Below are 277,377 nucleotides of genomic sequence, written 5' to 3' on the forward strand. Positions count from 1 at the left end.
AGACAAGTCAATGAGACAGAGCTCCTAATAAACCCGCATTCATCAATGCCTCGTTTTACTCCCTTTCATCTCTAACTACTCTCCGATCGCTTGGACGACCGATGCTTCTGAGCTTGCAATTAGACCCGTGCTTTCTGCATCCGATGAAGGGAGATTAATTAAATCAGTGCTTTTCAAGACTAGAACAAATGCAGGAACATTTTTGGCAATTTTCTCCTTCCTTTCAACCTGTAGCCTATTAATTTAAGACACCTGGCACAGAACTAACATTTTGCCCTGATAGAAAACAATAAACTGAGATTTATACACTGGAGCCTTATGGAAAGGCTTCTTTTTCCTTCTGAAAAATGCAAATTGCAGAATAAAACAACATGAGATCGAGGGGGGAAAGTTTATAACCTTTCAGGCAAAGAATAAGACAGACTTCTACACCAAACCTTTCATTTTTTAACCACACCTGAGAGAGAGGGAGAGAGGATAAACCAGTGATAATACCAGTATCATCATTTATCTCATGGAGCATTCACACTGCTCTATCATCTGAAACTCCCTGTTATGCCAGTGCTGTGGGTGTCCACATGGACGTTCAGGAGCATATCTCCAAGAGGCTACAGCCTAAATAAACAAGGCAAAATGGATAAGAGAAAGAAATCGGTGTGATTCCTGTTGTGTTGAAAAAGAATGGAGCTGCAGGAAGATTTTTAGACATAGAGAAAGGGAAAAAGTCAGAGAGGTGAGTGAGTGCTGGTGAGCTGCAGAATGGGATCCCGGGACTCCTGTACCATTAATTTCCCTTCCCGAGGGCGATCGGCAGCTTCGCATCGAACAGTCATCGCTGGACGCGTCTCGAGAGCGAGCTGGTGTGCTGGGTCTTCTCCTGGGGTCTTAGCAAGAGCCTGTGTTGCTCATCCAGATAAGTGGATTGGGGTGCAACCCTGCCCGGGGTGACTTACCCACCATGGGCTCCATCGCAGTCACTACAGTCAACGCCAAACGCTTCCTTCTCTAACTCCTGGAGAAGACTTTTCCAGTTGGTTTGTGCTCTGAGGACAGTGGGTTTTAAGTAATTTGGGGGGATTTGCAAGAGGGCGATTCCCCTTTTCTGAGGCTGAGAGCAGCTCGTGTCTTTGCATCCATCACACGTCTCTAAGACAGGTTTTCCTGGGGAGGAAGAGGAGATGGATTGATTTTTTTCAACAGTCCATTTGTGTAAAGAAACATCAGAGATAACAAAAGACTAATTATTTTCCTACATTGGCAGTTGCTAAGAGGAAAGTTGCAGGCAGCGCTATCAGCTTGTGACAGGTATTCTCTGGTCACTAATTACTCTATATTTAAGACCCTACGTTCAGGGTTGGTTGTTCGTGTCCCAACTGCTGATGTCATGTGAACTGCTTGGTTTCTGTGGTCACTGCCAGAGGTCCAGCAGGTGTTTATTGAAGCCAGAAAAGAAAACATGACTTAAAAAATTGGGATAGGAGTCATCGCGTCGGGTGGAATTCACGCTGGCAAAGTTTGGTAGAGTTTTCCTGTGCCTCATTAAGGCATTTAGATGTGAAAGGCCTAAATCCGCCTGTTCTCCTTGTTTTTTCTCTTCACTAGTGCTTATGAACCGTCCAGAGCCACCTATTCGATGAGACAGTTTCAGCCGTTGGGTTCAGGTGGTGAGAACAGCTCCAACTCTCCCAGCCTGTCTCCAGAGCAGAGGTGCTCCAGCCCTCGCATCATCTCCATGGCCTCCTCTGGCCCCGCTCCAACAGCTCCATGTCCTTCTGCTGTTGGGGACCCCAGAGCTGAACGCAGCACTGCAGGATGGGTCTCCCGAGAGCAGAGTAGAGGCACAAGAAGGTTTCTTGAAGCCTTCCCTACTTGTCCATGCTGCAGGAACAGTTTGCCTAAGATTTAAGGCTCATTTCTTCATAGAAGAAGCTACGAGAAGGAAAAAAAAAAAAATGCAGAATCCAAGCAGTGCGCTGCATGTGTCAGTTCCAAGGCAACAGACTATTTTATTGCTGTCAGCAAATTTTCCCTGGGTTTGCGTTCCAGCTCCCTGCTACAGTTGGTGTGATCTGACAGTGCTGAACCCGAGGCAGAGCCCAGACATACCTGTGTTTTCAGCTGAGGGCGGATATTTTTTAAATTTATTTATGTATATACCTGTGTTTTAAGGCGTGGAGAGTGTTGGTAAAATACTGCATGCATCTCTGTCCTTTATCTGGGATGCTTTGAGCTGTTGAGGTTCCTCACAGCGGTCTTGGATTGGCTTGAAGGAGAAGAGTTCTCTGGATCTTGGTTAATTGAAACACACATCAAGTAACTACACTCGTAAACGAGTCATTTATAAAATAAGACAGCAAAGGAGAGGAGCTTGGCAGGAGGGACAGTGAGAATTGCTAATACGTACCCGGGCTCCTCCGAGGGTGCACCACGCGTGGACATGGAAAATTCTCTGGCGCCACGAAAATAAGAGCAGCGGTAGCAGATGGATAAACACAACTAGTGTGATGTAATCCAGTTTTCAGTTTGGTGACAAGCTTGGGAAATGTAGTACAGCGTATCAAAAGACTCAGCTAATTGATACCAGTCCGTTGGGCCCAAGCGTTGGCGCTTGAAGGCACCTGGCTCGTGGGCTACAAGCAGGAAGATCCTACAGAGAGGAAGGCTTGAGTAGGGTGCTGCCAGATTTCGGTCACTTATGTCTCTGAGCATTAAGAAATTAATTTCAATCTCTGATTCGTTGCCCCAGCTGTGTCATTTATAATCTCTCCAAGGTCAGAAAGTGCCTCTGACTCAGTGCACGTGTAGTGTTTATCATCACAAGACTTGCACCTTCAAGTCTTCTTTCGCATTGCTGCACTTTAAATATAAACGTAACAAAGCGTGTCGGTGTTGTAAGCTGTCGCTGGCTGTAAGTAAAATGTTTTCTGAGCTGCAAATGGAAGAGCTTTTCAGTGCAAAGCATTGTTGTTACTGGAAGTTACTTCTTGTTGGGTTTTACTGGATATTTTAAAAATAATTTTGCATATCTTCGCTGGTTTTCTGGCCAGTGTTTCAGATGGTATACGTAGACACGTAGGTAACACACACTAACTCTTGCCACGGTTTGTGATTTATGAAAGAGTGTAATACTGCTCAATATTTTCCTAAAAAACCTTCTCTCTGGAGTCTTGCCCTACACATGCAAAATATGGAGTTTTCTTTTAAAACAACACTAGTATTGCAATATACTAAAATAACACGCTAATGAAAGATAAGTACCAGTTTATATCTGTGGTTCTCGAGAGCTTTCAGGAAGACTTTTCACGTGGGGAGCCTGAGGCATGAACAGGCAAAGTGAGTCGCGTGTGAATGCTGCTCATAGTGTATGCCACTAGTTACTTTGGTTTGCCTTTCTTGGGTCCAGAAGCGTTGGCCCTGTTGGTTACATCCTTGGTGTCTCCTCTTTTGCTTTCCTATCGAAGGAGCCTTGGGCATCCCAAAGCTCTTATCAGAGGGCAGACCTTTCTAGCTGGCGTAAGAACAGGACTCTTCCCACTTCAGTGTCATATTCATAGAATGGTTGGAGTTGGAAGGGACCTCAAAGATCATCTAGTTCCAACCCCCCTACCATGGGCAGGGACACCCTCCACTACACCAGGTTGCCCAAAGCCCCATCCAACCTGGCCTTGAACACTTCCAGGGATGGGGCAGCCACAACTTCTCTGGGCAACCTGTTCCACTGCCTCACCACCCTCTGAGTGAAAAATTTCTTCCTTATATCCAATCTAAATCTCCCCTCTTTCAGTTTAAAGCCATGTCTTGTCACTACATGCCCTTGTAAAAAGTCCCTCTCCATAGAATCAGAGATTTGTTCAGGTTCAAGAGGCCTTGAAGATGATCGAGTCCAACCATTAACCTACCACTGCCAAGTCCACCACTAAAGCATAGCCCTAAGCGCCACATCTACACGTTTTTTAGATATCTCCAGGGATGGTGACTCAACTCAGCTATCACCACCAGCAACATCTAAACGTTTGCACGCGCCATTTAGGGATGGAAACGAGCATGTGGGCACCATAATCAAAGGATATTCAGTCTGTAGCTATAAAAGTGACGTCACATTTGCATGTTGAGTAGGAAATGAGGCTTTGTAATTGTAATAGGAACTGACAAGCGAGATTGTCCCTCTTCAGTAAAATTGCCAAAAGAGGTTGCTTTGATTTAAATCCACCGTTTACTCGATATGGAGGGGGGAATGGGAACAGAGGGATGTGTTGTTTCGGAGAGTCCGACCTCGCTTGTGTCCGTTGGCTCCATCCAGATGAAGCCCCCCTACGTTAAGTGAGCCCTTTGCAGCTGCTTCTGCTCGCTGGAGTGGAGTTTATGAAAGCGCATAAAGCAGATTTGCGTTGGAATCCATCAACGTTGGATGTGATGAAACCAATCAGGCGCCAGTGAGCATCGCGACTTGGGCAAGCGAGGTCTCCCAGCCTGGAGAACACAGGGGTCTGCATCCCCGTAAAGGACCGTACTGGTGTCCGTACTGGCACTACTGCTGGTATCCAGAAACGTACCAAAATGAGACTTGGACTCTTGCTGCCCTCGTTACATCTCCCCCGTGGTCCATAGGGAAGTTCAGCCTCTAGAACTGCTGGTCCGGCATGAAATTCCCATTAAAACACCGAGTTCAGAGCTCCACTCTGAATACCAGGGGGTGTTAACCCTATAATAGGGCAGGTTAGACTCGTGCAAGAGTTTAAGGGCAATTTAAATCTCTCTGCTGCTCCGATGCAGAAATACTAACACTTTGATCAAGGCCTCTCAGTCTTTCAGCTCTTTATCACGCGCGGTGCAGAGCCGATTCTCTCGTAACGAACCAGGGGACCCGAGCGTTTAAGACATCAAAACTAGGCAAATTGCCTTTTTCTTTTATTTCAAACCCTCCCGTCTGCTGTTGGAACCTGCCCTTTTCATACTCCTTCACCGTTCGTGTTACGAATGAATAAAGCAATTAGGGATATTGTGTTTGTAAGGCTAATACTAATTAATGCCTTGATTAAAAGTAAGAAATTATGCAATTGGAGCAGAGAAAGAAACTCAAACCCCTTTTCGACAGGAGGCTCTTTCCTAGGAGGTTTCTCTCTGCTACAGAAATATTTACTTGCGATCAGAAAAACATTTCCTTCTAATGGAAGAATAAAAAATCCTTTTCTCCGCAGCCTAATGGGCAGAGGCATATGTTTTTAATAAACACATGGAAGGATGGGTTTTCTGCAGTCAGGAATTAGTATTCAGGAGCTTTACAATGCTTATAAATCTCTGTGCCTCTTCTTTCTTTTTATTTAATTAAGGCCGTTTTCAGTCCGTGTCCTCTGAAGTCCTGGTAGGTTCACTTTTTCCGTGATCGTTTAGGCTGCACGAGCGTTTCCAGCATCTGAGCTTTAATTACAACGGGGTTCCCTGGCCCAGTTGAATTTTACTCTTTCCCTATTGGGGCAAGTTTTTGTATTTCTAATTTTTTGGGAGTGAGCTCTGATGGATGGAATCTGCTGTGGTCTTTCAAACTCCATTGTCTTCTCGTAATGTCATTGTCTCCACTGTGGAGCCCCACCATGAAAAGAGACACTCCTCCACCTCCTGGTTACATCCTTGGGATCCAGTTCTCTTCCATGTCATAGGTGGTTTTCCAGAGATAGGAGTTTTTTTAAGAGTCTAATCCCAGGTCGGTGGCCTTGGAGAGAGGTTTGCACCAGCTGGGGAGCTGGGTCACATCATAAGGCACTGGGATAATACTTGTTTTGTGAATGGAGAACAGAATCATAGAACGGTTTGTGTTGGAAGCGACCTTCAGGACCGTCTAGTTCCAACCCCCCTGCCATGGGCAGGGACACCTTCTGCTACACCAGGTTGCTCAAAGCCTCATCCAGCCTGGCCTTGAACACTTCCAGGGATGGGGCAGCCACAACTTCTCTGGGCAACCTGCTCCAGTGCCTCGCCACCCTCAATGTAAAAAATTTCTGCCTTATTTCAAATCTAAATCTCCCCTCTTTCGGTTTAAAGCCATTGCCCCGTGTCCTATCTAAAGAACGATGGCTCTTGCCGTGAAGACTGCACGTCCTGCCCATCTCCCACCATCTTTTAGCCTCCGATGGACTGAGGTGCCTGTGAGCAACCTCTGACCAGGCGATCCCCAGCTTGAGAAGATGTTGGGATGGGTGGATGGGAGCCTGCTGTACCTTTCCCTCCTCTTTTCTTTTTATTCAGGGCACGGCAGCGTTATTAGCAATGAAGTTTTTATACTTTACAGTTAGCCCAGCCGGGTCGTGATGCGTTATAAATCTTTGACAAGTCAAGCACTGCTTCTTGCTGGATACAATATATGCTTGGCCCCGTTAAGAATAATAGCATGAATAACCATAAGCTGTTAATTTTGACGAGATCAGGCCCGTATCACCTTAAAAAGAGCACCAATACCACAGGAGATATTTGGCTATTTCCGCTGTTCACTCCCTTAATGAATAAAAATATGAAAGTAGCTGCAGTTGCCGGACAAACAGGCACCCAGAGCCCACGACAAAGTTCGTCCTACCGGCATGTGCCAGGGGGAAAAGTGCTGAGGATTTACTGCTGGTGCTCCGAGAAGATGCCACAGTGGAAAAGGCACTAACTGCATCCCGCACGGACAGCCCCAGGTCTGGGAAAGGCCTTTTGCAGGCTGAGTGGGTTTTTCTCCTGCTGTAATAAGGAATTAAAAGCCTCACTTTCTCATTTGGGATCAGATAAATCCATCGAGATTCCCAGATTTGGGGGAATCTTGCTTTATGGAGAGCTAACCAGAACCCACTGTCAGACACAGAGATGTTCGAAGTATAGGGTCTAGGGTTGAGAAATATAGGGTATAGTATAGGGTTAGAAGGAGAGGATAGATTTCAATTAGATAGAAGGAAGAATTGTTTTTACATTGAAGGTGGTGAGGCACTGGAACAGGTTGCCCAGAGAAGCTGTGGCTGCCCCATCCCTGGAAGTGTTCAAGGCCAGGTTGGATGAGGCTTTGAGCAACCTGGTGTAGTGGAAGGTGTCCCTGCCCATGGCAGGGGAGTCGGAACTGGATGATCTTGAAGGTCTCTTCCAACCCAAACCATTCGATGACTCTTTGATAAGTATCTCCCTCCTTAGCACCCACTCATACCACGTCCTTGTTAGCTCCACCAGCACCTGGCTTTTACCTGCATGTGGGTTTGAGTGCCGGTGGCTATTTTCAGATTTCCTTTAGAGGAAAGTTCCCTTTCATATTTTTTTTTTCTCTGAAAAAAAACAGGCTGGGGGAGTTTTTTCCTTGACTTTCAAATGCTCAGAGTAAAGAAGAGTGGGGAAAAAAAATAAAAAATTAAAATAAAAGGTGGAGGGAGGGCAGGAGGAGAGTTGCTGACAGAGTCCCACGTCAACAGCGTCCTTTGTACAGCCACGCGTATCGTGGCTGCTGCTGGCGTTTCAAGCGAGGCATTGTTTGGTTTAAAAGCAGCATCTTTCCCCATTATTTTAAGTATCTCCGTGCAAGGCTGCCTTGTGTTCACTGGATACACCGAGTTCCTCATCAAAGGAAACGCCGTTGCGCCGGCGCCGACGGAAACGAGGAGCAATTAGGAGCTTTTTCTCATCCCATCTCTTCTTGTTTCCAGCGCTCCTCTGGGATCTGTAGTGGAAATGAGGAGGGCAGGAACGGCGAAAACGTATATAGTGTGTGATGGTGAGGGAGCCTTTGTGCTTGACGTGGAGGTTTTAGAGGTCGGTGGACGCTATTGTAGCACGTGTGTGGATGCCTCTGTCTATTGGAGGGGTAAACCCGTTGGGCTGAGGATGCGTGACCTTGTTCTGCAGCTTTTTGGAGGCATCCTGCTTCCATCTGCCTGCAAACCTCCATACCATCCTGCCCAGTGCACAGCAGAAGCCCTTGGTACCTTCTAGTGACGGCCACGTCCACGTGAAGCTTTCACATCAGCCAGGCTCATGGTCGTTACGAAGGATGTGAGAGTGCGTCAGCCCTTGATGTAAAAGCAAGCAGGAGGCATGCAACAGGGCGCCTGGATTTTTCTCTTCTTGTTTTCATTTCTGTGCAAGATAAAGGCATAAATGTCTAAATATTTGGGGCATGACACATTCTTTTGATGTTTTCCCATGAATGGTGTTTCCCATGATTAAGGAGCCGGGCTTAAGGCAAAGGAGGAAGGCCAGAAAGGTTTTAACCTATGGAATTCCTTCATCATGAGCCTCTGGTTTCTGTGTTTTAGCATTCATTTATTCCTGTTATCCCCACGTATGAATTCGGCAGTGATGATTTTGCCGCGGTGGCCTACCGCTCGCATCTCCGGTTGTGCCAGAAACAGGTTGGGTTTCCAGGGAGTTTTCTGTTCAAGTATTTGGCAAGGCCACCACGAGCTGCCGATCTCAGATCAGACAAAAATCGGCCCTTTCCCTCTGGCACGGCTGTCGTCCAGGCGTTCTGATACGTAATTTCCTACTGATTAGCAGAACCGTACTGTTAATTACAGGAAAGATTTACTTAGAGCTACCCCGTCTGTAACATTCTCAATGCCAACGTTACGTTGCTTCTCATTTGTAGTTCTTGGCCACTCCATGAGGTTGAGGTGATATAGTCGATGCCCTCTCTGCTCGAAACATGCCGTACCCTGCAGGGCTTGGGGTCTCCCAGCTGCCCTTGGAAACTGGCCACCGGTTGTCCATGGACAGGTGGGTTGAGGCCATCGAGTGCCTCTGAGTCAGGGTGAGATGGTCAACAGCAAATCTCATTTTGCTGGGAGGCGAGGGCTCTGCGAGCCGCTGTTAAACATCTCCCACGGGTACCCCACCTCCCACCCCTCCAATCACGGTATTCTCCATCCTCCTGACATCAGCCTTTCTTTCTTCTCATTCTGTCCTCCTCTTCGTTTACCAGCGGGTGAGGATGGCGATTAGCACCTGCCCTTTCTGCCCACTTTTGGGGAGGAACTCTTGCTCCCACTCCCATTTTGCCAGTGAACTAATAGCTGAGCTTTGATCAGAGCATCATTACAGGACACCAACTCCTATATTCCCCCTTATGGTGGACCAGATCTCCTGCGCTGGCACGTGCAGAGGAGCTAGGACAGTCAAAAGTGCCACGTGGCCACTCACTGTCAGCCAGGACTTACTCAGGGCCCCCAGAATTGGGATTGACACCTTATGGAAAGGGTGAACCCTCTGCTTGTCTTATACTCCAGCACAAAGACTTTCCTCCCCAGCACTTGGAAACAACCAACAATTCACCGTTCGGTGGGAAGAAGCTGCGAGACAAGACTTCACACTTGATTTCAGTAATTGCTCGGGATAATTTCTATCAGGTGAAGAGTAGGAAGATGGTTGTGCTTCCTCAGAAGACCATCTATTCATCGTGAGAGCTATCCGACTCCAGGACACAGTCCGCTTTGTTCTCATCTGCCATCCAACATGTTCCTCTCTAGGCAGTAGAAGGGGAAAGCAGAAAAAAAGAAACAAAATTCAATTACTACCTGGTTTCCCATCTACACGCTCCTTTTTGAAATTATTTATTTAAGGTTGCGCCCGCCATGGGTGAGATGTTGGGCCAAGACGTGGGAACAGTGCCAGGGAGCTCGCGGTCTGAGATGGAGCAAGAAGTGGGACTAGAGCACCGGGGGCTTGGGTTTATCTGCGGAAAAATGGGAGGCACATTGATCCAGACCCAGTTGTTTGGATGCGAATGCCTTCTTGTCAGGTTGTGTTACCAGTTAAAATGGAAAGGCACAACACAACCGGAGCCAGGCATATACAGGTGCCAAAAAAAGGAGGAAGAAAAAAAAAAAAATCTGAAAGCTGATCTGGACTCATCAATAACCTGACGCACATCCTTGCCCGTGCTCTGAGTTGAGAAAACACGGCAATGATCAGCACACGGGTCAGGATTTCACCGGGCTGTCCAAGGAGAATTTACTCTAGCTTCTTCCTGACAAGAGACAGAGGTATAAAAAAACAATACAACGGCTTCTGCTCAAGCAATAGCCGTGTAAAATATTGTTCAGCAGAGCTAGAAAGGTTACCTTGGTAGAGAAATAAGGTTACCTCGGTAGAGAAATAAGGTTACCTCCGTAGAGAAATAATGTCTCCAGCTTTTGGCTTGATGTTCCTTTGGGCGACACGTTGGGTGAGGTGGTTGAAGGCGAGGAAAAAGAGCTGGGGATGGGCAAGGGTCTTGAATCAAGGGTCGTTTTTCATCGGCTTTGGGTTGCGTTTGGTTTGGGAAAACAGTTGGAAGCCATCCAGAATTGCATTACGATGCTAAATACATCGTGGGGCCATTCCATGCATGTCCTCTTCCATGTGCTGCACGGAGAAGCCTGGGGCCGCAGCAAACATCGATGCTTTGCACCAGATGAGCGTGATGAAGGATGAAGAGAGGTTAAGCAACTATCACAAGACGGTCCTGTGTCTCACTTCTGGCTGTCACCAGACAGTTAAGAGAAGGTCAAGCCCGAAATAGTTTGCTCTAGAACAACCTGATGACAGGGCGAGATTCCTGGTGCTGATTGTTTCTTGGTCCTTGCTATAGAAGGCCAAGAAATCTTGACTAAGACCAGATCCCTGTGTGTGTTCAACCCACGAATCCTGTCTTGTATTTATAGGACACACAAATAGCTCAAAGCTCCGGATTCCTAAGGGCACCCAATGCTCTCTGTGGGTCACCCACTTCTTACCGGTTCCATCCCAAAAATCCAAGCGAGTCCTGGGAACGGAGACTGCTGAATAATTGACATAAACCAGATTTTTATTTAGTTTGGAGCTTGTTAGGTTCCATTTGCATAGCTACAACATCAGGTTCATTATTCATGAGCATAAGCTGCAGTGACCCCTCGTGCAGCCCTTCGCAAACGCCGGCTCCCAGGGTCCTGAGATTCGCCGTTTTTCTTGCTGCTTTAAGCAATTCCTCTTTAAAAGGGGCACGGCAGAGCGACAGCCTGATTTTTTATTCATGTGCGTGTCTCGAGGCGTAACATTTACCACGGTACATAAAAATCGGGCTCGCAGGTTGGGGGGGGAGCAATGACTCAAGAAAATTGTCTTTAAGAGGGGTTTTCAGCGGTGGGTGTTGACAGGGAACAGGGACATCCTTCCCATGGTCCTGTCCTTTCTCACCGGACCTGGGGCAGCTTGGGCATCTCCAATCACACAGCAGCTCCTCTCCCACCGATCGACACACGTTGTGTCCCAGGTGACATGGAAAAAGGCTCAGGGTCCCCAGGAGGGGCTGGGAACGAGCTACTGCCCCAGGCAATGAGCCTGATCAGAGTTTGTGTCTCCTAAGGAGGGGGATTGGAGAGCCCATCCCGTGACAGATGCTGCTGCTGGGGGAAGGGGAAGCGTACGGCCCTTTGGAGGGTCCAAGAAATGACCCTGTCCACTGGAAAAATGGGCTGAAATTGAGAGGATGAAGACAGGTGGGTGCAAAAATACTAAATGGGGAAATACCTGGCTAAGTGACATTAGCGCAGGAAGGGGTTGGGGGTAGCAGCACAGCTCGCACAATAAGGCGACACCGAGATGGTTGTGCACCACCAAAAAAAAATGTGTAGAATTATAGAATGGTTTGGGTTGGAAGGGACCTTCAAGATCATCCAGTTCCAACCCCCCTGCCATGGGCAGGGACACCCTCCACTACACCAGGTTGCCCAAAGCCCCATCCAACCTGGCCTTGAACACTTCCAGGGATGGGGCAGCCACAGCTTCTCTGGGCAACCTGTGCCAGTGCCTCACCACCCTCAGAGGGAAGAATTTCTTCCTTAGATCTAATCTAAATCTGCCCTCTTTCAGTTTAAAGCCATTGCCCCGTGTCCTGTCACTCCACGCCCTTGTCCAAAGCCCCTCTCCAGCTTTCCTGTAGCCGCTTTAGGTACTGGAAGGCACTGGAAGGTCTCCCCGGAGCCTTTTCTTCTCCAGGCTGAACAGCCCCAACTCTCCCAGCCTGTAACAGGAAAACACCCAAAAAAAGGGGTATTAAGCAGCACATTGTATGTAAGACATGGGGGGTCAATATCCTGCTCGGTGCTGACGAGGCTCGGGGTCACCACGTGTTTAAGAAAGAGCCGGCAGAGCGGGCAACGGGCAGGCAGCGCTGTGCCGGGAAGGAGAAGGCAGCGAGACCCCAGACTGCAGCTCAAAATCCCTCCGGGCATCGCAAAGCCAACGACCGGCCGTGCTCCATCCCTGCTGTAGGAAAATCCTCCAGGGGAAACGCTGCCGCAGGTGTTTTGTGGGACCCTTCGACAAACGTCTCTCAAGGACAACCAGGGCTGAGGCTTCCTCGGCACAGGAGGAAGAGTGGAACGACCTTGGAGTCCGGCCATAAGCACTGGGAAAAACGCGCGTTGGAACAGCTCCCTCTATCAGCCTGCGATAGAGAAATCGAAAAAGAGATTTTTTTCAAGGAGCCTTATATTATTTCAGGACACCATTAGCGTTTGTGACATCATGGGGGGGATCAGAAGCCGTTCTGGGAAGCGCTGCCAATCAAACCGTGTTCTGCCCTCACTGTGAAGCTCTTCCTCGAAGGGAAAAAAAAAATACCACACCACAAACAAACAACAAACCTGTAATCAACACAAATGATACGGAGAAAAGTGATTAAACATCTCCAAAGTGCCGGAGGTTGCGTTCAGCGTGTGACGGGCACAAAAAAAAAGGATGCTGAAAGGGAACGTTTCCAGAAGGAAGAAGCCAGACGGGGACAAGATGCTAATTGCTGGGTGTCTTGACCTTTTTCTCGCCGCTCAGCAGCGAAGAGATGGGAAGGCACCAGCTCCTCCCTGCGCCGACCCCTCTCCGTGTCCCTTCGTCACTCACGGGGAGGGACCCGGGTCGGAAACGGCAGCAGTGGAGCCGTGACACCGTCGTGTCCATCCCTGCACCCAGGTCTTGTTCCCAAGAAAGCGAATTTAGGGTAGAAAAGAGGAGGTTTGGGGCTGGGTTCTATCTCCGGGGACTGGCTGAGGTTCGCACGGGATTTTTGGCCGCTCCCGAGCTCCCTCCACCTCTGCAGTGGGTAACGCTGTCATGTAGAGGGAGGAAACCATTGGCATCTGCAGTGCCCGCTGGCCAAATTAACAACCCTGAATGAGAAAAACCTCCTCTTCTCTTCTATTTCTCTCTCTTCTCTTCTCTCTCTTCTTTCTCTTCTATGCTCTCTCTTCTCTTTCCGTTCTATTCTCTTCTCTTCTCCTTCTCTTATCTTCCTTGCTCTTCTCTCTCTCTGCTCTTCTCTTCTCCTTACGCTTCTATTCTCTTCTCCCTTTATCTCTCTCTTTTATCTTCTCCTCTTCTCTGTCCTCTCTTATCATTCTCTTCTATTCTCTTATCTTCTCTTCTCTTATCTTCATTCTCTGCTCTTCTTCTTGTCTCTTCTCTTCTTCTCTTATTCCCTGTCTCTTCTTCTCTTTTCTCTGCTATTTCTCTTCTCTTCTCTTCTCTTCCTTCTTCTTCTTACTCTAGCTTCTACTTTCTCTTCTCTCTACTTCTCTTTCTCTTTCCTTCTCCTCTCCTCTCCTTTCTCCCCTCCCCTCCCCTCCCTCCCTTCCTTCCCTTCCCTTTTCCTCCTTCCCTTCCCTTCCCTTCCCTTCCCTTCCCTTCCCTTCTCTTTCCTTTCTACTTCCCTCCCTTCCCTTCCTTCCCCCTTCCTCTCCCTACCTCCCTTCCTTCCCTTCCTCCCTTCTTCCCTTCCCTTCCCTTCCTTCTTCTCCTCCCTCTTCTTCTCTTCCCTCTTCTCATTTGAATCAAAGGGATATATTCCAGCAAGACACAGTGGTCACTCAGTGTGACAGAAACTTAACCTTAAAAACCTCTTTCTGCTCCAACAGCAAGAAAATCATGCCAGCATTGCCCTCGCACTTGGCCAGGGCAATTGCCAGGGGGTCCGATCCCTCGTCTAGGGCTGGGCTGTCCCCCCCAGCCTGCTGCTCGCCTGGCCGGGCTGTACGTGCCATCTGGGGCAAATTGGAGGAAAGAAAAAAATCTTTTAAAAACTTTTGCCAAGCCCAGGCTCTGTGAAGGAAAGGGGCGGAGGAAAATCGTCTTCAAAACGTGGGGACAACACGTGGCAATGCCACGCGACCCGCGTGGTCTTCATCCCTGTCCTCCAGCGCAGGCTCGGATCACCACGACTCTGATCATGGAAACATTTTCCCAGGAAGTGTGAGGTTTTTTTGGATGGAAGTAGGGATTTTATTCTACAGAAATATTCTGATTCTTACTGTAAGACTCAGAAACGAGAATTTTGCAAAGTCTGGCTTTTTAAAACTGCTCTCAATTGCATTTTTTTTTTCCCCGTTATCTGGGATTTTTCCCTTTTTTTCATACTTTTCCCTTTGCCAACCCCTCAGTGGATAAATGAACTAAAGAGGAAGAGGAGAAACAATCAAAACTGGAAATCCAAGTCAACAGCCAGAAATATTATATTAAAACCTTATATTAAAACTTTATATTTTCTGTCACTGAATATTTTTTTTTTACCTCCCAATGCAAGAAACAGGGAACAGGTATCAGAGGATTTGGATGTTTCTCTGTAAATACATTTATCAAATTTTGATTTGATTTGACAAACTGGCCCTGAGTTAAACAAAGGCGGGAATTAGACGCTCCATCAGAGCAGGCGAGTGGCTGGGATAGCGAGGGGTGGTCCCTCGGTCTCACGAAGCCTTTCTAGACCCGTCTCCCTACTGAACTTGATACTTCCAGGTTTTTCTAGGTGTCATTTTCTCTTTTAATTAAATATAGAGAGCATTACCCTTTACCCTAGTCATTTTTGGAATCGGTGAGAACGGAGCTCGACTCTTCTCAGGGGCGTTGATGGAAAGGACAAGCGTCAATTTGCCTGTTGCAATACATGGATTCCATTTAAACACAAGAAAAACATGTATTTGTTTATTTCATTTATTTATTTGTTTGTTTGTTTGTTTGTTTGTTTGTTTGTTTAAGCATGGGAGCTCTCAAACACCAGGACGGATCATCCAGAGAGGTCATAGGGTCTCTTGTCCATGACAACACCCAAAACTCAACAGTTTCACGGCCCTGAGGAAGCTGCTATGAGTGATCCTGCCTTGAGCAGAGGGGTTGGATTGGGGACAAACCTGAACTATTTCATCATTTAGTAGCCTGACTGCATTGTTTCCCTCCCCGGTGTGACCCACCGTCAGCGCCGCTCCCCACCCCGCCAGCATCCCAACACCCCGCTCCCCTCTTCGCAGGGAAGAAAACCAAACAATCGACCACCTCCGCATCCTTTTCCCACTTGTGTCCTTGAAGACCCAGCACAAGCGATGGCATCATGTCAGCGCCCGCAGCTGCGAAAAGCAGGTCTCTGCAGCCCTCTAGTGCTTATTAAATACATTTAAAAAATTAAATACATTAAAAAAAAAAGAAAATCAGCCACGGGGGAAGAGGGGCAAGGACTGCTCAGGATCAGCATCCTTCAGGTTCGGAGCCCCGCGATGCCCAGCCCGCATGCAGGTGGGCACAGACCCCCCCAGCCCTGGCAGAGGGTGACCCACAGCGGGAGCGACCAGCACCAGCCTTTTCCCCAGGAGATCGCCGTCCCCATTTTTATTGAAGTTATTTATTTTCCAGGAGAAGACAACGTTAACGGTTTTTAAACATTGTTCTTCCTCACCACGCTGATTCGAAATGGAGAGGTTTGTTTGCTAACAGCACAGAGATACCAGCTGGTATTTACCGAAACACTTTTCATATCTAATATTGAATATTAGATCTAATATTTAATATGAGATCCACAGAACACGTTCCCAATGGAGAAGCTGTTGTGCATGTACAAAAAAAAAAAGGAAAATTTTTGGCCACACAAATGTTATACCGACGGGTTTTGCGGCACGATGGGTCATGTGGAAACGGTTTAATAACTTCATCCCAGGGGGGGATTCATTATCAGTCCCCTCCCCATCGATGTCCCCTTTCCACATCTCCTACCTGACCCGGTTCAGCTCCCCAAACCTTTCCCCACGCCGTTCAGCCTTCCTGTCTTAGTTCCCCACGTCCTACAAAAACAAAATCGAGGGTGAACACCGTGTTCAGGCGGCCCCATAAAGGGAACGGATTAGGAAAGGGTACAATTTGCTCATCCCATCCCTGGCAGCTTTTGCCTCTTCGGATTGGGATCACGCTGTGTCGTCTCAGTGACAAAAATACACGTGGAGCCAAGTTGGGAAACTTCTTCTGTGTCTTGTTTCACTTCCGTCAAAGGACACTCCTCCGATTTTCCTTGACAAAAATCAACCTCTTTTGCCAAATAACCGCTACAAAACATTACAAAAAAGTTCATTAAATGAAATACAGGCTCTTTCTGATCAAATCCTGGAAAGCTTCTTTACGATTGGATTTCTCCCACAAACCTCCACTTCAACAAACCAAGTCATCTGCATATAAAGAGTTTGAGCGATTAATTCTCTGGAGCTCCAGAGACTGATACCAACCACATTGAAACAGGTCAACGGCGCCTTATTGCTGTGGGGTGAAGCTCTTCCCATCCCACGCTGAGGTCCAGGTCCTCCCACGCAGCATGGACCCATTGCCATTTTCCCTTTTTCCTCCCCAGTGAAATGGAAAAGGCTTTCTTTAAAATGAATTACATGTTCTCTGACTTCATGCTTTTGCCATTAAGGATCTGAAAAGCCCCAAGTTTGATGTCCCCAGCCATGTTCAGAGGCTCAGGCAGGAGGAAGGAGCTACGGAAGCCAAGACTCCAGGATGCTCTAGCTCTGCCGGGACTTGTGTTGGGACCTGTGCGTTGGTGGAACGAGCAGGAAAGATCCGTGAACCAGCACCACGATCTCCGTTGGTGCCACCAGCAATGGCTTTACAAGGGCCGAGTCTTCACAAGGACTTGGCAGAAGTGAAAAACAAAGTGAAAAAGTCTGTGAAACTTTGGATTTGGTCCTTAAATTGAAAAGCGCTCAGGGATTTAAGTCGAAGACGTTGTATAAATCCTCCTCAGTAAGAGGGATCTCGGCTCCTCTCCTTCACCACCTACCCGGGCTGAAGCTGCCTTGAGAGAAAACAACCTGAAAACCTTGTCATTTCAATTTTTCCACACGTTTTTCTGTGCCGTGTGTTCTCGAGATGCGGGAAGTTTTAATTTCCCACAGTGCGACTGCCGGAGGCTGCCGGTGCCTATCGGGGCTCGCTCAGCCACATCAAAGGCAAGAGGAGACATGAGAGGGGAGCAGAAGGGCCGCGGGGCCATCCTGGGGAGGGGACCGAGGGGATGGTGCAGGCTCCGAAGCGTCCCGCAGCTTCTGGAAGGAGGTTTGGATTAGCACAGCGCGTTACCAATGCTGTTCCGATCGCCTGAACCGAAACAACTGAAACGCTGTCGTGTCTCCCGGGTTGTGTCTGAGCAGCGCTGGGTTCCTGGGGCATGCAGCAAGACCCTCGGGCAAGGTGGTACAGGATGACGTTTGTCAAAAATCATTCCTCTTCCAAAAAGCAACAGGAAGACAATTATGTGATGGCAGCTCATAGAATCATAGACTGGTTTGGGTTGGAAGGCACCTTAAAGATCCTCCAGTTCCAACCCCCCTGCCATGGGCAGGGACACCTTCCACTACACCACGTTGCTCAAAGCCCCATCCAACCTGGCCTTGAACACTTCCAGGGATGGGGCAGCCACAACTTCTCTGGGCAACCTGTGCCAGTGCCTCACCACCCTCAGAGGGAAGAATTTCTGCCTTAGATCTCATGGAAATCTCCCCTCTTTCAGTTCAAAGCCCTTGCCCCGTGTCCTGTCACTCCCCACCCTTGTCCAAAGCCCCTCTCCAGCTTTCTGTAGCCGCTTTAGGTACTGGAAGGTCTCCCTGGAGGCTTCTCTTCTCCAGGCTGAACAGCCCCAACTCTCCCAGCCTGTCTCCAGAGCAGAGGTGCTCCAGCCCTTGCATCATCTCCGTGGCCTCCTCTGGCCCCGCTCCAACAGCTCCGTGTCCTTCTGCTGTTGGGGACCCCAGAGCTGAAGGCAGCACTGCAGGGGGCTCTCAGGAGAGCAGAGCAGAGGGGCAGAATCCCCTCCCTCGCCCTGCTGCCCACGACCCCTCGCCCATCTCATTGAGCACGTCTTTGTTCTCCTTACTGTTGCTGTGCCAGAATTGGGTTTTTTTCTCCTTCCTGCCTGCTTCAGGCTGCACTGAGCCTCGCGGGGGAGGGGTTGTGCTGCCAGGGCAGCCGGGGCGGTTGTCGGCGACGGACTTTGCCCTTCTCATGGCTGGAGACACCCGCAGCTAAACCACGCTTGGGAGTCAACAGGGGTTTTTTGGGGACCCCGCGCAGTGTTTCATAAAAGGGTCGTCATGTTTTGAGGGGGCTGAGCTCCGGCAAAGAGCTCCGTCCCCCCCGCTCCAGAACACACCGAATTTCTTTGTTCTTTATCTTTTCCTTGGAAACGCCGAAGCCCCGTGCGTGAGCATCAGAGGGAGACGGGAACTTCCTTGTGCCGCAGGGAAACGGAGCGAACCGCGGAGCCGCCGGTGCGGATGAAGCACAGAGAACTCCTTCCGAAGCAGTTTTCCCCGTTGTGTCTGGGGTTTCTGCTGAAGAACTGTGCTGATCTGACCTGTTCTCCTCAAAAACTCGATGTCTGGTATCTGTAGACCCATTGCGCGGGAGAACGCATCGGATGTTTGCAGGAGACCACAAAAATGGCATGGGAAGAATGGATGCCAGGAGAGCTCGTGGTGACCAGAGAGGGAATTCTTGGTGCACAGCAAAGGTGGGTCCTCCCCACCACGGATCCATCCTCTCCACGCTGGCCACGACTTCTCCAGTAACTATTCCGGAGGAAGAAATTGCTTTACGGTAGCCGTGCCACACAGGCAATTTCCTCAATCTAATTTAAATGGGAAATAAACAGTCTGGTGGATTCCTGCCAGCTCCTCGGAGCTTTACAGCAGGTTTGAGGAGCAAAGCGAAAAAAAATACAATATTTGCATTATTCATGCATGAAAACAATTCCTTACAAGTGCTCCCTGGGGATCTATCCCACCTCCAAGCCCTCTCCCTGGTAATTTATAGGTATCAGGAGAGCACTAAGGGGACAGATCCTCATCTTGCCTAAGATCAGGGCAGGGATGAATCGTTCAGCTCTGTGCTCTAATTATTCCCTTTTCCACGCAATGTATGTTCCTGGAAAAAAGAAAAAAAGAGACCAAAACTTTCAGCAAAGCTGGATTTAATTCAGCGAATCGTCTTGGCCAAAAAAGTGGGGGGGATACTCAGAAACATCGCAACGGTCTGATCCGATGATGAAAAACGTGCGTTTTTGGGAACCCTGCAGCGTTTCAGGCAGCGATTCAGGAGCGGAGCGCATGGATTGTTGGAAAGCGGCAGCTTTTGGGTGGGTTGTTGTTTTTTTTCACTTGGAAACAGCCCTGAAGCGAAACGGGGGAGTTGACGGGAGGACACAACCTGAGCATGACGTTCCGCGCCGGCGCTCAACCTTCCTGGCTTGACTGGAGCTCCGCGTGCTCCGCTTGGCTTCTGCCTTCCCTGAAAACCCAAATCTGCCCGTTTTCTTTCAACCTGAACTAAAAAGCTTGAAGTCCTGTTCCGTAGCTTCTTTTTTTTTCAGTTCCACCGTTGAACCATGAATCTCCATTACGCGCGTTCGCGGGGTCGGGCTCGGGGAAGATGAGGATTCTTCCCGGCGTGGGTGGGGTGGACATCAGGAACATGCGTGGGCAGGCAGTCGTGTTCCTGGTGTCCCTTTGGTGTCTGCTTCAGGCACCTGGAAGAGTTTCATTCTGGATTTAACTGAGCAGATGTGGGGCCCAGTCCCTGCGCTGCCCCGATCTCTGCCGGAGCCTTCGCCGTTGCCGCACGCCGGGAGTTCATGTCCGACGGGCATGCGAGGAGCCGGAGTGGCTTTGGTGGGGTGAAACGCAGGGGGTGGGTGGTCTCGGTTGGGTGCCGAGGCCAAGGTGGTAGGAGGGTCTCCAGGTCACAGCTGAGGACGTGTTGCAGATGCTTGTGGGCCACCATTGCCACTGCGCCGTGCCTCAGTTTCCCTGCCTGTACAGCAGGAGATCAGTCCTGGCCCTTTGCAGAGACAAACGTCACAGACTGGTTTGGGTTGGAAGGAACCTTCAGGATCACCCAGTTCCAACCCCCCTGCCATGGGCAGGGACACCTTCTACTAGACCAGGTGTCATCTCCACGTTGGCATCCAGCACGACCCGCGTACGGGGGGTCGGGAGGCGGGAGCTCCGTTTCACGACCGTTTTGGCTTTACTGAGCCGGGGTGCGACACACATCATCTAAACATCTCTTACCTGAGTCTTTGCAGTCTTGCTCAGCACAAATTATGGTTTTTTAACAGAAGATCATTGTTTCTGGGGGCATTAATGGTGCAACAGGTGCCAGTGGGTGCAGGAAAAAGAAAGCCAAAGTGTTTTGCCGGGACCCGACCTCGCCGCTGCCGGCTCTCAGCCCCTCGCCGGCCCCGCCGGCCGTCCTGCCATGTCTCCCCGGTTTCCCGAGCCAACACGCGGAGAGTTTTTTCCGGCGGGCCGGCTGGCAGCGCGCCGAGGAGTTTACCCGGCCGTTCAAAGGCTTTTCTTGTTCTGTGCCCAAGCTCCTGGAGAGCCCCGAAGAAGGGCTCCTTTCAGAGCCCTGCCTTTCCTAGACATAAAATTGTCATTTTTTTCTTTTTTTTTTATATTTATTATTTTTTTTCCCAAACCCAGCTTCCCTTCTCTCGGCCCGGAGCCTTTTGCCGTGCCCTGACGTCAGGCTGCCTTTGTGATGCTCAGGGTGGCATTTCGTTGCTCCAGTTTCGTGCCAAGGGGTTTTAAACGACGGTCGGGGTGGGCACCGGGGGGTTCCGAATGAACCCGATGAGTTTTTACCGTCACCCGAGCGGGGCCGGCAGCCCCGCGGTGGCCATCGAAGGGCCCCGATGGCTGCAGCGAACTCAGTGTGACAGGAGAAGACAAAGATTATTTACATTTTTTCAATTATTTTTATTTATGTGATTTTCGGCTTGTAATTTCGAGCCATCTGCAAGGGAGTTCCATGTCGTGGTGCGCAGCTGTGGTCTTCCATACTGGGTCTCGGCTACACTCAGCTCCGGTGCTTCTCCCAGTGGATGTAAGAGCTCCCAGCATCTTTCTACACCAGACAGCAACAGCGAGGATCCACGGCAACCCGCTGGGACCAGCCAGAGAAGAATCCGGCACAGTGTCGCCGAAAGGGGAAGCTCTTGCGAAACCAGATGTCGTCACTGGGCCGAGGCGCGACGTCAGAGCTCAGGAAACCATTGTGAAACAACCCCATAATAGAAACCGTTGCTAGAAAACTAATCCTGTCTTCTTGACCAAATTCCCCCCTCTTGCATCAGCGGCAGCGGTGCGGCCTCGGCTCCTGCGTCTGTCGTGACGCACAAAGTGGCATGGCAATGCTGTCCTGGGCCACCATGGTGGATGACTCTCAACTTTACTTGGCACTCAAAGGGGGATTGAGTTGGGCTGGCGTCAAGGGGACTCTTGTGGTGTCACCAGCCTGTTACCAGATGGAATGAGTTGGGTTGGAAGAGACCTTCAAGATCATCCAGTTTCAACCCCCTGCCATGGGGGGACACTTCCCCTACACCAGGTTGCCCAAAGCCCCCAACCTGGCCTTGAACACTTCCAGGGATGGGGCAGCCACAACTTCTGTGGGCAATCTGGTCCAGTGTCTCACCACCCTCATTGTACACAATTCTTCCTTATATTAATGGAAATCTCTCCCTTTTCGGTGTTTTGCAGGCAAGGTGCCAAGGTGTGAAGGCAGCAGCTGCGGTGGGGCGTTCAGCATATGCCGTCCCCTCCCGCGGTCGTCTTGCTTGGGAAACGCGGGTGCGAGATGCTGCAAGATCTCAGAGGATCTCCAAGCGCTCGGGAGCATCCCGTCCCTCCAGGGTCTGGCTCCTTCCCGGAGGTGTTATGGCAGCAGAGAACGCCTGGACCTGTTGAACCTGTGTGCCGCTTCCCTGGGCAGGTACGGATTCCTGCCATTCCTGCCGCGCTGAGTCACACATGTCTCCTCGGCGCCGTGCCTGGAGCTCCTCGATCCTTCACCTCCGCTTCCGAAGGTGGCAAGTGAGTCATTCCCGTGGGGGGTGGCAGGTGGGGGGGTCACCTACGGCGCTGGGGATGGAGCCGCCAATAGGAGACGTTTGTTTTCCCGAGGGGGGGGAAAGCGGGATTTTCTTCGCACGCTCCAGTGCGACCAGGTGGGCTCCAGTTTGTGCCGACGTTATCCCAAGTTTCCTGGCTCCCGTTTGGCTGGCGGAGGTCGGCGTCGGCGGATGCCGGGAGGTCATTGCGTGGGGACACGGGGCCGGGCGCTGAGTCAGCGTTGCCGGCGGCGGCGTTGGCCGGGGCGGCGCGGCTGCCAGGCAGGCACAATGCAAATGACGGATCAACCAGCAGAACAAGGACAAATCCATCAAGCTGGGGCATGTGCCGCGCGGCGTGACCTGCCGCTGCGCCTTTTGTCACCGCCGGATTAATGCCCCTGAGACTGAGGGCCTCTGTTCAGCCACCGGCTGCTTCCCGCCGGATCGGGTGCTTTTCCCAGCCGGATACCATGGTCTTGTCACCGGCTCCGACGGCGATGGGCACAACGCGCCTGTCGCCGTGGCTGTGGTACCCTCGGAGGGTATTGGAGCCATCCCGCTGCGTGATGCTGTCATTTAGGGGGGGGCTGCTCCCCAAAAATCCCACCCTCCCGCTCCGCGCATCCACCCGGCAGCTGCCGGAAAACCCTCGGAGGACCGCGAGGAGGAAAACAGAGCGTGGCCTCGGGAATGTTTACGGGCAGAGCTGGACGTGCAGCCGCCGGAGTGCTCGCGGGGCCGCCGGCCGCCGCGGCTGAATGCCACCAGTGTCGGGCAGCCTCGGCGGCGGCGGCGGCTGCGGCTTCTTGCACCGCGGCGGGTTGGCGGCACGAGCTGGGGAACCCGCCGGCCAAAACACCTGGCAGAGGGACCTGATGGCCACCGCCGGCACCGGCACCGGGCCCGTGGAGAACTCGGCGGGCACTGATCCCAGTGCGCCCGCTCTGCCCCCTCCGCTGCCGGATAACGATAAATACATATAGAAAAGTAATCTGGCACTACCCGGGCTGCTGTTGACATAGCCCAGGAGGTGCCAGCCCGGGACCGGCTGCAGCCAACAAAGGCCCTTTTTAGTGGCCAGGCTTGAACTGGGTCAAAAATCCTTTAGATTTATTTCAGCAAAGAAAAGGCCGTAAACAGACAAGGGGAGTTAAAGAAAATGTCTGGGGAGGAACAAAACCCCAAGAAGTTATTAGGAAAGGAAAAAAAAAAAAATTAAGGGAAAAAAAAAAAAAAACATACACACAAAAAAACTTCGGAATAAAATGCACATTCACAGGAGAAAATCCCGGCTATGAAAGAGCCTTTTAAGCTGGCAGAAAAACAGAACCGGTGGCTGCAAGATAAAGCCAGGAAAAAAATAAAAAAAAAACACCAAAAAGGCCCCATTTTAGTCGTCCAGAGGCACTTCCCCCCCCCAACCCCCATCCAGCTCTGGGTCCAAATTCAGGAGGGGGTTGCTGCAGGGATCTGACCATCCCAGCACAGCAGCAGTGGGTAAATTTAAATATAAATAATATTAATTTATTCTGAGCCCATATAAAGAAAATAAACAGGGCGGGAGGAGAACAGACTGAACCCCCGCTCCCACAGCCTGATTGATTTTGGCGTTCGACGGCGAAGCCAAAAAAACCTCCCGGTGGCTACAATTTGGGTTTGTGTGAGCATCGGGGGGGTGGGGGGGGGTGAGTTTTTCCCTTTGCCTAATTTTCACGGTCACAATCCAAAATAAACAGGCAGCCGGAGGCTTTTAGGGACACCGGCACACAGCCCCTTGTTACACGCCGCTGCGGGGCAGGATATAGATGAGGTTTGGGGTGGTTTGGTGGTTGGGTTTTTTTTTTTTTGGGGGGGGTGTTTTGGGGTTTTTTTCCCTTTTTTTATTTTCCCCACCACGTCAGAATATGGAAGTGGAGATTAAAGGGATCAGTGTCACCGGAGGGACAAGGGGATGGAGGGTCTGCGGGAGCGGCGGTGGCATTTGGGGGGGGCTGGAGTCTCCTTCTTGGGCACAGAGGGTGTTTCGCAGGGGGGGGGGGCAGATGTCACCTAAAAACAGCCACTGAATTTGTGCTTTGGGTTGGTTTTCAACACTTTTTTCTCTCTTTTTTTTTCAAATTTTGCCCCAAATCAGATGCTTTGCCAAAACGGACTTGGTCGCTGCAAGGCTCAGCCCCCGGCTTCGCTTAAATTGGGGGGGGGGGGGGGGGATATAACCCCTTTAATCTTGGAACTCAGAATAAGCCACTGACAAAGAGCGATTTGAAAAAGGGGGGAAAAATATCAAAACAACCCAAAAACACACCAAACCCACAGAGGCCCCCGGCGTTTGTGCACCTTGCCAGCGCCGGGGCGAAACAATTAAAGAATTGTTTTTGTGGTTTTATAACAGCGGGAAAAGCACGGAAAGCCTCGAGCCGGACTGGGAGGGCGGCTGGAGCCGTGACGGGCTCAGCGGTGCTCTTGGCTGCCACTCCAAAGCGACGCCGGGATGGGTGCCAGGATTACCGGTGGGTGCCGGGGTTACCGGTGGGTGCCGGGGCTGCGGGCGGGCGCCGGGGCTGCCTACACCTTCAAGGTGACTGGTTCCAAATAAAAAAAGCGAAAAAAATCAGCTCATTTTTTTTCCTTTACACTGTCTCCATCCAATTACTCTTTGTGTCGCACAACCCAAAATCAGGGGGTTTTGCCCGTTATAACGTCGCTTTTTTTTTTTTTTGGCCCTCAACCAGGAAGAACAAGTCGCCTTTTATCGACTCATCCGTGAGTTCCTGCTCTGTTTCTAGGGTCTCCAGGACAACCCCAAATCCTTCAATTCCATTGCCCTGCCTCGCTTCTCCCTGCCAGCTTTGCCGCCCGGCACACGCACAGCCGTGCCGCCATTCCGGTTCTGGCAAATGCTTCCCCGAGTGATCACGCCGGAGAGTGGGAGGATTATCGCAAAGGAGGAAACCTTATTTACAAATAAATATCCCGGTTATCAGCTGGGGGTAGCGGGGGGAAGGCAAGAACCAAGGGACCACAACTCAACCTTGCCCGCATGGGGTCGTTTCCCAGGGATTTTTCCCAGAATGGGAATCGGCCACCACAGCGGGTGACCCTTTGGGTTGGTGACCCTTTGGGTAACCACCCATCAATACCGCAGCCGCCCTGGCACGCGGCGGCGGCGAGGTTTATCCTTTCCCAAGTAAGATGCATCACGGTGCATCCCGGCTCCGGATCTTGCCCATCCGCATGGGATTTTGGAGGTGGGGAGGGTTAGCTGGGGAAGGGTGCAAAAGTCGGGGGGCTTGGGGTCAAGCCCGAAAGGTGGGACTGCAGCAGGGTGTTGGAAGGGATGAGCGAGGCTGCGGAGACCCCGGAGCCACCCTGGTTGGATACTCTGGCTGGAGGCTCCAGTGGGATTTTTCAGAGGTGGGTGATGGTTTCTGCAGGAAGTGCTGGAGTTTTGGGGTGAATCTCAGCACTGGGGGTTTGGGGCTGGGAAGGAGAGCAGCTGCCGGCCCCTTCAAAGAGCCGCTTTCATGTGCTCCAGTGAGATGGTATCACCTGGGAACGCCAGGAAAGCTCAGCTCCGCTCAAACCGCAGCGCTGGGAGCAGCACCGGGAGACGCCGGCTCAGCACCACCATGGCTGTGGGGGGTCCCTGCCCCAGCTAGGGGGTCCCTGCCCCACCTGGGGGGTCCAACAGGGGCCTCTGCCTGCCCCGCGTCCCAATTCCCATGTCAGAAAGGCTTCCAAGGAAGATGGGAGCATTAAACACCAGTGGGGATGATCCTGCCGGGGCCACGGGAGACGTGCTGGCCACTGGCCACTTTTTGGCCACGAGCGACGGTCCCCATGGTGTGTCGGGAAACATCGCTGCCCACTCTGTCACCACGCCGCGTTCCTTCCATGTTTCTGGAGGGAAGCTGGGCTCAGCCCGCTAGATTGGGGCTGCCAAGGGCTGGGGTCAGCGAGGTGGGGGCCGCAGCAGCGAGGAGGACGGTGGAGGAATGTGCCAGCAGTTGGGTGAAACATCCGGGGAGTCTGACCTGGTGATGCACGAGAGATTTGGGGGGTGTGGGGGGGTGGTGGGGGTGGTTGCTCCCAGCCCCAACCTCCGTGAACGCAGCGCGAGTGGCAAAGCTGCAGGCTGGTGACTCCAGGTCTCCCAGGGACTGGGTTTGGAGGGGCCCAGAGTGGCTGGGGGGGTCGGCCTTGGGTGGGAGCCGTGATCCCCCCCACGGGTGTCACCCCCACCCCCCACAAAAGCCACTCGCGTGGTGGACACTGGGTGACCTGAGCCCCAATTTCAACCCCCTGCCTTGATAGGGGGGGGTGCAAGAACAGGGTGAGCTGCCCCCTGAGACACGGGGCTGTTTCCCCAGGGGAGGGGGAGGAAGGGCAGGGAGCCCGGGACACACGGACACACAGAGAGACGGGAGGGACGAGACAGTCCCCCCGGGACACACGGACACAAACACGGGACACGGGACCCCCCCGGGACACACGGACACACACACGGGCAGGAGACGGGATCCGCCGGGACACATGGACACGGGGGTTGGTGCACACGGGATCCCCGGGACACACGGCACGTGACAGGGGGGGGACACGGGACTCCCCGGGACACACGGACATGGACACGGGGGGTGACAGGGGACCCCCGGGACACACGGACACACACAGGGGGGGTGACACGGGACCACCCCCCCCCCCCCCGGGACACACGGACACAAAGGGGGGTGACCGGGACCCCCCCCCCGGGACACACGGACACACACACGCGGGGGGGCGCGCGGGGGGGGCGGGCGGGGGTGGCCCCGCCCGGGGCCGCAGTGGCTGGCGGCGAGTCCGCGCCCATTTCCGCCGCCGCCGAGCCCGGCCCCTCGCCTGCCGGGCGCCCGGGACCGCCAGCGCCAGCGCCGGCCCCTGCTCCGGCCCTCCCGGCTCCGCCAGCCCCACCGCAGCCATGCCGGGCGAGGCGGCGGCCGCGCTGGCCATGGGTAGGTGCGGGGGGGCGGGAGGGGGGGGTACTCCGGTAGCCGGTACCCCGGGCGGCTCCGGAGGGGGCTGAGCCACCAGCCCCGGTGCCCACGTGCGGGAGGTGTGTGTACGGGGGGGGTCTCCGCTCCCCCAAACTTTCTCGGGAGCTGGGACGGGGCGCGGTGCCCAGCGACCCCCCCCCCCGCCCCGGGCATCCCGGGACAGGTTTATTTTTAAGGGCAGAGGTTTGTTTTTTTTTTTAGGGGGAGGGGGAGAGTGTGGGGGTCGGGTTGCGGAGCGGTCGCTTCTTGCTTCTTAAATGCTGCGAATTAATTTGGTTTCGGTGCTTCCCGGAGTCTTTCGCGCCTTCGCCGCGGCCTCGGCGGCAGGACGAGCCCCCCCCCCGGTCCCGCCCGTTTCATTTCGGGTGGAGTTAATTAGCGAGAGCGCGATGCTGGGTTTGTTAATTAAAAGGGAAAAGGGGGGGGGGGGGTTAACGGTGCGCGCCCGTTTCGTTGGGGTGAAGCGATGGCGAACGGGGAGGGGGGACGGGGCGCGGGGGGGACCAAGAACCGAACCCACCGGTTCCGTGAGGCTGGAGCCGGGTGATGCCGCGTGCGGGACCGGGCGGATGCGGACACGGCGCTTGATGGATGCGGCGGTGGGTGCCCATCGGCGGGACGCGGTGCGATGCTTCGGTACCCGGGCGGGGGACCCCGGGGCTGGTGCGGGGGCAGCACTCACCGGACCGTGGTTGGGTTCGTTTCTGCTGTCCCCGAGGATGAGGATGGCGCCTTCATCACCTGTGTCACCCGAGTTCTGCTGCTCTTCCTCACAACTCCACGGTGGAACCGGAGCCAGGAGGGCAAGAAGTGGTGGAGAGAGCGGCTCTTGTGGCACTGGGCTTCGGGAAAGCGGCCGGTCTTGGCTCCCCTCCAGCCTTCGTCGCTGCCGCCTCGCTGGTTTTGGCACGGCCACGCCGAGGTGCCTCCTCGCTCCGCTTCTCCAGCACGTCTCCTCCGCCGAGCGTCCCTTGGCTTCTCTGGAGGTCCCACTGACTCAACTCCCTGCCGCCGCTTTGCTGCTCGGGTGCCTTGGACCCTTCGGCGGTCGTCACCCATCCTGAGAGCCGAGCGGGGGTTTCCCGCTCAGCCGGGCACCCAATCCCCATCCAGGGCGCGGGTGCTCCTGGCCTCCAGCCCTGGTGGGTCCAAGCCCCTGCAGTGCCGCGGACTCTGCGTGGGGACAGAGAGCCCTTTAAACCCACGTCGAGCTTAAAATGCCGAGGGAAAGGGAAACCTCCTCCGGCCCCGCGCACACTTGACGCTGCCGAGGGCTGGGCTGCGAAGCCAAGGGGAAAATCGGAGCCAAGTGGCCAGGAGGGAAAATCTGGGGCAAGGGAACAAACCCCGGCGATAACCGGGAGCTCCGTGCCAAGGGTGTTACGAGTTGCGGGGGCGAGAAGGGTTGAGGCTTTTGCTGGCGGTGGCAGTGAAGGTGAAGCCAGTAATTAGTGTCACGTTGGAGAACGGAGTCGTTAAGCGCATGTTTGTCCATCGGCAGCTGGGGAGGGCTTGGGGTCCGTCAGGAAGTGGGTGTCTGCTGCCGGGAGGGCGAGTCAAGGGGGGCTTTGGCTGGGGGCGATGGCAAAGGCCATCCCAAAGTGGGGGGGGGGGGTCAGGGGCCGGGCTGGCATGGCCGAGCGCCAACTTTGGAGTAAAACCGGAGGTGTTGACACAGGATTGGATCTTCCAGGTTTGAGCAGAGAAGGGCTGGGATGGGGGTTGCTGAAAATGAGGGTTGCTGAAAATGAGGGTCTCGGTTTGGCTGGATAAACCGAGGGTGTGGATGCTCATGTCTCCCTAAGGTGCCGGTCCCCCACCAGCCTCAGGGAGCTCACCAGAGCCCTCGGCTGGCATCGGGGCTGTGAAACCGGCAAGGGGCAGTGACCAGGGACGAGGTGATGGCATGGGGTGACTGGGCTCCTCTGGCCAAAGTGACTTTAAGACGAGCGGGACGATAATACCTCAGCAGCGAAGAGGCAGCACAGGAGCCAAACGGGATCGGGCAGGAAGACTGACAAGCTGGAACATCGGAGGGAACGATACGGCTGCCTCGGGACACAGGGATGGGCCGTTTCCCAAGTAACACGTCATTTCACCGGCGTGCAGAACTGCCGGCGTTGGCACGAGCAGGAGCGGTGCAAGAGGACGAAGCATCTTCCAGCACCGAGCCGCTGGCGGCAGCAAGAAAAAAACTCCACCAAAACTGGGAGGAGACTGGATTCTGAAAATGAAATTTCCGCGAGAATCGGCTGGGTCTGCGGCAGTGGTGCTGGGAACAGTGCGGCGAGGACCGAATCGAGCAGAAACAAGGGAAGCTGCTGCAGTGACTGAAGGCGCCGGTGCCGGTCGCTGCCGGGGTTTGCCGGACACGAAGCCCCGGGCTGGTCCTGCACCCGTCGCCTTCCTGCACGATTTGATTAAATCCTGGAAAAAAACTGGGTCAGCCCCAGCGGATGGGGCTGCCGGACACGACTGGCTTCGCACGCCACTCGAGCTGCCTTGGCAAAGCCTCTTAGCTTGGGGTGGGGGTCCCCGGTCCCTTCCACCCCCCGGCAAAGGGATGGCTCAGGGGGGTTGTTCAGAGCCTGCCCGGACCCGCAGCCCCCCTGGTGCTTAGGGGGTTGTTCTGGTGTACGGGACCCGCCATGCTCCGGCGCTTTGCACCGGGGAGCGGTGACAGCGGTGGCACCGGTGGTGGCACCCGGGGAGTCAGCATTTGGCGGCAGGGCAGGGGGCTGGGGTTGGAGCTGGTGCTGCCATACGGCCGCGGGCAGGAGGAGCGGGATGCTGGGGGCAGGGACTGGTACCGGCACCGGAGCGGCTGTCGTACGTGCAAAGCAGGCCAGATTCCGGCTCCGTTCTGGCTTTGAAACACCCCGGCAAACACAGTGTGTTTTTCCATTTAAAAAAAATCATAAATTTTTGAGTGGTTTTGGTGCAAAACCAGCCCCTGAGCCGTCAACCACCCCTCCCAGTTCATGGGGGGGGGGACACATGGTCCGGCTGACCCCCGTCTCTCTGTCCTCTCCGCAGGTGTGCTGCTCACCGCGTGCCACGCACTGGAGAACACCGGCAGCCTGGAGCGGTGAGTTTTGCCCGATTTGCCGACGGGAAAGAGCCGGTGCCATCCCGGTGTGGTGGTGGCGGGGGGGGGGAGCATGGTTTGTGGGGCAACCGCATCGTCCAAGCGGCGAAACGTGGGCACAGGTGAACCATCCTCACACCAGATCAACCGGTAACGGGTCGCGGGGTGGGATCCTGCCCCCGGGTGCCTTGTCCCAAGGGGAAAACCAGGAAGCGGGGCTCTGCACGGGTATCGCCCGCACGCCGTGGTTTGGGGGGGGTGCAAATCCTGACCCACACCGGCGGGGAAGTCTGGTCCCATTAACGGTGCGGCGGTTCCCACCGAGAAGCTGCCGGTGCCTGCCGCCGGCTCGCCGCGGCACCGAGCCGCTCGCCGCCGATAAATCGCCTCATTCATAACCGCGGCACAATGGGCCGCGGCGGCCGAGGGCCCTTCGCTTCCCCGGCGCCGCGCGGGGGCTCGGCCGGGATGTGCCAGCTGCGGGAAGGGCTTTTGCAGCAGGGGCTGGAAACCTCTCTCTTTTTTTGGGGGGGCTGAGAAACCTCCTATCTTTTTTGGGGGACTGGAAAGCCTCTTTTTTGGAGGGGCTGGGAAACCTTTTTGGGTGGGAACCTCCTTTTTGGGGGGGCTGGGGAACCTTCTTTTTACCTCCCTTTTTGGGGCTGGAAAACCTCTTTTTTGAGGCTGGGAAATGGGACGGTTCAACGGCATCAGTTGGGAAGCATTAAAGGAAACGGTGCTCCCGCGCCGGGAAGCTCCGGAGCAAAACCCACGGCGAGGCAGGTGCCGACGCCGGTGCTGCCAAGCCGGGGCATGGCCGGTGGTGCTGTTTCTCACCACCAAGACCAAATCTCAGCTCCCGGCTCGGCCGCTGGATCCTGACATCTCCAAACCTCCCACTGCCGGAGACGAGGGACGTCGCCCGATGGCTCCGGCACGTCCCTGTCTTCCCTCGCTTCGCCTCCCCGAAGAGCCGGCAGCGTTGGGCGAGCGTGGGTTTAATTACCGCGGCTCGCCATAAATCCACGGCGACAGGAACTTGAGGTGGCTTTGAAACGACAGCGATCGGATGTGCCCTATTCCCGGCCTGATCCCAGAGCAGGATATTCGTTTTCCGTCTCAGTTGCGGAGGATAATTTAAACCAGCGCCGGGTGTAATGGAAAACAGCCTCCTCCGGCAAAGCCACCGGTCCAGCCGGCTCCGCCGTTATTTAATTCCCTTCTCCTCCATTTTAAGCTCTTTAGGGAATCGCTCCAGTGCCGGCGAGGCTCAGTTTCGGCACTGGTTTATGTAGGACCAATCTCTGCTCCGGTGATCCCGGCCACGGTGCAGCCGCTGCGCCACGTCCCACCCGGCGACCCCAAAATCAACACATCAGCCCTAAAACAGAGCTACCGACCTGCTGTCGGTGACACCTGGGTGGCTGCCAGCCTGGTAAATATAAAAAAAAAGTCATTTTTGTTATTTTTTTCCCTTGTTTTCATTCCCAGCTCCAGGCGCGCCGGTGGCGGCGGCGGTGAGGTCCCACTTCAATGACTGTCCCGACTCTCACAGCCAGTTCTGCTTCCACGGCACCTGCCGGTTCCTGGTGCAGGAGGACAAGCCGGCATGCGTGTGAGTGCTGGGAAAAATCCATTAAAACCAGAAAAAGAAACCCCAAAACACCCCAAACCTCCCGTGATTCGCGTCGCACGGGAATTCCCCCCCTAAAATAATGGCAGGAGTCCCAGTTTGGCTCCCAGGGATGCCGTGGTGGCAGGATTGGTGCTGATGCTCATCCCGTCCCACAGGTGCCACTCGGGGTACGTGGGGACGCGGTGCGAGCACGCCGACCTCCTGGCCGTGGTGGCCGCCAACCAGAAGAAGCAAACCATCACCGCCTTGGTGGCCGTGGCCGTGGTGGCCTCGGCGCTACTGGTCGCCGTCTGCGTCCTCATCCAGTAAGTGTCGCGGCGGCGCGGTGCCGGCGGGTTCGGCTCAGCGCCGCGTCCGGCTCGTTTCGGTCATCGAGCCCTGACCACCCTTTTTCCCCGTTGCCTTCCAGCTGCTGTCGCCTGCGGAAGCGGTGCCGGTGGTGCCGGGAACCCATCGGCGACCCGGAGAAACAACGGCGGCTTCCTGAAAAGTGGCACCTCCTGCTGCCACCGCCCACCGCCCAGACGCCGGGCGGGCAGCGGACCACCGCGGCGGGACGCCGGCCACCACCGACGACCGTGACCGTGCTCCCCTTCGCCGCGGGGGCTGACGGAACGGGGGGGTCCCGCCGCTGCGCGGCCCCACCCAGCACAACCAGCGCAGCGGCGCTACTGCCGGTTTTGGTCTTTTTTTTTGGGTTGTTATTTTCTTTTTGTTTTTTTCTTATTTCTTTATTTTTGGGGTGTTTTTTTTCTTATTTCTTTTTTTTTTTGGGCCCCCCCCCACGGAAGGCGGCGGCGAGCGTCCGGCAGCACCGTAACGGCAAAGCGTTGGTGGAACTGGGCATCGCCCCCGCCACGGAGCCAAACCCCCGGCAACGTTAGCTTGTTTTGTGTCTTTTTGGGATTTTTTTTTTTTTTCCTTTAGTTTTGGGTTTGTTTTTCCCTTTTTCTCAGCTTATTTGAATTTTCTATTTTTTCCGACTCCTCCCGCGATGAGCCTTTATTATTTTATTACTTTTTTCGCTGCTAGAGCCAGAAGCGCCGGCGAACTCCCCGGCGCTCGCGGTGCCCGCGCTCGCTTTGGGGACAGATACGAACTTTTTATTAATAATCAAATGACCCATAATCCCAGGCCTCCTCAAACCGGCACTCTAACCTCCCGCCGCGCCGTTAATCCTGTCTGTAGTCTTTATTGTAACCAACCCGAAGCTTTTTTTTTTTGGTATTATTTTTTTTTTAGTTTGTTGGTTTTGGGGGGTTTTTTTGTTTGTTGGGGTTTTTTTGGAGGTTTGTTTGTTTTTTTTTAAAGTCCTGGTTACTCTCGCGTCTTCTGTATATGTTGCACTGAAGGTTAATATTTAATGTTTTAATTTATTTCGTGTGGTTAAATTAATTCCGATTTCAGTACGATATTGTCCTCGCCTGGTTTGTTTTCCCCTCGTACCTGGATTATAGTTATTTAAGTGATATAAATACACTTTTTTCAGAAAACTCATCTCTTGGGGGTTTTTTTGGGGTTGGGGTGGGGGTGTTTGCGAAGGGCGGGTGGCGGCCAGGGGCTCGTTGGGTGGTGGGGAGCAGCGCCAGGGCCCAGGACTGATACCCCCGTGATGGGCTCAGTCCCTTTTCGCCCACCAACATATTTCCAGTCCAAACTGAAGGGGGGGGTGGGGCAGATCTGCAGTCCTGGGTGGGGGTCTGTTGCCTTTGGGGGTATTTACAGCCCTTTGGGGGTAATTGCAGCTGGGGGGGGTGGTCTATAGCCCCTTGGGGGGGCCTGTAGCTTTCAGGGGGGTGTTTTGCAGCCCTGGGAGGGGGGGTCTGCACCCCTTGGAGAAGGGATTTGCAGCCCTGGGGGAGTCTTTAGCTCTTGGGGGGGGGGGCGGATTTGCGGCCCTGGGGGGGTCTGTAGCCTTCAAGAGAAGCATCTGGCAGCACCTTCCTTGGTGCTGCCCCCCCCCCCCCACCTGCAGACAGACATCTCCAAGGCAAAGTGGTGCTGGGCCGTGCTGGGGGGGTGGGTGTGCTGTATGGGGAGGGATGCATGTGCTCATCCCCCTCCCTCCCTCCACACCCCAGTGCCGGCCCAGCTGGTGCGCAGGTGCTGGAGCAGATACAGCTGGGGAGGGGGGTGCAGCACCGATGGGACCCCCACCGCAAAGCCACGGGCCTCATCCTGCCCTACAAGCCCCTCCGTGGGGCTCAGGGCCCCCTCAGTGTGCTGGGCTGGGAAATGGCTGAGGTGGGTGCAGGATAGCGCTGGGGGGGGGATGTCAGCCCAGAACATAGGGGTCATGGGCGTATTTCTGAAGCAGCCAGTGGCCCACCCTGACCCCCCCCAGTTCTGCTGGTTACAGGGTGCAGGTTCTTTGCCGCTGGGTCCAAATGGAGCAGGTTTTTGGGGAGGGAGCTGAGCCCAAACCACCCCCCTACATGGGTTAGGGTCAGCCAAATGGGGGTGGCAGTGGTGCAGCGTCACATCAGAGTGTGAGCATTGCTCCACAGTGCAGATGTTGCATCGCAGCGCAGACGTTGCATTGCACTGCAGTGTGGGCATCGCATCGCAGTGCTGGCGTTGCATTTCCATGCAGCGTTGCGGCACGGCGCAAGGGCTGCATCACAGCGCAGGCATGGCAAGTGCAAGCATTGCATCATGGCGCAGGCGTTGCAGTGCTGGCATTCCATTCCCATGCAGCGTTGCATTCCCATGCAGCGTTGCATCACAGTGTGGGCATTGCATCACAGTGCAAGTGTTGCATCACGGCACAGGCATTGCATCACACTGCAGCACAGGCATCGCATTGTGGTGCTGGCATTGCGCTTCCATGCAGCATTGCATCACAGCGCAGGCATTGCATTGTGTTGCAGCACACATCGCGTTGTAGTGCTGGCATTGCATCACAATGCAGTGTTGCATCACATCGCAAGCGTTGCATCATGGTGCAGGCATTGCATCACACTGCAGCGCGAGCATCGCATTGTGGTGCTGGCGTTGCATTCCTGTGCAGCAATGCATCACAGTGTGAGCATTGCATCACAGTGCAAGCCCGTGCATCACGGTGCATTGAATCGCAGCGCAGGCGTTGCATCACATTGCAGCACAGGCATCGCATTGCAGCGCTGGCACTGCATTCCCGTGCAGTGTTGCATCACAGTGTGGGCATTGAATCACAGTGTGGGCATTGCATCACAGTGCAAGCGTCGCATCATGATGCAGGCGTTGCATCACACTGCAGCGCGGGCATCACATTGTAGTACTGGCATTGCATTCCCATGCAATGTTGCATCACAGCGTGGGCGTTGCATCACAGCATGGGCATTGCATCACAGTGCAAGCGTTGCATCACGGTGCAGGTATTGCATCACACTGCAGCGCGGGCATCACGTTGTAGTACTGGCATTGCATTCCCGTGCAGCAATGCATCACAGTGTGGGCATTGCATCACGGTGCAAGCGTTGCATCACGGTGCAGGTATTGCATCACACTGCAGCGCAGGCATCGCGTTGTGGTGCTGGCACTGCATTCCTGTGCAGCAATGCATCACAGTGTGGGCACTGCACAGTGCAAGCCCGTGATCACGGTGCAAGCGTTGCATCGCGGCGCAGGCGTTGCATCACACTGCGCAGGCATCGCATTGCAGCGCTGGCATCGCATTCCCATGCGGCGTTGCATCACAGTGCAAGCGTTGCATCATGGCACAAGCGTTGCATCACACCGCAGCGCGGGCATCGCGTTGTGGTGCTGGCACCGCATCCCCGTGCAGCGTTGCGTCACGGTGCGGGCATTGCGTCACGGTGCGGGCATTGTGTCACGGTGCGGGCCCCCAGCCCCTGCCCTGCGACCCCCGGTTTGTTCCCGCCGTTTCCCCCCCCCCCGTTCCCGCCGCTCTCGGGGCCGGGCGGTGCCGAGGCCCCGCCCCTCGCGCCGTGCCCGCCCCCCCTCTGGCCCCCCCCCCCGGGCGTGGCCGCTCGGCGCGGGATGGCGGAGGCGGCGCAGGGGCGCGTGCAGGCGGCGGTGGAGCGCGCGGTGGAGGGGCTGGAGCGCGAGCGCATCCGCGCCATGCAGGTACGGGGGGGCCGGGGGGCTCCGCGCCCCGCGGACGAACCGCTGCCGACCCCCGGAGCCGGCCCGGGCCCCCCCGCCCCGCGGGGCCTCGATCTGGGCATGGCCCCCGCCCCCCCCCCCGGCCTGTCCGGTGCGAGCTGGGTGCCCCCCCCCCGCCCTGCAGGCTTTGTGCCCCTCCCCAGCAGGTGCCGTGTACCCCCCCAGCACATACCCCGGGCACCCTCTGTGCATACCCACTGCCCCCCCATACACGCCCTATGCCCCCATACATACCCTCTGCCCCTACACATCGCCCGTGCCGCCCCATACACCCTGTGCCCCCCGATACATACTCTGTGCCCCCCTATACACCCTGTGCCCCCCATGCCCTGTGCCCCTCCATACACCCTGTGCCCCCCATGCCCTGTACCCCTATGCCCTGTGCCACCCCATACACCCTGTGCCCCCCATGCCCTGTACCCCTATGCCCTGTGCCACCCCATACACCCTGTGCCCCCATACCGTGTGCCCACATATCCTGTGCCCCCCACACCCTGTGCCCCCCATACATCCTCTGCCCCACGCCCTGTGCCCCCGCTGTACATTCTGTGCCCCTTCATACACCCTGTACCCCATGCCCTGTGCTCCTCCATACATACCCTATGCCCCCATATACCCTGTGCCCCCTTATACACCCTGTGCCCCCCATGCGCTGTGCCCCCCATGCCCTGTGCCCCTCCATACATACTCTGTGCCCCCCATACACCCTGTGCCCTCCATGCCCTGTGCCCCCCATACACCCCGTGTCCCCCATACACCCAGTGCCCCTCCATACATACTCTGTGCCCCCATACACCCGTGCCCCCCATGCCCAGGGAGGCCGCACGCAGCAGCAGGCTCAGGGTGCAGCCCCCCCGCATCACGCACCCCCCAAAGACAATGAGTGGGGGGGGCGGAGATGACCCCACAGGCTGCCCCCCCCCCCCCCCCCCTGACACCCCTCCCTGCCCCTGCCACCTCCGCAGGGCACCATGTTCCGGTGCAGCGCGCGTGCTGCGAGGACACTGCCGCCTCCATGCAGCAGGTGCAGCGGTGCATCGCGGTGCCACGCGCCGCTGGCGCAGGCGCAGAGCATCGTCACCGCCGAGCTGGAGCGCTTCCAGGTGACACAGGCTGCGGGGCGGGGGGACACATATGGGAACGACACCCCCCACACACACACACACCCCCCGGGGATGGGGGGGTACCCGGGGCACACCGGGACCCGCTGACCCTCCCCAAAATCCCGCGCAGCCGGGCTGAGCCGCTGCACGCTGCACTGCAATGACGAAGCGAAGGACGCGCGGAGGCGGGGGGCGCGGAGGTGCGGTGCGGGGGCAGCTGGATGCCTGCCTGGCGCTGCGGGGACCAGCACCTGCGCCTCGTGCCGCCATGGCCAAGAAGATGATGGACAACTTGGCCGCCCTCCAGGTAGCCGGGCGCCGGCGTCCCCACGCGCTCATTAAAGGCGAGGTGCCACGCTGCTGCCCACCGCCGGTGCTGCGGGGGGGGGGGGGGTGACCCTGACCTGGGTGACCTGACCCTGGCGACCCTGAGTCTGGCCTGGTGACCCTTACTCTGGGCGACCCTGACCCTGGTGACCCTGGGTGTCCCTGACCCTGGTGTCCCTGACTGACCCTGACCCTGGTGACCCTGGGTGTCCCTGACCCTGGGCGACCCTGACCCTGGTGACCCTGGGTGACCCTGACCCCAGGTGACCCTGACCCTGGTGACCCTGACCCTAGGCAATCCTGACCTGGGTGTCCCTGACCATGGTGACCCTGACCCTGGGCAACCCTGACCTGGGCGTCCCTGACCCTGGGCGACCCTGACCCTGGGTGACCCTGACCCTGGGCAACCCTGACCCTGGTGTCCCTGACCTTGGGTGACCCTGACCCTGGTGACCCTGACCTGGGCGACCACGGCGTGCAATGGGTTGGGGGCGACGCGAGTGCGGGTGCAAGGTTGGGGGGGCATCCCCTGCGCTGTGCAAGGTGGCGGGGGGGGGGGGATGCTCATGCACGTACAGGGCGCGGCGGTGGCACGTGGCTGTGCTGCGCGGTGCGGGGGTGTCTGTGCTCGTGCAGGGCGCGGGGGGACCCTCTGGGTGCTGGTGCGGCGCGGGGCGGCTCCTAACGGGTTGATGCACGGGGTGACCCCCGTGCACATGTGCAGCGTGCAATGACCCTGCACGTGTGCAATGCACGGGGTGACCCCTGTGTGTGTGCATGGTGTGGGGCGGCACCTGTGCGTGTGCAAGGCCCGGGGTAACCCCTGCGTGCGTGCACAGCGTACAGTGACCCCTGTGCGTGTGCAACGCACGGGACCCTGCGTGTGTGCACAGTGTACAGTGCCCCTGCGCGTGTGCAATGCACAGCGTGTGCAGTCCCCTGTGTGTGCAATGCACAGGGTGACCCCCCGTGCACACATGCAGCGTGCAGGACCCCTGCACGTGTGCACAGCGTATAGTGACCCCTGCACGTGTGCAACGCACGGGGTGACCCTGCGTGTGTGCATGGTGTGGGGCGGCACCTGTCGTGTGCAAGGCCCGGGGTGACCCCTGCGTGCGTGCACGGCGTACAGTGCCCTGCACGTGTGCAATGCACAGTGTGTGCAGGGCCCCTGCGCGTGTGCAATGCCAAGGTGACCCCCCGTGCACACACGCCGTGCAGGGCCCCCTGCGCGTGCAATGCACCGAGGTGACCCCTTCGCGTTTGCACGGTGTGGGACGCGCCTGCGCGTGTGCAAGGCACCGGGGCCTCCCGGGGGGCGGGGCACACAGACCCGCCCACCGCGTGTGCGGAGCACGCGGGGCCCCCGCAGGCGCGGGCGGGAGGCGCGTGGCCCGCCGTAGCTCCCCGCGGAGCCGCGCGGCGCCCGCCCCGCCGCGCCTTTCCCCCGCCGCGCCGCTGCTCGGGGGAATGCGGTAGGGGCCCCGCGCGGGCGGTGATTGGCTGCCGAGGAGGCGCGAGGGGCGCAGGGAAAAGGGAGGGACAACGCGCGGCTGCCATTGGCCGGCGGTGAGGGGGTGGGACGTGAGCGGCGCGGTGACGTCGGAGCGCGGCGCGGGCGGCGAGCGGCGGGTTCGGGTCTGTGTGAGACGCCATGAGCAAAGCGCACCCGCCCGAGCTGAAAAAGTGCGTCCGCCACCGGGAGCGGGGGCGGGGGGATGGCGGGGGGAATGCGCCCGCCGCGATCCGCCGCCCGCCGGTGTCCCGGCGTGCTCCGCGGGCGCCCCGGGTCATGGCGGCGGGGGGGTGTGGGGGGGATGCGCTGTCCCCTGCCCCCTTCCCGCGGTGCTCACCCGCCGCCGTTTTCGTTGCAGGTCATGGACAAGAAGCTGTCACGTGAGTCCCGGCCGCCCGGAGCTGTTCCCGGCCCCGAGTTGTCTTTGCCGCCCGTGGCTGCGCCGGGGTGCGCGGTAACGGGGGAGCCCCCCTTGGCCCGGCCCCGCCGCCCCCCTCACGGCGCCCTGCACCGGGGAGGCGGAGGGGGGCCGTCTGCCCGGCTAGCTCTCCTGCTCGGCGGGGGCCACACTGCCGGAGTGGGCCCCGAGTACTTTCAAGCTTCAAAAATCATTAATTGGGTTTAATTTTTATATTAATTAATTTAATAGTATATTTAAGTATTTATGAATCATTTAATTTAATATTTGTTAGCCATCGATATTAGGTTAAAATTTTCACTCCTGAGCTCTTAGAACAGCCTTTTTCTTAACCACATGGGACGCGATGCTCTAAACGCTTCCGATGAACCAAGAACCCCTGGTGACCCCGCTGGTTTTCAGAGCGGCGCCTCTGGTGAGACAAAACACCCCAGGCGTCGCGCCGGCCCCCTTCTTGAAACGCGTCCCGTTTCTTGTAGTGAAATTGAATGGCGGCCGACACGTCCAGGGCATCCTGCGGGGCTTCGATCCCTTCATGAACCTCGTCATCGATGAGTGCGTGGAGATGGGCCGGGAGGACAGCAAAACAACATCGGCATGGTGGTGAGTGGAAAGGAGCCGAGGGAGACGCAGCTGGGGTGTGGAAAATGAGATCCCAGAATCCAGAATGTCAGGGGTTGGAAGGGGCCTCAAAGGATCATCTAGTCCAATCCCCCTGCTGGAGCAGGACCACCTAGATCAGGTCACACAAGAACGTGTCCAGGCGGGTTTGGAACATCTCCGAGAAGGAGACTCCACAACTCTCTGGGCAGCCTGTTCCAGTGTTCTGTTCCCCTTACTAGGAGAAGTTCTTCCTCAGTTTAAGTGGAACCTCCTATGTTCCAGCTTATATCCATTTCCCCTTGTCCTGTTTGGATGCCAGTGAGAAGAGCCTGGCTCCATCCTCATGACAGTCACCCTTTCCATATTTATGAACATTGATGAGGTCCCCCCTCAGTCTCCTCTTCTCCAAGCTAAAGAGCCCCAGCTCCCTCAGCTTTCCGAAGGGAGATGCTCCACTCCCTTCATCATCGTCGTGGCCCTGCGCTGGACTCTCTCCAGCAGTTCCTTGTCCTTCTTGAACTGAGGGGCCCAGAACTGGACACAATATTCCAGATGCAGAATTCCTCACCAGGGCAGAGTAGAGGGGGAGGAGAACCTCTCTCGACCTACTCACCACACCCGTTCAGTTTTAAAAGGAGCGCATGTGTCTGACTAACAGCACGGAGCAATCCGTGGGGTTTTAGAGTTAAAATCAGTCGGAATCACTTCAATTTTTGGCACCTAAAGGCAGATAAATTGAGGGAGGGGGGACAGGACCTGCAGTGCTGCATCTCACTGGCTGCTCTCAACTTTCACTTTTAGGTAATACGAGGAAACAGCATCATTATGCTGGAAGCCTTGGAACGAGTGTAGCGCCGGAGAAACCTGCATCGTTACGGCCGTAACAAGATCTAAAACCCCCTATTTTGTTTACTCCCGAGCGTAACTTCTTTTTTTTTTTTGTTAAATAAATTTTGTAATGGTTGACATAACTTTATGGCTGACATAACTGTATTGGCTGTACTTGCTTTTTCAGGTCACAGGGCAGGTGAAGGGTGCTGGTTCTTCAGTGCAGAGAGGGGTGGGTTTTAATCCTGCTCCTGATAGCTTTAAAACTCAGGGAAGACTTTCAGGAGACTGAATTTATGGAAGCGGATGTTAAATTGCTTTACTTCCCGTCCTCCTTCGCATCTCGTAAAGAATGAGCTACAAAGCTCATGTTGGTTCAGTTACTTGTTCTTAACTGGCAGGAAAATGATAAATTCCCCTCGGCGAAGAGTGACATAGAGTATCTGTGCTAAACTGGGCTGCCTGAAGGATTTTTTTTTTTAAAAAAAAGAAAGATTTTTACTCTTATTCTGCATCACAGAGTTGTGGTGCAGCAGCCCAAGCCTGCAGGGGCTGAACTGGACCGAAGAAGCAGTCAGATCTTTCTCCTAAGTGGGAGGCAGGTAAAAAACCTGGCTTTTTTGGTTTTGCTTTTCCAGTCAACCCTCTCACAGGCCCTTATTAGCAGGGAGGACTTTTTTTTGGTCCCTGCTTTTTTGATATACAGAGGTGCAAGTGCTTTTTTTGAGGACAGTATATTTGTTTTTAACTTTATTGGTGCAGCGGGACCAATAAAACCTCTGCCAACACAAGCGCCACTTTCCAGACAGTGCATTAAATTTTATTTCTAAACAGCAACGTTCAGCCGCAGCTGAGGTATACAGCAACGTTATACAGTCAAGGGCCACGATATTCTCCTGAAAGGGTTTTCCTCAAAGCCAGCAGTGCCCTGCCATGGGGTCAGGGCAGTTAAATTATTAACGCTTCCAAACGTTGACAAAGCAAAGGACGTGTGTGGTTTTTGCTGACTTAAGCATCCATTTTGGCAACTCCGCAGACCAGAGTCCCCCCGCCACCCGTAGCTACAATATTTGTTCAGGAAGCAAATAAATACATAGCCCCAATTTCCAAGTCCTACTACCCAAGAAATAACTACTTGATACACCCTTTGGAAAAATAGTGGGGAGAGAGAGATTTAGAGTCCAAAAGTTGATTTTTTCCCTGCCTGAAATGAGTCCAAAAGCGCAAAGGACGTGCGTGGGTTAATCACAGTGATGCAGATCCTGAGTTTGGCAAGCTCCGTACCGCGGAGGGCACTTTTGGGGTCAATATGGCATTTAGAACTTCTTTAATCTCACATAGGGACAGAACGAGGAGTTTCCTGGAGGAAGGGCCAGCTCACTGGGAAAGCTTCCTCCACCTTCTCCCCGCTGTTCGAGTCTGTCTGACTTGGCTGGGGGGTCTCCTCTCAGGAGTAAGCGAGCAACTCGTTTGTTAGCTTAAGTTGGCTACAGTAGGTGACCCACATCTCCGGAGGTAGTGTAAAGGCTCCCACTACCACCCAGCTGTTGGCTCTGCGGGGGCGGGGAGGCTCAGAGCTCCGTTTTCAGCTTCTCATGCAAATCCTCCTGGTCGATCTTGTCCGTGTTCCCGTACCACTGGTGGTAAGCGAGGAGGGCGGCGTTTTGGCTGCGATGACGCTCATCTCCATGGCGCTCGCCGCCGCGCTCGATCCCGTTCAGGTAGTAGATTTTGTCATGGATGATGGGAGGGCATTTTTCTGGGGGGCTGTAGTGGGGGTACGCCAACCACTTCTTCACTTTGACAGAGTCATAGGAGGAGAAAAGCAAGTTAAGCTGCTCTTTGGTGAGCACCTCCTCTGAAAACACCTTCCAGACGGCTGATTGCAAGGGCAGCTTCCCTCACACACCTTTGTTTTCCACAGGAGACACCACTCCCAAGCTATGATGAAGAGTTTGGGATTCTCCGTAGTCAGATGGCACCGAAATGAAAGGCAGATGGGTCCTGGTAACCAAAGAAAGAAGTGTTTAATCGTCCGTGCACTAAGGTCGTGACAGTCTGGTGATAAAGATTCGGGAACTCTGGGACGGAGGGTCAAGTTCTTGAAGGTGATGCTGGCCATTTTGCGACTCAGCGAGCAGCGATGACAACGATGTCATACGTATCCCCCGTTACTCCCGACTAGTGTTGTAAGTCACCTGGTAGAGTTTCACTGGGTCCCCTGGGGAGAAAAGCAGGAGAAGCTCATTTCCCCTCTGTGCTGGAGGGAATCCCATTTGTCCCGATGAACATCAGGCTTCTCAAATACCATCCCATTTAGGCTAATTAGACCTCGTTGCCAGCTGAAGTAGCTTTATAAACTAGTACCAGCTCAGACAAGGGAGTGCTACAACCTGGGGCTTCGAGCAGAGCCCAGTTCTCATCCTAACCAAGACAGACCCAGGCTGTCACTTCACTCCAAGAGCTGCAGCCAAGCAGACGTCGGTCTCCAGCTGCCGGAGCGTGCCCTTCCCCTCCCCACCAAAGGAAAGCGAACCCAACTCACCTGTGCGTCTGGGTCTGATTTTTTGCTCTATAGACAAACCGTACCAGGGATAACGTCAGCTTTGGAGGCGTAAATAAGGCCAGTGCAGACCAGTTTGTTCCCTCCTTTTACTGACCAAAGGCCCGATTCCACCCCGCCAGAGAAACGGCACCTAGAAGGAAACCACGATGGTTAGAGTGGCTTGTTCGGCGTCATTCCATAGGGGTGTTTGAAACAGAAAGTGGAAAATCAGGGGAAAAACATCCCATGGGGCACAGAGTTGCTGAAGGCCAGGGCTAAGCAGGTCACGTTAGCCAGCCGTTATCGGAGTACGGCGGTAACCCAGCACTGGAGGTCCTGCCGCGCGGTGCCAGCCCAGGGAGCGGGAATCCCAACACCCGTGAGAGCACAAAGTCCCTGGACAGAAGCGCGGGAAGTTTACCAAAACGCTCACCTACGATCCGTTGATGTTGACACCTTGCCCATAATTGACCCTCATGGCCGGACAAACCACCTCATTGATGAATTATGGGAGAAGCCGGCTTTCTGCATGGCTTCATCGATGGTTTGGTTCAGCAGCTGGGTGAAGTCGTTCCCTCCGAGGCGTGAGCAGGCGCTCATTACTGCTGAAGGCGTAGTCGGTGTCTGGTAGCGGTAGATCCTTTAGAGAGACCAGAAACAGGTTTGTGTGACACTGGCCAAGGGGCTCTGCACGGGTTCAGTTGCCTACAGGAAAGCTGGAGAGGGACATTGGACAAGGGCGTGGAGTGACAGGACACGGGGCAATGGCTTTAAACTGGAAGGGGAGATTAGATTGGATATAAAGAGAAATTTTTTACACTGAGGGTGGTGAGGCACTGGAACAGGTTGCCCAGAGAAGCTGTGGCTGCCCCATCCCTGGAAGTGTTCAAGGCCAGGTTGGATGGGGCTTGGGCAACCTGGTGTAGTGGAGGGTGTCCTGCCCATGGCAAGGGGGTTGAAACTGGGTGGTCTTTCAAGTCCCTTCCAACCCAAACCAGTCTATGGCTCCACAATTCAATGATTTTGCCCTCTGAAGGTGCAGAGGATCTCACAGCACAGCTCCGAGAGCTTCATGGGAACATCAGGGCTTGTCCTTCCAGCCAAGCCCCCCTGAGGAGACCCAGACCTTCATTATGCATTCGCTGATCTCCCCTAATGAAAGGCTTTGTACACAGTTACCCATTTAACTCTTTAGTGCCTAGATGCCAAATCAATGGCACAACCCACATCTAAGCTGCGTTCCCACCCCAGCTCCTTGTTATCCCTACACCCTTTGAAGATGACAGCGCTTTCTCGATCTTTTTCCTTAGGGAAAGGATCGGCAATGGAGAGAGGGCAACCGGAGACTCCTTCCGCGTTGGTGACGGGATGATTTCACCCTTTTCACAGCTCAGCAGCAGGTCTCACACCTTTTCCCGCCGCGGCTTTCCCACGTTTTCCCTAACAGGACCCGACGTACCGCAGAACACTTGTCCAGGATGTCCTCGACCCATGTACATTCGCAGGGGTTGAGCCCGTAGTGCCAGAGGAGCTTGAGGAGGTTCACGATGTACCAGCTGCTCTCCTCGAACACGAACTCCTCCCCGTTATAAATGCCCGCGAGGCTGCCGTGCGCCGGGGCGACCGAAAGACCTGGAGGAATGGAGTGAAAAAAAGGTAATTTAAGGAAAAGTAGAGCTTGTGTCAAGCTAAACTATATTATGCCTCAATTTTAACTTCCCGGGACAACCTAGGTGTGCGTTGATACGGGTAGCAATTAAAGATTAGATCCTCAAGACACAGAAAGGGGAATTAATTCTTGACCAGTGCCAGCTCGTTATCTGCGGTGACTTTTGGACCTTTGATGGGATTAATGCATCACTCCATGGATGGAAGGGATGGGGGGGTCCCATTTTCATTGGGATGAGGTCTCCTTTTCCCAGGGCACGGGGTACTGCAGTGGGGGACTGGAGGACGATATTGGGGGACGGATGGGGGGATGGATAGGGGGGGACAGATATTGGGGGGGATTTGGGGGGACTCCAGGTTTGTTTTTCAGGGGGATCCCCCCAGCAGAGAGGGCGAACTGGACACGGAGCATGCCGGGGGGTGATTTGGGGAGGGGGGGATGCCGGGGGTGCCCCCACTCACCCAGCTCCTTGACGAAGTGCTTCATGTGCAGGTTGAGGGGGTGGAGGACGGACCCCCCGGCCTCGTAGCGGCCCCCTCCACCTCCAGCGTGGCCAGCCGGCCCCCCACCGCCGCCTTCTCCAGCACTCCAGCCGCACGCTCTTCCCGAACTTCTGCCGCAAGAAGTAGGCGCGGCTGCCCCCGATGCCGCCGCCGACCACGGGGAAGAACCGGCACCGTTCGTCAGCGCTGCCCCCGCCGCCCCTCGGCCCCTTCCCACAGCATCCCCCCCTCACACCCCCCCCCCCTCCGCACGTACCGATCCTGCCGGGGGCATCGCGCTGCAGCCGGCGGCCGGGACGGGCGGGCAGAGCGCGGCGAGGAGCAGCAGGAGGCGGAGGGCCGGCATGGCGCTGGCGCGGCGGGCGGCCGCGCCGTCAGCTGGTCGCGCCGCGGCGGGGCACGGCGGGGAGGGTGGTTCATAGCGGCGGGCGACAAAAAATGCACCATCAGCGCCGCTGGTGTAGTGGTATCATGCAAGATTCCCATTCTTGCGACCCGGGTTCGATTCCCGGGCGGCGCAGCTCATTTTATCCCCATCCTTAATTCCCTTATTTTATTTTCCCGCCCCCGAGCTGAGGAGACACCGAGCGCGTACCCCTACCACCGGGAAAAGCGGTACCGTTCCCGGTTACCCTTTGTAGGAGACGGGGCGCATGCGCGGGAGCGGCGGCGGGCGGGAAACGCGTCCGGAGGCGGCGGTTCGCCCCTCTGGGCGCATGCGCGTTGCCGCCCCCTCTCGGCCAGCGGGCCCCTTCGCCCGCCACCCGCCGCTTGCGAGGACATTGGGGTTATTGTCCGCCGCTCGGGCTCGGCGGGGCCGGCGGCGCTCGGGCTGCCCAGGCGCTGACGGGGCCGCGGGGCCGGCTCGGCGTGAAGAGCGGGGCGGGCGGGGGCGGGCGGCGCCATGGAGGATGAAATGCCCAAGACCCTGTGAGTGGGGAGGGGGCGAGACCCCTATTGTTCCCGGCTCCGCGAGGGGCGGCCCGGGCTCCCCTCACGCACGATCCCTCAGGTGCGGGTGGCGCGATCGGGCGGCGGCGGCTGTCGCGGCCCTCAGCCGCCTGCAGTGCCACGGGGGGCGGCCCCGGCCGCCGCAGGGTACGGGGCACCCGGCCCCGGCTCCCCTCAGGGCGGGCCGGCCCTGGCGGAGCCGCGGGGAGCCCGGCCGGGGCCGGCCCAGCCCCTCCACCGTGCCCCGCCATTCCCGTCCCTGCGTTGCTCCCCACTGGTGTCACTGTCTTTTTCCCCCCAGCCCCGGGCCTTCTCCGGCCCTCTCCAGCTCACACGCGGAGGGAAGGGGTGGGGGATGTGCCCCCCCGAAACTGGCCTCCATGTACGTTTTCGCGAGCATCTGGCTGAATCGTACCTCTGGGTGGTGTTGGCACCATCAGCTCACGGGAGGGGGGGGGGTGGCTGCCCTGGCTGGAGCCCCGCCGCGATGTTTCGACAACTGATGGAAATAAACGGGGGGCGCCCATGAAACGGGCGCTCGTCCAAGTGTTCAAAGCACGCCGCCAGCCTGTTATTTCCCGGGACTAACGGTAGCTGAGGGCAGCCTCTCGCCGTTAAAATCATAAGCGGGGTTCCTTAATTACAAGCAACTTTTCTGGCGGTGTTAGGCTGACACCCGCCGCTGTCAAGAGGTGTTCGGGCTTTCGGTCGGCTGCAGCTCTGCAGCTGGCTGCGTTGGAGAGGCACAGGAGAGCTCCTGTGCTCGTCTTGTTTGTGCGTTTCTCTCCGTTTCTCTGGCAGGCGTTTCTGGAGTGGTTTCCCTCGTTCAGATCAGAAATCACAGACTCCTGTCTTCTATTCCGCCCCTGCGCGAACTTTGGTCTCTTGTTTCAGGACAGCAGTTGAGGGGAGGAAGGAGGAGGGAGAGGGAATTTTTCGAAGGTGAGGGGAAAGTTTTGCCCTTGGACGATGGCTGCACCTACCCAAGGGCTGATAAATGACTTGGCCAAGTGACTCCAGGAAAACAGACTCTTACGTGACTTATGCCAGCTCCTCTGGTCCAGGCTTCCTGAACGGTAAACACTCTGTCTGCTCCTTGTGTATACGATCCTGTTGTCTTTCTAGTTGGTGCATTTTGGGAACTATTCTTGGCGTCTGCAAACATGGGTCAGACCTGTTGGCATATTGCCTGTTTATTTAGGAAAAGAGTTCCCCCCTCTTGCCCCATCCAAGAAATGGTTGTCTGGAGTTCAGCGGTCTCAGCCGTATGCTCGAGGGAATGAATTATCTGGTCCTGGAGCACGTGCGGCTTATTGCACAAACACGGCTGGTTTCTGAGCTGCAGAACTGAGTATTGAGCAACGTACCGAGAACGGTATTTCTCTGAATCGCTCCGATGACTTTCTCAAGTCATAGAAGGATTGTCACGAGCTGAATTTCACAGATTGGGTTTAGAACGAGCAGCTTGAAGGAAGGAAAAGCAGCTGAAAGTAATCCCTTTCGGGTCTGAAGTGCGTGTTAAATATTTGTTCGCACGAGGGTTTCTGTAGGTAGTGCTACAGAAACCCCATCTGGCCGTGGGTTACGGTGCTCCCTCCTCGGTCGCGTTGTCCTGCTGCGGCGTGAGGGGCCACGAAGTGGTCTGCAGCCCTGTGCCTTTTTCTTTAGTTCCCTTAGCACGTCGAAGTTGTTTTTGTGGAACAGGTGCCAGACGTTGTTGGAAGAATTCTTGGTTTTGCTTTTTCCACGTATCCTGTTTCTTTGAAGGGAGGTGTTAGAGCCTTGGCGTTCGAAGCACGTTGCGAGCTGTGTTGCTTATGTAAATGATTTCCTGGACAGGCAGCTCATTTTCACGTGGCCAGTTACCTTCCTTGAAAGCCACTCTTCAGCGGCAGAGATGATAAATTTGAAGAGCGGTTACAAGGCAGACGGTGGTTTTGAATTACAGAGACCTCTTGTTTGTGTTTTTCGTCTAAGTACGTAGGTGCTTGGGGATACGTGTACTTCTGATTTACTTTGTGTGTCTAAAATGATGCACGAGTGCCAAACCCAGTAGCTCGGTGTTACTTCTCAAGAAGCCGTACACCGATCGACGTGCAGTGAATAAATGGAGTTGTCTGCATAGTTTGCCTTGTGTAGCAACATTGACCGACTCATTAACGAGAATCTGATTAGCAGGAAAGAGAGGGGTGGGAAAGGTGCAGGAGACGACAGAACTGTCAAGCAGGAGAGATCTCCTCTCCTGTTAGCTGGCCCTGGCTGGCAGGGCCACCTCAGCACTCGCTCGGTTATTTCTTCTCTAACTGGCCCAGGACAAGGTCTGGTGTGTCCACTGGACACTGCCCATGTGTCAGCTACGTGGAAGCAGAGCTGCAGCGAAACTCCGTGGAAAAGTTTGGATGGTCAGAGAGAGTGCAGCAGAGAAAATAAACAGGGATTGTTTCTCGGGGGGTTATGGCTCTGTGTTTTTCCATCCATCTTGGCACGGTGATAGTATCAGAGGACTTTATTGTGATTTATCGGCTAGTGGCTTGGAGAAAACCTCTCCGGACTCGCTGGCTGCAGAGAGCGGGCAGCAGATGTACGCGGCAGTGGGTGTGAGGTGACGCTGGCAAACAACACAAGAAAAACGCTGCTGAATTTGTCTGATGTCAAGCTGTCTTCCTGACTGTCCGATGTACTTTACGATTCCGCTCCTTTTTTAGTGTTTGCAGAACATTCTTGTTCGTGCGTCGTTACTGCTTGCGTGGCCGTTAAGGGATGTCTTGACCACGTCTGTGCACGAGGAGCTGAGATTGTTTTTACCTTTGTAGGTCAACATCTAGTGTGCAGCTACACAGGGTCTCTCTCTCTAGATGTGTACGTACACATACATCTTGCTGCAGTTGATCCGTTGAGGATGCATTTTGAAAGGTCTGGTCATGCAGAGGTTCATGGGGCTGTTGGAGATCGCTTGCCTAAGTCCTGCTTTTCCAGCTAAATCCGGTCTTAAGGTAGGGAATGCTTCAGGAGATGCCCGTCTGATTGCTGGGTTGAAAATCCAGTGGGAGTGCAAAGGTCAGGGTGTAGCCACTGTGATAGGAAACTTTAAAGTCAGGAATAAACCGTTAATAAACTTAGACCTAGAAGGTCATGCAAGAGTTTCATCACTTTAATGCCTTGGCTTACTCATTATCCAAATGGCAATAATATTAAAAAAACAGGAGGGAGAAAAAAGAAGTCCCACTAGTTATGACTCTGGGTTGATCTTGATGCCAGGTAGAACATCCTGGGGTTATCAAGCACCGAGTTAATTGCCTCTGTTTAAGGAAACCTCGTCAGAGGTGCAGGAATTACTCGCTTCATTGAGCAAGAGGATGCCTGTGACGATCTGATTCTGGGGGAGCATGTGTTGCTTTTACCAAGGAGAGTACGATTCTGACACCTACCTAAAATAGTTGTTCAAATTATTAATACGTGGCTTGCTGGGTTGTTCTGACAGCAAAACAGAGGCTGTGTGTCTTGTTCCCATTCTCTCCTCTGCTAAACCAAATATTGGAGTGCATCCATCTCTTCAGGAAGGCTGTTCACAGACTTATGTCAACAGGAGAGCAAGAAGTCGCTGGTTTTGCTGCTGTGTTGTTTTCTTACAACATCTTTGCAACTCTTGCACGGAGACAGGGAGAATTGCTGGTTTATTGACGTGGTTTCAGCAGCGCGATTTGGCTGCGGGTCTCATTGCACGGACCGCGGTTTGCCGCGTAACGTTCCTTTGCGGAAAGGTGCTGTCCCGCCTCGGGAGCTGAGGTTTCTCTGTGTGCTTTTTTTAAAAATCCCATGACTTGGGCTTAACAACAACAACAAAAACCACCCACCCACCTGTGGATCAAGGAGATCTTGGTCGCCGAGAATGCCAAAATCCCAAATCAGAGCTGGGGTTCAGGTTCTGTTTGTGCTTGAGGAGGCTGATCCTTTCAAATGGAGGAGGATCAGGGAGGAGTGCCTGTGCTTGAGCACGTTTGCAAGATCTTGGTGTGTTCAGGCAGATCTGCTTTCAAACGACACGTTCTTTTTTGAAAGGAACTGACTCAATATTGTGTAACGTTCTTGCTAAACACCAGACTGAGCTGCTAGGGCAGCTGGGGAGATGGTGCTTGGTGAGCGACGACTGTGTATGTTATCAGAACTGCCGTTTCTGTACATGGAAGTCCATTTGGTAGGTTGAGTTGTCCATATCTGGCTTTCCATTCAGCTTTGAACGGGGTGAGATTTTAGAAATGCAGGACAGAGGACAGGCGCTGTTCCTGCCCTGTCACCAAACGATTTCTGTCCCGTTGCTCTACCAGTCAGGATAAATCCTGCCGCACGCTTTGTTTTGACCACCTGACCTGGTGGATTGGGTGTTCGGGGAACAGTTTGGGCCATGTTTGCTAGGTTATCAATGAGCAGGCTGGAGCATCAGGATGGCTTCTAACTTTGTGTTTGATCTTGTAGATACGTGGGGAACCTCTCAAGAGATGTGACCGAAGCTCTAATCCTCCAGCTGTTCAGCCAGATGGACCATGCAAAAACTGCAAAATGATCATGGATGTAAGTGCCACCTAATGATTTCCCTGCTCCTCGTAGCTAACGGCTTTGGGCTGTACTTGGCACGTTTCGGGATTCCACGGGAAATACGGTGTGAGCAGGTTAAAGGGATGGAATAAGGCTGGAGATGACAGTCATGTACTTTGGGCATCACTTCTGCCTCGTATCTGACGTTAAATTTAAGGGTGTGTGGCTACTGTGAAAGGGAGTGAGCAGGTTAATATATGTGGGTGTTGTGGATGAGATTTGGAAAGTTCTTCTTTGCCGTCCTTTTACCTTTTTAAAGCAGAACTGAAACCTCCTGGAGCTTTGTTAGTGCATTGACTGTGATCTCAGTGTAGAGTAAAAAAGCCTGCCCGTTTTGAGACCTTTAGGTCAACGAATAAAGAGCTGAGTGGAATAGTGAGGGTACAGTTTGAAGAGGTTTGTATCAGTAATCCTCTTTTTGTTTCTTTATCAGACAGCTGGAAACGATCCGTACTGTTTCGTGGAGTTCTATGAGCACCGGCACGCGGCTGCAGCACTGGCTGCTATGAATGGCCGGAAGATAATGGGTAAGGTAAGCTGTCATGTCTACAGGGTGAGTTGGAGTTGAAAATCAGGCTGTCTCAGATCATGCGGGTGAAATATCAGTGGGTGAAACATCACTTGAGACGAAGTGGACACGCTGCAAATGTTAGACACTTTGTTTGGATGGAGGTCTTAACGTGACACGACTGAGAAGAGCTGTTCAAACTGTTGTAGGAAGAAGGCAGAGGGAGGTGGGGATGTAGAACTGGGAGGGCTCAGAGACAGTGGGCGCAGGGAATATTTTAACTCTGTGGACCTTATCAGGATAGCGTCCCTCCCCCACCCCTGCAAAAAACCCGCCAACCAAGCCAAACTCCCAGACCAGGTCTGTTTCCGGCTTTGCTCTTAATCAGTGAAACACAGTTTGGAAGAACAAACCCTCTCCCACAAAACGTGTCTTAAACTTGAGCTTTCACCCCAGCCTTGCACGTCCGGTCCCCCTGTAGTGTCAGAATTCGGTGCTGGAGGTATCTGAGCTTAGTTGGGATTTGCTCGATCTAACGTGAGCCACTGACGTTTGCAGGAGGTCAAAGTGAACTGGGCGACGACCCCCAGCAGCCAGAAGAAAGACACCAGCAGTAAGTGTCCCTTGTGCTCTGAGTATGTGTTCGATTTGCACGAGTAGTTTGTAAACAGAAACAGTAAGCATCGTACAGTTGTACGCAGTAACGTTTTGATCCTAGTCCTAAGATATTATTTAATGTCTTTGTGTTAATGAACTTAAGAACAAATCAAATCTTTGTCATCAGGTAGTACCGTTGTCAACACACAGCATTCACAAGGTAAATGTATCTTCTTAAACATAAAATGAAATCTCTCAAGGACATTTGCTAAGCACCTGAAGCTATGTCTGGGGTTTTGTTTGTTATGGATTTAATTTTTTGTGGAAAGACTTCCCTTTCATTTCTCTGTAGCATCAGAAAGTGATCAAGCGTCCACTGTTGAGTTCTGTGCTGATCTCCAGCTGTTTGTCACGAGTGCAATCGGAAAGAACAAACCAAACCAAACCCCCCTTGTCCCCGGCTGTTGGCTCCCTGTGAGACCTCAGCGTGTTTCCTGCAGGCAGGTTCCTCAGGAGTATCTAGACTGTTTCCAAAATCGGGCTCCATCGCTCCCTGCTCGTGGTGAGCCTATGGGTTGCTGCTGTTCTGGGCAAGCCATGAATTTCTGTAGGCAAGTGGGGCTAAACTACGTCACCATCGGATATAAATTGAAGGGATTACTGTTTCCGTTCTGTTGCCTTCAGTCTTAGCTCACTTGCACGTGGATTCACACGCGTTGAATTCACTTGGATTCACGTGGTGCACTGGCTGGGCAACCAAAACTGGTGGCTTTTGAGAACTCACTTTCTTTAACAGCAAACTGTTTTTTTGATTTGTTCTTCACAACCTGTGGTGTTAAACCAGACGTCGTGGCTGGGTTTGAAATACATCCTGCACTAGAATGGGTGTTGTCCTGCATTTCGTGAAACTGCTCAACGTTTCGGTCGATGAGATTTTAAATACAGATCTCCTGCTGCGTTGAAGCTTAACGCTAGCGTACGGAGAGAAAGATTTTCGTGTATTCTCGGCACATTAAGTGAATAGTTTAAGACTTTCTACGATAAATGCTGACTGGTCTTAAAAGCAGTTTGTAACGTACAAATCATAAATGCTGTGTGTCACTGTAGTGTCCTTAAAAATCACTGGCTTGGTAGTGCTGCCAAGAAAAGGATCTGTTAGGAGCAGCAGTAAATTCTGATTCATAGTGAACTCTAGTCTTGGTGTAGTTTTTCCTGACAGCTGGAAAGCCGTGCTGTGTGAGGCTGTGCACCTGCCTGCGCGCGTGTTCAGGGGTCGCCTTCAAACATTGAAATCCTTTTTTCTCTTTTCCCCAAAAAGACCATTTCCATGTCTTTGTCGGAGACCTCAGTCCAGAAATTACAACCGAAGACATAAAAGCAGCTTTTGCGCCGTTTGGAAGAATATCGTAAGTAATTCCCTAGGGCAAATAACCTAAAAGTTCTCTCTCCTAAATGGAGGCAGCCTTATGTTTGAGTAAGTAGAAATGAGAGTTGTGCAGTGCAGGAACATACATCCCTGCTGTGTGCAGCGACTTGGGTCTGAACGGTCGGGCGTAGCTGGTTCTGCTTTCCTAGAAAAGTCGCATCCCACGTGCTTTGGTTTTATACTCCTTGCCTCGTTTGGCAAAGCAACGCTGGAAAAAATGACTCCTAAACCTGGGCTTTGCATTCCACTGGCCCCCTCAGCGATCACATCACCATCACGCTGTGCAGTTTGCGACCGGGTCCGTTTGCACGTTCACGTCTTGTGAGGCTTTGGATTTTTTTTTTGTTAGCCGCGGTGTGCCGGCCACTGGTAGAAAATGGGGTTTTTTGGCAGTTAAATACCTGTTTCCCACAAAAACGAACCCTTTTTTTAGCACAAGGCTCATTGTGGCTAGAGCGGCCTCGAGATGTTTGACGCTGGGTTGGCGTAAGCCCTTGACTCAAAGGGCTCGGCCAACACCGCGGGGCGCCTCAGGCCAAGGAGCTGCACCCACCCCAGCAGTGCAGAGCAATGGTGAAACAAGCAAACATGGTACAAATGGGGAATGGTGCTCACAGGTTGTGTTCAGGGTGTAGCAGAGTAAGGAGCTGCTCGTTCATTCCATCCTCCAAATGTAAACCATTAATTTTCCTTGTAGTGTTGTCTGTACTGGACATTGAAGTTTCTTGATGGTGATGTAAGAGAACATAGAGTGCTTTGGAGTGTTGTGTAGTGAAGCATTTAATTGAAGTAAGTTTGTTTTTGTTGTTTTTTTTTTTTCCCCTCAGAGTCCAGTGTATTACTCTCTTAATGCCAGCTTGATTTCCTCTTACAATAAGATTTAAAAAAATAAAATAAAATTTGATCTGAATGTGACTTCCTTCAGACAACTATAACGCTTGACTGCACCTTTTGTAATTGTCATCCAGGAAGCGCAGAGGGTCAGACTCCAAGGAGAGTCAGTTTGTCCTCTGGCCCAACGTGCTCTGGATGGAGGGGACGAGGGACTCTAAAGTAGAGCTGAGCTGCTGGAACGGGTGCGGAAGGGAGGCAGTAGCAGCCGGCTGCATTGCTGGGGCTGCGGTGGAGCCGTGAGAGAGTTTCCCCGGAGTCAGCACTGGGTTTCCGAGGTGACAGTTCGATGGACGGTCACCTGTAACAAACAACCCCCCAAAAAAAACCCACACCCTCCTGAGCCTGAAGCAAAAAGTAATATCTGAACGTCAGCTGAGGGAGGAGTGTAAAATCGCAGTGAACGTCGGTCCACGGTCCGGATTTTTGGACGTGCCCGTTGTCCCATCTTTCCTCGAAGAGCTTTTGGACGCAGAGCTGTTGCTGCATGGTGGCGGTGACGGGAAGGGGCAGCGATTGCTTTTGCTTTTGGGGCACTGGGTGCACAGCTGTAGAGCTAGCAGATGGAAAACTCATGGTTTGCCCCAGCTCAAACTGCCTGTCCGAACCAAAACTCAGGTTTTTTCCTCCCATGGAAGCAGTAGATTAGGAATCCTCCCCGTAATGACTCTTACATGAAGCTGAAGGGACCTCGATTCTCTGCTGCTTTAAATTTAACCTGAAAAAATATCCAGTGGTTGAATGAAGTTACTTGTCTTTACCTATTCTTCCTCATCAGTGACTAGTTTCTGGAAATGTGGTGCTAACAGAATATTTCCTATTATTATTTTTTTTTAACGTTGTCTTTCTGGTGCTAAACTGAGTTGTTTTTTTTAACAACGCCATGGTTGAGCTACTGCATGATTAGCACCTAAGAAATTTTGGTAATTCTTTGCATCTGAGTTTTTTTAATCACTGTAAAAGCACACTTTCATTGTGTTTTCCTTTTATGCTTGCTGCACGCATGCTTTCACTTGTTCTCAAGTCTTTATTTTCAAAGTTTTCAGTGAGGGTAAGTTGAGATGAGTTTTTGCCCGCCTCCCTCGATAGGCTACTGGGAGCAAACTGGTCTAAGCTTACCAAAAGTGACTCTTCTCAGGCAATTTGTAGCATGTGACCCAAATTCTGACCTAACCCAGGAAGGGGGGAAAAAAAACAGGAGAAGGAGGGGTCTCACAAAAGACAAGCAATAGCATTTCTACTATAGCTTCGAGAGAGGAATTTTCCTCCGGCCTTTGGCGATGGAGTCAGTGCCGCGGGCTACCGTATGCCAGAATTAGGCTTGTGATGCAGCATTTGCAGTTATGGAAAGGCTTAAAAACCTGAGTGTAACGCATCTTCTCTTCACTGTGACTTTTCTCGCCAGTCTCGGGATGCTAAACGTTGTGCACATGTTAACGCTGATTTCTGTTAGTAATTTTGTACAGCCATAAGTTACACTGCATGACTTTCTGACTGGTTTTATTGTTGTTTCTGTTCTTTTGTAATGCCTGTACGTGTGGGGAGAAGGAGGGAGGAGAGGGTGGCCTGTAGGTGAGAGCAGCTCGACCCTCGGCTGGCTTGTACGCAAATTGCCTGAGAAACACTGTAGAATGGCGTTCCACCAGTGGGGTGTAGCTCTTGTAGCTGGGTTTCTCTTTAACTCAATCTCAAATAATAGGGCTCTGGTTATTTTGCAGAGTGTCTCTGAAGAATGGACAGAATTGCCATGGCTAACTACAAGCTACAGTTCACAGTGGACAAACGTTGTAGTTTTCTTATTTACTTTTATAAATTTCGTTTTTTTTATCTCTTTTTTTTTTTCCGCTTTTTTATATCTCGTAGTTTCCGATCAGTCCTGTGTGATTGCTGTTGTACAAATGCAGTTTAAATGATGTGTGATATGTAGTTTTAAGATGCGAATGTTTCGGTGTTTTATTTTCTTCAATAATTTCTGAAAATGTCAATCTCTCAAAATTTACAGCTGCCCACAGTCCAAAAAGGGGGTAACGAATTGACCCGCGAAAATTAAAGAATTCGGTTAACAGGCGACGTATGCCTTTTAATTCCTACTTTTTTTTCATTTTTCTATTTAATATTTGAATGAGTAGTAGTAGAATGTGTTGGCAAATAGTGAGTTTAAAAATTGCATGGTTCAAGAGAGCCATTCAGCTAATGTTAGACAGCTACGTGCCTTAAGTGATTCTTTTGAATAGCTGCTTTGACCACGCTTTGTGTCTTAACAGTCTGTAAAAGCGTTTTGAAGCGGTAAAGTACATAACATTTGTTAGAGAAGCTATTGATTTGCATGTTTACACAATTAAGTTTAATTTTGCTGCTACCTGGCAAAGCATTAGTAAAGTTCTGTTTAGAAGAGAAGCCTTTTGCTTTGACTGTGTTGCTGGTGCAGTAAACAGTTGACCTTAGTAAAGGTGAAACATGAAAATAAGCTGTAGGTGTGACTCAAGTTGTCGTTTTCGGGAGGTTGTCCCTCGAAGGCGCTGAGCTGGCTCTCGTTTCTGCTTTTTAGAGATGCGCGTGTGGTTAAGGACATGGCAACGGGAAAATCTAAAGGATATGGCTTCGTTTCCTTCTTCAATAAATGGGTAAGCTGCGCCGCGGTCTCAAGAAAGTGGGCGGTGATTTTCAGCGGCCGCGACGGGGAAGGAGCGTTGTCGGTCCCGCTCTCTATCCGCCGCCAGTTCCCCTCCTGCCGAGGGGAAAGCTTTGCTTGCAACTTTTCTTGCAGCCTTCCAGTACCTAAAGGGGCTACAGGAAAGCTGGAGAGGAACTTTTTACAAGGGTGTGTAGTGACAGCACATGGGGCAATGGCTTTAAACTGAAAGAGGGGAGATTTAGATTATATCTAAGGAAGAAATTTTTCACTCAGAGGGTGGTGAAGCACTGAAACAGAGAAGCTGTGGCTGCCCCATCCCTGGAAGTGTTCAAGGCCAGGTTGGATGAGGCTTTGGGCAACCTGGTGTGGTGGAGGGTGTCCCTGCCCATGGCAGGGGGGTTGGAACGAGATGATCTTTGAGGTCCTTTCCAACCCAAACCAGTCTGTGATTCTATGATTCTCTCTGTTCCACGGAACGCTCGACTGTTCAGCGTTTCTAAAGCACATGGCAAGTGACATCCAAATGGGCGATGTACAGACGTGGCAGAGACAGCAGCCATCCATCTGGTGTCTACTGAGAGGGTCTTAAATGGGCCCAGTGAAGCCCAGCAGCGTCCTTGGTTCCACCTAAATCCACTTCTTTTGAAGCAGGGGTTTTGTTGGCGCGTTGCGAGCATCGGGCAGGGTGTGCGCGCAGGGGAGTCGTGTGGCTCTGTCGCTTAAGGACGAGATGCCGATGGTGGGGTTGTTCTTCCCTCCCTCTTGCGTGGACAGGATGCGGAGAACGCGATCCAGCAGATGGGCGGTCAGTGGCTCGGTGGAAGGCAAATCAGAACGAACTGGGCGACACGAAAACCTCCGGCTCCCAAGAGTACATACGAATGTAGGTTCTCAATTATTTGGGAATATATTGTAACCTCCCGCCGCTCCCATGAGGAGGAAGAGGAAAGGGGTTGCCTTGGAGATTGTGGGAGGAGGGAAAGGGGTCCTGAAGGCGAAGGCTCTTTCCAACAGTTCAAAACCTTTTGAATAAAGCAGCTTCCTTAGCTACGGCGACTGTATTACAGCCACGGGGAGGGGGGTTCTTTGGATTCCTGCGTTCCCGGATGGAAAATTTGCTTTGTCTCTAGTCAGCCGGGACCACTCTGGCTTTTTCACTTTGCTCCCTTGTTTTTTTTGGTTGTGATACGAAGCAGGCGGGACCGTATCAAAGGGAGCGTTTCCTCGGTGAGATTTTAAATTCGGTCTGCCACACCTGCTTGATAGGGCTCTACGGTTTGCGCTCGCTGTGCGGTGCCGATCAGGGTCGGAATTTCTACGTAACATGGGTCCGATCTGCTGAAAAGCTCTGTAAAAATCTCTTTTAAGCAAACACCAAACAACTGTCTTACGACGACGTGGTCAATCAGTCCAGCCCGAGCAACTGCACCGTGTACTGCGGAGGGGTCACTTCGGGACTGACAGGTATCGTGACTTCAAACCGCCGTCGTGTCCAATGTCGCGCGGGGTGACGCGACGGCCGCCTCATTTTGATGCTCTCTTTCTTCCTGCTTCAGAACAGCTGATGCGCCAGACCTTTTCTCCCTTCGGGCAGATAATGGAAATCCGAGTCTTCCCAGACAAGGGCTACTCCTTTGTACGGTAGGCTGCCGTGCCCTTCGCCTGCTGATGGATTTTATTAAGAACGACCGTTTCGCTGCTTTCGGAGCCAGCGGAGCGTGGGTGGGCGTGTGGCAAACCGGGGAGGATGCTTCACAGCCCTCTGACCTGAGGAGGGAGTTACAGCTCCTAGCGCTTTTGCCAGGAGCAGGAAAAACCCCTCAATCCAGTCTAAACCAGTGCAGCTTCCTCCGTCGTGAGAGAGCTCTGTCCCTTCCTCTTGCGTGGTGTCACAGCAGAGCCACTGAGGCAGACGGTTGAGTTTTAGAGTCTTTTCCAGACATGTCCTCATCTCTCCGCTGATGAGGCTCCAGAGAGTAAAAAACTAATTGTCGATCGACTCGCTCTCCCTGCCGCCGAGGTTTTTGGTTTGTTGAGCAAGAGTTGTGACACCGGAACGGGAAAAGCGACCGTATCCTGGCGATCCCTGCCGCCCGCCACGGGGACGACAGGAGAACGTTTCTGCGGTCGGGCTGGTGTTCTGAGCGAGCCCAAATCTGTGCTGAGCCACCGGGGACTCTCGGGGTCACTCCTGGCTGGGACTCACCGAGTGAGTTGTTGGTATTGACACGACTTTATTTCGCAGGTTTAATTCTCACGAGAGTGCCGCTCACGCCATCGTTTCCGTCAACGGAACGACCATAGAGGGACACGTCGTGAAGTGCTACTGGGGCAAGGAGACGCCAGACATGATCAGTCCAGTCCAGCAGGTCAGAACTTCTCCACTGCTAAAGACGGCGGCTTTGCTAATTAGTCTTTGCTAAAAACCCACTAATTGGCTGTGCCGTGTGTGCCGGTTAGAGACTCGATGACCAGAGCCGCACTCGGCACGGCGGGCTGCCGCGTGACCTGACGGAAATGGCCACTTAACGGCGGCGTGTTTGCCCTTGCAGAACCAGATCGGCTACCCGCCGGCGTACGGGCAGTGGGGCCAGTGGTACGGCAACGCCCAGATCGGCCAGTACGTGCCCAACGGCTGGCAGGTCCCCGCCTACGGCATGTACGGGCAAGCGTGGAATCAGCAAGGCTTTAAGTGAGTATTTGGCCTTTTCCTGCCCGTTTTACCCGCCCGGGGGCGGTGACGTCCCCATTGGTAGCACCGTAAAAGCTGCCGAGACATTCTGGTCCTTCCCAGCTTGGACACTGGGGATGAGGAACGGGCGTGCGGATCCAGGACGGCGCCACTCGGCGAGCAGATGTGCTCAAACCCCGCCCGTTCCCGTTAATTTCCCCTCGTTACCGATACATCTGCCTAACGAAGTGGTTCTCCCTCTCCCCCTCGCCAGTCAGACGCAGTCTTCGGCGGCGTGGATGGGCGCCAACTACGGCGTGCAGCCGCCGCAGGGGCAGAACGGGACCGTGATAACCAACCAAACGGGGGGTACCGGGTGGCCGGCTTCGAAACGCCCTGAGGAGGAGGAAGAGGAGGAGAGAGAGAGGACTCTGAGCGGCGCGGAGCTGTCGTTGACCGGCTGAGATTCATCAGATCAAGCGTCAAGATATGGTGTATTTATTTAAGAGAGAAACAAAACGAAACAGGGGAAGAAAAAACAAAACCAAACAAAAACCAGGCGTTTTTAATCATGAAATTCGTCACTCGCGTTGTTTAGGAAAAAAAAAAAACAAAAAAAAAAAAAAAAAAAAAAAAAAAAAACAAAACAAAAATCACATGAAACGAGATGCTGGATGTCTGCCAACTTTTGCCTTCTTTTTTCCTCCTTTCCGTGTTTCTTAAGATCCACGTTTTCGAAACACAGCGAACGCAGGGACTGCTGCCGCTGAAAATCGGGGCAGCAAATTGCACAACGTCAACCCTTTTTGATTTTTTGCTTTTTTTGTTGTTTTTTTTGCGGTCGTTCTTTTGGTTTCCTTTTTTTCCTCGGAAGTAGCACGTGCCGTTTCTAGTTTGCATTCCGAAAATGTATTATAAACCCTTGTACAAAAAAAAAAACAAAAAAAAACAAGCCAAAAGTGTGCGAATCCTGGAGCCGCCGCGTCTTCAGCCTTCGCACCGTCTCTTTTCAAAAAGCCTCTGTACAAAGCCTCCCTCCGTCTCTCCCCTTTGTTCCGCCGGGTTTTTCCGCGATAAATTATGAGTTTACATCCCGTTTTTTTTGTATCTCAGCGTGTTTTTCAGGGTCGTCTCTGCCTTACGACGGGGGACGCTCAGGGGGACGAGGATTTCCGCCCCGGGACAGCGAAAAATGGGACAAAAAAACCTACGAACCAGCTGGGTTGTTGTTGTTTTGGGTTTGTTTTATTTTAAAGTTTTTTTTTTTACCGATTTCTACATTTACATGTACTGATTATGTAAAATATTTTAGCAAATTAATATTTTGCACAACTGTTGGCCGCTTTTGTACGTTTCCTTATTTAAAGGTAGGACGCCGAGTCCTTCGACGTGACTTATGCCTCAGATCTTCCTTTTTTTCCCTTTTTTTTGCATGTGGATATCAAATACACGCTCCAGTGGTCTTGGAATCCAAAGTTCATCCTCTAATGTTTTGAAATAATTGTATAAAACTTCCCCCAAAATCCCAGGTCGTGCTGGGAGTGCGTTTCACCCAAGTGACCTGACCTCTGCAAACCCACACACACTCTTTTGCCATGTTTAGAGGCCAAAACTGACCTTTTTTGTCCTACCTCTTGACCAGCCTTGGAAAAAAATCAAAAAAAAAAAGAAAAAAAGGGGAAAACCCCCAAAATAAGGGAAGAAAAAACAAACGCGAAGCTCGTTGTGTGCTCTTTTTTCTCAGTCCGTGGCCCCGCGGCCGGCTCTCGCCCTCGCCGGGCCAAAGCGGGCGGGAGGGGAGCGGTTTCTCGTGGAATTTGGGGGATAAAAAAGCCGAAATGGGTCAATTTTTGCCGCGAGCGCGCGCGGGGGCTGGTACCAATGCGCATGCGCGTTGCGGCGCCTCCGCGGACTCCATCTCCCAGCGGTCCCCGCGGCGCGTCACGTGGAGCCGGCGGGCCAATAGGCGCGAAGGGACGGGCGGGGCGCTGAGCGGTCCCGCGGCGGGGAGCGGTGGGGGGCGCGCGCTGCCGCCAGGTAAGGGGCGGTGGGGAGTGTGGGAGCGCCGCGCTCGCGGGACAGGAAGTGACGTCGGGAGGAGGAGAGGATGCTGGGAAGCGGCGCGGGGCGGATGAGGGCGGGGTGGGGGGCGGGTCCCGTGTTCCCGCCCGCGGCCGCGGGTCGCCGCAGGAGCCGCCCGGGGCCCGGTCGTGAGGTGAGCGGGGCTGAGGGGAGGCCCCGCTCCGGTGCGCGGCCCCGCGGGATGCCTCGGTCCTGCGCCCACCGCCTCCGGCGGGCCCGGCCCGGCCTGTCCCTCATGGCGGGGCCTGCGCCGCCCCCGGGCCCCCTCGGGTGGAGCGCCCGGCCTTTTTGCAAGGGCGGGGAGCGACAGGACACGGGCGATGGATTTGAACTGGAAGACGGGAGGTTTCCATGGGATCTAAGGCAGAAATTCTTCCCTCTGAGGGTGGTGAGGCACTGGAGCAGGTTGCCCAGAGAAGTTATAGATGCCCCATCCCTGGAAGTGTTCAAGGCCAGGTTGGATGAGGCTTTGAGCAACCTGGTGTAGTGAGGGTGTCCCTGCCCATGGCAGGGGGGTTGGAACTAGATGATCTTGAAGGTCCCTTCCAACCCAAACCAGTCTGTGATTCTACGTTGCAGCTCCACCAGTGACAAAACATCCCTTTCCCCTCTCCGGTTTCTCCGTCTCTCACCCCCCGTCCTCGCTGGGCACGAAGGCTGGCATGAAGTCTTGGCCGCGTGTGGAGACAGGGCAGGAAGGGGAAAACGTGGCTGTTAGGGGAGAAATGGTGGAGCTTCAGAGCCAGTGGCTCCTCCAAGCACCAGGGTGACTCGCTGGAGTCGCTTTCTTGTTCCTCAGCCACCAGCCTGGTGCAGAAACCTGAACAGGCAGGATTTGGGGGAATCACCTCGTTTCTGTCCCGTCCGCTGGGATTTTCTCTCACATCATCTTCCTCTTGGAGTGTGATTCCTGCTTCGGTGTCGCTCAGAGTGGCTTTGGTGAGCTCTTTGTGCCCCTTCTCCGCGTGTCCCCCGGCGAAGGCGGCAGAGCGCGGAAGCAGGCCAGCCGCCCGGATTTGTTTACATCTCGCATCCTTTATTTAACTTTTGCTCTGTCAGGAGACCCCCCAGGGGAAAACTTCCCCACCAAGAAGCTGACGGCTCAGCACGAGGCGGTGGCAGGAGCGGGGGGGCCGTAGCAGAGCACTGTGACCCCATGGTGCCAGCCATGAGCACCCACCTGCACCAAAGCTCTTGTTTAGCCTCATTTTCCTCCTGCGCAGCCAAGCCCAGGAAATAGCAGAGGGTGGGCGCCGTGGTCTGGTGCTTTCCGGGGTGGCACTTGTCACTCCGTGAAGAGGTGCTGCTGGCCGTGTGTTGTGTCACACCTGCGTGTCATTTTGCAAGGAAGAAGCCGAAGCGGCCAGTGCAGCACGGTGACCGGCAGGGACCCCTGCCTGTCCTGCCAGGACCGGGCAGCCGGTCGTTTCCCCCTCTCTCTTTCGCCCGCCATCTCCGCTGCTGCTGGGGCTGAGGACGGCCACCACTTGCAGGGGGCCCTGTAGGTGCCGCCAGCAGAGCGCTGTGTCCCCGCTGTCCCTCCTGTCCTGTCTGCCTCCCCAGGCTGTTAACTCCCCTCCCGATCTTGCCTTTCCAGGCTTCCCAGAGGATGGAGCCGGCGTCAGTGAGGACCAAAGTCCCCTCCTTCCTGTCCGACCTGGGGAAGGCCACGCTCCGGGGCATCCGGAAATGCCCCCGCTGTGGCACTTACAACGGCACCCGAGGCCTGAGCTGCAAGAACAAGAACTGCGGGACCGTCTTCCGCTACGGCACGCGCAAGCAGCCCAGCGTCGACGCCGTCAAGATCATCACCGGTTCCGACCTACAGGTTTATTCGGTGCGGCAGAGGGACCGGGGACCGGATTACCGGTGCTTTGTTGAACTGGGGGTTTCAGACGGCCATCCAGACGGTGGACGGGACCATCATCACGCAGCTCAGCTCCGGCCGCTGCTATGTGCCGTCGTGTCTGAAAGCCACGGCGCAAGGCGTGGTGGAGAACCAGTGCCAGCACGTCAAACTGGCCCTGAACTGCCAAACGGAGGCCACCCCGCTCACCCTGAAAAGCTCAGTGCTCAACTCCATGCAGGCCTCACCGCCAAACCAAACAAACCATATGGCAGCTGGCGACTGAGCCCACGGGGCCGCTGGTGCAGCGCGTCACCAAGAACATCTTGGTGGTGAAGTGCAAGGCCAGCCAGAAGCACAGCCTCGGCTACCTGCATGCCTCCTTCGCCCAGAAGATGAGCACGAAGACGCTGGCGGAGCACAGGTTCTCCTGCTCCTGCCAGGCTCTGAAGCCTGGCAAGGGCGGCCTGGCCGAGGAGAGCCGCCGCCGCCGCCGCGCTGCATTCACTTTTCGCCTGCATCTGCGCCTTCGCCAGCGACGAGAGCCTGGCGCAGGAGTTCGCCGACTTCCTCGCCTACGACTCCGGCAGTAGGTGGTGGGGGTGGCATGCAGAGGGTTTTGGGGGCGTTGAGGGGCCGTGTTGGGCTGGTGCCCCCCACTCGTGGCCTGGCAGCTGTCTCGCTTTGCTGCATGCGAGAGCTGCCCTAACATCTCCTCCCTGTCCTTCGTTAATTGGGCTTCATTTCCTGCCCCCTCCCATTTGTGGGGAGCAATTCCTCCTGGGCAGCCTCTGGGGTTCAGTCCCTGGGGGGGTTGTGCACCCGATAGGTGCACCTGCATAATCCCACCCTGTCTTTAGGCACCCAAAGGTGAAAAGCTGCCCTGAGGAGAGCAGCCTGGGTGAAGTGAGTGAATTAGAATCACCACTCGCCTCAATGTTTTCCCCGCAAGAAGCGTGTCTCTACGACTGGGGGGACTTCGGGGTTTCTCTGAGGCCTTTGGGGTGTGCTGGGAGGTCTCAGGGGGCAAATACCAGTATGGGGAGGGACACGTGAGACTCCTGTGTCCCCGCCGTACTGCTGCGCGTGGTCGAGACGTTTTTAAGGACAGAGCCTTGTTTCCCTTAGGTCTGAAAGGGAGCTTGGTCCCGCCGTTGGTCAGCGGCCCCGGATCCACGGGCGGGGGGGAGGCGGCTGCTGCCAAGGCCAAGAGGAGGAAGAAGGACGTGACGCCCGGTGAGCTCTGTGGGCCAGGGCGGACATGGTCCGAAGCCAAAAGCCGCTGCCCAGTTGGCACGACAGCCCTGCCACGACCTGCTGGGCGTGCAGGCGGCCACGTGCCACGGCCGGTGCCAGTGGGAGCGTTGGGAGAGGCTCTGGGTGCCAGCGTGCTCCTGCCCCGAGTCCGAGCGGGTCTTTTAGTGATCATGTAGCGATGTTAAGGTGGAAGGAGCTGTGGTGGCAGCTCGCCACCACAATGTGCTGTAAGAAAATCCCTGTAGAAATAGAGAAAAACAGTTTTTCTTGGGTTTTTCAAAGACGTTGGCCTGTGGCGAATGCAGGTGTTTGTGTTACGGATTGAAACGTGGACAGACTGTATGCCACGAGAACAGGGGAAGTAATCATGAAATGTGGAGAGGCTATGAAACAGGAGCAATCACAAGAAGGGTGAAAAAGCTACCTAGTTGTTCAAAAAGAGCAGATGCAATTAGTTCTTCAGCTGAAAAAAAAAACCCAATAAATATTTTCCTTTGGTGGCTTCTTCTTGAGCATCCTTGTCAGAAGTGGAAGTAAAAACGGTGGATGAGTCGTCTGGAATTCAGTAAATAAGGCTGTAAAGTTATGCTGAAGGTGAAATATCTGCTTCATCGAGGTCATCCAATAGTCAGGGACCTTTCCAGTGCAAAAGGGGATACCAAGGAAACTGGGAGGTGACAAACAAGAACACAGGGAGACATAACCTGTTAGCAAAGGATAACAGGGACAGCGGAGGAGACCTCTGGTACTGACCGATGGGCCGTTACGGAACCCCAGTGTAGCTTTGGAGAAGGCCACCTGGGCTTTGTAGCTCCTAAGAAAGGGAAAACAAGAGGAACATGAAGATTTGAGATTGTCGAGGGGTTATGTGAGGCTGCAAAAGGAGAGAGGCCGTTCTCCGTCCCACCCGCCTTGCCTGGGGTGGGGGTGCCCGGGGGGGTGCCCGCAGACCCCTGGCACTTGTGCACTGACACTTCTCCGAATGACCCCGCAGGGCCACGGGCGAGCAGCCCTCTCCGGGCTCAGGACGCAGCTCCCAGCAACCCCAGGAGAAGCAGCCTGAGGAAGCCACCCGTCGCCTCCTCCCTGAAGAGACAAGGTGAGCCTGGGCCACGCGCACCAGGTTCCTGCTGCCCTGACCGCTGCGGAGGGGCCGGCTGAGCGCGCGCTGCCCGTCGCCCGTTCGAGGAGGCAGAAAATCGGCCCGGGCACCTCGGTGTGGTGGCAGCGCATGGTGTCGTGTTGTAGCTGGGGGTGTGCTGGTGTCGCTGTGGCTGGCTGTCGGTGTGGTCGAAGAGAAGAGGAGGATGATGCTGGTGGCCTCCCAGGGTGGCTCTGTGGTGGATTTCTTTGTGCAGGAAGCGTTGAAGGAGTTGGCTCATAGTGGGGCCAGTGGTTATTCCGTACTGAATATTCAGTTATAACATGGGAAGGTGTTATCCAGTATCTCCTGGTTCAAAGGGAGTGAACTGGGTGAGGCAAAGCTGTGAGCTGGTTTCCAGTGCTTTTTCGCTGCTGGGTGTTTGCAGCATCCCTTGATGTCCAGAGCTGCCGGGGGGAACAGAGCCAGAGCCAGAGCAGCTGAGGTTTCTGGTGGCAAATCCTGGCTCGAAGCACCGTCTGGCATCTGGCCGAGCGTGGGGAGTGTGCCAGCTGTAATGGAGATGGGGTCTCGGTGACCCCGGCCACCTCGGGGAAACGTGGTGGGCACCTGTGTAACAACTGGTGTCTCTGGCAGACACTGGGTGTTTATATACGATGTTTGGAGAGGGAAGGGTCAGGCCAACACCCTGAAAACCTGTGTGTTTTCCCAGTGACTTTGGAGCTCCTCACGCGGGTAGGAGCCTTGGTTTGGAGCTTTTGTTCTCCTAGTTTTACTTTTGAGCTAGAAAGTGGTACAAGTCCCTTCTGTTTCCCCTTTCCCTGAGACAGGTTTCCCCACACCCTGGGGAGTGTCGGTGCTCTGGGGAGGGGGGGGGTGAGGTGAGGAGTGAGGGTCCCCGGTGAGACAGCGTAATTACACCGTGGTGCCGAGGCGGTGGCTCTTACTGGGAGCAACGGGGGTTTTGAAAGCAGAGAGCTGCTGTTGAAGCCATCCCACATTTCCAAGCCCCTGGGAGCGAGGTGCCAAGGCAGGGGCAGCTGGTGGAGCCCGGGCTTGGTTGTTTCTCCTGCCATTGGGCTTGGAATTCATGTGTGCTGATGCAGGTTCTGATTTCTCTCCTGTTTCTTCTAGGCTGTAACCAGGTGCTGGACGAGTCGCAGGTGACTCTCTCCTTCCAGGACTGGCTGGCCAGTGTCACGAACGCATCCATCAAAACCATGCATTACCAGTTTGAAGGTAAAGCTTTGGGAATGCCTCGGGAGAGCCTTCGGGCACAGCTCCGCTCCCAGCACTGCCTCGTCATTAGGTGGCCGAGCTCTTGGCAGCATTAAGTAACTGCCAGCCCCAAGGGAGGCATGTGCTTCCCTGGCCTGGAGCAAACGTTATTTTGCCTGGGGAAGTTTTTATCTGCTTCGGTTTGTTTCCTGAACATGGACTTAATGTCATCAGCCAGCTGGTGCTGGTGTTTGTGCTGGGGAAGGGAGAAATGCCCCAAGAGTTGTCGAGGCTTGAGTTCAAACTGCCTGGGCCACGGAGAAGAGGTGAGAGTAAAGTGAGGTGCTCACGTGGCATGGATCTCAGAAAGGGAGAGATTCAGTCTCCTCCCGTGGCTCTTGGAGTGTTCCGCTGCCTCGGCCCCCCACATCCCCCAGAGGCAGAGCTCTGCTCGGGTGTGGGGCCGGGGTGCTCCCCGTTGCTGATGGCTGAGGCTGTAATACCTGGGAGGGGCGCTACTGTCACCTGCACCACTCCGTTTCCCCAGCAAACGAGCAGCAAGGGACTCGTGCAGGGAGGTGGGCACACCTCTGGCCCATCCTCCATCACCCTCTGTCAGTGTAAAGCCATTGCCCCGTGTCCTGTCACTCCACCTTGTCCAAAGCCCCTCTCCAGCTTTCTTGGAGCCCCTTTAGGTACTGGAAGGTGCTGGAAGGTCTCCCCGAAGCCTCTCTTCTCCAGGCTGAACAGCCCAAACTCTCGCAGCCTGTCTCCAGAGCAGAGGTGCTACAGCCCTCCCATCATCTCGGTGGCCTCCTCTGGCCCTGCTCCAGCAGCTCCAGTCGTCTTTTTGGGGACCCCAGAGCTGAATGCAGCATGCAGGGGGGGTTCTCACGAGAGCAGAGCAGAGCAGGACAGGGTGGATCTGCTTGGACAGCACAGCCCCAGCACCCCTTTCCCCCAGCCCGCCCACACCACCTCTCCTCCCCCTCACCCCTGTCATTTTGTTCATGCCCACCACAGGCAAGCCCGAGCCGCTGGTGTTCCACATCCCTCAGGCGTTCTTCGACGCACTGCAGCAGAGGATCTCCAGCGGCAGCACAAAGAAGAGGCTGCCCAACTCCACTACAGGTGAGGGATAAACAGATGGGAAACCCTTTGCCTGCCCGTGAAGACAGGCTGTATTTGGGGGGAAAATCCCAGCAGCAGCAGCAAGAAAAAGGATCCTCAGCGTGGAGGTGTTAGAGCCAGGCCTAAGCCCACGTTCAGGGGCTCTTGGCAGATTTAAACGCTGTGTCAGTGCTGCAGGAGTAGCACAGGCGCTGCCTCTGCTGCTGCGGGGCTCAGGACCACCACCAGCTCCATTTGTGCCCCCTCCACCCCCAGCTCAGCACCAGCACAAGCAGACACAAAGCCACTCGCTCAAGTCCAGCACCAGTTAAGATGCACGTGTTAACGGCTCTTAACGGAGTGCTGGAAAGAGGCCACCAGCAAGGACAAAGCCCAGCACTCAGGAGCTGGGGCTGCCTCCCAGGGCAGAGCCGCGGGCTGGAGCGAGAGCCGAGGCCAAAGAGAAAAAAAAGGAGAAGGAAAGGAAGAAAAAAAGGGGCTTGGGTCAATGGCTTTAAACTGACAGAGGGGAGATTTCCATGGGATCTAAGGCAGAAATTCTTCCCTCTGAGGGTGGTTGAGGCACTGGAGCAGGTTGGCCAGAGAAGTTGTGGCTGCCCCATCTCTGGAAGTGTTCAAGGCCAGGCTGGATGAGGCTTGGGCACTGGTGTAGTGGAGGGTTGTCCCTGCCCATGGCAGGGGGTGGAATGAGATGAACTGAAGGTCCCTTCCAACCCAAACCATTTGATGATTCCATCATAAAGCAGAGAGTGAACCTTATCCCCCTGCTCACTGCCCTGTCCCTCTGCAGCTTTTGTCCGCAAGGATGCCCTGCCCCTGGGCACCTTCTCCAAATCACCTGGCACATCACCAACGTCCTGCAGGTCAAGCAGATCTTCGATACGCCCGAGGTAAGGAGGGGAAGGGAGGCAGCCCCCCCAACCCACCACTGCCCCTTAACCCAGCCCCTCACCATGGTGCTCCCATCTTTGCTGGCAGCTGCCGCTGGAGATCACGAGCAGCTTGTCCAGAAACCGGGATGGCACCTACGAGCTCTTCAGGTGCCCCAAGGTGGAGGTGTGGAGAGCATCGCTGAGGCCTACGGCCCCCGAGAAGCAGCGGCCATCCGGCCCCTGGAGCTCAAGACCTTCCTCAAAGTGGGTAAGTGGAGCAGACTCAGCCCCCAGCCTACCCTGGGGGGACAGACCCCCCCAAACCCACTGTAGCTGGCAGCCCAGCCTCTGCTGCCCTGGCTGAGGAGCTCCAAGCTCTGGGTGAGCTCGTTCCCCCTCCAGAGAGACTCTCCCACCCCACTATGGAAGCATCGGCCCAAGCCCCCTGCCAGAAGCTGGAGCATGAGTTGCAGATCATGGGGTGGGGGGGGGGACACTAATGAGTGGGGGGGCCAGGGCCACCCCCTGATCCCCCCCTCTTCTCCCACAGTTCTGCATTGTTCCTTCTTGCCTGGGACTGGGGGGGTCCCAGCAAGAAGGACTCCTTTCCCCCTTCCGTCCCACTGGGAGGTCAGTCCCAGCAGCAAAGGGCCTCCTGGGGGGTCCCCAGTGCTAAGCCCCCCCCAGCTCGTTCCCACAAATCATAGGGGGCTCCAGTCATGAGGGTCTCCCCCTCAAGACCCCCACCTCAGGGGGCCTGAAGCCAAAGGGGTTCCCTCTGCCCCAGAGCCCCACCTCGGGGGGATCTGGAGTCCAAAGGACCCCACCCACCCCAGACCCCCTGCAACCACAGGGGGGGCCCCCCAAAAGGGGGGCACCGATCTGAGGGGACACCCTCCCAGCCACAGCTTGGATGCCACTGCCCAGCCTCCACCTTCCCAAAAAAAAAGAATCTCAAACATCTGAGATGTTTCCTGACCACTCGCCAGCCCCACCCAAACCAAAATACCCCCAAAACACCCACAATTAAACACAAAATGGCACAGAACTGAGAGGCCCCTCCCGACCACCCCCCCGCCCACCATGGGACCATGAACCTGGCACCAAAAAGGGGACTTAAACCCACCCAGGAGTTAAGGGGGAGTCCCACAACCACCCCAGGGGACTTCAAACCATGGCAGGGGGAGCCTGCGCCCACTCTCTCCCTCTCCTTCCCCCCCCAGGAAAACGTCCCCCACCCAGAAGGAGCCCCCCCCTTCATCATCGACGTGGATCCCAAACATCCTCCCCCAGGCCCGCATGGGGAGCTGCGCATCAAGTTCCAGTACGGCCACCACGGTGGCCACCAGCCCAGCCCCGACCACCGGCCCCCCACCGCCGTGGAGCCAGCGCTGGAGCTCGCCCCGCTCACCACAATCACCTTCCCTTGAGCCCCCACCCAGCCCTGGGGGGGGGGTCACACGCAGCCCCCACTCTGCCGCGACCGTCGCTGCTGTTCCAGCACCCAGCTCGGCTTCCGGAAGCACCTGGAAAATAAACATCCCCCTCCTCACTGGGTGCCCTGAGCCTCCCTGCACCCACTCTGGGGTGGGGGGCAAAGGTAGGGGTGGCACCCTGGGAACCCCCCTGGGCAGGGGGGGCTCACACCACACCCCAGCCCACAGTTGAAGTGGGGGCTTCAGAGAAGAGCCACAGCTGGGGGTTGGGGGGGTCAACCAGGGGGAACTTGGGGGTGCCCAGAGTGCAGGTCCAGCCACCCCAAAGGGGAAGGTGCCCCCCACCCCCAAAGGGGCACCGAGAGTCCTGACCTGCGCTCCCCAGCTCCATCCCAGCAGCTGCAGGAGCTGCACCAGGTCCTGGGGTAGGGGGGACACAGCCCCCCCAGCAGCACAGCCCCCTGCCACCCACCCACCCTCCAGCAGAGCTGAGGGACCACCTGAAACAGCAACACGGGGTTGCTGTGGGAGGGGGGGGGGGGGGCATCCAGGACCCCCACCCCAGGCAGCACTGGGGCTGAGGGGGCCCATCCAGGAACCCCCTCCCTAGGGCAGCCCAAGGCAGCCCCCTGCCCAGGGCGTCACCTGCTGCCTAGGGGAGAAAGGAAGGGCCTCCAGCCACAGGCAGCCCCCCCCCCATCACCTTCCCTGAGCACCCCCCATGGAGTTTGGGGGTGGGCACAGACCATGGCCATGGGGGGCACTGGTTCAGGGGACACGGTTGGGGCATAGGGGCCCTGGACATGGGGGAGTTGGGAGGGGATAGGGGCATGGGGGCTCTGGGGTCACAGTATGGGGACCCCATGTAGGGGGGGTCACAGGGGACAGCAGGTATGGGGGACACTGGGCATGGGGGGCACCAGAAACTCCAGACATGGTGGGGGATTTGGCTGGAGTGGGAGGGTGTGGGCATGGGGGGTGCTGGGGACACGGGGTGGGGCAAACGGGATCTGGGGGGCATCAGGGACATGGGGTGTAGGGGACACCTGGTAGAAGGGGCACTGGGGACCTTGGATATAAGGGACACTGGTTATGGGGGACATGGCATGGGGTCACTGGTCACAGGAGGGCTCCAGGCATGGGGTTACCCTGAGGATGGTGGGCACTGGGGACACCAGGGAGCGGGCGGCAGGGCCAGCCCCCCTGCTGCTGTGGGGTGCTATCCCTATCCACCCTGTCAGCGCACCAGGCAGTGCCCCGCGTCCGCCTCCTCCCCGATGCCACCCGGCACCTCCACACCACCCCCGCCTGCCTCAAGGTAAGTGCCCCCTCCCCACGCCTGGCAGGGTCCTGCATGTGAGTCAGGGCAGTGCCAGGCACAAGTACAGGCTGGTGGAAAATGGATGGAGCGCAGCCCTGAGGAGAAGGACTTGAGGGTGCTGGGTGATGAGAAGCTCACCATGAGCTGGCACCATGCGCTGGCAGCCCAGAGAGCCACCGTGCCTGGGCTGCACCCAGAGCAGCGGGGCAGGAGGGCGAGGGAGGGGATTCTGCCCCTCTGCTCTGCTCTCCTGAGACCCCCCTGCAGTGCTGCCTTCAGCTCTGGGGTCCCCAACAGCAGAAGAGACACGGAGCTGTTGGAGTGGGGCCAGGAGGCCACGGAGATGATCCAAGGGCTGGAGCACCTCTGTATGGAGACAGGCTGGGAGAGTTGGGGCTGTTCAGCTGGAGAAGGCTCCGGGGAGACCTTCCAGCACCTTCCAGTACCTAAGGGGGCTCCAGGAAAGCTGGAGAGGGGCTTTGGACAAGGGGTGGGGTGACAGGACACGGGGCGATGGCTTTAAACTGGAAGAGGGGAGATTTCCATGAGATCTAAGGCAGAAATTCTTCCCTCTTGAGGGTGGTGAGGCACTGGCACAGGTTGCCCAGAGAAGCTGTGGCTGCCCCGTCCCTGGAAGTGCTCAAGGCCAGGTTGGACGAGGCTTTGGGCAACCTGGTGTAGTGGAGGGTGTCCCTGCCCGTGGCAGGGGGGTTGGAACTGGATGATCTTTGAGGTCCCTTCCAACCCAACCTGTGCTGCTGGTCCAACACTGCCCCCCCCAGTTCTGTGCCAGAGGGAGGAGGCAGAAAATTAAGCCCCAGGTAATGAAGCAGCAAGAGGCAGCCAGTGCGAGGGCAGCACAGAGCGGGGCAGCTGCGGGGAATGAGTGGCATCAGTCCCCCAGTTCCTGTGGGCTGTCTCCCCTAATCCCCCCACCCACTGCTGGAGTCATGGGTGAAGACGCAGATGCAGGAGAAGGGGCAAAGGCATCTCCAGCCACTGCTGTTACTGTGGTGGAGGTGTCCTCAAGGACACCATGGGCATGTGGCCCACTGGGATGTCCCTGACAACGCTGTGGTACAGGGATTTGGGACAGTGGGGTGGCATGGAGACCTGGGGCATGTGAGGTGGCACCCAGGGTGGCTTTGGAGGTACAGGAGGTGGCAAAAGGATCTGGGAGACATGGGGTCGCATGGGGACACGAGGCAGGCAGGGTGCACAAGCAGGGACGGGCACCCACCAGCCCTGCCCACCTATGGGGTGGCACTGGGACCTGAGGCATATTGGGTAGCATGAGGTTTTTGGGGCAACTTAGGTAGCACATGAAGTGGCCTTGGGGTTACTGGAGGTGGTAGGACATGGGATGCACCAGGTGACGTGGGGACAGAGCAGCCTGGGGCTCGCAGGGTGGCACAGGGGACATGCAGGTTGGCAAAGGGGCTTGTGAAGGGGCACAGGACGTGTGGGGTGGCACAGGAACATGGGGCAGGCAGGATGCACAAGCATGGGACGGGCACGCAGCAACCATGGTGCCAGCCTGGAGGAGCACCTGTGGGTGCTCCTGGGTGACAGCCCTTCACCACAGGCTATCACACACCCGCCCCCGTGCCCACCCTGCTGCCCATGTTGGCAACAGCCTCAGCTGCTCATTCCAGCTCATTCCCCTGCCCCAGCCTCCCTTCTTGGGGAGGGGGGGGGGGTATTTGCTTTTTGTCCGTGTTCTGCTCCCCACCCCTGACCCCCCATGGGTGACCATCACCCCCATCCCAAGAAAACCACATCCCAGCCCTGGGGACCCCCAGAAACACTGGGACCCCACTGTCTTCCCCCAGCTGGGGCACAGCGGGATGGGGGGACCCCCCCGGGAGCAGCCCCCCCCCACCTCCCACCCAGTACCATACAGGGCCCAATGGTGGGTGGGGGATGCAGGATTTGGGGTGCAGGATGGGGTCCCCACACTGCTGGGCTCTGCCTGCCTGGGGGTGTTCCCCCCCCCCACCTTTGCCACCATCCCCCTCTTTGGGTGACATCCCCAGGAGCCTCCCGCTCGTTTCCCGAGGCTTTTTTTTTCATTACTGAAATAATTTATTTTTCTAACAGTCGAACGATACACAAGGATCCACGTACGGGGTGAAAAGTCTCCTAAAACGGGTAATTTCTAAAAAACAAACAAACAAAAAAACAACCTGCGGTAATAAACGGTAAGAAAAAGCACCATCCGCTGGTCTCGCCGCGGGATCGGGAACGACGCCGGGATATTTACAGCAGGAACCCAACGGCTGGAAACAGAACCCGGTTCTCCCGTCACGACAGTCGCAAACCGAAGCTGACGCCGGAGCGGGTTCGCTTCCTGGGAAAAGAAAAAAAAAAACCCCAACCCCCCAAAAAAAAAGATGGAAAAAGGGCAAATTAAAAAACCAAAACCCACAACAACAAACCCGACGAGGCCTAGATGGTTCTGGTTTGGATAAATTAAGCAGGATGAAACAAAGCTCGCGGCTTTTCGGAGCGGCGGGCGGCTCCGGGGGGTTTCGGATGGAGCCCTTGCCTTCTGCAAGGAAAAAAAGGATAAAAAAACCCCAAACAAACCCAAAAAAGCCTGTTTTCGACTCACGTCTGGCTGCGCAACGCTCCGTCGTAGACGCGGAGTGCGCGAGCGGCTCCTCCCGCTCCCGTTTTTTTAAATCCCCATCTATTAAAAAATGTCCTTCCTGCAGCTTATTTTTTTAGGAATGCTGGTGGATCAGTGAATTCCAGGAAAAGGCTGGCACAGCCGCCAGGCACCTCGACCGACGGAGTCAAGGAGGAGGAGAGGGGGGACCCGGAGGAGACCGAAAGCCGTCGGCGATGGTTCCGACCGCTCGCCGGGAATCACCCGCCGGATTTCCAGCCCGCTCGGGTTAGTGCAGCGTTCGGGGGGTTCCCGTTTCCCGTTCCTCTTCGCCCTCGGGCTGGAGACGAGCACGTCCCACCAGTGCAAAGATCCGAGAATTCTCGGTTCGCGTCGGCGACGGAAAGGAAAAAAACAAAGGGGCAAAACTCAAACGCAAAAAGGCACAATTCTGGAAAAACAACACCAAAACAACTATTTACACCGAGTTGAAACCTTAAGGCTCAGTCGAGCTGAACGCCAACCAAAACTCATCTCCGACCTCCCGGTGAAACCCCAACGGTGCTTTCCCGACGTCTGACGTCTCCCTTCCCTGCTCCAAGGTAGGAAGGTCCGTGGCTCCGGTGGGATTGCCGTGGCGAGAGGACGAAGGAGGCTCTTGGCAAACCTACTGGAGCCACCGGCCTCGAAGTGCTGATATTCTGCTTTCTTTTTTCTCCGTGGTTTGCTTTTTTTTTTTTGCTTTTTTATCCTCTTTTTGTTTCAAAGCCTAGGGGGTTTCGAGCTTGCATGCCCAAGGCTGGATGCCGGGAATCAGGCATACAGACACTAAAGGCATCCAAGCCACGGGTCGGTGTGAATCCATCAGATGTTGGCAAGTTTTGGCTGCTTGAAAATAAAATAAAATCCCTCGTGGTTTTGATTTTTCTCTCTTTTAAAACCCAGTGGGCACAAAAAAAGAGCTGAGACTCGGGAGATTTTAGCAATCCGCTTGCCCCGTCTCCCATCCTTTGCTTCTCAAAGACTTTAAACAATCCAAAATAGCTTAAGGATGTTTAAAAAAAAAAAAAAAAGAGAAGAAAAAAGAAATTTGAGTTTTCTGTTGTTCGTTCGCTCGCGCTTTGCGGTAGCGAAGTCTCAGCCACCGCGTCTCTGGAAGGGACTGGGGGGACACGGGGACGCCCAGTTTTGTCCCCCACCGCTAAGAAAAGCCCTTGGAGAGCGAAGTGGCTCCTCGCCGGATGCCGGGGCCTCGCTGGGCACCGCTGGGGACGGAGCGAGAGGTTTGCCAAAGGGGCGGAAAAACCTTCCACCGGCTCAAGGGGGCAAAAAAAAAATCCCAACCGGGTCTCCGTTAGCAGAACTCGATGTATCAAACTTTCCAAAACATCTATAAAAGCAGAAAATCGTACGAACGTTCTCTCCAGTCCATCGGTTTCGTAGAAAAATGAATAAATACTATTTATAGCTCACGTGTTTTTCGGGATGTTTCCGTGTGCTCGGGTCGGGACCCCCGGCTGTCGGGGCAGGGGGAAGGAGTCGGCCCCTTTTCCGCCCCTTTCGGTGTGTTCGGGTTTGTCTCCACAAGGCAGCGACCGAAATCCTTCGCGAACCCGGGTGGGTGCCCAAAGGGATCTCCACTGGCTGGAGAAGCCCTTCGGATGCTCCAGTGAAGAGCCGTGGGGTCCCGTCCGGCGCCATCGGCTGCTCCGCTCCCCGTCACCGTCGGGTTATTGCTAAACTTTGACCGGGGCCGGGCGTCGCTTCCGTAAAACAACTGAGGCATCGTCTTTCCTTTTTTGTGCTAAAGGGATGGAGATTATCTTGGTTCATCTCTCCGAGGTAGAAAAAAATTTGTCCCCGAGACAAGAAGCGTGAAAAACTTTTTTTTTTTTCTTCTTCCAGGAGCGCTCGCTTGGAACAGCGACGTGCGGCCGCGACGCGGGAAGTGGGACGTGGCAACGGGACGGGATAAGGGATCGTTTGGTTTTAGGTAGGACAGAAAACTTCCCGGAGCGAAGGTGCCCGACCCGAGGCTCTGCCAGCGGGGCGGCGACGGCTGCCGAGCCCCACAGCCCCCCGGAGCGGCGCTGCCCGGGCGAGGAAGACTCCGGGATGGCGGCCGGGCTGCGCTGGGGCGCACACGGCTGCGCCGTTACCCTGAATATTTAGAGTCGGCGGATTCGAGCTCTCCGACTAACACAGCGGCGCCGGCGGTGCGATCCCTGCGCCCATCCCAGAGGTGCCGCCGCCGAAACGCTCCGCTCGCCGGCTCGCCCCTGCGCTCTCTCTTGGATCTGAACTACCTGAGAGTCCGGCTCCGCCTTCGGATCCTCACCCGAAAACTCCGCGTTTGAGCTCTGACGCTGATTATCGGGTACGTGACGTCGCTGGGCAAACGGCGGAGCAAATCCGGAATGCCGGGCGGGTGACAGCGAGCCAAAAACCCCGGCGGAGGGTTTCTGGGGTGCTGTTACTGCCACAATATTCTCGGGCGCTTCAAAACGTGGCTGGAATGTTTCAGTCTGGCAGAGAGGAGTTTCCGGATTGAGAAGAGAAGCCGGCGGACAGGAGCGGAGTTGCAGCCTCCCACCCGCAGCCCCGCACGGTTTTTCCGGGACTTGGGCAAAGCTCGGCTCCGTTTCGCTCAGCGATAAGGTTAAGGGTTTTTTTTTTTTTGACGTGCAAGAGAACGGTGGGACGGTCCGGTTGTGCTACCTGATGAGATCCCAAAGGGAACGTGGCGACGGGGCAAGAAGCTACGGGAGTTTCTCCTTACAGCCCGAGAGACGGTGCGCGATTGCTCTGCGACTTCAGCCTCTTGACGCCGGAGCTGGAGTAACCCTCGTCGCTGCAGATGCTCTGCAGGCTCCTCTCTCGTCCGAGTCGCTCGGGCTGCTGCTGCTGCTCCAGTCGAGATCCGCCGGAAGGTCCGTCCGTGCTCTCCACGTCCACGTCTATCTCTTCCTGCAAGAGGAACTGGTTCAAGGTTACGCCGCGGCTCAGCCGGACCCCTCGCCCCGCTCCGCCCCGAGCGCCGGGCTCTCAACCTCTATCCGAATCAGAACGTTCCGAAGAAATGGTGGATCCGATGCTGTCCTCCTTATCCTCTCTATCCCCAGTTTCTCCGTTGCCTTTCAGGTTGCCGCTGCTCGCGCTGCAGCTGGTCTATTTGGTGTACAGCTTTCCTGTCGTAGTCTTCGAGCTTCTGCGGGGGGGGGCAAGAGAAACGGCACCCTGAGCTCCCTCCCGGCCTCCCGTGCCACTCCCGCCCACCCCGACGAGCCCCTCGCCAGCGCCCGGGTGCGCTCCCGGCATCCGACGCGTGCGGGAGTCGAGCGGACACGTGGCCAGGGGTGCAGCTTTCACCCTCCTGCACGTCGGCAGACGTCAGAGCGGGGGTGCGGCGTCTGGCCCAGGGACAGAGAGTCCCAACCTGCCCCGAGGCCGTCGGAGAGGGCACGGAACGGATCCTTCCCCCTCCGAATGATTTTATACGTGCAGCCGGCCCCATCCTATTTATGTATTTTCAGAGTCTGTGATAACTAAGGAGCCGGAGGCAGCTCGATGCCAGCGCTGCCCTGGTTATCTCTGAGCTCCTGGAGCTCTAAATACAACCGGAGCCCCGTCGAGTTGAAGCCTGAAGGACAAAAAGTGAAGCAGAAATATTCTGCAGACGAAAGGAAAAAAAGCAGCTGTCCTGCCATCCTGCAGCCAGTCTCATCGAATCATGGAATGGTTTGGGTTGGAAGGGACCTTCAAGATCATCCAGTTCCAACCCCCTGCCATGGGCAGGGACACCCTCCACTACACCAGGTTGCCCAAAGCCCCCATCCAACCTGGCCTTGAACACTTCCAGGGATGGGCAGCCACAGCTTCTCTGGTAAACTTGGTCCAGTGCCTCACCACCCTCAGAGGGAAGATTTCTGCCTTAGATCACATGGAAATCTTCCCTCTTCCAGTTTAAAGCCATTGCACCCGTGTCCTGTCACTCACACCCTTGTCCAAAGCCCCTCTCCAGCTTTCAGCTCGTCTTTTAGCTTTTCATCCCTCCGGGCATGGCTGTGGCACAGGGAATGATGCCGAAATCTGGCTGCAAATCGGCACCTGTCGATACGGAGAATCACACGGCCTTGCTGCGTTGTCTGTGAGTAAGGGCAACGCGGCGGCGGTCACCTCCGTCGGGATTTCCCAACCAACCTCCCAACCCAGCATTAAACTTTCATCCCACCACAGGATCCAGACAACCCCCAAAAGCCCCCGCCGCCGCGGTGCCACTCTCCAAGCCGAGCTTGGCACCCACCCCGCCGGGACGGAGCCCCGTGTGCCGCGTCTCTGCCGCGGCGGGGCGGGCCCGGCGACGCCGGAGGAGCCGCGCTCTCACCTTGATGTGCAGTTTGGCTTTCGTTAGTAAGCTCAGGGTGGTGTGTCTGCTGGCGTCGGGTCCCAGTGGTACCAGTCCCTTCAGCTTCTCCAGGCACAACCGCAGATGGGGCACGCCTGGAAGGAGATCACACAACACACTGAGCGTTCTCCGAACGGCGTTTCACCCCCGCGAGCGCGGATAATCGGGGCTGGTTGGAAGCTAAGCCGAACTGGTCCGCCTTCCCACCCTCCAGCAGCTCCATACACCGGGAGAAAAACCACATCCTGGCAGAAGGACGTCTCCAAAAAACCCGACTCCAGCTTCAGCCAACCTTAATGGCACCTTTTGGGCTGCCGGGACAGAGGGCTGGCAAGGAGCTGCCGAAGACCTTGATTTTTTTTTGGGTGAGGGTATCTGCTTTTGGTCTTTCTCCTCCCAAAAGCTTCACCGCAGGGATGCTGGTCAGTCCTCCACCTTTCTCCACCAAAACCTGAAGCTGTCCAGGCTGACAGCAGGCAGCGTAAACTCAGCGCATCCCTTGGGAGCGTTTCCTTTCCCTGTTTTTAGTAGGAAGGGGTCCGGTTACGGATCCATCACCTTGGCATGGGCGGCGCCAGTCAAAACAAAACCAGGTCCTTGATGGAACACCAGCTCCGAGCAGCACCACGGTCCTCCGCCGCCCCGGCACAGGAGCCTGCCAGGAATCCCTCCCGGTGTACAGCCAGATTTTTGTCTGCACTGACACGCAGGCTGATGCTTCACCGCTTGCGGACCACTGCCGAGGGAAACTCCGGCTGCTCCAGGAAGCCCCTTTATCGGCGGATAACCGAGATGCTCCCAGCACGGGCTTGTTCGAGGCTTTGACCTCAAGGTTTAGGTCACGTTCTTGGCCGTCGGTTGCAACATCCACCTCGGAAATACCCCATCAACACAGGCAGCCGCAAACTGGGATTTTGCAATCCTGCCTATCTTGTTCGGGGCACGTTGGGAGGAAACCGGTGTTTGCCTACACGAAGGACCTTCCGAACGACAACGCAAACAAAATCCAGTGTCTTTGCCATTCGGGTAAATCCCAACACTGACGGGCTCAAAGATTGAATTTTTGTGACAGTTCTTTTCCTGAGCAGGGGGAGGATGAGCTGCCTGGAGCGGCACAGACCTGTCCGGCCGCGCCATGCCGGCTTCCAAGTGATTTACCTGCGAGATCTACGGATAAGGAGGCAGCCCAGCCGTGCTCTGCAAGAGCTGCGGCCACGAAATCAAAATCCTCGCCTACCTCTGCTAGAAAAAAGTCACAATAAACACCTTGTCAGGCGGGGGTGTTCGCACCGAAAAACAACAGATGGAAAACCAGCCCGGCCTGCTTCGGAGACGTTACGCAGTGAGGGAGCGCGGCAGAACCCCGCCCCGCTCGGCCAGCGCCCGGCAAGCTGCTGGATTACACAACAGCCGGAGTCAAAGCCGGGGTTTCCACTTCCAAGTTCCAGGTGTGGTGGACACCAAAGAGCGTTTTGGCCACGGCTTCGCTCAGCCGAAGCTGCTGCTGCCACACTTAAAAATCCCAGAAATCCAACCGGCTCATAATAATAAAAGGAAAAAAAACACAACAAAATCCTCAAAGGATTCGTTTTCCGGGCAAAGGACTTCCCGAGCCTGTCAGTTCGTTTCATTGTGCTTGTCCTCATGCTCCATGAGATCTTTCCATCACTCTCCCTCCCCGTGCCGAGCCGAGCTGCCCCTCATGCCGGCGGCAGGAAGCCAGCAAACTTTAACCGACGCTGAGATTCCCAGCTCAACCCGCCGTGGGATGGGATTAAGGTATCCCTAAGGAGGAGCGAAGGCAGGAGGAGTGCGGGATCTTCATCCGGAGAGCAGCTCGTGGCTCCAGCCCCCCTGTCTGAAGGGGTGGACAAGCCGGCACATTCCCTGCGCTCGCTTGTGCAACGCTACCGACGGCATTTCGACACGGCTCTGGTCTAAACGAGGCGAGAGGGATGCGAGGCGAGCCTGAAGTCATCAAATTCCAATTTTCTCGGTCTTTTCCAACGAGGAATAAACATCCCTGGCCTTTTTCTACCCCACGGCGCCAGGATGCAGGCAGTTCCACCTCTAAGACCCAAACTGACCGAGTTCACGCCGAATTCTTGCTGAGTTTACAGCCAGACGTGAGCCTGCCCTTGGGAATCGGGAGAGGGTTAGAGAGCCTTCTCCTTGGCAAGGTGGGATCTCATCCGGAGAGGTGGGATGAAGGGCTTCACCAGTGAACCAGGAGCAGGCAGAGGAGATAAATATCCTTCCCACCTCCTTGTCGCTCCGGTGACCAAGGACAGGGAACGCCTCAAGTCCCAGCAATGTCAGGTACCTCCTTGGCGGCTGCTTTATCCAGCCGGGCCGTTCCTTCTCTCCGGCTCCCCGACCCCGGTTCCCAACGCCTGGAAAAGCAGCTTTTCACCCAAACCTGGCTCCTAACCTGCCTGTGACGCTCACCTGTTCTTTTCCATCTCGTTGTGTGTCGACCTGCAAAAGAAAGAACAAGTTGTTAACTCAACTCCTCCGTCTGCCCGGGCGCAGCGCCATCAGGATTAATGCGCGGACCCGCGCTAAACGCTCCCCGGAAAAGCTGCAAACCTCGGGGCTTCCAGAGCCGCTCGGTACCCCGGGGAGGGTGAAAAACAGCACAAGGCCACAGACAGGCCCGGCACAATGGAGAAGACTGTCAGAAAAAACAGCGTAAAATAGCCAGTAAAACCACAAAAATTGGATTTTAATGCGGAGAGGCTCGGGTTTAGAACTCGGACTAGGATTAAGCAGCCCGGATCAGTGCCCACGACGCAAGACAGCGCGCGCCATCCGAAAGCGAACGCTCTCGGGCTCGTGGTGGAGAACGGGAGACTGCAGCCCGGAGACCCACCGTACGCTCCGGGAAGGGGTCGGGAAGTTGCTCCATCGCGATGCAACCCGCGACCGAGCTCCGGCCCAGCTCGGAACGCGCCGACCGGCCGTACGAGCCGGCAACTGGGAGCCCCCGAAGCCTCAGGGACGTTCCCACCTGTCTCCGCCGCTCTGCCCGTCGTCTCTCGGCAAAATCGGGGCGAGCCGCCGGCAAGACGAGGCGTAAAAATTCCCCGCGGCCCACAACGGGTTCGGCACCTCCGAACCAGAGATGCCAAACATGATGCTGAAATCCGGGTGGGCGTGACGTCCGTTTACAAACTCCCCTGAAGCTCCTGATTTCAGCAAAGCTAAAAAAGGGCAAAAAACGTGAGCTGCTACTTATTTCTCTCTGACGAAACCAGGACAGCGACACGAGGCCGCATTGCCCACGACACCAGGACTGATGCTTTGGAAGAGCCACTTCCCTGTCCTGGCTCTTCCTAAAAGCTCGAGGTCACCTACTCCCATTCAGGAAAAACATCGTTACGTGCCTGCAAACATAAAGCCGTGGAAAACCCACAGGCTGTTCGGTATAAGGACACCAACCTGGGAGCCTCAGTTTGCCCCAGGCCCTGATGCCGAAGGAAAAACAAGGGATGCCACCGGTGAAGGACGCTCGCTGAGGTGTTCTTCACTTCGCCAGCAGCATTTCGTGATGGATCCTCATCACTCTGGAAGCTGTAGCAGCCCTTCTCCCGTCTTTTTAACGGGATTCATCAAACCCGGCTCCTTCTGTTCACTTCCCGACAGCACTGCTGGAAGCATCACGCTCACAGAGTCCAAAAACCATTCGATTCCAGACGAGACGCTTCCGACCCAAACGGACAAGCGTTATCCTGTGGCACGTGGGAACGGCACGTTCTGGAAACAGCTGGGAAGGACTCGGGTCTTCAGTTCCCACGGGATCTCTCCGTTAAAACTTTTCTCGGGATAGGAATCCTGTGTTTCACACCGAGCTCACACGAGCCTGAGCTCCGCCTTGGGTGATAAATAAGCCAAATGCTTTTTGGGCATCGGAACGGGCAGGGGCGAAGGCTCCCGTCATCGCGACACTTTTATGAACAACAAATCCATTCCCTCTTCTTTGTTTCAGAATCCTTCTCAGCAGAAGTTTTTTGGTTGTTTTTTTTTTTAAGTTTACATCCGCAATCGCCAATATTTAGTAAAACGTTCCTTAGTTGATGGATTTTAGTTTTAGATAAAAGAAAAGGGGGCAGGGAGCAGAGGGGACCGCGGCTTCACCCCAGGGCTGGCAGGCGGCTTCACTGCGGGCCCCCAGACACCCTTCTCAAGCCCCTCCGTGCCCTGGGAGTCACTGGTCACGCCTCCTGCTACCCAAACCCTCACCTGGCAGCCCCAAAACTTCCACGTTGCCGTCAAAACGTCGTCTTTTCTCCCATGGACCGTAACAAATAAAGAAGGAATAACGCTGCAGCTATCCATTCTCTTTTTAACGCGACGCAGACCATCGTTTCGCTGTTCTGATTCACCTTAAGCCAAGAACAAGCTCCGAATCATCTGGAAAGGAAATTGGGAGCGTGTGCAGGCACGATAACCACCCACAGATTCACTCGGAGCTTGCTTGAGACGAGACCGAGGGACCTCACTCGCCTTCTGCTTCCCTGACGGGAGCCCGACACCCTGTGCCGGAGGGAGCCGGGAACGCCCCGGGCTCGGGGGAAACACCGGGATTCAGAGCACGGACAAAACTCCCGGGGCGTTGCAGGCGGTGTTTGTTGTTACAGCAGCTATCAAAGGTCAGCTGTCGCTGCGTCACGCAGATGAGTCTGCTCCGAGCAGGAAAATGTGACATATCTGGTGACATCGCCGCGGCGCTCCTCCCTGGGCAAACAGCCTGCGACAGGGCGGCGAGAAAGGAAGCGATCGGCCGCCGGTGACGTGTCGGGATGAACCTGCTCGGGCTTCGTGCTGCCCGACAAAGTTTCCCTCGTCGCCGTTTCCAGAGGCTGGATGTGCGTGTCCTGGCACGGAGGCGACATTCCGGAGCCAGTCCTCCCGAAAGCCAGCCGGTAATTTCGCCTCGACGATGCCCGAGTGATTTTAACCTTGTTAAAGCAGCAAATAAACCCTGACGGCGCTGGGAAGGAAGAATTCTGCCCAGAGACTCCGGTCGGCATCACCGAATCCTTCCCGGGAAAAATAAAAAGCAAACCTCAGCTGGTGAGACTCGCTCCGGTGAAACACCGCAGCTGCTCGGAGCCGACTCCAACTCGGACAAAAGCGTTTCAGTGCCCCTAAGAACAAGCTGCGCGTCTGGCATCGGCGAGGAGTGACCCGCGTCGAGGCTCCGGATGGATTTCGGGGAGGATAATTACGGAATTCCCTTTTTTTCAAAGGAAAGCAGCACTAGGTGATTCGGTTCAAGCATCGAACGCAACCCAAGCGATTCCCCCGCGCTCGGCGAACACGTATGAGGAAAATCCCGCTTTCTTTACGGAGAATCCTCGCGGCCCCGGAGTGGTTTCACTTCCTGAGCTTCTTGTTGCGCACGAGCCTGAAATCAAAAGCCCAACTTCCACATTCCCTTCGGCAAACCCACCCGCCCCGTTCCGTACCCCGCTTGCCCAAGCCGGGCGGTGTCCCTTCACGTCTCGCTGGGACGCGGCGGACGGACGGACACTGGCACGGTGGGTGCGTGTCCATCTGGATTCGGGTGCTGATGGAATCTCCCGACGGAGGCGTTTGAGGGGAACGGGGTGGCAGGGCAGCAGCAGAGACGGCGGGGCTGGCGGGTGGGCTGCCAGGGCAAGGCAGTGGCGGGGCCCCAGCAGCCAGGGGGTGCCCGGAGGGGTGCCCGGGGGGGATCCCCGGTCCTGCCGGGCGCCCCGCAAGGGCAGGATCCCACCGGCCCCCCGGCACCCTACGGCAGGAGGATCCCCCCAGCCCTGCCGATCCCCCTGTGATGACAGCGCCTTACCGTATCCAGGCACGCGTTGGCAGGAGGGTCCCCGCTGCCCTGTCCGGTGCCCCGTGGCAGCGGGACCTTACCGGGGCCCGGTCACCCGGTGACAGCCGCCCCCCCCAGCCCTGCCAGGCTGGACCCAACAGATCCGAGCGCCCCGCAACGGCCGCGCGCGGCCCCGCCAGGCCTAGCGAGCGGCCGGCCGCGATCCCTCCGTGGCTCTCGGTGCAGACCTCCCCCCCCGCCCCGTCCGCTCGTCCGGTACCGGCCGTTACCTGCTCCCGCCGCCGCTCTTCTTGCCTTGGCGCGGCGCCGCAGGGCTTCCCCGTCCTTACCGCCGGGCAGCAGCGAGGCGTAACCGTGCTCGGCTTCTACGGAGACACAACCGCGGACCGCTCGTCACCGCCGGCCGGGCCGGGGGGGTTACCGGGCGCGGGGGTGGGGGCAATCGGTACCTCGCTCCCGCCTCTCCAGGTACTCGGCCGCCTCCAGCAGCATCTGGATGTTGAGGCCGCCGCAGGCCGCCATCTCGCCGGTGCTGTGAGGGCCGCGCCGGGCCGGGAGCGGCGGCGGCGACGGGGAGGCGGGGGGGGGGCGGCGGCACCGTCTGTCCGCCTCGCCCGGCCGCTCCGCCAGGCCCCGTGCGCCGCCCCGCCCCGCCCCCCGCCGCCGCTCATTGGGCGACGCCCCCCCCGCTGCCGTCGCCCATTGGAGGACGGGTGGGGAGGCCCCGCCCAACACCAGCACGGGAAGGCAGGAAGGAGGGGGCCGTGCCCGAGGCCACGCCCCGCGCTCGCCGTCATAGGCCGAGAGCCTCACGCCCTCCGCCGTTAGCCCCGCCCCCAGCGTCGCCCCGCCCCTTCCCCAGCGCCCTCGCCCCATTGGGCGGTACGCGGGAAAGGGGCGGAGCGTCGGCTCCGGCCGGCAGCGCGAGCGCGGCGGGGCACGCGAACGGCACCCCCGGCCGGCCACCACCCCCCCCCAGGCAGGACCCCCACCCCGGGGCAGGGACCCCCCAGGCAGGGCAGGGAGCACACCCCCCCTTTCCATCAGGAATCACCCAGGGACCTCCCCCAGGCAGGGACCCCCACCCAGGCAGGGCAGGGAGCACCCAGGCCCCCCCTTTCCCCATGGCACGCAGCCCCCTTCCATCAGGAATCACCCAGGGACCCCCCCACAAACAGGGCAGGAAGCACCCAGGGCCTCCCCTTCCCACAGCACACCCCCTCTTCCATCAGGAATCACCCAGGGACCCCCCCCCAGGCAGGGACCCCCCCCCAGGCCCCACCTTTCCCATGGCAGGCAGCCCCCTTCCATCAGGAAATCACCAGGGACCCCCCTCAGGAAGGGCACCCGCCCGCCCCCCCCCCCCCCCCCCCCCCCAGGCAGGCACCCCCACCCAGGGCAGGGCTCAGGGCCCCCGTGCCAGGGTAGAGAGCACCCAAATCTGACCCCCGCCAGCCCCCAAACTGGGAGCACCCCAGTGCAGCACCCCATATCCGACACCCATGTGCCCCCCCGGACAGCAGGTGACAACGGAGGGGGGGGTCCCCCTCCTGCCACGATAACCTGGAGGAGGGGGAGAACTTGCACACCCCCCCTCAGCCACCACCACCCAGCACCTCCATTTTGACCGCACAGCTTCCCTCAGCCTTTCCCCATTCGCCCCCCCCACGGGGCAAACCGGTTGTTAATTAGCAAAAGACTATTAATTAGGAAAAAGGTGGAAGCAAAGAAGCAAGTGGAACACGTTGCTGTTAGCAAACACCCAGCTGGAATGCCAAAAAATACGCCAAAAAAAGTGGTTTTTTTGCAACAAAAGTCGCCAGCCGGGCGCTGTCAACGGCCGCACGGTTTTAATTTATTGGTGTAAATTTGTGTGTTTGTGTGACGCGGGAATTGAAGCGTTTTGGGGTGTAAGGTCCCGGTGCTGCGCCGGGCAAACGAACCGGCCGGAGGTTTCCGGCAGCCACCTCAGCCACGCTTTATTCCCGAGTTATAAAAATAAAGGAAAAATACATAGGGGGATTTATTGTAACGGGAAAACTGCCAAAAAACAAGGAAAATCTGGAAACAACAAGGAAAACCACAATGGAATCCCAGCGAGGAACGAACCATGAGGGATACTGTAAAAAAATAAAATAGAATAAAATAAATCAAGGACTCCAGGAAACAGCGACTCGCACCCGCTCCAGCTGCGGGGCAGGGTGAGTGCGGCGGGATTTGCCAGGAATAACCCAATTCCGTCAAGATCCGTCTCTGCACCGCCAGCACGCGCGGGACGGAGCAAACTGGTTTTCCCTGGAGCGAGCCCAGCATCAGGCGATGAAATCCAGGGGTCTGTTGAATCCGCCTTTTCTGTTCATGTACTGCCTGTGGCCAGAGGGAAGGAACCACGGTCAGCACCAAACCCCCACCAGTAAAAGCCAGTAACCCGCTCAGCGGCTGCTGGAATCGAATTCCCCACGGATTCGCACAAAGGAGTAGGAAATCTCCCACCGTGCGTAGGCTGGACCCTCTGAGGATCCCAGCGCTTGCCAGGTCTGCGCCCGTCTGGCTACATCAGGTGCCAGAGCCGAAGCCTGGCCGTACGCTCGAGTTGCCACCAAAAAGGAAGCAGAATTAACCAACTAAGTGTTTTTTTGGGGTTTTTTTTGAAGAAACAGGCAAAGAGCGCTGCTGAGGCAGGCTCTGATCCTGTTCGGGCCGCACCTGGCACGTCCTGCCCGCACACAACACGTTCTTTCACCCTCATCTCCCTGCTTTCACCATTTCCAGGAGAAACCAGAGGCAACACAACCTCTGCTTGGCAGCAAAACCCCCAAACTTTGCCTTTTTCCGAAGGCCTGAGAAGCCGGATCCTCCCCGGCACGCTGCCGAGAGACAGCGGCTTCGACGCACGGCCGCGGAGTTTCCTCCGCGCTGCGTCATCTCGTCAAAGAAATTCTCCTTCTCTCGGAAAAAAAGGCCAGACACAAACCTGTACTTCCTCTTCTGGGACACGTTGATGGCGTACGCGTTGGCTGCGCCGTCCACCTTCTTTCCCTGAAAGATATGAAGAAACAAAAGTCCCAAAACTCAGCGTATCAGCCCCAAAAAGGGCATGGCGCAGGCTGCACCGTGCCGATGCGCACTCACCTTCGTCGTGTCGAAAGAGGCGAAGCCCATCATCTTCATCATCTCAATTTCCTCTTCTGTCTTGCCCTGCAAATCCTCCTCTGCCGAGGCGACAAAATAAAGATTTGACAAAGGCAGCGGCTGAGGTTCGCCAAAAACGTTCTGAATAAGCACCCGGGTGGCCCCTGAGCTGGTCCCAACTGGAGCGGGGAACCCGGGATGCACTCAAAGAGGTAGATCCACCTTCTAACCTGTGATCTGACGCTCTTTGCCTTTGGAATCCTTCACCTCCTTCTTCTCCTCATCCCGCCTTTCCTTCAGCCGTGGTGGGGACGAGGAGCTGGATCGGTGCCGTCTCGGCGACCTGCCGTCGCAAGCGCAGGTGGGTTTGCAGCACTGAGTGCCCACCGTCCCCGTGCTGCCCCCATCACCCACCCCAGCGCTCTCCAGCTTCTGCCCACCCCAACGCTGGCGTTTCCACCCCTCACCTGGACCGTCTCCTGTGCGGGGAGCGGGACCGGCTTCTCCTCCTGTCCCTGTCGCGGGACCGGGATCGCTCTCTTCGCCTCCTCTCCCTCTCCCGCGAGGCGGACCGCGAACGCCTGCGCTCTGCTCGGAGAAAGAGCAGCGCCGGGATTACCTCCCGCTGCTTTACGTCTCTCGCCCTTCGCTGCCTGCTTCGCAAAGAAAATCCGACAGCTTCCAAGGAGAAACCTCCTAAGAGCTCCCTCCCACCTCCTCCCCCTGGTTGGGCATCAAGATCCTCACCACAGAATCATGGAATGCTTTGGGTTGGAAGGACCTTCAGGATCATCCAGGGCATCCCATGGGCAGGGACACCCTCCACTACACCAGGTTGCCCAAAGCCCCATCCAACCTGGCCTGGAACACTTCCAGGGATGGGGCAGCAGCAGCAATCTGCTCCAGTGCCTCAGCACCCTCGGAGGGAAGAATTTCTGCCTTAGATCCCATCGAAATCTCCCCTCTTTCAGTTTAAAGCCATTGCCCCGTGTCCTGTCGCTCCCCGCCCTTGTCCAAAGCCCCTCTCCAGCTTTCCTGGAGCCCCTTTAGGTGCTGGAGGCTGCAACCAGCACCCGCAGAGGCGGGAAGAGCCCCAGGAAAAGCCCTTCGCCCGGGAGCCGATCGGTCCCGGAAAGCGGGGACGCGCGGCGGGGTTCGGGGTTCGGAGGAAGACGGGAGCCCCTGCTCCCCCCGAGCGAAGCACCGGCGCCTCATCGCCGCCCCCCCACCCCCCGCCCGAGGCCCGGGGAGCCCCCCCGCGCCCTCTCCCGCCCGCGGGCCGGGGGCTGAGCTCCCGCCCGGGCCCGGCCCCCCGCCCGCCCCCGCTCCGCCCCCGCTCCGCCCATCCCCATCCCGTCGGGGCCGCGTCCGACCCCCGGGGCCGCTCCCCCTCTCACCGCGCCGCGGCGGCGACCGGGACCGGCTGCGGCCCATGGCCGCCCCTCAGCGCCCGCGCTTCCGGCCGCACGGCCCTCCCGCGCCCCGCGCTTCCGGCCGTCCCCCCCCGGCACCGGCGCCGCGGCGCTTTGGTTCCGCAGCGAGCTCGGTCCGGGGGCCCCCGAACCGCCCCGCCTCCCTCCCCGCCGCCCCGGGGCCGCCATGACAGCCCTCAGCGCTGGCGGGTGCCAAACACGGGTTTATTCACAGACAGGCGTTACACAGCGCTTCCCAGCCGCCATCATCACGCACCGGCGGCCGCCCTCGCCAGCCCGCAGCCGGGGGTGCCCCGCTCCCGCTCCCCTCCGGCCTCGCTGCGGGGGGGGGGGGTCAGCAGCCGCAGCCTGGCCGGGGCCCCAGGTGGCAGAACGGGCACTGGATCCCTCTGAAACCTCGGCATCGCCCTCCGTTCCTGCGGTGCGCCGGTGTACCCAGTCGGAAATCTGGCCTCTTCTTTTCCCTTGAGCGTGCAAACGTGGAGGGTGGGGAGCACCAGGCCTGCGGGCGGCCATCGGCGCCTCTCGGGGCGTTGGAGCAGTGATTTCCCTGGCAGCCGGCAGCACGGACACATCCCTGCCCCCCCGACGCGGCGAACCCCCGCCCAGGGCCCGGCCCGGGGTGCCCGGTGCGGGCAGCCGTGCCAAAAAGAGGTGAGAAGAAAGCAGCGAGCCAGGGGCCGCCTGCAAGCAGCGGGCAAAAGGCTGGAAGGGGAGAAGTTTTCCACCCCCAGGCTGTGGTTATCCACAGGGGTGGGCTCGGGGATGCCCCGATGGGAGAACCACCGTGCCAATGTGATTCTGTGTCTGTTTCCTTCTAGCTGAGCAGCGAGGGCCCGCGTGGCGACGGCGGCCGTTTGAGCCTTCCTCCCTGATGAAGGCGGCGGTGTCTCTCACTTCACTTCTCTGCACGAGGTGCCTGACGCACCCTGGGCTTCCACAGGGCAGAGAGAGAAATTCCTGTCTCCTCAGCAAAGCCCCTGGCCCTTGGAGGAGAAGGTTCACAGAGCCCCTGGGGACAAACCCTCGGAGCAAAAGGGGCAGCATCCCAGTGGCAGCACTGGCCGGTCTGGGTACGTGCGGCAGTGTTGGAATTCATCGCCCCAGGAGCGACCGTGCCATCCCAGGGAGGCAACGCAGCTGCAGCTGCCCGTGCAGAGACTCTCCTGGCCTGGGTCATGCAGAGAGGTGGGCTAGATGACAAAAATGGCCTCAAAGAGCCTTGAAATTGGTGGCAGTAGACAACACCCCGCAGGAAGCGGGTGCAGAGCTGCGGGTTGCGTCTCAGAGGCTGTTGAATACAGGCACGAGCACGGGGCTGGTGTTCACGCCATCCCTTGCAGGTGGCAAGTTCAGGAGCTCAGGGTCCCCCCACCTCTGCAGGAGGGCGACGAGGAGCCGTGGCTCCAGTCCCAGTGCTGGGGCGCAGCGTGGACATCAGGCAGGGCAAACCCTCTCCCCAAAAACCAGGCTCATGTTGGCCCTGGACCTCCTCTGGCAACATACCTGCCAGGTGTGTATTTTTGCAATTTTAAAAAGTGGTTTTGACGTTTTACTTCTCCATTCAGACTTTGCCTGGCACGCTCCGTATCACAGCCCCACGAAGAAAAACCAACCTGCGTTTACAAACCTCCTCCCTTTGACCCACCGCTGCCTGCACCGGCCCCCGCTCTCCCTGCCTGCACCTCGCTCCCTGCCTGCACCCCACACTCCACCCCGTGTCCTCACTGCCCCCAAAATTGCCACCTGGCCCACAGGCTCTGGTGCTCTTCCGGAGGGAAAAACAAAAGCCGAGAGCTGCTTCGCAGCAGCAAAAAAGCTTTGAAAACACGGTGGTGGCCTGTGGGAAAATCATTTTGGGGTGAGGAAACCCAGTTCCCTCCGAGGGGGGGCGGTTCTGGGGCTCCCAGCTACAGTCCAAGCGCCCCATGGACTCTTGGGCTGTGGCAGGGAAGCCACGTCCCCATGGAGCAGCGCTTGCCTGTGCAGGCGGGCTTGGGGTGAGCAGCCCAGGAGGACAGCAAACCCCTGGATGAAGGCTGATCCCGTTGGTTTTAGCTCCTGAACACCAGTGTTGGAGTGGCTGTGGGGCAAAATGGGCATCACTGGTTTTCTTCTTCCCTTTGGGCACGGCTGGGAGGTTATAATGATGGTTGTGTCGCCATAAGGACCTGGGAAGGAAACGCCAGGGAGGATTTCAACTTGTGCTCGGGAGTCCAGAGCTGAGGAGAAGCAACGATCCAGCCTCAGCTGCGTGGACGGGTGCTCGCCGAGCCCGGGGTAGACCTGGCACAGCCTTGGCCGCGTGTGCCAGCATCGCCATGAGGTGGTGGTGGGGATGGGGATGGGGGTGGTGGTGGTGTTGGCAGTGCCTCTGACTGAAGTGAATCAGCAGCGTGTGTTCATCCCGAAGTAGCACTTAGTGAGTGAAGTTTTGCCCAGTTTTAAATAACACAGACACTCCCGGAGGCTCTTTTCTTCTCCCTTCACAGGGGCGGTGCGGTGCGGCAGGGGCTTTCCCGGCGGTGCGAAATCCTGCTGCTCTTCCTCGTGAATACGTGAGATGGTGGCACCAGGAGAAGGGGACTGAAAGTGGCTCTCCAGCCCAGGGAGAGGAAGATGACGATCTGGGAAGGAAAGGCTCCCAGACCCACCGCCTCTCCACCACTGGGGAGAGCAATCCCCCCCAGTTCAGCTCGATCAGATTCACCGGGCGAAGCGGTGAACACTTTTGCCCGGGGGTGAAGCCAGCGCCATTCCAGCGGAGTTTGAAACAGAAGGTCAAAATAAAAACAACAACAAAACAACCTTTTTCTTCTTCAAACCAAGCGGATCCGGGCTGCGCCCCACATTTCACAAGGGCTCTGCAAGCGACAGGTGGGGAAAAAAAAAAAACAATGACCCTCATCCCGCACGTGGGAAGGGGCTGGTGCCCAGGAGGGAGAAGGGTGAGCTCGTGGGAAGAGGGAGACGGCAGTGGGTGTTTCCCCAAGCAGCAAACGGGGGCCACAATCTTTCGTAAGCTCAGTGACCGCCTCCAGAAGCGGGTGACAGGGGACGAGGTGCCTCGTACCAGGAGTGCATCCAGAAAACAACTCGCCTCCGGGATTTTCGGCAGCGCCTCGGCCAGACGCACGACACGGGAGCCATCCCTCCGCCTCGGCGCCTCCGGCCGGAGAGGTGCCCGGCTGCTGCTGCAGCAGGAGGCCTCAGAGGAGACTCAAGATTCAATTTTTTCCTTCTTTTTGCCTTTTTTCAGGAAAGACGGGGTCCGGAATTTCTTCTTCTTCTTAGAGGGCGATTTAGAGGGTGAACCTTCGGGAGAGACGGGGCTGCTCGTCACCGTCTCCTTCTCCTTGGGGGCATCTGGGTCGGCGTTGGCAGGGGAGGTTGTCCGGTCCCCGCCTTTGCCCAAGCTTTCCTCGGTGCTTTGCTCCTCATCCTTCCCGTTCACCACTGCCGGCGGCTCCTTCTCGGCGGTGGAATCGGCCGGCGCTTGGCCGCCGTCCGCCTTCTTGTCACCTTTTCGGGGGGAAAAGGGAGAGGTGAGGGTTGGGGCAGCGGGTGATGGTGCTGCGGAGGTTTAAATCCCCACCCCGAGTCGTCGGTTTGACCTGGGCAGGAGCAGGATTTGGCTCCTGCGGACACAGAGTGTCGGGACCTGATCCCCTCCTGCCGCAGGCGCCGCTTTCCTGAGCCTTCCCCCCCCACCCCTACTCCCGCAGGACAAGCGACGGTGGGATGGAGGGCCGGGAAGAGGCAGGCGGGGAGGGCGGAATATTTCGCCGCTGGAAAAAAAAAAGCGGGCAGCAAAGAAAACGAAGCAACCCAAGGCATTTCCTTCTGCGAAACCCTGAGCGAGGCGCCGCTTCCCGACGGGAGCGCGTCTGAAACGGGCCACGGAGAGAGCAAAGGCCACCCCGAGCTAGCGGGGAGCGCGGTCGCCCGCGTCCCTCCTCCCGCGGCGCGGCTCCAGGCCGGCCTCTCCGTACTTACTACGGTGACCAGTATTCAGAGTCAGAGGCAACTCCTTGGGTGAAAGCCACACGTGGAGGGAAGAGAAAGGAAGACGTTGTGGAGACAGACAGACACACACCATGAGACACGATGACAAAGCCAGAAGCCGCGCGCTCCCGCTGCCCGCGCCCTGACGCCCGCCGCTCTTTGTAGATGCCGGATTGGCGCTCGGGGGCGTATAACAGGAATATTGCACCCTCCGGCGAGTTAGGAGGGGACGGAGGTGTCCCCTGCCACCCCGCGAAGCCACCGGCGGACGCTTGCGTCCCCCCTGCCGGTGCGTTCAAGGCAAGCGGCGGCTTGGCGGCGTGAATCCCCGTCGGCGCTCGGCCCCGCTGGAACGGGCTCCCCCCTCAGGGAAAGGCAAAGGGACCCAGGGGGGACGTTTGGCTGTGTCTCAGCAGGGTTTGGCGACAGCCACCCTCATCCCCCTCACTGGAGACCTGTTCCTCATCTCCGCTTGGCTGGCAAGCCCGGGTGCTTGCCGGCCCACTCACCCTCCGAGGGCTCCGCGGGCGTCGGGGCCGGGCTCTCTGCCGGCACTGCCACGGGGCTCTGCGGCGGGGATGCGGGGGGCGATTCGGCGGGGGGAGCCTGGCTCTCCTCAGCCGCGGTGTCCTTCTCGCCTGCCAGCAGAGAGACGTGCTGGACCCGAGGTTTGCCAGCTACCGGCCCCGCGGGGAATTTGGGATCGGGGTTCCCCCCCGTACCCCTCCTACCCTGTAGCCCCAGCTTTTTCCTTTCCACCTCCTGCTTGTACTCCTCCAGCTCCTGGTCGGTGAGCTGGCTGAAGGGATTCGGGGGCTCCGGCTCGGGGGGTGCCTCCTCCTGGGATGCCTCTTTGGCTGCCGCATCCCCCAAATGGCTCTCTGTGGACTGAAACATCGCCCCCGGAGCGGTGTCAGCGACCGGTGGGATGCCGGGGAGCTGGGGGAGGGCTGGGCGCTGCCAGGAGAGGACACGGGGCATGGGGTGACCTACGGGGCTGCGGCTGGTCTCGGCGATCACGCTGGCCAGCAGCTGCGACTGGGGCCCGGCCGACTTCACGTCCTGGCGGTTTTGCTCCCGGATCTGCGGGCAAAAGGCAGAGCGAGGATGGGGGGGAAAAAAAGCCCACCTCCTCTGCTGCTCCAGGGTCTGCTGAGACCCCCACACCCGTGTCCAAAAGGCTCTGGGGCTTTCGAGACAGGACTGTACCTTGTTCCTCATCTCCAGCACCTCCTGCGGGTCCGTGTAGAGGGGTACGAACTGGTTGGGGTTCTCGATTCGGATGGGGGTCCCGCTGCTGCCTTTTTCCACCTCGTCCGCTTTCAGCCACTGCGTGTCACGGAGATGGAACCCCAGTAAGTAACACGTCGTGGAGAGAGGAAACCCCGATACACACACGTTGCGTAGAGGGGAGATCCCAATAAATGTGTGTTGAGTAGAGGGGAGACCCCAGTGAAGCCCATGGGCTGGGGAAGTGGGGTTTTAAAATAAATATTATTATTTAAGAGGGATTAGAGGAGGAAAGGAAAGCCTGCATTAAATAAAGGCACCAAGTGAAGCATTTCTCACTTCTGGATGATCGCTGGGTGTTTCTGCACACCAAATTTTGATGTGATCAATAAAATCCCAGGCATCCCCCGTCTGCCTTTGTTTTGGTACCCCAAAACTCCCCCCCTCCCGCCCCCATCCAGCTGATACCATTCCCCAAGCCAGACCCCTTCCCAAATTAACCCAGCACCCCTCCCGGGATCCCGTGGCACCCCCGCACCGTCGTCTTCGTCTTCTGGCTGCCGGCGCTGCCCTGCTGCTCCTCGGCCACGTTGACCCTCATGTAGGTGTTGGGGGTGTTGAGCCACCGCGTCTTCTCCTTCTGTTGTTTCTGGGCGTGCTGCCGCAGCGCGGGGACGGGGGCAGCCTCCTCTTCGAAGACGAAGGCTGTCACCGTGGCGGGGATCAGCACGTCGCTCTTGGGCTTGCTCTTCTCCTGCACGAAGGGGTAGCGGTAGGTGTAGCCCGTACGGTAACCCTGGAAAGGCAGAGAGCGCTCAGTTGTGAATAATATAGAGAGAAAAAGATATTTTTGTGCGTTTCGGGAAAGCTCGCCGCGTTTTCGGCACCGGCCAGTTCTCACCAGGTTGTCCAGCATCCTCATCAGGGCTTCGAATTCGTGCTCGCCCAAGCGGCTCTTCTGCATGGGCCCGAAGGTGCTGCCAGCCCAACGTACTGAGCCCACCTCGTGCGGCCGGTGCTTGGCACGCTCCAGCACGATCAGGTTCTCCGCGCCGCCCGCGCTCGCCAGCGCCGACACCTACGGCCGAGCCCAGGGAGATGCAGCTGGTGCAACCGGATGGGAAGCAGCGGGATGGCCCCAGACCTGCCCACAGCCCCCCATAACTGTGGGGCTGCACTGGTCTGTCCTGTCCTGGGCACTGCACTGGTGGCAGAGACCTGGCACAGCTCAGCACGTGCTCTGGGGGCACCACGGTGTGACAGCAGAGACCTGGCACAGCTCAGCACATGGTCTCAGAGCACCACAGTGACAGCAGAGACCTGGCACAGCTCAATACGAGCTCCCAGGTCACAGTGCTGGCAATAGAGACTGTGCCCAGCTCGGTGCTTGTTCCCGGAGGCACTGCCCTGGCAGCTGAGACCGTACACAGCTCGGCGCACGGCCCGGCGCTCACCTGGATCTCGCAGGCTGCCTGCAGATGGAAGATGCTGTAGAAGGCCTCCTCGGCGGTGTCGCCCAGCGCCAGCACCCCGTGGTTGCGCAGCACCAGGATCTGCAGCACCGAGCACGGGGAAGATGTCAGCGGGACAAAGAGGAGGGGATGGCACCAGCGGCCCTCACCCCTTTGTCCCCCTCCCACCATCCTCTCACCTTGCAGGTGGGGCCGAGGGATTTTTGGAGCTCGACCCGATCGGCTTCATCCTCCACCTCCCCACGGAAGTCGAAGTAGGCGACGTCCCCCAGCAGCAGAGCGGCCCGCGAGATGGGCAGCACGCCGCAGCGCATGGCCGACACCTGCGGCGCAGCAGGTAAGGGTGACAACACCCCCCTCCACCCCAAAAAAAACCCTCAATCCCACCCCCCTGCCCCATAGCTCACCGCAGCGGTGGCCGGTGTGTGCAGGCGGACGATGCAGCGGGCATCGGGGCGGGCGGCGTAGATGGCGGCGTGGAGGCTGAAGCTGCGGGCGTCAGGGGCGAAGCTGGTGCTGCCCTGTTCCACCACAGCCCCCAGCACGTTGACCTTGATCTTGGAAGGGAGGGGAGGAGGATTTAGGGGGGCTCCAGAGCTGGGTGGTTCCCCCTCCCTGGGAATAGGGCAGGATGGGGATGCTCACCAGGCTGGCTGCTGTCACCTCGCTGCACGCCAGCCCCTGTGGGGCCACCAAGAAATGTTCCTGCTCCTTGCTCACCCGCAGCTGCATCGGGGGGGGGGGGGGGGGGGGGGGGGGGGGGGGGGGGGGGGGGGGGGAGGGGAAATCACCCAGATAGGTATAAAAATTTTAAAAAACAAAATAAAAACCCACCCTCCAAAAAAAGAAAACCAAACCCTAACCCCCATCCCAGACTCAAAAAAAAAAACCAAACCCAAAAAACCAAAAAACCCAACCACTCGAAAATACCAAAAGCCCCCAAAAAAAAACAACTCTCCCAAAAAAAACACCCCCCCAAAAAAAAACCCAACACCTCCCTCCCCCAAAAGCCAACCTCCAAAAAACACCTCGACTCTCCCCAGGAAAACCCAATCCCCCAAAAAGCCCCCAACCCCCCAAAACCACCCCCTTAAACCCCAAACCTCCCAAAAGCTCTCTCAAAACCCCCAAAAACCCTCAACCCCCCCAAACCTTCCAACTCCCTCCCAAAAAAAACCCAATCCCCCTCGACCCTCCAAAAAAAAAAAAACCCAAACCCCTCAACCCTCAAAAAAACCCCTCAAAACCCCCCCAAAACAACGCAAAACAACCAACCTCCCAAAAAAGACCAGCACCTCCCCTCCAGCCCCCCCCAGGTTTTGGGGTGCTCACGGTGACAGCGGCGTGTCCCAGCTGTGCCCAGCCGTAGAGGTCGAGCAGGCGGTGGATGCTGCCCACCTTGCACCTCATCAGCCGCTCGCCCTTGGCCAGCGCCGGCATCTCGGGGCCGTGCAGGTCGTTGATGGGGGTGACAGCTGTCAGCCCTGGGGACGTGTCACCCCCCCACGGTGAGTGGGAGATGGGGGGGCAGGATTGGCCTCCCCCCACCCTGGGGTTTCTCAGGGATGGGAGAGTGGAGGGTTATGGAGCTGGGTTTGGTGGCCCCCAAGGTTTGGTGGCTCCCAAGGTTTGTTGCCCCCCCCCCCCCCCCCCAAGGTTTTGGGGGCAGCTGGTTGGGGTCTCCAGAGCGACCCCCCCACACTCTGTCCCCATGGTCCCTGATCCTTTCCCTGCCTCCCCCCCCCTTTTCTGCTAGCAATGAAAGGAGAACAGAGCCCTGCGAGATGTTTTCTCACTTACAACTCCATAAATTAAGAAAAAAACCTCAAGAATTTCACCAAACCGTTCCATTTCCCCCCCCAGAAAGCCCTTGGTGGGCGCGGCCATACCCATGGGGGAGGTGGGGAGGACAGCGGGGGACGTGGTGGCCATGAAGTCGGCGATCTGCCGCAGGGCCAGATGTGGGACGAGTTGTTGCCCTTCTTCATCTGCTCCTGGATGAGGCTCTCCAGCTCCTCCCTGAAAGGACTACGGCCATCCCGGCCCCGCCGGTGTCACCTCCCTGGGGAAGGGGCACGGGGGACCAAACAGGGACCATCTGGTGGCACCGGGGTGGAAGTGCCACCAGATTGGTGGTGGCAGCATCACCAGCTTGGTGGAAGTGGCACCACCACCTTGGTGGCACGGTGACAGTGGCACCACTGGCTTGGCGACAGTGGTGGCACCGGCAACTCCCTGGTAGCAGCACCATGGGCTCAGTGGCACTGACATGGCCACCTTGGTGGCACGGTGGTGATGGTGGTACCACCAAACAGGTGGGGACATGCCCCGAGCCAAGATATGGTGGCATTTGCTTTGGGACAGGAGAGATGGGGTCGGGGACAAGAGGGATGGGGTCTGGGGCCAGGAGAGACAAGTTTGGGGTCCTCAAGAGGTCCCCCCCTCACCGGGCTCTGGAGGATCATGGTGACCCGCTTCTTCTGCTCCATCATGTTGAAGTCCTGCCGCAGGTCGGCCGCCACGTTCCGCACCCGCAGGTACTCGGCATCGGCCTCGACCGAACGCTCCAAATCCCGGGGGCCGGGGGGCGAGGGCAGGGGCTCCGGGCTGGCGGCCGTGCTCATCCTGCCAGTGGCACGGACGGACGGACAGACATGGAACTGGTCCCCGCCACCCTCTTCCCCCCCCCCCCGCAATACAGATTGCGAAGAAGCCACCAAAAACATGCCCAGCTGCGCCCCGGAGATAAGCCACGGCCGGCCCCCACCCTGCCGAAGGCACAGCCCAGCGGTGTGACGGTGACGAGGGGACACTTTGGGGGGGGGGGGGTGACCCCCCTCTCTGCACCGCCTGTGCCTGGTTACCCCCCCGGGTAAGCCACGGCTAAGCCCGGCCAGCTCGGTGCACCCATGGGAGCAGCACCGCTGCCACCCATCTTTAGGGCAGCTCCGAATCGGGGAGGGGGGGTCTGAATCGAGGGGTCGCCAACGCATATTTCGGGGGCCAAGCACAACCTCTGTGGACCCCGAAACCCCAGCGCTGCCCCCCACTCACCCCAGGGCATCCTCGAGGAGGTGTTTTGGGGGGGTGTTGCTGCAAAAGACACCCCCCCGCCCCCAAAATACAGGGCCCTAAAATATAGGGGGCGGTGGGCAACCCGAGCTGCTCCCCCACATCCCGGGGGCCATCCCACAATAGACACCCCCCCCCCCCCCCCCCTCCAGTATTGCTCAGTGCAAAAGCAGAGCCCCCCACCCACCGCAGCCCCCCACATCCCATCCTCCCCCCACCCCACCTCAATATTTGCTGTTCCGGGACTGACCTGGATCAGAGGGAAGCAGGAACCTTTTCCAGGCTAAAATTCCCTTTGAGGGGGGGGGGGGATCCCACAGCGACCCCCGGCCCACACCGGAGTGGGGGGGCGTCAGGGCAGCAGTGGGGTCCTGAGCATCCCAGTGGGATTTTGCCCCCAAAAGAGGAGGGAGAGCAGAGGGGTCTCTAAGGGCCTCCCCCCATCACTCAGTGCCTGAGCTGGGGAGGGGGGGGGGAACAACCCGGGGGGTCCTGGGTGCGGCGCACCCCCTCCCCCCCCCACCCAGCCGCCTCCGCCCTCACCGCACCCAACGCGCTGCGGCAGCCGCAGGGATGGCGGGTGGGGATTGAAAAAATAGGGAAATAGAGATTTATTTGTTTTTGAATGGGGGGGGGTTGGGGGGAAACACCTGCAGCATCGCACCCCCCCATGGATGAGGATTGATGGGGGGGAGGGGGATGTCGGGTACCCACCGCCCTCGGAGGATAAAGGCCTGCGCATCCCCCCCCCCCCACCAATATCTGCATGCGGGGGGGGGGGAATTGGGAGGGGGAACACGAAGGGAAAAAAGGGGGGGCACCCAGCTCGTCCTCCCCCCCCCTCCCAAAAAACCCCCCCGGGGGAGGGGGATGCTGCTGCCATCACCCACCTCCTCCTCCTCTTCCTCAGAGCATCCTGACAAAGGGCCGCCCCCCCTTCCCCCCCCCGCCACACGGGGCCCCGCCCCGCCCCACCCCACTGAGGTGGGGGGGGAGGGGGGAGCCCACGCACCTCCCCCCCCCCCAGCCGGGAAACTCAATGAGCGCAAATAACCAGGGGGGGGAGATCGCGGACACCTCCAAAATCCCATTTTATTACGCGATCGTTAATCGGGATTGGGATTAAATAAACCGTTACCTGGCGGGGGGGGGGGGGGGGGGGGGGCGGGGGGAAGCAGTGCTAATTGCTAATTACATCTTTGTAGAGCAATTAATTACAGCTCTGTGCATTTAGGGACGGTGGTCTTGTGTGTGTGTGTCCCCCCCAGGTTGAGGTGTTGGGGTTAATGGGGGCGGGGCTGGAGCCGCAGCCCCCCTCCCCCCCCCAAATCGGTGCTCGAGTGTTGAGTTGGGCCGTCACCGCCGGGTCCACCGCAGCCCCCCCGGGTTTTCAGGGATTAGCAGGAAAAACCTCAAAAAAAAAGTAAAAATGTTAAAAATAAATAAAAAAATAAAAATGTAAAAAATTAAAAATCAAAAATTAAAAACCGGCAAAAACCTAAAAAAACCCACCCAAAACAAGAAACCCCAAAACCTAAAACAAGAAACCCCAAAACCTAAAAAAAGAAACCCCAAAACCTAAAAAAAGAAACCCCAAAACCTAAAAAAAGAAACCCCAAAACCTAAAAAAGAAACCCCAAAACCTAAAAAAAGAAACAATAAATTAATTTTAAAAGAAATAAAAAAATATAAAAAAATCAAAAAAAACCTAAAAAATACTAAAAACAACCTCAAAAATAAAAAAAAAACCACAAACTGAAAAGTTTCGAAAATAAAACCAATGGGAGATAAATAAAATTTTTTTTTTTTTTCCTTCGAATTATTTTGGGGGGGGTAAAAGGTGATTTGAAGCAACTTCCCCCCCCGGTTTATGGCGACAGAAATCAGAGGCTCCCAAAAACCCCCGAGCCCGCGGTGGGAGCTCCCTGCAAGGCCATGGGTGCCCCCCAGCCCACCCCAAGGTGCCCCCACCCAAGGGTGTCCCCCCCTCACCCAAGGGTGTCCCCCCACCGCACCCCCTCACCCAGGGCTGCCCCCACTCACCGCCCCCCCGCTGTCCTGCGGCCCCGGGGGCGGGACGGGGACACCCCACAGGGGTGGGGGGGCAGCACCAGGCCAGGTCCTGGGGGCCCCCCCCGGGGGTCCCGTCCCGCTGCCACCCGCCTCCTGCCCAGCGCCACTGTCCTGTCGCTGCCAAAACGGGCAAGAAAAGGCAAAAGGGAATTAAAAACCATTGAAATTGAGATTATTAAATTTTTTTTAACCTCCCCCCCCCAGCTGAAATCCAACCCACCCCCCCGGAATAATAATCCCATTAATTTGAAAATAATTGAACATTAAAAATAAATCAACCTGAAAAATATCAAGCAAGAAAATCCAGATAACCTCCCCCCCAAAAAAATATTTTAAAAAAATCCCTATATATGCTGGGGGGGGGTAGGATGGAGGGTGTCTGTTTTGGGGTGCCCCCCCGTACCTCGGCCCCCCCCGGCTCCTGCAGCACCCGGCGCAGCAGGCGGATGTACTCGGCGGCCGCCCGCAGCGTGTCGGCTTTGCTGGGCTTGCGGTCGCGGGGCACGAGGGGCACCAGGGTCTTCAGCCTCGAGAAGCCGCTGTTCAGGTTCTTAATCTGGGGGGGGGGGGAAACTGAGTCACACCCCCACCCCGGGATTAAACCAGAACCCCTAGGATTAGATTGAGTTCCTCAGGATTAAACCCAGCTTTCCTAGGGTTAAACCAGGCCCCCCCCCGCCCCCAGGAAAAACTGGGCCGCCCCCCCCCCCCCGGATTACACCAGACTCTCCTAAGATTAAACCAGGCCTCCCCCCCCCGGATTACACTAACCTCCCCCCCCAAGTATTAAACTGGATCCCCCAGGATTAAACCAGTCCTCCCAAGATTACACCAGGCACCCCAGGATTACACTGAGCCCCCCCCCCCCCCCCCCCCCCAAGTATTAAACTGGATCCCCCAAGATTAAACCAGCCCCCCCAGGATTACACTGAGCCCCCCCCAACCCCAAGTATTAAACTGGATCCCCCAAGATTAAACCAGCCCCCCCAGGATTACACTGAGCCCCCCCCAACCCCAAGTATTAAACTGGATCCCCCAAGATTAAACCAGCCCCCCCCAGGATTACACTGTGCCCCCTCCCCCCCATCCCCAGGATTAAACTAAATCCCCCAGGATTAAACCAGTCCTCCCAAGATTACACCAGATCCCCCAGGATTAACCGGGCCCCCCCAGGATTACACTAACACCCCCCCCCCCCCCCCAAGTATTAAACTGGGTCCCCCAGGATTAAACCAGCCCTCCCGAGATTACACCAGGCCCCCCCAGGATTAAACTGGGTCCCTCCAGGATTACACCAGCCCCCTCCGCCCCAGATTAAACTGGGCACCCTTAAGATTAAAGCAGACCCCCCAGGATTAAATTTGGCCTTCCCAGGGTTACACCAGACCCTCCTAAAATTAAACTGGGTCCCCCAGGATTAAACTGGGCTCTCCAAAGATTACACCAGTGCCCCCAGGATTACATCAACCCCCCCTAAAATTAACCTTGGCCTCCCCAGGATTAAACCAGGCCCCCAGGACTACACTGCTCCCCCAGATTAAATATGGCCTCTCCAGGATTAAACTGGGCCCCAGGATTACACTGCCCCCCCCCCCCCCCCCCCCCCCCCCCCCCCCCCCCCCGGATAAATTTGGCCTCCCCAGGATTAAACTGGGCCCCTCCCAGGATTATACCAGGCCCTTCTAGAGTTAAACTGGGGTCTCCCAGGATTACACCAGGCCCCCCCCCGGATTAAAAAGTGTCCCCCCAGGATTACACCAGGCCTTCCTAATATTAAACTGGGTCCCCCCTGAGATTAAATCAGGTCTCCAGGATTACACCCACCCCCTCCCGGATTAAACCAGGCCCTCCTAAAATTAAACTGGGTACCTAGGATTACACCCCCCCCCCCCAAAGATTAAACTGGCCCCCTCCTAAAATTAAACCAGGTCCCCCCCAGGATTATACCAGACCCTCCCAAAATTAAACTGGTACCCCGGGATCAAACTGCTCCCCTCGGATTAACCTGGGTTTTCCTAAAATTACACCGTGCCTTTCCCCAGGGTTAATCTGGGCCTCCTAAAATTAAACTGGGCCCCCCCCGGATTACACCGGGGGCCCAAAAATGCAGAGGCAAAGCCCCCCCATCCCCTGACCTCGGGGAGAAGAGGGGGGGCTGCTGGGTGCCCCCGCCTAGAGCAGCCCCGGGGTGGTCCTGGGTGCCGCCGCCGCCGCGGGACATGGATCGCCGCCCCCCGGGATGTGGGTTTGGGGAGATACAGAGGGGTTCGGTGGGTTTTTTTTTTGGGGGGGTCCCCTCACCCTCTCACGTTCCTTGGCGTTGGCCGCCTGCCGTCGCTCCAGCATCTCGGCGGGGTCCCCGGCCGCCCGGTACCCCCCGGCCGGCTCCTTGCGCAGGCGGGCGATGGTGGCGGCGCGGGGCAGGGGGCCGTAGCGCTGGCTCAGCACCACCTCCAGCACCTCGGGGGCTGGGGTGGGCAGCAGGACCCCCTCCGCCTGCCCCCCGCCTCCGGTGGCCTCCCCCATACCCAGTGAAGGGCCCAATCCTGCACCTCCACCCCACCACCTCCCAAAAAGAGAGAAAAAGGGGTCAAAAAGGCCCTTAAATACCCGGGGAGCCCAACGAGCTGCAGGTGGGGCCCAGTTCAGACTAACGAGCGCAGTGGGTACCTAATGGGATGGGGTCGGGTCGTGCCTCAGTTTCCCCATTCAGCAGCTGAGCCTGCAGCTACGAGGCTGCAAAGCCTTGACCCGAAAAAAGAGACCCAAAAAGGGACCCAAAAATGTCCTTTTAGAGGGTGCATGGGGAGGATAAGACCTGAGGCCCCGGGGATGGGCCACTGGTGTCGACCCCCCAGGGAGAAACAGGGGTTGGTTTGTTCGAGAGGCTTCGCGCGACCCTTAAAAACGGGCGAATTTCCTTCGGGCTGGGAAAATAAAAATATGAGGGATTTTATAACGGCGAGGGCGGTTTCGGTAGATGGCAGTGTGAGCCGCGCTGCGAACCTCGGGGCTGCCGGAAAAAAAAAAAAAAAAAAGGGAAAATTCCTCTTTTTCCTCCCAAAAAACAGGCCGGCGGTTGCCGCGGCACCCCAGGGTGGTTGTTCCCCCTCCCCAAACGCCGCCCGTCCTCCCCACCGGTGGAAAATTCCCCCCCGAGGCGGCTTTGCTATTCCCAGGGGGGGTTTGGGGGCTGTCGGTGGGGAGTGGGTGCCCCAAGGGGTGTGTGTGGGGGATATGGACGTGTTCCCCCATGCGTGCCTCAGTTTCCCCAAACCTGAAAGCGCCTGGGGGGCTCAGAACCTTCCCCCGGGCCGCTCCGGGCTCCTGCTGTTTCGCTCCTCGCCCGGAGGGAGACGGGAGGAGCAAATTGCAAAGAAATCCCCCCAAAAAAGCCCCAAAATGACGCCTGGAAGGCAAATAAACTTTTATCGGAACCTCAAAACCCCACAATTTTTCCCTCTTTAATTCTCCATAATGAGCTTCGTTATCCCGCAGCCGGATCCGGATAATCGCGTTATTACTGCCCCGGTCGGAGGGGAAATTAATCCGCGGGCAGGTGGGTTTAAAGCTACTCCCCCCCCCCCCCAAAAAAAAAAAAAAAAAAGGGTCTGTGCACCCCTGCTCAATTTTCTTCGGAGGGGGGAGCATCCGAGCGGGAAATTTGGGCTGTCGAAATCTGCCCCCCCACACCCCAGTCGGGTTTGCTCCTTTCCCCTTGTTTTATAGCCGGGAAAATTGTCCTGGTTTAAATGTTTGTGGATTAAAAATTGAGGGAAAATTAGGAAGTGGGGGGAAGCGGCGGGGGGGCAGGTTTGGGGGTCGCTTGTGCGAATGGGATTTGCAGGAGTCTTGCCCCGATGGGAAGGGAGCAGACCTGGGGTCGAAATTATTAGGGGTCAGGGTTATTAGGGACCAGGGTTGTTAGAGGTCACAGTTATTGGGGTCAGAATTATTAGGGACTGTGTTTTTTAGGGGTCACGGTTATTAGGGGTTATTAGGGGTCATGATGATTAGGGGTCACGGTTATTAGAGGTGACAGTTATTAAGGGTCAGGGTTATTAAGGGTCACAGTTATTAGGGACCATGATTTTCAGAGGTCATGGTTATTAAGGGTCACGCTTATTAGGATCAGGGTGATTAGGGGTCACAGTTATTAGGGACCATGTTTTTTAGGGGTCACAGTTATTAGGGGTCACGGTTATTAGGGACTGTGGTTTTTAGAGGTCATGGTGATTAAGGGTCAGAGTTATTAGGGATCACTGTTATTAGGGACCATGTTTTTTAGAGGTCATGGGTTTTAGGGGTCACAGTTATCAGGGACCTCAGTTATTAGGGGTCATGGGTTTTAGGGGCCAGAGTTATTAGGGGTCTGGGTTAGTAGGGACCATGGTTATTAGGGGGAACAGTTATTAGAGGCCAGAGTTATTAGGGGTCACAGTTATTAGAGGTCATGGTTATTAGGGGTCAGAGCTATTAGGGGTCACAGTTATTAGCGACCACAGTTATTAGGGATCTGGATTATTGGGGGTCACAGTTATTGGGGTCACAGTTATTGGGGCTCCGAGTTCCCAGCCCCGGCTCCCAGCAAGCGCAGGGCAGTGTCCGCAGATGCTGCGAAGCCACATGGGAGTTTATTTCCTTTTTTCCCCCAATTTCTCCTGCTTCTGTTCCCATGCGCAGCCGGCATGTGATCCCCCAAAACCAGCAGACGCCCTGTGGAGCTGGGGTGAGGATGATGAGGGCAGCAGTGAAAGGGCAGAGCTCCTCCAGCAGCGCAGCCTCTCCGGCCGTTTCGGATAATGGCTCCAGTTGCCCCATCCCAGCTTAGGGCATCCCCAGGATTTCAGAATTTTGGGGGATTCACCCCAATGTTTCCCCCCCATGGGGTCACAGCCTGCTTTGCTCCAGGCTGAGCATCCTCTGCACTGCTCCCGGCAGCAATGGGAATTCAGCTCCAGGGCTGAATTCCTGGAAAACTGTAGCCCGGCAGCAGATCGTCCATCGGGAATACTTTGGGCCAAGGCTGTTTTCCAGCCGTTCAGGCTCCAACATGCCGCGTTCATTTTCCCCATTCTGAGCACAGCCAGGGCTGGGGTCCCAAAGTGCTGCCATCCCCTGAGGATGCTTCTCAAAACTGGTCGGTTCTTCGCCCCATCCAACCCCCATCCCGGCTGGCAGCGCCGACCTTCCGTTGGGATCTGGTGATTGCCGTTATCACGAGACTGGAAAAATTACACGTCGGTTTCTAATTACGGTAACGGAGCCTGTGCTGGGAAGGTCAGGGAAGCAGGTTGGTGCCAGGGCTGCGGCGTGGCCGGATCCTGGCGCGGGGCAGCTGTTGACATATGATTAAGCCCAATCTTTTCTTGGCACAGCCCCAGACATCTTGGAGGCAGCTGGTTCTTGCCGGAGTTGCCGGCCTCGTGCCGGCTCCGCGCTGCCCGTGAGCACCCATGGCGGGCTCCTGGCTGCGGGTGGGCAGCACCTTGGCAAAATGCTTTGAGATGCTTTATCGAGTGGTGGCATCGCCTTCAGCCACAGCGCGTCCACCTCTCCCTTCTCCTCCTCCTCTCCGCTGTCAAACATGTCCCGGGATGCCTGTTCTCCCAGGAACTGCACCCAGGAACTCGTGGCATCGTTCACAGCCGGGATCCCTCACCAGGCTGCTGTCGAATTGACTGATCCTGGTCCCCAAGCCCATGGTGGGTGCGAGTCCAGCTCAGCATTGGGACCACTCGGTGCCCGGGAACTGGGCTCGCAGCCGGCGGCGTGGGAAATGACGGAGCACAGGCAGCCGTACGGCCGGTGAGGCCTCCTTAAAAGCTTTTATGCTGCCATTAAAGCCATAAAATAATCTCTGTTGCTGCCATCAACACTGCCGGCGATACCGGTATCTGCGTCTCCCGGACGCCTTATCTCAGCAAAATATCCCCGTGCTCCGGCGAGAGGCGGAGAGCTCCATCCCGGCCGAGGTTTGCCGGCTCGCCCGGCTGTCGGAGCTGGAAATTCGAAGGTGTATTCGCGAGGGAAAGTCCGGAGGCCGATTTCGCACCCAGCCGTGGTTGTTGACATTGTGGGAGTTGCAGCCGGGCGGGTTCCCGGTGCGATGGCCGGGGAGGGGGCAGGGGGAGGCGACGCTCTCCTGCCTTCATGCCAGCCCGCCGCTCCTCCATCGCCTCTTTAATGTAAAGCAGGAGGTGCCGCGCTGGGGAGGGGGCTGTGGCCCCTGGAGGGGCAATAATGGGGTTTATCGGCCGAGCCCGGCACCAAGCGCCGTGAGGATTTTGCCAGGGACGGTGTGAGCCGGGTGGGAATGGCTGGGGGGGGGCTCAGCATTGACCCGACCCGTCTTTCTTACGGCAGGAGATGAAACGCTCCCGGCTTGGTTAAAGAAAAATAATAATTAAAGTCCTGCTGGGACTGGGTAGGGGGGAGCGATGTCTCTGGTGATGCCGTCGGCGATGCCATCGGCCCCATCACCCCCCCAGCCCTTCCCGCTCCCCGGCACATCTCCCATCACCCAATGCTTGCCATTCATTTGATTTTCCCTTTCCTGGAGATTCCCAGCGCGGACGTGCCCAGAGGTGGATTGTAAAGCCGCTGGTGCCGAGGGCTCGGTGACGTTTCCTCTGCGCCGGCAGCAATGGGAGCAGGGACGGAACAAAGGCGGCTCTGTCCTTCCCGGCTTGAAGAGCCTTTTTGTAAAAGCCAGTGACCGGCAGAGGGAGGATCCCAGCCTGGAGCAGCCGGAGTTTTCCTCATCCAAGAGCAGAGGAATTTTTGGAGATAAAAGAAGTTTCCATCGGCTGAAGGCGTTGCCAAACCCCCTCTCCCGGCACGAGGCAGGTGGCTGCTGGGGGGGGGAGCAGCTCATGGCGCGGCTGTGAGTGCGGTGGCATTGGGGTTCTGGCCACCACCAGCACCCGGCAGCTGTCCGGAGTCTGGGTTAGTCCTGGGCTGGCACTGTCAGCCACGTGCCCCAGGGATGGGGATGGGAACAGGGACTGGGATGGGATGGAGACGCGGACAGGGATGGGATAGGGACAGGGATCAGGATAGGGGAAGAGAAGGGGATAAGGATGGGGATAGGGATGAGGTGGGGACATGGACGGGGACAGGATCAGGACAGGGATCAGGATGGGGACAGGGATGGGGATGAGGATGAGACAGGGACAGGGTCCAAGACAGGGATGGGGACGGGATGGGACCAGGATGAGGACAGGGACCAGGATGGAGATGAGGATGGGGACAGGACTGGGGACAAGGGCAGGGGCAGGACATGGGGACGGGGCTGGGACGGGGCTGGGACAGGGCTGGAGCTCAGCGTTCCCTCGCTCTCCCCAGCCAGCGCAGCACCCTGCAAAGGGAAGGTGCTGAGCTTAGAGGCTGCACTAAGGTTTAGGCTGGGTTTAACCTTTGGCACATCCAGGTGGTGCCTGAGCCCAGGCGAGGAGCCCGCTGCCCTCAAAAATGAGCCTTGTCCCTTCTCCTGAGCCCCCCAGCATGGGAAACCTGGGGCTGCAACTCCGTCTCCCTCCTCCCCGACAGCAATTCCTGCCTTGCCCGTCCCGGCTAACCGCGCCGGCGCTGATTGCCCGTGGTGCCCGGCCCTCCGAGACGGATAATCTCTGTTTGATAGAATTACTGAGTGCATCAACCTTAAACCTCTTTGCCTGGCAGCTCCCCTCCGGCAGCGGGAAGAAGGGACCCACGTGCCCACGGTCACGTAGGGATGGAGCCGCGGGACCAGGGAGGCTGCCAGGCCACCGCAGCAGCTCTTCCTCCCTGTCTTTTCACCCCGTCTGGGTTTTTCGGGGTTCTCCAGGGCCCTCAAAGCTCTGCAGAAGCGGAGGAGCCGCCGTGCCGGATGCTGGCAGATCCCGATTAAGCACTTTGCCAGGTAAAAGCCATGTGGGCGGCCACGCGTCCCTGTGCCACGTGCACGTGCAACATTGCACACGTGCACACGCGTGAAACCTGGTGTCCCAGCACCACCTCCGTGGGTGTTACCAGGATTGGAGCTGCGCAGACCCGGAACGCCTTACAGCTTCCAGCCCCTGCAACCGCATCCATCCCCATTCTATTTTCCCTCCCCATGAAAAAGGAGAGAGGATTCATCAATAAAACCATCTGCACTGAAATTAGGGCTGGGGGCAAGTCACCCACGGGCTGCTCCGTGATCCGGCTGCTATTTATTGCTGTGCCAAAGGGGTATGGCACGGAGGGATGCTCCATGGCGGGGTGACGGTGTATGGCACAGGCCAGGAGCAGCCCAAACCCACCAGCGCCACGCACAAAGCGTCGCGTCCCAGGCGTCTCCGTCATCCTCATCCCACGGCTCCGGGATTACACCAGTGCTGTTAAAATCCTATATTTATCTCCGCGGTGCCCAACCAATGACCTTGGCGCTGACACGCAGGACCTTCCTCCGCAGGGATCGGAGATGATAAAGCTCTCCCAGTCCCAGTTTGCTGCCAGGCACAAGGTCCCATTCCCACTGAACCAGCTCAGACACTCCACGGATGATGTCCGAGCCCGTAGCCGATGGGATGGCCAGCAAGGGCTTCAGCCAGGTAAGGGGATTTTCTCCCTGGATTTAGGGGGTTTGGGGGGTTTCTCGCTCTCTGGAGCTGCAACAGCCCCCGTGTGAAGGGACATGAGGCCGGTTCTGCTCGTTGGAGGTGGGGGGGTCACTGTGGGTAGCCAGGGAGCGCAGGACGGATGCCGGTGAAATAATTCATGGAAGGGTGTGGGAGAGCTGTTTCCCAAACCTCTGGCCCCACGCCGGGCGGGATGATGGGGAAGCAAGATGGGGTGTAATGTTCATATTCGGGGTGTTTTTCTACCTGGCAGACGAAATCGAGGAAAAAATATATGAGTGGGGGCTTTGAGCCGGGGTCCTCCCTGCAGGGAGGGATGCGGGATGTGGGATGCTGCCGAGGGAGAGCCTGGCTCTGCTCCTGCATCCCCGCGGGCCGGCGGTTAGGGGCTGCTTTTCTCACCCAGAACCGGCCCAGGGAAGGGCAGCGTTTCCCTGAGCGTCGGCGCGGGACTGCCCAGCCGTTTCTCTGCCAGCAGCATTTGGGAATTTTTCCTGGAAAAGCGGCTTTTCCCCTGTGCCTCGGCCGCTGTTTGCTGTTTCGAAACCATCTTCACTGGAAAGTGCAATTACAAAAAAAAAAACCACCCAAAAAAGAGCTATTTTGCAGTTCCAACCTGTCCCTGTTTCACCCCGAACAGCGGGAAGGGCTGGGAGAGCGGGAATGGGGGTTCTTCCTCGTGCTTGGGGGGGTCAGTGAGGTTTGGACACGGTAACGCCGTCTGCTTTCGGCCGAGCTTTTTGGAGGGGCAGGAGGGAGACCCCCAAATCCATGCTGGCTCACCCAAACACCGAGGGTGGGTTGGGAAGTGAACCGGTCCCCACGCGGCATCGTCACGGTGACACGGGTGCTGGTGGCTGCCGGTGCCGGTGCCATGGTTTTCCCCGCGAGCTCGGTGGGGCTAAAGGGTGGGATCCGGCCGTAGCTGTGCGCCCGGGTCTGCCTCGACAGCGAGTTTTGGGTTATTTCCTCCGATCGCCGGTGCTGGGTGGGCAGGATTTCACAGGAATTGGTGCTGGCGGAGGTGCCGGGGTGGGGTTTGCATTTGGAATTTGATGCCAGGACAATCCCTCCGCTTCCCCCAAGCCTTCAGCTTGCTGCTAAACCTCTGGCTGTTGCCAGGCTGCCACCTCCACGGCCCTTCCCTCCGGCATCCCGGCAGAGCCGGAGCCTTCCCAAGACCCTGCACCGAGCCTGGGCTGGATGAAGCCATGGCACGGGGGCGTTTTGGGGGTCCTGGTTGATGGCAGGTTCTCCCGCTGCTGGTGCAATCTGGGGGAAAAACCAGGGGGGCGTTTTGAGCATCCCGACTCTTTGGATCAGAAATCAAAACCGTCTCTGCACACTTAGCACAGGCTGTAAATCCCCCCCGGCCTTGCTCGCATCCGGAGCTCCGGGAGGAAGGCCAGGGGGTCCCACGGAAGAGGTGACAGAAAAGCCCCTGGCACCGAGCATCCTCCTGCCGGCTGCCGCTCGCCCCGCTCGGGCCTCGGCCGCGGTTCGGTGGCACTTGGGGACATGTGCTCGCCCCACACCGCGGGATGTGACCGTGACCCAGCTTTGCCGCTGCCGGCAGCCGGGAAAGTGCCTGCGGGACGCTGGAGAAAACTCCTCTTCCCGCTGCGATTGAGAAAGTGCCGCACGCGGGAGTTGTTCATCCCGGGGGAGTGACGTGACTCAAGGTCCTGTGTCCTGGCTGGCACTTCTGACCTCAGAGGTGTGCCAGGCTTGCGCCATGACTGGCACAGCCCTTGCCAGCCCCGAGACTCCCTTTGGGATGGTCCCCAGCTCTCCCTAAGTTTGGCCATGCCAGTTTTTGGGGACAGTGCCCTTCCCGCCGGGGCTCCTGGCAGCTCTGACATCCTCCCCGGGGCCTGGGGATCTTGCTGGGACTTTGGGGACAATGCTGCTCGTGATGACGCAAGGGGCTCAGATGTCATCATGGTGCTGATCCCGGGGCGCTCCGGGCTGGTCCCGTGGGGGATCCGATGTCCCCTCGGATCAGGAGACATTCGATGGAGCTGGCAGACTCCTTGGCAGCTGGATAAGCCAAGAGCTTACGGCCGGTGCCGCTGCGAGGGAGGTCAGGGCGGGCAGCAGAAAGCAAAGGTCAACCTCATGTCGCAGTAATTCGGCAGGAGGCAGAGGGAGAGGCAGCAGCAGAAGCTTGGCAGGGACGGGGAAAAGTGCATTTGCCGATGTTGAAGATCCCGCTAGAAAAATCTTCCTGGGCAGGGGAAGCTGCTCGGTGATGGAGATGCTGCCAAGGTTGAGGATGGCCATCATCAGTGGAAGATGGCCATCACCAATGGAGGATGACCATCATCAAGGAAGGGTGACCATCATCAGCAATGGGTGACCATCACCAGGAGAGGATGGCCATCACCAGCGGAAGATGGCTATCAACGGCAGGGACTGACCATCACCAGCAGAGGGTGACCATCACCAGTGGAGGGTGACCATCACCAGGAGAGGATGGCCATCACCAGTGGAGGGTGACCGTCACCAGCGGTCCCCTCTTGGCAGAGGTCCAGCGACCTCCTGTGCCCACCCGCACATCACTCACTCGTACCCACCGCTGGGTACCACCTCCCAGCCAAACCCCATTTGGTTTCCTCCTGTCCTGGCTGGTGGCCCCATGGCTTTGAGGAGAGCGAAGGGTTTGAGGAGAACAACGGAAAAGCCCAAGCAGGGTGCCTGTGACACGTGAGGAAGCTAAAATTAGGTGGCTGCATCTAATCTAATTTAATCTTCCCTTTTCCATCCGTGTAATGGAGATTAGCCTGGTTGTGCGGGGTGGGGAGGCTGGGCTGCAGAAGCTCGGGGTGGTCCAGGCCAGGAGCACCCCATTTCCTGATCCTTGCCTGACCCAGGGGCAATCCCTCCGACTGTTTTGGGGAGGGCTGACTGCTCCGGGAACGGTGGCCTTGGGACGCGGCTGGAGGTTTTAGGATGGGTGGGTTGGAAGTCACCTCTGGGGTTCTGAGCGTTCACGGAGGAGCAGTGCTAGGATGGACAACTGGACAGATGGCTGGATTCCCACCAGCCCAACCCTCCCGCTCTCCTTCCACCTTCGCGGAGCGGTTTGGGATGGGCGAACCTCACCCCTCGCCGCGGAGCTGGGAAAAGGCCGTTCCGCCGAGCTCAGCCCCAAGGTCACGCGCTCCCTCCCCCGGCTGCCGAAGAAAGAAAAGTTCTCGGACCGGTTTTCTACTCCCGGCCCCGCGCGAGGGCTGGGTCCGGCCGAGCTCAAGGCTTCCGGTGTGTTGGGTGACCAGGCAAAATAAATAACTGGTCACCTGTGTCATTCCTCTGCCGCCGGCTTCGTTTGGGCTGTGGATGCGTGTGTCAAACGAAACGTCGTCGGAAACTATGCAGAGCACCGAGGGAGCGATGAATCACGGGGCAGGTGATCTGAGACGGGTTAATGCCTCTGCTGGAGCGGGTCCAGCTCCAAGATCATCCTGGCTGCTCCGTGCCACGCAGCAGCCTCCGAAATCTGCTGCGCCGGGTCTGGTTCCCGATCCCTCTATCCCTATCCCCATCTGTGCCTCAGTTTCCCCAATATAAAAGGATAAAATCCTCACCAGGTTCACAACGCTCCCTCACGGGGGTCCCCAAACCCCCCTGGGGGTGGCGGCAATCTTACGGGGGGTGGTATTTACCCCGTGCCATGGGCCAAGTTGGTTCCATTTGTATGGGATAGCACCCAGAGCCGATCCCAGGACTCCGGGATGCTCCATCCCTGCACTGTTCTTCCTTTCGAACTCGGACATTGTCATTCCCGCCGTCGATCCGATTCGGATTAGAGAAATCAGAGCCGGTGTAACGTCGACCCCGCAATTGGCCCGTTTCCTTCCGCTGGGGAACGCGGCACCAAACGCCGATAGATTAGCACAAGCCTGTACAAAGGCGGGAAGCAGATGGGAGGGACCGGCTGGAAAAAATGGAGATTTTTAAGGTTTGTTACATGAAAGGAATTACAAAAACGTGTTACAAAACCTCATTTTAAATGAAAAAAAAAAAAAAAAATCACTTTCAAAGCAAATGCTGTTTGAAAGAATGTATGGAGCGGAGTGCCCCCCTCCTCCTGCCTCTTCTTCACTGGGGGGTTATCCGGTAAATAAATTGAATTTTGGGGAATATTCCTCCCTGAATAAACTGATTTTGCAGAGGGGAACTGAGCTCCCGAGTGGGACAGAAGAATAAGACAAACCCTTCGTTTTCCATGTTACAGTCGCTTCCTTCATCCTGCTGGCAGGAGAGCAGATGGGAAAGGTGGACAGATGTCGCCGGCTATTTTTAGCCTTGAATTTCATCTTAACCATTGAGAATTTGGGTATTTAGCAAAAAAAAAAAAAAAAAAAAAAAAAAAAGCTGGAGGAGAAGGTGAAATGAAATGTGGGTGCACCAAAACAAAAAAAAAGATTAAAAAAAACATTGAGTCGCCCATACGGGACTGTAACGAACTCGGGCTGGATGGGCAGGGTCCAGCAGGACCGGATCGCCCGGGAAAAGGAATCCGGCAGCGGGGTTGTCTCGGCTCCGTTCCTCTCCCTCTATTTCGGTTGCTTCTCCCCTTCTCTTTTTCCTTTGAAATGGAGTTTCGAAACCCTTGGAAAGAAAAAAAAAACCCAATGATGTAAATGACCGCTCAGGAGGAAATATTGGAAGGTAAAGCCGTGAAGGAGTTTGAACTGCTCGGAACGGGTTGGGAAAGGGAGGCAGGAGCGGGCGGACGGGTTGGGTAAGTCCTGCCCCAGGCTGCTGGGACCGGCTGGGCTGGGAGTCAGGATCGGGGCAGCCGGAGCTGTTGCCGAGGCCGGCAGAGGACGTGCCATGGCCCTCGTAGGGCTCCGGCGGCGGGTCCATGGGCCCGTGGAGCTGGGAGAAGGGAACTGGAGTGGGGGAGAGGGGGAAGGAGGGATGGTGGAGGCAGGTCTTGGCCTCCTCTTCCTCTTTGGGATAACGTGGGAAGAGGATTCCCAAAGGTTCGGGGTGCAGCGAGCACCCCCCCTCTGCTTTCAGGCCCTCGCCGCGCACGAGGAGCCGTGCGCACGCGGGCAGGGGTAGGAAGCGCCACGGGCTGCGGGGTGATGGATGCGCCCTGACGGATGCACACGGATGCGCACGTTGATGCACATGTGATCACACATGCACACGCAGCGCACGGTGCATGGGGCGCAGTGCATGTTGCACGACGCATGGGGCACGGTGCACGATACAGTGCATGGTGCATGGTGCACGGTGCACGGTGCATGGTGCACGATACAGTGCGTGGTGCATGATACGGTGAATGGTGCACGGTGCACAGTGCACGGTGCATGGTGTGTGCTCACCCGTGCATCTGCAGGAGCACACCGAGGCACACGCAGAGGCCAATGACCACCATGGGTGTGTGCACGGGCACGTGCCAGTGTGTGTAAGCCAGGCTGCGTGTGCACACGCACATATGTGCACATGCTGCTGTGTGCCCCCCCCAATGCACGTATGCCCCCCCTCGGGCACACATGGCCCCCCCCCACCAGCTCACGTGCTCCTCCCCGTGCATCCCCAATGCACAGCCCCTCCGAATGCCTCCCCAGTGCGCCCCCAATGCAATCCCACCAACACGCCCCCGATGCACACACTCCCCAGTGCATCCCCAATGCATGCACCCCCCCACGCATCCCCAATGCAGCCCCCCCAGTGCACCCCAATGCACACCCCCCCAGTACCCTCCCAATGCAGCCCCCTTAGCGTACCCCCAATAACCCCCTGTTCACCCTCAATGCAGCCCCTCCTGTGCATCCCCCCGCACCCCTCAGTGCACCCCCCCAGTGCACCCCACAACGCATCCTCCAATACACCCCCCAATACCTCCCAATGGACGCCCCAGTGCATCCTCCCATGCACGCCCCAATACCCCCAATGCACCCCCCAGTACCCCCCAATGCACCCCCCAGCGCACCCCTCCAATGTGCCCCCCAATACCCCCCAGGGCACCCACCAGTGCACCCCCACATACCCCCAATGCACCCCCCAATGCCCCCCCAGTACCTCCTATGCACCCCCCAGCGCACCCCCCCAATGCGCCCCCAAATACCCCTCAGTGCACCCCCCAATGCCCCCCCAGTACCCCAAATGCACCCCCCAGCGCACCCCCCCAATGCGCCCCCCAGTACCCCCAATGCACTCCCCAATGCCTCCCAGTACCCCCAATGCACCCCCCAGCGCACCCTCCCATTGCGCCCCCCAGTACCCCCTCAGCGCACCCCCACTCCCGCTCCCCCCGTGCCCCCCCCGTGCCCACAGACCCTGTTCACCCCCCCAGACCCCCCTTCACCCCAGAACCCACCCCCCCCCCAGGGCGCCCCCTAGTGGCGCGCTCCCCCAGCCGCGCGCCGGCTACACACCCTCGCGGTTCGACCAATGAGCAGCCGCCTCGGCGCCGCGTCACTCGCGCGGGGGGAACCTCCTCAATGAGCCACATTGTCGCGGGCGAGTACCGCGGCGCGCGCTGCTCCGGGGCCGCCTCCGCTCCGCTCCGCACCGCTCCGCACCGCTCCGCTCCGCACCCCGCCGCGCACCATGATCGCCTCCCACCTGCTCGCTTACTTCTTCACCGAGCTCAACCATGACCAGACGCAGAAGGTGAGGGGGGTGGGTGGGGGGGGAGATGCACGGGACAAAGGGGCCCGTAAGGAGAAATGGTGGGGGGGAGAGGAAGAAAAAAAGCAGGGGGGAAAAGGAAAAAAAAGGGAAGGGGGGCAGGAAGTTAAAAAGAGAAAAAAGGGAAAAGGGAAAAAATGGAAAAGGAAAAAAAAGGGAAAAGAGAAAAAAAGGAAAAGAAAAAAGGGAAAAGGGAAAAAGAAAAAAAGGAAAAAAGAGAAAAAAGAAAAAAGAAAAAGAGAGAAGGAAAAAAAAGAAAAAAGAAAAAGAAAAAATGAGGAAAAAACGAGAGTGGGAAAAAAAGTAAAAAAAAAAAAAAAAAAAAGAAAAAAGATAAAAGCAAAAAAAATCCCACAGGAAAAGAAGGGGCAGCGGGGGAAAGCAGCGGGCAGGGGAGGGGGCGGCGGGAGGCGCCGTTGTGGCCCCGCGGGCCCGTGCGCTGCCCGGCGGGGCGGCCGTGCGGTACGTGCCGCGGCGGGCGGCTGCGGGACCCCGCGTGGCCGGGCGCCCCCCGCGGGCCGGCGGCGCGGAGCAGCAGCGGCAGCAGGAGGAGGAGGAGGAGGAAGGGGGGGGTTATGTGCGTGCCTGTGTGTGTGTCTCCGCTCCCCTCCCCGGCCGCCCCCGCGGGACCCGAGACCCCCGGTCCGCCCCGCGCACCACGTGTCGCCGCTTCCTGCCGCCGGCGCGGAGCATCCGCGGGCGCGGAGCATCCCCCGGAGCCGGGACCTTCAGCCCCTCGGCGGGACCCCTCCCAACCCCTCCCTCACCCCCTCGGGCAACGCGCCGAGGCCCCTGCGGGGAGCGGGGCCCGGGCTCCGGCCGTGCCCTCCCGCCGGGTTCGCCCGGGGCGCGGCGGGGGGGATGCGGAGGGGGGGGGGGGTTTGCTCGGAGCTCGGATGCAAACGCAGCACCGCGGGCTCCCCTTCCCCAGTCTGTGCCCCCCCAAGGCTGTGTCGTCCCCCCCCGCCCCTTCTCCTGCACTGACTGCGACAGAAAACATCTGCCTTCCCCCTCCCGGAATTTGCGGGTCCTGAACGACCGGAGCCTGTTCCTGAACCGCAACCGCCGCTCGAAGCGTCCCCGTGGGGATGCACGGAGGGTTTGTCACCGGTAATTCAGGAGTTCAGGCACTTGAAAAACGCCGAATAGTTCTGCTCCCCGCCAGCCTGCGCTTGGCTCACGCTCAAAACGGCGAGTGTTAAAGAAATGATTCCCGGAAAAAAAAAAAAAATCTAAACAAGAAAAAAACCCCGCTGGTTGGGAGACCGGGCTCTTGGCCCAGCCCTCCACCAGCGTTCGGGGCGTCTAAGGATATGGCAGAGATGGTTTTGGCTCCGAATCCGGAGGTCGTGCAGCGGTTGTGATCCCTGGGGTTACAGCGCCCGGGTGTTGCGGGGGGGGGGTGTCGGGATTTGCAAACACCTCCTTAAAAAGAAGCAAAATGTCGAGGAAGCCGATGGAGAAACAGAACTCGCCATGTTGGCCCTTCGCCTGCATTAAGTAGGAAGTAAAACGAGAGAGAACATTTAAAAAAAACCAAAAAACCCCAACAAAACGAAACACCAAAAACCAAAACCAAAACCAACCACTAAAACCCAAATCCAAGTGCAGGGAAAGAACTTCCCAACGCAACGCCGTCCGTCTGAAAATACGGGCTCGGCTTCTCCCGAGCGTCTCGGGATTGTGCAACAGCCAAATCCACAGGAAAGGGGTTGTGTAACCCGACGGCAGAAATAGGCCAGCGGCACGGCCCGGCTCCTGCCGCTCGCTCCGGGCAGCTTTCGAGTTCCTTATCGGGAGCTGGAAATAATGGAGGGGGAAGGTTTTGGTTTAAGGTATTCGGCTTCATTACCCGTTGGGAAAAGGGTGTGCAAAGCCTCGGAACCGGCTTCGTTTTCCCTCCCCGGTTCCCAAGCCCAAAGCGAGTGAGTTGCTGAGATGTGGGAGGAAATTCAAAAGGAAAAATCCAGGAGAGGAGCCGTCGGCCGGGGCTTTGGCTGCTGTGGGAGACGGCTTTGCCCTCCCGGCCTCCAACGGCTGCCTCCGCAACTGGATTTTCTCCGAGTTATTTTTAAACAAATGCTTGTGAATCCTCCCGGTAAGGCAAAGCCGGGGTCGGCACAGCCTCCGGCGAGAGCGCGGAGCTCGGCTCGGCCGCAGGGAATGGCGGGGAGAGAAGGTGGAGAGGGAAGCGGCCGGCTTTCCGAGCTGAATGCTTCCACTGTGGATGCTAAAATTATTCATGTCTTAGAAATCTTCCCAGGCAAAGGGAGAGCAAAGTCCCCAGCACAGGGAGATGGAGGGGCTGAAATTCTTAGAAAGCTGTGATTTATTTATTTTTTTTCTTTAATTGAACCCAAAGGCTTTAATCCAGAATCTGAGTCTATATGTGGGAAAAGATTCTCGGGCCGGAGCCTGGGTGGTGTTGGAGTCGTGCGTCGTTTTCCTTCGGATCGGGCAGAAAAGGGGTTCGGCAGCGGGGGGGAAGTGCCCTTATGCAACCACTGCGCTTCGTGTCCACATCAGGGCCTCAAAAATAACCCCCAAAATAGGATTTTCTTTCTCTTCCCGTTCTTGGCACGGAGCAGCTTTAACCCGGGGGGATGTCACCTGTGTCACCGATGTCCCCAAACTCCTCCTGCCCTTGGCTTCGCCCGGCCGAGTCGTGGTACGGACTTATCTGAGCCCCGAGGGACTCCGCAAACTCAAATTAACCTCAGCCAGCATCCCTCGAGATCCCGCCTGGAAAGTTTTGCCGCGGATGAACCGCGTTCCCTTCGGATGCGCTGACACGCTCGGGCTTTCCCGGGCCCTGAGCCTCCACCCCGTCACGGCGACGGGAGGCGAATGAGTGAAATAACCGGGCTGGCGGCTCTTCTTCCTCATCGCTCCTTCGAAAGAAGGAAAAACTGGTGGTGCCGTTCGTTTTCCCGTCTTTGCCGCCGTTTCCCAGCAGGGGCAGGTTTTCCTCTTTTTTTTTTTTAATTATTTTTTTATTTATATTTCCGTTGCTGGGGGGGTGGGTTTTATCTAGCTGGTACAGCCCAGCTACCTCTTGCAGGCTCCTCCGTGGCTGTGGCAGGGACAGCTGATTGCAAATTCCTGGAAATCAGCTGAACAGCTTCTTTTAAGGCCACTGCGGTCAGCGGCAGGACAGCCACAGCCTCAGTTTCCCCAATTGTGGTGGGACGCTTCCAGTATCCGAGGGTCCAAGTCTCAGTGCCAGCGATTTTTTTCCTATCCGGCAGCATCCGAGGGGAAAGCTGCATCTCGTTTGCTCCAGAGACCTTCTGGGTTTGGAACGGGAGAGGAAGAGGATGTGTGGGCAGGTAGGCATCTCTGAGGCTGGTGGGAGCTGGGAGCGTTTTGACATCTCCGACTCCCAAGCTGGAAACCAAGTTTTCCTGGTTAAATCAGCCTTTCCGTGGGGTTACGGAGCAGTGAGGTCACCCGAGGACGGGTCCCCGGCCACCGCTGGTGCTTTGCAAGGTGACTTCTTCACCATGGGTGCCCAACTCCACCTCCAGCGTGGGGTTCAGCTGGTGTCCTGGGGCAGGTGGGGGGCGAGGACGGGGAGGAACCGGCTGAGCAGGAAACCATCTGACTCACTCGGGTTCAAGATGACTCCAGGCGTGTGTCATCAGAGGCTTGGCTGCGACGGGGAGGGCACGTGGGGTTTAATTCGGCGTGGAGCCCTCAATGGCAGCCAAGGATGTGGGTGCTGCCGGGGTCAGGGCTGGAGGAGGGTGGGTGCAGCATGGGTGCTGTGTCACCCAAGGCGGGGAGGTCGGGGAAGGGGACGAGCCGGTTCCCCACGCTGAGTAACCCCCGGGCTGGGTAACGGCGTGGTGACACGGGGATGGGGATGCTGGTTCTCGGTGTGCGGGGGCTGAGGACGCAGCACGGGGTCTGCCCGGTGCTGCGGTGCCCGGCCCCGATCCGACTGTAAAAGTTGCAAAGTGCGTGCGAGGTTACAGTCCTGTGCCACGAAATCGGACGCTCCGTGCTGGATCCTTTCCTGGATTCACACGGTGACCTTGGTGAACTGCTGCCACTCCCTCTGCCTCAGTTTCCCTGAATCTGTCGTGTCTCGTTGCCGATGTGGGCAGGATGGGGGCACGGCTGCTGGCTCACCCTGGTAAGCACTGGGTGCTCGCACAGCATCCTCCCTCTGAAAGATGCCGGGAGAGAGTCGATATTCTGAAAAACCTCATGGATTTAAAAAAAAGCAGCATGTTTTAAGTTAAAAACAGGGACAGGGAGGGAAGTAATTTAAAACCCAAATAATTTCAGGCAGAGATGACCCTGGAGAGAGGATTGGCTGTGCCCACGTGGGTCAGGAGCGCTCAAACCTTCCCCAAACTTGACCGTCTCTCAGAGAATCAGTCTCGTATGCAACAAATATTGGACTTTCTGTTGCCAAAAAGGAAAAGAATCCAGCCCAGAAACCAGCTGAGCTCGCCCGGCATTGGGTGTTTTTCCTAAAATGCTGCCGAAATTGCACGTGTCCAGCTGAAAATGATCAGCAGATACCGGGGGCAGACTGGGGACGTTCACTCCCTCTCCAGTTCCCGTCAGACACATGGTTTTGGATGAAGAACCAGAGCAAAATTAAAACTAAAAGACGAGCAGCTTCCCCTTCCCAGAACCCAGGAGCATTAACGGGAAAGATACAACAGAGACCTTGTCACATGAGAACAAACTGCCTCGAATCCTTCCTCCTCCCCTTCCTCTTCCTCTTCCCCTTCCCCACCGCCTTGTGGGGCAGCAAACGGTTGCGTTTCGCCGGAAGCCGCTGTCGTGCCGTAATTTCCATCACCCGCAGCCATCCCACCCCGTGTTCCCACCCAGCGATGGGCAAAAGGGGAACGATGTCCCCCATCCTCCCCACTTCCCACCCCTCGTGCCGCACCACCGCCCGCGCGCCCACCCTCCGAGGTCGGGGAGGGTTTTTCCCACCCTTGCACGTAGCTGCATTGATGGGACCACCTCATGAACGTAGAAGCCGAGGAATTAATTTTTTTTGCTCCAGGGGTAGTGGTGTTGCTTATATATTTGCAGCACTGACCCCTCGGAGTCTCGAGCTGCCATGGGAGGGTTTGGAGAAGGCTCCAGGCAAGAGACCATCATCCAGCCGCGGTGCTGGTACTCGAGCCGTGAGGTCGGTACCATCGTTGCTAAGGTGATCCTGGCTTTTTTGGGATGCTTTAGCTCGGCTCTGCACGGCACGGCTCACCCAGCAGCAAAACTCGAGCAACTTGAGGTTTCTCCAGCCTTAGAGGTGGCTGGACTGTGCCCTGCGGCGGCTTTGGAGCTGGGAAGGGCAGTGCTGGGCGCTTCCCCGAGTGCCCGGCAGTGGATGCTCGGCGTGGAAATTTGTGGAGCCTTTGGAACCAGCCCTGAGCTGGGGGCTTGCTCAGGTTTAGTTCACAAAAAAATAAAATATTGTGTCCGACTCGTCCCGCCCGCAACGGCTCTGACAATTCTGTAATTCAACAGAACGGACGGCCAGTGCTGCCCAGCTTCAATCTGTTCCTCTTCAGTTTATTTCGATTTCCTTAGGGAAATACTATTATTTATGATGGAAGCTTGCCAGAAATTCAGTATTCCAGCTCCTAACCTAGTGACTTTGTTTATTTAGAATTGGCAACATCTTCAAAAATAAGGTTAAACCACCGAGAAGGTTGTTTGTCTTGAAAGATGCTCGTGCTTCGGCGCTGCGGACTAAATTCCCCCGTCTTACCCGGTCTTTGCTAAAATTTGAGATGTGCTGGGGTGCAGGAGGGGGTTAACTGCAGGAATGAACTGGGAGGTGGGGCTGGGAAGCCATGGGTATGAAGGTGGCTGTGGCTCTTCCTTGGTGGGGGGTCAAGCTCTGAAAGGAGCTGAGCTGCCGCTGCCCCGGAGCCGTTGGGCAGGACGCCCCGACCTGCCGCGGCTGCCAAGTGGGACGATGTCTCTACGTTCGTAGGAGAAGATGATCCAGGTTTTAAAGGGCTTTTGGAGATTAGAAGAAGGTCACCCCAGTTCTCACGCTGCCGATTAGTCCTGGTACCTGCAGGACATGGGGAACGTGCCGAGCGGCGCCTGTCCTGGGGAAGGGAGGGGAATCCTCCGCCTCGATTCCCTGTGCTGGGATTTTGGGGGCTGGTGCGTCGGGCACGCGGCGTCTTCACCGCCCCGTGTCTCGGGAGCAAACAGCAATGGCTTCTTGTGCATCCGAGCTTCCAAAGCACCCAGCTTCTCCAGGATGAGATCTTCCCCTGGCAGCACCTCCCTGCTCCAGGAGGAAGAGCAAGTGAAGTCAGGGTGGTGAACAGGAGAGAAAAAACCCGGCAGCGTGGGGTCTGTGCAAGGGTGAAGCTCTGCCCTGAGCCGTGCTGGTGTGGTCCCCCACCGCTGGGACGGGTACGCCTCGCTGGGACCCCATCCCCAGTCGTGAGGGTCTTGCCAGGACCCTCTGACCACCGTAGGCTGCCCAAGAAGCCCAGCGAGGGAAGGTCTCCCAGGGGCTGCGGGGAGGCAGAGCACCCAGCATCGCCCGGGCTTGTTCCTGATTGTCACCGACACTCCATGCCGGATGCTGCTGGAGAGGGGACGGAGGCTGGGTGAGGGTGGGCACCAGAGCCTGGGCCCCTCTTGGAACTGGAAGAGGAGGGAGATGGTGGAGGTGAGCTGGGGGAGCGGCCACCTTCCCTGTGCCGGGAGCCGGAGCCTGGGTACACGGGTGGCAATTTTCAGTGAGTGAAAGTAAATAGAAGGGGAAGGAGGAGAGTGTTTGGCTTCCTGCTGCTGGGGTGGATGAGGAGGGGCTGGTAAACAGCCGGTACCAGGAAACCTCCTCCGTATCCTGGGCTGCATCCAAAGCAGCGTGGGCAGCAGGGCGAGGGAGGGGATTCTGCCCCTCTGCTCTGCTCTCCTGAGACCCCCCTGCAGTGCTGCCTTCAGCTCTGGGGTCCCCAGCACAAGAAGGACAGGGAGCTGTTGGAGTGGGGCCAGAGGAGGCCACGGAGATGATGCGAGGGCTGGAGCACCTCTGCTCTGGAGACAGGCTGAGAGAGTTGGGGCTGTTCAGCCTGGAGAAGAGAAGGCTCCGGGGAGACCTTCCAGCACCTTCCAGTGCCTAAAGGGGCTCCAAGAAAGCTGGAGAGGGGCTTTGGACAAGGGCATGGAGTGACAGGACACGGGGCAATGGCTTTAAACTGAAAGAGGGGAGATTTCCATGAGATCTAAGGCAGAAATTCTTCCCTCTGAGGGTGGTGAGGCACTGGAACAGGTTGCCCAGAGAAGCTGTGGCTGCCCCATCCCTGGAAGTGTTCAAGGCCAGGTTGGATGGGGCTTTGGGCAACCTGGTGTAGTGGAGGGTGTCCCTGCCCATGGCAGGGGGGTTGGAACTAAGCGATCTTGAAGGTCCTTTCCAACCCAAACCAGTCTGTGATTTGATGATTCCTTACCCTTACCCTTACCCTCTCCCTTCCACCCACCCAGGCTCCCAGCTGGTGAGCGCTCGCTCTCCACTCCTGATTAACAGGAAAGAGCTAAAAGCACCAAAAAGCAGGAGGAGGTTTTGCCCATCGTGCCAGCCAGGACACTGTTCCCCAGGGAATAAAGCAGCTCTCCTGGTGCGCTCTCAGCCGTGCTTCCCTCTGTCCTCCGACCTCGCCGCAGCAAGCAGAGCACGTCGGGACTTGGCTTCCTGGTTTCCAGCGGAGCTGGGGTTGGGAGGCAGGGTTCACCAGGAGCATCCCAAGCCTGGAACGCGGGCAGCTGAAACCATGGCAGAGCTGTTTTGTTCAGCGCAGGGTCCGAGCGAGGTCACGCCGGGGCGGGTGGCTATTACTTGCCCACAAAATGCCCATTTCCTCTAGCGTAGCCCTATAAAACAACCAAAAAATAAATAATAATTCCTGCTTGATTTCCGATGACCTTATGTTACGTGCCTACAGACAGGTGAGCTAACCAGGGTGGAGTTTTCCTCTGACTTCGCAGGGCTTGCAGCTGCCCTTTAATTAATTTTAAGTGAAGTTAATTGAAACGGGGCATAGCTGGGGAGCTGGCAGGCTGTCCGCCTCTCCGTTTCCCTTCCCTGCTCCAGCCGGGCTGCGGAGACGTGCTCGGTGCTAATGGATGGATCGGGGAGGAGCCCTTCCATGCCTTTCCCAGGGAAGATGAGATGCTTTGATGGTGTTTCTAGGAGCCGGGCATCTTCATAGCCTCGGCGTAAGGGTATAAACGATTGCCAGGAGCAGGGCGGGGAGTTGGATTTCTTCCCTCTCCAGCCCCGGCACCCACTCATGTCTCACCAGCATCGTTGCTTCAAGGGAGTCCAGTAGCTCTTGGCACCGTAACCCTTTGTAGGGGTGATCTGAGCAGGGAATAAATGACCAGGCAGCGGGTTCCTGCTGAGCATCCTTCACGTAAGACGAGGACCTGGGAGGGGTTGAGGTTGAGGCATGTTGCTGCCACGGTGTAGGAAGGGCTGGAAAACCTCCGGCGTCGATATCCTGAGTCACGGAGCAGGCAGGGAAGGTTGTTGAGTTTGGGTCCCGCTTCTGTCGCAAGCGGATCGGGTGCCTGTGGGTGAGCGAGTGGAGAGGGTGCTGCGGAGCATTGGGAACTCCACGGGGTGCGGCGGTCCTGGCTCAGCACCCGTCTGGGCAAGGGGGTGCTGCCGTGGCATGGGGGTTGCGCCCATGTCCCCAACCCTCACGCTGACTTTTTGGCTTTATCTGCACCTTTCAGATCGACAAGTACCTCTACCACATGCGGCTCTCCGAGGAGACCCTGCAAGAGGTGTCCCAGCGTTTTGGGAAGGAGATGGAGAAGGGGCTGGGAGAAGACACCAACCCCACCGCCTCGGTGAAGATGCTGCCCACCTTCGTGAGATCCACCCCGGATGGGACAGGTACCACAGGACGGGAGATGCTCCCTCCCTGCAGAGCGGCACCTTGCTGGGAGACCATGGTGGTGGTGGTGGGGGTCTCAGTAGGTGCCAAGACGTGCCAGGAGGGAGAGCTGGTGCCACTCATCCTCCTGGTGCTGCCAAAACAAGGGATGGCACCCACAGCCACCTTCACTCCTGATCCTGGGGGGCTTCATCCTGCTTCTGCTTGGCGAGGCTTAGCGTAGTGACGGGTCTCGGTCCCCACTCTGTGCTGGGACTGGGAAGGGAGGGGCTCCTAGTTCCCACCAGGGTGAGGGAGGGTGGGAACCAGCCCTCGTGTGTCCTTCCTGGCAGGATGGAGACAGTCACGGGTCCGGCTCATCAGTCGTTAGTGCCGGAGCGGGTGGCAGTGCCAGCCGCTCTCTGGATGCTGTGAGGGCCACGGGAGGAGGAGGAGGGGGCTCTCCTGGCTTGGCTGCTCCCATCCTGGCCTTTCTCCCTGCTTCCTGTGCCAGCAGGAGCTGAGCTGCCTGCAGCACCCTCCTGCCTGGGCAACATCCCCGTTTTGGGTGCCGTCTCGCTCCTCTCAACCCAAAAAGTTGCTTCCTTGAGCATCCGTATGGGGAATGTCCCTGTGCCTCCTCTCCTGGCTCGGTGCTTTAGGAAGGAGCTTTGTGGTGGTCCCTGTGGCATCGCCCCCCCTCGCCCGCTGGCACAAGGCGCTGTGCCAATGCACCCAGGACCTGCCGAGCGTGCCGGTGCTCAGAGCCGGTGGAGCGGTCAGGGAGGGACGGAGAGCTCCGAGCAGCTGGAGCTGCCCCCGGCCGGTCGGCTCCCTTGGCTGGAGTTGCTCAGAGCTGAGGTTGCTTCCACGTGGGCACCTTTACGAGGGTCCTTGCAAAACCTTGGCAGCAGAGGTTGCCGGTAGCCAGGAGATAAAGGAAGGGAGCAGATGGAAAGACCCACCTGCCCTTCCCTCCCCGTCCCCAGCTGTGTTTTCAGCCGTGGCTTCGGGAGGCGAGCAGGTCCCAGCAGATGCTGTGGCTGGAGCCTCTGGCCTGGGCCGGTGGGAGCGTCGTCTCCCGAGACGCGTGCCAGGGCTGCCAGTTGGGTGACGGTGATAAACAGGGTGGACCCGAGGGGAACCTCCGCTCCAACAGCCGCACATCCCCCCGTTGCGCCGGCTGTCCGCTCTCCCGAGGCCAGGACGAGGGTGACGAGCTGCAGGTCTGCGTCAGCGCCTGGCGCAGGGGGTGTTTGCTGGTGACATCTCAGGGGTGGCACCTCTGGAGTTCCCCGGGGAGCTGCAGGCGTCACTGAACCATAGAATGGTTTGGGACCTTTAAAGGTCCCCTAGTCCAACCCCCCTGCCACGGGCAGGGACATCTTCAACCAGATCAGGTTGCTCAGCGCCCCGTCCAACCCCACCTTCAATGTTTCCAGGGACGGGGCATCTACCACCTCTCTGGGCAACCTGTGCCGGGGTTTCACCACCCTCAGTGTAAAAATTTCTTCCTTCTGTCTAATCTGAATCTCCCCTCTTTCAATTTAAAATCGTTGCCCCTTGTCCTGTCGCTTCAGCCCCTGCCAAAAAGTCTGTCCCCATCTTTCTCGTAAGCCCCCGTTAAGTATCACAGCGTCCCCGCACCCGGAGCCATCCTGCCAAAAGCTGGACCTGGCTGCCTGCCCCAGGATCGAGATTTCAATCTATTTAAATGTTTAGGAATATTTTTAATTACAGGGATAGCCAAAATGCTGCCCCTGGGCGTAGGGACTATCGCAGCCAAAGGTGCCGGGTGCTGGCGGAGCGTGTGTCAGAGCTCCCGCACCTCGACCCGCGTTGGGGGGAAGGTGCCATCCCTCTCCTTGCCCTTACAAGGTCAAGTCTTGGCTTCCTTCACCGTATCCTCCCCGTTCGCAGCATCCCAGCTGGCATTTCTCACCCTCAGCACGAGGGGAAAAGCAGCACAGCAGGATGGAAAATGTTACGTGAGAGGGCAGCTGGGGCGGTCACGGGGCTGCAGCTGCCCAGGGACGGGAAAGGGGGAGGTTTTCGAGCAATTCCCAGGGAGCCAAGTGCTGGAATTCCTGGTAGGGGTCCAGCAGGATCCAGGCCATGAGCGGCATCGACGGCTCTGCTGTTGGGTTGCGCAGGGTGGGGGCTGGAAGGCGGCACATGGGGCCGTGGGGGTGAGCCGAGGTGACGCGCTGCCAGCTGCCCTGGCACGTCGCTTTGGGGAGAGACGGTGTGACAACGGCTGGGAAGGAGCTCAATGGCCAGGGCTGCATCCGTCCTTCTTCTGCTTCGGGGCAGAGTCTGGCTTTGGCTGGACACAGGGTCATGGAATGGTTTGGGCTGGAAGGGACCTTCAGGATCATCTACTTCCAACCCCCCTGCCATGGGCAGGGACACCTTCCCCTACACCAGGTTGCTCAAAGCCCCATCCAACCTGGCCTTGAACACTTCCAGGGATGGGGCAGCCACAATTTCTCTGGGCAACCTGCTCCAGTGCCTCACCACCCTCAGAGGGAAGAATTCCTGCTTAGATCTCATGGAAATCTCCCCTCTTTCAGTTTAAAGCCATTGCCCCGTGTCCTGTCACTCCCCGCCCTTGTCCAAAGCCCCTCTCCAGCTTTCTTGGAGCCCCTTTAGGCACTGGAAGGTGCTGGAAGGTCTCCCCGGAGCCTTCTCTTCTCCAGGCTGAACAGCCCAACTCTCTCAGCCTGTCTCCAGAGCAGAGGTGCTCCAGCCCTTGCATCATCTCCGTGGCCTCCTCTGGTCCCACTCCAGCAGCTCCATGTCCTTCTTGTGTTGGAGACCCCAGAGCTGAAGGCAGCACTGCAGGGGGGTCTCAGGAGAGCAGAGCAGAGGAGCAGAATCCCCTCCCTGGACCTGCTGCCTTCGCTGCTTTGGGTGCAGCCCATTCCCACTCCCACCCGTTTCGGGTATCAGCAGCTGCCTCCCACCCAAAAGACGTGGTGCTGCACCAGCCCTGGGGCTCTGCACCTTCCTCCTCCAGAGCATCTCTGCCCTTCCTACTCCTCCCTGCTAGAACAGGAGCTGTCTCCACTTTCGGATTATGCCCTGGGGCAGCCGGCGGCTTCCCGGGATCCAGGCGGATGAGCGGCGCTTATAGAAATACAAGGTCACATCTGCGGATTGAAGCCAAAACACAGACCCGGCTCCCGGTCACTCCACCCTCCTCTGCACTTTGTGGTGAAAAACAGATCCCAAAGTTGTTTTTCCTTGGAGCTCTGGTGACTCCGAGCAAGGGCTCTCCTTGCTTAGTTCAAACACCACCGTCCTTCCGGCTCCCATCCTGTTTTTTCCAGGCTTTGCATGTCACTGCACTTCCTCCTCCACGCTAATGTTGACACAAGGATCTTCTTCTTGACACAAGGATCTTCTGGTGCAGCCTCCGCTAAGCCCTTTCAGCTGATACCCATGGCCTGGGGTTTTCAGGATGCTGCTACAGGATTTTGGTGGTCAAATCCCTGGAAATTCAAAGGGTGATTCTGGGTTGGACTTCTTGAAGGGTCATTGCAACACCCTTCCCTCAGCCGGTGGGCTGAGCTCCTGCCCATAACCAGCTGCTTCTGCAAGAAAACCAGCTGGCATGGCCCATGGTCTTGAAAGGCTTTGGAGAAGATGCTGGTTTGATGCCCAGAGCCCCTTGCCCGGGGATGTTCTGCCCTCCTCGGCAAGGAACAGCCTTGGGGAGTCGCTGCCAGACAACTCTTGCCATGGTCGGTGTGAGCGGCTCTTTGCCAGACCCAGTTCTGTCCAAAACAAGCCGCCACGTTAATCCCAGATCTCTTGTCGTGGCAAACCCGGCGTTCCACACCCGATCCATCGTTTGCTGCTCTCCAGCACTGATTCGGTGGTGATGCTGGGGCATCACCGGGGCTTTTGTGTTCTCTCTTCTGCTCGAAGCCTCTCAACTCGCTGAAAGGAGGCTGGGACAGGCTGGGAAGAGCATCCGCAGATGGGGATGGACAGGGAAGTGCTGGGGGCTGCACCTCCACCTCCTCCTGCATCTCCCTGGGATGAGGCAGAGCCTGGACCTGCTCCAGCTTTTCTCATCCTCTTATTTTTATTTTTTAACCTGATTCAACCGTGGATTCCTACAAAATGGGATGGCGGTCGGTCGGAAGGTTTGAGGTGGTGACCGGCGTCCGATCCTGCACGCGGCGTTCCGCTCCTCCACCGCCGGCTCCGTTGTTAGGACTGGTGGAGCCCCTCTGCCCGCTTCGCCCCGCGCTTGCTGCCAGGGAGCGCAGACATTTTTAAAAGGCACTAAACGCTCACCCTTCGGGCGGCGTGCTGAGAGCAAACAGACCCTTGAATCAGAGCCGCCCGTTTGCCCTCGCTGTTTGGTTTGTGAGCTCTTATCGCGGAACGAGGGAGCCCTAATCGAAGGCAGGACCCAGACGCGATAGCGGCCAGCGGAGCCCATCACACTGCTGTGTTGCTTCAGACCGGGAATTTTCCAAGGGAGATTTTGTTGCTTTTTGTCCTTCTGCAAAGCTGGTCCATCCAGGAACCTACCCTGTGACTTTGGCAGTCGCCGCTCGAACCGCTCTTACCTTTCCCGGGGCTGTTGAGCAGCTTGTAAAGGGGATGGATTGGTTTTGGTTGTTGGGTTGGGTCCCTCTGCCGCTCTGTGGCACAGGTCGGTGGGTGGCAGGTCAAGGGGAAACCTCGCAGGGGTGGTTCAGCCAAAATACCGGCCGTGGGGAGGGCTGGGCAGGACAGGAGGACAGCCCTGTCCCCGGCTCCTTGGCTGGTTTGGGGTTTTTTTGGGGGGATGTCTGTTCCTCTTGCGTTCCCTGCGTTATCTCCAAGGCACTGAGCAACCTGTGACCCTCTCGGCTCTGGCATCCTTGGCCCTGGCGTGTTTTTCATCAAATGGTTTGGGTTGGAAGGGACCTTCAAGATCATCCAGTTCCAACCCCACTGCCATGGGCAGGGACACCTTCCCTTAGGTCACGTTGCTCAAAGCCTGATCCAACATGACGTGTTTATCAGCTCCTCGAGGTATTTTTCATGCTCTGCTAGAAAGCAGAACGGCATCTGTGCTGATGGCGAGAGAAGGCAGAGCACGGCATGACCCGTCTTTGGGGCAGAAGACGATGCCAGCGGTGCCCAGCCAGGCATTGCATCCAGCTCTGCCTGTCCGTGGCTGCGGTTAAATCCCCGTGGCGCGTTTATTGGTGACGTTGGGACAGCGAGGAGCTTCGCTGAGGCTTTTCCTGGTGTGTTTTTAGCATCCGTGTAACGGGACGTGGCCAAGGCATGCCCGGCGCTGGCAGGCACTCTGCAGAACTGGCTTAAACCTCATCCCTGCAGAAGGGTCAACACGGGCGTGGGATGGGGAGGGGAAATGAATATTCCAGGTTTGACTGCCCTGACACATGAGCTCCGGTGCTTCGCTGGGTCGGGGTTCAGAGCTCTCGGCGGTCCGGGGGGATCGGCTCTTGCAGGAGGACGCGAGTATGGCTCCAGGGATGATGCCAGGGTTGGCCAGAACCGGGACCCAACCTGCCCCATGTCACCCCAGGGTGATGTGCTGACCCCTGTTGCTCCCCCCGTTCTCCATCCCGAGCGGCGATGCTGTTGGAGGCTGCTCCGGACCTCCGAGCCCCTTCTTCTTCCTCATCTTCTCCTTCCCTCGGAGCGCGAGGGCTGCTTTTAAGCAACCTTTTCAGCAGCAGCAGGACTTTATAAAGCTGCTCTCAGCCCAAGCTTCCGAGTCCATCACCATCCGGCGGTTCCCTCGCCCCGAGTCCTTGGAGGGTCAGCCCCAGGAATGACGCCAGGACAGACGGACGCCCCGTGGGCTTGGCCGGGCGAGCTGCCTTTTCAGCTGGAGTCACTGGAGATGCCGGCTGGCCCGGTGTCCTTTGAATACTAATAAACCACACTTTTTTTGTTCCAACTGTAGCCCCTTTGTGAAAAAGCACCGGCGGGTACAATGCGGCCCCCGGGTGCTGTAATCTGCCCGGGGGAGCCAGCGCAGCACATTTAATGCATTCAGAAATCAAACAGTGCTGATAGAGGGCTTTCCCCCGGCCCTCTCCCCACGCCGCGAGGTATTTAAAAGAGCCAGCTTGGCGCTTTTCCCGCATCCCAGATCTCAGTCGGTCCGAAATCCGACGAGCTGCCTCGGCGCCCGGTGAAATAAAAATAAACGGGAGGTGAAAGCTGCTGGGCTCAGCCCTCGGGTCTTGGAGGCAGCCGGACTCGCGGCTCCTCTCGACCGACACCGATGGGGAAGCTCAGCTTTTCCCACATGTGGTCAGGGGAAGGCAGTGAGGATTCCCTGAAGGTCTTTTGGGATTTCTTTTCCTCCCTGGCTTTCTGCTTACACCTTTCGATCTTGTCTTTGGCAAGAAGCCACATGCCAGGAGCACGCGGGATTCCTGGGGCAGGGGAGGTTGTCCTGGACCGCAGCAGCCAAGCCTGAACATGTTGTTCTTTTTTCTTTTTTTTTTCCCCATATACCAAATGTTTAGCCAAATTCTAGCGTTTCGACAGCTGGCTAGTAGGGTTTAACCCCATGGGCTGGAGAATGAGGAGCTTTTGTGAGCAGCCTTCGTTGGGTGATGAGAAGCTCACCATGAGCCGGCAACGTGCACTGGCAGCCCAGAAAGCCAACCGTGTCCTGGGCTGCACCCAGAGCAGCGTGGGCAGCAGGGCGAGGGAGGGGATTCTGCCCCTCTGCTCTCCTGAGACCCCCCTGCAGTGCTGCCTTCAGCTCTGGGGTCCCCAACATCAGAAGGACATGGAGCTGCTGGAGCGGGGCCAGAGGAGGCCACGGAGATGATCCGAGGGCTGGAGCACCTCTGGTCTGGAGACAGGCTGAGAGAGTTGGGGCTGTTCAGCCTGGAGAAGAGAAGGCTCCGGGGTGATCTTATTGCAGCCTTCCAGTACCTAAAGGGGCTCCAAGAAAGCTGGAGAGGGGCTTTGGACAAGGGCGGGGAGTGACAGGACACGGGGCAATGGCTTTAAACTGAAAGAGAGGAGATTTTGATGAGATCTAAGGCAGAAATTCTTCCCTCTGAGAGTGGTGAGGCACTGGAACAGGTTGCCCAGAGAAGCTGTGGCTGCCCCGTCCCTGGAAGTGTTCAAGGCCATGTTGGATGGGGCTTTGAGCAACCTGGTGTAGTGGAAGGTGTCCCTGCCCATGGCAGGGGGAGTGGAACTAGATGGTCTTGAAGATCACTTCGAACCCAAACCATTCCATTATTTGATGATCCAGCATCAACAGGGTCATGGATGGCTCTGCTGCCTTCTTCCTTATGGAGCCTGAGGCTGGAGCCCTTCTTCCCTGGGAACACCATTGATTTGGGCATGGGCTGTCGGGACGGGGTCAGTGGGATCTGTCACCCTGCCAGCAGATGCACTCCAGCACTCTTTGCCCAGGGCATCAGGATACGTCTCAAAGGAGTTGCTTTGATCCCCACCAGCTATGGGGGTGCTGGGGGTGCGGAGGAGGGGCAGGAAATACAGCCACAGCTCTACTAAAATATTTTTTTTAAGATATATAAAATCTAATAACAAATAAAATAATGAAAAAAAATATTCATACCTTACCCTTGTGTTTGGGAGGTGGCTGGTTCCTTCCCCGCCCGCTCCGGGGCTGCCCAGCACCGACACCGATGCTGCCGAAAGGTTCCCGCCGAGTTAAGCAGTTGTTCTTGTCTGGCTTCCTGCAGAGGATGGGGACTTCTTGGCGCTGGACCTTGGTGGCACCAATTTCCGCGTGCTGAGAGTGAAGGTGTCCGAGAACGGCCTGCAGAAGGTCGAGATGGAGAACCACATCTACGCCATCCCTGAGGAGCTCATGCGAGGCAGCGGGGTGCAGGTGGGTCCAAAGGTCCTCGGCCCCACTCTCCTGGGCAACCCCCCAACTCCAGGGCATCCCTGTGGGAGGGAACCACCCATCTCGGGTCAGCTCTCCTGGGTGGGAGGTGTCACCCCAAGATCCAGAGCTGCGTGACGGGGCCGGAGCGGGACCGTGCACCCCATCGCTGCCTTGCCCAGCGGGATCCGGGGTAAATCCTGCCTTCCTTCACCTGGAGCTCCTAATTGCTGACACGAGTGACCACGGTGGGTGGTGAGGAGCGGGGAGGTGCGACGCAGGTGACAGATCCATTGGTACCCCCCGCGGGCAGGGATGCTGGCGCTGCTCTGGAGCATCGTGTCAGTCAGGGCAGGGGAGTGAGGGTTAATTTTTTTCCCCTTTTTATTTTTTTTTCCAGCTTTTTGACCACATTGCTGAGTGCTTAGCCAACTTCATGGAGAAGCTGCAAATCAAAGACAAGAAACTCCCCCTTGGCTTCACCTTCTCCTTCCCGTGCTACCAGACCAAGCTGGATGAGGTGAGCGAAGGCTGTTGGCTCAACCTGGGACACAGCGGGATGGAGCCGGGGGGAAACTCGAGCTGTCCCACACCAATTTAACTCGGGCTTTTAATTAGACTCGTTGGGTTTGGGTAGTTGGTTGGTGCTGATGGGAGCGAAGGAGATGTCTGGGGGCTCGCCGGGCTCTGGGACGTGATGTTTAACGTGCTGGTTGCTCCGTGCTTCCACTCTGCATGGACACCCCCATGGAAAAGGGCCTTTTTCCGCTCCTCTGCGGCCAGAGCTGAAGGAGAGCGGCCGTGGCGGGGGAGCAGCTCCGGCTGCCCGGACGTGCCGAGCATCACATCCCCCGGCACGCAGCCGGCGCGGGGAGAAGCAGTGGGAGCGGGGAAGGGGGAGGGGGGGTATCACCCACCCCGGCTGCTCGCTGTGCCGCGGGCAGCCGGGAATCGATGGCTGTCAGCTCCGCTCAGCCGTGCCGGCACTCCGCTGGGAGCCAGTGACCTCGCTGGGAGACTAAACATCTCGGCAAGCGGAGCTCAGCCGGGGCACGTGGCCCCTCTGTGCCACCCACAGCTCTGCCAGGCTCCTGCTCTTGGGGAGGGGGAGGAATGGGGGGGGCTGGTGCTTTGCTTGCCCTTATCTCACCCGGCTTCCCGGGGAAGGATCGGAAAAGGAGGGCGGCTCCATGGCACGCTGGCGATCCAGCACGTCCTCCCCGGGTGGGAACGCGGCAGCGGAGCGGCGTTTCGTACCGGGGACGGGGCGAGTCGCGGTCTCGTGCCCGAGTGATTCAGCAGAAGTCATGAGGAAGAGGATTTAACGCTTTCCTCCTGGGAGTAGCGAGATTTGTTTAAAAAAAAAAAAAAAAAAAAAAAAAGCAGCTGGGAGACAAGTGTCTGTCCCTGGTGACCTCATCTGGTTTGCTTCTCTCCGTGCCTCAGTTTCCCCATCTGTAAGGCAAGGTGAGCATGTGCCTCGCTAAGGCCCCTGGGGCTCCAGGGTCGGAGATTTCAAACGCAGTCGAGTCCTTCCCTCAAGGCTCAGCTCGGTCTCCAGCCGGGCGACTGTGATCGCTTTGCTGGATGGGGACAGCGAGACCCCCCCACATCCCACAGGGTCTGGGTCAAGGAGCCCTCCATATGCTCAGGAACAGGTTTTGCTCCAGGGCTCCATAAAACTCCGTCCTGGGCATCACGTTCCCTCCCGCTGGCAGGACCAACCAGCCCCTCACGTGCTGTTTTGGGGCCATAAACTTTATCTGCGTGGAGACGCGGAAATTGTGGCTGATCCTGAGTTCATAACAGGGAGGGACTCGCCTGCGGTGCCATCTGTCTGTCCAGCCCTTGCCAAGATGCGTGGCTTGGTGGGTCTGTCCCCTGAGCGTTCCTTCTTGCCCTTTCTCCGTAGAGCATCCTCGTGACGTGGACGAAGGGGTTTAAATGCAGCGGCGTGGAGGGGAGGGACGTGGTGTCGATGCTGCGCAAGTCCATCAAGAAAAGAGGGGTAAGAGTTTGGGCAGGTGTCCACCTCCCGAGATGGTGGGACCAGTGGCACGTGGTTCCCACTTCCGACTCCGCACCTTGGCTCCCCCGTGACGGCAGAGGTGTTTTGGTCTGGTTTGGCCACGCTGACTCAATCTCTTTCCTCTCCACCGTCTCAGGACTTTGACATCGACATCGTGGCTGTGGTGAACGACACCGTTGGCACCATGATGACGTGTGGCTACGACGATCATAACTGTGAAGTTGGCCTCATCGTTGGTGAGCTGCAGCAAAGGGGGAGAATTGAGGTCCATCTCGCCATGAACTCCATGAGGAGATCACTTTTCTTGCCTGTTTTGGGGTCTTTTTGGGGAAAAAGAAACGTGATAGTGATGTCAGAAAGCATTTGGCTGTTGCTAATTAAGGGGAATAAGGGAAAAGCAACGTCCTCTCCTCTCTCACCGCATCCCCGTGTTTGGTTCAGGTACCGGTACCAATGCCTGTTACATGGAGGAGATGAGGCACATTGACCTGGTGGAAGGGGACGAAGGTCGGATGTGCATCAACATGGAGTGGGGGGCCTTCGGTGACGACGGCGCGCTCAACGACATCCGGACGGAGTTCGACCGCGAGATAGACATGGGCTCGCTCAACCCTGGCAAACAATTGTAAGCAGATTCTTGGCCGCGGCTCAGGCTCGAGGTTTGCTCTGCATTGTCCGTCCTCCCGTTGCGCTGGCGTTAGTGGGAACCGACGAGGTCGTCCTAGTTAACCAGGTCACCGCGTCCTCCGCCGTGCCAGCTCCAAACAAGGGCTGTGTCACCAATGGGGGTTGGTACGCCCAACCGAACCACTCGGCACCTGCCTCCCTCGTGAGCCTTCCGCTTGGATGTGTTGATTTCTGTCTCTTTCCCCTGCCAAGGGAGTTCTCCACCAGCCAAAGCAAACACCACCACCTAATGTCTGCGCGAGTCCTACAGATCTGCTGTTCCCCAGGTGGCTTCTGGCAGCACGGGTGGGGTGGGGTATCTCTGCCAATTGATAGACGCCCCTCAGGTAGCCAGAAGTTCTCCTTGCAGAATGATGGTTATGTCAACAGGGCTTTATTTTCTCAGGGATGGGCTAAACGACTCTGGTAGAAGACTTCCTAGGTTTCATTTGGGGTTGGAAGGGCTGCCAAGTGTTTTTAAGCTCAATCCGTGGCCACCTCATGGCACACGCAGCCAAACAAACACATCTCGTGCTTTCTGCCACCCCTTTGGCAGGTTTGAGAAGATGATCAGTGGGATGTACATGGGAGAACTGGTCAGACTCATCCTGGTAAAGATGGCCAAGGAAGGGCTTCTCTTTGGAGGAACACTCACACCAGATCTGCTCACCACCGGCCACTTTGAGACTAGATACGTCTCTGCTATTGAGAAGTAAGTAGGATCTGGAGGGTTTCCTGGGGTCCCAGCCCATCTCCTGGCATCTGTCCTGGGGCAAAACAGGACCCATCACAGGGCTATCCACTGAGCAAACCAGGACATGTCAGACAGCACAAGTTGGGTTTCCAAGTATGAATCGTTTTTTGTTCTTTGATGTGCAGGGACAAAGAAGGGCTGCAGAAAGCCCACGAGATCCTCACCAAGCTGGGCCTGGAGCCGTCTCATGAAGACTGTGTGGCCACCCACCGTGTCTGCCAGATCGTCTCCACCCGCTCGGCCAACCTGTGCGGGGCCACCCTGGCCGCCGTGCTGCGACGCATCAAGGAGAACAAGGGGGTGGACCGGCTGCGGTCCACGGTCGGGGTGGATGGCTCTGTCTACAAGAAACATCCTCAGTGAGTCCATGAGGATAGACAAGGCTGGTGGGGAGAGGGGGTTGGAGAGCACAAATCTGTTCCTGCTCTCAGTGGATAAAGCTTGGCACAAGCAGAACATCTCCAAATATTTCCATTGGGCACCTCTGTTTGGATCCCAAAGGGGCCCTGGTCATTGACAACCCCAGAGGGTCACGTCACCCGCGGTGGCATGCTCAGGTCCTCTTTCCTCCTCCGTAGCTTTGCCCGGCGCCTCCATAAGACAGTGCGGAAGCTGCTGCCGGACTGCGAGATCCGTTTCGTGAGGTCGGAAGATGGAAGTGGCAAAGGGGCAGCCATGGTGACAGCGGTGGCCTACAGACTGGCCGCCCAGCATAAGGCACGGCAGAATATTTTGGAGGCGCTCAAGCTGAGCCACGAGAAGCTCCTGGAGGTGAAGCAAAGGATGAGGATAGAGATGGAGAAGGGGCTGGGCAAGGAGACGCACTCAGCGGCGACGGTGAAAATGCTGCCCACCTACGTGTGCTCAACTCCAGATGGGACAGGTGACGTACCATGTGTATGAGCCCACGTATGTCCTACGTAGGGCAGAGCCAGTGTCGCTGCACCCAACATCTGCACGGCTTTGGGAAGGGCTGGGACCTTTGCCATGGCCAGTTCTTTCTTCATGGTGGGAGCGGCACAAAGCGTTTTAACCTCCAGTATGATACTGGGAAAAGTGGCTGAGCCTCCAGGAAGTTCTGCGCTTGACTTAATACAAAGTCTAGCTTTCACTGTGGTTTTTGCCACCACAGGTTTCTCGCCACCATTGTCCTGGGTTGGGCTCTCAGTTCTGTTGGTGGCTTGGGTGTGCACCTGCCCCATGCCTGGAAGTGTTCAAGGCCAGGCTGGATGAGGCTTTGAGCAACCTGGTGTAGTGGAGGGTGTCCCTGCCCATGGCAGGGGAGTTGGAACTGGACGATCTTGAAGGTCCCTTCCAACCCAAACCATTCTATGATTTGATGAAACCTCTCCATCCATCAGCCTCTGCACCTACCTGCACCTGCTGTTCTCCATTCCCAGCCACGTCTTGGTTTCTGGTCCTCTCCCAGGAGGGCAGATTTGGATCAGCTTTGTGCCACGTCCACAGTGCCCCTTGTCGGGATCTCTGTCCTCATGATTCTCTCTCGGGTTTCAGAAAAAGGCGATTTCCTCGCCCTGGACCTGGGAGGCACCAACTTCCGCGTGCTGCTGGTGCGCGTGAGGAGCGGGATGAGGCGCGGCGTCGAGATGCACAACAAGATCTACTCCATCCCAGTGGAGATCATGCAGGGGACGGGAGAGGAGGTGAGGATGGGCAGCTGGAGGTGGAAAACTGGGGCATCTTCCCTGGGGGTGCAGCAGAAGTGACAGGCAGCAGGGCTGGATGGCCATGGGAGCCGGTTTTGCCTTGCTCTGCTTCCCAGGGCACAAAACCACGAGTGGAGAATCATCGAATGGTTTGGGTTGGAAGGGACCTCAGAGATCATCCACTTCCAACCCCCTGCCATGGGCAGGGACACCCTCCACTACACCAGGTTGCCCAAAGCCTCATCCTGCCTTCAGAGCAGCAAGTTCTGCCCAAGGCCATGGAGTTTGTCCCTTCCATGTAGGAAGCTCGAAACAGGTTTTTGGAATAGAAGTTGTGTAATTCCCAGACATCACTGAACCTCCCTTGAATCCCACACACTCCACGCAAGGGTGGATAAGCACCGTCCCCGTTTCCCAGAGAGAGAAACCACAACACAAGCAGTAAGAGACATCTCTAGGGTCTTATTTGCAGATGGAAAGAGTTTTGCAAACCACGCCAGGCAGTGCTCAGGGACTGGGAGCATTTCTAGCAGACGGACTCTGGGGATACCTTGCAGAGGGACACGATTCCCGTGTCACCCATAGGAAGCTGGTCACCTCCCCTCTTGCCCCTCCATCCCTTCTGGGTGCCGTACGGGACCTGCAGGGTGGTGGTACCACAGTGATACGGTCGCATCGTCGGTGGGGAAGAGGACGAAAGAGGAGGTGGTGTGGCTCCCTCACCTCGCACAGCGCGGCTGAGCAGCATCCTGGTCTGTTCAAAGTGCTGTTGGGGTGGGAACGGACCAACATCTCCCGGAGGTCAGGCAGGCTGGAGCCAGCTCAGTTTCTTGCTGTGATGGTAACTTCTCCGTTTGGCTTTGTGCACCCAGCTCTTTGACCACATCGTCCACTGCATCTCCGACTTTCTGGAATACATGGGAATGAAGGGTGTATCGCTCCCGCTTGGATTCACGTTCTCCTTCCCTTGCCAGCAGACCAACCTGGATGAGGTAACCCCAGCCCACCTGGTCGCATGCGTGTCCGGTACCCAGGGCTGGCTGAAAAGCCAAAGCACGCTGGAAACTCCACGTACCACCATCGGTGACCGTGTGGCTGGTCAGATAGAGACCCAAGGCGGGGAGAAGTCAGGAGCTCGGAGCTACCAGTGCTTCTGGAAAGCTCCTTTGCTGCATCAAAGCAAACTCAGATCCTTTCAGCTCTAGAGACAACCCAGTTGTCAACCCAACCTCCACGCATGAGGATCTGACCTCCACGTGCTGGGCAGTACCCACCGAGAGCTGGCGGATGTGGGGTTGGTGTCTCTCCCACCCAGCCTGGGTGATTTACCGTGGGGTATTTCCACAACAGGGCATTCTCCTGAAGTGGACAAAAGGTTTCAAGGCGACCGGCTGTGAAGGAGAAGACGTGGTGAACCTGCTGAAGGAGGCAATTCACAGGAGAGGGGTGAGTGTCCACGTAGCTGTGAGAAGCTGGCTGCTCGCTCCCTCATCCCAGCCATCCTTGGCATCTTTAATTGGCCTGTAAAGCAAATTAATGGGCTGAGCACAGGGCTAATGAGTGTCTGAATTTTAACAACCACCCTTAGTCATCACCAGAGGTTGGATTTTCAGACCTCGGAGCTAAGAGCTGGCTTCTGGCCAGGGCTGGAGCAGACTTGTCTCACCATGAGTTAGGAAGACACCGTGCCCGTTTCCTGGGTGCAGAACACCCAAAGCTCCTGCCCTGGGGGCTGCTGCTGGCAGGGCTGTCCCAGCTCATCCGCAGTTGTGTCTTCCCAGAGGTGTCCTGAGGTCCGAGCGTCCACCTGCAGACACGTGGGGCTGCAGGAGGTCCGTGGGTGCCTGGAGGACTCCCATGCTCAGCAGACAGGTCCTTTCCCGGTCGTGGGAGGAGACAGCAGCACAGCAAGCCGTCTCCTCCAGCACTAACCCGTGCAATCCCACCCCTCTGCAGGAATTCGACCTGGACGTGGTCGCGGTGATAAACGACACAGTTGGCACCATGATGAGCTGTGGGTACGAAGATCCGTATTGCGAAGTTGGGCTGATAGTCGGTGAGGACTGAGACTTTCTTATGGAGTTCCTCTGCCCACGGTCCCAAACCTGTCCCCGTGGGGTGCTCCTGGCTGCGGAAGGCATCCGAGGGCTGTGATCTTGCCTACGCGCCCCACTCCTCCGACAGCCCCGTTGAAAGATGCTTCTCCCTCTGCAGGCACGGGCAGCAACGCCTGTTACATGGAGGAGATGAGGAACGTGGAGCTGGTGGAAGGGGAGGAGGGCAGGATGTGCATCAACATGGAGTGGGGGGCGTTCGGTGACAGTGGGTGCTTGGATGACATTCAGACGGAGTTTGACTTGGCGGTGGACGAGCTGTCCCTCAACCCTGGGAAGCAAAGGTGTGCGGGGGCTTCGGGGGGCTGGGGAGGGCACTGGGTGGGTGCCCGGGAGGAGTTCAGTGCCGTCCCACCAGCCTCTTTGGGATGATGAGCAGGACGGGGTCTGGCTGTGCGACGTGCCGATGTGTCCCTCGTCCCCTGCCCGCACGTGGGGACCGCGCTGCTGGACTTGCTCCAGGCTGGGGGGTTATGTCTGAGGTGTCTGGCAGAGCTGGGACCCCGATCCAGACCCGGTGTCCCTTCTTGTCCTGATGTCCAGCCTCGCCCTCTCCTTCCCAGGTTTGAGAAGATGATCAGCGGGATGTACCTGGGGGAGATCGTCCGAAACATTCTGATGGATTTCACCAAGCGAGGGCTGCTCTTCCGGGGACGGATCTCGGAGAGGCTGAAGACCAGAGGGATCTTTGAGACCAAGTTCCTGTCCCAGATAGAAAGGTGAGGTCCAACAGGCGGGGTGACCACCAGCTCTGGCCTTCCAGCTGCGGATCAGAGCAGAGATGTAGTTTTGGGGAAAGCGTTCCCAGGGCTTGTGAGAGACGTGCCAAGCACTCAGCCTGGAGCTGGGATGGCACATGGTGCTGCAATGCGGAGAAGTCAGCAAAATCCACGTGGTTCTGACAGCACCAGTGTTGGGAGACCAAGAAACTGTGGGGTTGGCAACACAGACGCCTCCTTATCCTCTGTCCTGGACAGAGAGGGGCCGCAGGTTCCGTAGCTGTGCGTGCTCCAAGTCAATGGCTTTGTCCTGAAACAGCCTCATTGATTAGGATGTGACATCAGAGCCACGTCCAGGTCTGAAAGCTGAGGTTAGAGGGGGGCTGCAGAGTCCCTCCAGTCAGGGCCACCCAAGCTGCACGTCCCTGGGCTCTGCAGGATGCAGATAAGAAAGGAGAAGGCACGTGCCCAAGCTGTTCCATCTCTAACGCTGCCTGGCCCTCGTGTCTTCCCCAGTGACTGCCTGGCCCTGCTCCAAGTCCGCTCCATCCTCCAGCACCTCGGCCTGGAGAGCACGTGTGACGACAGCATCATCGTGAAGGAGGTGTGCACGGTGGTGGCCCGGCGGGCGGCTCAGCTCTGCGGCGCCGGCATGGCAGCCGTGGTGGATAAGATCCGGGAGAACCGCGGGCTGGACTTCCTCAAGGTCACGGTCGGCGTGGATGGAACGCTCTACAAGCTGCACCCTCAGTGAGTTGCTCAGCTGGTGGGTGGGTGGCTGTCCTCTCTGGAGGCTCACACTGGTGCATGCCCCCATCTCAGGCAGATGAGGTGCTAAGGAAGAGCCAGGGTGGGAAGCTTAGCAGGGCAGCTGGAGACAAGAGGAGGTACTTTAGGATCTCCAGGGCTGCCAGCAGCTCACTGATCTAAACTCTCAACAAGGCACAGTGAGAACCAGCTGCTCCCAAAAGGATGGGGGTGCTGAGACTGATAACACAGCAGGGACCTCACACCAGCCAGCGCCCCATCCCACAGCACCCAAGGCCAGGTTGACCCAGAGATGGTGACTGGATTCAACCAGGACTCCAGCTCATCAGGCAAAGTCTAAACCAAGAAGTCAGTCCATGACGTGGATCATGGAGGCTGGTAGCCAAGCAGAGCTATGACCATGCCTGAGCTGAAGGCTGGTGCTCCCAAGAGTGTTGCTCAGACAGGGACTAAAGGCACAGGGTTGAGCTTAAATAGGGCTGAGGGGCCCATGGGCAGAGGGAGGGCTCTGGAGATCCCCCAGGTGAGACTGGTCAGGGCTATGAAGGTTTATTAGTGCTCTCAGGGCTTGGTGGGACTGGAGAAGGGGTCAGGTTTGGCCCTGAGTGGAGGGAGAGCATGAATGTGTTTTGCTCATGGTGAAGCTGAAGCATGGAGACTCAGCCTTTCTGATGCCTCCTACCTGGCAGCTCCCTCTCCGTCCATCTTTCTCCTGTGTGTCTGTAGCACTGATTGAGATGCTGTTGAAGGCAGCTACGCAGGTGGTTGTGGTTCGTTCCCTGTGGGGTTGGCACTTCCAGCCCAAGGCAAGTTAAACCAGTGCCTCTTCCTTTCCCCTCCCCTGCCCTCCAGCTTCTCCACCATCATGCACGAAACAGTGAAGCAGTTGTCTCCGAAGTGCGAAGTGACCTTCCTCCAGTCGGAAGACGGCAGCGGCAAGGGCGCAGCGCTCATCACGGCGGTGGCCTGCCGGATCCGGGAAGCTGGCCAGCGATAGAAGGAAGGAGGTTTGCAGAAGAGCTTGGTTTCAGCAAAACAGGACGTTTCCCCACCCGGTCCCTCCTTCCCTCCCTCCGTACACACACACACACGTGGCCTCCCCCCTTGCAAGCAGACTCTTAGCTTTACTTGTTCTCTTGAGATACCACCAGTGGGATTGGAGATGCTGTGTGCTTTGTACAAAGTGTTGTCTTAGGAGTTCTATTGCATGCCATAAAACTGCGTGTCAAGTAAAGCTAAAAGTGTCTTTTGGCTGTCTACCTACGTTTCCAGTTAGAGCTGGACCTGTCCCACTTGCAGCCTCCGTCAAACACCAGCAGCTCTCCTCCCCACGTCTCCTAGCCACTCTCCCGTCTTCCCTACCAGCAGAAAGGATAATGCTAGAATAATTAAGGCACTGCATTGTCACTTTACCGTAACCGGTACCTATTTGTGTATGTCGGAGTCGTGGCGTGTCCGTGCTGTAGAGAGCAAACCTCTTTAAGATTGGGCTAAAGACCTCCATTAGTCTTTTACCCTGATCAAGGCTGTGTTATTTCCATGAAAGTCATGGTAACTCTTAAAGCACAGGGTGCAGAATTCCAACCGGCGTGTTCCGAGTCTGCACTGAGAGATACCAAGTATCTCTGATGGTGAGCAATATTAAAGAACCTGCTGGATCCCAGTTAGAGGTGCCCCTTTAACTGCTCCAGCAGAGCACGTGCCTGGAAATAATTGGGGACTCAGGGTCTAATCCCATTTCCTGACCTCACCCACGCCCTATATAGAGTGCAGTAACGTGGCGTGTGCGTATGGTTGTGTTACACCCCCTGGAAACCACTAGCACCCTTCCCCGGTGCGCGCGCGGATCCGGGGAGCCACCACCGAGGGGGGTCGGTCTCTTCCCCGTGAGTTCACCCCCCCCCCCCGATGCCTGCCCTCGGCGCGGGGGGCTCGGTTTGCTTTTTGTCTGTTCCATAGTGCCGCGTCCGCAGCCTTCGAGGTGACCCCGGATTCACACACTGTATTTATGTTTCGAGAGATTTTGCGTCTTTTTACGCCCATCGTCTCGGGGGGGTTGTGTTGCTTAGTTTGGACTTCACCTTTTAACGTCGTTCAAGAATGGTACAGAGTACGTATTTTCTCTTTTTTTTTTTTTTTCCTTGTGCTGTTTTTTTTAATTTAAAATTTTCTTGGGGTAGACTGGAGAGAGAGAGAGAGAGACCCAAATTCCTGAGGACATTTGGGCATTCTGAATTTCTCACCCGAACAAAAGGGAAACCAGAAAGCCAGGGACGCGATGCGCGGGGAGCGGCGGGGCCCTGCAGCGAAGCTTTTTGGGATTAGGCTGGTTTTAACCTAAGGAGAGGTTTTATTTTGGCCCCCAGCCTCCTCAGCCGGCTTCGCTCCGGAAGGTCACACCGCTCCCATCGCGGGGTGTGGGGGGATAAGCCGCGGTGACCAGCGGGGATTAATTTTTGCCTGTGGATGAACTAAACGCTGCAGTTCTCTGCCTGATGGAGCAGAGGCATACAGGTGGGGGTGGGTATGTTTCTGTAAATATTTAGCAGAGGATGCTGAAATTCCAGTGATGTATAAAAAAAAAAACCCATAATTAATAATTCCCATGAACAGACCTTCAGATTGGAGGATAGAGTTTTTGTCTATTTTTATGTATATTTTTATACTGCTTGGGGTGACCTCGTTACCAAACGTGTCTCTTCTATGTTGGGGGTCAAGTTCAGGAGCACAATTTTAAAGCAAAATTACTCTGTGGGCATTTTAAATGCTTATTTTTTTATAAGCCTCAAGACAATTAAATGAAATCTGACTGTGTATAGAAATGATGTAAGAAACCAAGTTTAGTGGAAGTTTTAGAAGATGTTAAATAAATTTTTGAAAAGACGATACAGAAACCCTCTAACATGGTACCAAGCAGTTGTGTGTGATTTTTTTTCCTCAGCAAACCAGCATTTTGCCTACTGAAAAATGGAACCAGAAATGTTTTTGCCTGCTGCACCCTGCAGAAGGTTGCATTAGTGGCTGTATTTTTTAACTCTTACCCAGCTGTACCCCTTTTGAAACATGTAGCATTTTCGCCAGTTAGTGTGCTAAATTTTAAACGACTGTAGTTTTGGGGGGAGAGTGGGAGAGACTGGGACTATCGGGCTGCCCTGTTTTTGTAGCTGATTGAGGCTCCAGTTCAGCAAGTTGTTGGAGCAGGTGACTAAAAGGGGGAGAAGAAAACGTGGGTAGTGAAGTACCTGGTTAGGAAGGACGGGTGGAGCAGGGTGGCCCTGCTCCCCGTGCCTTTCTTCGCAGCGGCAGGAAGGATCAGCCCTGAGCTCGCAGGGTGGTGGGGAATTGCTGAGCACTTTCTCTTCTCCTGGAACAGAGGAAGTAAAACCAGTACAAATTATCTGGAGCTACAACTGCTTTTGGTCTGTCCCATGGTATCTGGTCTGGGGGTAGCGGTAGCAGCAGCTCTGTGGGGCTGACGATGCGCAGGAGCCACGTGCCGAAGCTCGAGGCTGCGGATCTAAACTTTCTGTGAGGTCAGGGAGGATTTTTGGCTGGGCTTGGTCTGGTGGATACCCACCTGGATATCCACGAGGCTCCCGTAAAGCTGGAAAGCTTTTGCTTCCCCTTTGCTTTGACTGGCTCTGGAACATTCCCAGTTAAAAAGCAATACGTGAAGCGTTCCGAGACACCCGTGTTAACCTGTGACGGCGGATGTGCCCTGGGCAGTGGCTGTAAGAAAGGTTTTTATTAAAACTTTGAGAAGTTTGTGCTCCTTTTTGTCTCAAAGGGGACGAGCAGCAGAGATGTTTGCTGTACAGTCTGACTGCAGCCTCAGCGGGACTGTAACCTCACACCAAAATGTTGCAATGGGATGTTACGTGAATGTGTTTAAAATGAAGAAGGGAAGATTAAATTGTAACTATTTATATGAAGGGAAGATCAACTCTATTCTATGTAGGAAGAGATGGACAGACTGAGCAACTTGACTTGCCTGGTCTGTCTCTTTCCTCCAGTAAGAAGTGCTGCTTTGTGGATTTAGGATGGCTTTTGTTTTGCTTGGTTGCTCCCGTTAGGATGCATTTTCTTTGCGCTCCTGGTGTTGTGCCGGCACGTTCTCTGGCCACGCAGGCAGCAGAACGGGGTCCCGCTGTGTCAGCTGCTACACTGGAGCCACTGACCTGTCCTCCCTGGCAATTCGCTCCTTGTTGGTACTTTGGACAGGATTTTAGTGTTACTGCTTTTTAAAAATAATAATTTTATGTATATATATATAAAAGCAGCAAATTATTGAGCCTTGCAAGAGGAATTTGCCTCTTTCCTTCTCGGAGTCAGAAGCATCGTCTGCTTTCACCCAAGATGTACAAGGAGTATCTGAGCCCCCGAGCAATGTCTGGCCTGGGAGCAGCTCAGGGGTAGTTTGACCCCAGGCTGGTGCCTCTGTGCTGCCCTGTCTCTTATCAGGCGATCCGGAGCGTGCCAGGGCTATCTGGCAGAGATAAGAGGGTGAAAAGGTCCGGTGCGCGGGAGGGGAGCGGGGAGAGGTGTAAAACAGTGACAAAACCCACAAGTCCCCGTGCAACGGGTGACGAGGTGCAAGAGAGCACCAAAATACACTGGAGTGGGGGAGCCTTGGTCCCCAACTCACCGCATCCTCCTCCCCTCCGGCAGGGAAAGAGAGGAAAACACCTTCTTTTGACAGATTGTGCTCGCTCTAGTAGAGCAGTGGTCACTGAAGGCAAAAGAGGCGATTTCTGGTCACAGGGTAATCTGGAGTAAGAAAGAGTCAAATTATTTATCTTGTGACATCCCTGACAGCCCGGAGTCTTCCCGGCCTGAAGCAAAGAAAATGCATCTTAATCCGGGTGTTGGCTCCGTGTGGGGAAGAGGGAGTTAAATAAAGCCAAAGACTGTTCGGCTGCTAGCAGAATCGAGTGACTGTAGATTCACCTGATGTTGTTATTGTGTGTTTACAATATTTATTTTTAGTAATTGACTGCAATTATATTATATATAGGCTTCCTTATTTTTGTACTTTTCATACCGTTTTCCTGAGTGTGGTGTTGTACTTCTCAGCTCCCCTTCGCTCCGATTGCTGCTCCTAGTCAGTGACAAATAAAAGAGAGAAAAAAACAAACAAACAAACAAACAATCAACCACCAGTTTTCTGGGGTAAGTTGTGACGTGTTTGGGTTTCTGTGCTCCTCTCCTGCCCCCTGCGCTGAGCCACTGCTTAGCAAGCCCTTCCGAAGGGCACCCGCACCACTGCCCCATCCCAAATCCCTGATCCTGTCCGCTGGGAAAGGACTTCTTTGCACTGACAGTCCTTCCACAAGCAGGAGGGTGAGGGAGGGCACGGGTAGGACCAGGACACCCCAAGATCAAGGGAAGGAGTCGTTAACCTCTGGAAAAAAATATCCCGCTGAGTCTCATGTAAGCTCTTGCTCCATGTCCCACATCCCCATCGCGCTGCAGGGCGGCGGTTCCTCGGTGTCGGGGTTCAGCCCGGCGGCAGCGGAGCTCCCGCGCGGCCGCTCTTCCCTCTCGGTGGGGCGAGAGGAGAAAAACGTCACAAAAGGTCTGAGGGTGGAGATGAGAACAGGGAGGGGGCACCCACCGGCCACGGGCTTGGGGACAAATCAATTTCATTTATTATCAGTTATTTGAGAGGATAACGAGAAATAAAGCCAGATCTTTATATCCCTGATATATAAAGCCATATATAAAGCCAGATCTATATATAAAGCCAGATCTGATATCCCTGTTCCTTGCAGGGGGGTTGGACTAGATGACCTTTGAAGGTCCCTTCCAGCCCTAACCATTCTATGATTCTATCTTAAAAACACCATCTCCCCCCCCTCCCCTCCCTTCTTCCCGGCTCTGCCTCCTCCCTCAGCGGGACAGGGAACGGGGACTGCAGGTCAGTCCATCACACGTTCTTTCTGCTGCTCCTTTCCCAAAGGAGGAGGACTCCTCACACTCTTTTCCCCTGCCCAGTGGATCCCTTCCCCACGGGACAGTGCACAGCCTTCTCCACCGTGAGCCCTTCCCGCAGGATGCGATCCTGACCCGTCACATCGCTCCGGCGCGGGCTTCTTCCCCACAGAAACACGGCTCCTTAGGGAGCTGCCACCCGCTCTGGCGGGGGTTTTCCACGGATTTCAGATGCGTCTCTACTTCATTGGGAGTCCATGACCTCCCTCATGCTCAGCATCTGTGCTCCAGTGGGGGCTCCTCCCCGGGCTGCGGGTGGATCTGTGCCCCACCGAGTCTGTCCTGGCTGCAGGGGGGTCTCACCATGGCCCGTGGGCAATCCCAGCTCCGGCACCTCCTCCCGCTCCATCCGCACTGACCCGGTGTCTGTGTGGCCATTTCTCTCGGAAATCCTCTCTGGGTGAACTCGGCCCAGCAGGCACGCCGGCAGCGGGGCGCTTCCGAGCTCTCCCGAGCCGCGCCGCCTCGGCCATCTTCAGCCGGGAGGATGGGGATGGGGGGCAGCCCCTGCCTGCCCCCTCTCTTCCCTGCAGGTCCAAACCATGATTGGGGCATCTTTGTCCCGGTCTTAAATGGGGCATTTGCAGAAGCGCTGATTGACTCGGCCCTGGCCTGAGGGGATGGGGGATCCGACCTGGCCAGAGCCCAGTCCAACCCAGTCCGACCCGCTTTCGAGCCTGGGAAGTTACAGGGAGCGAAGCCCCTCTCCTGCTACTGAAACCCCTTCCCATGAAGCCAGCGCACCCAGCAGCAAGGGCAGACGCTGACGGGGTGCACGGGCCAGGGCTGCGTTTGCACACAGCGATGGCTTGTGAGCAGGGGCTGCGGGTGGCCCTGTGAGCCCGCGGGGCGCACGGGCAGGGCAGGATCCGGACCCAAACCGGAGGTGTGAAGCCCTCAGCACAAAGCAGGAGCCCTGCGGCAGCTCAAGCCACCACCAAAGCTCAGTTTTCAACTGGAATTACACCAAAATCAGGTATTTCAAGGTACCTGTGTTCTCTTCTGCCATCAACAAGCAGCCCATATTTCTTTCCACTTAATCGATGACAGTTTCAAACTCTTGGTACTTCCAGTTAAAAGAAAAACTGCTTATCGAGTATCTAAATACCAACTTTGATGCTGCAGCAGATAAACACCTTAAAACGCTTCTGCTTTCCACTTCTGAAGAAGCACGACACAACACAAGGTTACACAGAGGTGCATCCACAGGCTCAATCCCACAGAAAAAGCTATTCGTGGTGGAAAAGGATAGACACGGGCGAGTTTTCCACTGGAAATCATTTATTGACCAGTTGCAATGTTTTTCCATCTTGCCCAACACATTTTTATCCTTGTTATAAAGTACAAATGGTTTTATACTTTTCTGACAACATTAAAAAAATAGGCTACTAAAGAGGCAAAATTCCCACTTTGAATCCGAAAATCCCGCTGTTAAGAATTCAAAAATGGCAACACGAACATAAAACCCAACGCGCACAAAGAAGGAATACAGTGTACCTCTTACACTTGCCCCATTCCTCAAACCAACCGGAAAGGAATCTCTTGTTCCCAGCTCTTCCTGTGGATCCTGTGACCTTGCTGAACTGATGGGAAGTTTGTGTTAACACCTACAACTCAAAAGGCACTCAAAGGTCACAAGTTCCTGAGCTAAAACGGGATTTATTCCCAATGTAACAGATAAAACGAGGCACGAAAAAAAATGATGTTTAAAAACGGGTATTTGGTTCATGTGAGCATAGTGAGCATTCAGTAGGATCCTACCTGAAAGCTGCTGCTGTATAACAGACTCGAACGACGGTGAGTACATTAGAGTATTTTCGGCACATGGAAAAAAAAAAAAAAATCACTTAAGAGTATCTTTATTAGCAAATTCACAGGCTAAAAAAATAAGAGATAAATATTTGCTGCAATGTTGAAAAAAGCCCAAGAATAAGAAAGAAATGTATGTCTATGAGATGAAATAAAGGCTTAAAACCAAGCACGTTTGAAAGTTTGTACAGTTAAATAACTAACAAAAATTGACAGGCAACATTGACATGGATTTATTGGGCCCTAATGGAAAAGGACCACAAAAGTAAGCAGAACATGGATCTGGTATTTCCAGATCAGTTATTAAAAAAATCCAAAAAAACCCCACACTAACAAAACCCACACATCCTACAACGTGTGCTCAGAATTGGACAGGTGACTGTAAGATGTCATTCACACGAATTCCCTATTTCCAATTTGGCTCAGTTTTCGCCCAGGAAAAAAAAAAAAAAGTATAACATTTCTCAAACATGGAATGGCTACTCTCTGAAGATGCAGAAGAGAAATAATAATTAAAAAAAAGAGATAACTAGTTTTGGCCTGTAGAACTTCTGCTCTTCTCTTCAGATATGCATAGGAGTATACTAAGGCCATAGATCATTGCTACAGTGTAAGGCCTTTGCTGCTGTCAAAGCTCTGTGCGTCAGCAGGGCGTTCAACGTAAAGCAGGCGTACGGCGTTCCAGGAGTGCTACTACATTCCACTGCAGAGGTCTCAGTTTTCCGAATTTTCCAGCGGCACCTCGCTGTCAGCCTTCTTCTCTGGCGACGTGTACAAGAAGTTACAGCAGATGTAGAGTGGGAAGACCAGGAGCCTGCTGTCCAGATTCATCACCACCTGCTCCTGGGAAGCAAACACGGCTTACAGCCGACGCTCACTACACGTCTGCGCAGGAAGTGATGCCGTTAGAGGGAAGTTCATCAAAAAGCACAAGATTGACACTAACAGTCATTCTGTAAATTTTAATTACTGCGTATTAAGAAGCAGAAGATAAAACCCCCCAATATGGCAATTCACCTTCACCTTAAGCAGATATTTTATAACATGAGCGCTGATAAGTGCTAAATGCTGACAAACTTTTATAAGGATTATAAGCATTTATAACCCTTATAAGCAAAATGCTTCCAGCCCTTTGACCCAGTGCTGCCAGCCCTCTGCATCGAAGATAACAGAACCGTAAGATACGGCTGAGCAAACTTCACCTCCCAGCACGCTGGGGAGAAAGGGAGACTCTCCTGCCACTACCAGTTTCAGGAGATTTAACCAACCAGGCAATCCATAGCAGTCCATGTTTTAAAGCAAATTGCAGTCTGTTGGTAGGAATTTTCTGGTTTTACTCTAGGAACTAGTTTTGGGGTAGTGAAAGTGAAACTTTATTCTACGGCAAGGATGGCGTTTACGAGGAAAAGCTTTTCCTGTGTACTCGCCACCCACGTATCACTGCTGATTAAGATTTAAGAAACTTGATGATCAAGTTTTTCCCTTTCCTTACTAAATTCTGCTGTCACGGATGGGTGCAAATTCTCTTAAGAAAACTCCGCTCCTCTCTGAGGCTTTCATTAATTTTTTCCATACAGTAATAAAATATGCAGACATTCTTTTAACTCTTCAGCTTACAATAAAAAAGTCTTCAAACAAGCTCCCAGCTGGCCTCTAAACAAGCAGGAGCCTGACACAGACACTATTCAGACAGGTAATCTCAGAGAATCACAGACTGGTTTGGGTTGGGAGGGACCTCAAAGATCATCCACTTCCAACCCCCTGCCATGGGCAGGGACACCCTCCACTACACCAGGTTGCCCAAAGCCCCATCCAACCTGGCCTTGAACACTGCCAGGGATGGGGCAGCCACAGCTTCTCTGGGCAACCTGTGCCAGTGCCTCACCACCCTCTGAGGGAAGAATTTCTGCCTTAGATCTCATCAAAATCTCCCCTCTGTCAGTTCAAAGCCATTGCCTTGTGTCCTGTCACTCCATGCCCTTGTCCAAAGCCCCTCTCCAGCTTTCTTGGAGCCCCTTTAGGCACTGGGAGGTGCTGGAAGGTCTCCCCGGAGCCTTCTCTTCTCCAGGCTGAACAGCCCCAACTCTCCCAGCCTGTCTCCAGAGCAGAGGTGCTCCAGCCCTCGCATCATCTCCATGGCTTCCTCTGGCCCCGCTCCAGCAGCTCCATGTCCTTATTGTATCTCAGCAGTGTCAGCAGTCTGGGAAAACAGCAGTCATCCCACAGAACACCAGACCAGCAGCAGAGAGCTTCAGCAGCACCACAGGAACGAATTTCACTATTATCAACTATCATTAATAACTATTATTATTTTTGTTATGAAATCCACGTTATCCTACGCGAGCTACGCTCCACAAATCGGGTTAATCTTCCACTACCTATAAAAGGAACACTTTAAATTCCACACTAGCAATAACAACAAGAACAACAACTCCCCATCGAAAGCATTGTTGGCTTGTCAGCGTTTTTGTCATGCCTTGGACTCCAGAATACAAGTTCAACAGCTCAAAAATCCACCTACATACCTGGTCCTTCTCAAGAGTTACGATCTGATATCCTGTCGTTCTACTGCAAATAATTTTCCCACTGCTATCAAAAGAGGCTAGACGTAACCTAGGGATGTAACAACAAGTTAAATTACTTAGTCTCCCATAATTTAGTTTTTCCAGCACAAAGAGCTTCTCCCAAGGAGACAGAATAACATTTTCACACGTAACTAACTCGGTGGCAGCAGAATTTAATGCAAGCACAGATGGAGAGACAGTATTACTAAGGTAAGACATTTTAGCACACACCACAGGGCTGTCCTCCTTGGTTACTGCCTACCTGAAGGCTATGTTTCTCCGAGGCTGCAGACTGACTGATCCACTGCACGGCTGGTTCAGCGTGTTCCGTTTAAAAATGATGTAACGATTTGTATAAATAACGAGAAGGTCAAAGCCAAAGTTGAACCCAGTCCACCGCCAGCAGTACTGAAGAACATAAGTGGAAAAACCAAGCACACCAGTCTGAGCATTGACTACAACACAAATGGTTAAGTGTCACTTCTCCAACAACTCGTACTTGGGAAGGGGACTCTCGGCTACAGAGGTGTCTGGTGGATTCAAGGATCCTTGCCAACACCTGTTTGAAACATAAGACACCTTGGTAGGCAACCACTCACTTCGGTGGCCAGCCCTTGCAGACAGATGACTGCATGAGACAAGCTTGGCGTCAGCTGCCTTCCAAACATGCAAAAAGACATTTGACACAAGTTGATCTAAAACACTTCTGCCTTCTGGTAACTGGTGCTGTATTTCTGAGTAGCCCTTAACCCCAGGGCTCCTTCTTGCTCAAAGTACTCCTTGGAGTACAACACCCTTAGGCTAAGTGACTTCAGTGGGAAAAAAACCTCATGTGTCCTGGTTTTTTTTTCCACAAGACCTGTTAAAGACACAAATACGTATATGGAACACACAGGAGTGCTGGCTGTGACTATCACACGTTTTATCTAGAAAGCTTCCTCCTCCAGTTCAAAAGACAAAGACAACAGTGATCAGAGCTATATTTTAACCACGTGTATTTCCCAAGTCCCAAAGGACAAGTCATGACTACATTCCCTCCTTTCACACACTAAAAGTCTTTCCAAACATGGGCCTGCTTGCAGCGCAAGAGCACAATTAAAACACTAATTCCTTATTCATCGCGAAACCAGCGAGCGTTTTCATCCTTCCAGAGAGAACAAAATAATTTCTTTAACGTACCATCTCCATTACATCTTTTTGATGCCGTTTGACAATTAAGACCTACATGTTTTGAAAATACCCAACATGTCTCAGACATGTCAGCTACGCACGGACTGAGCCACACGCCGTACTTACATCACCATCCTTTGCAAGTTTTCGGCCACACCTCATGCTGTTTCCTTCCAGTTCCTCTTTATTTATTTCTTGAGGCCTACAAAAAAAGTGCATCTTTAAGGACACTTGAACAGCCTGGTACGGTGCTTTAATGCGGGGAAGATGAACAGACCTGAGTAAACTGGTTTGACCACACGACCGGCCCTTCTTTGAGCAGAGGTTAGGCTAGATGGCCTCCCACGATCCCTTCCCACCCGAATTATGCCACGAACATCCAACTACTCTACAAAACTGCAAACCTCAGTTTGGTAGGACTTTTACAAAAGAACCTTTCCAGATGAGAAAGTAACAGCTGTGGCAAAGGCAAACGTTCTCCAATCCTAAGACACCCGAGTCCTTGTCAAACGCAGCAGTCTGACTTAGGAGGCACGAACATGCTGCTCAGGAACAGCTGCAGGACTCTGCAGAGCAGCACCGTTACGAAGAAGCACCCACAGACACGTTGTGAAAGATTTCTCAAGTAGCTGGTTGTGCAACTTGTCTAAAAAAAGTTCACCCACAGCGATCACGAGGTGCCACAAACTTCTTGATTCTGTCCATCCTACTACCAGTATCAACTTAGTTCACCCAGCAGTTTGCACTGGCGCTTCAACACGTATTAAAAAATCTTGCAGAGCCAGCAAAAGTAAAATCAGTCGCAGCTTTCCAGGGGTATGTTGCTCACTTAACTTTAGACACTATTACATCATTAACCAAATAAGCAGCTGTTGCCAGAAAGTCTTCAAAAGTTACAGGGAGGACAAATGCTTAAAGTGAGTATTATAAAAATCACAGTGAACGGCAACACCCCCCATGCAAGTTAAATTATAAACCTGCAATATCAAATGACATACTTCGAGCTACATAACCCGAAGAAACGCAGCATCTGTTCTCCTCCTACTGTACACACACCACGAGAACTTGTGGCTACAGCTTTTACAAACAAACTCGAGTCTGTGGACTTTTCCCCCCTGCTTCTGCAAAAAGCAATCCTGGAAGATGAAGTATTTCATGAATAAGTTAAGCAAATACGCTAATCATGCTAACCAAATTCACCCAAGAAACTCCCATGTGCTTTTTCCACATCTTCTAGCTGAACTGGTGATGCAGCTGACCTAAATTCAGCAATGGTGACAGAAGATTTATTTCTGTTTAATTAGTGACAAATTTCACACACATTAGTACCTGATGTGTGTGAAATTTGTATTAAATTAGTACGTTATTAGTACTAATGACAGACACTAGCATTCTCCCCTCCTCAATGCCTCACGCAGCCTCAAAAGATGCAAAACTTCCAGCTCTAACCACTGACACTGGCCTGCCATATGCTTGGTGAACAGTCAAGTTATTCTATTTCGTTCTTAAACACTGCCAAAGTGACTATTAGAGGAGAAATGATTCCAGTCATGGACTTGAAAGATCTGTCTTGCATCTGCCACAGAACAAATGTTTAATGAAACAAGAAGTGATCCAGTTTAGCACAAGTAAGCCTTGAGCAGCTACAGTTCAAAGCCACAAACTCCAGTATTACACTAAAAAATTCTCAAATTCTGAAGAGTGAATAAAACGTTTAGTCCTTTTAAATGCAAACTACATAAAGTGGAAGAGAAACACGTTCTTCCCCTCTCTAAAGTTGTCAAAAGAACAAACACATCACACATTTCAAAGCAGTATTATTTCCATGTTGGTAGTCTTAGAATAAGCAAGAGCAATTACACACCAGGTGGGATATGAAAATAGAGCCTTACTTCAGCGCGCTGGGAGTCGGGCTCCACATTTTGTTCAGCTTACTAAGTGTGTCCTTATCTCTGAGGGAAAAAACGCGTGAAGATGCTGATACAGGCACTAAGTGTGCGAGGAAGGGCAGCAGATCTGCATAAAAGGACAGCCTTATAAACCCTTAATTCTTTTCTTTCAGCTACAGGTTGGTCGAGCATCCGAAATATTTGCTTTAATACCAAGGAAGAGTTGCACGTCTTCCCTTCCAAGACACGAGTCACAAACCGCGGGCATCTCACTGCAGGGTGGCACTACAGCTCGGCAGCAGCAGACAGAGGAGTGATCTCAGAATTCCAAGGAACATTTGTCTTCTCAGAGACAGCGTGCTATGGATGAGCGACGTTACAGCTGAGCTGCCTAGGGAAGTGTTCCCTGCACACGTGCACCCCCACCCACCTCCCTCCCACACAGCTCCGGAGAACACCCTGTTCAAAGGCAATCATATCCATTATGGACTACTAAGCAAACAGCAACCTGGCTGCCACCTTGAACCATTAAGTTGGTAAACTGCTGAAGTCAGAAGCTAAGACACGCTGACGAGAAATGCATCTCACCCCCTTCTTCCCATTGCCATTCACAAAAGACCTTGGCAACGGATGCCAGAACGAGAGATTCGGGCAAACAGACGTCTGTTAAGTAAAACTTTCTCTGCCTAACGTTTTCAGTTTTAGCTGTAATCCCATACTGCAAAAGAGAAAGCTAGATGAGCAAGAAAAATGTGGAAAAATACTCTGCTCTTTCCAGGAGCCACTGAAACCATCAGCACTGCAGCTGAACACAAAAGTTGCTCATTTTCAAGCTGCTGATACCCATCACCTTCACTCCAGTTTCGTACGAGAGCTTCCTTTTCAGAAGCGTGTATATCTGATGGCTGACAACTAAAATGCTCTCGCTGCATTACAGTGAACTACCAAAAGACATCAAAAATAAGCAAATGCACAGTCTTATCTCATGTCAGAATTTTGATCGCTATGTTAATACTCACTGTCATGTTAACCATGGCTCTCGTGTGAGATTTAAGGTACTGTTAGACACATTAACGACAGCGTCACAAGAAAAGTCTTCCCAAGAAGATAATCCTATCAGAAACAAGCTACGACCAACCGATATTAATACTTAGGAGCTGAAATGATGAGATTCACAATTATGTACTTTACCATTTTCTAAAGCACTGCTACTGACAGAGAACCACTTCTTAAAGATCTTCTTAAGACCAAAGTCAGAGTTTTGGGGATTTTTTTTACACTGTTACGTGATAACATCAAAAGGAAGTCATTAGGAAATGTTTCCTATACAATACACAATTAAGCCACGGAAGTCAACGCCACGGGGTGCTTGGGCTAAAGCATAAGCTGTTTCAAATCAGGACTGCACATCTCTAAGAACAGGTCTATCAGTGGTTGGTCGTTCAAAAATGATCCAACCAAAACCTCGGGGTGGAAAATCCTTAACTACTCACTGCCAGAGAAGCACCTCGAGAGAAGGCTTGCGCTTCATTTAAAGGAAAATGGGAGATTTGGAAACGCTGCCACAGATTGCATGGCCTGTGTTCAAACCAGGACAGTGGTTCTTACGCTTTTCAGATTGCAATTAATAAGTTAAGCCTACCATTGCAATTGAACATGCTCATCTTCAGAACGGCAAGTGCTGGGCTAACAGAACTGATGGAAGAAAATAAAGAAGTTGGTTTATTGGTTTTCGAAAGGTAACAAACATTTTGCAGCTTCCTGACCTGACATTTATTCTCCACAAAGCACACCAAGAACTAGGGCAGAAGACAAAGGCAGGAACAACTCCCCCAGTTGCATTTTGCCACAGTTTCAGTATTTAGAAAGAGATCACGGGACCTGGCTCAATGCAACGTGGCAAAAAGCAAGCAGAAGGAAGGGAAACAGTTTGTGATCGCACGCGTCCGTGTAACGCACGTTAAACCAACATGCCTCGCTGCCCAAGCCACCACCACTGCCAACCCACATTAGGCACAGGCTGAAGGAACCCAACCACCATCTCACACACACAGACACCAGTCAGGGTGCTACACAAGGCACAGCTACATGCACATCTCTGACAGGGCACAGGAATGATGCATGCATGCTGGTAGTTGTCATGGAATGTCCTCAATGGCAATGCAAAGCCAACACAGCGCAGCAGATGGTCTAGGAAGGAGAAAAGCCTGGATATAAACCAGGAGGATTACGGAGAGAGGACAGTCTTAGCAGTAGGGAAGGGAAGGTTGCACTGCCTGGGAAAAGCTGGAGGTGCTGGCAGTGCAGAGAGCTATCAAACATAAACACTGGGTGGGGGAAAGGCCGTGGAATTTTAAGAGAGTGAGGTGAACAGGTCACAGGATGCCAAGCCCTGCTGGGTGCTGGGCTCTCGCGCGCTGCCTGGGAGGCGAGGATGGGAGAGGCAGGAACAAAGGTTAGCGTGCAGTTATCCCTGCATAAACAAAAAATGACAAATTGCCTTCTGCACCAATACAGCTGGAGCTACTGCACCACCACCTCTTGCACACCTAGCCCAGGCAGGAAGGACAGAAAAGGCTTTTTCTCCATCTGCAGTACTTCTCCTAAAATTGTCTGTAAAATGGAAGGCTAATGAGTTACCCTTTCACAGCCTCAACATGTATTTCAAGGCAAAGTACCGGTGAGAAGAATTAACCAATATAAAACAAAACACAAAACATCCCTCCCCAGAATTTACCTCTGGTCGCATTACACAAGTTTTCTAGAGTTCTGCGGTTTAAAGGACAGGAGATCAGCCAGCCCAAGGGAACACATGGCTCCACAGGAAACAACAGAGTTTAAAACCACTAAAGTATACATTTCCCTCCCACTCTCAATGTAAACTCCAGAAGTTAATCATGTCAGAATTTATATGTGAGGAAGGTTTCTAATTTAAGAAAGAAATAAAGGAAAGCCTGTAATATACCTACCCAATATCATTGTCTTGTTCTGCTCTGAGCATGGCAAACCACTGCTGTTTGTAAACAGAGGACAGCCATTCTAAAATTAAAAAAAAATAAATAAGCTTGGTGTTGTCTTTGGAGTTGGGAACGGGGACGTTCATAAACATTTGAAATATAGAAATAAAATTACATTGAAATAATAAGGTTACACTTTTTAACTGGACGGCCTATGCAAACCCACCATCTGATAACGCACGTGTGTGATCCATCTCCAGGCCTCAACTACAGAAGCAGCAGAGATAAAAATCAACAACTAACACTAATCAGTCGGGACTACATTCATCTTATCAAGCGTTCACCATTGCCAGAAGTGATGCAACTGAACACGTTTTTCTCAGTGCGCAAAGTTCTGTTAAGTCAAGGAGCTCGTTAACAAGCTCGTGGGGGAAGATGCTCTTTTCTGGATCCCCACCAGAATTCTACACGTTAAACGAGAAGAAAACAGAATCAGAGGATAGAGGAAACAGTGACTTATTGTGGATATGGTAAAAACAAACAGAAATTGTGCCCTGCTAGGAATAAACATAAATCACATCTTCCTCTGAGAACACCACAAAGATTTTATCGGCTCTATTAATTTAATAGTTGCAACCAAGAGATAAAAGAGAACAAAAACTAATAGCTCTAAGTCAGTTACACAAAAGGGATCAGAAGCACCCAAAGCACAGCATGCAAGTTGTTCTTGGTCAAGATAATGAACAGGGCAAGTATGCAAGGTCATGGACGAGAACAAACTCGATGGAGGAAGGGACTGGGGTGACAGGAACAGTAAGAACCACTGTCACCATAAAAACGAAACAGGTAGTTGATGAAGATGATAGAAGGGAGAAGAACCGAGATCATAGTGCTGAGATTGCCTTAGAAGCCTCAGATGCAAAAATTAAAACCAGCCCTTGCTCTACTGACACTAGAGTTAAGATTCAGACTGCGACAGGACAAAAATAGGAATTAACCAAAGTACAACAGAAAGTATAAAAATGATTTAAGGAAAACTACACAGGTAAGGAACAGAGAATGGATGTGCTAGAAGGAAAACAATAAAATAAATAAAACAGGAGACAGAGCATCTTCTTTCCTTTGGTATATGCACACGTCTATTTCATGTGTCATATCTCAACTGTAGTTCATCTGTTAATTTGTAGACATTAAGAAGGAAAGTACTGTTCAGGAAACATTCAGAATTTACCAGGTAAACCAGAACAAGGAACACTTCCCTACAGACAGCCACATTAGGTACTTCTGTCTCTTACACCTTTTCTGTGCAAGCAAGAACAGACTCTCTGTTGGGAACTCCTAATACAGTATTTCACTCTTCTCCTGCTGGACCTACACATATACAAGGTTTATAAAATAAAAAATGACACCATTTCTTTCAGTGATTGCCACCTTTACCGCCCTGAGAACAATTTCCTCTAGAACCACCTAAAAAGCTTACACTATAAGACAAACCACCCAGCAATTTCCACATGGGCAGACTCTCTCGGGTACGGTGCAATCGTGGCAAATACTGGCTGCTGGCAGCCGACCATCTCTCCGAAAGTGCACCACCAGTATTTATCCGAGTCTCCTTCGGAATGACGAGCAAAAGTTCCTGACCTTAATGCAGCTTTTGGCTACAAACCAGTACCAACAGATTACAAGGGCCACCAAGTATCGAACTCCAGGTCTCCACATTAAGCTTTTCGTCCCTCCCTGCTCTCCCAGTTCTCTTGGAATTCAAGCTTTTTGTAAATTTTAAATTAATAATCAGTGGTAGAGCATCAACACCACATACTCTTCCTGCACTAACCACACACACTGCTTCTCCCACTGTACGACTACAAAGCCACCGGGCCCATTTCAGCACTTACCACAGCTGATGAACTGTTTAACTAGGAAAGAGTAAACATTTTGCTCTCCAATACCTTGTGAACTGTGCAAAAATTACACATTCTTTTTCAATAAGCACAAGTAAATCAGCCTCAAAGCTGCAATTAATCTTGTAACAATTTAAGGAACGTTCTCCTCTGGCGTACACAGATAAAAGGCTTCTGGGTTTGAGCACAGATACAAAATTTGTCCATGGAAGAACACTCCAAAAAGGCAACCCATCACAGTTTTGGTAGATGATAACAGCAGCAACGTTAAGAGAAGAAAATCAAGTGCAGTACTGGCACGTTTCTAGTTTGCAACATGTTATTCACATGCTAACAAAGCCACTTCACAAGGAAATAATCCACAGTTCTCCTGTGTGATCATCGAATTAAGGGTCTAAAGGGTTATTCACCCAAAGTTATCTTATTTTTTATTACAGCGTGAAGATGCCTTTGCACTTTGCTTATAACCTGCACCAATACCCATCTTCAGTAAAATGGATTATATTTACTTTATACATCACTTAAGCATATAAAATATCCCATACCAAAGATCAGATCTGTTCTTCCGGGATTTTTATGCACAATATAAAATGTTATCACTTCCTCGAGGTCAAAACCTGCCCCATCTACCGGACACAACCAACCAAACCTTTCACCCAAACCGTGCCTCCGCTCCACGCCGCCGCCTGCAACGCACTGCCTCCACCTGCTGTTCGAGGAACACTTCTCAGTAGACATTTTGGGCACAGGATAATCCAGTTGCTTCCTATTTTACTTTGTCAGAACTGGTGCAGAAGACAGTCTCTTCCGCATCTCTTGAGGTACTAATTTAATCCAGAAGCAGGAGCAGGAAAAGACAGTACATTTAAGCAGTAGTCATAGTCTGGTTTCACTCAGACTGAAGGATTTCTAGGGAGGAAAGGATCCTACCCCCTCCCCACAGGCACCCCCTATCACAGAGAGACATAATTCAGCTTCGGACACCGGCGTTCTCCGAACACTTCAAGGCATGAGAAAGAAGTGCACAAGGTTATTCAGCTGCAAAGAGCAACTGAACCATTAGTTCTGGCAGGGACAGGATACAGCAGTACAAGGAAGATAAACTGAGTGAAGCAATGCTCACTGCATCGTCGTAACGGCAAGGAAAGTGTTTAAAAGCATGCAACAATTTGAGCAGGCTAGCAGGCTTCAAAAGAAATAGCCTGATGAGTCTGTTCTGGCATCGTATCATCGTGTTGACATCCATGGTGGCATGAAGGAAAAAGCCAATATGAGGTGAAAAAAAAGAATTAAAATGTACAGAAAGACAGCAGTGTAACTCAAAGACATAATATTTACATATGGCAAGAGTCCAAAGCGACTCCAAGGCTGCAAGAGTGGACAGATGACAGGAACACAGATGTCAAGTTACAAATCAGGGCTAAACAGCTCAATAAAAGCAGTCTTAATTGACATTTGGCAATTACACCTATAAATAGACATCACAGACACACAGATGGATGAATAGTCAATACTGTGGACAGATACTTAAAATAAATAAAATCAAAGCTAGGAAAAAAACCCCAACTGTTAGAGAGTCAAGATGCAAAACTCAATGCTAAGATTGAAGTTTGATAAGGGAACACTGAACAGGGTGAAATATGGAACAAGGATACCAGGAGCCAAATTCAAAGGCAGAGCATGAGAAGTCCAAACACTGCTACAAGGAGCACAACTAACTCTGGGGAAGGGAAAAATAAAAATAAATAATAAAAGGGGAAAAAGGACAGGCAGATGTTTCACAGGATGAAAGATACGAATGATAATGTAAAAATATTTTCAAGTGGGATTCCAACTTGATAACTCATTTCCAGACTTGTTCACCTACCAGCACCTGAGTTTACAGCTTTTGAGCAAAGAACAAAGCCTACATGTGAACTCAGACTTCAGCAGAGAGATGAGAATGAGGCTTTTTATTTTTCAGTGATAATGTAACGTTAATAGCAGTAATCTATAATAATTTTACATGGCATTTCACACTATGGTCTTCAAAACACCAGGACCTAGAGTGAGGATGTATTTTATAAAAAGACAGAGCAGAATACTTAGATGTCTTGTCTTCTCCTAAAACATCCTAAATATCTGTTCATAAACAATGCTTGTCTTTGAAGATGGGAGAGAGTTCGTAGCATCTTGTGCTTTTGGTTTTCACTGTCAGATATTATTTCAAATCCTGTCGAAAACCACTCAGCTCTTTGTGGAAAGATAACAGCTAGAGAACAGCTGAGTCACAGCAAGTTTTGCTCTCTTAAAAGAAGGTTTTTCGCATGTCTGGGGCTCTGGGGTCATTTAAACACTGACAATGTATGATGTATTCCTTATAGAGTATTTCGATAAACTGACTGATCAACAAAATGCTTAACACATCTGTGTGTGTGCCTATTAAGACTTTTACTTATGTAAATTCAATTTCTGCTGAATCTTCAGCCACAATTCAGACACTGGAGATAAACATATGGATGATAAGACCAGTAAACGCACCCAGATCTTCCCAATTACTCTAGAGTAAGGCACACAGAACTTGATCAGCTGAGAACTCACTCACCTGAGGGTATCAGGGAATCTCTCTCAATAATTTTGGCTGATGCCAAGTCACTGATGATATACTGTAATCTCAAGTGTGTGAACACCGACAGGAACGCACTCCCCTGTTCTGACTCCAGAAACGCAACGTCATCCTCAAAGTCTGCAAGACAGAACACCTCTATTACAACTTGTTTTTCTAAACATTTTCCAGACCCTATTTATATTTGAGATTGAGTTTTAACTTACTGATCAGAGAAAGTTATTATGGACAGCTAAACCACCTTTTGCAGTTAAAATGAAGAAATGACTTACATTCGAACCTTTTCAGCAGAAACATTAGACCAAACTTTTCCTCTTTTGAAATACACTGGTGCCTTCTAGTGAGATGGTAACAAAAGCTTATCCTAACTGAACAATAGCAAAAGCAACAAAGCAAAAACAGCAACCACGTCTGCTCACTTGCAAACAGCGAAAAAGCTATGTGCTCACTTGAAAACACACAGAGAGAGGAGTGAGAAAGCCACCAGTGTTAAGAATGTGATGCCAAGGACTGTTGGAAGAGGAGAGTCTTCCCAGAGAAAACAGAAGAAGGAAGTGGAGGAAAACTATCATATTTTACTTCTAACTCACATCTTCCCCAATCCAAGGTCATCCCAGTTAATCCTACCTTTCCTACGCTTGGCAAACCAGGCATCAGCTTCGCTTAAGAGTTGTTTCAAAGGCCCGTTCCAAGAAGGCACTAGCTGAAGGAACATCCACTAGGTAAAACAAACAAACTCGACTGAGTTAACTGAAGAAGTTTTCAAACAATATATGCTTTATTAAAGGGCCATTTTCATAAAGCACTAATTCCTACAAAGATTCTGATACTCTCAAATACTTTCAGTAAACACCAAAAAGACTAAAATTCTAATTATGTTACAAACCACCTCCTACTCAGGAGTTCAACCTCATAAAGCCCCAGCCAGACCCTTCGCTAAGTACCTTTTTGAGAGCAGTATATACATCCATTTCCACTTGCATTACAAACAGGTTAGATGAGCTAATCAGCTGTTTCATGAGGTTTATGCTGGGGGAAAAAAAAAACAGATCACAAGAGTTCTATGAGACAGTATAGACAAAACCAAGAAAGCAAGCTAGGTGTCAACAACCATCGATAGCCTAGAAAGTTACTTGCAGTGAATTACATACTTGGAAGAAATTGTACTTCACCACTCAATGTTAACTGAAGGCTGTACCTGAGTTCTTTGAAGAGTTCAACGCTCTGGTGAGTCATCAGGTTGTTCAAGAGCCATTCATGGCACCTAGATTAAAAGCAAGGAATTAGCACCTTCATTTTTTTCTTACATATGACAACATTCCTGCAACAGTTGCTCAGGCTCACAAAGCCTGGTTATGCACCACATGATTCTGAAGTACTGCTTTAACCTGAGATATGAAGACATAAAAAGATGAAAAAGAGAAAAGAGAGCTATTCAAAAACATGAAGTTTACCACAAGGTTTTCCAAAATTTTCTCAAACTCTTCAAGATGCATTTAGTTTCTCGCAGGGTACAGTGAAAGCTAAATTCAAAGTGCCACAAAAAGCTCTGAGAACACACTAATTCACAGCAGAAGGAAGCAGTCAGCACGAACCTCAGCATTCTGCTCACAAATGTGCAATTATCCCTCCTAATTAAGATGAAGTTAAGCTTAAGTTCTGAATATTAAAGCAGCTTGCGATAAAACAGTCAATGACCACAAGTATTATTCCACTGTCACACAGAAGACCAAACATACTGTCTTTACTAAAATACTTGAGTAATTAATTCATTCACAGCACAGGCCAATCAAGCTACCATAATCTAAACCAATTTCAAGGTAACTGATTATAGTAGAAACTCAAAAATTAAACAGGACAAGCAAAACTCAAGTCAGATAGCTTTAAAAAATAACTAAAAATTTAACTTGGGCATTATTGTACTGTTTGTAAATTCACACTTTTAATTAGCAATGTACAAAGCAGCCTGGAGAAAGTAATTCTTACTTTTTCTTCACAGAGTCTAATCCGTATGTCCCCGCCGAATTATAATAACCACACACAGTTTTTGCATTAATGGTTTCCTTCATCGTTTCACCACATTGCTGGATTAAGCCATCCTGCGGGGAGGAACAAACCCACAAACATTTCAAGTTTTCATTTCCCACCAGGAAGTGCCAAAGATTGTGCAGTTCACACCAATTTTCATGCCTGAACAATTACTGAAGCCACACGTGCTACAGTGACCTACGCTATGCTATCCAGAAAATATGAACCAACGTTCCTCAGAAAAATGAGGTTTTTTTTAAGACTTTATCACGTGAAAGAAAAGCTTTGTGCATAAGGGTAGAACAAATGAGCTGTTAAAACACGTCTTAATCTACTTCTAGGTATGATTCTCAAAGCAGCACTTAATATTACAACTGAATCTTAGTCATAGATTTTTTGAAGAACACCACTCCATTACATTTGGGTTTTTTCCCCACTGTGGAAAAATAGCTGAAATGGGGGGAATGGAAGAACACTGCTCCGCAAAGTTCAGCTCACCAGCTGGAATATTAAAGCAGCTCTGAGGCGAGACACGGCTGCTGCTCCCAGGAACACAACGCAGTTGGCACGGACAAGGCCTGCCCTGGCCGGGCGGAACGTACGATATCCTTGGAACGGGGAGCAGAGTGGTACGGAGGTGCTGTTCCCAGGGATAGGGAATGGCTGGCAAAAGGAACCGCACGGCTGGCAAGGAAGACGGATCGCAGCTGTTGCCTCAACAATGGTGGTGAAAGGAGTTAGGATGCCAAGACTCAGCCAGGCATTTACCTGGGCAATTCGGGCATGTCAATGCTTAACAGGTTGCAAAATCCCTGGCCTTTAAGTGATCTTTGCTCATTATAATATCATTATAATACCAAAACACACCTCCATCCCAAAAGCTACCTGCCTCTGGTCTGCGACCACCCCTCACTGAGCATGTGTCCTGAAATTCTTCTAGTCTATACCTTTAAATCGAAGCCAGGAAAATTTACACCACTCCTGACAGGATATGCATGACCAGAGTCACTCAAGCCTCACCTAAAAGTATAAAAATGGCTTAAGAGAAGGGGGTGTTGGGGGAAGACCTCCATTGGGACATCTGGGATCAGCTGACAGGCTGGACCTCTCTCCCTCCCCCCCCTAGGGACGCCTACTGGGTAAGAGCTCTGTGTTACATGCACTCAGTTACTGACACCTTGCAGCTATTGAAAATTATCACCCATCAGTTGTGTTTTCGCAGTCAGTCCCTATCACCAGCTGTCTTCAAATCTGTATCCTGCCACAAGCATCTGTAATAAAACTTGTCATATATAGATATAAGTTTCCAGAAGCTTCAACAACTGACACTGGGGACAGAAGGGATTTGGCCCCGCGCGCTGCCCATGAGGTAGGGGAGACGAACCCCCTCTGACTCAGTGGGCTGCCCAGAGGGATTTGTCCCAGTGACGCTGTCAGCGTGAGCCTGACAGACCAGTCACATTGTAAAGGGTTCAAGGTGACCCCAACTTCTCCTTAAACAGGGTGAGGCAGGCGGGCCCGGTACAAGGGTCTCATCTTTCTTGGGAAACTGGTAGACCGGTCAGATTAAGCAGGGCTTGAGGCAGAATCACAGAACGGTTTGGGTTGGAAGGGACCTCACAGACCATCCAGTCCCAATCCCCCTGCCATGGGCAGGGACACCCTCCACTACACCAGGTTGCTCAAAGCCTCATCCAACCTGGCCTTGAACACTTCCAGGGATGGGGCAGCCACAGCTTCTCTGGGCAACCTGTTCCAGTGCCTCACCACCCTCTGAGTGAAAAATTTCTTCCTTAGATCTAATCTAAATCTGCCCCTCTCTATCGACCTAACCTCGTGTCGTAACGTGACAACCCACTCAGTCTGAAAAGAGGATTCATTCCTCTGAGTGAAACAGTACCCACGTGTGAGTGTATCATGAACTGTTATCTTTACCCAAAAAGAGAGCGCAAAAATATTGCACGTTTATTACTTACGAGCTGCAGCATGCAGGCTGCTGCTAAAAGTGCAACTACTCGGCTGGGTTTGATTAACACATCATCTCTATACAGCGAGCCGAAAGCCACCTGTAGAGCTGAGAAGGGTACAAGTGTCAAACAAAGACAGGGCATTGAGCACGGGTAACTCAAAGAGTCCTTAAATATAACCAAACCACCCGAGCGCACACATTCTCTGCTATCTTGTTTGCTCTGGATAAAAAGCTAGTATTTACCAGCCCGAGACCACACAAATAGAAAACACAAAATATGTCATTAACCAATAAAACACAGTACTCCTCACTATTTACACAAAACTTTCATCTTAAAACAGCCAAGTCACGCCGTGGAGCAAGGTGGAGAGCAGTAGAACTAGATAAAAAGCAGCTGAACCTCACAATCCTTCTCTGCAATCGATCACTAGCGTAACGTTGAGATATTCCTACGATGTTACACGATTCTCCGTAATGGTTCTGAAAAAAACACTTCTCCCTCAGTCCGTGGTGCTTGGAAGCCCAGCAGAGCATCCTGCCAGGTCCCTTCGGCCCCTGCAGGCCGGGCAGATGACGAGGTGACTCCCCCTCCCGCACTGGAGGCTCCACAAGAGCTGCACACACTGATCTCGAGAGCCCCGACGCCGAAACAACAGGACAACTGGCTGCTTTCCAGCTGCGCTTCCCAGTTCAGAGGTGCAAAAATGAATTCAACTCTACTGGTGACCCGAGTTAAGCTCAAAACTGAATGAGCACAGAACTCATTCCCTCAAGTTTCTTATTTACTGGTTTGAAAATTATTCTTAAAAAAACTCCCACATATTTTCAGTTTTTTGGTTTTTTTTGTCAGGTTCATCTTAACTTCTACCTTCAGTTTTTATGTCAAAATAAAAGGTTCCCACTTACCTTCTATATCAATATTTTGGTCAGGAATCTCCAACTCTATGATGCTCATGCTAGATTCTTTCCAAGATCCACTGAACATACTGGAAAAGTAGCCTGACTGTATGAGGGAAGATGAGAGAAAAAGAACTCAAGTAAGAGATTTCATTCCAATGAAAACTGCCAAAAACACCACATGGAACAAAAAATGGTTAATATTTACCTTTATGCAGAACAGAACGTATTAAGAGAAATTTTCACAAAATAAAACATTCTGACATACTTGAGAAAGGGCTAATTCTAGTTGCTCTAGTTCTGAAAGTGAAAACGTGTACAGAAAATTTGGGCTACGTGTCTGTAATCAGAGAAAGTGAAGAGCTTTAAAGGGCCAGAAAAGCCACACAGGCTCTTTTCCTACAAACCACACACAATGGGGATATAATTAGTCCAAAAATTAAGTCCTTACTGTTACTGTCAGACAACAAATCCTGCAGGCATTAGGGAATGCCAGTTTGGGTATTGGAAAAAAGGAAAAGAAAAAAAAAAAAACAGCATGCAAGACATACAAATCAATGTACAAAGTTGTAGTCTCATACCAAGGACACATACACATACACCATTTATGCAAATATACCTTTTATTACAAAGTGTAAGGCATATAAAACTACAATTTGATGGGTTTCCATCCAAATGAAGTGAAATATACTGCTCTACTAGGAGTCATGACTTTCCTTCTCAGCAGCAGATGTGCCCATTATGAGATGCTATCACTCACTGAAGTTTACCTGAGAGATCAAAAAAATAAAGTCTATTTGTACAGAACCATATTCCCTGACCTCTTAACTCAGCATTTCAACTCAGGGCAGCAAATAACAAAATCCAATTTTGATTTTATTTGATTATGTAAAATATTTCTGTACTTTTGGCATATCCCCTAACTACGATGACACACAACACACTACTCAAAAGCAGGACCTTATCTTAGCAATCCTCAGGAGGCTGCCTTAGCTTTGCCACGTGCATCAATCCCTCAATTTCAGGACAATTTATCATTTTAGTAAGATCTGCCATTCACAGGTAGAGCAGCACCTTACTGGCCTTATCAAACTAACTCAAGAGACTCGGAAAACAGAGACATTCCGACTGAGACTGTCTGCTCAACAAGGCAGAGGAGGAGTCATAATTTCACTGAGAGTTGTTTTTAACATCCAAAAACGTTCTACCTACAGTAACATAATTCCAATGACAGAGCAAGAACTGAAATCGAAACCTGACTTAGGAGAATGGCTAACTCAGCCATGAAATTTCACCTCACGAGAACATCCCACGTACAACAAGGCCTCTACAGAACAAGATCCCAATTTTCAAAGTCTGCTGAAAAGCACCCACAGAATATTCCATTTCAGTTATCCACCCACACTAAATTTTCAGGAGTAGCTTCATGAGCTTGAGACGCAGCAACAACGGAATGACAATAACACACACCATCACCAACAACAATTTAAGGACAAACGAGCAACGGGCCCAGCCTGTTTGTGCTGCACGAGTCAGTCTGAGTGTCCAACCCTCTGTCATCCCAACTCGAAAGCGAGCGGACAAGGCTGTGTCTGCCAGATGTCCTCTCTGGTCAAACACACCCACACTTCTGTCCAGAGATGGCTGCCACTGCGCAATTTTGGGCTAAACACAAACAACTCTCCTGCCCTTGTTTTATGCTCTTTAAAAAGTTCTATCACACATAAAATAAAAGGCTTTTTCCTACAAGAAAGCAATGGAACTGCCCTCACTGTGGCCAATGCAAGGTATTGCTGCACCTGCACCAAATCAACCACAACAAAATAATCAAGAATTTGCTTCTACCATCACTTGCTACACCAGAGGGACTGCCTCCAACCTGCTGAGCACCTCACGGTGACACCTTCGTCTCGTACCACGTCAAACCGCCCTGTGTTTGACTACAGCTAACAAAGAAGTGTAGATGTTTGCAGACACTTTTTCTTCTCACTTCAAATAAATCACTTCCAAGGTTAGACTCCTACTTTTAAGTTAACGGTGCAACTGAATTAGACATTTCGAGACAAAGCCATTGTTTCTGCCCACTTCCGCCACAGGAAAAGTAATAAAGAGAACAGACAGCAAAGACAACAGCACCTCTTCACTTCCAAAGCACAAAAAGTAACACAAAGAGCTTCACCTTAATACACACCCAAAATAAAACGCTTGTAGAAACAGCATCTTTTTTTGGCTTGTGTGCACTAAGATTTATTCCTTTTTAGAGCTTGGGTGCATACCTTCCAGCCAGAAAGTAGCAGGAAAGAAAAAATACAAAACCCAGCTGCAGCAATATCTCTTCAGGTTCCTACACTTTAGCCCTAACGAGCAGTGAGATGGAACTGGGTGAGCATGTGCTTTCCAAACCCACCCTGGCAGCGCTTTCTTTGCTCTGCAACAACATTAACATCGCAGGAGGTTCTCAGCCATTTGTTTAGCAAACATGAACGTGTTCTCAGGACGTAAAAAGACAATTTCCAGGACTGTTTTCACAAAGGATGCACCAAGGCTAAGACGAGTAGATTAAAAAATTAAATAGCAAGAGACAGAACTGAAGAAACTTTTAAAACACAAAGCTACAGTTATGCTTCCTAACATTACTATCAAAAGCCCAACAAGTTGTTTAACCATTTGCATCCACAGAAAGAGTGGTAAGTCAGAAACGTAAGGGGGGAAAATAAAAGAAAAGAAAAAAATTTCAAGTCACACTTCAGAGATTCTTTTATTAAAAATACAGTTTCTATTGTGAGTAAGAAGGAAGCGACTTACCTGACACAAATAGATCTTGTGCAAGTTCCACTCCTCTCCCAGAGCGCAAATTTTGATATCACTGTTCTCCCCGTTCAGAAACAGAGTCTGATAAATATATTTCGAAGTGCTTTTCAATTTTTTCCTATACAAAAAGGCAAACAGAGATACAATTTTTCAATTTTTTCTGTTACAGAAGCAACACTAAGTATAAAGTCCTCGACAGGGTTTTTTCCCTCCCCATGACGGACTGACGGCCCCTCTCTTGCCTCCTGCAGCTGGGACCTTTCCAAAGCCAACAAGACACGACCCCCAGCCCCAGGCCCACCCCCAAACTCTTCACCCTCCGTCTCCCCTCCACAGCGAGCCCCTGAAGACCAGACTCGGTTCTCGAGCGGCCCAGCCCCTCGCTCCATAACCCGCCATCCCCCTCCCTCAGCCTTGCCAGGCCCCTCAGCCCCACACGGCCCCTTCTTATCGCCTCACGGCCCCAGGGCCACCGCGGCAGCCGCCGGCCCCGCAGCCCCTTCCCGCCACCCGCTCCCTGACAGACCAACGGCCACGACTGAGGCCCACAGACCCCTCCGAGGCGGCGGCCGCCAGCCCGCGCTCAGCCGCGCTGCAGCCCGGACCTGCGCGGGGTGTTGAGGAGCCGCTCCTCCCGCTCGGCCTCGCCGTCACTGTCGCTGTCACCGGGCCCCTCGGCCCCACCGCGCTTCCTCTTGCCACCGCGGCCGCCGCCGTCCCCGGCCGCCCCATCGCCGCGCGGCAGGCCCGCCCGCCGCCTCAGCACCCGGCTGCTCAGCGAGCCCATCGCCGCTCCAGCGTCGCCTCCGCCTCCTCATGGGGCCGCCCGGAGCGGAGCGCGGCCGGAGCGAGGACGGCGCCGCGAACGGCAGCGGCGGCGCCTCAGCAACGGCCGGCGGCGGCCATTGCTACCGCTCCTCTGCGCCGGCGCGGGGAGGGGGCCGAGAGCGCATGCGCGGCGGAGGCTGCACGGTGCCGGCGCGGGGAGGGGGCCGAGGGCGCATGCGCGGGGGGGGTGGGGGGGTGGGGGGTGGTGTCTGCGCTCTGCGCATGCGCTGCCGGCGGCGCACACGTGGGCGTTGGGGTCCCGGCGCCCGGGGGTTCCGCGGGCGTCGCGCAGCGCTGCAGGAGAAGGCGATAACGGCACAAAACGCCCTGTTCCTGCGTCATCGCAGCGCTCCGTGGCGGCGGATGACGGAGAGGAAGTGCCCGCGTTACTGAGCTGCGAGCAGGAGCAGCTGCAGCAGTTGGGGGGCTGCACCCCCGGATCTGCCCCCCGTTCCCCCGGTGATTTCCCCTGGGCACAGCAGAGACGTGGCGTTGTATAAGCCGTTCCCCAGCGCTGCTGGAGGATTTGCAGCATTGCCATGCGAAGGGCCCATTCCATGAGGGCAAGGGATTTGCCTCTTCTGAGCAGGAGACATCCCCCCCTCCCCTCCCAGTAGCCGTGTCCCACCCGGTGGGACAGGGCCCTGGGCCCTGGGCACCCTGCTCTGGGGCTGGAGAGCTGGCAGGCATCTCCCTGCAGCCTCTGCCCGCTCGGCCGGTGCGTGGAAGTCCGCATTTCAGAGAAAAAGCCCCAGTGGAGCACAGAAGTTGTTGAAAAAAAAAAAATGGGACATGGTTATTTCACGTTACCTCTCCCAGAATACACAGTCATGGCAGAAGGTTGGGCAATGAATCGTTTATTCATTTTTAAAAAGTCAGCAACATTACACGAGGCATTAAAACACAAAGCCAGTCCTGAGTGCATCAGTCAGCCTGTTGTACTGGGTAAGACAACTTTCCTTTCGCTGAGCAGAAGGCTTCAGTAAAGCTGGAAAAAGCGCAGCCTTCTCTCTCACCAAAACTAGGGAATGTATCTCCAGTTACAGCACAGAGAAGCAAGAAAGAAAATTACTTTGTTTGAGGCCGCAGAAGTATCTCCTATTCAAGCCAACAGTAGGCTAATTTAGAAAAAAAATGGGTGGCAGAATTGGGTGTAGGCCAGATGAGTATTTGTGCCTTCAAATCCTAATCTCAGGCTGATGCCTTCAAAGCAGGATTATATACCAACGGCTAAAAAAAATAAAACCAAAATTGCTAAGCCAAAGCAGAACCACATTTTTGCAGTGAAAACAACGCTCAGTTTAACAGGCACTGGGGGAAAAGTCTCCTCTAGAGACTGGTGTGGAAGTCCAATTCAGGCATAGGCACAAAAACTGGACCCTCTGACAGTAGCGTTACACCGGGCGCCAACCAGCCAGCGCTGGTGAGATTCGGTGAGCTACCCCAGTATAAGGCATCAGGTAGTGCTGAGGAGATGCATTTTTGGTGACAGGTCATTCCTTAAAAGGCACCGTTCTAATGACATCACTTTATCCAGAGGAAGGGTTTGTAACATAACCCTGACGATTTATACTCCCACGAGTCAAGGAGGAAAGACCAAGAATTGGGGTCTTTTCCCGAGCTTTTTCTCATGTCACCAGTGACATCTTCCCTACCTACAGACCTATAGGCAACATATACATAAAGTGCAGCAAGGCTGTTAAGGCTCTACGCTAACAGAGGGCAAGTTAAGACCTAAACATGCTTATATTTTAGATGATTGATTTCTTTGTGTTTTAATCATCTTGCAAAAACTGAAGCAAGGCTGCGTTCTGCACTCCCCATGTGAAGGAGGTTAATTGTCCTGGTGCAGCCTCTCACATTCTGCATCCAAGTTTGCTTCAGTTGATAAGTTTTTGCTGGTGAATGCAACGGCAAGGGGACAGCTTGTCAGGAAACAATTTAGCTTTTACATATTTGGTTATGTAAAATGGTTATAGCATTCTGTTTAAGATGGGCTTGACTAGCCCAGTCAGTAGACAAATGGGTGTTCCAAGCATGAAAGTGTATCGAAAGGGTCGCTAACCAGAGCATTAACTAAACTAAGTCAATACTCATAGCAATTAATAACATATTTGGGAAAAATACCAAAGAAAGAAATCCTGATGATCAGCTGCTTCCCATCACCCAGGCAGTACACCAGGCATCCTTTAATCCTCCCCACCACAGAGTCTGAGCAGGACTTTCCTATAGTCTCCGGAGCAGTCTCCCTAGAGGAAAAAGAAAAAAGGAATGCACTTAGTTTTACAGCTGCAAACAAGGCTGGATTCTTTCCAGCATGTACAATTTGTTGTAGGGTTTGTAACCTCTTTGACAATTTAAGAACTAAGAACATTCAGGAACATTTTCAGTACATAAAATGTAAAGTCTCCTTAATTCCAGCTCCTCTAAAATACCCAATGGGTGTCAAGTGAGAACCTGTCTCCTTTGAGCTGCTTAGCAAATCCAGCTCTGTGTCTTAATGCTGCAAAGCTTACCTTAATGAAGGAGTGGAGTGACTTCCCATACATGGTCAAGAATTCCCTTCTGATATCCAGCATATCTATTTCAGAGCGGGACACCATCACTCGGATCAGCGTGTTGTCATCTGTTCCCAAGCCCTGAAGAAACAGACCAACCGTGTACAACTAGAAAGCCTTTTGGACAAATCAGTGAGACACAAAGGTTGGAGCACTTGGTCTTCTGCAAAATCTGTTCCTAATTAGAGCGTTTTTGCATTAGTGGAGTGATCCACCAGCAGCTTGCTGCCAAGCAAGCATATTGCTCTGAGGGAAAGAAGGTCCATATAAAAGCTCAGACTTCCCCCCACTCCCAGTTAATGGCAGAGTTTCTCTTTATCTAATGGTTGCTGTCATGCTACCGACTCAAGCATGGAAAGACAAGGGAAAACAAAACCAAAAAACAATCTCACACCAAAAGCTCTTTACCTTCATGGATTTATACAATCTTTCAGCAAAATACGCAGGTTTATTTCGCATGCACTTTACTGTAAAGGAGACAAGAACAAGAGAATTAAGGTCAATAAAAACTGAAAGAGCAGGTTTTCCAAACCTTTACGGCACTTTCTCAGTGAAGGTGTTTACTCTGTAAAGATGTGGCTCAGGGCCAGGGAACAGCAAGTACGATGCAGACATCCATAGCGGGTGACCTGCTGTAAATCGATGTGTCCATGCCCAGTGCACAGTAATATTTTCTTCAAGGCTTTAGTGCTTCCTGACAGCAAATGTCAGCTACCAAAGCATCACTTGGGAAAGCAAACAATATCAGAAAGCACCGAGCCTTCTCACCCTATTGTATCTGCAAAGAGTAAAACACCGTGGCTCACAAAAAAGACAAACAGTGTTTGCCTCCTGAAGCTATGTGAACAGCCAGCCAGGGCTCCATACGGTATCTCTAATCATTTATTTAGTTTGCAGATGATGTTTAAAAGCAGGGAACTCACCCACAGCTAACAAAGCATCTTCAAGGTCTCCTGACATCTCAGATTTAATGCTGTCCGTTATGTCCTTGTTAGCAATCCCTCTGTACGCATCAAAAACTAGGAGGAAGAGTCAGGGATAAAAAGAGCCCTTGAGATGCTTCAGGGCATGCAGCGTCGTGGATCACTTTGCAAGATCAAGCTCCTCATCCTCTGAACGAACATTGTACCATTATCCTGGCGTTTTAAGCTAAATCGGGGCTGTCCCACAGAAAGAATTCATTTTAATTATTCACTGTCATGCTAATTGGCCCACCACTGCTGCCAGAGTTTTCAAGAACCTCTAGTTAATGATGGCAGTTTAAATGCTTAGCTTCTTTCTGCCCCAATGGGAGTCACACTTCATTATCTCCAATTTACAGGCTGGAGCCACTTGTACTGATGTTTTTCTCAAGTCCCTTTTTTGTCTCAGGAGGGAATAAAACGCTCTTAGAGGACTGAATGGGACGGGGCTCTAGGATACCTGCTGTCTCAGGAAGTGTTCACAATCAGTTAACGAACAAGTACAAAGCTCCTAGAAAAGTATCATCCTCAAATGAGGAAAAAAATCCAGGAGGACCTGGTGGTGGAAGGTCCTACCTCTTAGTAGGTGGTTTCTGTTCCGTGTACAGAGGATGGTCAGAAATTGTACCTCATCTGTTCCCCATTTCTTCTCCCCAGCTTCATACAGGCACTTGAAGACATTATAAATAGACAAAGTAAGGCTAATTGAGAAGACCAGCTGTGCATGACATGAAATTTTTACTTCCTTGGTGCTTGAGCACTGCTGGCCTGTGGCTTGTCTAGATCACAGATCTTTTCCAACAAATACTAACCAAGCACAGCAACTCTCAACTGAACTGTCATCTCCCCTCCCAAATACCCAGCCTCTCTACAGACCTTGCACCAGAGAGTCGCCGAGGAGGCTGGAACCTTTATCCCCATTTCACTGGCTGAGTCAGAACAGTTCAGAGCCTTCTCTAAGGGTCAAAACTGGGAACAGAGCCCAGGTCTCCACCTAGGGTGCTGCTGTCTAGCATAGCTTCAGGCTTACTGTCCTACCTTGAAAAAAAATGAGGTCTAGAAGAAGCAGAGATTCACCAGGCATGACGTACAAGAACAGACAATTCTTGCAAGGAAGCAAATTGCTACACACCTGAGCATCTTGCTGAGCGAGGGCTTCATCCACATACATCCCCTCATCTCTGTTTCCCTGCGGAGATACAAGGTTGAAAAACTCTTTTCACCAGAGCCACTCATGCAAGCAAGTCCTGTAAATTCCCCATTCCAAACGAGTTACTGGAGATGCATAATGGGATCCTTAAAATTGAATAGCGGCTCACAAATACAGCAAAGTGTGGCTCAGATGTGACTTGTACTTCCTTTTGAAATGAGCAGCACTCCACTTTAATTGGGCTGCTTTAAAAAGAGCGCATGGCATTAATGCATGCCCAGAGTCAGACTCCTCTCCCTGCAGAAGCTGGGTGTGAAATGCAGGCGAGGTGAAACGCAAGAAAAGTGAAATAAAAGCCTGTCTAAAACACCTCCTCACTGAAGCGAGAGGCACGTCCCTCAGCAGCAGGAAGATTCACCCCCGTTTCCCTTAGCCTGCACTTACTGTCGCAAGGGACACGAGGACTCTTCGAAACATGGAAGATGTATCAGAGACGATGTCCTCCTCGAGGGTACAGCCATATTCTAGCAAGAGCACACACACATATGACATCCATTAGTAACAGGCCTACCACATGGACGCTGTTCTTCGACAGTATTTGTTAACCATAAGCTCGGTAAATATATAGAATCACAGACTGGTTTGGGTTGGAAGGGACCTCAAAGACCATCCAGTTCCAAGCCCCCTGCCATGGGCAGGGACACCCTCCACTACACCAGGTTGCCCAAAGCCCCATCCAACCTGGCCTTGGACACTTCCAGGGATGGGGCAGCCACAGCTTCTCTGGGCAACCTGGTCCAGTGCCTCAGCACCCTCAGAGGGAAGAATTTCTGCCTTAGATCTCATCAAAATCTCCCCTCTTTCAGTTTAAAGCCATTGCCCCGTGTCCTGTCACTACATGTATATAATTATGTCCTGTCTCTACATGTATATAACTGTGCTCAGGGCTCTAAACATCACCATAGCAGTCCAGCCATCATATTTAGTGCTACAGGGCAAAATTAAGAAACACAGCCAATATAAAACTGGCAATAGATCTGCACATGGACAGACATCCAACTGACAGACATAACCACCCCATCCCATTTTATTTACACCAATACAATTTCTGGGTGAAATTGTAGCCCTTGAGGCTAGTTGTATTGGCTGATTTGTCACAATTAAAGGCTATCAGATCCCTCTCCTCCCTCTTCTCATGTCCACACATACGCATAAGTGACTTTTCAGTCAGCATGACAATGGCTGGCAGTTTGCCCTACGTACGACGTTGGTAGTTCTCATTAATGCGCCGAATCTCTTCATTTGTGCGAGAAGCCAGAATTTCAATCAGGCAGCCTTCATCTGTCCCTGCACCCTAGGGAATTGCAAAGAAAAGATCCATAATCATAATGATAACTCTTTTGATGTGCAACTAGGACTTTAAAAAAAAATAAATGTATGTTAATGATAAGAAATGAATATTAAATGTATAATTACACCATATCATACTGAATTGACCAGAGCTTGAGCAACATAAAGAGAAGATTTCTGCACCTTCATAGCCCTCCTCAGTTCATGCACGTCGTACAGGGTGGTAGGAGTCATCATACCAATGATCACTCTTTCAAAATTCCCACTCAGCTCAGACTTCAAGTCATTGATCAAATCCTAGAAGACAGAGAGAGGAGAAGAGAGCTGGGAGACAGTACGGTCTTTGAGAACAGAAAGAACTCAGTCACTACTCTTCTTCATGCTCCAACCCTCCTTGCATGAACAGTTGTTCTGAAGTGAAAAAGACCAAAATAAACTTGGCCAGAGAAAGCTTGTGCTAACCTTACTGTCTTGGAGAACAGGATGTTGTTCACGTTTCACCCAAGTGATATAACCCAAAAATTGTCTGCATCCCTGGTTAAAGCCAGGGTCAGTAATCTCTGAAGACCACTTACCCTGCCGATACTGCTTTATAGGTGATCAGAACTTGCTGACGTTGGGAAACATTTAGTTTGGTCAAGATCTCGATGATGGCATCTTCATCCGTGCCTGGAAGAAACCAATGGAAACCAGTCAGGTTGCATGCACAAGAACCAGAAGCACGCTCTGGTCTAGTCCCGAGTGTGCCATTAGCCATCTTCCGTTCCTTACACAACCCTCATTCTCCACATTTTCTGTTCCTTACACAACCTGGTTCTCAACAGCACTGGGGACTGGATCAGCAGCATGGCAGTACCACACTGCAGGAGGGACGTGACAACAGCCTGACTAAGGGGCAATGCAAATGGCTAGACTTCCCCTCGAACAAACCGCCAGACAAAACATTCCCAGTGCTCAGGGGGGTGAAAAAAAAAAAGAGGGTTTAACACTGGGGGGAGACCAACTTACCAAATCCCTTCATAGCCTTCCTTAGTGCCTGTGCTTCTTGCTCAGCACTGAAACTCGAGACCCCCTTGATTGTTGCCTAAACCCACAGGAGAGGAGTTATGAAAGGCAAACTCAAAGCGATACATACATACATACAGGAGAGTTGAATTGAAAAAAAAAAAAATTCAAAAGATGCAAACAGTGACAGTGAGTAAAGTCTACCCACCAAACGAGTGATTTCATTCCAGGTTTCCACCCTGCCCTAAAGAGGAACAGTTTGTTCTAGAGGGACTTCCCAGCCACATAAGAAATAAGCCACAGGGACACAACTAAAAGGAGAAAGTATTTTCATATAGTTGCCCATGGAATATCTAGTTTCCAATTAAATAATGGCAGGCAGCCTGACATCTTGTTCAGTTTTCCATGTAAATCATAGAAGAAGCTGTTCCCATCAAAGCCCTGTTCCTGACTTCTCTAAGAACAGCCCAGGACCATCATTCTGTAAAATAATGCACCAGAAAGCGCAGTGTTTTGGTTCACAAACAGATTTCTCCTGCCTGCTGTTTCTGTGGGACTACGCTGCCTCTTACAAAGCTCTCCCTGTTCCCACGAGAACCATCAGCAAACCACTGCTTAGTCTTTGTGCAAGTTGGGCTTTCTGATCAGGCCCAGCGATAACTACCGTTACTGATGGTTACCTTGCAGGTTGAGCCTGCGAAGGATAATGTGCCCAGGAGAAATTATCTGGAGAAATTAATGCTCTTTGAACTAATGTCTGATCAGATTTTCCATTAACTCCCAAAACGGAAAAGTCCATCTGTGTGGGTCATTCTCCTCTAGTCTGAGGAAGCAGAGAGAAGCAATAAACTCGCTCCCTGTCAAGGGACAGACAGTGACAGTGCCCTTCCTGCTGTGTCCTTATCTGAGCTACACTCCCCACGTTTATCTGAGCCGAGGTGGCACAGCGTGGTACAGAAAACTCACCATCGCTCTCGTGTTTGATCAATCTGATATCGTCTGGGTCTCCAGGCAGTTAGACAACTGCAATAAAAACCAGAGGGAGTGTTAGTCTTCTAGCAAATAATTAATAGAACATACCTACCCTTGCCAGTTAATGGGGCTGCTTCGGTAACCATCTAATTTCTCAGAGGACCTGAACAGCCCTACGGAAGGGAACGCCCATAGCAGCATCCCTGAGTTTCCAGTCCTGCTGTCCTCCAGACAAAGACTGGCTTGCAACAGCACAGGGCCAGGGCGTTTGCCCTGTTTGAAAGACGGATTGGGAGCACAAGCTGATGCTTAGCACTAGTGATTTAAGAAATTTCTTTTCTATTGTCAGCGTGACAGCCTGGCTGAGGCTACAAGGAAAAGCAGACAATGTTGCCCCGGGAGCAAGGAAAATAGACTTGATTCCCATGGCCTTCAAAGCACACGGCTTTGGCCTTGCCAGGGGAGTCCCTGAAGGTGAATTAGGGTGTGGGTGCCTGCACAGTCCTAACAGCCTTCAGGGATGCTCCCTGGGAGGCAAAGACAATGTCAAGGTGTAGATGAGCACGTGAAGGATAACCTCACTTGAGGACTGGGACAGCAGAATTATTTTGCCTCTTACTTAGAATCTGCTGTATTCAACATCTCCTCCGCTTGGTGCAGTGGGTAATTTCTTGTAGGACTGCAGTTTTAACTGACTGTTAAAGCCCTCAAAAAAAAAAAAAAAAGCTTACTTGCCATCTCCCCAGGGTTATTTTTAACGCTCATAATTTTGTTTTCATGCATAGGGCCTACACATGAACACACCCAAAGTATTTTCCCATATCCTTGGTCAGTTGACAGGATATCAAGTACTAGGACAAGGTTTACTTCCCTGCGACTCAAGCTCAACACAGTGTGAGCTGAGGTTCTGGCATTAAAGCCCTTAAGTAGTCACGGTGATGCCGGTGGCTGACAACATCTCTCCCAAATCCTGCTCATGGTGCTTAACAGCTGCTATCAGTGAGCCCAGACAGTTGTGCAAGAGCAGGAGTGTCTTTAGCCACACTTCACATGACTCTTACAAATCCCAAACGTCATCTGAGGGTGCTGTTCAGGCAAGTTAACTCTCAGGATGACATTGGCCGTAGATGTGTTACGCACAGGCACTCCCGAGCGCTCTCCAGGTCATCCCTACGTTATTACACCTGTGCAATCAGGCAATGCATGGAAAATTATTAGTGTCGAGTTTGTTTTCTTTCATATGATTATAGATTTCAGTGGTCAAATTATGACCTAGACCTCAGAAAAGTCATCTTTGCTCTTCTCTAACCTTTTACAGAAACATGAAACCCACTTTATTTGCTTTAGCCAGACACAAAATAATGGCTTCGAATTTCACAGATCTTTTTCTGATGCAGTTTTACCATTCAGTTGGTTCGTGTACAGAAGCAGGAATATTAGACAGGCTGGTTTAACAAGTCAGAGGGCAAAAGAAAGGTCAATAAACAAGGAAAAGGGGGTGGGAGGCAGAAAAATTCAGAGTGCAAACAAGCTGGCCGAAAGAATCCAACACATGAGGAAAGGATGCGTGTACTGGATTCAGGGCAAAGCTCCTGCTATATCAAATTACAACAGAAATGTCACAATGGATATTGACTGGAAGATTCCGATTTCTTCATCCAGCTGAAACATCACTAGGAATATAAAGAGTAGAGCTCCCTTTCACAGGTGAAGGCGTTCCCATGAACTGCTCAAGCTGGGGCATTAGATGAATAAAACTCTTATGGCCACCCCCTTTGCTTGCACAGGGAGAAAGGAATTGCTTGGCCAGATTTGCCAGTGCTCTGCAGCTTAACACAATTCCTGGCCTGCAGCTCAAACCAGGGAAAACAGCTCCGGGATAGGAGCACCACTTAAGTCCTTGTTATAAAGAATGAACCTACGTATGCAAAAAGTCAGCTTGCCGATACAGTAAACCTGGCTTAGAGCAGGCTCAAACGCTGTGGCCAGATGACAGAGTGCAGGTGTACCAGGCATCCTTCCCATTATTCCAATTTTCCCCACGGATCACCTTTTCCTGGCAGGCTTTGTCAGCTAATCAGGCAATTCTAAGTCCACATCAATGTCCTCTAAAAGCTGAATCCAGAATAAACTTAATTTATCAGAAAACGGCCAAAACTCTCATTGTGTGCTGGCCAGTTCAAATCCAGGCTTGCTCGGAATCGTTTCCCTGACAGTGCACAGAGCAGGCGCAGCTCCCGACGAGAAAAGCTCCCAACAGCTTAACAGGATACAAACACAGGGGTTTTCCCCCCCGAGTTTGAACTCCTGGACATGTCGCCAGCCCCACACCCAGGATCTGGAGTGAAAAATCACCGTTTTGCGACCCGTCCCCTTGTGAGGCAAACGCCGGACTAGTTTGGCCAGTTCTTTTCATTCAGTGCACGTTTACGCGCACACGAACCCCCGCCCTGCGCCAGATCAGTTTTTCCGTGGCTCTGCCAGCTGTTTCCAGCATGCCGGATGCAACCTCCTCCCTCCACAGCAGGCTGTGCTTCGGGGAGGCTGAGCACCCCGGGGTAGGTCCGAGGCTCAGAGCAGGGTCACTGACTGATCCCAGCCCAGTTTGCGGCTCAGGGCAAGATCTCCCTTCTGCTGGCCAGCCCTGAATCAGCTGAAGCATCCCAGCACCTCCCACACGATGACCTTTTCCTGGCCACTGCCCTCAAATGGAATAAAAATATCATACTGAGTGAGCAGAGCCGTGTACTCCTCACTTCAGCCTGTGCCCCCCCCCAAAGCCGCTTCACAAGCCCCCTGCCATACCCTCCCACTCCAGCATCCAACTGGCAGGACGTGCCAGCTTGGCCATGGCAGAAATAAGAAGCAAAACCCTGCACTCCCTGTGCTTGGGAAGAGTCAGCCATCTTCTTCCTTCCCACAACCCACCTCCCCGTCCTTCCTCACCCCAGGCCTGCACCCTCCAGGGCTGCCCCAGTGCCCTAATGCCTTGGCACCGTGGCCCCAACGGGACATCTGCCCAGCCAGGGGCTGTCCTGCTCCTGCACAGCCGCACGACCAGCCGCTGCGGTCTGGGGCAAGCAGGGACAGTGTTTGGCACTTTCCCGGGCACCTCTAACCACACGACCCCTTCCCCATGCCAAAGCAGACACCTCCCTACCCCCCCAGTCAGGTTGGCACTGACCTGCTGTCCCACGCGGGTGTCTTGGCAGGGATGGGGAGAGCTTTGCTCAGCTTGTCCTGGATGGCAAAGTCCCCGCCCTGGAGCAGGGTGGGGACTCGCCAGCACAAAGCAGCTTTTCTCCAACGCGTGACGAGAAGGTAATCCAGCCTCTGCCCTTCCGCAAACGGCTGGTTGTAATCCAGAGCAGGGAGAGATTCCCCACGGAGCCTAACGCGTGTTTAGGAAACGCACATTTAGGGTTACACCGAGGCCCTTGCAAATGAAGGTGGCCTGGCAGGCTCGGACAGCTTCCACGCTCCCCAGCGTTGCGAAAATCTCTGGGAACAGAGAGGGTTTCTGCCTGCAGCCCGGCGCACGGTGGCACCTGATGTTCTGATGCCTGGCTTTCTGCTGGCGCGTAAAAGGGTATACCCGAGGGGGGAGCGAGGGGGACGACAAGCTGGAGCACACAGGCAGCAACAGCCTTGACAAGAAGTCCTGTTCCTCCCCCTCGTGCTGTCCGTGGGGATTTCTTACCTGTGTCGTGTCTCCTTCGCTCCCACGGCACCTCTCCAGGTCTGCAGCAACGCTCTCCCTTGGCTAAGAACTTTGCTTCGTTGCAAACAGCCATGATTTCTGTAGGAACGATTATTTTCATAAAGATTATTATTTTTGCCCCAATAAACGGCACCACCCTCAAGCCAAAGCACTTCAGGCAGAGCGACTCCAGCTTTACCCCAATGTGGCACTGCCAGGGTCAGCCTGGGCCAAGCCCATGAGGCTGACAGAGGGAAATCAGCCTGCAATAATACAAATCTTGTCGCCGCCGTGTTTATCCTCAGGGACTTTGGTCTCCTCTGATGCCAAAAGCACCGTTATTACGATGGGCAAATCAACCCTCTCAGGTTCTTTTTCCCAGCTCCGATAGATCTCATCCCTGTGCCTCTTTGCACATGCTCTTTGGCTAGAAGAGACCTAAATTTAGCAGCTCGGATGAATGCGGGCTGTGCTCCAGCAAGCGTGTCTCTGCAGCTGGCTTATTATAGCTCTCACTGCAGCTCAGTCTCCCAAAAAAAGCCCGCAGAGGCCAGCATCTACTCACTCCCTGCTGATGCAGGGGGACATTGTTCAGAGGGTAACAGAAAAACAGGGTTCAAGCCACAAGCACTCTCCTTTTCCATTGCAGAGTCTCTTTCCTTGCAAAATCCGGCACTTTGCCCCAGCCAGGATTCAGTGTGGACTAGTACATGTTATCGACGGTCACTAAGGAGAAACTCTTCTCCTTCCTACAGCTGTTAAAGTTTCCATTCTCATCCCTTCCTCTCACGTCAGCTGTCTCCTGCTCTGGGCTCATACCCGCTCATTTTAATTCCACTGGCAGAACTGCTGCGTTTCTCCATCTTATGTTGCCTCTGATTTTTTTTCAACTCTGTATTTCGAAAAGCTTCATTCTTCTGTTTGCTTTCCAGCCTCTTCAACCCCAAAGACTAGATGGCTCTGACACCACAGTCACAGGTATATGCAACAGTAATTATTCTAGACCATAAGTTATTCATCTTCTTTGGAAGTTATTTATCCTTTAAATATTGCACCAATCCTGCCATTCATGATTTGCATAAATCAACCTTTTCTTTCACCCTGAGAGAGGCTCCAGGTAGGGCAGAATACTTTGGAGATGCAAAGCGTTTGTGTGAATGTTTTTTGGAATTATTCACGTAAGTGTAGTCCATTCAGAAGCCAGATCCTGACCCACCATATAGCCAAGTTCCCTAAAATCTTGGCTGGTTATGGATGCTGGCTCTGTAGCCATCTGATTCAGACAATCACAATTATTTGGATCAAAAGGAAAAAAAAATACAAAGTACAAAAGCTTCTGACCATGGTGAAAGTTAGTCAAGCTTCTCTGGAAGGTGGATGGAAGGACAGGGCATTTAGGACAATGTTTGTCTGAACCCGGTTGTACTTTGCTACAGGAGCTGCTCCCTTTGGGAAGGTGAGGGGTTGTTGCTGTAGGAGAAATTTGCTATATAAGGTTGAGGAGACAAAGCTTTGTCTCTCCAGGAGCACTTTGTCTAGGGTCTGCTCAGCTGCAGCGTTTTGTCTTCATCTCTTAAAGGACGGAAAGGCTATGGCTGTCCTTCAATATCTGCAGCCTGAAGCACTGCCTGGCACAGCTTTGCTGTCCCTGCATCAAAAGAGGGACAGTAACGGGCAAGCCCCCAGTTCCTTTCTGTAGTGACAAAGTACATTGCTTTGCTTTTCACTGATATTTCCTGTTTGTCCCATCGATTATTTAAAACCACCCTGTTAGAACGCTCTCCAAATCCTCAGACTTTACTCAGCTGCATAGCTGCTCTGTATTCCCACTCCATCCTGCTGTTCTCCTATCTCTACAAAAGACGGAATAAAAATTAAAGGTCACAGAAAGACAGGGCAGTGTGCATTAAGTACATAAACAGAGCTCAAGCAGCCAGCTTGTTAAGCAGGAGGAATTTATTCTAGGTCCCACAATGGGAACAGAGCTGAACCTTTTGGAAAATGGCAGCGTTTGCGCTTTTGCCCTAAGGACCTGGCCTTTTAAATTCCCACCTCAAAGAGGAGAGGAGCCTGGTGCTGGAAGAAGAGGTTTCCAGTGTGTCATTTGATTAGCAGGCACCTGCCTTCAGCTTTAGAGAAACGACCTGACCCTCATTCACTGAGGTCCAAATCCAGGCACTAATGAAGTCATTAGCCAATCTCCCACAGATTTAAGTGGGGGCCAGAATTTGGGCCTTTGGGGACTCTGCAGTTGCTTTGAGAAAGTTCATAAGGGAACATTCATTTTTATATCTGAGCACCAGCAGTTTGCATCCAGCAGCCCCCTGAAAATAGGGTTGTTCAGCTGTTGCACAAGCGCTGTCGGAGCGACGTTGCAACGCTGTGGCTCGGATTGTCTCCATGGCAGCGGGTAGCTGAAGGTAGGGTGGAGGCTGAAAACCAGCGCTTGCTTTTCTAAAGCATGGATTTTCGTGTGCTTGTAAGAAGGAAAAGAAGTCTCACATTCTGCATGTTAATATCAGATTAATCACAGAGTTAACTGCAGATAGTAGGAGTCACTGCAGAGAGGTAGGGGTACTTCTGACACTTAGAGCAACACTGTCTCCTTACCTCCAGCTCAGCGCTGTAGAAGATGAAATGTCCATTTCCACAAGTCAGAGGTAGGTTTGGTGTAGAAACAGTGGTGTTTTGGGGAAGACCTTAGGAAGAGCCAGCCTGAAGCTTTTGTTCTGTTATTTGAGTGAAGCCCTTTAACACAAAGGGAGGGAGGAAGGTGACAAACACACTCCCAGAAATAGGTAAGCAGTGTTTATTTGAGGTGGAAAGACTGAAATATTCCAGTTCACCTAAGAAATGAAAGTGTTCTTAGCTCTTCATTACTCACCATAACTATCAGAAACACTGTTTTTACACAGTTGATATTACCAGGGGAACGTGCAGCACTTCACCTCTTCGCAATTCAGGGTTTTACAAAGCCCTGAGCACAGCGTACCAGTGCTGCTACGCAAGCGAAGGGCTCTCTGGATAGACCTGGGTTGAGTACATAAACATCACGAGGCCAAGAAGGAACAGGGGAGCAGAACCAATTTGAGAGAATCCCTCTAACCTAAAGCGCCTTTAAAACAAGAGACTGCTTGGACACAGTGCTCTACACACCTGAGAAAATCAGCTGTAAGGGGAGACAGCAATGAGCAGCTGTATGAAAGAGCCAGGAGTCAAACTCCCCATTTCAAGCGTGCTTCAATTACAAGATTTTTAAGACAGGGATGCTTGTGCGTTCTGCAGGCAGGCACACAGGAGGAGATCCTGGATGCTATTACAATTTATAACAGTGGCAACTATAACAGTGTCTCTGGTGCTGCCGCGCTCGGTGCTTTCCACACTGCTGTCCCGCAGCATATGCTGCGTTGACACTGTCTCAGAAACACCCCCACACTCTGCCTTTCTCTTACAGAGAAACTTAAGGCTGCTCCTGGCCGTGAGCCCAGTCTACTGTTGTCTTTTATTAAGTAAAGCTATCAACAGCAGGGAAGGCAAACAGTCCTGGGCCACTGGTCGCTTGACAGATTCGTCGGCGGTCTGTGTTAATGAACGCCGTCCGAGGTGGGACTGGAGTCGGTGAACACCTCCAGAGTGGGGCTGTGAAGATGGTTAGGTGCTTGTGGGGTGACACTCTTACCTTCAAATTGCCCCGTGCAGCCATAAAAGTTGTTGCTTGCTCTTAAGCGTAGTTGTGTTGTCTCACCTTCCACTCTTCAAACTCAACTGGGGAAAATGGATCTGCTTTAACATCCCAGCAGAGCTTAAGGCACAGGCAGGAGATGTACAGGAGCCTTCACAGGATCTAGCACTGCCTGGCCTTGATGAGCCATCCCTGCTGGGAAGACATCACCTAGTTTGGATATGGTGCAGTCAGAATTACGCTGCTTGTCATGGTATAATCTGTTTACATGAAGGACAAGAGCTGGGCTAGACCGCTATTATGGTATGCATGTTACAGTTTGTGCAGATATAATAATTTAATCTCAAACAACCCCCACTATGCAGATTAATTGATATAGTTTAAGCCTCAGGCCTTAGGGCATTCGCCAGCTCCACGGAGAGACATTGTCAGGAAAACTCCTAACGCCCCTGTGGAAGTTACATATTATTCGTGGTACCTAAACCCTTTCCCCAAAGCCACAGGCTATGAACTGCTACACCATTGCTTCCAGCAGCCTTAAATGCATTATCAAACCTAAATTTCATTTAATGGGCTTAATGAATGTTTACTTCAATTAGCATACATATAGTTCTGAAGAAGAAATGAGTTGCTTTCATTTTTTTTTCCTTCTTAATTAATATCTGCCTCTATGTAGCTTTATCTTACTTAGCTGCTCTGTAATGTGGCTAGCAGCTCTAGGGGATGGAAATAAAGCTATGCCTGCCCACCTAAGGGGGGCTTCTAAGGCACAGATATATTTATTCCTTCATGGAAATATGATAGAAAGTCGCTGGCTGAGGCAGCACTTGGAATGGGGAAAACATAGACTCATAGAATGGTTTGGGTGGGAAGGGACCTTCAAGACCATCTCGTTCCAACCCCCCTGCCATGGGCAGGGACACCTTCCACTACACCAGGTTGCCCAAAGCCCCATCCAACCCGGCCTTGAATACGTCCAGGGAGGGGGCAGCCACAGCTTCTCTGGGCAACCTGTTAAACATGCTAAACATCTTAACATGACATACTTAGTGCTCAAACCAACATGAGCAGGGCTGCTGCACAAAAGAAGACAAGCTAGAAGCAAAGAATGGCAACAGCACTACAGGTAAGCATGCAGACAGGACCCAGTCCTGCCATGTCCAGGGAGAGTTAGGAGCAGCAACCAGCTTCATCCACCACCCCGCAATCATAAGGCAAAGCAAGGCAGCAAGTCCACAGCCTACCCAGGAAACCGAGTTAGAAACGCTAAGAAACAGCACTACTCATGACACAAGCACAGAGCTTACGCAGCAAAGTCAAAACACAACCAAAACTAGGACTACCCTACAAGTGCCTCAAAGAAAGAATAAGTCTCTTGAGCCTGTACTTAAATGGAGGTCATGGTCGATAAGCAGAGGGTGCTGGGTGGAGGCCCAGGTGAGACTGCTTGGGGCAATGAAAGCCTGAGGGTACACTCAGAACCTTGACATTTGAAACACAGCTGATAAATCCCTTCTCAGTGAGAACCCAATCTGCAAATTTCTCTTAACAATACCTGCTTTAACAACAGCGTAGATTTGTAGGGTGGAGACATGCTCCTTGAGAACCATGGCTCTTTTTGACTCTGCTCAATCCTATTGTTGTACGTGGTATCATCCAGGCCACGCGTAGTATTGCATCAAACATGCATGAGCCTACCGATCTCAATCAGCTCAATCATTTCCATGTGTGCCTACTATATATATATATAAAAGCCATGAGTGCCATTACCATTGATGGAAGGTTTTGGTTTCTAGCTGTGGGAAGTACAACCATTCCTGGAGCTAGTGAGTATGTCTTAAAATGGCAGATGTAAACATATAAGAGGTAGAAACTTTTAGTTTTTAAATAGGTAAAATATAGATAAGTGTTTCAGAGTCTTCTTTTTGTTCTTCTACAGAACTCTGAACCTAGTAGAATTCCTAGCTATGTGATCATATGCTTAAGAGTCAATTTTTTTGGGGGGTGATAAAGAAAAATGATGGCTTTTCTGGTCTTACTAGTAGTGTTTTGGGCCACTGCTATCACCTAAAAGAAATCCTTAGATTCCAGAAAACATGGGCAGAAAGAGAGATGGATGGAATAGTGGCTGTAATGCTCTTTAGCTGGTGAGAATCTTGACAAGAAATTTTTGTAGTAAATGTGCATGGTTAAGGGAAATTCTTTATCAAGATAAAAATAACTTGATGAGAAGACTCAATTATTCTGCACTGAATACAGGAAAACATGACTGTTATTTGTTACCCCTGGATAGTTACGCGTGACCAAGCACAGAAAGCGCTGCAGGCTCTTTTCTACCTCGCTGCCACTTCTCTAAATGTCCAGAAGAGGCCAGTGTGCCCTTGCTTTTAGGTTCCTCACATAAAGCCTTCCCAAACGTATGTTTTTATTTAGAAAATGCTGAGCTGTCTGGAAAGTTTGATCAAGAAGGATGCAGCTGTATTAATGTGCTTCTTCCTGGGGATTTGAATGCGTTTTCTTAGCAGTATAGAGGAACAGGGAGACAATATGCAGGCAAACAGCTCTGCTGACCACATCATCAGGACTCGAATATTTTAAACCTAGCATCATGGGATTTTAACAGCTAAAATTTGGTGTTCAGGATTGACAGTATTAGTCAGACTGAGGTTTTTCTGCCATGAGACAAATCTGTGAGCACTCTGGAGTTGCTCCAGACTAACACAGGAGAAGTACTAGACCACGTCTCTGCTGGCAATCGCTGATTAGATTTTTCACTTAAAGCTTTCAGGCTCAGGTCTCTCTCATCCCTGTGAAGGTCACTGGGATTGCAGCAGCACAGCTGAGCCTCGTGCCTTCTGGAATAAGGAATATCAGCAGCATCTGCAACTGGTGATCGGGTTTGGCTGTGCTTTTGTTTCCCAAAATGGTTACAGAGCGAGTTTGTGTGCCTGTGGCCAGAATGTCAAGACCCCATAGCTGTATGTGTGTCTGACACTCATCTGCGTTACACCTCAGCACTCCCAGGTACATTTGAAAAAAAGTGCTGCTCAGTGCCTAATTAGGATGTTCAGCGGTTCATCTGCAAGCTCTCTGCACAGGCTTTATCTCCTTTAGTTGGAAATGAGTCATTTCCCTGTGCTGTACAGAGATGCCCAATTTCCTTGGAAATTGTTCCATTCTGCAGAGTCCCCAGAAATCACTGATTATAGGACTCTCTTTTTGCCATGGGTGTTTTACCTCAGTCTTAATAGATGCCTAGGGATGTTTCACAGGTTAGAGTAATTAAAAAAAAAAAAAGGTGTAGAAGCAACTGAGACTTAAAAAAATTCATATTTAATCTGAAGGGCAAGTGAACCTTCTGTATGGACCATTTGCCACTCATTATATAGCCCCAAACTGCAGCTGAGCAAGGTTTAATGAAGATTAAAGCCTGTTAAATGAAAAAGAACTGCTTCCATCCTTGTGTTAGCTGACTGGCTGAAATTATTGCAGTTCCAATCATGTGGACTTAAGGTGTCTTGTACATGGCATTTGGAAAGGAGGTGCAGATAGGAGCCCCTCAGCAGCACCCTGCAAACTATGGGTGTATGATGGTGGTCAAGGAGGACTTTTGAGGTCTGCAGGGTGGGCTTGTAGACCCTTACCTACAAGAACTGCTGAGAACAAGGGTGATGGAAGAGCTGTAACATTAACTGTAATGAAGAGACACAGTAGCTCAGTAGAAAAGCAACTGTACAGTGATGCACTTTTAGATCTGTCTATCCAACATGCTAAATATCGCCAACAATTTTATTTTCTTATTCTGAGAGTCTTATGCATCTTAAAAGTCTTCAAACATTGGAGGCAAAAAAACCAATTAGGTTTGTTTACAACACGCTGACCCATCCTTGTTGGTGTTGCTGGAAGCCTGTGCCCAAAAGCCAGCCCGTTCAAGCAAGGTGGCAAGGCAGGAAAAACAAAAAGGGCTATGCAAAGGGTAAACGTTTTTGCCATCCCACAGTAATCAGGTCCTGCCTAGCCTATCCGCTTAGGACAAGAGCCCATCAGCAGGATGGCTGTAGCTATTACCATAATACAGGAAATAATAGTCATTGGGAAAAGATGAGCGTGCTTTGGTTTCCTCTTCTGCCTCAGTCGGAGGGGTGGAAGGAGAGTGGTGCTGTCATGGAGGCATTCCTCTAGCAGCCACACGCTCCTCAGGGTTTTGTGTTTTGGGTCGCAGGCTGGGAAAACCAATTTTTGCCATTTTAATGTTTCCCTCTGCTGTTAGAAATCCCAGCTCTGGCCTTCCCCGTTAACGTGTGTGGAAAGGCAAGGAGCTGGCTGCTGTGGACACTGTACGCTGGAAAAAAATCTCCTGATTTCTGAGAAAAAAGGCTGAAAAGAATCCAAAGTGCATTTGATGGAAATTTCACAAGATTCGAGCTAAACTAATCTCGGACGCCTGACTCAAGGGCTTTGGGGTCTTCGGATGGGCCACGCTGCTGCTTGTGAGCATCTTGCTGCAGACTGTGAGGTACTGCTGTGGGGAAGAGGAGAAAGATGTAATTTAATGGTAAATCCGAGGTGCGGGCTTTACAAAGCCAACTGCTGAGTTTAAAGCACTCAACGAGTTTTGGGGCCTGGGGATGTCTCTGGTTTATTTTTGGGTTTATGTGAGGCTCTCAAGCCAGGCGCTGGCAGGGCCTGTGTGAAGGCACGCCTCATACTTCAGGTCAAGCCCAAGATGTCTCAGAGGGCGGCTTTTATTATTATAATGCAAAAATGTCAAGTTTAAGTGCGCTATTTCGAAAATAAACACAAATAGCCGTTGCCAGGTGAGGCGCCAACGCGGGCCGCGGCCTCGCTGACAGGATTTCTGCGCCCACCCCTCCCGGCGGGGGGAAGCGATGGCTCCCAGGCACCCTCCGCTCTCCCCCGACCCGCCGGGGAGCCCATCCGCACCGGCCGGGCCGAGGGGCACCCGCCGCCCCGGGGTCGCCCTCCGCAGCCCCCTCACGGCCCCGCCAAAACGCCGCCCCGCGCCCCCTCATTGAGCCCCCCGTCCCCGGTGGAGCCGCGCTGCATGCCGGGAGCTGTAGTCCTCGCCGCCCCCCACCACGACTACCGCGCGGTGAGCGGGAACTACCGCTCCCAGGGTGCCGCGCGGCGCGGCCGACTGCCGCCATTCCCCTCACTCCCCCCCGCGAAAGGGCGTTCGCCCCTCCGCCGTGCTGTGGGGCCGCGAGTGACGGCCGCGCTCCCGCCTGGCTCTGCCGGTGGTGGCGGGGGAGCATCCCGGCGCGGCGGGGCCGAGCCCTCCGGGCTGGCGGGGGCGGTGCTGCCGGCGGCGGCCGGGACTTCCTGTTACAGCCCATTTCCTGGTCGGATGGGGCCGGCGGGGGCGGCCGGCGGCGGCGGGCTCGGTCCCTGACGGGCTCGGTGGCCGCCAGGCAGCGATGCGGGCCCCGCGTCCCGCCGGCAGACGGCCCCCGCCGTGACCCGCCGCGGGCAGCCGGTGGGGCTGCGGCAGGCCGGCCCCGGGCGCCGCCGCGGGGTGCATGGAGGCACCCCCCGCCCGCAGAGAGGTACCGGGGGGGGGCCCTGTCAGCGGCCCTGTCAGTCGGGGCTCCCCTGCGGGGGCCGCGCCGCGGGGGTAACGGCCCTTCCCCTCCCGTTATCCCGCTGTGGTTTTGCAGGTGTGAATCCCGCGGAGGACAGCGCGGCCCCACGAGGCGAGCGGCCCCGCGGCCCCTCGGACGGAACGAGGAGGGGGCTTGGGACCTTAAAACCAGCGTCGCCCCCGCAGCCGGGCAGCTGCTGCCTCCTGAGAAATGAAGAAGTTTTTCGACTCGCGGCGGGAGCAGGGTGGCTCTGGCCCTGGATCGGGCACCAGCGGCGGGGGCGGCGGCAGCGGCGGCCCGGGCAGCGGGTACATCGGCCGGGTGTTCAGCATCGGCCGATACCAGGTGACGGTGGACGAGGTGCTGGCGGAAGGTAAGACCCCAGTGCCTCTTGCAGAGCGCTCTGCTTTTTTCCCCCTCATAAAGCTGGGAAGGGAGGCTTTGGCCTTTCCCGTGCACTCCGCCTCCCCCTCTATCCCTGGCTCCCCCAATATTTCATTGTCCTTGACAGACTTGCAATCCAGTGGCATCTGCGAGCTGATGTTTCTGGTCTTCCCTTGTGTAAACCCAGTGTGGGTTTGCTGGATTTGGGTTGTTTTTGGTTTTTTTTTAATGCTTCAGGAATTGAGGGGATTTCAGAAGTTAATTGTTTCCCACCTTCCCTAAACTGGGAGGTTTGGGTTTTTTTTAAAAAAGCTCAAAATTGTCAAATGTTTTGATGCAGAACAAGGTGCTGTAAATAAGGAAAGCAGTGGTCTTCACTCTAACTTTCCTCAGTCGGTTGCCTCCTTTCCTACCTTTAGCAGAGAGGAATAAAACACTGGAGTAAATTCCTTGTAGATATGTCATGCACATAGGTAGAGCTGGCTGTGATCAGGATAAGGGATTTCTGTTTGTGTGGGGTTTCTGCAGGGGAAGCAGTAATCCCAATTGCATTTTTTTTGAAATAAAACAATCAAAGAGCTAAAAATGAACAGTAGGGATTATAAAACTCTTTACGTGTACAGTCCTTGCAGAGTAGCAAGCTGCTGGTGGTATTTTTTTAATTGTAACCAGCACTGCTGCTTTAACTATCATTTTACATTTCATTTGTTTGGGCTCTGAGGAATCTTAAGAACAGCTCTGGCTGGTAACCTTAGCCTCGACCTTCAGAGAGAGATGTTGGCCTCCTTAGATCTGCTCCTGGTCCATCTCCTGCACAGCATCCTTTGCTGCTTTCAGTCAAAACACTGTTTTGTTTTGATCTTGTAATTGCAAAGGAGAGGGTAGCTGCTGCATGAGAGCTGAGTGGGAGGACCTGTCTTGGCTTTTGCAGAAAGAACCCTAAAATGGAAAAGGGACACTGTGTATGTTCAGACTTGTAAAAAGTCACCACAGTCTACAAGAAAATAGATCTGTGACCATGTTTCAGATATGGTTTCTGATATGTTCTGCTGCATACTGAGCTGAGAGGAGCACTGAAAACAGTCCTTCAACTAGTAACTATAGTGATTTTTTTTTTTTTTCCTGACTTGAAATTTGCAATATACGTTTGCCTTGGCTGATGTTTCCAAGGCCCTTTTGCCCCTAGGAGCTTAGGAACTGTACGAGCTAAACCTGAGAAGCTGTCACTGTCTTCTTTTTAATGCAAGCTGGCCTCATCCTGGTGACAGGGGAAAACAGAGGCTTTTTTTTGCTGATGAATAATCTGTTGGCAGGTTCTGCCCTGGTGCTGACAGCACCAGGAAGCGAGGCTGTGTGTCAGTGGGCTCTCTCCTTCTTGGCAGGTCTAAGCTGTAGCCACCAAAGGTGCGAGGTGATAGCACAGATTGCGCAGGAGAAGTGCCTCCCCTCCATACCTTGCTGTCCTGGAGGAACTACTGCTTGTGAGGGCTTTTCCCTGTGACTCCTGGATTCTCGGCTGGCCTCTGGGATGGAGCATGGCCTAGCGCTGGCTACAGCTCCTAGATCTGCAGGCACAGGCCAAGCAAGGTGTGGCAGGGCTGTGAAATAGGTGCTGTGTTCCCTTCCTGACCGCACTGTAAGGCAAAGGATGTTCTTTTGGTGAAATGTGCTACGCAGGTATTTTCCTCGCTGTTAGGCTCCTGGTGCGGGCAATCCGAAATCCCTATGTGTAGTGAGTGAAGCCTCCGAGGGGACAAGAGCGAGGTGGCTCTTAGGTCTGTGGGGTGTCACCTTGCAATGGGAACAGAAGGGTGAAAATGCCATTTCCTTTATAGGAGAGGTAGGTCATCTGGGGAGTGAACGTGGGTCGGAAGTGCTGCAGCTTTGCATACTTCTGGCCTTGTGGTGTGGCTGCTTGTGCTTACCAAGTGCTGGTAAACAGCGTTTTTTCACTGACTCAGCTGGAGACCTGGGGAGCTCTCTGACCTGGTCTCTGCACTACTGACGTCTGAATCCTGGGCTGGAGAGCTTTTTTGCATCTGCAGTGAATTTTGGTGTTTCAGCAGTGTTGAAAAGGCAACTTGTGAAGTCTTGGCTATTTCTGCTAAAAGGAAAAGTCCCTTGGGAAGCACTTAGGAGGAGGAGGAGGAACATCCTGTCTGAGAAAGAAACATCTCTTGTCCCTGTTGCTTTAGAAGAGAAAGGAGGGGCCTATGTTTTGGTGCAGCATGTGAAGCCTGTAAAATAAATGAGATGTAAAAGTGGCTTAAAAGAAAGAGTCTCTGAAATTATGATGGATGCTGTGGGGGAGACTTAAGTTGCAAGCCTGAGGGAACTGGTTGAACCAGAACTTTTGGAGTTAAAGTGTTGGGCTTTACCTCTATCTGCCAAAGCTGTGGCTGGTCACCCTCAATTCTGCTGAGCAACGCTGCTGAAGATGACTGCTCCTGGCCCAGGATGGGAATCCTTAATGCAGGCAATGTGGAGTGTGCCAGATGGCAGATGTCTCCACGTGCTCGCAGTCTCTTGCGTAGATCCCCCAAAATATCCGCTGTGGTTAGGTACACCCCTCACCCCCTTAAAAATAGTTGTGTCTGGATACTTTGCTTTCCTGGGTGGGGAGGAACATTCCTTCCTTTTGGAAGGAATATAGAAGGAACTTGAATAGTTGTTTGTCCGTGGTGTTAAAATACTGGTGAATCAGTATTTTTTACAAACAGTATGTTGCAGTAGGTGATTCTTAGTTGAGTCTTTGTAGTTGTCTTGCTCTAATCCATACAATAGCACGAGTACTCTCTTGAAAATTCCCTTCAAAGTTTGCGTGAGGATTAGATGTTGTGGGAGGTCAGCACTGGTGGCCTTCTGGAGTTCTGCAAGGCTGAGGTTAAAGTTGATGGCATCAGCGTGGTGCTCCTGTATGGGCTGAGGGGGGTTGTTACTGACTGGTGTTTCATGGAGCTGGGGTGAGTGCTCAGGAGGCATTTGTGTATGTGGGTGAGTCAGGATACTACCTTACTGTTTTCTTTATGAAAAGAAACCGAAACTGTGATCAAATTGGCTGCTGCTTTTGTTTCTGTCTGTGTGTAGAGGGGGGAAAAAAAAAAAAACCTCTAACAACCTGCTCCAAAAACCCACCCTGGAGCCATGAGGAGGATGGTGTCTCTGTGATGAGGACCGGAGCAGCTGAAATATTTAGGACATTGCCAGAAATCAGAAATTTGCTAAGGAGTTTGTGGGATGTGCATGTGTGGCACAAGCCATGCGTGCTCCTCTGAGCTCAAACAACCAAGGCTGGGGTTGCCCCAGTTCCCAGTTTGCAGGGGGCAATGTTTTGTGTTGCTCTGTGTCCCTGCAGCACTGTAAGAGTGCTGAGCTGATCCAGGGTACGGAAGCGCTGATTGGGTGCGTGTTCAAGTGGGGATTTTGTTTGTCTCGGTCTACTTATAGCAAAAGATACAGGCTGTGTTTCTCCAGATCTGTGAAAAGTCACTTTTTAATTAGTTTTTTTTTCTGAAGATGCTACTTGTAGCCTTTCCTGCTTAAAATGTGTAAGCTAGAGGATTCAGGTTTAATAATTGTCAGATGTTTCACTGAATTTTTTTCAGATACGTGCCTGTGCGTGTGCTGCTAGCTAGTGCATATTTCAAAGCATTTAATGGTAGACATTATAAACCAGTGCAAAATCAGGTTAAACTTGCCAGCTCTATTTTTTTACTCTGTTTTGGAAAAATGAACCTTGTGAGATGGTTTCATCATGGCTTTCTCTAGCAGACCTGCAGGCCGATGTGTGTGAGGAGCTGGGTAATGCCGTGAAGGCCCAACCTATGCCCAGCGGGGGAAGGTGGCCCCCTGAGCTGCCAAGACCTGTGGTGGGGCTAATTGCAGAGGACTTCTGCTGGCCCATGTCTGGTTTACCCCCAGTGCATTACTCTGGAGCATGCAGTGCCTGCTTGAACCTGGAGTCACTGAGATTATGTGTGAGCTTCTTCTGAAATAACTTCACTTTAAACCAAACCCCATCTGAGGTACATTTTGCAGATGTACCCAATTCCAGTGTGGCTGGGTTCAAGACATTGAAGTCTATTTTGTCAGTTATTGCCTTCTAGCTTCTGCCAAGTGCCAGCTGCTAATCAGCTGACCAGTGACATTTGGATTAGGAATTAAACTATTTCTCCTCTTGGAATGGGACATGTGATTTTTAATTTTTTTTCGCCATTGCTTTTCCTGTGTACCATGTGAGACAGGGCATGTACACTGCGCTCTGCACTGCCAGGTGGGATATTGGCTCCTCTGTGCTTTCACAGTCTGTTTTTTTTGAGTGTACAAGCCAGGCAAACCAGTGAAGAATCCCAAGTGAGTTATTTGGTAAATGTCGAGGTGTCCCAAGTGCTTTGGTGGTTTTAGTGGCACATATTTTGCTGGGGCAGAGTGTGTGCCACGTCCCTAGATGTGATCAGGAAGGAAAAGGAGGTGTTAATGGATTTAACTGTGGAAGAAGTTGTATAGCCCAGAGACTTGCATCATCTCGCCTTGTTTGTAAGCTTTATGCAGCATGTTAGAGGATGGGTCTGGGATTGTACACGGGGTTGGCTGGTTTCTTACGTAACAGCCACGTTGGCTAAAAGCATATTTAATAGTGGTGTTCGCCCAGTGTGGTCATGGGGGGACAAGCTTTCTGCAGTCGTCTTCCCAGAAAGAGTCTTCTGTGTTACAGCAAACTAGTTCCTAATTCAAGCAGTCCTGCAACAGCCTTATGAAGTTGTCAGTTACTTAGTATAAGAAAGTTTAGTTTTGGGATTCTGGCCAGGAAAATATAATGTTTAACTATCTAACTCAGGTCTTGCAGAAGTGTTCTGGTAGTTATATATGAACAGGTTACTGACCTCTGGTTGTGACGCCGGCAATGATGATGTGGATCTGAGGAGAACATGTACTGCCATAATGGTTTTATTGTGTCGTGGGCCTTCTCCCCTTTGTACAGGAGCTCCTCAGCACTTGAAGAGAGCAGGTGGCAGGTTATAAATTTACTGAAGACAAGCTGGAATCCACTTTGGGTTTAGCACTTGCTGCCTTCCAGGCTCACCCACCTGCATTAATCATGGCTAATAAGGGGTCAGAACTGACTAGGTGCTGCACACTTGCATTGAGACTGGGAGCTGGTTCTTTTGAAGGTGACTTTTTTTCAGTGAAAACAGTGATTTGGACAGATTGAGACTGTGCCTCTTGGAACAGCAGCTTGCCAGCTGCGGGACTTGCTGCTGCTCTTCTGGAAAGTCACAACCAATTTGCCTTCATTTGTACTAAGTAAGTGTTTACTCATGTTTCACATGTGGAAGGAGACACGAAGTCTCTGAGGAGAAACATGCCATAAGCAAACTCGTTTTACGGAGGAGTTGTCTTTTGATAATGAGAGGTAACTGAATAAATAAGCTTCCCAGGGAAGAATGCTTTCTTTCTTGGATAGAGGGAAGCACAGCATGTCCTTGTGGCATTATTGTTTTGGAAATATACCTCCTTAAATCAGAAACTGGCTGGTGTACTTTTTTGAGTGTAGGAACAATACTGTCAGTGATTTAAAAGCACAAGAAAAAGATTTGGAAAGGCTTAAGTGAAACACAGTTGCAAGGTAATTTTCAATCAATTAAGGCTTTTTATTAGTATGGAAACTTTTTTCCCCTTTTGTGGGAGGTCCAGGAGTTGCCACGAAATGAAATGAGGGTTCCTGTTAGCTGCCTACAGTATGATACAGTAGAACGAAAGCAGAGGAGAGCTACTTCAGCTCCTCTAACACGAGGAGCTCTCACTACCCTGTTTCCAGAGGATCTGAGCCCTGGCACAGTCTGGGAAAACGTTCTTCGTTCCTTTTAGGGCTGCTGGGAAATAGTATATGAAGAGATACGAAGGTGAAGCAATGCAGAGTATGTGTGGCCAAGTCAGGAATTGATCTCTGGCCTTCCAGATTGAGGGCTTGAATTGCAGCCTGTGTTTTCTCTCAGATGCAGCCTCGGTGTGTTTTAAATGGGCGTGCTCTTGGCGCACTTGTGATTTGGGCATACATCTACGCTTGCTCTGTGGCAGAACCCCTGCTGACATCAGGGCCCTGGGCCATGTGTCACAGGATTGGATTAAAGACTTTTTTGGAACAAGATGCTCATAGCATCTGGTTTGCTTCATGATTTTGCAGAAACAAATTACGTACCGGTGACGGGTGATCTCATAGATTAAAAAAAGCCATCAGCGACCGAGTTCCCCAAGCTGAGACTTAGTGTGCATGTGCATCCACCTCACGGTTGAGCTGGAAGCCAGCTGGTGCTGTGATGAGGGCAGGTAGATGTGATCTTCACTCATTCACTGTTAGGAACGTGCTGGTTTTACTTCCTATTTGGTGTTTTTAGGGCTGTAATAGAGAGGTGATCCCAAAAATGTGCCTCTGGGAACTCAAAAAGCAATCTGGCATGCTGTTCTCAAGGGTGTGATAGTAAAATACGTGGTCTTCTGAAGCTATCTGAATGCACAGCTGTTATTCAGATGATATCTTCGCTTGTATCTCCTTTTACTTCTGTAAGCTAAATGATGCTTGCAAGGTTGACGTGCTTTTGCTGCACAACTTTAATGGCAGCAGTAAAATAAACTCGGAGTTTGTCTCTTAAAGCAGTGCACAACACTCCATGAGAAGCGTGATGTGGCCTCATTCCTGCGGGCTTTCCTTTGACACCAGTTTCTGGTCAAAGCACCGTAGCAAGCAAGGTGAACCCTTGGTTCCATGTGGGGTACCTGCTTTTTGGACTTTACTGCTGTCCTGGATCACGCGTGGAAGCTATTTGGATGTTGCAGGAGTGAGTGTGATGTAAAACTCAGACTTTCAAAGAATTTTAATGATTTAACTTTAACTTAACTTTATAACCAGTGCTGATGTGAGGGGAGCACAGAAGTGCAGACGTATCGCTTCATATGCCTTCTCTGCGTGACCTACCTGCTAAGTCAGTGATGCTTTAGTTACCTGTCATGAGCCTCTGAAGGATTAATTGCTTCTGACTTGTGAAGTGCTTCAGAAATAAAGACCTTCTCTCCAGCGTTTAGCTGCTGCTTCAGAGGAGTGAGCTGGATCGATAGGAAATTCCTGCCTTACGACTGCAGTGTGTTCACATGAAGATATTTGTGGCTGCTGTTGACCCTTAGGCTCTGGCCTAATAACTCTCTTTGTGACCTTTGGCAAGAAGTACCTAATAGCTGAGGATATGCGAATGACCGGTGGCATGAAAGATACAGTGAGATTCTTAAAGAAAATACCCTTTAAAGTTAGGAGAAGGGTCTGTGAACGCACATGTGTGCGTGCGTATACTCACATGCTGACACACCTGCTTTTTTTAGCTGGGTATTGTAGTGCCTCTCGTTAGGCAGGGATGTGCGTGGTGGGCAGAGAGTAGGTAGATAACAAGGAGTAACCAGCTGTCTGGGATTCAGCACAAACAGACAGGAGATGTTGGCTGGAGGGAAGAGGCAGTGCCATGTCTCTTTGGGGAGAGAGTTGGGGTAAGGGCAGGAGATAAGCAGAGATAAGCAAGGATGTCTCAGAGGCTGGGATGGAAAGGTTCTTTCCATAGGATCCCTGTTGCTTTGACTAGAGTTCTGCAAATGTCCCATTAGGCAACTTACACACTTGAGAGGTACCTGCTAAACTCATCTGACGTCTCTGTGCCTTATTTCCCCTTTGCAGTGCAGGATGCTTGTGACTGTGCTGGGGAGCAGGTGATGTGGATGCTGGCTGATGAACACTGAACATTCCCTGGGAATTTCAGCAAGCGCTGCTTGCGGAGTTGAGTGTGTTCTGACTTGAGCTCTTTGCTGCATGTTCATTACAGCCCTTCTACAGGTCGGTCAGTGTAAGATGACACAAGAAGCCAGCCCCAGCTATCAACCATTAAGAGCAGAGTGCTGATGTGTGGATTGTGGGGTGGCAAAGGATGAAGGAGGGACAGTGTGGCAGAGAGAAGGGGAAGGGGCACTACAGACTTGGGTCAGACTCTGTCCTGGAATTCTTTGAGTGCATAATTCTGGCAGGAAAAATTCTGCTGAATGTCAGAGCTTTTCTTTTGGCCTTTACCTGTTGCTTTTGAGTTAGAAGATGTACTTACGGATATGTGAATACGAGTTTACCCTTCTGTTTCTTTCTGTACCCAACTACCAGTTGCAGTTTAAACCGTTGTGTCTCCGCGTTTCAGTGAACAAAGGCCCCTGAGTACCAGGTGTCATACCGCTTGTGGTTGTTCCCCTTCCCCTCTGCAAAGTGGAGATACAGATGGTAGAAGAAAGGCTTATCAAATCGTTGTACAAACGAGAAACTGGAGCCTGTGAAGATGTAGCGATTTGGCAGTGATGAAGCCTTGTGTTAAATGCAAATGCAACTCCTTGTCTGCCGTCTTAACCGGTGGCATTAATATTCATGTCACCATAGTATCGAGGAACTTCTATCATGGACTAGGGCCGTGTGTCACACAATGCAAACACAGAACAAAGGCTGTCCGTACTCCTGGGAGACGCCTGGCTGCCCTTGCCTGTGCCTGCTGAGGCTCAACACTTGTGTTCCATCCCAAAATACGCTCGTGAGCTGCCACCTTAGGAGACGTGTTCAGAAAGACACGTCGCTTGGTGCGAGCAGCTGTCATCTTAGAGCTGATCATGCCCTGATAATTAACGCACGGTGTCTTTGAAAGATCTGATGTTGTTCAGAGACCACAAGAAATGCATAAACTCAACCTTGCTCACATGGCGTTCAACAGAACTTGTGACAGGATTAGATGTGTATTGGATTTTTTTTTAAATTAAAATGATGCTATTTTTGGAGTGGGACAGATGGTGGTTTTCTACCTTTTGCTTTTGTTTTAAACTTAACGACGTAAGAAGCACTTAAGTTGTGCCTTGGAAGCATTTTCTGCTACCGAGCAGGCTAAAAATGTGGATATTGATACATTATAGGTAAGTTGAGATTCTCAAGCAGTTATGTAATTTCATTCGAGCTGATGAATTAAATCCCTAATAGTTCTGGGGCTTGTGAGTAACGGTCACAAGACTGCAGGTTCTGGACCTCTGCAACCCTCTCCTGTTTCTGGACATCTGACAAGTGAACAGACAGGCAAATGCCTGTTCATGTCTCTCCTGTTCCTCACCTGTGTATATATGGAAAAACTCAAAACCTTGCTTCATGTAGAGCTGATTTTTTTTTTTTTAATTATTATTTATTTTTCCCCTCTACTTAATGATGGATACTGTGTGCTCCTGATTGTACCTAGTGGTTTGACTTCACGGAGAGCTGCCTCGTGGGATAGCAGATACCTCTCTCCATGCTTGACATGTAGCAAGGAGTTGAAAAGTTCATTGCTGTCTTCAGGGTTTGATTAGCATATCCTCTTCTAGAGGAATATTAAGTAGTCCTTCAGTTGTGTTTTCCTGCTACTCAGGGAGATGGCACTTCTGTGGCTCAAGAGAAGACCAGTAGTTATATGGGAGACCTGAAATGATTGAAATTCCTGGATTCAAGCAGAAGAAACTTGTTTGACACAAGCCTCCATACACTGTTGTGAAGCTCTTACAGCATCGAGTTAGCTGTAAGCTTGAGCTTTTCCTGGAATGTCTGTATTAGGGTTTCTCTTGTGTTTTCCATGCTGCTTTGCTCAGTAGGGATGTCTGGGTGCTGCCATAGTAATCAAAATTCCTGGATATCTAACTCGTCTGTTGCCATGAGCTCTCTTTGGATCCTTGCATAATTGCTTCCCAAATGGAGTTTGCTGTTACCATAGTACTTAAGGGCTCCAGTAACCTGCTCTCGCTGGCCCTTGCAAGCAAGTCCAGTTAAAAATCAGTCCCAGCCCTGGCCAGCTTAGTCTTCTCCCTCCTCCTCACATCCAGCTACAACCTGTTCTCAGCTCAACTAGTTTTGCTTTTTCTCTCCTCTCCTGTCAGCGTGATTCACTGCTTCCTTGCCTTTCCAGTGAAGCTTTTCAGCTGCATGCAGTTGCTGCAGTTTCTTGCTGGCTTTGCAGTTCCAGCCATGTTCACTCAAAACCAGTCATGCTCCGCAGCATGTTTATGCCATTGCTAATTTCACTTGGAGATGAATGAGGTCTCAGATGCTATTAGCAGCTGCTCGGAATAATAGCAGCTGAAATGTGCTTTTTAGAGCACTGACTGATAACAAAACAAATGATTTTTTTTTTTTTTAAAGCTAAGAGTTATTAATGACTAGTTATTTTTTTTTTTTTAAGTCTTACAGTGGAGGTTCAAGGACTAAAATTGTCACAACAGAGAGGGACTGAGTCTGCTTTGCCAAGTAATCTACTTGGAGGCAGTGTATCTTGCTGCATAGTAATAAACACTACTCCATCAGCTTTGGGTTTCCAAGTCTGCCTGTCGGGGAGGAATCGAGTGGATGCACGAGACAGTAAAGCGGAGCACATGCCCAGCAAATCTGCCCACGTGAGCATCTAAACGTGCTTCCTGCTGTGAAGGCCAGTACAGTTCTGTAGCCTTTAGTGAGTTGTTATTTGTTATGAAATTGCTTTCACAAATACTGTGAGACTTTAATACTCCTAAATTGAGGTGTCCAGGCTGTGTTCCAACTATGTCCTTGGAGGATGAGTGGTGTGGCAAGCTCCTACTGCCTTTGGACTAGAGATTTTGAAAAGGGCTAATGCACAGGATGAATTTTGCCCGCTGATTATTTTAGGCTTCTAATATGCTGTTGCATGGCAGAGATGAATTTCCTTTCCCTCCCCACCCTCCTTTTTTCTCCTCTCCTTTCCTCTGCTACCTTGTGATTTAGAGCTCCCTTCTTCGACTTTGTCCATGGAAATGCCTGGGAGTTAGAGGGGTATCGTCTAGGGGAGAGGAGTGGCTGTAATGAGACAGAGTCCTGAAAAATGTAAAGAAATGAGTTAAACAGCTTTAAATCAGACCTATCAAAATAAACCCCACAGAACTGAGGAAGAGGCAGTTAAGCTTTTTCCATGTTATCAGTGCAGTGAAAATGCCTGTGACTATATATAAATATTTTGTGGCTGTTTGCAGTTGTGTGTCATAGCTAATAAACTAAATGTTCACCTCAAAAAAAGGGCGACAATCTCTAGCCAGCCAGTCTTCTCTCCTAAAATTAGGAGAGGTAAAGACCGTGCTTCTATTCTGTGTTGAGTGATGTTTCTCATCGTGTTATTTTGCACAATTTGGGCACTCGTGGCTGTGACTGCCACACTAACTATGACATCCTGCCTATTTAAAAAGCGCCCAGAAGAAGGTGGAGCCTGTAAATCTAAATCTGTCTTGTCATGGCCTAGATATTGCAGCAATGACACTAAGCAAGGGCCCTAGAATGATGTTGGTAATATTGGGTAATCACATTAGGATTCTCAGCTGTGGTACATCTGTGTAGGGTTAACTGTGTCCTGCTTTACTCTTGCTGAGAATCTGACCCACGAGCTCTATGGGAGCCTGAGCCTTTGTTTTACCTGGGGAGAAGTCCTTCACTCCGTTAGATACCTCGTACTCTGTTGTGGTATTTAAAGACTAGAGCTTAAGCAGTGTCACAGCTGGGGCTGGAGCTGCTGCTTTCTTGAGTTGATAGCATTAGAGTGTTGAGATTAGTGTTTAGTTTCTAAAAAGCAGGGCTTCGCCTGGGCACTGTGGGCTTTTTTTGGGTACTGGATGCAGATCTTTGCCTTGATGGTGTGTGTTGTCTAATGGATGCGCGCAACTCTGGAGATATCTTTGTAGCTGTTTCTTTTTTTTTTCCTTCCCCCTCCCACCAAATCAGTTGTGCAGCAGTTGCGTTTTGTATCCAGCACAAAGCTGACGCAGGTGCTGGGCTTCCCGTGCCCAGCAAACTTGCTCAGCATGGAGCTGCCTAACAGATTGTTGCTGGCCAGCCATGGAGACTCCTCTTCTTTTCAGCCACTAGAACGTACAAACTGTATTGCTTATATTTGCAAATTTACTTTGTGGAGACCAAATTCTTTCCAGCTCAAACGTGAGCTGCACAGAGAATTTCTTACTGCTTGAAATGGTTGTAAGTGATGGAAGAGAGCAGAGCCTCACGCCTAAACCTTGAGACCTCTGGAGCTGTAGAGCTGCGTGTGTAATTTTCTCTGCCACAGGCTGTCAGTGTGAGACGGAGGATTGAGTGTGAGTTTATGACCTGCTCTGCTCACACCTGGTGTTGGTATGAATGTGAAGCAGGTGAACTCAGAACCTGCCTTGATTTCCCAACACCGCTTCCTCCTGGCAGTAGGACCAGACCTGTGAAGCCCCAGCCTTTGCTGGGAGGAAGCGAACTGTGTACGGTCCTTGCATGGTACCCAGCAAAGTTTGAATATTCTTCAAGAGTTTATACTGTGCCAGGAGGATGCTACCCTTGGGTGACTTGACATGTGACCTGTGTCCATGTTCCTTGTGAATTTTCTTTAGTTACAGTAGCCTTGCAAATACTTACAAAAGGACAAGCTGCATTTCCTGTAAGCTTAGTTAAACTCAGAGCTCTCTTGACTTTTTACAGTTGTGTCACTGTTAATCTTCTTTCGAGTATGGTCACTACTAAATTCCTGACCTTGTTGCAAATATACTTGCTTAGCTAATTTTCCATCTGCTTAGTATCTCATCTGGGGAGATGCAGGTTTCAGCTGATTCTCCTCATATCAAAGGTACCCTGTTTCAGGTTTCTGTCTTGAAATACTAGGTGTCCTTTATGCTTTATCTAGGTGTTATGTACTTTCACTGCAGTTCTGAAGCTCTGATTCACTCCTACAGCTGCTTAAAATGGTCAGAACATAGATGAAATTTGAGTGATGGTGACCATTGCTACTTACACAGATGAAGCTCTTTCAGCTGGAGTTAGTGGTCTGCTTTTTTTTCTTTGCCCTCAAGATAACTCTTAAGTGTTCAGACTGTTTAATTGGCGGTTGGTGTTTCAAGATCTGATTTGACAAGTTTCCCAGAGCAGTTCTATCTCTGCTCCAGTATGAAGCCTTTTAAAGTGCTGTTTAGGGCAATGGAAGCAGCTCAAAGGGACAAACTAACCCACAACTGAAAGCTTAGTAAACCAACCAGAATCTACGCTGATTTTTGTTTTAATGGTGTTTAACTCCCTGTACAGGTGAATATGGTGAGGTAGGACACTGAGAGCTGCATCTTTCCCCTTGGAAATGAATATGAAGAACTTCCCAGGGACTGCTCCTGTGCATGAAAGGAAGCATGGTATTTTGTTTTCTGCTGTCTCATTTGCTTCATAACTCCTCGGCCTGCGTGGACTACAAGGACTTGGATCTTTGTTTTAGAGCCCTCGGGGTGAAGGAGGAACCCCTGCAGTGCTGTGCTGAGACTCTGCTCTCTGCCCTGCAGAGGCCAGTGGCTTGTGTCCCTGATACGTAGAGTTCATCTTAACAGCTTGCTACAAATACTACTCTTAGGAGATGCTGGGACAAGCCTTTTAGATTGAAGTAGTCCCTTAAACTTGGCACTCTTATGCTTTAGCATAAGTCAAGTGACTTAAAAAACAAAACAAAACAAAAACCAAGTAAGTGAAGCTTGTTATTTCCTTTGAGGTAGAAAATCTCAGCTGAGAGTAGACCTGTTTAGTTTAGCATTATTATCTGCTTTTCTCAGCTGGAGAGTCTGTTGGCAGGGGATAAGGGGTTTTGTTTTGATTTTGTTCAGAACAGGACTCTTTGGTTTATAACACACATATACTCACACACAAGCATGTGTGCTGCTTGGAGTTAGAGGACTTGGGTGCAGTAAGACCAGGAGATCCGTATTCAGGGCTTTCTGATTCCGCAGAGACTTCTGCTTGTTCTGTTGTCTGTGCAGCGTGTCCTGTGTTTCACCTCTGTCCTCATTGCCACCTTCAGAAAGTCATTCAAGTTGCACTGACCGCTGTGGGTTTCTGTGTATGAGCCTGCTCTGGTTCAGCTGGTAGCTGAGCACACCCTGTCACTACTCTGTGCTTGAGCTTGCGAGCTGTTGACACAGTTTAGCCTAGGTAAAGGAAATCCTAATTTTGTAGCCTGGATTGTGGGAAACAAACACCAAGTTTGTCCACGTACTCCTGGGACATGATGCAAGCCTGTGTCTCTAGGACAGGCTATGTGTTTTCCGTGCGTGCAACTTGAGGGTGAATAGTTGTCGCTTATATGGCTATAAAATAACATGTAAATACCCTAATGTAACCAGGGGATTATGAAATTGGGTGGGAGAGTGAGTCATAGGCATTAATTAAATCCCAAACCCCAAGTGTCGTGATGAACAACACTCCAATGTGTAGTAATAAACCAGCAAAATACAAACACAAAGGAGAACATTGATACAACCACCACTGCTTCAAGTTTTTCTGGTCTTTTTGTGCTAGATAATCTGGAAAAGACACTCGGCATAGGATATCTCTGGCTGTGCCAGAGGTTTTGGAGAAAAGACTGGCAGTAGCTTGTTGACGCCTGTGGCGTGTAGGGTAAGAATCCGGGGTTGAAATCAAGCCAATGGAGAGTTTGGTGACACTTCCTGACGGTAGGGGTAACAACACACCAGGAATAAACTACTCAAGAGCATGTGGAGAATGTGTGAGTAGTTAAAGAACAGGTTAGACAGTCAGGAATGGCTACAGGCCTTGTCAGTCCTGCCTCAGAGCGAGAGGCTGAGTCAGGTGAGATCCACGCCAGACAGGGAGGTGGTGGCATAGGGCCACACTTCTTCAGTGAGACAGTCCTGTGCTGCTCACCAGCGTCCTGTTGCGATTTGGAGAGGGTGAATGAGCCTGGAGAAAGCCTCCTCTGTCCTTTGATCCTGCCATCCTCCACCTAACTGTATTTGATTCCACTGGACCAAGAATAAAATCCTTTCTTTTAATACAGATTTTATATGTTAGTTATAAAGCTCTGAAATCACTGAAGAGAGAGAAGTTTGAAGGCCCAAAGCGCTCACCTTTCTGAATGTTGCTTGGGTGGAGATGACCATGAAAAAGCAAGAAAATACCAGAGGCTGTGCTAGTGATCGTGCAGTTGTCTTTTTAACTGCGGTGAGTCTGGTGTCTTCACTCTGGGAAAACTGAAGTGCCCCTTTGCCTGCAGGCTTGTAGTAGCAGGCTACCTCCTACTGCCTCCTAAAAAAGCAGAGGGTGTAAGAAATGTTGTTTGACTGCATCAGTGATTAATCTTTCACCAGACCCAAGCAAGCTTGTGAGTAACAGATCTAACATTCACTTTTAAGACTGGATTCTTGGCAACAGTCACGACCTTTTGTGATACCTAGCAGTACTGGGAAACCTCCAAAAATGTTTTTTCCTGTTGGTAATATGTTGTGCCATACCCAAAATGTAACGAGAGGAGATTCTGGGTGAACCTTCAGTCCCATCCTGTTAGGATGACTTGCTAGTATCTCTTAATATGAGATGCTGTAGTTTGGGGGGTCTCTTCTGGACTTTTCCTGGTTGGACACCTGGAGGTGCCCTTCCAGCACAAATTTGCTTTCTGGAGACAGGCTGCAGAGCTCGTGTCTGCAAAGCAGAGCTCAGGGACGTGAGCTGTGTAAGCAGGGCCTTTGCTTCATACTGCTGCTATAGGTAGTGTGTTGTCATGCTGACCCACGTGTTCCTTGGTAAGGTTCTTAATTTTTTGCCTTTTTTGGGAATTGCAGGTTTTCCTACCCTATTTGCATCCTCTTCAAGACCATGACTTAGACGATTTATTTGCAAATTGCTTGTGTTTCTGGCAATCTCTACCTCAAGGAAGTGGGAGTAAAGATAACGTTCCAGTTTGAACTCAGTAAATCGTAGATTGTACCAGTGTCGTCTTTACTTTCTTTCATATAGCTGTCGTCTTGGATGTTACAGCCCTAACACAGTCTCCCTCATCACTGTGGCTTCTTAATTAACCCTCAAACCACTTTAAAGAAAAATACAACTCCCTCAAGATTTGTTTTTAAAGATGTAAATGCTGACATCTCTGTCTAACTTTAAAGGTATTGTAGGTGCTTCATGAAGCAGAAAACACAATGTGCAGTGATCCTGACCATTGCGATTCCTTGTTATGTGTCAAAGCAGAACACTTCTCAATACTGATATCAATTTGCGGGCACATTTGGTAATAAAAAGGGGTAGTATTAGAACAGAAAACTTATTTCGAGGTGAAAACTCCTGCCCTGGAAACGAAGAGCTCAGAAGTGATGGCAAAGTTGCATCAAAAGGGGAAAAATGGGATTTGAAATTGTACAGTTTTTAGCATGTATGCTAGAGTAATACCATCCTGCTGGGCAGTGGAGGAGTGGAATAGAAGATAGCAGAAAGAATATATTAGTGCAGATTAAAAATGACAGAAATAGCACTGTAATCCTAATGCCCATCATAGCTGAGTAGTGGAACTAAAAATAAAAAGCCCCTATAAAAATGAACCAGTAAATATTTGTCTGCGTGGAGGGTGACACGAGATCATCACACATGATACGTGATCAGGAAAGGGACTGGTGCCCTTTTTCCTTCCCGTTGTCGCCATGTTCTTGGGACCATGTGGTGCTTTTTGCAGGAGCTCCTGGGCGAGTCTCCTCTTGGCAGTGAGACTCGTGTCGTGATGTACGGTAACGGGAAGTTTTTCTGAAGGTCTCTGCAGCTCGGCAGCCCCAGCGTGGTCTGAGGAGAGAACCTCAGAGCACCTTGGTGTTCTTTCCCTGTCCTACAGATGAGTCACTTGTCCACCTTCATTGTGGTTTATAGGTGGGGAGAACTCAGGTGGGATTATTCTTCCACCTGTGCTTGAAAACTGGCACTAAGAGCTGCAGGATGGAAGCACTGGCACATCTGAGTGCTTTTCCCTGACGTGCTTGCAGAGCTTGATGCTAACGTTAGCTGAACTTGGCTGTTGTCTAAAATAATTGCAGATGATTACTGCTTAACTCTGCCCAAAGTGTTTTCCTTGGCTTTTTTCCTTTGTGGTGAAGGGTTAGTGATTGCAATTTGAGGTTTGTTGAAGCCATCTCTGTCCATGGAAAAGATGCCTCAATATTTTGTTGCTTTATGATCAAGAATGACTATTGTGTGTCCACAACTAGGGAAAAACTTTTTTTTTGTTTAAATGACTGCATGTCATGCCAGTTAGAGAGAGGTGCCAGAGGTGTGGGATGGCTTTCTCAGCACAGCAGCAGATAGAAGATGGTTCTGGTGTTGCCAAGTGATGGTGTCCAGTGATGGGTAATGTGCAGTGTCTGTGTGTCAGCTGGTTGTGGCTACGACCATGGGGAAAATAAGTGCTGGGAACTACGTTTTAGTAAAGCTTTGGGAATGGTGAGCTGCAAACATCCTGTGCAAGGGAGTTGGTATGGTTTTCCTGTAACTGGGTCACAGCATCCTGGCTTAAGGCGGGAGGGGAAATAAAAATATTGAGTGAGCCTGCCCCTTGTACTTGGGAAAGTAATGCTAAGGAAGTTCTTCTGGCTTGTGAGATAAGGCAAAATATGACATAATTCTTGATGCATAAGAATCAATAAGTATTCGGATTGTGCAAATGAGGAGTGGCTTTGTGCCTCGTTCAGCAAAGCACTTAATTTTAAGTGCCTGCTAGCACAACCAGAGCTTAAAATGCCTTGCTGGCTGTCCCTGGAGGCTAAATATACTGAGGGCAGTTGTTGGGGACATCCGAAAAGCACTTGGCTGTCCCCTCAGCTTCAATATAATGCATGGTGGGATGTCTTGCGCGCAGGGCTTCGAGGCGGATGAGCTAGAGCTAAAACACAGAAAGCTGGAAACAATTCAGTGGAAAACCACATGCATTGTTTGTCCAGCTCAGAAAAGAATTTCACCTCTGAAGAATAAAGTTTTTAGTGGCATCCAGAATGTGTATCAGGAACTATGGTAATTCCAGATATTGTTAATTTGTTTGTAGAAAGATGATGGAGAAAATCCAAAATAAAGCAATGATTTTTTTTAAGTTTTTTTTTAGAAATTTTTTTTTTAAGTGGCAATTGGTAGTTGGCTCTTTCAAGCCCAATGATTTGACTAACTTAACTGAAAAGTTAAACCCTAGCTGCTTTTGGGTTATCCAACATAGCCTGGGGGGGGGGGGGGGGGGGGAAGAGGGATGTGATCTAAGACAAAGCTTGAAAATGTTTGCAGAGGGAAGACCTCCCATGCGGTGGAGATGCTTTTGTAGCTGTTATTCCAGAGCTCAAACGTGCAGCTGGGAGATCATCATTCTGCACGTCTTGTTTGCTTCTGTGCAAACAGCACTTAACGTCTCTGGGAAGTGCTTTCCGCGTGGATTTTAAGAGGAGATGTTCTGCCTGCTTGTGTTTGGATGAAGCTCTTTCTGTTTTGTTAGCGTACCTGCAGAGGGTGGTGGATCAGCACAGGAGGGTAACACAAAAAATGCAGTGTGTTTTGGGAACACCAATGGCTTGTGAAAAGGCCTTTGGTCCTACAGATCTGTGAAGTCTAACCCGCTTTGCTTCGTGTGTACAGGGCAGAATCCAGCCAGTCCTCTTCTGGGCTATGATTAACTTGGGCGAAGTGGTCTGTTGAGTTGGTGCTTCAAACATGGTCTTGAACAGTTGAACTTGCTTTATTTTGGGTCAGCATGAACAAAACGGGCTTGTTGTGGGAGCACCTGTTGTCTGACAGGCACAAAACCTGCCTGCCGTAAAAAAAAAAAACCCACCTGGTTTTCTTCTCTGCTGTTTAAATAGTCACCTGATAGGGAGTGTTTGAAGATCTGGAGCAGAACTTTAATGCAGCTCAAACAACTAAGTGATTGTGTGCAAAGACACAGTAATTGTCTTGGTGGGAAGTGGGTTCTCAGGACAAGCTGTTTCTGATGGCTTCCATGCCACCACCACCGGTGCCGTCCCAGAAGGACAAGGTGGGTCTGTTCCTCCAGAAGACCTCAACTGTGCTGGAGGGCAGTTGTGTCCATCGAGGATGAGGTGTGCAGTGTTCAGTGTGCAGGTCATCGGCTGTGGCAGCACTTGCTGAGCTTGACTAATTTATATGTTCACCAGTGAAAAGCAGCTCTGGAAGAGCTTGCCATAAATGGGTGATGGAAGGAGCAACCCATTTCTCTCTAGACTTCCTCGCCATAGTGTTAGGGCGAGTTGCTTGGAAGCAACATCTGGTGCTTGTTTGCACATCGACGTTGCTGGCTGCCTGGGACTTACTGGTTGCAAGAGGATTCCAGGCTTGCAGTGCACGTGGACCACCTAAATGCAGCAGAGTGCGATGTCCTTACCTTGCGAGGAGCTAAGAGAGGGCATCACATGCAGCTTTGTGCGGCTGGTTTTACCTAGTTTAGAAGCGCTTGCCTAGCTGTGAGGAGTTCTGCATCCTGCTGAAATTACGGGAGGGCTGAAAATATAACTACCAGCGCTGGAAATGGGCCAGTACGCTGAAACAAACCTGCATGGAAAATTGCTCTGGCATCTGTATTGACTGGAGATAATTGGGACTTAGAATCACAGACTGGTTTGGGTTGGAAGGGACCTCAAAGACCATCTCGTTCCAACCCCCCTGCCATGGGCAGGGACACCCTCCACTTCACCAGTGGAGGTGTGTGTGGCTCAAAGCCCCATCCAACCTGGCCTTGAACACTTCCAGGGATGGGGCAGCCACAGCTTCTCTGGGCAACCTGCTCCAGTGCCTCAGCACCCTCAGAGTGAAAAATTTCTTCCTTATATCTAATCTAAATCTCCCCTCTTTCAGTTTAAAGCCATTTCCCCATGTCCTATCACTACAGGCCCTTGTAAAAAGTCCCTCTCCAGCTTTCCTGTAGCCCCTTTAAGTACTGGGAGGCTGCACCCCAGAGCCTTCTCTTCTCCAGGCTGAACAGCCCCAACTCTCTCAGCCTGTCTTCATAGCAGAGGTGCTTCAGCCCTCATTTTTACTTCCCTTTTTTTTTTTTTTTTTTCAGGTTATCTTAAAACCAGTTAGCAAGACCAGCAGTCAGGCCAGAAGCACGTAGCAAGATAACCATGTTCCCCTGCTGTCGCAGAGGTGGATGCAGGCCCAGGTGCAAAAGGCAGTGATGTTTCCCAAGAGACCTGTGACCATTGCGGCCTCTAAGCTGATGGCGATTGCAATACTGACTGCACGCTGCCAGTTCAGCAATCTTACTATGTCTTGAGGATGAGCGTATAAATAACTTTTTATGTCTTCTGAGAGCGGTGTTTTAGCTTCTTCTGGCTTGTATGGGAAGAGAGTTTGATTTCCTTCAGAACTTTAAATCACAGGCGCTTGTTTATGAATGCAAGGGAGAAGTGTCCTCTGAGCTGACTCTCGGGCTTGATTCTTGCTTCTCTCCCTTCTGGTGCTTGCAAAGCCTCTGGGTTTATTTGTGCTGTTGCATCTAAAGCCTCGACTGGTCTCTTGCCTTTTTCTTTCCATACGTGTACTGGGAAAAAGGCTCTATCAGCAAAGACATGAGGATGTTCCTAGTGCCTGGATTACTTTGCCTCTAAGCTCTACCTTGTAGGTGACCCACCCTCCCCAGCCACGTGTGGCACAACTGTCTGACTTCACTTGGGGCAGCGCAGGCTCTTGAGCTGACCTTGACCGGCTTGGAGTTACACAAATGCTGGTGTGCCTGTTTGTTGTACTGGAGCTGGCATAGTGCATTAGAGCTGGCAATTTCTGCCCGTTGGAAGGGTTGTCTTGCTCGCTGTTCGCTGAAAATAGAAGGAAATGGTCCCGTAATGCGCATCTGGCAGCGCTTCATAATAATTGCTTGTCAATTTGTCTTTGATCTATTTCCTTTCAGCTTTGCTCAGATTTAGCAAAGTTGGGGGTTGGACTGGAATAATGAGGGAGAAATTGGTTGTGGTCTGAGGCTCTGGAAGCTGAAAGTCGTCCTTGAGGCTGAGGTGGTAATGTAGATAGGTACTGTGCAAGGAAGAAGGGGTAACCATTGGGGAGCAGCTGCTAGCGAGATAGTTAAAAATGAAAGTAAGTGTGTTTAATTTCAGCATGATGCTCTGAAAACCCCTCAAAGTTCAGGTGAGTGCTGGGTGACTCGTGTGAGCAAAACCTGCTCGTTCAGTGCAGTGGTGAGCAGGCAGACAGCGGGAGCTGGTCGGCACCCATCCTTACCACTGCCACCCGTTGGATTCTGCAAACAGTTCCCTCTTCTGCTGCGTAATGCTGCGTGGTAGGTGAAAGAAAACTCTGAAATCCATGAGAAAGTCTTCGTTAGGCAGCGTTGGCTGTGGTCCAGGTGCTTGATAGCATGGTCCCTTCCTGGGCTGTGCTAACAGCATCGCTCTTCTGGGCTGTCTCATGCTGCCAAGAGAAAATTTCAGCCATTTATTGGGCCCTCCTTCCCCTCTTCTCTGTCATACCTTGCTGAAAAACGTGAACTGGATTTTCTGTCTGCTGCTTACCGACAAAGTTGCTGCTTTGGAGGTAGCTGCAGGAGCATGGGTCCTTCTGGAACTGCTCTTTTAGCATGAATCTGAAGTGCTGGTCGCAGCTGCCAATAAAAAGGTTTCAAGTGCTTCAAAATGCTTCGTGTATTAACTAGTAACCTACTTGTACACCTTAAGCCCCAACCTTAAAACCAGGACATGATGTTCCTGTTAACCATTTTTGCAGTGCAGCGGGTTTGGGTGAGCGCCCTTTTCTTTAGCAGGATGTGCAGTTCCTGAGCAGTCAGTAATAAATGTGCAAGGGGCTTGGGAGGTGACGGATAGACCAAAGCTCCAAAATCATCTCTTGTGCACAAAAGACCTACAAGGAAATCTCTCTCTGGGTCTAGAGACTCTTAAGCAGGTACACCTGTAGCTCTGACCTTGGCCTGGAAAGCCCTGCAGCCCAAAGCCCTCTTGGAAGGAGCACAATTCCTCTCGTACCTCTGATCTGCTCCAGTGCATGGATGTGATGAAGCCTCGTTTCTGTAAATATGTGTGATGCATGAAAGAAAGCTGGTGGCTTGATTTCTCTGCTCTGTCTGTGTACCTGCAGCTTCCTTGGAGGCCACTTTGCAGCTGTACGTTCTCAGTATTCTTAAAATCAGTCCGTGTGTTGCCCAGAGAAGCTGTGGCTGCCCCTGCCCTGGAAGTGTTCAAGGCCAGGTTGGATGGGGCTTTGAGCAACCTGGTGTAGTGGAGGGTGTCCCTACCCATGGCAGGGGGGTTGGAACTGGATGGTCTTTGAGGATGGTCTTTGAGGTCCCTTCCAGCCTAAACCAGTCTGTGATTCTATATCCTGCTGTTGGACTCGGATCTTGTATTTCTAGAGCCACTTGTGCATGAGGAGCGTGGCAAGAAGCTGCTGTTCTTTGTGCTCTTTCCCTCTCCTCTTCCCTCATCCTCCCGCTGTTTTGCTGAGTGTTCCGCAGTCCCATTCCCTGCACACAAAACTGGGAGTGCTGGAGCCAATTACCAGTGGAACGTGTAATAAATGCAGAGGAATTCGAATTAGGGTGGCATTTTTCACACCTTTGCTGGTTTAAATGTGGAATGACTACCTGAGGGAAGTTAGACATTCTTGATTATGTTGTACCTTTCTGAACTAAATCCTGGGTACAGTCAAAACCTAGGCTCAGTAAACTGTAGTTTGGAAGGAATATTATTGTCTGTTTTAACTGAGGCAATCAGACCCGATGACGTATTAGTTGTTTAGAAAGTAAAGTTTTGCACCCTCTCTTGAATGGATGTGAATCATCAAATTTTGCTTCTCTGATGGCAAAGTCGCTTACTCTAGATTGCTGAGTAAAAATTGCTGTATGTACCCTGATTAAATCAATAGTTGTTTTCTCTGGAGAGAAGCATGCTGCTTTTACTAGTAGCAAAATTGTCATGCTTTAATCTGCAGTCAGTGGGAGTTTAATAATAAAGTGGCTAAATTGGTAGGTGTATTTGCAGACAAAATAAGTTTAAATGAGTTTGCACAGCTTCCGTATGCGGTGTCGTCAGCTGAAGTTTGCGGGAGTTAAAGGTGAGGGAGAGAAGGACACGAGGATGTAATTTTCCTACGACTTGTAGAAGTATTGTGGTAACTCTGCAGACGTTGCAGGGTTCCTCTTCCTTGGGTGCAGCTCCATCTGATGTACTCGTCTCTCGCTGGAAGACGCTCCAGGCTGTTTCTCTCCAGTCCTTATGTGTTGATGATGCAGTCTTTATCAGAAAGTGTTAATTACTTAATTTTCTTTTTTTTTTTTGTTCTAAATTTCCCTTTCCTTTGAGCTGTCGGGGCAATTTAGCCATATTCTTCATTGCATAAACTGTAGTTTTCTGTGTCAGTTGGCCCTGGTTGCTTGTAAGCAAAATAACCGGATGGACGTACTCTAGTGGGGGTGCTCTAGGAGCGACTTCGTTAATTAGCACTGGAGGAAAGGAACCTCACCCAAACCTTTGCTAACGAGACGTCAGCAGTTGCTCTGAAGAGGTACCAGTCCCGCTTCAGCTGAAGCAAAGATTTGGAAGCAGGAGGTCCTTGAATTTAATAGATCTGCTTTTTTTGTTTTGTTTTAGTTAAGTTTAATTGATCTATTTTTGCTGCTCAGCTCGTGTTTCTGCTGAGTGTACACTGTGAACAGAGATACAGTGTCCTGCTTGTGTCCAGGCTGGGCTGGCAGAACTGCGAGAGGGAAACTGAACCCCTGGAGAGGAGGGGAGCCTTCTGATGGACGACTGCTGACTGTATTTGGGGAGGAAAAAAAAAGTGATTCCCAAAAAGTTTTGATGATGACTGAGACTCTGTAATTAAAAAAAAGATTTTTTTGTTTGTTTAATGTTTTCTCTAGATTTTTATCTGTGGCCCGTGGAAATACTGTACAGAAATTAAACAAATAAGTCCAAACCTGATCTCTCCAACGATTTTAAAAAGCATCATGTGTTAAGAAGTGGTGCTGGTTATGGGCCCCTGATTTCTTACTGGCTCCGTTGTGGGTTATAGGGGGAGTGGGGGTATCAGCAGGGAGCTGTCTCCCTTTTTTCAGCATAGATGTCCTTTGGGCTAAAGATAGCCCAGATCTGTGCAGATCTCCAGAAATGAGACCGATGTGGCTAGGGTAGAACAACAAGGCTACCGGTGTGGGTTTAGGAGTTCTTAAAAATGACTTGTAATTTGAGATCCTCGACTTGAAGCAGCCTAAGGGAGAGAGTCGGGGTTGTTTTTGTGCCTGAGTTTAAGCACCATGAAGAAACGAGGCCCTCCAGAGCTGCAAGGGGTTTGAAACCCTCTCTGGCAGGAGAGCAGCATCTCTATGGCTTGCTGTATCCCAGGGCCATGTCCCATTTTTTCCAAATTTGAATATCCATTTTGCAGCCTGATTATAGTTTTTAAGACCTTTAATTGAAGCCTTGACACTTTTTTCTTTTTTTTTTTTTTTTTTCTTTTTCCTTCCCCTCCCTCCCCCCTTCTTTCTGCAGCATCTTTTTGCAGCTTCTCTGGGGCTGCTACCCATTAGTTCTGCTTCTGGAAGTCAGTGAGGCTTCCTTGGAAAACTTGATCAGTCTAGTTCCTACGGCAAACTATGATGTGTAAAAACTAAGAGTTTTGCATGTGAAGAGGTATATATTTTTTTTTAACAGCTCTGGTGCTGGCAGGCATGTTATTTGCATGCGTGGCTCTTCTGTGGTTGTTTTGGAAGATGGAGTGTAATGGGTGCCATCAAAGAGGTTTGATAACAAATGGAAAGGGTTCTACTTCGAACACAGCAGCATTGTCTGCTCATTTGCTCTTTTTCAATCTTTTCTTAGTGAAAATAAATCCCAGGTTTAGTAAAAGCTTCAGTGGGCCTTTTGGCTGTGGTGGTTGATTTGTTAACAGCTTGTAAGTTGTTGCAAGACTGGCGTTGTCAAATGCAACCTATTTTAACACTAGATTTAACCCAAACGTGGCTTTCTTGCTCGTCAGGTTTTATGTGATGGGGAGGAACTCATTTAAGTGCTAAATAACCGTTAGTAATAATTATGGAACTCATTTAAGTGCTAAAGAACCATTAGTAATAATTAGGTACAAACAGGTCCAATGTAACTATATACGTGTTGTTGATCCGATGGTTTCTGGCAACTTGTGGAGAACGGGGTTCACCAAAGGGCTCAAACTTTTAAAATGAGAATTCTTTGGGATGTGGCTAGCTTTTTACAGAGTGTAACCACAACTCGTGGCACAGTGGGACTTGTGAAGGCTATGGCAGCAGCAGATCATAACTTACTATTGAGCTGATTCTTCAGAAATCCTTAAGCATAAAAGAAATACGTGCAGTAGTAGAAGGTAACAGAGAGCAAACGACGTGCTGTTAGGTTGTGGCATTGACAATGTCATCATGCTTCCCTTTTTACCACTGTGCAGCACTTCTTGGCTACGTGGACACGTGCGACTCTTTGTTCTGATTCATTCTGATCTCTGGGAGCCAGGTGGGAAACTTTGATGCCTGTATACCTGCATCCTCGATCAGCTTCCTACTTCTGTCCAGAATACAGATGTAAACCCCCTGTATTTTGATGTATTGCTAACAGAGGTGAAAGGCTTTCATCCTAAAAAAGTCAAATATGTCCTGGGCGTCCTGACTTTACTAATAGCAATGACCACAAAATGAATTGTGTTTTTTTTCCTTGTTCTTATGTCCTTTTTTTAAAAGCACTCACATCAAACTGTGTGGGAGATGGGTTCTTCTGCCTCGTGCACAAATCAGCTTTGTAATGTAACTTAAACACTTTAAAAGTTGGGAAGCCTTTTAAGTTTAGGCCTCTAGTAATTCAGTGGATGATCTGTATCTCTTAATTTCTGTCCAAGGCAATGTTGCTGTTTATACTTCAGCTTTCTTCTTCATAATGGGAATTAATGGAGCAATGAAGGACTGTCTGGCAGACCAGTAACTGGTATAATTGCTTGTTTTTACGGAGATGTTAAATGTTAACTTTGCTTTCATTAACAGAAGGTTTGCCCCCATGAATTCCTTTAGTTCCCAGAAATAACTGTCTAGGCAGAGTTGGAAGCTCTGGAGCTCAGGACATGTAAAGGACACTCCCACCATGGCTCTGCCGAGTGCCCTCCCTCTTCGGACTGTGCTCTGAAGGTGGATGGAGGAAGGGACAGGATGGATGCAAGGACCAAGAGGTTTCTTTGTTAATGAATAGGATGGGTTTGTGTCTTCCGCAGGTGGATTTGCGATCGTGTTTCTCGTGAGGACGAACAATGGGATGAAATGTGCCCTGAAGAGGATGTACGTCAATAACGAGTACGATTTGCAAGTCTGCAAAAGAGAAATCCAAATCATGGTAAGTCACCACGTTGTATTGGGGCCCCAGACTGGGAGTAGAATGGTGTGAGACCCTGGTCACCTTCTGCCTGTGATCTGTGTAGCATCGTGTCGCAAACTGTCTGTTTCTGTAGCAAAACTCTCTTTCTTTTGGAAAGACCTGAGTCCTGCAGTTATGCGACTATGCGAAAATCTTGTGTTGAATTATGTAAAATTTAAATAGTTTCAGTGGACAGGAAAAACATGGGAGCTGAAAAAGCAGAGGGAATCTTGGGAAAATGAGGGGAGGAAAAAACTCCTGAGTCAACTCCATGACTTAATGGGAAAGGGAAGAGCTGGCTGACAGTGTTAGACTTCAGAGTCTAACAATCTCCAGATGAGGGCTAAAGTCTTCACTTTCAGACTTCATCAGAAAAGGCTGATGATTCTGATATAACTGTCTCTGAACTCAAGCGAACGCATGAATGGAAGACCTCCATCCTGAAATGAATTTGTATCACAACAGCTTCTAATCTTCTGGGTTGAGGTGAAGACTATCTCTGTGTTGGTGAGGCTGATAGATTAAAACCAGCATTTATGGGGTAGTTTCTGCCTGGGCTTTTGAAACAGGGAGGTGTTTATAATAAGCACAGGGATGTTTCTCTATTGAATACAAGAAGTTGTATGATAAGATAGCTGTTTTTAATAGATGCTTTAAACTTAGCCTCTCTAAACAAAGGAAAAATTGAGATGTTCTCAACAGATTTGCTTAGTCTTGTTTGGAGCCTGGCAAACATAGAAACTGTCACTTTCAAGGTTGTATTCAAAGATGTTGATGAACATTTAGAGCAACTGCGAGGTGAGGAAGGAAACAAAATCCTCATTCTGCTAATTTACAACACGAGGTCTAGGTTTGAGGTAGATCATCTTGGTATCAGAAGCTCTTACCTGTAGCAATTCTGCGTGTGTTTTTTGAAGTAGCTTTTAGTTAGGTTCATACCTTTAAAGTTGACTTCTGGAGTAGGTGTGATGGTGCAAAGAGGCTTTTGGGCATGCTTTGTCGTCGCTGTAGTTAACGCAACATGGGAAAAGTTGAGATTAGATCTTACACCAGAGGTTTTAGCTGTGCTCACAAAGCTTGTTTATGTGGATTTTACTTGCTGGTGCTTTCCATCGCCTCCATGTCTTTGGTGCCTCTTTGAAACGCGTGGCTAAACTGGAAAGTGAGGGCCAGAAGTAGCCTTCTTACTCGGCAGGTCTGCTTGCTCCTGTACTGAAATTTATCATAACCACTAATCTCTGTCCTGAAGAACCAGTACATCACTACAAGGAAATATTTTCTTCTTTCTAGCTTTGGTGCAGTTAGAGGTATTTTAAACTCGACTGCACTTATTGCAACCCTACAGCATTACAGCAGAATGTGGCCAACAGAATCTTGATTTCTTTTACTGGTGTAGCTGAACGTTGAGCTGGACTGGCTGTCACACGTGGGAGTACGTTGTGAAGCTGGCAGTCCAAAGAAATTACTTTTCTCTGCAGGTTTAGCATGTGTCATGGGTAAGTCATTGATAGGAGAACTTGTGCTTTAATCCAACAAGTTATTTAAAATAAAGTACTTCTAAAAGCAAGGTTAAAATTTATTTTATTACATTAATGGGTTTTTTTGAGCAGGTGAAGATTTGAGGTACGTTTGCCAGCAGAAGAGTGGAAAGAGATGAGAAAAGTCAGCACAACATGTGCTGTGCATGGCCACTAGAAAACATCTGCCACCTTCTCCCCCCTATGTGAAGGAGGAGCAGTTCCAGGTAGCTTGGCCTGGGCTGTTGAAGGGAAGAAGCAAAAATCTGAATGAGTTAGTTCATCAGGTTGGCTGTTTCTCTGCTGTTTGTCTCAAATCCTTCTGACAGGAAAACAGGGAGACACAGACCTCGGGTTTGTTCAGCCTCAGGTTTGTTCAGGTTTTCCGTGACGATTAATCCAAAGTGACAGCTCGTGACTATATTGGAGTAGAACTGGGAAAGCCGTTCAGTGTGGAGGAGCTCGATTAAAGTGTTGTTCGCTCTGTATGGCTGGTTTATGCTTTGAATTTATTTATCTCGCAGCGGGATCTGTCTGGCCATAAGAACATTGTGGGATACATTGATTCCAGTATAAACTCAGTCAGCAGCGGTGACGTGTGGGAAGTGCTGATACTAATGGACTTCTGTCGAGGTGAGTGTGGGCTCAATGTATTGTTTATTGGTAGATTTGTCTCTTTTTGGCACTTACAATAAACTTGCACAATATCTTCCCGTAAAAAAAAAAAAAAACAAACCCAAACCTGTTCCTAGGCCTGGCCTTTCCTTGGCACCAAGGAACCATTCTGAACAAAGCAAAGCCAGAACTAAGTGTGGAGAGGTGGATGATTTGTGAGGCTGTGTTGACCCTGTTAATGGGACCGGTACCACCTTTGCCCCTGCCCCGGGTGGTCCTAGATCCTTTCTGTTGTGAAGGAGAAGCCTTAAAATATATATCGCTGTTTTCTGTAGGCTGGTCCATACAAGAAGTGGCTCTTCTAAAGCTGCCAGGCTGTGGAATGAAATTCTTCTTCACTTTATGCCATATTGCAAGCTTTTTCCACTTCAGCCTGACTTAGGATTGCTCTGGAAGAAGCTTGAAATGGGTAATGTGAAGCCAAAAAGTATTCCTTTCGCCTCTGACCTTTTTGCTTGGCTGTCTCTGGCCAGACAGGCTCTTCCAGTCTTTTCCAGCTGTCCCAAAGCTTTGATCTCTGTGGCTAGGATGTGGTGTTTGGGAAATGACGCATGTGTGGTGCTCAAATGCCTCTCACAGGAATAACGTGAAGCAAAAATAATGTTTTGGCCAGGTGACTTCAGAAGTCTTTGGCTGTTTTGGATGGTGGCAGCTGATGGAAATAGGTGTTCTTGGGCCTCTTTGGCTTTTAACTGAAGCCAGGTGCATTGTGGCAAGAACAAAGAGATGCTAAAATGTACGGTAGAGCTTTCTGTTCTACCGTGCCCAATTTGCTGCTTCGTTTTGATGCAGGAATCTTGACTAACTCGAGCTGGGTTTGTTTGCTGGTAAAAGGAAGAACCTTACGGGTAGTTTTGCTGAAGGAATCATTATGCAAGTTCTCTGTAAGCTTAAGCCTAAACATCACGAGGAGTGTTGTAGGAAATACTCTGCGGAGGGAAGTGCAAACCGTAGCAGTTTAGGATGTACTCCCCTCCAGCTGCATTAGCCTCCTGTCTGTGCCACGTTTTAGGCTGATGAAGTAAAAATCCATCTTTCTAAGGTGTTTCTTTCCTTCTGAAAGGAGAAGAGCTGCAAGGTGGTGTTTCTTATGTGGCTTGCTTCTGCCAGGTGCTCCGCTGGGCACGCGCCTGCATCTGTCTCCAACATTCAGATCCAAGCACAGGAATTGCTGTTACACATTGCATTTTCCCTTGTTACTTTCCTTTTTGTGTCAAACAGCTTCCAGATGAAACCAGTGTGTCTTTGTATGCAGAACTGCACTCACTTCGAGTGCAAAATATTCACAGCTGTACTAGTTATTAAGCTGAGCTTTTGTACCATGAAAATAAAGTTTTCCAACACTTGTGATGTGAAATGATAAAGTTTTGCTTTGCTAAAAATTCAGAAAGGATTTTTTTTCTCTGTGTATATAGGGCATTTTGAGAGGGGAAAGAACCTCTGTGTGGATTGCTTTGGAAAGGCCTTGACAGCAGCAAAACCTCAAAGTTGAGGCAAATTCAGAACTCAGTTCATGAAAACTTGCTTTCGTTTGTCTGGAGTTTCCCTTGTTACAGTCGGATTTTTATTTTTTTTTTGCCGCTCTGTGACTTTACCCAAGCCACTTAGTAGTGCAGGGGTTTTCTGAGTATCTCCTTTTCTCCCTCCTCTGGCGAACTATTTTGTGGACCATGGGTGCCCCAAATTCAGCCTTTTATTCCTCTAGTCTGATGAAAAAAGACTTATTTTGAATAAGAAAGAAAAAGATGCAGCTTAGTCAGAATTACATTTGAGTGTTAACACAGCCAGGTGAACGTGAGCCTTAGAAGTGAACTTGTTGCTCTCGAAGCCTCATTCAGACGAGGTGAGATGCAAGTGCAATGCCTGCCAGCAGATATGCAATCTGGGATTACATCCCCTGGGATTTAGGTGAGGAAAAGAGAATGAAACACAATGAGTAAGCAGGCTGCAAAAAGCCCCTGGGGAAGGCTTGGTGCGAATTTTGAATTTGAACTCATGAACTTCTTGTGTGCTGACTGTACAGCCACAGTTTGATGGGGAACTGCCTAAGAAAGGCCTGTCTGGTAGGACTGGGACTTAAACCAGACCAGACCTCTGCTCTGATTCCTGGTGTTTGATTCTTCTCAGGAGGTCAGGTGGTGAACCTCATGAACCAACGCCTGCAGACGGGCTTCACGGAGAATGAGGTCCTGCAGATCTTCTGCGACACCTGCGAAGCCGTAGCCAGGTTGCATCAGTGTAAAACGCCGATAATCCACAGGGATTTGAAGGTGAGTTGTGGACTCCAGTACTATAGCAGGGGGTGTGCATCCTCCTTACCATGTCTGTTTGCTGCCCACGCCACGGCAGACAGGCTTTGAATACCAGTGCTGTGTTTCTGTTGTTAGTCAGGAGGAAAAGTGGGCATAAATACCTCTCCCTATTGGAAGATAAAAAAGGAAATGAGCCTCTCATTGCTGCTTACCATATGTTTACCATCTATAGATCTACTGGAAAAACACAAATGTTTGTGAATAATTCTGTTTTGCACAGGAGATGTGCCAGAATGTATCTGATGAATTATTCACAGTGACTTTCTACCACCTGAAACACTACTGATATTCTAAGGTAGTTCACAAAAAGCCTGCTGTGAATTTGTTTCCCAGACCCAAGTTAAAAGGATCCCTCCGGAGGTGTTGGCCTTGGGGCAGGAGTCATTAGAAGCCTTTGAAACTGGCCTCTAACTCTCTGTTGACCATGGAAGTGCATTGTAAAACTCTGTGTGCTTAGCTGGGAACAGAGCTAGGCCAGCAGGGAGAGATTTGAAAACTCTCATGCCTGTAATCAAACAAACAAACAAAAAGACGTTCCCCTTCCTCTCAACTAGCTCATAAAATGCCCAAATAATGTATTCAGCCAAGAAGGAGGCTCCTGTGTACATTTCGAAATTCAGATGTGCTTTGTGGGTCAGGTTCTGTTTTCAGAGCCCTCAACAGATGTTTGTGTTGTGCCGCTGGCCATTGTTTTACAGGAGCAAAAGATGCCACGTGTGCCAACAAGAGCCAGGTAGCGCAGGGGAAAAAAATCCTCAGGGTTTGGTGTGCTTGAATGTGTTTCGGACGATTGTGACCCCACTACTCACTCAGTTTGAATTAATGAAACAAGTCTGACACCTGTTGTTTGTTTTTTTTTTTCTAAAGTGAAATGAGCGGAGTTTTATAAATCTGAGGCCTGGATTTAAAGCTGTTAAGGTCTGCGGGCATCTTGCAGGTGTTGGTATAGGCAAGGAGCGAGAGGATGAGGCTTAGGAACAGGAACCCCTACAGTTGATACTCACCCCTGCTGTTACCTTTTTGGTGAATCCCTGGAGTTTTTTGGTAAAGAACAAACTCATTGTGTGGCATGTGAATAAATCCTGGGACATCTGTGATGGATTAGTGAGTTGATCTTGGGTGTTACTTTCTATGCTGAGTTGCAATTGAAATGGACTGTTACGGTCTGATGTCCAGCCCACTACTGCGTGCTTAACCAGTAAAGTTTTTGCAAGGCCTGGCTCTAGGTTGGTAAGCGTGCTCAGGGTCAGAGAGTTGACTCTTTTCTCTGCTTTGGGACATGTTTCCCTGTTGAATATTGTATTCTTTCTGTCGTGATGACCTCTGGAGCTCCAGTCACAGTTGGGGATCTAAGTATTAACAAAGGATGAAGGATTTAGATATGTTTTGCCTTTGTGTGAGTTCAAATTTAGTAATGCCAGGGGGGTGCTGTGATTCCAAGAGAGATTAAGGGCCAGAAAAGTTTTGTACAAGTGGAGTGTAAGGAAAAGCATCCATTGGGTAGGCGTTTTGTTGAGGTGAACATAACCCTGTTGAAGAGTGGGCAGATGTTGACTTTACAGACAGCTGCATGGAGATTGGAGGCGGGTTTTTTTTTTTGCCTTCCAGCTCTTTTGATGTTGCTTCTAACACTGGAGGTTCCTGCCCAGAGAGCTCTGCCAGCAGAAGGAATCATGAGAATAATCTTCAAGCCCTTTCAGACAAACGCAGCTGGATTGGTTTCAACGGCCTGCGGCTGCGATTTTTGAGTTAACCCCACAGGCTTTGCCCGAAGCAGAACAGCCTCCTGTTGGCACAATCTCCAACTGGTGGGAAGTGACCAACAGCTGGGGGCAAGAGAACCTTTAAGCAGTGTGCCTTTAGGCAAAAGTGGGCATCTCACTGTGAATAACGGCCAGGAAAAAGACAGTATGTCATCTCTGTTTGTTTATTAAGATTTTCCTTTCTGATCTGATGGTTAGCTCTCAGGTGCGGTGTCAGTCTGTCCCTGTGTGCTCTACAGGGTGTGATGATGAATTTCATGTGCTTTGACTGCCACAAACACAGGCTTATATTGATGCTGCTTTTTCCTAAAAATTCGAAATCCCCTCATGTGCCACCTCTGCCCTTGTTAGGACCCCTGTAGAGGCAGTGTGAGCCTGCTGGCAGTAGGCTTGTCTTTGTGGTTACCTTTAGTTGTTCTTGCAGGTATTTTCCTCACCCTCAGGGTTCATAGGCCATTGCTGCTGCAGGGCGTTCTCTAAAAAGTTTATTTCTGTGCAAAACAGAATTATTCACAAATACTTTGTGTATCTTTAGGTTACACCTTTTAACAGTGAAGAAGAAACGTCCAAACCTTCTTATGACTATGTGTTCTATTACCCTGTCTCTGTTTCTAAGTTGGAATCTATGCAGAGAAACTATAACTTTCAGATCCTGGAAGAGTAGGGTTTAGTGAGGTGGAGGGAGGGGAAAATCTGTTTAGGGCTGATGATAACAATTTACACAATTACCCTATACTTAATGGCAGTTGTTTGCATAACTTGTTTTATATTTAACCAGTTTAGGGCCAACTTTGATTTCTACAGCTCGCAGCTTTCTGCAGTGAGAGGTCTCCCATTTCTACCTGTGATGCTTCTGCTAGTCTGAACCCATCTGGTTCCAGGAGTAGCTGACTGACTTGCAGATGAGTGGCTGATTTTTCAGGATACAGCAGAACACTATGTCAGTCAACCCAGAGGATGCTGTGATCAAGATATCTTTCTCCTTTCCTTTCCCTACTTTGTGAAATAACCAGAAGGTTGTGCTCTCATGTTAAGGATTTAGTTTCTTCAGCTTTCATTTTAGCAGTTCTAGTGTTGCACACTCTGTGGTGTGATAAGACAGTCACGCTGTGCTGCTGTTATCTCTCTGTCTTCCATCACCCTTCTTTGTAATGCCAAGTCTTGCATCAATGCCACCAACAAGCCTGTGCCTGGAATTTGGACGGCTCTGTGTCCAAAGCGTGCTATGTAAAATCGTGCAGTCCTCTAATGGTAAACCCTTCTATCCACCATGTTAACCCTTCTATCCACCATGTTAAGAATATGCCTGTGCCAAAATCACTTAGTGCTCTTGGATGTCACATGGCGTTCGTTTCTTTGCCTTGAAACACTGAATAAGCTTTCAGAAATAATAGTGAATGGTGCCAGGGCAGAAAGGGAAGTTGAAACATCTCTAAAGAGACCTGAAGGCACTGGAAAGCAGTCAGAAAGCATCCTTTGGTCATGCTTCCCTCCCAGATTGCTGCCTCAACTTAGAAATACTGCCCTGGGAAGCCATTGTTCTCACGAGAAGATACCGTGTGATGATTTCCTTAATTAAAGAAAGCCTTACGCCTTCTCCCTTGCCAATGTATGTCTGTGCAGTGCTTTTACGACTTTGCTTCTGGTTTTAGCAAAGAAAGGCGTTTGTTTCAGAGGTAAAGACAGACGCTAGGTGCGTTCTGTAACTAACAAAACTCACGGCAGCTCCTGGTCTCCCTTAAAGATATTTGTTTTGACTTTAATGTTGGGCATGTCAGAGGCTGCAGCTGGAGTTGTAAGTGCTCAGCAGTGCTGAAAACTGGATTGCAGCTTGCTGAGCGTTTGACTGGAACGCAGCAGATCCATACTATTTTTAAAAGACAATTTTCTCTGGCCTGGCAGTCAGTAGCAGTAATTCAGGTACTTTGCTTTGCTGTTTGTTTTGTGGATTTTTTTTTTTTTTCCCCTTTTTTTCTGGAAGTTAGTGAACAAGCCTAGTTGCTGGATAGTCCAGTGCTGATTTTTTTAATAAAACTTGCAGGATGTTTCAGTGAGAAGTCACGTCAGACTTTTCAGCCAGATAAAGTGGAAGGATTCTTCTGGAAATGTTTGAGTATTTGCAGGGAATAGGGAATAATGCTGTCAGTGTTGATCTGCTAGGGAGAACATCTGTGTGCAATGCTTTATTCAAAGCAGATGGATAGCAGAGGGGGAAGGGGTGGTGTTTAACCCTTGGTTTCAAGCCAGCATTTCCCCCCTCAGCTGCTCTAATTTGGCTGCATTTTCTGATGCTTAAAATGCTGACTCCTCCTTTTCCTTTCCTTCTTGTAAAGATCATCCTTAATGGGGAGCTCTACTTCCAAAAGGTTTTGTTAGCGAATACTTACGTGGTGATTTTTGTTTTTTTTTAAATATATGAGCAGTATGTTTTATCTCCTTGTTGTATCTGAGCGTTTGACATTGATTAAAGAGAAATACCTTAAAAATTGTTTGCATTCCCTTGAGAGAACATGCTGTTAATACCACTGTACAGATGAGGAACTGGAATACAGGGATGCTCTGCCAAAGTAGAGAACTGAGCCCAGGTTTTCCCGCAGCTTATGTTAGTGTTGTAACATTTAGACAGCGTTCTTAGGTGGATGCAGGCTAAATATTTGTCAATGCAAGATTAAGGGGAAAGGCAGTGACTGCTCATTTTATTTATTTTTTTTTTTCAGCTGTCCCAGGTGTTTGTTTTAGCATTCATTTCAGTTGTTTGATTCAAGCTACCAAATAATATTTGGTAGAAGGGGGTCATCTTCTCAGCAGCCTGGAGGAACTTCTGCTGATAAAATCGTTGCGTAGGGAGGATGGGGTACCCAACACGTTCTGGTAACAAGCCTCTGAAGTGTGAGCGTAGGCTGAGGTCTGTTCTGAATGAGACCCACAGTGACAGGTGGAATGCAGGCAAAGAACTGGAGGGGCATTATAATTCCGTAAAATATAGAAGCGTGTGTGCTGTCATCCGTTTCCTTCCTCTCTGCCCCACCAGACAGCGAGGGGTTATAGCCCTTTGTAAAACTGCAGGCAGCTTGTATGGGCTGTCCTGAATTCAGATGCCAGACTGTGGGTGATAGTAGCTCAGGGAAGTGGAGCACTAAAGACATTGGGGCACAGTTCTTGTCCTGAAGCACATATAGGCTGAGAGAGTTGGAGCTGTTCAGCCTGGAGAAGAGAAGGCTCTGGGGTGATCTTATTGCAGCCTTCCAGTACCTAAAGGGGCTACAGGAAAGCTGGAGAGGGAATTTTTACAAGGGCGTGTAGTGACAGGACAAAGGGCAATGGCTTTAAACTGAAAGAGAGGAGACTTAGATTAGATCTAAGAAAGAAATTTTTCACTCAGAGAGTGGTGAGGCACTGGAACAGGTTGCCCAGAGAAGTTGTCTGCCCCATCCCTGGAAGTGTTCAAGGCCAGGTTGGATGGGGCTTTAAGCAACCTGGTGTAGTGGAGGGTTTCCCTGCCCATGGCAGGGGGGTTGGAACTGGATGATCTTTGAGGTCCCTTCCAACCCAAACCATTCTGTGATTCTATAGAGTCTTAGTAGAGGCAAGGTGATGTGCTTGCAAAAGGAGAAAGGGTTGGTGGCAGGATGGAAGGCAGTGTTACAACTGTGCTTCCACGATTGGACTTCTGTTTTATGAGATGTGACAGAGTTTTGATGCGTGTTTTCTTTGCTGTCATGTTATGCTTTTATGTCAGATGTGTCTGATATGTCTTCAGGCACTAAAAACCCTGGCTCATCTAAAGAAAACCAGTGTTTTTTGTCTGAGTGATTCTGGATTTGTCTGTGATGCCTGTAGGTTGAGAACATCCTGCTGCACGATCGTGGCCACTATGTCCTGTGCGACTTTGGAAGTGCTACTAACAAGTTCCAGAACCCTCAAACAGAAGGGGTGAATGCGGTGGAGGAGGAGATCAAAAAGTAAGTGTGCTTTTCCTTTTCAACTTGGCCACAGTTTGTGTTTGAAGGGTAATTTTTTCCTTATACCGAAACTAAATCTTGCTCAGGTCTGTTGCAGCAGATTGAATGCCGATGCCTGGAAGTGTCTGCTGCAGGTAAATAAGCGCCTTGGGGAAGGTGAAACAATAAATTGAGCTTGATGTAATTGCTTTGGACCTGAAAGCCTGAGTGTCCTAATGCAGAGGAGCTGCCCACCTTGACGAGGTGGTGACATGCATCGGGTCAGTCTGTCTTGGTCCCTCATCTATCTTGGCTTGAGCCACAGTACAGCAGGTGCCAAAATCCCTGTCCTCTGTGAGCCACTCCATAAATCCTTGCTGTGACTAAGGGAATGCCGGGCCCGACTCCTCAGCTTTTCGTAGAAAGTGTAAGGACCTTGAGGAGTTTCATGGCTCCTTCTCCTGCCCCATGCATAACCAGCTAGAGTGGTAGCAACTAGGTGCACCTTGATGCTTTTAAAAAGGGAAGCTAGCTGGCAGGTCAGTAGGACCTAGACCAGGAACGGAGCAGAGTCCAGGTCCTTGGTCTTGCTGTAGTTTTAACAACATCACTGCTGCAAACTCTCCAGTTCTGCTCATACAATATTCTGGCTAGAAAACAGCATGTTAGAAATGTGTGCAAATGCCTCCTTTTTGTTAGGGTTCAATTACACCCGCATGGATTTCCTAGGCTCGTTTGACTGAAGCTTTTAGGGTGCTCCTGGTCCTGCTCTGCAGTCCCTTTGGAATGCCCTATTTGTACATTTTTTAACAAGTCTACAAAAACTGCCTTTAGCAGTGCTTTCTTGTGATCAAGGTAAATAGCACGCAGCAGAAATTATAGACCTACTGATAGGAAATCTTACCATGAGGGTCTCTTAAACTGTGGTGCAGTTTGCAGCTTTTCTGTTTGCAGTGATTTGTTAGAATGAAACTGATCTATAGTTTGAGATACAAAACAACCTTTCTCTTGTTAGCAGTGACTCTGAGCAGGAGTCCTGGTGTGGAAGTCCATTTATTAGGAGCCACGTATCCAGTTACAGGCTTTGTAATGCAGTTGGCCAAAGCCCCAGCAGTGAGGACGTTGCAGAGGACATTTGACTACTGACCTTCTTAATACTCCGAATCCTTGATTTTTTTTTTTTTTTTTTTTTCTGCTTCTGCATCTGGTTTCCATTTCGAACTCACTGATAGATCTTTCTGATACAGGTACACTACGTTATCCTATAGAGCACCCGAAATGGTCAACCTGTATAGTGGCAAACTTATTACTACGAAAGCAGACATATGGGTATGTATAGAAGCTGCTCAACATCGTGCAGCCAGGCTGCAACTTGCTTCCATTGCCATAACGACAGGGTAACTCTCTGGCTGGGGCTGACCTAGTGTCCGTAAGAGACCGGACAGTTTCTGAATAAAGAGTTCCTCTGCTTGATGTTTCTGCCGAGTTACTGCTGAGCAGGGTGGCTTGTGGGTAAAACATGCCTGCTTCTTGGCATGCCACCTCCTGTGTGGTTTTAATTTAGAGATATATGAAACGCCAGGGTCGAGCAGTACAAACCTAATTTCGTATCTTAAGAGTTAAAATGGAAAATTCGGAGTATTATATCTTCGCATGCCTGAGTTGGGTTGCAAGCATGCGAAATCAAAGTTACTAGTCAGAATTTAGGAGAAAACTGAGAAAGTAGACCTTCCCCCAGGAGCAATAGTACGCGTGGCCTGGGCAGCGTAACACGGGTCCGCATTGTCAAGCCTGGCCAAAGACCAAGCTTTTGCACTGCTCTTTCTAGTGGTTGGTGCAATCTTGCCATGCTTTTCGTGCTGAGGGCAAAATGCAACTGTGGTGTAATCCATTACTGGCTAACCTGATCACAGATGGAAGGCTGCCCTTTGGTTGGGACAGAGATGAAAAAAAGTCTGTGCTGGTTGTAGCGTAGTGGCAATTCAGCAAATGGGATGTGTTTAAAATGCTAATTCAGAGCATGTCTGTGTGGTTTCTGAAGCCCTGAGCTAGGAAGTAACAAGGCAGAAGCAGTATAAGGAGAGTTTTGATGTATCCTCAATAGCTTTGTGTATACAAGAGGGGAAATTGCTGGCGTGAGATCTGTTGGGAAGAGTTCTCTGTCCTCGCTGTGAGCTCAGCTCGGAGTCAGGAGCACAGCAGCTCCTGGGGGGCTCTTGCACCGCTGAGGTCAGCAGGAGGTTTGTAGAACTGGGCCCTGCACCAGTGCCGGGTCACTCACCTTGATGTTGGAGATCAGGAGAGGGAAGGTCACAGCTGTAACAGCGTGAAAAGATTGTCAGGGCCTCAAAGGCAGCCAGAGGAGAACCTGGGATTTGCACTGCTTCCTGTGCTAATGTGGAAAGGTGGAGACCCGAAGGCTCAAATGGCTCTCCTCTTCCTGGCCTGGAAGGAATTCTGTTCCAGTGACCCGCTGAGTGTTTCCAAACAAGCATGTGGTGGTGTGCACAGTGGGACCTGGGACCTTGACTTCGTGGCCTGTTGCAGCACTTGTCCCACATGTGCCCTCCCTTCCTTTAAATCTCATCCAGGTTATTTTAAACCAGAGTGCAATTTCATTGTGAAATCCTATGACAAAAGATAGAAGCTGATGAGGAGTTGCTCAGGATTAGGAAATGTTTCTCTCTCTCCCTTCTGAGATGGCCGGAGTGTTTCATAATTAGCCTTTTGTGCAAAACTTGTGTTTTCTTTTGAAATAGGCGGTGGTTCTTGCTGTCAAAAGCAGCACAGAAATAGATGGAAGGGTGACAGAACTTGGCAGCCTGCAGACTTATCTGTGTGTCTCTCCCTGGAACATATTTATAACAGTTGAAAGGTTGTTTGAACTTCAGCTTGGAAACAGTTTGGGTTTTTCTTTGTCAGAATAAATGTATTAAGGACGATGATTGCCATTTATTTTTGCTATTACTTTGCTTTTTCCTTCCAGTATGTGGCAGAAGCAGGCTTTGCCTGTTTAATGACATGAAGGGTTACACTATGTGGAGCTGTGGGGTCTGTGTGATGCTGCTTGCATGATCCTCCAGATTACAGTTTCTCAGCCAAGGCAGGGAGAACTCTTTTATCTTCCCATATATGTGCTTGTTTTCGAGTCGATCACAGGGATGCTAAAATATAGGCCTGATGTCATGCAGGACCCCTATGGTAGAACAAGTTAGAGCACAATTTGAATTGTACCATTCCCTGCTTTGCTTCGGTTTAAATCTCCTGCTCTGTTCCCTCTCTTTAGGCCCTTGGCTGTTTGCTCTACAAGCTGTGCTACTTCACCTTGCCGTTTGGGGAGAGTCAGGTGGCAATCTGCGACGGCAACTTCACCATTCCCGATAATTCTCGGCACTCGCAAGACATGCACTGCCTCATCCGTGAGTGTCTCTGACAGTGGCCTACTCTACTTCTGTAGAACTAAAAAAACCAGCACAAGTGTTTTGTTCTTACATTCCTTGCTCCTACAGTAAACCCTTTTGTTTCTCTTCTTTTAAGAGACGCGCTTGCACACAGGGGTGGTTAAAGTGGTCTTCTGGTAGCTTAGGAGATCGCTCTTTGAGAGACAGTTATGACAAAGGGATTTCTATGTGGCCAGGCAGTAGTGAACTCTGTGGAAAGGCAGGAAAACAGGCAGCCATTTGGTTTAAGAGTCCTACAGGAACTTGCACAATAAGCCTATTTATGCAGAAACGTATTTCTCCAGTAATAAATCTGTTTGGATAAGGAACTGAAAAGAACCACAGTGACTTAGACTGGCGATAAGAATTCATCTTCTGTGAACTGAGAAACAGAACTTAAATGATTTATAAATAACCCACTGACTAGAGTGAATGTGTAATTAAGGGTACAATGCACTACTCTTGGCAAAGCTGGGGCAGCTCTCTTGTTTTCAGCACAGCATTTGATTTCTTTTTTCCTTTTTTTTCTTCTAGCCACAATCTTGACTAACACAGAGTTGGATATGTTTGCAGAGCAGCCTGGTATTTTCTTATGCACAGGCTTTTGGTGGTATATGTGGCTGGTCTGTCTTCCTGCCCCACTGACACACCGGGGTTGGATCAGGCTCTTTTCCTGCAGGTTCACTTGGAAATGTGCAAGTCGAAACCAATGCTGTTCCTTGACCAGGCAGGCTGCTTTTCCCCTCCTTGCCCTAGAGCCTTCGATAGCAGCTACAGATTGTTCATAGCTGTATTGGAAAATACCCCCAAGTCCATCCTGACTGTCTGTCTTGCCCTTTTCTCTCTGACCCTCATCATCAGCTCAGCCCTGCTGACCACTGACCAGATGCTTTGAAAGAGGCAGGGCACCCTAGTAACGTCTGGTTATACCAAAGTAGCTCTGCTACAAATGACTTGTGTGAATCTGTCTGTCCTGTTGCTCTGATATTAGCATCTCTGTCTTTTAAAGGGTACATGCTGGAGCCAGACCCTGATAAGAGACCTGATATTTATCAAGTCTCCTACTTTGCGTTCAAGTTGGCAAAGAAGGAGTGCCCGGTCCAGAACGTGCAGGTGAGTAGTAAAGGAGTGGACTGATGTGGGAGGAGGCTGGCGGTGGCAATTGCTGAACATTGAGCATTCTGCTGTATTCTGTTGGTTGTTCCCCAGTTCTGTGACTGGGAGTTTTTTTTTTTGTTGTTTGGGGGTGTTTTGTTTCAGTGTCGTTTGTTTCTGTTTGTCCCTAATATACCTCCTCACCCAGTTACTGGTATGAGGCCAAGCAAGAGACCTTGTGCATGTGGAAGTGGAAAATCAGGCCGTGCTTGTGAAACCAGTTTGATTTCCAGGCACATTCATGGTGGCATGTGTAATTTGTGCTGCAGTTGGTTTTAAACACAGCAGTTTTGTGTCTGCTGGCTGGGACTACCCACCTCGAACTGCATCAGACCTTACACAACCATCTGCCCCTTCTTAGTGGATCTTTATAGACTTCAGTTGAAAAATAGAGCTGACAAGTGTTTTCTTATGGTGATATCTCTGACATGACGTTTTATTTTGTTGTTTTCTGGTAAGAAGAAACCTGCCCCACCGCCACGTTCAGGTGGCTATTTATGGCCTTTATTAGTACCAAACCCATGTCTTATTCATATACCTGTATCTTTTACAGCAGTATTAATAAGTATTGCTGCTATTGTCCCCAGGTTGTCTTTTAAAAATACTCAGGTTTGTGCTCTGAAGCTTTGTGTTCGGATTCCACATGCAATAAATGGTCAAAAAGCTGAACTGTGTGTTTGCCCTTGTAAAGCCTCTCCTAACCTGTTGTCTCCTCACGCCATTAACATTGAGGCGTTTGTCCTGTGTCCAGCCTGAGGAGTAATTGCTTCAGGGATCCCCCAATCTTCCCAGTTCATTGGGATGCTTTTGCAAATAATTTCTTACTCTGTTTTCTGCCCTCAAAATACAAACTTTGATGGTTTTGGGATCTGCAGAACTCTCCAATCCCTGCTAAACTCCCAGATCCGGTTAAAGCAAGTGAAGCTGCTGCAAAGAAGAGTCAACCAAAGGCCAGGTAACCACACCTGCGTTATGCTCAGTGCTCTCTTTTTGTTGTCTGTTGTCTTTCTGCTGTTTATTGGGAAAGATGCTTTTGTATATTTAGATTAGATTAAGGATTAAGATTTAGATTAGATCTAAGGAAGAAATTCTTCCCTCTGAGGGTGGTGAGGCACTGGCACAGGTTGCCCAGAGAAGCTGTAGATGCCCCATCCCTGAAAGTGTTCAAGGCCAGGTTGGATGGGGCTTTGAGCAACCTGGTGTAGTGGAAGGTGTCCCTGCCCATGGCAGGGGGTTGGAACTGGATGATCTTTGAGGTCCCTTCCAACCCAAACCATTCTGTGATTCTATATTTAGCTGCTTCCTCGTGGGCTTACATTTACACGTGGAGATAAACACTGCGGTCCTGAGGCTTCTGCTCCAATGACAGAAATAACCATTGATCTGAAAGGCAGAAAATGCAGATATTAGGGAGAGTTTTGTGCATGGGGATGGGGAGGTGGGGACTTGGACGCTACTCAGCATGACTCAACAGCTAGGCTTTTTCTTCGGAAAACATTGCTTGACAGCAGCACTTCAGGTTCGTGCGCTTAGACAAATCCACTGTGTCATCCATCTGGAGGCAGTACCCAGAGTACCTGAGAGCAAAGTCAGGAGAAGGACTGCAGCTGGCCTGCAGTGGGCCTGGACTTGGCCCAAAGAACACGAGCCTGCTGACAAACTGCATCGGGGACTGTTGCTGTTTGAGTTTGACTCTCGGCAGACGATAACCTGACCCAGTAATTACTGTATGAAATTGCTGTGATTTCTGCAAGAGTCCTGAAATTCCTTCTGGGGCGGGGGGACGCAAAAGCCTGAGCCACGTCCGTCTGAAGAGCCCAATTAGTGGGGAAACCACTGTACTGCTGTGTTTTTTCTCCTCTCCTGCTGCTGCTTGCTCTGCTTATGATACTGTAATGGAGACTTGTAAATTCTGTTGGACAAAACTTGCACCTTATTTTACTGCAAAGTGAGCAGTACAGCAGTGGGCACTCCAGACCCAGCAGTTTTCTTCAGACTCTGGAATAGGGCATCTCTCCTTCTGTCTGTCAGTCCCAGGAGTCTGTTTTGTTTGGTTTTATAATGAAGTACAGTTAACTTCACATTAGAACAGCCTGATGTCTAACCAGCAAATGTATCCACAGAAGAGCAGGGTGGTGTCTGGCTTCTTGGCTGTGTTGCCAATGACCTGGTTCTGAGGTAGCTGTACTAAAGTTAAGGTACTTCTAAAGATGGCAATTTAGGCAACTCTGCCCAAAGGTACCAGCTGCTCTTAAGCTAATTTGTTATGTCTTTCATCTGCTCGTACAGAACTCTAAGTGGATTTAAACAATAAATTGTAGCAAATATTTGAATGAGTTGAGTGATTTTGACAAGTTCCAGCTGTCCAACAGGAGAAGACGCCACAGTTGGCAATTGGGTTAATTGTTGTGAATGCATCCATTAAGTTTGGTGCTTACAGTTTTCTGGGCAGAGTAGATGTGTGTGTCAGAAGAGTTTCGTCTTTATCAGTCACATGCTGCTAAAGTGTGGACAAGTTTTTAAACCCTTATGTGTGTTGCATGCACCAGCTATCAGGCTAACAAAGACTTGTGCTCTTCCTTTTGTTCCTTCCCTTATTTTCTAGGCTGACAGATCCCATCCCTACGACAGAAACTTCCATAGCACCCCGCCAGAGACCTAAAGCAGGACAGACACAACCCAACCCTGGAATTTTACCCATTCAGCCAGCCCTCACGCCGAGGAAGAGACCCACGGCTCAAGCAGCGGTTCAGCCGCAAGGTGAAACGGCGTTCTCCGTGCGGTGCCTTCCTGCTGGGCGCCGTGTGCCGCAGGGCTGTGGTGCACCTTCAGCTAATGGACCTGTATTTAATTTTGTTTTGTTTTTTCTACCAGTTGCAGGACCTGCTGCCCTGGGCAGTGGTCAGCCTTCGCTCCCTGCAAGCGTCCCCCAGCAAAAAGCAGCACCTCAGCAGGCTCCAGCGCAGCCACAAGCCAAGCAGGCGCCGGCTCCGCAGCCCGCCTCGCAGGCACAGCCCCAGGTCCCTTCTACTCAGCCACAAGCCACACCTCAGCATCAACAGCAGCTTTTCTTGAAGCAGCAGCTTCTGCAGCAGCAGCAGCAACAGGCTGCATATTACCAGCAGCAGCAGATGATGCAAGCTCAGCAGGTAGGTGTGCACGGCCGTATTTGTTGCATGCTTCCTGTGCTAGAGGGCTGCAATGCCTCATCTTTGCATTTATGGCAAGTCTCCTATTTTTGGGGGGGGATAGGTGCAATTTTTAGGCATTTTTCCAATGCGTCTCCAGTTCTCTAGCAAAGATTTTTTGCTACACAAGGCTGGCATTTTTAGCTGTCAATGTGGAAGGCCTCAAGATAATTTTGTCACGTACAAACATAAAACAAGCAGTGCTGGTTAAGGTTTTACCGCTCTGAGTGTTTCAGCGTCTTGAGGTCAATGCTCAAGTGATGAGCAGGGGCGTGCAATTTCTCTTCTGCTCTCTTTGTGGTACGAGAAACCTGGCATGTCTCTTCAACAGTAAGGTTCAGGTGTGTTTTTGTGGTAGACTGCAGTGATGAGGAGGCCTGTGAACACACCATGTGTTAGGATGTGTCCAGATGACACTTGCGTGCTTAACTGAGGTGTTTATAGCAGCACAGATCTCTGCTAAAGCAGATCTAACAGTGGAAGCAGAGGGCCAGTGAATCTTCCTATGCTGAAGAAAAGTTTGGAATGAATGAAAATGGAGAAAGGAGTTTGGGACCAAGGGACAGTCTGTCCTGTGGGAGCCCCATATGGGCGGGTGTAACACAGAAAGGATCTAATGTTAGAGCAGAAGGCTCTTTTCCACTGCTCCTTTGTAAATGGTCTTCAAGCCACAGCAGCCTGTTGCTGCTTTGCCACTTGCAATGGCTGTAACCATTCCCATGGCTGGCTCTGAGTTCTGGCGGTGCTACCCCAGTTCCCAGCTGCGCAACAAGCGACTCAGCGACTGGTTGTTTCCCAGTTCCCAGTGATACAGCAAGGAGCGCCAGCACAGCAGCAGCTGATGCAGAACTATTACCAGCAGCAGCAACAGCAGCAGCAGTTGATGGCCCAGCAGGCAGCAATGCAGCAGAAGACAGCAGCAGCAGCTCAGCAAAAGCAACAAGCCCCGGCGCCAGCGCAGCCCCAGGCCCAGCAAAGCGCGGCCCAGCCAGCGCCACCGCAGGAGCCAGTGGTAAGAGCCTTGTGGGAAGGAGTGGGGCAGTGGGGTTGGAAGTACTGGCAAGAGCTCTCCTGCCAGGTCCTAGATGCCAGGAACACCCTGGCAAGGCAGTTGGCTTTTTGGACCCACAGAACCCAGGTAATAGGTGCTCCAGGGTCTGCTGGCCACTGGTACATTATTACTGAGTTGCAGACGTCAGCACTAACCTTGCTGCCTCAGAGACACATGCAAGTGTTTGGACTGCTCTTCCCAGGAGGTTGCTGGACTCTGGGTTGTGCTCTGGGTCCACAGAGAGAAGATGAGTGGAGTGACAGGAGAAGGGACAATGGGTTTAAACTGACAGAGGGGAGATTTCAATGAGATCTAAGGAAGAAATTCTCTCCCATAAGGGTGCTGAGGCACTGGAGCAGGTTGCCCAGAGAAATTGTAGATGCCGCATCCCTGGAAGTGTTCAAGGCCAGGTTGGATGAGGCTTTGGGCAACCTGGTGTAGTGGAGGGTGTCCCTGCCCATGGCAGGGGGGTTGGAACTAGATGATCTTTAAGATTCCTTCCAACCCAAACCAATCTATGATTCAATGATGGGTAGAAAGCAGAGAAAGTATAAGTAACTGCTTAATGCAGCTTCTCTCTCTATCCCTCTCCTGTCACGTTGCCTTAGAAGACATGTGATAAACTCTTTTAAAAATTATTTGTACGTAATGCATCAGGATGGGCACCAGGCAACAGAACTGTATGTTGCTGCTTGTTTGGGAAACTTCTGCAAGTATTGTATTCAGGGCTCTGATGCAGAGGAAGGTGTTTCTGGTGTTGGGACAACTTTTTTCTTTAATAAATACTATGGAGAGGAGACTTTTCAAAGCACCATATTTAAAAAGAAATAAATCGCCCATTTTACTAATCATCTGAACGTGTGTCCAAAATAAATGCTCTTTACTTAATGGAAGAGATGGCTGGCTGCAGCAGGGCAGTAGCCAGCTGTCCGCAGCGCTGAAGGCAGCGGAGCTGTGCCAGAGGGCAGGCTCCCTGCTGCCAAAGTCTTGCTGCAGTACGTGCAGGAAGAAGCTGGGCCTTTTGCTTTCGTTCCTGTGCAAACCCATCAGCTCTTGCTTGGTTTTGAGAGCACGGAGGGGTGTCCCCAGCTCGAGTTGTGCGTTGGAGTGGGAGCACGCGCAGGCGCCGGGCGAGAGGAGGCTGCCCGTTGTTGTGCTGTACCAGGCTGCACGTGTGCAAAGCAAACAGTGTCTGATAACCAACCACCTCAGGTACACCATGTTTCAGCCCAAACGAGGGGTCCGTTTGTGCTTACTGCTTCCCGACTTAGCAGTCATTCCGGACCTCATTCATCTCTTGAGCGTGCTTCCTTTGAAGGGACATCAGGAATTAATTTGGCTAACGAGCTCCATAAGCCAGTTTGCTGAGCAATGCTGGGGAGATGTTGTTTGCTTTACTGTGATGTGTCTCAGGACTCTGCCATGTTCACCCTCTTTGCTTTTATATTAATTTTCAGCACTAAGCTGGTTCCTAGGGTTGGTGACAAGCTTGGAGCTGTTGTGTTCCTGGTCTTGGCACTGATTTGCTGAATGACCTGGGGCAAATCAGTTTACTGAAATCGGTGGGAGATTTTCAGTACATGCACACAGGTTTTGGATGAGGCCTGTTATTACCCCTTTCCTTAAATGCCTGAAACATAGTATTGAAGTGTATCTCTAAAGAGCTTTGCTGTGATTCACTAGCACAGTCTTAATTTTATTAAATCAGCTGGGTTGAAAATTAGCCTTATCCCTCCAGAAGACTGATCAGAATGGACACATCTGGATGCTTTTGCACTCCTGCAGCAGTCAGGAGGGGAAAAGCAGTGGTCGGCTCGTTTGAAAATTGATAGTGAGACATGGTCTCTGCAGAGCAGAGTCTCTGAGCAGAAGATACCAAGCCAAGACTCATCAAAACCTTTTCACATTGCGAGACCTCAGCTTAATAAGCTCTGCGTTCATTTCCGTGGAGATTTTGGCACTGCCCTTTTTCTCAGCACCAAATGTACCGCTCTGCAGTGACCTATATAGGGAGATGGAAGGTGGGTGCATCAGAAGCAGTCAGGTCAGCTTGCTTCTCAGCTGCAGTGAATTAGTCTGCCTGAAAATGCCAGATGAAAAACAAGACAGTTAACCACTTGCTTGCCTTGCCCCGTAATAAGTAACTCTTATTACCGTCTTTCCAAGGTCTTTCCAAGTCTTTCGTATGTCTTCCTTGGCTGAAAATGGCCTGGGATGATACAGGGTGGGGAAGAGGGAGCTAGTGCCCAGGCAGTGGAGGTGGCATGCACAGTTTTCTGCTCTTTGCATCTTGGCTTTCCTGCTTGAAATCCAATTTCGATATCTCACTGACATACAGATTTTGAAAATCAGACATGATGAAGCTGTTTATCACTGCAAAACAATATTTCGAGTATTTATGGGTTTGTGAGTTTAACACAAGACTGAGGCAATGGAAAAATAAGATCAGTTTGAGGAAACCCCTTGAAGTTTCCAAAGGGTTTGTGTCTTGGCTTACTTCTAAACCATACGTGTCTGTTTTTCTCCTCCAGATTTTCATGACAGATGTTGCTCCTGTAGTCCTTGCTTTAGGGATTTGACCCTGATCACACATTATCTGCTGGAAGAAGTGCTGCTCTTCACCTTGCCCCACTCTGTGTGTCCATTTGACAAGGCTTCTGCACGCTATGATCTGATTCCTGTTTTTACCTCTGTCCTGGATCTCAGCCTCTTTACCCATGAGCAGGTGTCTGAGATGAGCTAGCCTTTAACAGCAAGTGCTAATAGAGGCTTTGCCTCCAGAGCTGCACCATAGGAAGAGGAGAAAGTCTCTGCTTGTGCATTTGTACTAATCCTGAAATACTATAGATCAGCACATTCCACGGTTTGTTTTTTTCCCTCCAGGCTACCCTCAATCCTGACTTGAAGATCAAATCCTCCAGCATATAGCCAGTTCTTCATCATGGCTGTTGTTCACAACTAAGGACATACTGGTTTTACTTTCTCTCCTAGATGCAGGCACAAATGAGGCAACAGCAAAAACCTCAAACTACACCTCCTCCAGCAGTGCAAGGGCAGAAACTGGGCTCTCTCACCCCTCCGTCCTCCCCCAAGACGCAGCGTGCAGGACACAGGAGGATTCTGAGCGATGTGACCCACAGTGCAGTTTTTGGGGTTCCAGCCAGCAAGTCTACCCAGCTCCTGCAGGCTGCTGCTGCTGAAGCCAGTCTCAACAAGTCCAAGTAGGTGGCTGCTCACTTGGTGCTAAAGGGTGTGGAGGGAGGGGGTAGGTGAGGCTCTAAAGAGATTTCCCAGGTAAAGCTCTGAGATGAAGGTAGGCAAGCAAACTCTGAGGTCTAAAAGAGTCTTTGCCTTCCCAAGACCACAGTTTAGGGCTTGGCGGAAAGTTGCTGAAAGACTTCCCAAAGGGCAGAAGTCCTCCTGAGTGCTTCTGTGCTCCCTAGAAGCCAAGCAAACAGGGCCTTCTTCTGGATTACAAAAGCCAGCGTAGCCCTGGTGCACGATTCACGCTTGCTGCTTAGCATCAGCACTTCCCTAAGAGCACTTGCTGGGTCACTTCAATGGTGTCTACAGGTAGGAAGCTTCAACCTGGACATTGCAGAAAATTATTTCAAATGAGATGCTTATGATGCTTGTTTTAATCCCCTACACCAGGAAGCTCACCCAGATCATGACTGGGTACGGCTAACTGATGCCAGCTTTCTCGGCATGCAAGAACAATAATAACTTGTGCTGAGTGTTTCAAGGAGGAAGTAATTATAATGCAGCAACTTAGACCAGCTCCTAGTGCTGGCCGGAGGATTTCAGATGGGCTATTAATGATTGTTGTTTGGTTGGAATGATCACATCCAGATCTGCTTCCACCACACCCTCGGGTTCCCCAAGGACCTCCCAGCAGAATGTCTATAACCCGCCCGATGTCTCCACGTGGAATCCGTTTGATGATGATAACTTCTCCAAACTCACCGCTGAGGAGCTGCTGAACAAGGACTTTGCAAAGCTAGGTGATGGTAGGTTCATGGAGATGGTGGAGGATGGTGTGGAATGATGGCGGCTTTGGTCAGATGCCGCTGGGGTGCTCCCATTTTATCATGATCCTCTGTGCCTGTAAGAGCTGAATCTTTCCAGTCTCCCTTCTCTGTTCCAGTCCTCTCTGCTGAGTAATTGCAATGAAATGAGCATGGTCCTCAAGGGGAGAGGTACTGACTGCTTCTAAAGTGGTCTTGATCAGTTGGTTGTAGAAGCTGCAGTTTAAACTCTGCTTCATCTGCAAGTTGTGATTTGCAGGAAGGGGCTTAAGTCACTGAAATAGTGTCCTAAAAGTCTAGCGAAGTAAGCAACCTTCAGAATGGAAATTTTTCCCCTAAATCTGTGTCTGATGTTTCAGGGAAAGCTCCAGAAAAGATGGGCAGTTCCACAGAGAACTTGATTCCCGGTTTCCAGCCGTCTTCATCCGCAGCCCAGGCAGATGCCTTTGGTGGCTCGTCCTTCGCTGCTGGATCGGGTGAGTTTGTGAATACATCGTACAGGGCAACGCCTCTTGAAAAGGAAAGTAAAACTGGTACATGCTGAGCTGGGCCTTGGCACTGGGAACTGTAGGATAGGCTTGGTCTTTCAGTAAAGAAGGGAAGGTAGGAACGGCACGTGTACTTGTCACAGTTGGGTAGTAGAAACAGGAGGCACCATCTATAGGCAGAGATGAGGCTTTTGGTGAGGGAAGAAACTAAGTGAGCCCTGAAGTTCACAAGAAAGCTTCTTAAAATGTTGAAGCTCCATGCGACTCACAATAAGGAGTAAAATATGTAGCGTGCAATAGGGGAATTGGACTTGGAGACATTGGTCAGATGTGCTGGAGGATGTTCCTTGCCTGCAGTCGTTAGGCTGGATGAAGAAGGCTGTTGGACGGAGGAGAGGAGCAGAGTGTCTCTGCTACAGAATGAGGAGAGTAACAGAGGCAGGAGACAGCAGGGAAAACCCTCAGTGGAGAGCACAGGTAGTCTCATAATTGACACGTTAAATGGTGAAGGCAAGAAGCTTTGCACTGGCTGTGCTGTCTGAGTCCAGAGGCCAGGAGTCCTTGGATGGTCTAAGGAGCTTTTTTGCAGAGGCCTCTGCATGTGTGACCTTGTCAGATGTCTCCTTTGGTGCTTGGGTACCAAGGTTTTACCACAAGCAGCCCATTCTGTGCCGAAAGAACTTGGTGAACGCTGCTGCTTGTTTCTAGTTCTTCAGCATCCGTTCTCACTGAAGGCAGTGCAGACCTGCCAAGCACAGCATTGGCAAACTGCTTCCAGGAGCCTGAAGTGCAAGTAATCCTCCCGTCTCGCGCAGCCGTTGTTGCTGGTGACAAAGGCAATCGTGTCATGCTTCCTCCCTGAAGTGCACAAGCCCTTGGTGAGAGGAGCCCTGGGGAGAGATTGAAGAATCCTTTGTGGGGCAAGAAGTGGCAAATCCGTTTATGCTTATTTCTGTTTATAAAAAGAGATTAGAGGAGATTGTAACTGAGCTTGGTATTGTTGACTCTTACCTGAGAATTAGGGAGTGGGAAGTCCGTAGCGCAAGTGCTCTAGGAGGTTGCTGTCTGAGTTTGTCCAGCTGTTCAGTGCCCCGTGAGCAGTTCAGGATGTTCCATCAGCCTTTGTGGAGTGATGCTGAGTAGCAACAGCTCCAGATTCAGCTGTAATGTGCCTTCTGCAAAGCCTGATAAGCATCTAGATGGCGTAGCGTGTTCAGTTCTTTTAGTGGCTGTCCTTAAAATGTGCCCTTTGGCTCTCGGGTCCTGTGGTTTGGCATAGGAAAGTGTCTTGGAAGTTCTCTCGGTGCTGGTGTGGGGTTGGGCACTTTCAGCCCTTTTCTTTTTCTTTCCTCATAGGTACGAGCCTGTCTGATGCAAGATATTGTACCTTTTATTTCACACGGAGGCCCGCCGCGGGGGCTGGCCTGCCCTGTGTCCTTTGTTACAGCATTTCACCTTTTGTGCCGCCGTAAAGCGAGAAAACAGCACTTCCCTTTCGAGGAATGTTTTGAGATCTGTGGATTAAATTGAGTTGTGATAATAGCTGTGGGGTTTTTTCTGTTCACTAGTGATATAAACTTGTTTGACCGTGCACGTGTGTGGTGTTCGTGTCAGGCCGCAGCTCAGACTCTGGTATCGAGCTGTGCCTGCGCTGAGATTTTGCTCAATGCTTTCTGCTCTTCTCTCTTCTCTGTTTCACTCTGCCTTTTCTCTTCCTGGTTACCAGCTGAAAAAACGAAAGACATTCTGAGTTTGGACTCTAGCCCTCCTCTTCTGACTGTGCCTGATCCTTTCATTCCTCTCCCATTATCCGACACGCCAGGTAACTGGAATTGAGTTTATGGCGGGGGGGAAGATTGTTGTCGTTTGTTTTGTACTCTTAATCTTCCAGTTCTGTTTCTCAGCACACTTGAAATCCTGGGCCTCAGTCGATGGGCGCTGACGAGCTCTGCTGAACCCAGTGGTGGTAACGATGTGTAGTGCTTTCCACCGCTGAGTATCTGCCTGCTGGTGGAGGCGGTGCTGAGCACAAGAGCCCTTAGTTTTCATGGCAGACCCTGGGGTTGTTGGATTGTTTCTAATGCCAACAGTGTTGGTGTCTTTAAAGGTTCAGTATTCAGAGCCAAAAATAATGACTGGGGAACTTCCTTTTCTGACCTCAGCCATTTTCAAATTGGTCTCCAACTTAGAAATTGTAGTTTTCGTTATTGTTAATCTTTCTTTCCCCTAAGAGTCAGTGTTTCTTTGGCTTCCAGGGTCTACTGCAAACGCGTGCTTCATGTGAAACACGAGTTAGCATGTAACCTTTTCTGATTTGGCAAAGCTTTCTGGTGCAGTTGGTAGCTATTTCCGTTTACTTTGCAGTACTACTTAAAAGTCTTTCCTGTGTGCACATTTCTGATTGCCGCAGCCAGCACTCTTTAGCACAAGATTATGTAAGTGCTTAGGAGCTTATTTGCAAATCAGTGGGATTTGGAATACGGGAATGTTTTAATCTTGAAGTTTCTCTAAGTCCTCTGGTGAACGTGTGCGACAGGTCCCTTCTTGTCAGCCAGCCCCAGAGGACAAGTGCTTGTTACAGCTCTCACCTTTGTCCTCAGCTCAAGCTGTGGATCACTGGTGGTTTGACACTAGAGGACCCAAGCTTCAAAAAGATATGCTTGTAAAGATGACATCTCTCCGGGGAAGGTTAAGCAATTCGGGTAAAAAAAAAAAAAGTCTATTTTTTTCCATAGCTGTGTGATGAAACTTGCTTCCTTCTGGTTGATGCTCAGAGAACACGAGAAACGTGTTGTGCTTCAAAAGGGATTTTACTTATAAATGTTGCAGTTCGAGAAAAGAAGCAGAACTTACAGGCTTTCTCCCCTCTCTGAGCTCTTGCCAGGAGCTGACCTGCCCAGCTATAATTTGAAAAAAGCTTACAAAAGGCAGATGACTGCACGTTTTTCTTCCCCCTCAAGTACTGTTGGAAGTGTTGGTCTTCCTGACTTGAAGCTTACTACTGCTGCATTGTCTGTCGGCGTGCTCAGTGCACACAGCTGCACACCACGGGGTTCGTTTCCCTTGTTGCATTTGGGTACAGCACGGCAGTAGGAAGCAGCAGTCGCAGCCTTGGCTGTGGGAGCTCTGAAATTCTTCAGAGTACAGAACCTGCTGCGGAGGAATTCCCTGTCAGCCCTGCCCTTGGGTGCAGATAGTCAGAGTAGCAGTTGTCTGCAGTTTTTGTGGTGCCAGGTTGCTCATCCCACAAATCTGCCCCTGACCGCTTGCATATCTTTGCAGGCAGGTGCTAAACCTTCTTTCACTCATCCCTCTGCTTGCACGTGTCTGGTCCTGTTGAGTTCAGTGGATCTCCTTCCATGGGGGAAGAGCAAGGGGCGAGGACATGCAGGAGATCTGTCTTTGTTGGCTTCCTGCAGGTTCCTGCAAAGACATCTCTGATTTTTTTTTTTAACATAAAATTTGAGGCCAGGAGCTCGTGAATGTTTTCAAGGACCAGAGCTACAGACTTATCCTTAGCTTTGAAACTGAGAGGGGTTGTCTATGCTTGTAAAATCAATAGAAAAGATAAAAATCCTGGATTTGGACTCAAGTTTTCAATCTATGTGTCTGTCGTGCAGCACAGAGTTGTCTTTGTTCTTCCATGTCTGCATGACCTGTGCAGAAACACCCCCACAGCAAGCAGGGAGGGCTGGGACGTGAGGGATGTGCTGACCCATGTGCAAGAAGCATTCTTGTAGGTTGTGCCCCTTGGGTCAGTGGAACCTGGGATTGACCTTAGTCTCTCAGTATATCAGCAGCTCCAGTGACACATCTCCAAGCTGCCTCAGTTTTGTGCAGAAGCAGCTGAATTTCTTTGAATGCTTGCTAAATATTTGCTTTCAGTTTGGAATATTTTTATTTCTGAGGAAACCTCGATAGTGAATCTCATTGCTTTGAAAACACTTTACGTCTGTCCTTTTATAGACTGGGAGCATGCATGGCCCTTTCAGAAGTAAAAGCGTGAGCCTTTACCCCTTGGTTACAAGAGCAGTGTTGTTCAGGAAGGCTTTCAGCACAGGCACAAGTGAGGCTTTTATTTGGTATTTTCCCTGTTTGTCGTACAGAGCCAGTTTTGTCGGCTCTCTGCACTCTCAGCCTGCGGGAGCTGAGGGTCTGGCTGGGAGCTCAGCTTCTCTTTTTGCTTAAGCCACAAACTTGCTTCCTTTGCTGGCACAGGAGGGTGCAGGTGGCATCACCTGAATGTTGACTAGAGACCTCCTTGGGTTTCCCACCTTTCCTCTCTATGTTCAGAAGGACAGATGAGCCTTTCTATCACGGATTCCTGATAAACAGGTAAATAAATGATGTCTGACACATAACAAATAGCCATAGGGTGCCAGACAGCCTAAATATGTTCACATGGAGGCTCCTGCTGCCATGGAGGTACAGCCAACAGATGTGGCTTTGAGAACAACTGCCCACTTGTAGTTGAGAGATCATGCTTCTGCTTCTGTGTTGTTGGTTAAATGTGGACAGTGAAGACAAACCTGGGACAGCAGGTTCTAGCAGATATCCTGTTCGTGTGGATCACGGCGTTGGAGTTGCCTAATATCTTAGAGCAGGTTGTTTTTCAGTTGTTGTGGGTAACAAGCTGCTCGGTAAGTGCTTCTAGAGAAGGGATAACGTAGCACCCTACAGAAGGCAGAAATACCAGCTCTCGACGATAATCAAGTGGAAGTAAAATGGTTTTCACTGTATTTCTCGTTCCCCAATGCATAATGGCTGCAATTCTTAATGGAATTGTAACTAGTAAGAGGAGCTGGCAAGAGAGATGTAAAAATACAGCAAAACATCTGTTAAAATAAGGGAGAATTAAATATTCATGCTGAAAACATTTTTTCCTTGTGCGTGAGTAGAAAAGTGAGTGAAGTTTTTTTTAATAAGCTTATTGCAGGCTTCACTGCTGATTAATCATAATGGAGTATTTGATCAGAATGATAATTTTTCTGCTACATGTGGCTACTTAATGCCTGTGAGTATGAATTTAGCTCATACAAGCATGGGAGGCTGAATTTTGCACAGGGTGTTCTGGAGATCTGAAATTAAACTGAGTTTTGAAGCTTCAAGACAGATCTGTCCCTTTGTCGTTGAGGCTTCGCTTGGGCTTTGTCCCAAGTCTGGGGGTTTTGTGCCCGTTATGTACAGGAGGTTTTGTTTCTTTTGACTTCATTTCTATTGGCGTGAATGGACTTTGGACTCCATTCTGAAAACATGCTTTGCAGGAGCGTTTGATGAGAAGTTTGACCCAGAGCATGTCAATACTTCTGCTTTAGCCCATGACTCTTCTTAACTGCTGAAATCGAGATGCTTAAGTGCTGTCTTGACGTAGTTACCTGCACTCCTCAGTCAGGAAGAGTCATCTTAGCGTCAGGAAAGGTTTTAGATAGATCCTCTTGACTCAAGAAACATCTGCTCAGGTAAAGAAGTTTTGGAGTAAGTGAAGAGTGGACCGAGTGAAACGCTCTCTGAGATAACTGCCAAAAATATTTCTTCCTGATTGTTTGAGGGTTGGGTCATTTGGAGTGGGAGAGAGGTGTCTCCTTCTTGCTCTAGTTCCACATAAATATTCTTCTCCCAGGTACCCTGTGCTATCAGCAGTCCTGGCTTATCCTCTCCTTTCTGCAGAAGAAGAGAGAGAGGAGGTGGTGGATGTGAGTCCTTGGCAGCAGAGCAAGCAAGGAGAAGTTGTTGAGCAGCAGCACTGAGGTGTAAGAGCTGAGAAAGAGCAGCTCTGCTCCTCCCTGTCACTGGGTGGAGGACAAACTCCCTCGTACGATTCGTGTGCAGGGCGGTGGTGGTGGTGCCCTCTCTGCATCAATACCGAGTACAAAGCTGCCTTTGCACAATGAATCAATGTTTTTACCCCCTTTCACAACAAAATGGATTGTTCTTTGCAAATTTACTCAGACCATTTACTCCCTGCAATAATTCAGCATCTTAGCTGCAGCTGAGACACAAATGTGTCTTTAGTGTAGTTATTTGTTTGGAGAACAGCAACACCAAGTGGCCTCTGCGACATTGTCTTGCCCATAACAAGGTGAGATAAGAGGAATTCCACATCCGCACGGCTAAGTAAACATGCAGATGTAGCTGGGGAAGGAAACAGGCCAAGAAAGCACGCCCGTGCCATCTGGGCACACGCCGGAGTCTCATTTTTGATGAAAAGGCAAACGGTGTAGATTATTAAAGAGTCATTGTCATGTTGGAGATCTCCGAAGCGCTTAAATAGCACTTTAAATATGATTTTTGCCTTTTTTCTTCCTCCAACGCACTGACTTGTGTGTTTTTACGTTAGCCTGAGGGGGTGCTCATCGGGGCGAAGGAAGTAGATATCTTGTGGTGGAATTTCAAAACAAGACGTGTCGGCCCCCTCGGCCCGTTTCTAGAGCGAGCTGTCAAGAACGCGTGGCCCTGGTAACCGTTCCTGCTCAGAACGTAACTGGCTTCAAAACCAGGAGCTTTGAGAACATTCAGTTTTGCTTGTTGTGTTCTGACGTGCAGCGTTTGGTGGTGGTTTCCAGGCTCTCTCTGCAGGGTGCTGAAGCAGCAGCGCGAGCTGCAGGTAAGCTTCAGGCTCTGGCAACGTTTGAAGAAGAGGAAATGGGAAAGAATCGTCGAGGGTTGAGCTCAGATGGGTGAACTGGCAGTTTCCAGCACCCGGAAACATGAGTGAGGACTCAGACCATCAACACTCTTGTCCAAACACACAAGTTCAGCTGCTTTAACGAGGCCACTGTTCGTAATGTAGGAGTGCTTTTTGATTTTTTGGCTCAAAATACTTGAAATGGTTTTAATCAGCATAACTCTCTCTACCCCAGGCCCATAGATTCTGAGAAGATAACTGCGTGCCCACCTGTGTCAGGGGGTTTGTAACGACTGTCAAAGAAAAACTGTATTTCTAATGAGAACTTGTCTCTATACCGAGATGGCACCTGGAAATAAAGTAATTGCAGACACACGCAAACACGTTTTCATGTGTACTAACGATTGGAGTTTACATCTTCAGTAGTTCTCCTTTTGCATTTTCCCAACTTATCTAGTAATTGATGAATTAACGTCAATGTTATTAACTGAGAATATAACATGGTGTTTTGCTGATTTGGAGAACAAAGCCAATGGACCACTGGAATCCCAACTAAATGAGTGTAACTAGTATCCAGTGTTGCTTCCCTCCAGGTTTTCAGTTTGATCTGAAGGGGTGTTATTTGACAGCTATTGGAGACCTTGCAAGTTAAAACTAAAATTGTTTGATTTTGATCTCTTCAGGAGCCTCTATTAAATGTCTTACTAGTCTCTATGGTGTTTACAAAGTCGTGTGTACTTAGAAGCATACCAAGTGCTGTATTTTTTTTCTTCTCTTTCTTTCTGTGCTATATAAGAAACAGTTCCATTTGACAGAAACTCCATTAGGAACATTAAAGTCCAGTGCTTCCCTTGATTAGTCAAAGTCCTCTGTTGCTGAATAATATGCAGGGTTGCCTTTAATCTTTAATCCTTGATTAATCAATAGGCAGAAATCTTCCTGAGTGACTAATCTATGCCTACCTTGGCAATTTGCCCTCCCACTCACAGCACAGTTGACTTGGCAGGATTTTTACAACCTTGTCTTTCTTTCTCAGTTGACATCCGAAGAAAAGAACTCTGCTGTCTGCTCTGTTGAGTTGTCTTTCTTTTTGCTATTCCTCCGCAGTACATGAGTGAGTAACGTTCTTGCTGTGTGCGGTGCCTGGCTGGTGGACTTCTTTGGCTTTGAGATGTTGCATCTTGATTGTTCAGTGTGTTGCCAACGTATGGCAGATTTTTTTCCGCTGTTCCCTTTTTAACTTGCAAGTTCCTCAGGAATCTTTTTATTCTTTCTAATAGCCTGCTCTAACTAAAAACCCGTTTGCCTCCCTTGTCTCTTGATTTATACTTTTTTCATAATTCTAGTCCTTCTTGAAATGCTTTCCACATATACTTCTCTGTGTCGCCAAGTATAGATGCAGCATGCCAGCTTGTAGGCTTTGGCAGTGGTGGTGTTGCAGATGCAAAGTCTGTGCAGATTGACTAATTGTACATTTCAAAAATCAGATTTGTGCACATTTTGGAAAAGAAGGGATCTGAAGAAAAAGGTCAAAATTTTCTCACTGGGTTGTCCAAAGCTGTGCTCCTCAACCTACGCATGATTGATCTTGCTTTCTTGTCCCATGATGTAAATTCCCAGTTAATTCTGCTGATGCTAAATGGCATTACTTCCTTCTTATGTTGGTGCAAATCAGGGGAAAGGCTCTTGCTTTCATTCCCAGAGGAAGTGATTTGGTTTTCCAGTCTCTGAAGCTACCAACATCTGCCATTTGGGGATGCCTCAGAGAGCTGTGAGCTGTAGGCTCTTGCTTTGCTCTTTCTGCAATGTGTTTTGCTTACTCTGACTATTATAGGAAACAATCAGTGATTTCTTACCGTGAGGAACTGGGAACTTAGGAAGAAAGTGAAACATTTGTCTAAAGGCTGCAGTATGTGGCTGGGCTTGAGCTCTGCAAAGGGTTGATAGGGCACTTTTAAATCCCCCTTGCATGCTTTCAAGCTTAGACACCTCTCAAGACTTGCTAATGAATCTTGCTTACTCAACCAGCATCCTTACTAGCTGATGCAAAGTCATAGCAAACTTGCTGCCACCCCGTCAGGACTGAGAATGGGCAAAGTAGAAAACCTGACAGAAAATGAAATACCAACGGTCAGATCAATCCTGAACCTGAACCGAGCTTACTTTCCCTGCGACTGGAAGGCATCCGGCAGGCTTTTGGTAGGCTGTCTGGGGAAGTGGATACCTCCAAGAAGCACCCTCATGTGGGAACACAGTTGTCGATTAAAGCACGTGTTTCGCAGCTGGAGTTTGATAAAAACCCTTCCTGAGAGCTCTTCAGGGGCTGTGTGATATAAGATGTCTTTCTATGGGTTACATTTTTCTTAACCTTGTTTATCCGCAGGCTTGTTCATATGTCTACATATGGATAACCTGGATATGTCTATTGGATTTGAGGCAGAAGGCCCTCTGATACTACAAAATCCTGAATTTAACTGCGTGGTGATTGATCCAGAATGTACTTTGTCCTGTCACGCTCCAGTCTGAGCTCTGTACATGCACAAAACGAGCTGCAATGGGCCCTCAAACTGCAGCATAGAAGTACTTTCTGTTTATTTATTCCTTGTTCCGTTGCTGTTTGCTGCATAACTGATCTTCTTTGCCGTCACGACTGCTTCTAAAATGCAGCTTGTCATTGTCTGCCCACATGCCCCGAGAGTCGCAAGAAACTGTCACTGTGGTGGCAAAACATCTCTCTTGGCTTTTCTCCAGTAGAAGATCTTTGCTAGGGGGGTGGCGGATGGGAGAGGGTGTTCTGCAGAAGTCCACCCCTGAGGCTGTGGCCTTCATCTCGGTCTGCAAATGCCAGATACGTGCTGCGTGCTGCTGCCTTCGTTGATGGAGTCTGTTCTGCAGTTGATGATCACTTCGCCTACGTGTGACTTGGAGCTGTTGTGTTTGTACAGATACGGGAAACGACACTGGTCATCCCAGTTTTTTCCTCTTCCTGCACTGCTGTATTTCTTTCTTACTCAAATTACTTAGCATGGCTGGCTTCTCATCATCTCAACCATGACTTCGCTTGCAGTGGAAGCAGCTTTTCTCTTGGAAATGAAAATGAAACTCCTGCTAGAGGATTCCGTTGGTAGCAGGACCCAAAATGCAGTTTGGTATCATGAGAGAGACTGGTTTTTCTTTCTCGGTCTGTGGATAGTTAAACTGCAGCTGCCTAATGTTGATGCACAGGGAAAGAGGCTGGTGTGCAGAGTTGTCACTAGTGTGCAGCTCCTTGAGTTACTGCTTTGGTCATTGGAGCTGTGGTGAAGCAGAGCCTTAAGACTTGGGTTTATTTCCCACTGCAAAGGCACGTAGTGCTGTTTGTAGACAAACCTAACTCCTGTAGAGAAGGTATTCCTGCTAACTAATGACAGCTGTGGATTTCACTGGGCCTTCGCTAACTTTTCCGTTGCTCCTAACTGAATGTGAATTTCCCACCACTTAAAGCGACTGCTGTTCCTTTACTTGATCTCTTGTTGCTGTAGGTTAGTACAAGGTGCAACACAAAGCAGAAACCAGGGAAATGAACTGCTAGGCCTCAAAAGAGACTGAGGCATCTGACTTTTGTTACTTTTGATATCTCCTTTCCCATTCGTCCTGATGCCTTCTTGATTTCTTTGAACTTCTCAGCCTCACTCAAAAGGGATAAAGTTCCTTTTAATCATGCCCTAGAGATACAGCGGCTGCTTGTAACGGCATTGGCAGGTCAGCACCAACAATGAAGGGGACAAGAAAGGAGATGTCATGAGATGAGTAGCAAAATAAGACAAAGAACCACTGACAAGCTAAAGCTTTGCATGAAACCAGTTGAGATGAGAGGATAGAAGGGAAAACTAACATGTAGAGAGAACACCACCATGTTTATTCTCGTAATTCAGTATGTTTAAAAAGTGTGGCTGAGCTCAGTAAGCAACTTTCTAGTACTTGACCAAGAGGCAGTTCTGCTGTGTTAAGTAACGAAAAAGGAGGAAAGGTAAGGTTGAAGGAGAGAGACTTCAAGGAGCAAGACGCTTGGAAATGGGATCATAAAAGGAATGATTCCTGTATATATGGGTTTGAAGATATAGGTTGATGCAAGTGCCTTCAGAAGAGCTGGGCGTTGGCAGACAGTTCTCCAAGAGTCTGCTTTGAAAGGAGTGCCTTAGGCCTCGGTCTCTGAAGCGGGAGCGCATTCACGGTGTACGTACGTGTCACTTCGTAGCTTGCTAACTTCATCTCCAAGTAGGAGCCAAACCCAACCTGAAACTGCCCGACTCTGAGACAGTCCGTAATTTCTCCCACAGTGTGTCCTGTGCCTTGCCCTCTGGATTAACTGATTTAAAACGCTGTTTCAGTCAGCTCTGGGTGGGTGCCTGTTACCTTACCGCTTCCCTTCTGGGAAAAGGAATGGAGCATGTTCCCCGTTGCCTTGTCCCCAGGTCTCTCTCCTGTGTTGTGTTATCTTTTCCTGGGACACTATAATCAGTTCCATCCTTAGCCCCCTTTTGATAGCATCAACACCTCGTTCATCCAAGGAAAAGAGCCCCTCTTTGTGCTGCTGAAAAGCCAAGGATGAGACCTCTGCAGTTGGGGTGTGTTTTCTGTGGCAAATCCAACCTTTGAAATTGAGTATTCCTCGTAGAGGTGGGAAGGCTTCAGATATGTTCAAGGCTGCTGTTCCCATCAGGTTTTTCCTTTCAGTTGACTTTCAGGCCTTTAATGGTGTAACAACTGCCTCTTGGGTCACTCTTTAGGTTTCCTTCCCCTCCTGGTTGCTTTAGTGTGTTGGCTTGTGAAGTTTTTCAAGGGGAGTAGAACTTGTCCTGCTTTGAATAAGTAGTTCCAAAGCCACTAGGTTATTTTATGATTTATATAGGGCAACAAAAAAGATGAATGTTATTACTAGGTATGTAACAGTGCAACTTAAGCTTTTCTTTGGCTTTCTCAGTGTGGTAAGTTATGAGCATGTTTTCTTCGGGTAATAAATAATAACAGCAGCCTTTAAACTCAAAATGTAAAATAGAGATGTGAAAATTTTGTAAAGGTATAATTGTGGCAGGGCTGCAGCTCATTCTAAAGTTAGATTATAAATGCAGTCGTTTCACCAAGTTGAAACAGCCAGATTTGTCCGTGTGGAGCACGTTTTATCAGTGCTGCTCTGCTGAAGGTGATTACTTCTAGCAAATCCTGAAAATGTTCTTTATCTCCTTGGCCTGTGAAGAAACCCTGTTAAGCTCATTATTGAAAACCTGGTTAGTATGATTGGGAAGTCACTCATCCACCAGATTAATAATTGAGATTAACTTTTTGCTCAGGATGTCTGAATTTCTTTGTGTGAAGGATAATGGGAACAACAGGAGTTGTACTGCTGAGAACATGTCTGATTTGAAACCTGATAGTTGAAATAATTAATTGGTAACTAGACAGCTGTTTAACCCAAGGGCAGATTCTGCTGTCTGGCACTGTAGTGTCTCAATATTTTCTGGTTTTGCTTAAGCTCTTAAGGGCTGCAAGTATTCCGTTCGTGAGCAAATTAATAGATGGTGTATACCTACCTCCAGCCTCTTGGGCTTCTGATCATCTCTTCTGTTTCTTCTTGTTACACAAAGACTAACTTCCCCAGCGTGGGAAGGTGAGAGGGGAAAAATTGCAAGATTTCTTTTTTTTTTTTTTTCCTCTTTCTTCTGTTTGTTAATTTGATTTTCAGTGGGTCGTGGTAAGCTTTTGTGCTTTGTGTAGGAGAGAAAGAACTGCATGCCATTTTACAGTGGCTCCTTAGGTCAGGATGTCCTCAGTTCTCTTAGCAGACCATGGGCAGCTGGGGAATAGCTGCCCTCTGGTATCTCCAAGTGATAGTGTTATTCGCACACAAAACTGCACAGATGCTCTTCTGAGGCTGACACACTGCACTGTGAGCCACTGAATTGCGCACCTGATTAACGTTGTCTTTTTTTTTTTTGCTTTTTTCTCTGTTGCCTTCCTTCCTCCTTTTCCCACCTAACCCAGAAAAACTGATTGAGGGACTCAAATCTCCTGAGACTGCGCTTCTGCTCCCTGATATCCTGCCTCTCGCTGACCCCTTCGGTAGCACGTCAGATGCTGTGAATGGTAACAATAAACTCAGGGCACCTCCTCCCCTCTGTCTTACATGGCATGTCTTGTCCCGCATGGTAACTCTGCGTGTTTACCCCCACTGGGCTCTCCAAACAGCTGCTGATGTTGGTGAAATGCAGTGTGGTGGGAAGTTATGGGTTATGCTGAGACAGATCTGCCTTTTCGCCAGGAGACTGACACCCGAACAGTGAAAACTTGATATTTGCATTTAAAATCTGGGTGTACAGATTCGGCACAATAACATGGCGTAGTTGTGCCCTGTGTGTTCTTCTGGTCTTAGAATTATAGAATCATAGAATGGTTTGGGTTGGAAGGGACCTCAAAGATCATCCACTTCCAACCCCCCTGCCATGGGCAGGGAAATCCTCCACTACACCAGGTTGCCCAAAGCCCCATCCAACCTGGCCTTGAACACCTCCAGGGATGGGGCATCCACAACTTCTCTGGGCAACCTGTTCCAGTACCTCACCACCCTCAAAGTAAAGAATTTATTTCTTATATCTAACCTAAATCTGCCCTCTTTCAGTTTAAATCCATTGCCCCTTGTCCTATCACTACACACCCTTGTAAAAAGTCCCTCTCCAGCTTTCCTGTAGGCCCCCTTTAGGTATTGGAAAGCTGCTATAAGATCACCCCGGAGCCTTCTCTTCTCCAGGCTGTCTTGGGAGAAGAAAGTTAATTGTTGACTGAAGGAGAAGAAGCAAAAAAATCCCTCTGCTTCTGCTAAAGGCTCTCTGTGTAACCCTGGCCCGGGCACTGAGCCCGTCTGTCTGTTGACCCCAGCAGGATGAGGAGGGCAGCACTGCCTTTGACCTGGGGCACGTGCTGACAATAAACGTGGGGGCTGCAGCGAGCCCAGGCGCAACAGGCTCCAGACAGTGTGAAGGTTTCAGTGTTGCAGAATTGTATTTTGATCTACTTGCCAAATGTACTAAAGACTAATCGTTGCAGGCTGCAGTGAGTTGCCATCAGCTGTTTTGTGGTTTCTGGTCCCAGCCAGGGTGCCCTGGCTAGCTGGTTGCAACCTCGTAGCTTCGTATAGGAAGGCAGGAAATGAGTCACCTTAATAGTAAGACTTGTTCTTTTTGTCCCTTTTACAATTTCTAGCAGTTGTCTGAATACTCTTAGATAATGATTGCAAATCACACACACACACACACTGCTGTACAAACAAAAATATTAATTACTCTCTCTTAAGTTGACCAACTAGTCCATTTCTGGTCTTAGCATTTGAGTGCATTTTTGTTCTTTAAATTAAACTTCTTGGTCATTACCTTGATGTTGGTCCTTGAGGAAGAGACACAGACAGACGTTAGACCCGGCTGGTATGACTGTGACAGTTATTGACCATGTCTCTCCCGCTCCCCTTTATGGATTCCACAAAAATGTGTCTTTCTACCCAGCCTTTGTAAACACCTTTTGTGTAGATGTAGTGGATATCAACGTTGGATGACGCTGGGGGCTGGTGTTTTCAATAAGACGTTGAGTTCCAAAACTTTATCACCTCTTTGCTCCACTGGGCACTCAAAATGAAAAAAAAATCCCATGTCTTGGCTTTTTCCAAGCTGAACTGGAAATATGCTAAGGGCTCCACAGTAGGTATTTTAATGATCTGTTACTTTTAATTCAAGGGGACTCCCTAAAGGTCAGAGTTTTCCTTTTGCTGGAAAAGAGTCTTGCAAAAGCTTCTAGTTATTTGCCCAGCCTCAGGCCTTCTGCTTAGCTGCAGGACAAGCGTTATTAACCTCCCATTCCACCCTCTGGATATTTCAAATTGACTTACACAAATTAAAATAAAGAAATAAAAAAAAAACAAACCCCAGGAAAAACTCAAACCCAGCAAACACTGATGTGTTAGTCTTCCCTTGTGATTAAATTAACAGCAGTCTCACTTCAGCCTCTTGTGGCCAGCATAGCTGACGTGTGTTAAAGGGTCACTGAAGGGTTCAGACAGCTGCTGCCTCAGTTCCCCCTTGTGCTGAGTCCTGCAAACTAACCTCTGGCTTCTTCTCTGCTCTGGTTTTTTGCACGTGTGGAAAGGAAAACCTGACGTAGCTGTTGAGAGTCTCATACCGGGCCTCGAGGCTCCGCTGCCCCAGCGCCTCCTGTCACAGACGGAGTCGGTTGCCTCCAACAGAACAGGTTGGTGAGGCAGGAGGGTGTCGGAGGGGCAGGGGTGCATCGTACTGGCGTGGGCTGTGTTACTGGGAAGGTGCTGTCTGCTTGAACACAAGCATCTCTGCTGCTTTTCCCACTGGTGTAAACTGGACTTGCTTGTGTATCCTGTAAGCGGGTGCTGCATGGTCCCTTGAAGGTCAGTGTTACTTGTCTCCTGGAGAAGAGCGGTACAGTATTCCTTCAGCCCACTGTTACAGACCCGTAGGTCCCCGAGTAGTGCTCTGATGAGGTGCTTTTGAAAGCTGGAGCAGTCACTGATTTGTGCCTGTTCGGTCAGTGTGTGGTAGTAAACAATTCACGTCTCTTTCTTACTGTGAGGGCCTTGATCTGGCCACTCCTGCAGCAGATGGACGTGGCAGCTTTTCCGAGGTCTCTTGTGAAATAGCCAGTGCACTTTGTTTTGCCAGAGAGGCCCTGCAGCTCTCCCCACGCTCCCTGTCACTCCTTCTACTTTAACCTGCCACTTGTGTGGGATTTTGTTGTTGTGTGCTCAGCTTCAGAGGGCAGTTAGCCCCCGAGAACGTTACGTGTTGCAGAGCAGTAAGGAATGTTTCCCATCACAAAAAGTGGTCGCTTTTGTGCTGCCTTTGCATCAGACCTCTGTTTGTACACTAGGGGGACGGGAAGGGGAATGTGAGAACATGAGCTTAACAGTGTTTGTGTCCTGTTTAACGCTCCCTCACGGCCTGCGGACCTTAACCTGGATTCAGACTCTCTCACTGGCGAAGACTCTCTGCTTGACTGTTCTCTGCTTTCTAACCCTGCTGCTGACCTCTTGGATGAGTTTGCTCCCGTAGCTTTCACAGCTCAACCTCACAAAGGTAAACTGTCCCTTTGTTTCTTAACACCTAACCAGTCCTGGGACTTGGTCTTTAGCTATCGTGAAGTGCAGCTGATATTGGTTTACACAAGAGATGCTCTGACCTGTCTTCTGGTGGTATGTTGTGGTTTTGTTTTTTTTTTCCCCCAAGCCATTGTTTTGTTTTCTTTCCAAGCTGGTAAAACTTGGAATGCACATTGAAGTACTAAGGGAAAAATATAGATAAAAGTATTCAGCGTGACTGTGAAGACAAGGTTTGTTGGGACAGGTGGCATCTTCCATGGAACAGGGATGCAGTAGGCTTTTGTGTGCAACACTGCTTCAGGTTTGTGAGAACGCGCTCCGGTTTGTACGTGAGTGCTCTCAGCACGATGATGTTGCTTTTTGCACGTGGGATTGAAGACCTGCTTTTGTGCTGCATTATTAATTCCGGAAGGGAGCCTGGCAATCATCTCTGCTGGTGTCACAGGTTTTTGAAATGAAAGGAACTTTCTTGGTTTGTCAGAGTTAGCGTCTGTAGCATGTGACTGAGCTCTTTCAGATCCGGAGAATGTTTTTCCTTTTCAGAGGTTACCAGGAGTATGTTCTTGCCTCAAACTGCTGAGAGCAATATCCAACTGAAAAATTGAAGAGTTTCATAGTAACACAAAAAAAAGCAGAGCTGCAGAAGAGAAATAGACCATGTGTGGTAGTTCCCAAGAGCTGCAGATCAGCCCTTGCAGTACACCAGCATTTGAGCTTGCGTGGAATTGTGGAAATCCTGTGCAGTGATCAGACTTCTGCTCTCTTTTCGCTACCAAGCAAGAGTAGAGATCCCTGGGAAGCTGAGTCCTAACTCGGATGGCTTTTTTTTTTTTTTCCCCAAGCTGCAGAGCATCCAGCTGAAATCTGGGCCCTCTCCATGCCGCGTGGCTGGAGCAGTGGCACTAGAATAGTTTGAAGAGCTGTCAGCTGGAGCGCGACTTGCACGGTGCACTTTTCCTGCTCTGTTCTGGCACGTCCCTGTTATGGGCTAAAGCAGTTGTGGTCAGTGCCTTTGTCCCTTGGGGACGATGCCAAATGTCAGTGAAGCTTGTAGTGAATATTGGGTCATACACATCTACCCGGGTGGCAGGGAAGACCAGGACTCCTGTGCTATTTATTGCCTTGGAAAGAGACCCAGAGCACAAATGCCAACGGCTGGGTGCCCCTTGACGGTGGGTTTTGCTTAGCTCGTTTGGTAAGTATCCCTATAGCAACAGAAAACGAGCTGTCCTCAGAGGGATTGCTGTAAAAACAGTCTGTAATCAATTTTTACACTTGATGGCACTTCAGAATTAGTTTGTGTTTTTCATCGAGCTTTGGGGTTTAAACAAGCAGTTGTTCTAATTACTCATAGCTATAATACTCTTCCGTGCCACTTTATTTTGAGTAAATGGCTTGAATTGTACGTCGAGCAGTTATTACTCCGTGTCTGGAACGTAGCAAAGCCAAAACATTGTTGGTGTGGCTTAATGAGAAAATGAACCGACAGATTCCTGCGTGCCTTCTCCAGGGCTGCCCTGCTGTTCACACTGGGATGACAAAGGCAAGGAAATTTTACGAGGAAAGAGAGACTTCTATTAGCAGAGGGACAAAATATTAAAATCTCTCAAAACTCGTTTGTAGCTGATTTTCAAACCCTGCTTTTATAGCTCTGCATGTGGTTGCTGGCTGTACCTCTGTCTCTTTTTGTTTTGTTTCCTTCTTTATCCAGTCCTGGCTTTGGTGATGTAAAGTACCTATGGGGCAGATGCTGCTGTCCATGGGCATAATCAGTGTGAGGAAAAAGCAGCCATGGTCTGGGCATGGATTGATGCTCCACCCATGCCATAGCATCCTTTGTGCCTTACTAGGCTGTTTTCTGGCCTCTGGTTCGTTTTGCTTTGCCTTCAGGGTTCTTTAATTTGTGTTTGCTGAATACAGCACTAGGCTGTGTGTATATGAGAGGGAAATATTTTTCTACTTATGGTGTTATTTAGCCACTAAGGCGAGCTCAAACACTTCTGAAGGAGTTTTACCAAATAGGGGCACTCGCCCGCCTTTCCCTCTCCTTAGGAAAGATCACAGAATCACAGACTGGTTTGGGTTGGAAGGGACCTTCAAGATCACCTAGTTCCAAGCCCCCTGCCATGGGCAGGGACACCCTCCACTACACCAGGTTGCCCAAAGCCTCATCCAACCTGGCCTTGAACACTGCCAGGGATGGGGCAGCCACAGCTTCTCTGGACAACCTGGTCCAGTGCCTCACCAACCTCATGGGGAAGAATTTCTTCTTTAGAGCCAATCTAAATCTCCCCTCTCAGTTTAAAGCCATTGCCCCGTGTCCTGTCACTACATACCCTTGTAAAAAGTCTCTTTCCAGCCTGAACAATGCACCTTCAGTAGCTTCTTACACAGCAAACTCCAGAGCTCTAAGGAATTGTATGTATAAATTAAGTGAGATGGAAATAGGATGCTTGCAAAGGCTCCCAGGTAGGTTAAGAACCACCACAATTAAAAAACTCCAGAGACAGAGTGATAACAAGATGAGACTTTCCATTGAGATGGAACATCTTTGTGTTTTCTGACACTTTACAGGCTAGTGTCCTATAAAACTTGTGGGTTTTTTTCTGGGTCTAATTCTCCAGAGGACAGTGTATTTCCACAAGTGGCTTCTTGCATCCTCTCACCCAAAACCTCTTAGCATATTTGTCAGCTTTAGGTAGAGAGGTTCGATTCTTAATAGGAGTGAAACAGAAATGTTCCTGTTCCTTCGAAACCATCAACTTGTACCTGTCCTTGCTGGGCTTTCAGAAATATTTCAGGTGGTAACTGAGAACCACATTTTGGAAGGTATTTTAGGTATCTAAAGTAACACGTAGTGATGCACAGTGAGAGTCCGAAAGTCCCTGAAGGTATGTAATTGCCTGATAAGGCAGATAAATGTCTCAGCTGCTGTGGGGATTGTTGAAAGTGCCTCCCACCAAGTGTCTAACTGCAGTTGACGTGGTTTGAAATCAATGGAATTATGTGCCAGAGCTGCTCTAGGGGCCTTTAGCAAAAAGATCTCTCTGTATCTAGTTATGCCTGCAGACATTTCAACTCTTTGGAAATCTGACTTCATATCGCACTTCTTGTTTTATCCCTGTATGTGAAAACTCAGGGGTTTTGTCTCGTGTAGATGACTGGGATTTCTTCTGTGTGTTTTTTGGGTTTTTTTGGCTTTTTTTCCCAGCCCTTTTCTTCTCCCTGTGCATGAGAGCAGGTAACCAGAGAGCCAGACTGCTGTTTCCAACTGTTCTCATATCTGACAGCCACTGGATGATGATAAATACCTTCAGTTCTTGGGAGCTTAAGCCCCAGGCTTTTACCACAGCTTTGAACTATGCCCATTGTTAAGCCTTCAGAGTGACCAACTTTTATTTTGGTTCTCATGACTTGGCTTGCTTTTTGTTTTGTGTTTTGTTTTTTGTTCCCCCCCTCCCCACACTTTTGTACTTAATTGGCTCTCTTACTTCTCACCTTCTTTACCAAAGACTTACCAACTTTATTTCATCTATTAAATGAACCTCCTGCTCCTAAACCCTGTCTCTGAACATAAAGATGTTCTAACACTTTTTAGCAATTCTAACCAGCCTTCTCTGCTATCTTTGCTTCTTTTCCTTTTTGCTGTTTCTCCTTTGTGCTGCAGAAGATACTAACCTGATATCAGGCTTTGATGCTCCTGAGGGCTCTGAAAAAGTGACAGAAGATGAATTTGACCCAATACCAGTGTTGATATCCAAAAATTCACAAGGTAAGCCAGGACATGGGGGTGAAAAAGGGAAGGAAAAGGAGATCAATGAACATAAATTAGTTCTGGGGCAGTGGTGCTGCAGCACAAGGGAAGTAATTCAAATCGTAAACTGTAAGATACTGTCATTGTAGTGTTTAGTGAGCTTAGTCTTTCTTTAATTTACATTGGCCTTGAGATTTCTCTGGATTCTCTGTTTGTAAAAAGATCACACGTCCAAAAAGATAATAGGTGTGCAAGCGTCTTTAGGTGCCATGAAGTCATTTCTGCCAGTCTGCCAGGCAGGGCACAGAGACACCTCTGTGGCTACAGTGCGATGGAGAGCTGCCTTCTCCGACGTTCTTGTTGCCGTTCAGGCCAACGGAAGGAGATCCTCCGACTTTTTGGGGAACTTGGCACGAGGTGCAAGGAAGGGAGATGTCAATAATCCTTTATAACTCTGAAACTGCTGCTGAAAGTGACTTTTTTCACTTCTGACAGGTGTCCTTCAAAGGTGCTTGTGGGAACTGAGTGCGAGACCTTTGGTAGATGGTACCCACCTCCTCTGAAGAGCTTTGAGCAGTCAGAGTCCTTAGGACAGAGACTGGAAAGTCTCTGCTTTTACAGCATTCCTGTCACCCAGATCACATTAATGTGGGTCTTTGCAAACAGTTTCAGTCTTATATAGGGTTGAGTCAAAGAAGCAGCACAGTTTCCTTAAAAGAAATAGTAATGCTGCATTTTGTAGCTCTTGTAGGGACAGAAGTAAGGCAATGTTTTGCAGTCTGCTCAGTCAAATAGGTCTCTCTCTGAAGTCAGGCCGTTAAAGGGTTTCGATTACAGCTTTTGGTATGCCAGCATAGGTTTAAAAACACACTCCAGGGCTCCCTTTTTCTGGTTTTGGTGTTTGGGGTTTTTTTTTAGTTTGATGGTAGAACTTTTTTTGACTTCCCTAACTCCTGTTTTTGTTTACAGCATGAATGTGCTGTACACCTGCTCTGCATCTAACACTAGCTTTCAAAAACTGGCACTCATAGAAAAAGCTCTCAGACATCAGAAACTCTGTGCCTGCTGGAAGTCAGAGGTGGTGTCTGCCAAATTCGGGCCAAGATAGGCTACCTGGACTAAAGAGGAACATCCTTCCACCAGTATCAAAGCACCAGTTAGAAAGCCACATGATAGCTCAGCTCTCCTTGAAGCAGCTGGCAACTCAAAGATACTCTTAAAATAGCAGCTAATTTTCAAGACCTAAAACTTTGAACAGGCTTTTCTATAAGCTGTGGGAGTTCTTGCAGTTGCTTTGTAGATCCTTTAGTAAGGACAGAATTCTGTAGCTTGCATGTAAACCCTGGGAAAAAGAAATGGTTTGTAGAGATTTATTGGCTGCCGTCAGGTTTCTCCATGCAAGTTCCATGGGTTTGGGGGCGGGCAGAGGGTGGAAGAGCAAGCAGGGGAATGTTGTTGTTGCGATGCAAGTAATGAGAAGAGCTTGAGCAAATTTTCTGTTTTGCTTTGACTTTTTGCTTGCTTGCTTGCTCTTGAACATCTGAAACTGTCGTGTGTGTGTGTCCTGTTCAATACTGAATTCCTATCTCTCACACTTTCAGGTGGGCATTCTAGAAACAACAGTGGAAGCTCTGAGTCCAGTCTTCCCAACATAGCCAGGTCTTTACTGCTGGTGGATCAGCTCATAGACCTGTAGCAGTGACACAGTAGCAGATGCAGTTTCTGTAACGTACCTAATCCTCTGTTTTCATTTCCAGAAGAGTTACCTTCCGTTGTGGTTCTTTTGAGCTTTTTTCTTTTTTTTTTTTTTTTTTGTCCCTCCCTCCTTAATTAAAAGAAAACCAAATCTGCCAAGAGGAGACAGTCACCCACCTTTCTCCCTGTCTTCCCATGCCCTGGGGAAGACTCTGTCTCAGTTCTCCAGGTAGTCCTCTCTAAAGCTGGCGAAAACCCGTTGTGGTTCCTTCTGCACCTGTCTTTGCTCGCCTGTGTCTAGAGGGAGCACCGTCCTTAGCCACCCCGCTGAGATGTACACGTAGCACCATGGAAAGCCTCACTGTACACGAAGCAGATAACCCTAGCTGCTGTGTCACCCCTGCCTACAACAGACTCCTTTCTCCTTAGAGTAGTGCGTGAACAACTGTGCTTCAATCTTTGCGTTTGTGGGGTTTTTTGGGTTTGTTTTTTGTTCCTGTTTTCTGAGGAACGGGCAGAAGGAGGGGGACAGGTGAATTCGGTAGGGATGTCCCTCTCCTGCAGAATACAAGTTAGGAGAGCTGATGTTTCTAAATTGCCAGGATGTACTTCAGAGCAGGAGGAAGCACCGAATCCCTCTGAAGTAGTCTTGCCTAGTACCTCTGGTGATGGTGCATATGAAGAGAGTTTTCTGGACTGCCCCCAGCTCCTGGTTTGCTGTTTAACAATTCTGCTTGTGAGTGAACTGCGCTTCCTTGGGGAGGGGAAAAAAAAAAAAAAGAAAAACAAAACAAAACAGATTGTTAAAGCTGCAAAAATGACCCTCAGTGAAATATAACAAGGTTTTTGAGCCAAATCCATGTGAGTATGGCTGTGACTAGCATTTTGTTGACCTTTTTTGGACGAAAAGGGCATTGTGGCAGCGGCAGATGTATTTTCTGTGACTTCTTTTCTGTGTTTGACTGGAGAGAAAAAAACAAAAAGAAAATCCCCCCAACCTACTGTAAATTGTGTATGAAACAAACTGTCCTACGGTTGTTTGTCTCTTTTTAATCCTGGTTTTAGTCAAGCATCTGGTATCTGTTCTGGGTTCTCCGTTTTCTCTTGTAACTGCATATAGTGCAAACCAGTTAAGTATGGAACCGTTTGTTTCAGTAGACAAAGGTGACTGTGGACTTTACTCCACTCTTGTTCCACGAAGACTGAAGCATGCACTTGGTTCAGGTGGTTTGAAACAAGTGCTGCTACAACTCGATGGGTTTTACCTTTTCTTTTTCCCTTCACATGTTTAGTTTGTCAAGTAGCTGGATACGCTAAACTTGTTTTCATTGGCTTATGGTCATGAAGTCCGGAATTTCTTCTCTTGTATTTGAAAGCTCTTTCTGAACAGAAGGACTCTTCCTCTGTAGTGGAATAATTACTAGCTTACTGCTGACCTTGTGTATGTGTATGTAGCTGTATTAGTAAAAGTGCAGTTTCCCACGTGCGAAAGCACGAACGACTGAACTGTGTATGTACCGACCTCTCGCTAAGAAGGAAAGAAATCAAAGTTCCTGACTGCTCCTTTCCTATCTCCAACCTCTCCGCTGTCCCCCACCCCAACACTTAGTTTAACAAATTCTGTAAATAGAACTGCCATCCGTTGTGTCTGCTCTACATTACTCTTCTTTTAAAACCTACACTTAATAATAAAAGTATTGCGTAAGTGTGTTGTATCATTACATGTGTATACTGCACTTTCCAAGAGAAGCTTTACATAAGAACTATGGAAATGACCTTAGTAAAATTGTGGATAGAACTTTATTATTTTTTTGTTTTATATTCCTAAAGCACAGGCAAGCTGGACTGGAAAACATGAAGACGCTATAGATAGAAAGTTATTGTATAGTCAGATACTGAGATTATATGAAAAGAGAATGGATTTTAAAAAGTAACCATCTACTGTATATTAGAAACAAAGATTTCTGTGAATTAAAGTACTTTTAAAGAATGTTTAAGATTTTAAATCTAATGGCACTTGTTCAAGGGTTCTGGAAAAAAATTATAAATGCACTGGGTTGTTAATAATGCTATTAAATAAGCAGATGTGAATGTTTATTTTATTGCTTTTTCAAGTAGCTATTTATGGATCTGGGTGGGGAAATACAATACAATGGACACGTACATTTTTAGACATGTCTATTATCTAGACCTTCATCAGAAAATACTCACCACTTATTTGCAAAATGAATGGAAAATGCAAGAGTGTTAAATGAGTGGATATTTGGCATTCATTTTAAGCTCTCCAAAAATGTGACTGTCCTGTGGGCATTCGGGTAGTGTTGGTGTGCTGCATAAAAGTCGAGGTGTTTGTATGAAAGCTGCTGCTGTGAAGGAACAAATTGAACTTTCATCTGGTGTCTGCATGGGAGAAGCTTGGTACCTGATGTTCCCGGAATGGCATAAGGATGATTCTCTCTTGCAGCCATGGTCGGAGCCTTGGCTAAAGCTGTGGGAGGTGTTTCTGCCCCTTTTTAGGGTTGTAGGGCCAGATGTTAATGTTTCTGCCCCTTTTTAGGGTCGTAGGGCCAGGTGTTAAGTACCAGAATCCAAACCTACAGTCAGCAAAATCACAGCAGAGCGGTTCTCTTCTCTGCCCGGTGTGTGCTGTTCGCTCACGTCGGGATGGCAGAGGAGCCTTCCTGCCCTGACAGGCTGGAGCTCGTAGTCGTGGTTTTGGCATTAACTCTTTTGATGGATCCTTCTGGTAGGATACTACACGTGCAGCCACAGTATGGGGAGCAATGTCCTTTCAAGTCAGGGTTGTACTTTAGATGTGAGAATAAACTCTGGTTGTGGGTGGCAAGATGTTCAAAGGAAGAGTTGGATCTTAGATGTTGGTTCCCGCTTACTCGGAGGGGGGCTTGGGTGTTGAACGGCCCCTGCCTTCGGAAATCTCCCCGGTTCATCTTTTAACCAGGTGAATGCAAGTGTTGCACCCAAAATTCAGAAACCAGCAAATTTGTATTGTATCTGACAGTATCCACTGGATTGGGAGCATCTGTCCCAAAGTGCCGCAGCTTTCTGAATTCTGGCTGTCCAAGTCCTGGCGAGGTTCCTTGGGCCTTGGCCAAGCATGAAGGACTTGGCTGGGGCTGCAGGTGCCGTGCAACCTGCTGGAGAAGTCTGAGAGATGGGTGGAAGAACCTTAGCACTGGTGGCTTTGTGGCGCACCTCCTGCATGCTCTGACAGCCCGTTGCCGCGAGCGAGTGGCAGCTTGAGTCAATCTCTGTAGAGCAAAATTATTTTTAGAGGAGGCTTCAGCCTGATGGCATTCTTCAGCCTGAAAGCTCACAGGACAGTGCCTCCAGTGACTTTCCAAAACCACCTTATTTAAAAATTGTTTGTTTTTTTTTTTTAAATTGTTATTACAATGAAAGTTCAGAAAGTTCAGATACAATTCAGACCAAAGACAGAGTTCAAGTTTTGGGGTATCCAAGCAAACATAAAATGTGGAGCATGTGGGCCTCTGACTCCAGAAAATGTCCTCAAACACACGGCGTCTGCACGAGCATCTGAAGCGTGTGTGTCTGTCTGGAGTAAGTTATTTTGGTTCCAGCCAACACGTTTTTTTAGTTCAGGAACTCTTGTAGGGATCCGTTGGAGTTGGGGAGTTGCTGGTGTGGGTGTGACATGGGGGATGCTCTGATGAGCGAGGCTGATCGGTCCACCCAGTTACCAGTCACGGGGTGAGACTGGTTCCCGTGGCTTCCCTTTGCCGAGGTGTGTGGGCACTGCATGTCAAAACCGCATCGCTCCAGTGGGAAACAGACACTTGGGAGGGCTAAAAAAAAATAAAAAAGGGGTTTTGTTGGTATTTATTTTTTGTTCCTGTGTAGTCTGTTTCCGTAACCGAACAGAGCGGTGCCTGGGGGACAGCCGTGCCGGAGCGCGGGCTCCGTGCGCAGCACTTGATCTCGTCGTTCCTTGGGAAGAAGGGTGGGCTGCTGGGCTGGGGTTGTTGCAAGGACGTTGCTGATGGTTTGACTGGTGCTCCTGCCCCATGCAGGAGGGAGTTTAACCCCTAGAAACTCGCCGTTTGTTTTTTTCAGACAGTCGCAGACTGCATCTTAAAAACGACGTGCATACGTAACGCTTGGCGTGTTACGAGGGGGAAACCAAAGGGTGCTGTTGGTCTCCAGCTGGGCAGCCGTGTTTGCAAACTGCTGGAGCGTGGTGTGGGGGTTAGTGTGTTTCACACCTGCCCTGGCTCACTCTGCACCGTGCAAGTGACTCTACAAGTGGGCCAAAACTACAACATTAAATTCCTTTATCTTCTGGACCTGAAGAACCTTAGATCTGCTCCCAGATTTGCCACTGTGTGGTGACTTTGGGCAGAAACACTGAATTCTGCTGTCCAAATTGTTGTCCAGTGACATGGTCACGGTGATGCTGACCTTTGCTGTTCTGCTTTGGGACCTCCTCGCCGAAAGCGCTGTATTGATGTTTAATGCTGTTGCTTCGAGGAGTTGGGATACAGGGAAACACTCCCCTGTTTCAAGAACGAAGGAATGAAAAGTCCTTTGACCCTTTTTAAATGCTGAACTTGTAATCTTGCCTGCTAGTAATTGTGCTGGTTTGTAGCTACCTGTTACCAGACATGGAGACCTTCCTGACTTTGGCTTGATGAAATCAGGCGAGTTACTCAGGGGAAGAGTAGCTTCAGACTCTCGGAATGATTCTGTCTCCCCTGACTTTCTTGTTTTGGGCTCTGCTGCAGAAATGAGATCATCTTGGTGACTGCTCTGCCTCCCCGCAGCCCCCTGTAACAGGGAGAGTAAATCTTTTACAGCTTTCCCCTCCGTTATTTCAATACTTTGCCATTTCAGTGCAGTTTTCCTTGAAAGATGGGGGAACTCCACATGTTAGTGCTGTAACTCGGGGGTAAATGGTCCTTTCTTCAGGTCGCTGTCTGAATACACGCAGGGTGTATTCCTGGGGCACCACCTGATGAGTGGTTTTATTACTCACGTTCTCCTTGCAGAAAAGGAGCCTGAGTGTAGTTTAGGAATTGTTTCTTCAGTACATATATCTGATCCTGGAAGAAAAAATACACAAATGTTGTACAGGGGTAGAGAGAGGCCTTATCTATAATCTCAAGCTTCCGTAAAGATTTTATGCTGTAAAGCTTGCAGCTGTGAGGAGTGTGCATGTGTTAAAACCCAAGCATTAACTGAAAACATAAGGGATGCTTCCCATGAAGTAACACACAGATCTCAGGAGTCCAGAGGAGGGGACAGAAGAGGCAGCAGCCCGTTGACGGTGTGGGTCTTGGCACAGGCAGATGTTGGGAAATGCTGCCTCTGCAGAAGAGGCATCTCTTTTTGCACGAGGGTGCTTTGTGTGTTGATTCAAGCAAACCATCTGCCTGTGTCTTTTCAGTATGTCCTTGGTGTGAACGGGAGCCGAGGCATCGCAGAGGAGGGGCAGGGCTTCCAACAAAACTGTCTTAGTTTCATGAGATTTGTCCTTTACCCCCAGGCTGTTACCAGCTCGGAGTGAGACCCCTTCTCTCCCTCGCTGTAACACAGAACAGAACTGCCGTGTCTTCTCCTGTGAAACACTCCCTTGAGGGTTTGCACTGGCGTAATGTTCACCCTGATAAATGCCTTTTCCCTTCCCTTGTTCTCCTGAACGCTGTATTTCAGTGAGGACTGGGTAATTTAGAGGCATTTGTGGTGTGATGTGGCAACTGGTCTGGCTCTGCTTCAGCCTGTCTTCTCAAAACCCCACAGTGATACCTGGTAAATACATAACCAGGCTCCTGGAAGAAAACGCAGCCATAGATGTGCTGTTCCTGTGATCTGATTAGCATCTGAGGTTAAACCATTGCTGACAACACAGGCTTCAGGAAAGATAGATAGTATTTTTGTAGAGTAACTTATAAAATGTTCACACATCTACACTGTCTTTACTCAGCAGTGTAATGTATCTAAGCGAATAGTTTCCCAATAAATACTGATTCTGATGCCTACTAAATGACTGCCGTGTCTTTAATGGTGGAGAAGTGACTGAGAATGGGTTAACTCGCCTACGTCCACGAACTTGGTTGAGAAACATGGATGCCATGATGCTAATGGTGACAGCGGGGTGGGTTGGTTAGCACCTCGTTTGTCCATCGCTTGATGGATACCAGACAACCTCCTTACCCTCCTCGCTCTTCCCGCAATTCATACTGCTTAGTTTTCACGTGCCTTTTTCCTATCCTCTTGCTAACATGAGTCCAATGACACACTGCTAACCTGCCAGTAGTTCTCTGAAGGTAAGAGATCTTCTGTTCTGTCTGTGTGAGTCGTAAGGCACCAACCAGCCAACCCCATCTCGGGCTCTTGTAACTGGAGAAGAGCAGAGCAGCGAGCCTCTCCCGGCACTGTCGTGTTACGCTGGCGCAGAAGCGAGCCAGACGTTATGGTTGTGTTAGATACTTCCTTCGAAGTCATGGTTTGGATTGCCTAAAATCATTTGTCTCGCAGCGGTTTGAAATCATGCTGCTGTAGGACTCATTGAAAGCTGTAGGCTGACGTTCATTCTTTGAAAACGTGTGTGTTGTTTTAGCAGATTGTAGGGCATCCCTGAGTATTTTCTGTGCCCGAGTGTAATTCCACGTATCCGTGGGATGGCTCACAGAAATGGAGGCTGTGCCAAGCTGTGCATCTGCTTGTAGGGCGGTCAATAAGCAACAGCGCAGAAGGGAATGACAAACCTTCTCTGTTTGCTGGAGCCTCACTCCAGGCAGCAGTGTTACCAAGTGGGAACCGCGCTGATGGCAGTCGTCGTCGTGGGTGGCAGAGAAAACCTTGTGCAATGGTGCTGAGAGAGTGCTGGGCGGGCCCGTTCGTGTGTCAAACATCTTCCATCTCTTTCTGACAACTGGTACTTGTGGTGTCCCCGAGCTGTGAGGCAGTGTCGAGTTGTGTGTCAGTTTGTGTGTTGTAAATACCTCCCCTGGCATTTTTATTTTCTTTTATTTGCCCTCCCTCTTCTTCCCATTTTCCATGTGTGATGGTGGTTTCAATCTGAACCGCATGATGTTCCTTGTGTATTACGTACCTTTGGTTCTTGTTTGTGACTCGGGAGATGGAGCTTGTTGAGTAACGCTCTTCTCTTGCATTTTTAGGTCTGCAGAGGGATCCGGCCCTATTCCCAGTTGTAGCTCTTGAACTCTGTAAAGGAGCTTCCGGCAGTGATGGACTTGCTTTGTACAAGGGTCAGTCTGAGATACCGGAGGTGAAAACGCAGCACAACTCAGAGTCGGATTATTTAGCAAGAGATGGTCCTTCAAGCAACAGCTCCTTCTACAGCAGCGAAGGAGAGGGGACAGACCACGAAGGAGATATTTTGGATTGTAGCGGATCCAGGCCTTTACTGATGGATTCGGAAGAGGAGGAGGAGACCTGCAAGTTGTGCGTAGGGTTCCTGCAGTCTGTGCCCAGGGAGAGACATGAGGCCTCCAAAGAAGATCCCCTCTCCCAGTCTTCCCAGACTAGAGCAGGGGAGATGCTGTTCCCTGCCTTCCAGTCGCACACCGGGGAGGTTTTTAATGAACCGGATGTTTTTGCCACGGCTCCTTTCCGAAGCTCCAGAAAAGTGCCCGATGAGGTGGATGTCTTCACTAAAGCTCCTTTTATCTCCAAGGGCAAGGTGGCTCTTAGACATCCAGAAGAAGCAGATGTATTTCTCAGAGCCCCTTTCACTAAAAAGAAAAGCATGGAAGAGTTGACTTCCCACAGTGTATCTAAGGAACTGTTCACACCACCCGTTTTCCTAAGCCAAGGAGGCGATTCCCAGCACAGAGCCAACCCAATGTTCCCAAGCCTGGATTTGGCAATCCGTGTGTCCACAGCCTCGGCGAGATCTCAGTATCCCTCTGCCGAGTTTACTCAGCCGAGCAATCTTCATCCTTCTTCCGTAAGAGCTGTGGAGACCCAGGAAAACGTCCCTTCCAAAGGTGTGCTGCAAGAGCCGGGTGGCGTTGCCAGTGAGAGAAACCCAGGAGGACCCGCGCTGCCCCAGGAAGCCATGCTGGGCTCCGTGGTTAACAAGCCTTTCCGTCCGCAATCCTTGTCAAAATATTCCCGTCACTACAGTCCAGAAGATGGGCAGGGTCTCGAGGTGAAGCCCATAGCTGCTTACAAAGTGGTTTCTCAGACCAACAGGCAGGCAATAGCAGGATCTGTCTCTGTTGCCCCTCTGTCTTCCAGGACTACGGAGCTGCCCGGCGCGGATCCCTTTGCTTCAGCACCCTTCCCTTCCAAAGCGGGAAAGCAAAAGCCTTAATCTGCTGTGAGCTGGGAGGTGTGCTTCCCGTAGGACCACCTCGCACAGGACCTTGAACCTCTTAGTCGAAAGGAATGACATAGCGATATATATATATATATAAAAATTATTATTTTTTGGTCAGAACTCCATTTGCAGTGATATATAGTTGAACCGTTTTAAGTTATGTTAGTCTCGACGCCTGGCTCTCAGGATCTTCACATCCTTTTCAGTTGCTTCTTACCTTCCTCCTCTCACCGTCTTCCCCCTCCATTTATTTTTAGATGCTTTTCCAAACCAGTAATATTCCATACTTTCTGGTCCTGGCTGAGGAAATGCATTATAAGATGAATTAAAAGGTTTATTAATTACAGAGCAAGTCAAGCGGGACTTGCCAGTGCTCTGGAAAGGAAGCGATTCCACGGGTTGAAGGTTGTTGTGACCTCCTTCCGATCAGTGGGGGAGAGCAAGGTTGTGTATTCCTGCGGTGTGGTGGCAGCGGCGGCTCCGGAGTGATTCCGTCGCGTGTTGGTAGATGACGTGCACGCCGGGCGGGCGGTGTCTGCTGCCAGGCTGGCGCGGTGCCGGTGGGAGCAGAGCCGTGGCGTGTAGCACATGGATGCGCTTCTGTCCGGGGGCCGGAGCCCGGAGGAGTCGCTGGAAGGAGTCACGGTGCCCTTGGTCGCTTGTCTCGCAGGCCCTCAGGTGCACGGACTCCCGCGAGGTGACCCGCCAGGCTGTCACCCTTGGTCTTGTCTGGAAAACGGAATGATCAGGCGAAGCTTTCAGTTTTACAGGCGTGTTTCCTGTCTGCTTGATGCCAAAGTGTCGGGCCTAGACGTCTGCTTGCGGTGGGTGAAGGAGAGTGCCGCGCGTTTTTACGGTATTAAAAATACACCGTACGGAAAAACGTGCTGTGGAAACAACTCACCAGATGTGCTGATCTCCAAACCTCACGTGGTGGCACCCAGCGGTGGCTGCAGTCCGGTCAGACCGACTCATACTGGTGGAGAACTCCACTCCGCGTTTGTAAATTCTGCCTTGTGTTTTCCTGTTGATTTAAGGATGAACCTAAACGAAATCCATTCGCACTCCTTTTCACTCTGCTTCCGAAAAAGCGTGCTTTCTACCACATTCCCAAAGGGAAAGACTTCTTATTGTTTGTCCAGTCGTTGATACAGTGAATCCCAGTATGGTGTTTGGAGGAGGAATCGCCTGGAGGTCACAGCTGGCAGCTGAGCAGAAACAAAGCAGACTTTGCTCCCCGCTCTTTTCAGGGACACAAGACAACGACAGGAGTGAAACCTCCCATCTTTATTTTCCCAACTGCCTGGCTGCATAAGCTCTCTTGGATCTGCTATTTCTGGCCCACAAAGGCAGCTTGTAAGTGTGGGCTGGCTTTCAAAATACCCACTTACAGGGAATCTTTGGGCTCCCAGTCACTGGTGGATCTTTGCGGAGCAGGGCTCCTTCCTCCTAACAGGTCTTGGTGCTGCAGAATGTCTCTCAAAAAAAATATTCGTGGTGGTTTTCTTTTTAAGGGCTTGACATCTATGGAAAAAAATCCCCACTGACTCCAGTAACATCTGGCCAAGTCTCTTAAAAGCCTTGCGGTGACCGTTTCCCAGGGGAGTTTGTTTGTTACTGGGTGAGCTGGAGCCTTGCACTGAAGATAAGGACACGTTTTGCTTTTTGGTGTCTCCCACAAGTGGCTCTGAGTTCTTTTTAGGCGTTTGCAGGGGAATCATTGGAGCAATGGGTGGTTGCTGGTTGCACGTAGAGCAGGTTTCTGCCCTGCCTGCTTTCTGATGTGTTTGTACTGGGAGACAAAGTACTGGGAATACTGTCACGCTGAAGGGAGTGAGAGATCAGCCGCAGCTCCCGACTTGCAGGAGTCACACCTGGGAGAGCTTCTGCAGCCGAAAATAGACTTCAGTCTGGTTTTGCAGGGAAAAACCTGACACCACCTTCAGTACACGGCTTTGTCCAAATAATAAGCGTTAAAGGAATGCAACAGGCATCTTCAAGGCGCACGGGAAGGCTGCTTAAACAAAGCAGAACGTTGCACAGCCCAGGGCTGACTCGCTGCTGACTTTTTATAGTCTAGAACGTCAGGGGTGGGTGGGTGGATGGATGGAGGGATGGAAAAACCCTGACTGCTGGGAGACGGCTAGCAAAGCATCTGCAAATAGCAGTTACCGGCTGCTCCATGTTTCCTTTCCCCTCCCGGAATTCAGTTCCCTTCCAAAATTTCTCTAGTTGCAAGAGATGAGCCAAATGTTCTGCTGGATGTGCTCGGCGTGGAGATTGCCTGGAAGGGAGAGGGAGAAGCTTGGACTCAGGTCTTAAAGCCTTGGGGTGGGGAAGGAGAATACTTGAAAGCAAGGAGGCTACGTTGGCTTGCACAGCCCGGTCGCTGGCAAATAGTGGCTTTTTGAGGCCAGGTCACGTTGTGTTCTGTGGAGCTGGGAACCTTCTGCCCTGCACTGCTACGCTCGGAGTGAAGTGCTGTTGGTGCATACTGGTGGTTCAGGGTTTCTTCTGTCCTCCATCACCACCTCTTGAAAACAGAAGTACTGTAAAGAAATTTCTGGGTTTCCCTTGAGATGTTTCCTCAACAAAGCTGAGGCTGTTTTTTGTTGTCGTTGAGTTTTCTGTTCGGATACATACCGGAAAGGCAGTAGTTGTTTTGGTTTTAAATAAACAGCCCCCACGTTGGTTGTTGCTGGGTCGGATCGGTGAGAGATGCTGAGAACGACTGCAACAGCGAACTGTGAATTCAAGGGATACCAAGGAGGCCGAGTGTGAGGGCCTGTGTTTGTTTCAACACACGACCTGTGTCCTGGCTGTGTGTGCAGCCGGGAGGTTGAATTTGACCTTGAGCTGTTAAATTCCCTCAGGAAACTGCTGGAAGTGGAGGTCAGGCCTTGGTGGTGCAGCGATGGGTCTGTGGAACAGGGAAGGTGCTTCGTTGGAGCAAGCAGGTACCGCGTATAAATCAGACATGGGTTCAAGGTATTACCTCTGCTGGTTGGATTCAGGTTCTCCATCCTTGTCTTCGTTTTTACTTGAAAATTTGCTTTTGGATGATTCTGTGACGCTTCTTTCAGTGCCACGTCCAGGTCTCACTTAGCTAACGCTGGATTCGCGTTAGCCCGTTCCCGGTTCCGGAGGGAAGCCCCTTGCCTCCTGCGTGCGTGTTCGTGCCGGCGAGGCAGCGATGACCTGTGTCTAGTCCAGCCCTTGCTGCCCTGCACTGCCAGCCCAGGGAGAAAGGGAAAACGCAGCGAGTTCGTGCCGACTTGTTTACGGCCCTGATTCGGGTCGGGTCAGACTGAATTTAGCATTTTGGCAGCTTTTATGTCCTTCAAGCACTTTACACAAAGAGCAAGCCAGCCGTGCCCCAGAAGCTACCGATGCTGCCAGCGTACATCCAGTGCTTAAATGGGTTTAAATCTCTTTTGGGGGGTGGAGGCAGCTTGTTTGTATCTCCGCATGCGACCTATGAAGTAATGGGACTTTTGGCTACGGTCAGAAAACTGAATTTCAATGCCAGTTAGTCTGATATCCTTCTTATTTCCAGCCTGTATTCCTCCTAATCCTGCACTGCCAGCACTGCGGCTTCAGCGTGATGAATTGTGAGTGGAAATTTCATTTCCATAGTCTCTGAAGCTTTAATGAATGTGGAAGAATAATGCTCATTGTTTTCTTTGCCACACAACCGGTGATTGTGATGAAATAAGACCGGTATGGCCTCAATGCAGCGTTTTGAAGTCAGTTTTCTGAACAGAACCACTGGTTTCATCTTTTTTTTTTTTAAAGCTGTAGTAAAGTCTGTGAACTGCCCGCGGTCCTCGTGCACGGCCAGAGGCCGCAGTTACCGCCGCCGTCCTGCGACAATCTTAGATTCGTGCTGGGAAAGGGACTGGTTCTTACCCACTGCCAACTTCAGCTCCAACACACTTAAAAGTCTCTCTTCAAAGTGATTCATCAGAGTTTCTGCATGCAAAAAAAAAAAAAAAGGAAAAGCAGTTGGCTTGGCTCTCTGTGCCTCACTGCCGTGACGTTCGTGCAGCGCACGCAACGGGACCAGCCGCCGCGGTGTTAACCAGCACTTTCCGCAGCCTGCTGCAGTATTTTCAGGACTTTTCCCCATTTTTTCCTTTCCGGCCAGCTCAGCACTAGTCATACGTGTCATTAAGTTTACAATCGTAGCCTCTGGAAGCCAGCGCACACTCGGTCCGTGATGCACGCTGCATGGAGCACACAGGTGACGTCAAGCTCGGGACAGCAAACCCGTGTAAGCAATCGTGACACACAATCGTGACACACAGCGCCTGAAGCACGTCTGAGCGAGATCTGTTTAATTGCTGAACTCTCAATCACTCCAAAGTGGTAATCGGTTACTCTAACTCAGCTTCCACCAAAGACTCTTGTGTTGGGGAGTTGAATTTTTGTGGGTTTTTGTTTTGTTTTGTTTTTCTTTTCTCGTGGTGTTAAATCAAGGCCTTTTCCGCACACCGAAAGACTCCAAAGCATTTTTACAGTAGTATCTTGACTGTGAAATCTTGTTCCCGTTCTGAAACACATTCCTGAAACCTGATCAGCTGTTCTAGTGTTTCTAAAAATAAGCCACGGCCTGTCGTTTCCATTGTAGGTGGGGTAAATACTGTCACACGCACCTAGAAATACTCCTCTGTGAAGTTAGAGGGGTAGCGGTTCCCGGATCCCTCCGCTCCAAAAGGAGAAATAATTGCTCACAGGGGCAGGGAGGGCCAGGGGCTTGTTCAGGGCCGGGAGCTCCGACGTAGGATGCAGCTGGCAGAGCATCACTACCCGCCAACTCCGGCAGTGAAAGAAACTCCCTTATTTCTGTGTGGAGCCGGGAAGCCGGAGCTGGAAGCGCCCGTGGTCTCCGCTAACTGTGACAAACAATCTGTGACTCGTGCCCTACGAGCAGCGTTTCGTTGGCACCACGCTGGTATTAAGGTCATTCTTAGCGGTCCTGGAAGTACCTCTGACTTGCAGATTTGATGGAGTCAAGTTTTGCACTCCGGGTGTGATCATCTGTGTTTCTGGTAACCATTATGAAGAAATGTTGTAAACTTCTGTACATTTTATTAAAACTGTATCTGATTCCAATACATCTTCTCCACTGTGCATTACTTCTCCCCTCCCCATGTCAAATATTTGTGCTGGGTA

At 51.8% G+C, this 277,377-nt stretch overlaps 14 protein-coding genes and 1 non-coding gene across 30 annotated transcripts; 8 read left to right on the plus strand and 7 right to left on the minus strand.

Moving 5' to 3' along the window:
- The first annotated feature begins 27,125 nt into the window (after window positions 1-27,125).
- TGFA (transforming growth factor alpha) lies at window positions 27,126-32,809 on the plus strand. The gene is made up of 6 exons (XM_086627999.1): window positions 27,126-27,159; window positions 30,238-30,279; window positions 31,787-31,904; window positions 32,081-32,230; window positions 32,335-32,503; window positions 32,717-32,809. Exons 1-6 carry the CDS (start codon window positions 27,126-27,128, stop codon window positions 32,807-32,809), a joined length of 606 nt encoding a protein of 201 aa, XP_086484125.1.
- Window positions 32,810-35,906: 3,097 nt separating this feature from the next.
- On the plus strand, window positions 35,907-37,843 carry TIMCC (TIM double twin CX3C motif chaperone). The gene is given in 9 exon segments (XM_086628000.1): window positions 35,907-35,993; window positions 36,998-37,019; window positions 37,022-37,070; window positions 37,072-37,139; window positions 37,269-37,314; window positions 37,316-37,369; window positions 37,371-37,399; window positions 37,402-37,442; window positions 37,757-37,843. Coding segments are annotated over 9 exon segments (483 nt in total).
- Window positions 37,844-39,114: 1,271 nt separating this feature from the next.
- SNRPG (small nuclear ribonucleoprotein polypeptide G) lies at window positions 39,115-40,958 on the plus strand. The gene is given in 5 exon segments (XM_086628152.1): window positions 39,115-39,152; window positions 39,337-39,358; window positions 39,876-39,964; window positions 39,967-39,999; window positions 40,801-40,958. Coding segments are annotated over 5 exon segments (231 nt in total). The 5' UTR covers window positions 39,115-39,116; the 3' UTR covers window positions 40,852-40,958.
- Window positions 40,959-42,398: 1,440 nt separating this feature from the next.
- PCYOX1 (prenylcysteine oxidase 1) lies at window positions 42,399-45,890 on the minus strand. The gene is given in 18 exon segments (XM_086628001.1): window positions 42,399-42,772; window positions 42,775-42,801; window positions 42,804-42,922; window positions 42,924-42,963; window positions 42,966-43,010; window positions 43,013-43,048; window positions 43,373-43,408; window positions 43,411-43,523; window positions 43,810-43,879; window positions 43,882-43,958; window positions 43,960-43,993; window positions 43,996-44,012; window positions 44,713-44,721; window positions 44,842-45,004; window positions 45,503-45,571; window positions 45,574-45,630; window positions 45,633-45,753; window positions 45,837-45,890. Coding segments are annotated over 18 exon segments (1,461 nt in total).
- Window positions 45,891-45,993: 103 nt separating this feature from the next.
- On the plus strand, window positions 45,994-46,064 carry TRNAG-CCC (transfer RNA glycine (anticodon CCC)). Its single transcript has one exon. It is a non-coding gene; the product is annotated as a tRNA-Gly (tRNA).
- A 377-nt stretch (window positions 46,065-46,441) lies between these two features.
- On the plus strand, window positions 46,442-61,087 carry TIA1 (TIA1 cytotoxic granule associated RNA binding protein). 3 transcript variants are annotated; one of them, XM_086627965.1, is made up of 10 exons: window positions 46,442-46,474; window positions 50,969-51,064; window positions 51,522-51,620; window positions 52,155-52,209; window positions 52,381-52,413; window positions 53,512-53,599; window positions 57,059-57,134; window positions 57,920-58,028; window positions 58,514-58,609; window positions 58,702-58,790. In XM_086627965.1, exons 2-10 carry the CDS (start codon window positions 51,053-51,055, stop codon window positions 58,788-58,790), a joined length of 657 nt encoding a protein of 218 aa, XP_086484091.1. In that variant the 5' UTR covers window positions 46,442-46,474; window positions 50,969-51,052. The 3 variants fall into 3 exon arrangements, with proteins under 3 accessions (XP_086484091.1, XP_086484093.1, XP_086484090.1); XM_086627967.1 differs by lacking the exons at window positions 57,059-57,134; window positions 57,920-58,028; window positions 58,514-58,609; window positions 58,702-58,790 and adding an exon at window positions 56,229-56,345; XM_086627964.1 differs by lacking the exons at window positions 46,442-46,474; window positions 50,969-51,064; window positions 51,522-51,620; ... (1 more) ...; window positions 52,381-52,413; window positions 53,512-53,599 and adding exons at window positions 59,391-59,514; window positions 59,698-59,837; window positions 60,091-61,087 and having other exon boundaries at window positions 56,648-57,134; window positions 58,702-58,786.
- Window positions 61,088-62,004: 917 nt separating this feature from the next.
- On the plus strand, window positions 62,005-70,754 carry C29H2orf42 (chromosome 29 C2orf42 homolog). The gene is given in 16 exon segments (XM_086628151.1): window positions 62,005-62,031; window positions 63,496-63,791; window positions 63,793-63,991; window positions 63,993-64,200; window positions 64,203-64,253; window positions 64,256-64,333; window positions 64,873-64,980; window positions 65,996-66,100; window positions 67,238-67,342; window positions 68,345-68,452; window positions 69,243-69,284; window positions 69,287-69,342; window positions 69,431-69,508; window positions 69,511-69,596; window positions 70,548-70,621; window positions 70,624-70,754. Coding segments are annotated over 15 exon segments (1,713 nt in total). The 5' UTR covers window positions 62,005-62,031; window positions 63,496-63,507.
- Window positions 70,755-76,848: 6,094 nt separating this feature from the next.
- On the minus strand, window positions 76,849-85,443 carry MXD1 (MAX dimerization protein 1). Its single transcript, XM_086628137.1, is given in 10 exon segments — window positions 76,849-77,562; window positions 77,565-77,613; window positions 77,615-77,655; window positions 77,743-77,793; window positions 77,796-77,822; window positions 77,825-77,900; window positions 79,077-79,192; window positions 81,529-81,575; window positions 85,181-85,286; window positions 85,371-85,443. Coding segments are annotated over 10 exon segments (681 nt in total). The 3' UTR covers window positions 76,849-77,467.
- A 1,314-nt stretch (window positions 85,444-86,757) lies between these two features.
- SNRNP27 (small nuclear ribonucleoprotein U4/U6.U5 subunit 27) lies at window positions 86,758-89,487 on the minus strand. Its single transcript, XM_086628122.1, has 6 exons — window positions 89,451-89,487; window positions 88,521-88,641; window positions 88,284-88,396; window positions 88,054-88,133; window positions 87,896-87,960; window positions 86,758-87,288 (listed from the first exon to the last, which is right to left on the minus strand). The coding sequence occupies exons 1-6, from the start codon at window positions 89,485-89,487 to the stop codon at window positions 87,234-87,236; spliced, it is 471 nt and encodes a 156-aa protein (XP_086484248.1). The 3' UTR covers window positions 86,758-87,233.
- A 2,786-nt stretch (window positions 89,488-92,273) lies between these two features.
- ADD2 (adducin 2) lies at window positions 92,274-99,554 on the minus strand. Its single transcript, XM_086628034.1, is given in 16 exon segments — window positions 92,274-93,008; window positions 94,001-94,129; window positions 94,214-94,379; window positions 94,485-94,574; window positions 94,701-94,820; window positions 95,260-95,517; window positions 95,623-95,799; window positions 96,176-96,274; window positions 96,373-96,516; window positions 96,601-96,750; window positions 96,839-96,919; window positions 97,526-97,677; window positions 98,083-98,148; window positions 98,151-98,219; window positions 98,640-98,818; window positions 99,516-99,554. Coding segments are annotated over 15 exon segments (2,181 nt in total). The 5' UTR covers window position 98,818; window positions 99,516-99,554; the 3' UTR covers window positions 92,274-92,706.
- Window positions 99,555-101,284: 1,730 nt separating this feature from the next.
- Window positions 101,285-103,864, minus strand: FIGLA (folliculogenesis specific bHLH transcription factor). The gene is made up of 3 exons (XM_086628002.1): window positions 103,640-103,864; window positions 101,742-101,894; window positions 101,285-101,455 (listed from the first exon to the last, which is right to left on the minus strand). The coding sequence occupies exons 1-3, from the start codon at window positions 103,862-103,864 to the stop codon at window positions 101,285-101,287; spliced, it is 549 nt and encodes a 182-aa protein (XP_086484128.1).
- A 12,602-nt stretch (window positions 103,865-116,466) lies between these two features.
- LOC104383452 (hexokinase-2) lies at window positions 116,467-143,134 on the plus strand. 6 transcript variants are annotated; one of them, XM_086628145.1, is made up of 19 exons: window positions 119,903-119,921; window positions 121,654-121,753; window positions 125,335-125,497; window positions 133,196-133,344; window positions 133,742-133,861; window positions 135,254-135,349; window positions 135,507-135,606; window positions 135,812-135,995; window positions 136,593-136,748; window positions 136,916-137,149; window positions 137,369-137,673; window positions 138,306-138,454; window positions 139,330-139,449; window positions 139,808-139,903; window positions 140,414-140,513; window positions 140,672-140,855; window positions 141,135-141,290; window positions 141,807-142,040; window positions 142,911-143,134. In XM_086628145.1, exons 2-19 carry the CDS (start codon window positions 121,682-121,684, stop codon window positions 143,053-143,055), a joined length of 2,763 nt encoding a protein of 920 aa, XP_086484271.1. In that variant the 5' UTR covers window positions 119,903-119,921; window positions 121,654-121,681; the 3' UTR covers window positions 143,056-143,134. The 6 variants fall into 6 exon arrangements, with proteins under 6 accessions (XP_086484270.1, XP_086484272.1, XP_086484273.1 ...); XM_086628144.1 differs by lacking the exons at window positions 119,903-119,921; window positions 121,654-121,753 and adding an exon at window positions 116,467-116,574 and having other exon boundaries at window positions 139,330-139,458; window positions 139,736-139,903; XM_086628146.1 differs by lacking the exons at window positions 119,903-119,921; window positions 121,654-121,753 and adding an exon at window positions 116,467-116,574.
- A 6,184-nt stretch (window positions 143,135-149,318) lies between these two features.
- On the minus strand, window positions 149,319-171,436 carry GMCL1 (germ cell-less 1, spermatogenesis associated). Its single transcript, XM_086628017.1, has 14 exons — window positions 171,255-171,436; window positions 170,644-170,767; window positions 167,848-167,944; window positions 166,949-167,046; window positions 164,931-165,043; window positions 164,143-164,208; window positions 163,889-163,973; window positions 163,572-163,662; window positions 162,924-163,064; window positions 158,451-158,520; window positions 153,719-153,794; window positions 152,685-152,830; window positions 152,384-152,471; window positions 149,319-150,701 (listed from the first exon to the last, which is right to left on the minus strand). The coding sequence occupies exons 1-14, from the start codon at window positions 171,434-171,436 to the stop codon at window positions 150,573-150,575; spliced, it is 1,506 nt and encodes a 501-aa protein (XP_086484143.1). The 3' UTR covers window positions 149,319-150,572.
- A 2,230-nt stretch (window positions 171,437-173,666) lies between these two features.
- ANXA4 (annexin A4) lies at window positions 173,667-177,749 on the minus strand. Its single transcript, XM_086628154.1, has 9 exons — window positions 177,681-177,749; window positions 177,411-177,501; window positions 176,592-176,671; window positions 176,130-176,186; window positions 175,574-175,667; window positions 174,959-175,054; window positions 174,444-174,502; window positions 173,994-174,116; window positions 173,667-173,726 (listed from the first exon to the last, which is right to left on the minus strand). Exons 1-9 carry the CDS (start codon window positions 177,732-177,734, stop codon window positions 173,667-173,669), a joined length of 714 nt encoding a protein of 237 aa, XP_086484280.1. The 5' UTR covers window positions 177,735-177,749.
- A 14,920-nt stretch (window positions 177,750-192,669) lies between these two features.
- On the plus strand, window positions 192,670-272,274 carry AAK1 (AP2 associated kinase 1). 9 transcript variants are annotated; one of them, XM_086628037.1, is made up of 21 exons: window positions 192,670-192,832; window positions 218,957-219,075; window positions 221,138-221,246; window positions 223,416-223,558; window positions 229,204-229,325; window positions 230,552-230,633; window positions 232,591-232,723; window positions 233,754-233,857; window positions 234,775-234,854; window positions 236,505-236,659; window positions 236,774-237,048; window positions 237,887-238,096; window positions 241,136-241,359; window positions 241,991-242,148; window positions 242,526-242,642; window positions 244,381-244,476; window positions 255,301-255,402; window positions 257,449-257,550; window positions 258,297-258,407; window positions 262,098-262,202; window positions 271,037-272,274. In XM_086628037.1, exons 1-21 carry the CDS (start codon window positions 192,670-192,672, stop codon window positions 272,194-272,196), a joined length of 3,870 nt encoding a protein of 1,289 aa, XP_086484163.1. In that variant the 3' UTR covers window positions 272,197-272,274. The 9 variants fall into 9 exon arrangements, with proteins under 9 accessions (XP_086484163.1, XP_086484162.1, XP_086484170.1 ...); XM_086628036.1 differs by having other exon boundaries at window positions 236,780-237,048; window positions 237,887-238,099; window positions 241,130-241,359; XM_086628044.1 differs by lacking the exon at window positions 271,037-272,274 and adding an exon at window positions 263,786-263,998 and having other exon boundaries at window positions 236,780-237,048; window positions 237,842-238,099; window positions 241,130-241,359; window positions 258,297-258,406; window positions 262,091-262,202.
- The last annotated feature ends 5,103 nt before the right edge of the window (window positions 272,275-277,377 follow it).

The sequence above is a fragment of the Tauraco erythrolophus genome, chromosome 29, assembly GCF_009769465.1.
Source record: "Tauraco erythrolophus isolate bTauEry1 chromosome 29, bTauEry1.pri, whole genome shotgun sequence".
NCBI lineage: Eukaryota > Metazoa > Chordata > Aves > Musophagiformes > Musophagidae > Tauraco > Tauraco erythrolophus.

Excerpts from the sequence above, each read along its gene's own strand:
- TGFA (XM_086627999.1), top strand. The coding sequence starts at position 27,126 with ATGCCGGGCGAGGCGGCGGCCGCGCTGGCCATGG. Across the intron at positions 30,280-31,786 it reads CGCACTGGAGAACACCGGCA|GCGCGCCGGTGGCGGCGGCG; the intron begins GCCTGGAGCGGT and ends TCCCAGCTCCAG. Across the intron at positions 31,905-32,080 it reads GAGGACAAGCCGGCATGCGT|GTGCCACTCGGGGTACGTGG; the intron begins GTGAGTGCTGGG and ends CCCGTCCCACAG.
- TIA1 (XM_086627964.1), top strand. The coding sequence starts at position 57,081 with ATGGCAACGGGAAAATCTAAAGGATATGGCTTCGTTTCCTTCTTCAAT. Across the intron at positions 58,610-58,701 it reads GGTCACTTCGGGACTGACAG|AACAGCTGATGCGCCAGACC; the intron begins GTATCGTGACTT and ends TTCCTGCTTCAG. Across the intron at positions 59,515-59,697 it reads TGATCAGTCCAGTCCAGCAG|AACCAGATCGGCTACCCGCC; the intron begins GTCAGAACTTCT and ends TTGCCCTTGCAG.
- SNRNP27 (XM_086628122.1), bottom strand. The coding sequence starts at position 89,487 with ATGGGCCGCAGCCGGTCCCGGTCGCCGCCGCGGCGCG. Across the intron at positions 88,397-88,520 it reads CCGCACAGGAGACGGTCCAG|GTCGCCGAGACGGCACCGAT; the intron begins GTGAGGGGTGGA and ends TTGCGACGGCAG. Across the intron at positions 88,134-88,283 it reads CAAAGAGCGTCAGATCACAG|AGGAGGATTTGCAGGGCAAG; the intron begins GTTAGAAGGTGG and ends TCGCCTCGGCAG.
- FIGLA (XM_086628002.1), bottom strand. The coding sequence starts at position 103,864 with ATGGGGGAGGCCACCGGAGGCGGGGGGCAGGCGGAGGGGGTCCTGCTG. Across the intron at positions 101,895-103,639 it reads ACGCCAAGGAACGTGAGAGG|ATTAAGAACCTGAACAGCGG; the intron begins GTGAGGGGACCC and ends CCCCCCCCCCAG. Across the intron at positions 101,456-101,741 it reads AGGAGCCGGGGGGGGCCGAG|CGACAGGACAGTGGCGCTGG; the intron begins GTACGGGGGGGC and ends CCGTTTTGGCAG.
- LOC104383452 (XM_086628144.1), top strand. The coding sequence starts at position 116,512 with ATGATCGCCTCCCACCTGCTCGCTTACTTCTTCACCGAGCTCAACCAT. Across the intron at positions 116,575-125,334 it reads ACCATGACCAGACGCAGAAG|ATCGACAAGTACCTCTACCA; the intron begins GTGAGGGGGGTG and ends TGCACCTTTCAG. Across the intron at positions 135,607-135,811 it reads TGAAGTTGGCCTCATCGTTG|GTACCGGTACCAATGCCTGT; the intron begins GTGAGCTGCAGC and ends TGTTTGGTTCAG.
- GMCL1 (XM_086628017.1), bottom strand. The coding sequence starts at position 171,436 with ATGGGCTCGCTGAGCAGCCGGGTGCTGAGGCGGCGGGCGGGCCTGCCG. Across the intron at positions 163,065-163,571 it reads GTTTGCCAAGCGTAGGAAAG|ACTTTGAGGATGACGTTGCG; the intron begins GTAGGATTAACT and ends TCTGTCTTGCAG. Across the intron at positions 152,472-152,684 it reads CGGAGAAACATAGCCTTCAG|GTTACGTCTAGCCTCTTTTG; the intron begins GTAGGCAGTAAC and ends TTACATCCCTAG.
- ANXA4 (XM_086628154.1), bottom strand. The coding sequence starts at position 177,734 with ATGATGACTCCTACCACCCTGTACGACGTGCATGAACTGAGGAGGGCT. Across the intron at positions 175,055-175,573 it reads CAGAAACCACCTACTAAGAG|TTTTTGATGCGTACAGAGGG; the intron begins GTAGGACCTTCC and ends TCTTCCTCCTAG. Across the intron at positions 173,727-173,993 it reads CACTCCACTCCTTCATTAAG|GGAGACTGCTCCGGAGACTA; the intron begins GTAAGCTTTGCA and ends TTTTTCCTCTAG.
- AAK1 (XM_086628036.1), top strand. The coding sequence starts at position 192,670 with ATGAAGAAGTTTTTCGACTCGCGGCGGGAGCAGGGTGGCTCTGGCCCT. Across the intron at positions 221,247-223,415 it reads ACTAATGGACTTCTGTCGAG|GAGGTCAGGTGGTGAACCTC; the intron begins GTGAGTGTGGGC and ends GATTCTTCTCAG. Across the intron at positions 242,149-242,525 it reads CTTTGCAAAGCTAGGTGATG|GGAAAGCTCCAGAAAAGATG; the intron begins GTAGGTTCATGG and ends CTGATGTTTCAG.